Source organism: Entelurus aequoreus, linkage group LG07, assembly GCF_033978785.1.
Source record: "Entelurus aequoreus isolate RoL-2023_Sb linkage group LG07, RoL_Eaeq_v1.1, whole genome shotgun sequence".
NCBI classification, from domain to species: Eukaryota; Metazoa; Chordata; class Actinopteri; order Syngnathiformes; family Syngnathidae; genus Entelurus; species Entelurus aequoreus.
In genome coordinates, this window is record NC_084737.1 from 21,701,394 (window position 1) to 21,981,136 (window position 279,743).

At 39.9% G+C, this 279,743-nt stretch overlaps 2 protein-coding genes across 3 annotated transcripts; both read left to right on the plus strand.

Annotated features, from left to right (window-relative positions):
• The first annotated feature begins 89,960 nt into the window (after positions 1 to 89,960).
• LOC133653510 (metabotropic glutamate receptor 7-like) lies at positions 89,961 to 223,872 on the plus strand. Of its 2 annotated transcripts, XM_062052863.1 has the most exons (9): positions 89,961 to 90,180; positions 110,779 to 110,923; positions 111,432 to 111,586; positions 124,001 to 124,138; positions 139,345 to 139,545; positions 167,736 to 167,875; positions 190,259 to 191,194; positions 211,671 to 211,923; positions 222,838 to 223,872. In XM_062052863.1, the coding sequence occupies exons 1-9, from the start codon at positions 90,069 to 90,071 to the stop codon at positions 222,885 to 222,887; spliced, it is 2,130 nt and encodes a 709-aa protein (XP_061908847.1). In that variant the 5' UTR covers positions 89,961 to 90,068; the 3' UTR covers positions 222,888 to 223,872. The 2 variants fall into 2 exon arrangements, with proteins under 2 accessions (XP_061908847.1, XP_061908846.1); XM_062052862.1 differs by lacking the exons at positions 89,961 to 90,180; positions 110,779 to 110,923; positions 111,432 to 111,586 and adding an exon at positions 117,007 to 117,142.
• A 16,154-nt stretch (positions 223,873 to 240,026) lies between these two features.
• On the plus strand, positions 240,027 to 243,292 carry LOC133652991 (uncharacterized; the record flags this gene model as incomplete). The annotated part of the gene is made up of 1 exon (XM_062051969.1): positions 240,027 to 243,292. A coding segment is annotated over exon 1 (3,132 nt), but the record flags the coding sequence as incomplete, so codon positions are not given.
• Between the last annotated feature and the right edge of the window lie 36,451 nt (positions 243,293 to 279,743).

Consider the following 279,743-nt stretch of genomic DNA (forward strand, 5'->3'; position numbering starts at 1 on the left):
CTCCATAGTAGTAACACTGGCACATAGACTGAAAAGGTGTGTTATTGTTTGTGCTATGACACTTTGGACGAGTTCGCTCACTGCAGGTGCTGTGGGTTAAAAAGTCTACATTTATTATTTCCTTATCCACATGATAGTACCCCCCTCCACCCATAAGACGCTCCCTGGCGGCCCACCTGGGTTGTTCGGATGACGGGTGTGGAAATCTCAAATAAGAGAGGGGTTGTATATCCAGGAGCGGGAGATCGAGGAGCACTCCTCTGGTCTATATCCCTCCCAGTCGAGCAGCTATTGCACACCCTTACCCCTTTTTCTGGAGTCCAAAATGGCCTTCACAGTAAACCTCCTGACCATCGATCAGACGCGGAAGAGAAGGAGGCATGACCGGGGGCTCAAATGGCTGGTAGCAACTGGCTTGAGACCGGAGACATGGAACCTAGGTTCGATGGGGAGCGAATGTGGTAGCTAAAGCTTCACGGCCACCGAGTTGATCTTTTAGGGACCTACGAATCTCGGCGGCAACTTCCTGGAAACACCAGCAAGGCATAAGTTCTGTGATGACAGCCATACTTCCTGACCGGAGCGATAGTGCAGGGCAGGAATCCTATGGCGGTCTGCAAACTGGCTGTTACGTTCAGCAGTCCGGGACAAAGCTGCACAGTTATCTTGCCAAATCTGATGCGACCGCCGCAGGTGTAGGTGGATCGATAGGTCAAACACAAGGAACAAGGAACAAAGGGGGTTGGAAATCATATGCAACCTAGAATGGAGAAATACCTGTAGCCGAGCTGACAAGGGTGTTGTTGGCGTACTCAATCCAGGGGAGATGGAAAGCCCATGAAAAATGCCCTCCAGACTCGGGAGACAAACTCCGGGGCGCTGTCACATATCAAGTCCAAGGGTATGCCATGAATACGAAACACGTGTCTGACTTGAGAGATGTTGGAAAATTTGGCAGCGCGATGAAAGAGGCCATCTTGGAGAATCTGTCCACAACAGTTAAAACCACTTTATTGCCTCTGGATGGATGGAGTACTCACAACGTCCCCTAAGTTGCATAGGAATCTCCTGTGTCTTAGATGGTGGAGAGATCGATGTAGAACTCATACTGGCGCTAGAGATAACATATCCAGGTGGCGTGCTCCTATCCTCCTCCAAATCACAGAGTCGTTTTTCTATGCGAACGGCAAGTGCTATTGATTCATCCAAATCGTTAGGTGATCATGTGACTCTTAATGTGTTTATCAAGTCCCAAAAAGAAGGCATCCAATAATGCTGCATAGTCTGAAAACCGAAGACCCCCTTGGCGTAACTTGAGCAAAGAGTGTGCAGCTTCCCGACCAGGGGGGGTTGGCTGAAATATATTTTCCGTGGCCTTCGAAAACGTAGTATAAGAGTGTGAGATGGCGGAATGGTGATTCCACTAAGCTGAGGCCCAAGCTGCTGCCTTTCCAGTAAGATGCAATATCACAAATGCTACATGGGCTCGTTCAGAGCAAAATGCCCTAGCTTGGAGTTTCAGATGTAATTCACATTGAGTTAAGAAGGACTGCACCTGAATCCCCGTAGAAGCGCTCAGTTCTTGAGAACAGCGAGCAGAGAGCTGGATTGCTGACATCATGAGTCAGAGGAGGGATGAGATTGAGTGGAGTCCCAGCCACGAGTGCAGCAGGTGTGGAGGACAAGGCGCCATCTTGTATTGAGGAAAGGAAGCTTTGGAGCTGAGTCTCAATCAGCTCTTGTTGCTCAGCTACCTCTTTTAAACCGGTGCTGGAGGAGTCCATTCGTTTTTTCCTGCCTGCCCAGAAGTTGAGCATGGGTATAAAGAGCCTTTTGGATTGGTTCAGTCTTTACAGGGCCAGAAGATTCTGTTGTGGCTGGCGGTAAGCCAGAAGTCGAACCCCAAAGCAGAGACAGTGTAGATGAACAATGAACAATTATTTCAATAAATAACACAACATGCACTACAAGGAGTGGTAAAAAGTACAACGGAACGTTACTGGTGACAAAAAGCTACCGGGAAGCTAATAAAATAGCAAAGAAAACAAAGTGCAAACAAAAAGCCAGACTTACTGGTAAAAGTACAACAAGAAGTAATTGGCAGAAAACACTCAACTGAGAAGGCAGCAGAGATAAAGAGACATGCACAACGCGGGGAGGGCAAGAAGAAAGAGTGACCACATGGCACGTACATCCTTAATTAATGTACAAATAATTGTAGTAATGTCACGATTAAGTTCTGTCTTTTTTTCTTAGACATTTTTAAGAGCACTGAATAGTTGTAAGCTTCAGCTAATTAATTTCAGGGACCTGAACCCTGCTGCGTGGTGAGAAAAGGCGTTTTGTGTGAATTTTGCGTATATACGTGTGTGTGCATTTACGCACGAGTCCGTTTGACAGCGTACTGGTATTTTCTCGGAAAATCTAGCCTTATTACAGGTTGTACTGTATTTGTACATGTGTATTGTGTCTGCTAAACTTGTCCATTAAATTTGGTATTACAATTCCAATGCAGACTTAAATTACTGTTTTAAACTGTTCTAAAATTAGTGTAGTGATTTTACTATTACATATATTTAGATGATGTTACATTCAGTGTTGGTAATAACGGCATTAGAGTATAACGGCGTTACAAATGGTGGTATTTTTTTCAGTAACGTGTAATCTAGCGATTCGTCGATGTCATTGATGATATAAATACGTTGACATCATGTACGTTAAGTCGATGCGTCGAGAAAAGATGGCCGTGCACAAAGTAAAAGATGCCACTGTGTTACAATCTGTCGGCCACCTATCATTATTGGCCAATTTCTGTGGAGAGTTTTATGATCTCCAGATGCCAATTCAATGCTGATCACAAAAATGTATCACTTGTGGCCAATCCTAGCAGTTTGGTCCGTTTGTTGACAGGCGAGGCTACTAAGACTGCTAGCAGCTACAATATAGCTAACTGGTTGTTAGGGTTGTACGGTACACCGGTATTAGTATAGTACCGCGACACTAAGGAATCATATTCAGTACTATTCCGCCTCTGAAAGGTACCGGTCATCCACGTACCTAGCCAAGACATGGCTAGCTAGCTAGCGGCTGAAGTCCAGCCCCAGTCTGCAGTGTTTTAGCTACTTCTAAATCACTAAGTAAGTTTCTCACAAGTATCATCCCTGCAGGACGAGGAATAGCTAAACATGCTTCACGACACACCGTAGCTCACCGGCATCAAAATGTAAACAAACGCCATTGGTGGATCTACACCTGACATCCACTGTAATGATACCAAGTACAGTAGGGTATCTACTCAATACTACTATGATTGTATCGATATTTTTTGGCATCACAACATCTTTCGTTTAAAAAAATATATATATTATGTTTATAAACTCAGGAAATATGTCCCTGGACACATGAGGACTTTGAATATGACCAATGTATGATTCTGTAACTACTTGGTATCGGATTGATACCCACATTTGTGGTATCATCCAAAACTAATGTAAAGTATCAAACAACAGAATAACAAGTGATTAATACATTTTAACAGAAGTGTAGATAGAACATGTTAACAGAGAAAGTAAGCAGATATTAACAGTAAATGAACAAGTAGATTAATAATTCATTTTCTACCACTTGTCCTTAATAATGTTGACAAAATAATAGAATGATAAATGACACAATATGTTACTGCATATGTCAGCAGACTAATTAAGAGCCTTTGTTTGTTTACTTACTACTAAAAGACAAGTTGTCTAGTATGCTCACTATTTTATTTAAGGACAGACATGCAAAAAGAAACATATGTTTCATGTACCCTAAGATTTTTTGTTAAAATAAAGCCAATAATGCAATTTTTTGTGGTCCCCTTTATTTAGAAAAGTACCGAAAAGTATCAACATAATTTTGGTACCGGTACCAACATATTGGTATCGGGACAGCACTACTGGTTGTGTATGTCCATACTCGATGCAGAGCGGCCACTCTAAGTTAATGTCACCACATTTTTGGCAAATAAACTGTATTTCTTACAACTTTTAATATCACGGTGGAACTAGGGAAATAGGTTGAAAATGCCGCACATCACGCAGGAGAACAGCAGACGACAAGTAAACATGATAATGCTAAACTAGATAAAAACAAAAAAACATGAGAATAAGTGCTTAGTTCACTTCAACAGACATGCATTGAACTGCGTAACAGCAGAAAGTTAGCAGATATTACCAATAAATTAACAGGTAGATTAACAACAGTCTAGAGAGAGGATAATATTGCAGCAAGATGTGCATGTGTGTTTGCTCAGGTGCTGTGTCAGACTGCCAGCGATCACGAAGAAGGGTGGAACGATCCATAAGTCGGTGCTATTGATACCAAGGGTAGTACAGTATATGAGCGATACCAGTGATTAGATCGATTTTGCATTGTCACAAAATCAGTTTTTGTTGTTTTTGTTAATGTTTAAAAAAAAACAGTGAATAAGTCCCTGGACACAGGAGGACTTTGACTTTAAATTGGTTAAACAAGAATAATGAAGGTCAGCACGGTGGTCCAGGGGTTAGTGCGTGTGCCTCACAATACGAAGGTCCTGGGTTCGATCCTGGGCTCAGGATCTTTCTCTGTGGAGTTTGCATGTTCTCCCTGTGACTGCATGGGTTCCCTCCGGGTACTCCGGCTTCCTCCCACCTCCAAAGACATGCACCTGGGGATAGGTTGATTGGCAACACTAAATTGGCCCTAGTGTGTGAATGTTGTCTGTCTATCTGTGTTGGCCCTTCGATGAGGTGGCGACTTGTCCAGGGTGTAGCCCGCCTACAGCCCGAATGCAGCAGAGATAGGCTCCAGCACCCCCCGCAACCCCGAAAGGGACAAGCGGTAGAAAATGGATGGATGGAAGAGAATAATGAAATAGTTTAAATATTTACTTAATATTGTTACAATGCTTTCAAATGTTTTTACTGCTTATTATTATTGTGTTTAAAAATGATAAAGCAAAATCACGATGATTTTGCTCAGTAAAATGAATTGGTGTTAGTCCCACTACTAGTTTATTTCACATGGTTCCTTTTTTTGATCATATAGTCAATAGCTCTCACCTTAAATACATAGTACTATTTACAGTTAATACATGTGATGGTTCTCACTTTCTTTTGTACTTTCAAACCAAACAACATGCATTTAAAGTTGTTTGGTGGGTGGTGGGCGGGGGGGCCTGGATGTAGTTCCTGGTTGTCGGCCGCATGGACTGGGGGGGATGTCCGGGCCCTCTACTCCTCCTATTTATAGCACACACAGTCACACAAATATAGGACTTTGGGGGATTGTCCTGCAGGGAGGCATGGCGGGGGGTTGAGGATGCCTCCTATGGGGCTCCAGTCCTCCTGTCTTGTCCCCTGCTCGTCCATCCCTCAATCTTAGCTGCATATTAGACACTTAGGATTTGGAGGGCTCGGCTTGGTTGGGACCCACCAAGACCTTGATGTCCCCCAATTTTAATCGCATTATTAGTTCCCACAAGCATACATATCTCACTCACGCTACAGTACACGCATCAATAGGGACTGGAGGTCGGCTGTAATGGCTGACCTCCTAATTTTAACTACACAGTAAACACTGTGGGGGCCTTGTACACATGCATGTGGGGGGGTTGGGGTTCAGCGCACCCCTCATTGCCTCGTCGGCCGGCGCGGATTCCGGGGACTGTGTTCTGGTGGCCTGCCAGGCTTTTATTAATTTATTATTATTATTATTATTTTATATATATATATATATATATATATATATATATATATATATATATATATATATATATATATATATATATATATATGTATATATATATATATATATATATATATATATGTATATATATATATATATATATATATATATATTTTAATTTATTTATTTATTTATTTATTTTTTTAAATTCATTTTTTTTTAATTTATTTATTTATTATTTGAAATAATTTTTATTATTTACTCACTTTATTTTATTTAATTATTTGTATTTGTTATTTTTAATTACATTTAATTTTTATTTCATTTTATTATTATTATTATTTTTTTTAAATTATTATTATTTTTGTTCAATCTTATTATTTATTTGTGTGTGGCGTCGCGCGGGTCTCGCTTCCTGTTGGGTGGGGTCCGTGCCCGTGTGGCCCGACCTTGCGCTGTGGGGTCTCTGTTGGCGACTTGATGTGGTGGCGGCGCGGCGCCCGTGTCTGGTCTGGATACTGTGTCTCGGTTGTTTGGGCGGTGGTGTGTTTGTGCGGGTTTGGGTTGGGGTGGTGGGGTCTTTTGGTGGGGGGGGGGGGGGGGGGGGGGGGGGTTGGTGTCTCTTGCTTGCGTGTTGGCGTTTTGGCGTTTGGGCTTGCTGGCGGGCTGGCGCTGGCTGGTCTCTGTGATCCTGTTGGCGTGTGGTTGCCGGTCGCGTTTTTTTTTTGATCGCTTTGATTTGATTGGGTGGTGCTGGCTGTCTTGGGGTGTTGTGGCTGCTGGGTCTGGTGCAGGGGGGTGGCTGATGTTGTGACTGGTGGCACCGCGCGCGCGTGGTGGTTGTCGGGGCTGACAAACTGTGTATATGTATATGTATGTGTATGTGTGTGTGTGTATGTATGTATGTATGTATGTATGTATGTATGTATAAATATGTGTATGTGTATGCATGTGTATGTGTGTGTATGTGTACATGTGTATGTTTATGTGTATGTATATATATATGTATGTATATTTCTGGGGGTACGTTCTGGGCCTGCCTGTCGGGTGGGGGTCGGCGCCTCAGGCTACTGCATCCGGAATGCGTGTCTGGAGCTCCTGGGTCCCACCGTCCATCCCTTCCGGGTGCCCGTCTTGGTTGGGGCCTGCTGGGTCTGTTCCCTGCGTCTACTGTGGTAGCTTGGTGCTGCAGGGTATTCCGAGGTGCTGCGAGTCGGCCAGTTGTTGGGGTAGCGACCTTGTGTGTCAGCATGTCTGTGATCTTCTTTTAATTATTTTTATTTTTATTTTTTATAAATAGATTTAATTCTTTATTTATTCTTATTTTTTAATATATTTTATTAATATTATTATTATTATTATTATGTATTTATTTATTTTATTTATTTATTTCCCCTACCTCAGGGGGGGGGGACTCGGCGGGGCGATTGCTGGTTGTTCCATCTCCATCGTTGGGGTCCCTGCGGGTGGGGTGGGTGGTTCCCGTGGCCCCGTGCTGGGTGGTCCTGTGGCGGCCGGCTTGGGTGGGGTGGCCGTGGACTGGCCTCGCCGCGCTCTCCGGGGGTGGGTGGGGGCTCGTGGGGGCCCGGTTGCCGGTGGGGCGGGTCTTCCCGTCCGGTTGCGGGGGGTCTACGGGCCTCTCGGGCGGGGCGTCCCGCCTTTCTGTCCGTGTGGGGTGTGGTCTCTCGCTGGCTTGGGGTCTGGCTGCCCCCTGCTTTTCTCGTGCCTTGTCCTCTGCCGGGTGCGTCTGTCTGCGGCCTGCTGCTGGCCCTTGTGGGCGGCGCGGTGGGCCAGGCTCTGGGGTTCCTGTCGCTGTCCGGCTTGGCTGCGTGGGGGCGGTGGCCCCTGGTTCCCTGGGCACCACACCTACTGTTTGTGGGATGGGCTCTTGGGGAGGCTGGGGCCGTACTCTGGCTCCCGCACACACTGGGAGTCAAATGTATTGTACATGCAAATTCACATATACTCACACACATACATACACACATACATAGGTACCTACGCTCCCACATACATATACAAATAAATACAGTACATATTTACACACTCAAAGTTCGTACATCCACACGCACATTCATTATACAAACATATTGTATACACATACTGTACATATACATTCACTGTAAAACATACATATGCACATACTGTACATATACACTCACTGTGCAGACACACACATACACATACTAAACATATACATTCACTGTACAAACACACACATACAAATACTGTACATATACATTCACTGTACAAACACACATATACACATACTGTACATATACATTCACTGTTCAAACACACATACTGTATACACATACTGTACATATACATTCGCTGTACACACATATTTACATACTGTATATATACATTCACTGTACAAGCACACATATACACATACTGTACATATACAGGTACATATGCACACATACACTCATGCACATAATCACGTTTCATCAAACATATATTAACGTTGTTGCCCTAGGGTAAACTGGGTATAACACATGGCACACTGACAAAGCTTAACCTATTGTTACTATAACAATCTACAAGGTTAATGTAGGTTGCTTCTCTTTCTTCCCCTCCATTTTTCTGCATTCTTTCATATCTCAAGTTATCATTACGTATATGTATTGTTGCATTTGAACAATTGTATTGTTGATAATAAAGGTAAAGTATTGGTATTGTTTATTATCAATAGCACTATTTCTATTGGTATTCATATTGCTCCATTTTTAGTGTAATAATGCTCATTGTCATTTCTGTATTATTTTTTTATTTTCGCTAACTGCTTATTTGCTATTACTTTTACCATCATATTTGTACATGTCGTATTTGCTGATGTTGCTCTGTTGTTGTTGTTGTTGTTGTTGTGTTTGCTGTTGTTGTTTTTGTCTCTCTGTCTAATCCCCCTCTTGTCCCCACAATTCCCCCCTCTGTCTTCCTTTTTCTCTCTTTCTATCCCCTCCTGCTCCGGCCCGGCTGCACCAAATGATTATATAAATACATTTAATAAAGTCAAAATACAAGTAAGGCAACAAGAGAAGTATCCTACACTTCTCTTTTGTAAAGTAAATCTGAACAGCCGATATGGGCATCTACATCTGCTATATGATTTGCCCGAGAAGCTGGGCAGGACATTATAAAAAAAAAAAAAAAAAAAAAAGTTATATTGAAAGTTAAATATTGTTGGCGTATGTTTGGGGATTTAATTTTAAAAGGTTATTGCACCACTACACTCAAGAACAATTTGTTAAAAAAAAAGAAATACATCTACAGATTAATCAATTAATCAAAAAAATAATCGATATAATAATCGATTCAATATTTTTTTGTGATTATTAATTAATTACTGTTGCCACCCCATTGCCGTTACTAAGAATGTGAAGTGGCTACTTACTACAGTTTAGTTGAATAAAGCACAAGGTTTCAGGATTCGGCTACACATCATGATGATGATTGGCTGGGTGGTTAAATCATTAATCTGAATGATACACAACAACACTACGATAATTGCGACGAGCCGCAGCCATTGGAATTTAAAGGTAACAATCTGAAACTACAAGTATCAGCACTAATTTTTGCTCATTGAAATTAAAGGAATGCATGCTTATTAGGAGTGTGGGAAAAAATCAATTCGAATTTGAATCGCGATTGTCACGTTGTGCGATTCAGAATCGATTTTCAGTTTAAAAAAATCGTTTTTTGAATTTTTTAGTTATTTATTTAAAAAAAAAAAAAAATATATATATATATATATATATATATATATATATGTATATATATATATATATATATATATATATATATATATATATATATATATATATATATATATATATATATATATATATATATATTTTTTTTTTTTTTTAATTAATCAATCCAACAAAACAATACAAAGCAATACCATAACAATGAAATCCAATTCCAAAACCAAACCCGACCCAGCAACACTCAGAACGGCAATGAACAGAGCAATTGAGAGGAGACACAAACACGACACAGAACAAACCAAAAGTAGTGAAACAAAAATGAATATTATCAACAACAGTATCAATATTAGTTACAATTTCAACATAGCAGTGATTAAAAATCCCTCATTGACATTATCATTAGACATTTATAAAAATAAAAATAAAATAACAATAGTGTGTCACAGTGGCTTACACTTGCATCGCATCTCATAAGCTTGACCACACACTGTGTCCAAAATTTTCACAAAGATAAAATAAGTCATATTTTTGGTTCATTTAATAGTTAAAACAAATTTACATTATTGCAATCAGTTGATAAAACATTGTCCTTTACAATTATAAAAGCTTTTTACAAAAATCTACTACTCTGCTTGCATGTCAGCAGACTGGGGTAGATCTTGCTGAAATCCTATGTATTGAATGAATAGAGAATCCTTTTGAATCGGGAAAAAATCGTTTTTGAATCGAGAATCGTGTTGAATTGAAAAAAAATCGATTTTGAATCGAATCGTGACCCCAAGAATCGATATTGAATCGAATGGGACACCCAAAGATTCACAGCCCCAATGCTTATGTAACATGCACGCTATGTCCAGGAAAAACGCGTTCATGCACGTCTGCCTAAAGCAACTCGAATCGCACCTCACATCAAGACATGCTAACATGACACTTGTTGCTGCTGCTTACCCAACCCCAAGCCCAAATCAAGTCATTTATTAATCAGTATTATCACATTTTGGAATTTGGATTAATCATGATTAATTAAAATTTGCTTAAGAAAAGACCCTAACATTTGTACAGAATGTCATCCAGGAATGGTTTTAAATGTTTCACTTAAATGCATTTAATTTATTTACCCAAAACTTGCTAAAAAAATAATCTGAAGTTGTTTCGGGCTGTATTTTGGTATACAGGTGAAGATAATTCCACTAATTAAAGGCCAAATGTTGTTTTTGTGTCTTTTTACCTAGGTTTACATATATGAAACCGTATTGGGTTTTGTACTTTCAATAATTAATTTTGTTACTTTATGTAATATTATTTTGTATTTATTTGTATTTCTATGCTTACAATATGGCACACTAGGGTTATAGTTACAGGTACCGGTACCAAAATGTATTTTAACACTTTTAAAATAAAGGGGACCACAGAAAATTGCATTATTGGCTTTATTTTAAGAAAAAAATCTTAAGGTACATTACATTTCTTATTGCAATCAAAGAACAATGTTGGCATTAAAAATGATAATGAACATACTAGACAACTTCTCTTTTAGTTGTAAGTAATTTGGCTGCTGACGTATGCAGTAACATTGTGTCATTTCTCATTCTATTATTTTGTCAAATTTATGAGGAGCAAGCACTAGACAAATTGATTATTAATCTACTTGTTAATTTACTGTTAATATCTGGTTACTTGTTTTAATATGTTCTATCTACACCTCTGTTAAAACGTAATAAACCCCTTTTCTTCTGTTGTTAAGATGCTTTACACAAGTTTTGGATGATACCGCAAATGTGGGTATCGATCCAATACCATGTAGTTGCATGGTTTTATATTGGTCGCAATTAAAATTCTCCTGTGTCCAGGACAAATTTTCTGAGTTTCTAAACATGATAAAAATAAATAAAAAAGGGAAAAAAAGATTTTGTGATGATAAAAAATCTTGATCAAATCATAGTAATATCAACTAGATATTCTCTTCTACTTGGTATCTGTGTAGACCCACCTTTTTGTGTACATTCAGAAGAGCTAGCTCCCTGTTAGCGGTGAGCTATTTTATCTTCCTACAGTGTGTAGTAAAGCATGTTTAGGTATTCCTTGTCCTACAGAGATAATACTTGTAAGACACTCACTTTATTTGTCGCAATGGAGACAAGAATGAGTGTTTTAGAAGTAGCTAAAACACTGCGGATGGACGTTAGCTGCTAGATAGCCAGCCATGTTCTAAAGCACCTCTTGCTGAGTGGCTTTTCAGGGTTATAGCTTCACCGTTTTCTTAAATGTTCAAGCCAAAATGCATCCATTCTTCATTTCTAACTGTTTCTGCTTGTAAGTACTCCGTGCGTGTGCGTTGCCAAACATGCTCCTCTGGTTGTAAAACCAGCAATGTAACGATGTGACAACGGCGCGCCGTCATGCCCGTTAATTAAAAAAAAAAGGGAACCAGTATATATTTATTTTATTATATATATATACATATAAATAAAATAAATACTTGAATTTCAGTGTTCCTTTATTTACACATATACACACAGACATGACACTCCTCTCTACTCATTGTTGTATTTGAAAGTGCAATGCTTTTCAGCCAGTAGCACAGCCTTTGAAGGAGCATAGGTATGTGCAGTGTAATATTCTGGGTTGGAGTCAATAACCAGGCGAGGTGATGAAGTTACGTCTCTTTACTTCATACTTCAGAACCGACTCCCACACTTGCCGTCAGGGTGCGCAATACAACGTAAAGCGTTGGCCAACCAAAAAGTAACCCCAGAACACTAGTGTTCTGGGGTTACTTTTTGGTTGGCCAAGCGGACGTGACGACAGGCTGTCCTCACTCAGGTCCGGACGGACCTGGAAGGGGCGTGCCTGTTGTCCGGCTGGAAATCGGGAGCAATTCGGGAGAATGGTTATCCCGGGAGATTTTCGGGAGAGGCACTGAAATTCGGGAGTCTCCCGGAAAATTCGGGAGGGTTGGCAAGCATGACAGTACACAAGATCACTAGTAGTAATGATGTGGCTATGTATGTGTGTAGTGTGCATATGTATGTATATATTTATAATTTATGTACATACAAGTTCATTAAGTTTGAACATAGAGTGAACAGGTAGTTCTAGCTCAGAGTAATTTATGATTTAAAGAAAAGGGGTGGGATTAAATAAGTGTAAACTTCTTCTCACTCCTTTTCAAATACTGTATTTTCCGCACTATAAGGCGCACCGGATTATAAGGCACACCTTCAATGAATGGCATATTTTAAAATGTTGTTCATATATAAGGCGCACCGCATTATAAGGCTCATAGAATAGACACTACAGTAGAGGCTGGGGTTACATTATGCATCCATTAGATGGAGCTGCGCAAAAGAGAATGTCAACAAAACAGTTAGATAGGTCAGTCAAACTTTATTAATAGATGACAAACCAGCCTTCTGACAACTCTGTTCACTCCCAAAATGAATAAACAGCTGTTTTTAAATTTTCCCCGAGGTAAAGTCAGTGACGTGGTGTTTTGTTTATCTTTTAACAACAGCAACGTATAACATGTAGTGCAACATTTATATCACATAGTGGAGGGGAACTTTTCCCTGATTCAATAAACACATAAAAAACAGTGATACTGTTACGGTAAATCCAACGTTAGCGCAACCACAATATAGTAACACTCGAAATAGTGCAGAGCAATCACAATATATCAACAACTCAACGTTGCTCAAACGTTAATGTCACACAACACAACACACAAAATAAACATGTAAAGCTCACTTTATGAAGTTATTCCTCATCCACAAATCCCTCAAATTCTTCTTCTTCAGTGTCCGAATTAAACAGTTGGGCGAATACGGCATCCAACATGCCCGGCTCCATCTCGTCAAAGTCGTCAGTAATCGAGTCAGTGTCGCTGTTGCTCTATTCCCGTGTTCTACTGCGTGACTGTTCGTCTTAAGTTTAAACTCTGCGTCATAAGCGTGTCTCTTAATAGGAGTAATTTTGGGGTCTTTACATAAACAAACAAATGGAAATGAAACGGCACGCCTTGCGCAGTCATATATCCCATCATGCACCGTTCGCTTCTTCTTCTTCTACGGGGTAAAATGAAGTCGGCGGCTGCTTACCGTAGTTGCGATTGATTGATTGATTGATTGAAACTTTTACCTGTTGGAGGCTCAATGTTGGTCCATATATAAGGCGCACCGGATTAAAAGGCGCACTGTCAGCTTTTGACAAAATTGGAGGTTTTAAGGTGCGCCTTACAGTGCGGAAAATACGGTATGTAAAAAAAAAAAAAAGAGAGTACATTGCTCATTTTGTTTATTTTTTTCGTTTTTATTCACCATTGTTGTCATTTTGTTATAATGGCTGTTACGGCTATAGCACTGTATTGGATCAGGCTTGCTCTTGTTTTTTGCATATTTGAAATAAAAATATATCATCATCAAAAATATATCATCATCAATACTCAAAATAATCTGTAATGTCAAAGTAACTGTCCTTTGGCCTGGTCCTTTAGTTTAGCCATTGCAGAATGGCCTGAGGGATCATCAGAATGCTTTCCATTAATGGATTGTAAAATGAAGCCATCTTATCTGCCAGAACAGCATGGGCCTTTATTGAAGGATAAATTAGAATGGAGTTTAGGCAATTATTTCTAAAGTATGAGTTGATTTTAAATGTAAACATTCATGAACAATTGTGACGTTTCATTAGCTTTAATTTCATTTGGCCTCTCTTGTGGCTGGCTGTGTGCTGTTGTGGTGATGAGGCACTATCTGAGTGTGCATGCTTGTCTCTATTCTTTTAAGCTTGCAGCAGCAAGTGCACACATACAAAAAAAAAAACAGTTGACAGGATTACTGTTTTCAGATGCAAATCCCGTAGGATTTCAAGAGCCCTTTGAAACGCCTGCATTTGACAGTTCCATTGATTTAGGGGAATACCTAGCCACAATTGACATCTTTCAAATGAGGAAAGCTCTTTCCGTTCAGATAGTATTGCTTGAACTACAATTGACTACAGGACGGGGACTCTTCATGACAAAATATAGTGCTTTTTAACTGCTTTATCGGTGTCAGAGCACTCTCATGTTGCCCTGATTGAGGCCAAGACGATCAATAAGCTGATCATTTATCAACATAACTTGTATAGAGCTGTCATGCACCAGTAGACTGAATGTTGAAGGCCAATCAAATGTAATATTGTTAAAAAAAATCTACTCCTCATTTTAGAAAATGTACAATGTGTGTCATGAAATCCAGTTCTCTGTCTATGTTCTGACTTCACACCTTAAATGAGTTGTTATCCTTAGCTGTGCAAGGTTATCCCAATTAAGGCCCTTTTAACTTTAAATCTTCTCATCTTGAAGTTATGAAGACTTTAGGAACTCACAAGACTAGTCTGTCAAATTTCAGGTTTGTAATATGGTGCCTGCTGGATTAGATTTTTAAGGGGAGCTGCACTTGTTTAAAATGTTTCCTATCATTTACAATCCTTATGTAAGACCAGCACACATGTTTTTCTATTTTTATGCATTCTAACTCGTAAACAAATACAAGCAAACGTTTGCTCACAATGGAGCCTATGCGATGTCTTCTGCCTATAAAGCACCTAAAAAAACATCCAAACACCTCCATCAATATTTTTAATATACACACTGTAAGTATATACTAGTCTAGTAACAGGCACATTCATAATGACATTTAATAGTTACGTATTTGCTCATTTTAAGCATACAGCGGCACAATAATTTCAGAAAAGCATCACAGCGTTCGCTTTATCCTTCAACAAAACAAAATCAACAAAACTGATTACAGCTCTCTGCAGACTTCATGAGAGCCAACATACATGATAAAACATCACTTACTGTGCAATGTCTGCTGTCAGTGGAATGCCGACTGTTAAGACGCTGATATATTCCTGTTTAGACGGAAAATGACTTATAATCTTTGCGAAGAAAAAAGGGGGCGTCTTTTCGGGTCTTATTCACTATTTCCAGGTCTAAGTTGCTGTCAAAGTGTACCGATTTCTGGGTTTATTGCCAAATCCTTCTACTATACAAGTGAGAGGCATAATTTATAATCTAGAATTAACTTTCACAAACTCCGAGGTGAGAAAGCAGCTCACCGGCTCATGCATAAGGAAGTGTCCTATCTCTGAGCAATGCGCTGCTAGAAATAAGTCTTTAACATTAACGCTTATAATAACCAAATCGCTCCCGCTTGGTTAATATTCAGGTCACGAGATGTAAATTGAGTATTTTTGGCGCTTTTTGGATGGGTATTAATTGGGTTTTATGTGCGGAATAGATGCAATGACGCATGGCTTTCATTCACTCCATTGAATGCGGGATTTTAGGATTGTGAATTATAGGCAAAATTCACCCAAAAAATTCAGTTCCCCTTTAAGGTTAAAGTTGAACACATAAATCTTTCAACTTAAAGGCCTACTGAAATGATTTTTTTTTATTTAAACGGGGATAGCAGATCCATTCTATGTGTCATACTTGATCATTTCGCGATATTGCCATATTTTTGCTGAAAGGATTTAGTATAGAACAACTACGATAAAGATTGCAACTTTTGGTCTCTGATAAAAAAAAGCCTTGCCCCTACCGGAAGTAGCGTGACGTAGTCAGTTGTTCGCCTCCTCATATTTTCCTATTGTTTTCAATACAGCTAGAGCGATTCGGACCGAGAAAGTGACGATTACCCCATTAATTTGAGCGAGGATGAAAGATTTGTGGATGAGGAACGTTAGAGTGACGGACTAGAATGCAGTGCAAGACATATCTTTTTTCGCTCTGACCGTAACTTAGGTACAAGCTGGCTCATTGGATTCCACACTCTCTCCTTTTTCTATTGTGGATCACGGATTTCTATTTTAAACCACCTCGGATACTTTTTCCTCTTGAAAATGAGAGTCGAGAACGCGAAATGGACATTCACAGTGACTTTTATCTCCACGACAATACATCGACGAAACACTTCAGCTACGGAGCTAACGTGATAGCATCGTGCTTAACTGCATATAGAAACAAAATAAATAAATCCCTGACTGGAAGGATAGACAGAAGATCAACAATACTATTAAACCAGGGACATGTAAATACACGGTTAATGCTTTCCAGCCTGGCGAAGGTTAACAATGCTGTTGCTAACGACGCCATTGAAGCTAACTTAGCAACCGGACATCACAGAGCTATGCTAAAAACATTAGCTATCCACCTACGCCAGCCAGCCCTCATCTGCTCATCAACACCCGTGCTCACCTGCGTTCCAGCGATCGACGGTGTGACGAAGGACTTCACCCGATCACAGATGCGGTCGGCGAGACGGAGGAAGTTAAGGTGAGTTCGCCGGCTAACGTGTCTGCTATCCATCTCTGTCTTCCTAGTTGTGTTGCTGTAGTGTGCCGCTAATACACCGATCCCACCTACAACTTTCTTCTTTGCAGTCTCCATTGTGCATTAAACAAATTGCAAAAGATTCACCAACACAGATGTCCAGAATACTGTGGAATTATGAGATGAAAACAGAGCTATTTTGTATTGGATTCAATGGGGTACCGATACTTCTGTTTCACTGGCTACGTCACGCGCATACGTCATCATCCAAAGGCGTTTTCAACCGGAAGTTTAGCGGGAAATTTAAAATTGCACTTTATAAGTTAACCCGGCCGTATTGGCATGCGTTGCAATGTTAAGATTTCATCATTGATATATAAACTATCAGACTGCGTGGTCGGTAGTAGTGGGTTTCAGTAGGCCTTTAAATCAGATGTTCAGAGACAAAACATCCAACTTTATCAAACTAACCAGTAGAATGCAGCTGCAGCTTTAGTGCATTTAGGATTAGGTAGAATTGAAGTGAAGCACAAATGTGGTTGCAGCTAAGGTTTGAGTCAACCCTTGGGGAGTTTACGTGAGTCAATGCCATGTCCTCTTAAGTGTCAAAACCCATTGGCCGTGTGTGTGTGTTTCCGAGCGAGTAAGCCTCCCATTGCATTGCAGCAGCGATTTTCTAGTTATTGTGCACAGTTGGAAACACATTACACCTTTTTGTTTGAAGAAACAGGCTGCACAGAGGTTTGTGCTGCAATGTGAAGTAAAAAGGAACATACTAATAATGTACTTAGACATGTTGACAATAGAAAAAAACAATTTAATGTGAAGAGCTATAAGATAAAGGTTCATAGTACAGTGGTGCCTTGATATACACGTTTTTTAAAGGGGAACTGCACTTTATTTGGAACAACAACACCAGCTACTACAATCAAGAACCTTTATCTTTTTGAGCCTGGACATACAGAGGATGAGCTACAAGTTTTAGAAGATGGGTGCTAAGCAGATCATGCTCTTGTGAAACATTAAGCCATCATGTAGCATTTTTACTAAGCAGGAAAACCAGACAAAAACACATAATAAACCAATCTCTTACTGAACAATGTCTGCTCTCACTGGGATGTCCACTGAGGGGATTCTTATATCTTTCAGGCACAAGACTCAGTAGTATAGGGTAGTTAGGATATAGGAATACATATATCATATGCAGCAGCTAAGTATGTCAATAGCTGCAGTAGCTAAGTTATGTCCGTGATCATGGCACTGTGTTACTAAAAATAGTTCCTCTGTATTAACGCTTATAACAACACCGTCGCTAATATAACATCTCACGACATGTAAATGCAGTATGGTTGGCGGTTTTTGAATTTGTTTTTAGAGGGCTTTATAGGCGGAATAGATAAATCCTGTTAGCTACATTGTTAGCCGTCTAGTACTATCAGTATTTTCCAATTTAGACTGGACAAAAAAGAGAAAAACACGTGTGTTCTTGTGTTGGCTCGGGATTGTGAATGATAAGCACAATTCCAAAAAAGTGCAGTTTCCCTTTAACTCAAAATATAACAAATATACTTAAACCACCAACATTTAAACATATAACAATCTTTGTAATAGAAAAATAAATTTCTGGGTATCACATATTGTAGGGCTGTCTTCAACTAAGGATTTTCATAGTCAAATCAGATTTGTTCGATTTCGCCCGATCGTGGACTATAGGCAAAATGTATTGTGTGTTTTATTTTTTGCTATTTTTGTTTTATTTTTTCAGGAGTGCAGCTACTCGAGTGCCCACAAATAAAAATGTATTGATTGAATGGTTTAGTAAGCCTTTATTGACCCCTCCTGCTTGAATGTGGCATAGATTGTTAAGTGTTAAGCATGTACTGTTTTGCCAAATTGGCAACACCCACAGAGTGTTTATTTCTTTGATTCAATGCATATAATTTGCTTCTTCTTCTTGGCACTGTCCTTCACAATCACTTTCTTCAAAGCCATGATCGGTAAAACTAAGTCTGCTAATGACAGCAAGTGAGATGCCGAATGTTGGGCAGATCTTGGTGAGTTTACTGTGGCATTTGCTACGCCAACTAGCATTAGGAATGTATCTGAAGTTGGCTTGTAACTAAAATAATACTTAAAGGGGAACTATTATGCAATACTGTCTTTTCTTACCTATTGGTACCTGTTTTTGTATATTTGACATCTGCATAAATCCTGAAATTTGCTAGCATGGCCGTTCTACCCACCACGCCATGTTATGTAGACCACAAGGTAGTGTTTTAAATATAGAAAAAAACATCATCTGACCCCTTTAAAGCAAAGCATTAGCCAAGAGACAAATAAGTAGGAATGGGCATTGTTTACACTTAAACTGATACTAGTACCAAATCTGTTATGTTGCAGCAAGGTAGCAGTAGTTGTGACCAAAGATGCGGAGAGAGTAGACGGAGTATAGTTAAAAATGTATTTAATATTCAAAAATACCCAACTATAGTGCAGCGGGGAAGTGCACAAAAAGCATAGGGATCGCTATGACGTGTCAAGCAACGCAAGCAAAGCAATAATCCAGCCCTGTCTGAAAGACAGAAACCAACCCAAAACAGGTGTGCACATATTGCCAATCAGAGACAGGTGAGGGAGGCAGTGCTCAGGCCAGAGGTGGGGTGGAAGCAAATGGGAGAAATAGAATAGAACAGTGGTCCCCAACCTTTTTGTAGCTGGGGACCGGTCAATGCTTGAAAATGTGTCCCACGGACCGGGGGGGGTATTTTATTTTATTTTTTTATTTTTTTTCATAAAGAAATACAATCATGTGTGCTTACGGACTGTATCCCTGCAGACTGTATTGATCTATATTGGCATACACATACACAATATGTATATATTGTGTTTTTTATGTTGATTTAATAAAAAAAAAAAATATATATATATATTTTTTAATTTTTTAATTTTTTTTTTTATTTCTTGCGCGGCCCAGTACCAATCGGTCCCCAACCGGTACCGGGCCGTGGCTCGGTGGTTGGGGACCACTGGAATAGAAAACAAGAGCGCTGCAAAGGAACTTACCGGTAATACAGAAATAACAAGAAATACCAAACAAAGTCAGACCTGATGTGAAGGGTCCTGACAAAGTTGGCACTTTTGAAATGGTGCGGGTGCTTAAACAGTGCCCAAACCTGAACAAAAAAAATGTTACAAAATAATGCATTTTTATTTTTAAAGATTTTGTGACATGCAAGTTTAACTAATTCGTAACTTAGATACTTCAATAATGTAAATTACATGAATTAATAAATTCAACACAATGGATTACAAAACTCCAGCACCCCGAACGGGACAAGCGGTAGAAAATGGTTGGATGGATGGATGGATTACAAAACAAAGTATGTTGCCATAATTATTACAGTAAAACCAAAATAATCACAGAACACGAGTGTACAAAAATATACTTATGTAAGCTATTTTACTGAGACTCTAATTTTGTCAGACAGGATTTAGCATTCAGCTCTTTTATTGTGAAGTCCAGAAGTGCAGTGTTAGTTTTAGGCTCTCCATGACTGCTGTGTTTGGAAAAGAGATGAGGCTGTGTTCAGATAAAAAGTATCTGTCGAGTTTCTGCCTACTGTCCTTTCTTCACATAGAGTCTCCTCAACGTCATCATCGTTTCTTTAAAGACCCTCAGTCACACTTGTGTTCTATTCTTGAAGTCTATAATTACGACTCACTGACCTGAACTGGGATTGATGTAGAATGAGGAAATTTTATGTTGTTGTGCATGGCGAGCATTGGCTGCGGCGAAATGTTTGTGCGATTGAGGATCTAATGACTTTTGTTGGCGTGTTAAAGGGGAACTGCACTTTGTATTGGAAATTTGCCTATCGTTCACAGTCATTATGAAAGATATGGCAGTGGATGTCATTTTGTAATTTGTTTTTGCATTCTAAATATGGTGGTCAAATGTAGTGGTTGTACAGAAGTGTGCTTTTTTTAGCAACTACTGTATCATGTATAATGCGATCAAAGGTCCGCTTACAATGGAGCTTATGGGAGCCGTGCAGTTCAGCTTAAAAAGCCCTTAAGAAAACCTCCAAATACCTCCGTTAGAGTTTTATATACATGATGTACAGTAACTATATATGTAATGTAGTAACGGGCACACGTATAATAACATTTAATATTTACGTATTTTGATCATTTTAAGCATACACGGCCCATTTTTTTTATCACTGATTATGACTCACTGCAGACTTTATGAGAGCCAACAAACATAATAAAACATCACTTACTGTACAACTCCTGCTGTCAATAGGATGCTGACTGCTAGGATGTTCATATATTCACATTTAGGTGAATAATGATTCATAATCCTCACAAAGAAAAGGGGTCTGGGGCACCAAGCGTCTTTTTGTGTCGTCCTCGCCAGTTCCGGGTCCTAAATGGCTATCAAAGTGTACCAACTTGTCAGAATACCTACTCAGAATTCTTCTGTCTAGGTGAGAGCCATGATTTATTATCTAGAATAAACTTACAGGGAGCAAGGAAGTGAGCAAGCAGCAGACCACTCGACGATGCGAATATCAACAGACACGAAAGTGATCATGGCGCCGCTATTAATAGTTTGTCTGCGTTAGCGCTTATAATAACAATATCGCTAATGATTGGTTAATATTCAACTCACAAAATATAAATGGCGCTTTTTGATTGGACTTTTAGGGCGAAACAGTGGAGCTCCCTTCGGCTCTGCTGTAAGCTGACTTTTATTTACCTTTATTTAATATTTAGAATGCATTAAAAAATAAAATATTATAATGATTGTGAACGATAGGCAACATTTTTAAAAAGTGCAACAATACAATTTAAAAAGAGCGCCAGACTCTGTGTCTCTTTCTGATCGCTGCATGTGTCACTGCAACCATTTAGCACTAAAATGAGGCACTGATAGTTTTTTTGTCGGTCTGGTTACTACCATGTACGTCGGCACCGGTGCTATTACCAGCTGTAAATTTGATTTTAAGGCTTTATTACTGTAGTCTTATCAGTTATAATACGGCTTTTCAGCACCAGCATGACTTTTGTTTGAGATTAAGATCCATTGAATGTACATCTAATTATTATTTCTACTCATAAATCCATGGCTAGTTAAAATCCACATTAATGTAAAATTTGAGAGAAATATCTCCTGCATATGCAAACGTGAAGGGAAGTGCAGAGAGTAAATGCCTGGAGTTCTATGTGACAGCTGAATTGTGCCCGGCCAATTCCTCTCTCCGCTGGTTAACGTCATCTGAGGTTAATTGTCTACTTTGGCATCTGTTGCACGTCTTTGACGATAGCTCTGAAATACTTGTCTGTGTGCAGCCACTGAAACGTGTGCGAAAGGAAAAGATGCAAGATGAGTGTGCTGGGAAAACACATTGCACATAAATCTCCTCGGCCCATTAGTCGAGACACTTGCTCTGATGAATCATGATCTCAGGGAGAATGAGAATGCGTTTACACAGAGCAGCTTCATATACCTTGTCTAGCTCGGTTTGTTCAGTATGGCGCTCCTATAAAGCCAGCAGACAATATTCTTTTGTTCTGCCTCTGCAGAGGAGCCAATGTGTTGCCGAGGAAACCAACAGGTCAGATGCCTCAATGATGCATGACAGCAGAGCGGAGAGCCCACAGGTGTCGGGGTCATGAAGGGACGTAGGATCATTCTCATCAAAGTGAGATGCAGGGTGTGAGAGTCTACCGAGCCTCTAATAAGCTTTACTCTAAAGGTTTTCTACTTTACAACGCCTGGCTGTAGGTGTCATTAATCTAGAGAACACAATAACATATTACCTTGTCTTAATACTTCAAGTAATTGTAGCAGCATAATCTAAGTGCCTCTTTTTTCACTATTACGGTCCATACAAATGTGTTTGACTGAGCAATTTATCTAAAAGATGAGTGTGGAAAAGTCTGCGGTGGGCTTATACAACCCTATACCACTTCTCACATCTGTGCAGAGACTCAATGCTCACTGTGATTTATTACACATCACTTTAGTAATTTGTGACTAGACTTTAGAGCTGCAGAGGAATTTCTGCAGCTCTAATGAATGCTGCCATTGTAGAAAGCCTCCTAAAATATCTGACATATCACATGAATCTCTATAGAAAAGAAACCGTTATACAAATGATCATTCATTAGTGATCAATAAAATCAACAAAGAGTAAAGTATTACATATTTGCTAGCATGGCAAAGAGTCTGTGTGCCACTAAAGCCAAGTTGTGACTTACTCTCTAGTAAAATGATTTTTACATTAAACCATTTTGCTTGTTTGCAAGCAGGATTAAGCAACACAGCCATTTGTTAGTAAAAAGTCAGGCATCTGCCAAGGAAGAACGCATTTAATCATGGTGCAAATTTGAATTCAAATAAAGATAGAATTAAAATGTTATTTTTTTCCCCCCCATTGAGTCACAATGGAACAATGCCCAATAGATGATTTTATGAACTAGGAATGTGCAAAATTCCTTTTGTGATAATGCAGCTGAGATAGGCTCCAGCACCCCCCATGACCCCAAGAGGGACAAGCGGTAGACAATTGATGGATGGATGTGTGTGTGTGTGTGTGTGTGTGTGTGTGTGTGTGTGTGTGTGTGTGTTGCTTGCACTAGTCAAAAGCTACTTCCTGCTGGGATTCTGATCAACAAAGCCACCTTAAAAGTAGCGTGTCACATTACATCAAACGTTTCTTTAACGTAGTGTAGCGTACGTAGATTATTCGTCACTGAAAAAAGTCATGGGAGTTATTCCTATTACTGCTTATTAAATGGTAAATTTTGATAAAACTACACCTATGGCACCACCATATTTGATCATATTTTTAGGGTCCATCTTTGTGCACAAGCTTGCAGCTCCTGTATGCTTTTCACATATTCAAACTTCGTCTGTATCTGCCGCCACTACCTCTTCAAATTATACTGATTGTTTTATGACTGACCACAATAGTATCAGCTTCAAGCCTGGCAGCATGTATTCTTTTCTGTCTAGCTGCCTTGCAAGATTTTAAAACATGGATCCAAGCTTTTTAGGCATCATGCAATTCTATTAATGTTTTTTTTCTTCTCTGCAGCACAGTGGCCTCACAGTATCCGTGTGTACAGTATGGTAGATCCACTGATGATTGTAAATTACCCGTAGGTATGAATGGTTGCCTGTCTTTATGTGTTAGGCCAGTGAATGATTGGCAACTCGTCCGGGGTGTACGCCTCTTCTCCCTTAGTCAGCTAGGATGGACCCTTTCTCTCCATGACCCCGAAGAGGATACATATAGAAAATTGAAGGATGAATTACGGCTGGGCAATATGGCCTTTTTTTAATATCTCGATATTTTTAGGCCATATCGTGATATCTCGATATTTTGCCTTAGCCTTGAATGAACACTTAATGAATATAATCACAGCAGTATGATGATTCTATGTGTCTACATTAAAACATTCTTATTCATACTTCATTAATATATGCTCATTTTAAACTTTCATGCAGAGAGAGAAATCACAACTAAGTCAATTTACCAAAACTGTATTTATTAAACAGTTATTAAGCAGTGGCACAAACATTCATCCATACATCCATACATCCGTCCATTTTCTACCGCGTATTCCCTTCGGGGTCGCGGGGGGCGCTGGAGCCTATCTCAGCTACAATTGGGCGGAAGGCGGGGTACACCCTGGACAAGTCGCCACCTCATCGCAGGGTGCACAAACATTCATGTCATTTCAAAACAGAACGTGCAAGATTGTCAGAGACATTTTAAAACAAGCTATTAGTGCACTTTTGTGCATGATGTCACTAAGATGACAAATCAAAACAACATTAAATTAAAGTGCACTTTTTGTACAGAACGCCACTACAATAGTTTAAAACAAATAAAGTGCACTTCTGTACATGATGTCACACAAGATATTTCAATAACTGTCAAATAAAAATGAGCTGCATAATAGGAAATCAAATTGTGTACGTCCTTCACTATGTGGTAGGTTCCAGCGGACGTTATCTCCTTATGTCGTGGACTATTTTTTTCATACGGTGTTGATGTGGAAATGGTTGCTCGGGCATTTTGTTGGTGTGGCACCGAACGGAGATGTTGACATGCAGAGCTTCAAACACTCTTCATTCTTTAGCGTGTGACTTTTCAAATGATGCTACAAATTAGCAGTGCAGGTACTTTTTGTAGCAACGCTTTCGCCCCACACTTGACAAATTACTGTAGTCTGTTCGACATCTTCCCACTTGAAGCCAAACCACCGCCAGACGATGGACCCTCTGCTGTTTTTCTTAGTAATTAATTCTTCCTTCATTTGTTACCAGATTCGCACCTTCTTTCTCTCGTATTACCACTCGCACCACAGCTAACTTTAGCCATGCTGCTACCTCTCTGCTCAGCGAGGGCGTATACATATGTGACGTATGTAAGAAGGTGCGCTTGTTTAAGTCTCTGTGAGAAGCAGAGACAAGAAAGAGTGAGAAACGCCTGTAGTGTAATGCCTGCAGCTTAAAGCAACTGCTTGAGAACGTATACTCAAATATCACGATATAGTCATTTTCTGTATCGCACAGAGAAAAACCCGCGATATATCGAGTATATCGATATATCGCCCAGCCCTAGGATGAATTATACAGTCTATTATCAGACAATTCATCACTTAATATACGATTTATAGTGGACTCAACAATGTTTTTGTCTGCTCCTGCAAACATTTATCAGTCATTACCAGTGTTTACTACAAATAGTATGGCATAGTGGGTAGAGCGGCCATGCCAGAATCCTGAGGGTTGCAGGTTCGTTCCCCGCCTCTTGACATCCAAAACGCAAGGCAGGACACTTCACCCTTGCACACCGGTGAATGAATGATGAATGAATGATAGGTGGTGGTCGGAGGGGCCGTAGGCGCAAACTGGCACCTCGCTTCTGTCAGTCTACCCCAGGGCAGCTGTGGCTACAAATGTAGCTTACCACCACCAGGTGTGAATTAATGATGGGTTACCACTAGGGATGTCCGATAATGGCCTTTTACCGATATCCGATATTCCGATATTGTCCAATCTCTTAATTACCGATACCGATATCAACCGATACCGATATATACAGTTGTGGAATTAACACATTATGCCTAATTTTGTTGTGATGCCCCGCTGGATGCATTAAACAATGTAACAAGGTTTTCCAAAATAAGAGAACAACTTACAACTCAAGTTATGGAAAAAAGTGCCAACATGGCACTGCCATATTTATTATTGAAGTCACAAAGTGCATTATTTTTTTTAACATGCCTCAAAACAGCAGCTTGGAATGTGGGACATGCTCTCCCTGAGATAATCCTGATACCCACTACAACTATGGAAAATACTATACTTTGACTTTGACAAAGTGCATTTTTTTTTAAACATGCCTGAAAACAACAGCTACAAAAACAATGAAGGCACACAGCTTCAGTCCAGAGTATACTATAAACTGGGCTCAATCTGCCCTGTTCTTAACGTATTCGTATGAGTAACAAAAATGTGCAAATAAAAACAAGAAAGACACAAAAATAAAAAACTGCTTCAGTCAAGACTAGTAGATAACACAGCCATCCTTTAAAGTGCATGGGGGAAAAAAGGCGCAAAACATAAATAAAACAGCTTCACTCAGTCCAGACTAAGCGACAACTGTGTGCTACCTTTTTTCTGTGTTTTTGCATCCATCTTCCGCTTGTATTCATCGTGTATCTCCTTGTGATTTTTGAAGAGGTGGAAGATCAAATTGCTTGTATTAAACGAAGACGTCTTGGTTCCTCCTTGCATAACCAACTTTTTACAGTCATTGCAAATTGCCAGTTTTTTATCAGTCGGACACACTTTAAAATGACCCCAAACCATAGACATGGTGTCGTGAGTCAGTCAACAAGCTCGCTTGTTAGCCACGGCTACAGCACCGGTAACACATGCTCCGCTCGCGGCGGTTTGATGAGGTCATCAAGAGTCGCCAGTAAACCTCTCATGCTGCAGTCGTCAACTCCTGTGTTGTGTGTGGGAGAGGAGAGAGGGGAGGGTCTGCTGACTGGGAGACGCGACTGCTCTTTACTTCTCCCTAGGTGGGGGAGGGCAGGGGGAAGCGGGGGCTGTATATTGTAATGTCCCAGGAGAGTTAGTGCTGCAAAGGTTTCTGGGTATTTGTTCTGTTGTGTTTATGTTGTGTTACGGTGCAGATGTTCTCCCGAAATGTGTTTGTCATTCTTGTTTGGTGTGGGTTCACAGTGTGGCGCATATTTGTATCACTGTTAAACTTGTTTATACGGCCAACCTCAGTGTGACCTGTATGGCTGTTGACCAAGTATGCATTGCATTAATTCGTGATGAGAACAGCCGGTAGATATGATGTGACTCGGACGGCACGCACGCAAAGGAAATGCCTTTAAGGTTTACTGGCACTCTGTACTTCTCCCTACGTCCGTTTAAAACGTCATACATTGTACTTTAAGAAACCGATACCGATAATTAAGAAACCGATACCGATAATTTTCGATATTACATTTTAAAGCATTTATCGGCCGATAATATCGGCAGCCCGATATTATCGGACATCTCTAGTTACCACTTCTCTGTGAGCGCTTTGAGTATCTAATAATAGAAAAGCACGATATAAAATCTAATCCATTATTATTATTATTTTAAAATGAAAATTACAGTGGAACCTCTATTTACAAACTTAATGCATACTATAATATATACTAAATGAATTTTGTTAAATGAGGTCATCTGTAATCTGTTGTTAATAAAGATACACACTATTATATCTGAGTAATAGGGCAGGATACTATAAGCTTTTGCATCTTCCTGCTCCTTTTTGGATACACACCATTATTATATATATATTTTTAAATACTTTTTTAAAATTGCAGAGACGGAGAGTACTTTTGGTTGTGATCAAAATAAAGTCAAGGTAAAAAATTGGTTCTTGTACATAATTCGCAGACCAAAAGGTTGGTATAGTGAAGCAGAGTTCCCCAGAAGAATCAATGTAAACATGAATAGATGGTTCCAGCCTATTTAGTAAAAAAACCTACACACTTTGAGGACACTATGTATATATATACAGTATATATATATGTATATATATATATATATATATATATATATATATATATATATATATATATATATATATATATATATATATATATATATATATATTATATATATATATATATATATGAGGACACTACGTGTGTGTCACGACGTGGTTTGCGCAGCTTACTGCGGGGTCGTTCTCCCAGGAAGGCAGACAGACTACTCCGGACAAGGCGTGCAGGTAAAAACATGATTTAATTATCCAAACTCAAAGAGGTACAAAAAACGGAAAACAAGGCGAAGGCACAACGCGCTGATCACACTTGGAGCTAAACTAATACTTAGCATAAACTATGGACAAGGAAAACTTATGTTGACTGTGGCATGAACCAAACAAATCTTATGTGGACCAGGCATGAAGCGAACAATGACGCCAGGCCGACTGACCGGCAAAGGCAGGCTTAAATAATACCTCTGATGAGAAACAGGTGAACGTTCCAAACACCAGAGGCAGGTGAAAACAATAAGCAGCCATGGTAACCGAACCAAACTCAGAGGTGTCACAAACAGGAACTGAAGGAGTTCAAAACTAACAGAAAATACAAAAACATGATCCGGACCAAGGATCATGACAGTGTGTGTGTGTGTGTGTGTATATATATATATATATATATATATATATATATATATATATATATATATATATATATATATATATATATATATATATATATATATATATATATATATATATATATTAGGGGTGTAACAGTACGTGTATTTGTATTGAACCGTTTATGTACGGGGGTTTCGGTTCAGTACGGGGGTGTACCGAACAAGTTTCTAAGCTAAAGTCTTAACAAGCTGCTTTGCTTCTTCTGCCTCTGTCTCAGCACCCAGCATTGTCCCACCCACACAACCATCGGATTGGTTACATACAGAGCGGTAATAGCCAATCAGCAGTGCGTATTCAGAGCGGTAATAGCCAATCAGCAGTGCGTATTCAGAGCACATGGAGTCAATGCTTCAGCGTCGAGCAGATAGGTGTTTAGCAGGTGAGCATAAGGCAGCAGACTCTCCCCAAATGATAATAAACACCTCCCAGTCAACTACTAGTAACATCACTATGAGCCCGTTGACGTTCTAGAAACTTAAACTGCAGCTCAGCTCGCTCGCAGTCCTGGCTTGAGGTGAAGGCTAATTAGCTTTTAGCGTAACGTTAACTCATTTTGCGGTGTGTGTGTGTGTGTGTGTGTGTGTGTGTGTGTGTGTGTGTGTGTGTTACGAACAGCAAAGCCTTGTCTGTCTGTTATTTCACTTTACCTTTTTCTGTGTTGATTGAGCTGTGTTGAAGCAGCAAAAAAGGACATTGTGTTAAATGAAGAGTTTCTGTCTCTGATAGTTGATATAATAATGTAACTGCATCATAAAGCCTACATGAACTCCATGGTGTTCAAGGATGAATAGTCTCTCCTATTGCTATTGTACTATTTTTTCAGCTATAGTTACATTAATCATTAGTAATGTAGCAGCCTAGTTTTGAATGGCAGGGTCCCTGCTATCACATGTTGATAAAAATATAACATTTACATAATAAAAATCAACTACAGGCTTCCCAAATGCTGTAATAAATTAAGCATGATGAGTTGACTTGAAACTGTTTAATGTTGCACTTTTTATATGTAGAAGAAAAGTTTTGTCATTTTATTTAATCTGAGCAACAACTTAAAGCAGTTTAATGTTGATTAATGTGGGCAGAATTATTATAGTGTTCCCAATGTTAAAAGGATAAAGCCATTGTTTACAAATTTGGTAAATAAATAACCCAAAAATTTATATTTTGTTGTTTTCTTACTGTACCGAAATTGAATCGAACCGTGACCTCTAAACCGAGGTACGTACCGAACTCAATTTTTTGCGTACCGTTACATCTCTAAATTATATATATATATATATATATATATATATATATATATATATATATATTATATATATATATATATATATATATATATATATATATATATCAAACCAATATAACAAAGGGGTAATGGCTCAACAATCTGTTTTTTATCCAAAGAACACAACAACAGTACAGCAAGCACACACACACACACACACACACACACACACACACACACACGCACACACACACACACACGCACACACACATGCACACACACACACACACACACACACGCACGCACACACACACACACACAGGCACACACACACATACACAAGTGTCATTGGTCTGCTCCAAAATGAAAAAAACTAAATAAAGGAAACTCATTTTACCTTGTGTTTGCATATTTGGGGCATTGTTGAACACTCTGAGAGTTTCGGAGTAATAAAAGAGCAGTGGCGTCACTTAGTCAATGCTAGTGTTAGCACAAACCAGCAGTGTGAAGCGATCCTTCATCGGCGTGTGTGTCCCCATTCTCCTCCGCAGTAATAAAGGTGTGCTGGAGCAACTTTTTTGGTCTTATCACAATTAAAGACTTGCTGCAATACAAAGCCCCCCTTCCCAGATAAAATCCTCAAATTGAAGGGGCCGCCTGCCGGAAGCTAACTAGCTAAACTAGCTATATGCTCAAAGTTGTTGACTAGAAACCCGAATCTGGACAGCAAGACTGAGAGTTTGTACACATTTAAAGAGTTTTTTTTATCACACAAAGTGATGTCTTAGACAGGCTGACACAGGTATGACAATTGTAGAAATAAACACGTCCGAATTGTTGCTCGCCGTCAATATTTTACAAAATGGCCCTGCCCGCGTGTACCGGAAGTGATGTCATTAAAATGGCAGCTCCAATCGCTTCAAGCAGCATGCAAAATGATTGAATGAATGAATGAAGCGTTTGTATGCCGAGACATAGTTTGTGTACACAGGCATATTGTCTCGATGTAAACGATCGTAAATTCGCAAAAGATGCAAATAGAGGTGTTTTTTAAATCAAGGTTCCACTGTATCCGTCCATCCATTTTCTACTTGTCCCTTTTGGGGTCGCGGGGGGTGGTTCCACTGTAGCTTATAGCTAAATGCAATGCACCCATTGATTCTTTGTGCATAATGTATAGTGCACACTGTCCATAAACAAACAATATAAAATAAAAACACATTTTTTTGTTGCAGACAAACCTTGAACAAGACATATTTCCTCTTATTGATTTTGTAATTGGATTACTAGATGACACCTATTAATACATTGGTAACTAGATTATATCATATGTAAATAAAGTACATTTTTTTAAATATGAGATTGACAACAAGCAAATCGTAGAGTACCCGTAATATCTGTAATTAAAGGTGGATGTGTTTTTATCCAGCGAGGGTCCCTTGCATGCTTACAATCAGATATTATGAGAGCTTTAATTCCTGACGAGCAATTACAACCAACATCAAACAACATCACATTCAGTCCTGTTCCAAAAGTCCTCCCACTCTTCAACAGCAAAGCACTCTGCATATTCACAGTATTCATTAATATGTTTTGAATAGATTTAACATTGCCTACAAACAAAACATGCCATGAGTTTTAACACATCTCACACAGCAAGACATGCAATGGGCAAGATTTATTTAGTGACAATAGATTTGTGTGTCAGTTATTGACCAAACCGGATCCGTCTGATAGCAACTGAATATTATTTTCCAAAAATGGAATTGACTCATGTGGTCTTTTCTCATGGTAGGGCTGATTTTAAGTGAAAGGTAGGATACAACTTGAATTTGAAATTGTAACTGAATTTATAGGGATCCGTTTTTAGATTTGATTGACACCGTCAGATAGGTATTGATTGGACATGTTTCTTATTATACTTGTCATGCTCAATGGTGTTAAACTGCTGTGCATCATACTCACAAGGGTATTTTGCCGCTCATGTTGCGGAAATATAGAAACAAGTCTCAATATGATGCACTACCTCACGATACTAAACATATTACATTGATTGCAGATGTTTTTAATGAAGTGTCTGATCAAATGATCTACATTCTACAGAGGCCGATATTTATTTAAGACCGACTTGTGTTACTCGCGGATGTGGAACCTTAGGTTTATGGCACTGCACATCATTAATTTTAGCAACAACTCATTAGCTACAAATAATTGACAATAAATTTCCTTTAGCGATTCCGGCCTGTTTCCCAGCATAACTTTTATATCCTCATGAGTCACCCACGGTCTGAAATCCCCTGGCTGCTCTGCTTGGCCTCTGTGTAGACAGAAGAGAGGAAGGTGAGTGATTTTGTCATCAGAAATCCATGGACACCTCCGAGGCTGTGTGCAATCACCAAAACTTTCCACTATTACACTGTTTTAGATTATGGCGGGTCTGTGTGAGGAGCAGGGGGTCAATCCCACTGAAGCAGGCTATATTTGTATAAAGCCTGAACACAGGATGATTTGTATTAACGAAACCTGCTGCAGTGACGGTAATTGGTTTTGCTTTATGGTAATGTGCTCTATGCATTTGAGCTTCCCCTTATTCATTGAGTTGTCGTCCATTTCTGACTAAAACACTTGGCTTTTAATGGAATGTATCTGATATAATGTCATTTTTTCATGCGGCAGTTGTTCCTCATATTCCACATGTTTTTCTCCACACGTCTTATGAAAATAATTCTAGTAAAACCAAATCACAAGGCACCACATTTGTTTTGCTCTTCAAATGCAATTGAGATTCAAAAGCATGGATTGCTTTTAACTATAACTGCCTCTTCTCGATATCATTCATATAATTTGGACATGCTTTGAATGCAGGTGTTCATGACAATGTAATAGCAGCTAGGGTTGTCAAAAGTATCGCTACTCAAAAAAGCATTAATACTATAACGTATCCGAATATGATAGTTATATTTGTAGAAATATCGCTTTGATGCCTCCAACATTGAATGTGATAACAAATTGTCAATTATTCATTTTAATAGTAGAAGCTTGTATGCAAATTACAACAACATTAAGAACTTTTTGGAACACATCAACGAACCCTTCAAAGTGATTGCTGTCACAGAAACATGGATTGATGATAAAAAAAGGAATAGATTTTGATCTGGAAGGATATGAACTAAACTACATTAACAGAACCAACAAAAATGGAGGAGGGGTAGCTGTGTACGTGATGAAGAACCTTAACTACAAAGTGGTAAAAAACATGTCATTTGCTATAGATAATATCTTAGAATGTATAACCATTGAAATATGTCAGGTAAAAAGCAAAAACATTTTCATTAGTTGTATATATAGATCACCTAAGTCAAGTATAGAACAATTTGAAGAATGGATCAAAGCAACTTACATGGACAATGGTCAAAGAATAATGTTCTTATGTGGTGACTTTAATATTGACTTATTGAACCCCAACAAGCAAAAGTCTATTGATGACTTCATTGATACAATGTACAGCATCAGTCTATATCCTAAAATCACAAAGCCAAGCAGAATCACAGCACACTGTGCCACGCTTATTGATCATATTTTTACCAATGATTTTGATAATAACACTACAAGTGGTCTACTTATAACCGACATTAGTGATCATCTGCCAGTTTTTACAATATATGATGGAAACTACAAGAAGAACATGGAAGACAAAAGGACATTTCGAAGACTGTGCACAGAGAAGAGGATGATTGCCTTCAAAATTGAGCTACAAAAGCAAGATTGGGACAATGTGTACAATGAAAAAGAGGTTGATGAAGCATATGAACATTTCTTAAACAAGTTCATAATACTTTATGACAAACATTGTCCATGGATACAACTCAGTAACAAGCAGAGAAAGAATAATCAACCATGGATGACAAAAGGATTAAAAAATGCTTGTAAGAAGAAGAATACACTATATAGGAAATTTATAGCACAAAAAACTACAGAGGCAGAAATTAAATACAAAAAGTATAAATACAAGTTAACAGACATAATACGATCATGTAGAAAATAATATTACAGTGAATAATTGGATAGGAACAAAAATAACATGAGAGCAACATGGGGCATCCTTAATAGCATTATTAAAAATGGCACAAAGAGGGACTACCCCCAATACTTCTTAGACGGAAATAAAAAAAAATGACAACATAAAGGAAGTAGTTGAAAGCTTCAATAATTATTTTGTAAATATTGGACCAAAATTGGAAGAAATTATTCCAGACCCAGTTTCAATCGAGGACTATAATGATACCATAGAGCGAAATCCCAACTCCATGTTCCTCAGTAATGTGACACAGGAGGAAATAGTTACAATCGTGAAAAAATGTAAATCTAAGACTTCAACTGATTGTAACGGAATTGATATGGAAACGATAAAAAAGGTTATAGAAAAGATCTCAGGACCATTAATGTATATTAGTAACCTATCATTTCAAACAGGTACTTTTCCAAACAAAATGAAAATAGCTAAAGTTGCACCAATTTATAAGACTGGAGACAAACATCAATTTACAAATTATAGACCTGTTTCTTTACTTCCACAATTTTCTAAAATCATTGAAAAACTGTTCAATAACAGATTAGAGAGTTTCATAAATAAAAATAGAATACTCGAAGAGAACCAATATGGATACAGAGCTAATGTTTCAACTTCAATGGCTTTAATTGAAATTACAGAAGAAATTACCAATGCAGTAGATAGTAAAAAATGTGCAGCAGCAGTGTTCATGGATCTAACTAAAGCATTTGACACTATTAATCACAATATTTTAATCAAAAAACTAGAACGATATGGCATCAGAGGGTTAGTCTTAAACTGGATAAGAAGTTATCTAACGAACAGGAAACAATACGTGAAGCTAGGCGAACACACGTCTACAACGCTAAATATATCCTGTGGTGTACCTCAGGGATCAATACTAGGACCTAAATTATTCAATCTCTATATAAATGACATTTGTAAAGTTACAAAAGATTTAAAGTTAGTACTATTTGCGGATGATACAACAGCGTTTTGTTCAGGAGAGAACACTCAGAAGTTAATACAAATAATAACAGAAGAAATTAACAAATTAAAAAGATGGTTTGACAAAAACAGACTATCGTTGAATCTTAGTAAAACTAAAATAATGCTACTTGGTAACAGTAGAAGAGAAAGTCAAACACAAATACAAATAGACGGAATAGAAATTGAAAGAGTAAATGAAACCAAATTTCTAGGTATAATGATTGATGATAAATTTAAGTGGAAATCTCACGTAAAAAATATACAACATAAAGTAGCAAGAAACACGTCAATAATGAATAAAGCAAAACATGTTCTAGACCAAAAATCCCTTTATATTCTCTACTGTTCACTAGTGTTACCATATCTGAGCTACTGTGTAGAAATATGGGGAAATAATTACAAAAGTACACTTCATTCATTAACGGTGTTACAAAAAAGATCCGTTACAATAATACATAATGTTGGATATAGAGAACATACAAACCCTTTATTTATTGAATCAAAAATACTGAAATTCCACGACATAGTGAATTTGCAAACAGCTAAAATTATGCACAAAGCAAACTATAACCTGCTACCCAAGAATATACAACAATTCTTCTCAAAAAAAGAGGAGAAATATAATCTTAGAGAAAAACGTAATTTAAAACATTTGTATGCACGTACAACACTTAAAGGCCTACTGAAACCCACTACTACCGACCACGCAGTCTGATAGTTTATATATCAATGATGAAATCTTAACATTATAACACATGCCAATACGGCCGGGTTAACTTATAAAGTGACATTTTAAATTTGCCGCTAAACTTCCGGTTCGAAACGCCTCTGAGAATGACGTATGCGCGTGACGTAACCCGGGGAACACGGGTATGCCTTCCACATTGAAGCCAATACGAAAAAGCTCTGTTTTCATTTCATAATTCCACACTATTCTGGACATCTGTGTTCGTGAATCTGTTCCAATCATGTTCATTGCATTATGGAGAAAGAAGCTGGGCAAGCAAAGAATAAAGTTGTCGGTGCGAAATGGACGTATTTTTCGAACGTAGTCAGCAACAACAGTACACAGCCGGCGCTTCTTTGTTTACATTCCCGAAAGATGCAGTCAAGATGGAAGAACTCGGATAACAGAGACTCTAACCAGGAGGACTTTTGACTTCGATACACAGACGCCTGTAGAGAACTGGGACAACACGGACTCTTACCAGGATTACTTTGATTTGGATGACAAAGACGCAGACGTGCTACTGTGAGTATGCAGCTTTGGCTTCTAAACATTTGATCGCTTAACCGTATGTGCGCAACTTTTTTTTGCGTATGTACGTAAGTTTTTTAAAATATATAAGCTTTATGAACCTTGGGTTAGGTGAACGGTCTTTTGGGCTGAGTGATTGTGTGTGTTGATCAGGTGTTTGAATTGTATTGGCGTGTTCTATGGAGCTAGGAGCTAGCATAGGAGCTAGGAGTTAGCATAACAAAGACGTAGGTGTTTTTATGCAGGATTAATTTGTGTCATATTAAATATAAGCCTGGTTGTGTTGTGGCTAATAGAGTAAATATACGTCTTGTGTTTATTTACTGTTTTAGTCATCCCCAGCTGAATACCAGGTACCGTGAGTATGCAGCCTTGGCTGCTAAACATTTGATAGCTTGACCGTACGTGCGCGTCACGTACGTAACTTTGTAAAAATATATGAGCTTTATGAACCTTGGGTTAGGTGAACGGTCTTTTGGGCTGAGTGATTGTGTGTGTTGATCAGGTGTTTGAATTGTATTGGCGTGTTCTATGGAGCTAGGAGCTAGCATAGGAGCTAGGAGCTAGCATAACAAACACGCAGGTGTTTTTATGCAGGATTAATTTGTGGCATATTAAATATAAGCCTGGTTGTGTTGTGGCTAATAGAGTATATATATGTATTGTGTTTATTTACTGTTGTAGTCATTCCCAGCTGAATATCAGGTACCGTGAGTATGCAGCCTTGGCTGCTAAACATTTGATAGCTTGACCGTATGTGCGCGTCACGTACGTAACTTTTTAAAAATATATAAGCTTTATGAACCTTGGGTTAGGTGAACGGTCTTTTGGGCTGAGTGATTGTGTGTGTTGATCAGGTGTTTGAATTGTATTGGCGTGTTCTATGGAGCTAGGAGCTAGCAGAGGAGCTAGGAGCTAGCATAACAAACACGTAGGTGTTTTTATGCAGGATTATAATAGAGTATATATATGTCTTGTGTTTATTTACTGTTGTAGTCATTCCCAGCTGAATATCAGGTCACCCCCGGCTCTCACAGCATCTTCCCTATCTGAATAGCTTCAACTCCCCACTAGTCCTTCACTTGCACTTTACTCATCCACAAATCTTTCATCCTCGCTCAAATTAATGGGGAAATTGTCGCTTTCTCGGTCCGAATCTCTCTCACTTCATGCGGCCATCATTGTAAACAATAGGGAACTTTGCGTATATGTTCAACTGACTACGTCACGCTACTTCCGGTAGGGGCAAGCCTTTTTTTTATCAGATACCAAAAGTTGCAATCTTTATCGTCGTTGTTCTATACTAAATCCTTTCAGCAAAAATATGGCAATATCGCGAAATGATCAAGTATGACACATAGAATAGATCTGCTATCCCCGTTTAAATAAAAAAAATTCATTTCAGTAGGCCTTCAAGACCTTCAGTATATCAGTATGTGGAATTAAATTATGGAATGGATTAAGCAAAGCAATCAAACAATGTACTAATATGATCCACTTCAAGAAACTCTTCAAACTTAAAGTGTTTACAAAGTACAAAGAAGAAGAACCATGATAAACATTCTGAATTTATTTAATTCATCCATTCTTTCACTCTCAAAATAATCTTACTTATCTCATCATATGAAATGTAACTTACTTCACCAATTATTATTTATCTGTTTATTTTTATTGTGATTACTTATGGAGTACATTGTGAATAAATTGAGAACAGGAAGTGAACAAAAAAGTTTAGCAACTGTTATGTAAAATAAAAGGGGTAGGATTAAATAAGCTCTGCTTCTTCCTACTCCTTTTCGAACATGTTGAAAAGAGAAACTGGAAATTGTGATGTATCATGTTGTATGCTTGCATGTTCGAAATAAACTCAAACTCAAACTCAAACTCAAACAGTAGCAGCAGCAAGCACATCTCCCCCTCACGAGCATGGCTGAAGGACAGCCAGAAGAAAGTAGTTTTAGTTAAAAGTGAAAAAGTGAAAAGCACAGTGCTACCTCAACTCGGCTTCATTGGTTCCACAACCGAACTTGTAACTCAAAACACTGGTATCTCAAAGCAGCTACTGAAATCAATTGAAATACATTTAATATGTGCTTGCCCTCTCCAAAACAGCACAATTTTAAAATGTAACATTAATTTCTTAAAAGAAAAACTAAAATGTCCTGCTTTTTCTGTTGCTACTGTACGCGGGCTCCATCTAGTGGTATGGCAGATAATCACTTAATTAATTATTCTAACAAAGTGTTACTGTTCAAACTGTCTGTAATGTTACAGTGGCCAACACATTTAAATATGCTTGTGAAAGCCTCAGAACACCGGTCGTTTGTTCTTGGAAGAATGGACTTATATTGGATATCCCCTAAGCTTCTTCTCTGTCGCAGCATCTCCATTTTTCATGGATAAATGTCCGCCGTTATTGCTGGCACAGAAGATGGTTCCTCCTTCTTTAGTATGGTGATGATTCGAACCACCCAATCAGCCATGATATTTAATATTTGTTCACGTTATTGATAGATATACTCCACTTCTTCTCAGCATTGTATATCACACTGACTTTCCACGGTCCCATGGTGGAAAAAAAAAAGTTTTGTGGATATGCAGCTACAAGCTCATGCTAAAAAGGAAGCGAATGTTACGGCAATCATTTGACATTTACTACACCCACTATATATATATATATATATATATATATATATATATATATATATATATATATATATATATATATATATATATATATATATATATATATATATATATACATATATATATATATATATATATATATATATATATATATATATATATATATATATATATATATATATATATATATATATATGTGTATATATATATACATACATACATATATATTATATTCAAAGGTCTTTCCGAAAAATTATTGCTTTTTTTCTCCAACACCCCGGCATAAATACTTCATATATATATTTATACATATATATATTAGGGCGGTCAAACGATTATTTAATCATGATTAATCACATTGTTCATAGTTAAGTCAAAACTAATCGCGATGATCGCAGATAGGTATAATTTTTCATCATTAATAAGTGTACCCTTTTCAGGGGGGGTGCCCTTATATTGCTGCATGACAATGTTTTAACCTGTATTAATTAATCGAATGTAATATTGAGGCTGCTAATCATTCTGTAATTGAGAACTCGACCAGAACATGTTAAAAAACAATTTACACAATATTTCAGCCAGCCATATTTTCTTTTTTTTTTTTTTTTTTAGAGATTGCTCCAATCCTTTTAGTGAATTTTTCTGTAATAAAAACATATTTTCAACAAATCTAGCATCTATTGTTGGTGTTATTGGCGACCATACTCATGTTTAGAGACTCTGTTTAAATTTTGTCCGGCCATGTCCGTGACGAAAAGCAATCAATCAATCAATCAATCAATCAATGTTTATTTATATAGCCCTAAATCACAAGTCTCTCAAAGGGCTGCACAAGCCACAACGACATCCTCGGTTCAGATCTCACATCAGGGCAAGGAAAAACTCAACCCAATGGGACAATGAGAAACCTTGGAGAGGACCGCAGATGTGGGGACCCCCCAGGGCGACCGGTGCAATGGACGTCGAGTGGATCCAGCATAATATTGTGAGAGTCCAGTCCATAGTGGATCTAACATAACAGTGAGAGTCCAGTCCATAGTGGGGCCAGCAGGAGACCATCCCGAGCGGAGACAGGTCAGCAGCGCAGAGACGTCCCCAACCGATGCACAGGCGAGCGGTCCACCCCGGGTCCCGACTTTGGACAGCCGGCACTCCATCCATGGCCACCGAACCTGTGACCCCCCTCCACGAGGGAGAGGGGGGCAGAGCAGAAAAGAAACGGCAGATCAACTGGTCTAAAAGGGGGGTCTATTAAAAGCAAGCTGCAGAGAGTCTGACATCACATTTGCTTCGCGTTACTGGGAGCCTTTCTCTCATTATAACCCGCCAGAGTCATCTTAAATTGTGAAGATTGCTGTCCACGGGTATATCTTCAATATATTAAAGTATTTCCAGAAAACCCAGTGTGTATGACTGGTTTTAATGTGTATGTTAGTTTGTTATGGTGGTCATTTTTCCCATGGTCTGTGAACACACCGTGTCGGCAGAAAATGAAGAAGTGTTGTGTGTCTAGAAGGGGAGCATGGAGGCAGACGTGTGTGCACGGAGAAAATACTTGTTGGAATTGGGCTCGTTGTTAGCATCAAATTTACCATAAAAGCTAAAAAGAAAGTCAGACTTTGTTTACTTCTGGATGCTACAATACATTATATTACTTCATTTTGTCAGGTGTGGTGGCTAATATGAAGCCTGTACATAAAGGAGAAACCCTAAATGTAGTTTAACCGGGTGAATAGCGTAGTGCTTTTATTTTGAAGCCGGAAAAGTGTGTAATTGGTTTGAGAACGTGTCTTGACATGTTTTGATGTCGGATCAACTGTGTGCAATAAAAAAAGTCTCCTTTCAACATACAGCAGAATGTCTTTCATTTATGTTGAGCTTTTATGTCATCTTACTTACTAAATCAGTCACAGTAACAATCTAAATGTTATGTTATCACTGCACCTTAACCGTAATATGAACTTGGAATTGAAGCACCACCCACATCTGAACGACCCACTAACGACAGGTAGGCTCATAACTCAAATGTATGCTTGCAACTTAAAGTGTAACAAAAAGTCAAGAGACAGCTCATATCTCAAAATACCTGAAAGTTGGAGTACCGCTGTACTCTGCCTTTGAGGCAAAAAAACAAGGAAAGTCAAAGGATGTCAATAACCTTTGCGCAAACAATGCTACCGTCAAGAAGTCATGTCGTATGTCAAATTTGGCGAAGCATTTTAAGGATGGACACCCAAGCTTTTACGATGAATACAACAGGTTAGTAAATATTTTGTGTCAAACCAACTACAGATTTTATCGTGGCCGGTGGTCCATTTTATTCTGTTTTTATTATTCCGCAGTTAGCGATTAAAGGCCGGCATCACATGAAACAATAAATCTACCCTTTGCATCTATTACGTGTCATTATACTAAATTTACATTAATGTTGGTGATTAAAAAGTGTTACTTTCTTAAAGCCCTCAAATAGAGCAGAGAAAAGTCAACCTGCAACACTGCACCAACAACTTTGAAATATTTTTCTAAATTCTGTAATACTATTACTACCTGAAATAACCTGAATCTGGTTACTATAATTTCAGTTTTTCTTTAGATTATTGAAACATTTTCTATATTGTTATTATCATAACATGAGACTCTGTTGATTGTTCCATGTTGTAATAGGGGTTATTTTTTAATTGTTTTGTTAACACAAATATTTCTATTACATTTTGAGGTGTTTTTTAGTCCCCATGGTTTCAAAAACGGTATTGAGTATCGAATATTTTTGTGAGTATCGGTAATTGAAAATTGTAGTATTATAAACACCCTAAAAGCAACTCTAAGTTTAGGGAGATACCTTCAAAATGTTAATTTCTATTCTCTGAGGCACCAAGAAACAATAGCTACAGAAACAGGTTATCTGCAATACTTCCCATTGCTGTGATCAGTCTCTAATTACATGACAATTCATTGTGAGGAGCAGACTGAGAGGTAAGATAGGATTGAGGAGGTGCGCCCGCATTCTCTGCACCATTAGGGGAGAAATGGTCCCAGCCACGAGGCTCTGACAAGTGTGAGAGGAGACCCGCACAGAGAAAGATAGGCGATAGACGAGAGGGAATCATTGGGATGCAGATCAGAGTGTTGCAGTGGCACGTCCGATAATGAATGTGTCAGACCCTCTATGCTCCAGGTGTAGGTGGGGGTGGGGGGACATGCATTGGTGCTTGCACTTTGGTGAATAATATGTCATAGTCAGATTATAACTAGACAGTGCAATGTGTGGCAAAGGAGAACAGTAAAGACATTGCACACACACAATTCTAGTGACATCATACACATCTGTATTTAAAGGTTGTTCTGAAAAATTATTGCTTTTTTCTCCAACACCTCGGCATGAATCATTTTCATAAATATATATACATATATAAATATATACATATATATCTATATATATACTGTATATATTAGTACAGGCCAACAGTTTGGACACACCTTCTCATTCAATGCGTTTTCTTTATTTTCATGACTATTTACATTGTAGATTGTCACTGAAGGCATTAAAACTATGAATGAACACATGTGGAGTTATGTACTTCAAAAAAAAAGGTGAAATAACTGAAAATACGTATTATATTATAGTTTCTTCAAAATAGCCACCCTTTGTCTGATTACTTTTTCGCACACTCTTGACATTCTCTCGATGAGCTTCAAAAGGTAGTCACCTAAAATGGTTTTCACTTCACAGGAGAGCTTGAAGCTCATCAAGAGAATGCCAAGGGTTTGCAAAGCAGTCATTAGAGCAAAGGGTGGCTATTTTTTTTTTTTGTATTTTGACTTTATTAAATGTATTTATATTATCATTTGGTGCAGCCGGGCCGGAGCAGGAGGGGATAGAAAGAGAAAAAAAGGAAGACAGAGGGGGGAATTGTGGGGACAAGAGGGGGATTAGACAGATAGACAAAAACAACAACAGAAAACACAACAACAACAACAACAACAACAGAGCAACATCAGCAAATACAACATGTACAAATATGATGGTAAAAGTAATAGCAAATAAGCAGTTAGCGAAAATAAAAAATAATACAGAAATGACAATGAGCATTATTACACTAAAAATGGAGCAATATGAATACCAATAGAAATAGTGTTATTGATAATAAACAATACAAATACTTTACCTTTATTATCAGCAATACAATTTTTCAAATGCAACAATACATATACGTAATGATAACTTGAGATACGGAAGAATGCAGAAAAATGGAGGGGAAGAAAGAGAAGCAACCTACATTTACCTTGTAGATTGTTATAGTAACAATAGGTTAAGCTTTGTCAGTGTGCCATGTGTTATACCCAGTTCACCCTAGGGCAACAACGTTAATATATGTTTGAAGAAACGTGATTATGGGTGGCTATTTTGAAGAAACTAGAATATAAAACTTGTTTTCAGTTACTTCAACTTGTTTTGTATATATATATATATATATATATATATATATATATATATATATATATATATATATATATATATATATATATATATATATATATATATATATATATATATATATATATATGTGTGTGTGTGTATACACACATTAATATATGTATATTATATGTCATATATATATACACACATTAATATATGTATATTATATTTTGTATATATTTGATATGACATATTTCACAGGGAACAAAAGTAAAGTCAACGCTGGTGAGAAGTATAGTGCATTTAACAGAAAGGAAAAATCAATGCAGCCATTTGTAATGTGAGATTCTCGCAGATCTAAAAGAAAATTTTTGGTAACACTTAGTCATAAACACACCGGCAATGTTTTTTCCTACCATGTGTTGAGCTTTTGTCATACCTGGATAGAGCGCACATACTGTAGCACAGACAGGATGTTCAAGGTTCTTTTACCGAGCTGCATCGTTCTCTGCAGGGACTCGCTTTGTGTGGGAAAAGAGGCTTTAGAAATCAGCGGGAGAGATGCTGCGTTGCTACATAATCACTCTCTTGAGTGACAAAATAAAAGCTTGGCTATCAGGCCCACCTTGAATGCAAAAAACATGAAGTCACTCGCATTTGTGTTAAATCCACTGCACCTTCACACTGCCAGACACTCCTTCTCCTCCAAAGATGCTGTGGGAGCTATTTGGTGCTGAGAAAAACAATGATTTCTTTGAAATACCAGTGCAGTTGAAATCGCAGTCTGTTTACCAGATGGAAGGATGGAGATCGGTCATGCTCCCTTTGTGAGCTATCCACGCTTTCCTCCCACGCGTCAGCTCTACGCTACACCGTGGCTCTCCTGGTCAAATATCTGATTTGTGAGTCATACCTTGCTTCATGGAGAAATATGTTGGTCGTCCTAAAATACACACTGGCAGGTCAGCCATGCAGGCGCTCAGCCCAACACAGAGCCTCCAAGCTGCCCAGGGGAGCATTGTGGAATGAGCGGGAGAGACGGAATGTGAGGGAACTGACAGGGGAAAAGACAAGTGGGCAGAAAGATGGAGACAGTGGAAGGTTTTGTTAGATAAATGATTATGAAAGACAAACTGTCACGTAACACGAAGGCAAGCTATAGTGTAGGCAACTTTAAAAGTGTATTTTTCTTATGTGATTCTTCGTAAAAGAAAAGGCACCTGCAAACAACAAACATTGTAATCTGAGTGCTTATCTTGGTAGAATTTAGGGTTGTCACAATACTAAAGCGTTCAACTCAAAACCGATATTCAGGAAAATATTCAATATGAGATACCATTTATTGTCATCATCTATCATGACATTTTATTTATTTTTTTTGTTTCCTGTTCAGCGCTCTTATTTTGATTTCCACTTCCTATTCGCTCCATTTGACATCACTTTGCTTGTCGCTAGTTGGATGCTGGATCATTGTGCCGAGTACCGACCTTTCCCTATGCTTCCTGTGAGTGTTTGCCTTTTTTTTGCACTTGCCTACAGCACTATTTTTTGTTATTATATAGATTTTACGTGCACTTTGACTGCGGTCTCTGCATCCTGGGTTCACGGCCAACACAATCACGACACAAAACGTAACAATATTCGATACCACAGGGATAAAAGAAAGACTGCCAATTTAATAGAAATATGTACATCTACAAGAAAAAATGCAACTCTTTTGCAACATATACCAACTAACGGAACCACATGTTGAACAACAATAAAAAGTTCAAAATAAACCAACAAACAGTCCAAAAGAAACTACAACTATGATAACAACTTTCAGGTTGTCTGAGGTAGTGTACAAATTATTAAATAAAGTAACTGACAACAATTAGAACATGTAGTGTCATGTTGCAGTTTGACATTTCTCTACTTCACTCTGAGACTTCAAGAAAGTAACACTGCTCAGTCACCAGCATTCGTGTAAATGATGTATACTGACACATCTATTAAGAGATTAGATTGGCATGTCTGATTTTATTTTTTCATTTTTATTCTTTTTTTTTTTTTTGGACGCCATCCTTTAACCCAGGGGTCGGGAACCTTTTTGGCTGAGATAGCCATGAAAGCCAAATATTTTAAAATGTATTTCCGTGAGAGACATATAATATTTTTTAACACTGAATACAACTAAATGTGTGCATTTTTAAGTATATTAAGTATATTTTCCTTTTTAATAATATTGTTATTCTGAAGCTAACCAATAATAAATAAAATACGTCGTACCATTAATGCGACTTTTTGAACATGTGCGGTAGAAAACGGATGGATGGATTAAAAAGCATGAGTATGTTTTATATTTTGAATGTTATTTTTAACACTGTGATTACCAGCGGAATTATTCATTACTTATCGTGTTAAGCGATGTCAGCTAAGATTTATCTGAGAGCCAGATGCAGTCATCAAAAGAGCCACATCTGGCTCGAGAGCCATAGGTTCCCTACCCCTGCTTTAACCGTTAGCTGCAGCTACAGTGATTGCTAATAATAAAAATGCCTACATTGATGCAGGCCACTGGCCACAATAAAATCAGTAATGATTTTGAAACAAAATATTTACTAATTTGCCAAAATTCATCTTAAATGCCAGGATATTAATCCTTAAAGAGAAGGTGCACTTTTTTAATTTTTTTTATTTTGCCTATCAGTCACAATTATTGTGAGAGACTAGCACATGTTTTTATCTGTTGTGTGTCTTCTTAATCACACATAGGGTCTGGAATCCTTTCTTCCAAATTTGGTTCAATAATTACAAAGTAATTATTGAAGCTTTCAACTACTTCATTCATGTTGTCATTAGTTACATGAGAAGTACTGAATTATTTTTAATAATGCTATTGTGGATGCCCCATGTTGCTCTCATTTTTTTCCCCTGTCTATTAATTGACTGTTATATTGTTTTTACATGCTCCTAATATGCTAGTTAGCTTCTTTTTGTACTTTCTGTAATTATTGTCTGCCTCTGTAGTTCTTAGTGTTAAAAATGTTCTATATTTTATCTTCTTGTTATTGCAAGCATTTTTTAATCCTTTTGGTAGACTGTTCTTTTTCTGCTTTCTACTGAGTTGTTTCCATGGACAATGATTGCCATAAAGTATTATGATCGTGTTTAAAAATGTACCATATCCTTAATCAACATAATTTTTACTGTATACATTGTACCAATTTTGCTCTTCTAGCTCATTTTTGAAAGCAATCATATTCTTCTCTGTGCATAGTCTTCGTGATTTCTTTTTGTCGTCCATGTTCCTCTTCTTGTAGTTTCCATCATAGATAGTGAATACTGGCACATGATCAGTGATGTCTGTCACAAGTAGAACACTTGTAATATTATTATCAAAATCGTTGGTAAAAAATATCAATACGCATGGCACAGTGTCCTGTGATTCTGCTTGGCTTTGTGATTCTAGGATATAAACTGATGCTGTAGATTGTATCAATAAAGTCATCAATGGACTTTTACTTATTGGGGTTCAATACATCAATATTAAAGTCACCCACATAAGAAAATTACTTGTTGACCAATGCCAATCAATTGTGTCTTTGTCCCGTTTTTAAATGTTTCAATACTTGATTTAGGTGATCTATATACACAATTGACTAATATGCCATTGCTTTTTTCATGACATACAGTATTTCAATGGTTATACATTCTAAGATATTATCAATAGCAAATTACTTGTTTTTTACCACTTTGTAGTTCAGGTTCTTCACCACATGCACCACTACTCCTCCTCCGTTTTTGTTGGTTCTGTTGGTGTAATTTAGTTCATATCCTTCCTAATCAAAATCGATTCATTTTTTATCATCAATACATGTTTCTGTGACAGCGATCACTTTAAACGGTTTGTCGTAATTGTTCTAAAAAGTGCTTCATGTTGTTGTAATTTGCGTACAAGCCTCTGCTGTTGAAATGATTCATTGACAATTTGTTGTCAGATTTAATGTTGCTAATATATTGTTAATCTGTGTAATAAAAACAGTTATTACCGATGTGAGAGAACAGCATTGTATCTGTATCTATATCATTCTTCAAATCCTGGTTTTTATGGTCTTTATTGTTAGTTTTTAGGTTCCATATTTTCTTGCTCAACAATTTTTAATGTTGTTTCAATAATCTCTATAAGTGCAGGTGGATGCGCTCCTAAATCCACATCTTCTTGTTTAGTGGCCCATTGGAATTTAGTGAGGTTGATGTTGGATTTAGGTGCTTGTTTTCCGTCGGACTCCAATATCATCGTCGTTGTGGAAGTAGTGTCAACTTTAGTATCTGTCCAGGTCTTTTATGCCTTTCACAACAAGTACTCTTGATTCTGGACCGCCATTTAGCTTGATAACGATTTTAGAGTTGGCGCTCCAAGTTCCCTGAATTTTTCTCTACTTTCTCAAGTCACATGCTTTCTTGGCAATTTCAGCATTACGTTTGATGAAGTGTTCATTCATGTACACATTTATACCCTTCAGCTTATTTCCCTGTTTCAGGAGTGCCATTTTACATTTTCTGGATGACCGGAGTGGTGGTGTTGTTTCTTCCATTCAGTGCTATGCATGTTTCGATGGTATTAATGTCGACTTCAATTTCCTTTGATTGCAGAAAGTTGACCACTTGCTGTTCAGCTGAGGCAACATCCATTTCATCAGGTTTATCCACAGCTTTTACGTAGGATAGTTTAATTCGGTGCCCTGTCACGATGATATCATTTATTTGTTTGTCCTGATTAATTTAATCTATGGTATTTCTCAGCATGATGTTGTCTCGTTTCACTGCAATAATTTCCACTTGGATAATTTTTATCTCTTAACGCATTTCCTGAAATTCCCTTCTTGCTTTTAACTCTAAGTTTGAATACTTTCTATATTTTCCTGCAAACTTCTCAGATCTTCTTTGTTTTCTGATGTTGATTTTCCCTATTTAAGTTCTCTTCTTACTCTTTCCAGGTCATCAGCTATTTTTTGTAGCATCAAGTGTTGCTTCCCATTGTGTCCTTTATGCAGAGACTCATTTGATCCAGATGACACAAAAGGTTTCAGAATTTGAGTTTTTCTTTTGGAGTTTGACATCGTAGCAGCTCCCTGATAGCAGGTTCTTCTTTGGCGACTAGAGGCACTTTTAACTTATTTATCTCATCAATTTCGTACCATGTGCCATTCAGAGATCAACTGGAGGTGTCAGCCTGTCAACGTATATCACTCGGTATCATTGGAAGCACTTTAAAACAGCGTCAAGCTCTCGCTGTGCAATCTCCCTGTAGCTTCTGGTTGCTGGACAACCACTTCGAATTGTGGTGGGGGCCGTCCGCTTGAGGCTATCGGCTCTTCCAACTCGCCTTATTTCAGCAAATCTCTGCTGAAATAAACCAAAAGCAGTTTGAAGATGCCAACTAGCGTTTCTGTGGCTGTGATCACAATCATTGGTCAAAAATCTTCACAATTATTAAAAACCCCGGTTGCAAGAGTATAACCATTTTCTGTATGTTTTTGTGCGTCTTCTCCCATTCAGAGGAAGTGGCATATTTCTTGATACAATGTTCGAATATTGATACTTTATTGAGTACCAATACTTTTGACAACCGAGTTTAGCAGAAAGTAAAGACCATGTTGCGATTGGGTACGACTCAAATAGATTACATTCTCTGGGTTGCACAGATTGTCGACTAGTGGATTGTAAAAGCCACAATGACGTCTGAACCTGATATCGAAGAGTCGCTGATTGCATTATTTTGGCCGTACACAGTATTTTATTTTGCACTGATGTGGGATGAAGTAGCCATTCCGAGATTCCACCGTCATCTTGCAGCACAGCTTTGCTCTGCCAGACAGCAAGAGTGAGAGACCGACATGTTAAAATGTACAATGATGCATTTGTGCAAGAAAATTATTACTGTATGTGGGATCAATTCAACAAGAAACAGGCAGCAAATCAAACTGAAGAAGGAGCAGAGTGGCGGATATTTTTGGATTGGTAATTTTTTCCTGATTTTTGTGCTGTTAACATAGCTAAGTAACCTTTTGTTAAACATGGAGTGTTTCATTATGAAAATCAACCAGCTGTAGCTTGTTTGTGTTGTACCTTCTGCGCCGCTTTAGCCTTATCTGTGCAAAAATGCTTATTCTTTGCTCTAACATCCGGTAGACTACGGGAGTGCATTTATTTGGTATAATTTAGGGTCTTGGTGTATGTTAAGTTAATGTTAAAGCTGATTTTGTGACGGGGAAACAATTACTTCATCAGCGATTAGTTGACGTTGACTTGGCTCATGTTAGTCGATGTTTTAAAAAATCTGAAGTTGTGTGACCCCTGCAGTCTATTCGCTTGTACTGTTGTCGACATACTATACATATTCTTGAACAATGTGTAGATGCGGGTGTTACCCTATTTTCTCTCTTCAATATCTGTATGTATTCAATTACAGAGATACCTCAAAGTTAAACCACAATCTGTTCTGTGATTATCAAATTGTCATCAAAATTGTCGAATTTCAAGCAGCAGCCTGGAGTACACATTGACTCAGTGCTCCTTCTTGTCAAACAGCACAAACATGAGTCATAGCGGCTAAAAATCAATCGCAAACCTTTTTTCACAAAAAGCTGTTCGATACCGGCTGAGAGTCCTACCAAACCAGAGGTTATGCAACAAAAACAGGACAGAGAAACCTCCCATAAATAAAACCATACATCAGTAGGGATGTGTACCAAAACTTGGTTCCATAATGGCTGACATGCACAATAGTAATTAGACCGGTCCCTCATTTCCGTGCTATATATAATGCACACTCAGACATCTGCTACAGATGCTCAAAGGTGATATTGTGCAAGTCGCGTCTTGTAAGTAACAAGAGGCACACAGGGCCTGGCACGCTTTGTAAACTTTATTGCCGACCTCATTCAACACCACACAGACTTTTGGCTGTAGAGCTAGCCACAACAGCAACACAACACTTCATTGTTATGCACCAATCACAGTCACGGCGAGCGAGGTACATTCACCAGCCCCGGAATTATATACATCGACATGACAACACAAGCAAGTCATATTTTTTTTTGGTTTATTATGACAATTTATTTAGGATTTTAGTTTATACTATTGGATTTATTTACAAGTCATATTTAATTTATGTTATTGATTTATTCATATAACTATTCTATTTAACTTCCATCCATCCATCCATTTTCTACTGCTTGTCCCTTTTGGGGCCGCGGGGGGTGCTGGAGCCTATCTCAGATGCATTTGGGCGGAAGGCGGGGTACACCCTGGACAAGTCGCCACCTTATCGCAGGGCCAACACAGATAGACAGACAACATTCACACTCACATCCACACACTAGGGCCAATTTAGTGTTGTCAATCAACCTATTTAACTTAAATTACACAAAATTCTGTAAAAATTAAAAAGCATCGTTTTATAGAAAATGTGTATTCTACACATTTTTAGGTACCCGTTTGGACACCTTTGAAGCACCGATATCATTTCAAAAGTATCAATTAGGTACCTGTGTGGGTTCAACTGTAAACGATAGTCATCCCTAATAAGCCCAGCCTTTCTCTCTATCTCGCCTTCACCCTGCAAAAACTGAAATCCAAGCACTTTTCTTATCTTAATTCCTCTATCTCATTCATTTTCTGCCGCTTATCTGAGGCATCGGTCTAAGTAGACAGCCCAGGCTTCCCGGTCTCCAGTCAACTCTTCCAGTTCCACTTTAGGAAATGTGAGGCGTTCTGATGTCAGCTGTAAGACATAATCTCCCCACCATGTATTTGGGTATGTCTAGAAGCTAATTTCAACCACTTGTATCCACGATTTTGCTCTTTCAGTTATTACCCAAAGCTCATGACTATAGGTAACGTACTGTAGGTGTATCGAGAGCTTTGCCTCAACTCTCTCTTAAAGGGGAACTGCACTGTTTTCGTGTCTATCATTCCCGGTGCTTATGGAAGAGAAGCACACATGTTCTTCTTTTTTATGCATTCTAAATAGTAAATAAATGAAAGCGAAAGTCTGCTTGCAATGCAGACTATGGGAGTCACTCTATTTTGCCCATAAACAGCTTAAAAACACATCCAAACACCTCCATCAACATTTTATATACAGGATGTAATTATAAATGTAATGTAGTAACAGGTACATTCATAATAACTTGTAATATTTACGTATTTTGATCATTTTAAGCAAACAGCGGCACATTAATTTCTCAAATGCATCACATTTTCTTTTTTTTTCAACAACATCACTGATTATTACTCACTACAGACTTCATGAGAGCCAACAAACTAAGGCTGGGCGATATGGCCTTTTATTAATATGTCGAAATTTTTAGGCCATGTCACGATACACGATATATATTTCGATATTTTGCCTTAGCCTTGAATGAACACTTGATGCATATAATCACAGCAGTATGATGATTCTATGTGTCTACATTACAACTTTGTTCTTCATACTTCATTAATATATGCTCATTTTAAACTTCCATGCAGAGGGAAATCACAACTAAGTCAATTTACCAAAACTGTATTTATTAAACATTCTGACACAAACATTCATGTCATTACCAAAGCAGAAAGGGCAAGGTTGTCAGAGACATTTTAAAACAAGCTATTAGTGCACTTTTGTGCATGATGTCACTAAAATGACATATCAAAACAACACTAAATTAAAGTGCACTTTTTTTTAACAGAATGCCACTACAATAGTTTAAAACAAATAAAGTGCACTTTTGTGCATGATGTCACACAAGATATTTCAATAACTGTGGAATAAAAATGAGCTGCATAATGGGAAATCAAATAGTGTATGTCCTTCACGTGGACCCTGACTTACTTATAATGAATTGATTAACGTGGACCCCGACTTAAACAAGTTGAAAAACGTATTCGGTGTCACCATTTAGTGGTCAATTGTACAGAATATGTACTGTACTGTGCAATCCACTAATAAAAGTCTCAATCAATCAATCAATCAATCAATCTATCAATCAATCACTATGTGGTAGGTTACTGCGGACGTTATCTCCTTCTGTTGTTGACTATTTTTTTCATACAGTGTTGATCTGGAAATGGTTGCTTCGGCATTTTGTTGGTGTGGCACCGGCCGGAGATGTTGACGTACAGAGTTTCAAGCACTCTTCATTCTCTAGCAGGTGACTTTTCAAATGATGCTACATTAGTAGAGCTGCTACTTTTTGTGCGCTTTTGCCACATACTTGACATATTACGGTTGTATGTTCGACATATTACCGCTTGAAGCCAAACCACCGCCAGACGATGGACCCTGTGCTGTTTTTCTTGGGAATTAATTATTTCTTCATTTGTTACCAGATTCGCACCTTCTTTCTCTCGTATTATCACACGCACCGCTCCGTTAGCATCACAGCTAATGTTACCATGCCGCTACCTCTCTGCTCCGCGAGGGCGTATGACGTTGTATGTGACGTATGTAAGAAGGTGCGCTTGTATTAAGTCTCTGTGAGAAGGAGAGACAAGAAAGAGTGGGGAGAGCCTGTAGTGTGATGCCCACAGCTAAAAGCAACTGCGTGAGAGCGTATACTCGAATATCACGATATAGTCATTTTCTATATCGCACAGAGACAAACCCACGATATATCGAGTATATCAATATATCACCCAGCTCTACAACAAACATAATAAAACATCACTTACTGTACAATGTCTGCTCTCACTTGATATATTCCCATTTAGATGAAGAATGACTCATAATCCTCGCAAAGAAAAAAGGGGCATGGAGCCATTTCCGGGTCAAAGTTGGCTGTCAAAGTTTACCAAGTTCTTAGTTTATGTCCACATCATTTTACTATCAAGGTGAGAGACATGATTTACAATATAGAATTAACTTTCACAAGCTCCGATGCAAGAAAGCAGTGTTTCTCAAAGTGTGGGGCGCGCCCCACTGGTGGGGAATAGAGACATGACAGGTGGGGCGCGAGGAACGGGAGGAAATTTCACTTTGATTTTTTAATTTTTTTTATTATTATATTCTTTGATTTTTTTTTTTACTATGCTTTCATTTTCTATACACACTGGAAATCACTTTGTGATTCTGTCTGTGAAATCCGCTATATAGATAAATGTAAATTACTTATTTTTCCTGTATGCTTTACATTTCTAGGTAGGAGCGAAAGTTTCACAGACAGCAACAGTAACTAATGGGGGCGGGGCTAAGCGGAAGCTTTGTGAATGGCGAGTCACTGTGCGATGATTTGCTGTTTTGCAAATACATAAAAAATAGAGCCACTGCTGATGAGCTGTTCAAGATAATGGACAGTTTCCTCAAAGAACACGACCTTAAATGGGAAAACTGTGTGGGCTTTTGCTCTGATGGCGCGCATGGCAAAGTCAAGAAACGGGCTGCAGGCTCTAATAAAGAGGGTTGCGCCAAATGCGCATTGGACACAATGTGTCATTCACCGGGAAACACTCGCGTCAAGGCAGCTCAGCCTCGAATTCAATGAGGTTTTAACAGTGGCAGTGTCAAGCCTGCAACCCCGATTTGAAAAGCTGTGCAGTGCAAAACAGGCTCATTGCAGCCACTAATGCTGGAGTACTGTAAAACTCATGTTCACTTGCCCTGTCCTCCTTTTTTTGGCAAAGATTGCAAAGTGGCACTTTTATTTTCATTTATTATTGAACTTGATGCAAGTTATTTGATTTATTATTGAACTTGATGCAAGTTATAACACTTTTATTTGATTTATTATTGAACTTGATGCAAGTTATAACACTTTTTTTGATTTATTATTGAACTTGATGCAAGTTATAACACTTTTGTTTTATTTATTATTGAACTTGATGCAAGTTATAACACTTTTATTTGATTTATTATTGAACCTGATGCAAGTTATAACACTTTTTTGATTTATTATTGAACTTGATGCAAGTTATAACACTTTTGTTTTATTTATTATTGAACTTGATGCAAGTTATAACACTTTTGTTTTATTTATTATTGAACTTGATGCAAGTTATTTGATTTATTATTGAACTTGATGCAAGTTATAACACTTTTATTTGATTTATTATTGAACTTGATGCAAGTTATGACACTTTTTTTGATTTATTATTGAACTTGATGCAAGGAATAACACTTTTTTTGATTTATTATTGAACTTGATGCAAGTTATAACACTTTTGTTTTATTTATTATTGAATTGATGCAAGTTATTTTATTTGATATTGAACTTGATGCAAGTTATACCACAGCTGCACAGTTATTTTATTTATTATTGAACTTGATTTTATTTTATGTTATTGAGTTTGAATGTATAAAACTTGATGTTACTTGATGTTCGATACATTTGAAAATGTTAAGCTTGGCATTAGCGTTCTGTTGGGGCGATGGGGGCAGGTGGGGCTTGAAAACTCCCCCTTGTCCAAAGTGGGGGATGACAAAAAAAGTTTGAGAACCACTGCACTAGCTGATGATGTCAATACAGCAGCATAAGGAATCTAACTCTCTCTGAGCAGTGCACCGCTAAATGTAGGTCCTTAACATTAACGCTTATAATACCAATACTGGTAATAGATATTTAATATTTAGATCACAAAATTATTATATAATTTATTTATTGGATTTTATGGTCGCAATAGACGCAATGGCATCATGGCTCCTATTGGCTCCATTGAAAGCAGACTTTTATGTATGTTTATTTACGAGCTAGAATGCATTTAAGGCCCTGTTTACACTAAGCCGGCTAAGGTTACCCAGGGTAAATCCCACCTAACCTTATCCTTGTCCACACACACACATGGTTGTTTAAGACCCCCTCGCCCCCTCCGTCAGCCAGCGCAACGTGACCTAATACGCATGCACGGAAAATGCGCACGTCGTAGTCACCTCCAGTGTTGCTTTGTGTGCAAGTTCTTAAATTTAACTTATCTGAACAATATCCAGCGTTGTGGTATTTCAATTAACTGGAATCCCGTGTGCTGTGGGGCCCTATTGTAGTGAATCACACCTGAGCCATCATAAATTAATCAAATATTTATTAGACACTAAAGTACACATTGTGACAAAGAACATTTGGCAACAATCAGTCTAGGGATCTAGATATCTGGTCAGGACACTCCTCACTCTTTTGCCTTCACCTTCATTGTCCATTCCTTTTTGGTGACTTTATATACTCTGGACCTAGATGTTGAGTCCGCGACAACTGATACAGTCTGCTTTGCCAGTCCAAAAGCATTCGTCGTTTTCCGTAGTCTTCACTCGACGGCCAGGTAATATAAAGCACACGCTACCTTTTTTATCACATCTACGGTAGCCCGCATTCTCGTTGACTCTCCTTCGACAAATGGACGAAGTTTTTCGGTAAGTAGAATCACAGCTGACCTCGATATTCGAAAGTTCTGAGATGTGTTGTATCCGAAATAGCTGCAACCGCTTTCTCTTAAGGTATTCATGTGTGATTTCCACAAGCGTCTGTACATGTAGAAGAAGGAGAAATGCTTGTTTGAATGACTCGCCTTCATATTTCCAGTGGTTAGCTCCAAGTTATGAAACCTCTGTATTATGAAGCTGGCTGTGGCGCGTTCTTTCTGACGTCACTTCCGGTGTGGGGCGTGGTCTTTCTGGCGTCACTTCCTCTACGAACTCAGTTTGTAAAAGATCAATGAGTCCATACAAAGCTAAGAGTCGGAGATTCAAGAAACACACGGCACACTTACCCGTGTAAAAATTTGTCCGAGGAGGGGGACCTTGAACGCTGGTTTAGTGTGGCTGAAACGGGGCTTATGCTAAATAATTATTCGTTTAAGGGGTTATCCGGCTTAGTGTAGTGTAAAAATACAAGTGTTTTTGTCTCCCATGAGGATTGTGTATTATACGCAACATTTTAACCACGACAGAGACTCTGTGCCAATCTGATTTTACGCTCCCACTTTCCCTCACTCGTGAACAAGATAAAGAGAGGCTTAAACTACTCCAAGTGGGGCAATTAAGACCTTGCTCCTAATGTCCCAATCAAAATACTAAGGTGTAAGTACATGTTTTACCTAACCTTACCTACACAAATAACTGTTTAGATTTTGGTTACTACGGTGCACTACTGTATGTACTTTGTGATTGTATTTTGGGAAAAGTATCACAAAAAGGAAAAAAAAAAAACAATCGTCCAAAGTTAATCATTTGGCTGCTTACTGAGCTCAAGTTCCAAAATACTCAGGTCTCGGGAGATTTATGGGTATCTTGTGTGATGTATGATAACTTCATAAAATATTCTAAATTGTTCGACTGTTTTATGACATATTTTACGAGAAAAATACCACAGACACTGCAAATAAAGTACTGTAAGTGCTAAATTTGCGGCATGCAGATAGCTACCTGGCCTCGCTGTGAAGAAGGTAAAGTGATTAAATATTTATATTTGGATTATCTCTTTCTTCGATTTAGGTTTTTTGTCAGGTACACACAAAATGCATCCAGGTTACAGGTTCTTGTGAGCGATATTCGTCATGCTCCCATAGATGAACCTCTCCTTGGACTCTCCCTTTTAAAACTGAGATCATTTGTACTTGTGGTGTTATTGTCTATTGTGTCCATAGTGTCTGTGTGTTTGTTTTTCTACCCGCCTTAGGACAATGGATGCAATTTAGCTTTTGTGCTTTTGTGTTGAAGCTGTTATATGTACTGTCCTAATTCAAATAAATACATAAATAAATACAATAAAATAAAAAAATAAATAAAGAAATGGATGTGGCAGGCTTGATCCAACTCACAGACCTTAGATTTGACACATGAGCCCAGGTGTCCCACAGCATTACTTTGGAAATAAAAGCTCACATTGATCCACAAAAACCTTCAGTAAACTGAAAACAACATTGCCAGTTTAAGCCTTCGAGGGTCATTTCTTTCCCCGCTACTTGCCTGTGAGCTTTTGTCAGAGCATCTTTTGTGAATGTGACCCAGACTTTGTGATAAAGCCCTTGCACCAATACCAGCCGAGGTAATCATCACTTCCTCTGTGGTGCTTCCCATCACAGTAACAACATGTTGCCAAGGTTGTTATTCACCACAGTGAAAACAATAGCGCCTGGATTCTGTTTTAGTTAGTAAATATCATTTTGGCCTGGCAATCACATATTGCTGTGCTTTGCTACTGTCCTAACCCTGTTTGAATGGAACCTAGCTTCCTGTAAAATAGCAGCAATTTAGGGGAACTCTTAAAGTGGAACTGCATTTTTTTGGGAATTTTGCTTATCATTCACAAACATTATGAGAGACAAGATGACAGATGTATTTTTTTTTTTACTGCATTTTAACTTGTTTTTAAACGGGGGCTTGGAGTTTATTCCACCATCTAACATTCAATATCCTAACAGTCGGCATCCCAGTGACAGCAGACATTGTACAGCAAGTTATATTTTATTAAGTTTGTTGGCTCTTGTGAGTCTGCAGTAAGTAATAATCAGTGATGTTGTCGAAAGGAAACGCAAACGTTGTCATGCATTTTCACAAATAACGTTAAGTTAAAGTTAAAGTACCAATTCTTGTTACACACACACTAGGTGTGGCGAAATTATTCTCTGCCGTTGTATGCTTAAAATGAGCAAAATACGTAAATGTTACATGTTATTATTAATGTGCCTGTTACTGCATTACATATCTTCTTACAACAAGTAAATAAAAACTTAATGGAGGTGCAGCCATGTGCATACATCTAGTCTTTTATGCCAAGTTAATTGTGCACCGCTTTCATAGACAGACACACAAAGCAACTGCGTGATTATAGCAGAACATTTAGTAGCTAGAGACTGTGAGAATTGACATTCCTGAAGTGAACACGAATGGCAACAGGGGGGGACTGACTCTAAATACATAGCATTGCCCATTCACATCTGCTACTTATGTAAATAAGCAACCAACATAACCCTCATGCTGTAGTTACTAATAATGGCTGCATGGGAAGCGGTATGAGAGCATAAACTCGATTCCACACAAATTCAATCAGTCCGCAGATTAGATGTCATGAGAGATTGATGAAATGAGACTATAAGAGAAAATAGGGTGGAAAAAAGACCAATGACATAGACTGCAGAAAGTTGGCTGCAGTGAAACCAAACCACTGAGGGCAGATTGTCTCGACTTAGGGGGAAACTGGCAGTCCGAAGATCACGCTGGGCAGGAAGTGCATGCTGATCATCTGTGCGGGTGTGTCTGCATGTAAACGGATGGCGGGGGAGCCGAGGCAGGGCGGGAGGAAAATTAGACGTGTCCCTCTCCAGTTAGGCTGACATGAGAGTATTTTACATGGTAACAATTCAGGAACATGATTTCTTTGTTTATTCTAAGTTTCACAGTAAAGTTTTCAATACAACCTCTTTTAAAATGTAACTAAAAAAATTAGCTGTAATTTAAATGTCAGGTTGAATAGTCTTCATCTGTGTATTTAAGACTGGATTTACACGACATGCTTCAAATTACCTCAGTCTTATTGTTTCTCATTGTGGGACAAACAAAACTGTGGGTAATGATAAATGGAGTGTTTGGTTATTTCCGTGTTTTCTATTGTGTATTTCCGTTTCTGTAGCATTGCGTAGTTGCTTACTTTGGTTTAGGAGTTTACACATGCAGGTAGGGTTGTACGGTATACCGGTATTAATAAAGTACCGCAGTACTAATGTGTTAATACAAGTCCTATAGTGCAGTGGTCCCCAACCCGTAGCCCAGTACTGGTCCGTGGATCAATTGGTACCGGGCTGCACAAGAAATACTTAGTTATTTCCTTTGTATTTATTATCTGAGCCCGAACTATCTTTTATTTTGAAATATGACCGTATTCTCTCGGTTATATCTTGGTCACTTGAGCGCCAAAATTTAACCCAGCTATCAAAATTAGTAAAAAACAGACATCTTTTGAAAGTTTCTTTGTGAAGGGGAAAAGGCACAGGGAAGAGAGAGAAGAACAGCCTACAACTTCCAACAAAACGAACGTTTTTAACAGACAATACTACTTGAAATATGGATTTATCGCAAAAGGTGATTCCCACGCACCAAGCACGCTCTGCATAATATGCGGCGACCGGCTCTCTAATGAGGCAATGAAGCCTTCAAAACTGCTTTGCCACTTAGAGACCAAGCACCCTGTATTAAAAGACAAGCCCCCGGAGTATTTTGAAAGAAAAAAACATGAACATGAAGGACAGAAGAAATTACTGAGGGCCACCACATCAGTAAATGAGAATGCACTGAGAGCATCGTACTTAATGGCTAATCGTATTGCTAAGGCTAAAAAGCCATTCACTATTGGTGAAGAATTGAGCCTTCCTGCCACTAAAGACATTTGCCGTGAACTTCTAGGGGAGGTTGCTGTTAAAAAGTGAAGTGAAGTGAAGTGAATTATATTTACATAGCGCTTTTCTCTAGTGACTCAAAGCGCTTTACATAGTGAAACCCAATATCTAAGTTACATTTAAACCAGTGTGGGTGGCACTGGGAGCAGGTCGGTAAAGTGTCTTGCCCAAGGACACAACGGCAGTGACTAGGATGACTGAAGCGGGGCTCAAACCTGGAACCCTCAAGTTGCTGGCACGGCCGCTCTACCAACCGAGCTATACCGCCCCAAAAAAGATATCACTGGTGCCTCTGTCGGCTAGCACCGTGACTCAGTGCATTGAGGAAATAGCCAAAGACATTGAGACACAATTGTTAGAGAGGATTGATAAATCACCGTTGTACGCACTCCAAGTTTACGAATCTACAGATGTTGACAACAAGGCAATACTACTTGTCTATGTGCAATATATTTATCAGGAGGATGTGCATAAGGATATGTTATGTTACTCTGCCGGTGTTCTGGATTAAGGTCATGGCAGAATACCCCGAGATCGCCACCACAGCACTGAAAACCCTGTTCCGACATCCTATCTGTGGGAAGCAGGATTTTTTTGCTGTGACAGCCACCAAAACAAAACAACGGAGCAGAGCAGACAGAAAATTCTCATGCACTATATTTTAGTTTTCAATGTTGTATCTGCATCTTATTTTGAAGGCATGTAAACGTTACCATAGCAACCAAAATCAGAGAGCGTTAGGGCAGTGGTCGCCATCAGAGGGAGGTGAGGGAGAGGGGAGAAGAGAGGAGGAGAGCTAGTGAGTCTCTGGCACACAAACATGCAGGAGGCTTATCTGACGGTTTAAACTGGCAACTTTATTTCAGCTGTTGAAAAATAACATTCATAAAGAAAGAAGTGTGGAATTGCTGGTTCTTGTCCTTTAAAATTGTCAAGCGTTGACCGGTCCGGAATAACAAAAAGGTTGGGGACCACTGCTATACTGCCTTGAAAAAAAATCCCAGTACTTTTGTACTGACATTGGTGGTAATACGAGCCGAGGCGCATATCACACACACAGAACACTAACAAGCAGAGGCAGCATTTGGACAGAAAAAGGACAATTGTATTCTGGCTTGAAACTAACGATTAAGAATATATAAAGAGCAGTGCTCTAAAACATAGCTAGCTAGTGGTTAACGTCCCTCAACAGTTTTTGGATCAAAATCACTAATCCTCGCCACCATGGCGACAAATAAACTAAGTTTCTTACAAGTATCATCCCTGCTAGACAAGGAATAGGTCCATATGCTTCAGACCGTAGGAGGATACAATAGCTAAAAAAGTACAGCAAAAAAGTATGTTCACAGAGTTCACATGCGCCCCCCTTGGGCATTGCCCCACCTAGGGGGGCCCTGGATGGGGGAAATGTTTTATGCCAACATTGTTCTTTGATTGTAATAACAACATGTTTAATGTATCATAAAGTTTTCTGTTCGAGTAAAGTCAAAAATGCAATTTTTTCTGGTGCCCTTTATTTTTTAAAGTATCGAAAAGTATCTAAATACAGACCGAAATATTGGTATTGGGAGAACCCTACATGCAGGTGTCTTAGCGAATTCAAGCACAGTGGTATGTAAACAGACACTGATTAGGTTTTATGATCCGCAGTAAATATCCGGTTAAAGTAATGTGTCTGCCAGTCACAGTAGTGGTGCAGTAAATGTGCACTTTCCTGGCGAAGCAAAAACAAAGTCATTATTTTGACCAGCACAAACAACTACGGTGTGGTTCCTCATTTTGTTCCTAAAGTACGGTGAACACTTAGGGCCTCATCTACTAAAGTTTTGCATTTATTAAAACACATGCAAACTTGATAGTGCACGCAAAGCTGATCAACTAAACTGGTGCAAAGAGGATTGTGTCTCTTATATGAGCAAAATAAAGAGAGCATTCCATTTAGCTTGTCTGTCTTTGTGAATATGCAGAACATATGCTGATTATCAGAATGCCCACAATACTGGGAGAAGAAGATGCAAATATACCGTAAATTGTAAACTATAAGCCGATACTTTTTACCTACGCTTTGAACCCTGCGGTTTATAAAACGGTGTGGCTAATTTATGGATTATTATTTGCTGTGAGCCTAATTTTAAATAGTTTAAAAAAACAACAAGCAAAACACTAAAAAAGGTGTGTTATTTTTTTGTGCTATACCGCCATTTTTTAGACAAGTTTGCTAATTGCAGGTGCTGCCGTGCCCTTCTGTTTATAATGAGCTTTTAACCGGAAGTACTAGTGCCATTCCCTCTGCTAGCCGTCAAACGCGTTTCTTCTTGTATGGATTCGTCATTCATCACTACAAGCAACGTTTGTAAGTTTTACAGTATAACTAAAACATTTTTTTACTTGCTAAACTCTCCCATTTGTAATGTCTGTAGGAGTGTTTTCATACATATTTGTACTTGCTTTGGTAACGTGATGAAGCTTGTGTCGTTAGCATTAGCTAATACACGATATTGCCAAAAGTATTTGGCCACCCATCCAAATAATGAGAATCAGGTGTCCTAATCACTTGGCCTGGCCACAGGTGTATACAATCAAGCACTTAGGCATGCAGACTACAGTTTCTAAACATTTGTGAAAGAATGGGCCGCGCTCAGTGATTTCCAGCGTGGAACAGTCATAGGATGCCACCTGTGTAACAAATCCAGTCGTGAAATTTCCTCGCTCCAAAGTCAACTGTCGGCATTATTAGAAGAAAATGGATGAGTTTGGGAACAACAGCAACTCAGCCACGAAGTGGTAGGCCACGTAAACTGACAGAGACTTTCTGCACAGTCAGTTGCTACAGAGCTCCAAACTTTATGTGACCTTCCAATTAGCCCACATACAGTACGCAGAGAGCTTCATGGAATGGGTTTCTATGGTCGAGCAGCTGCATCTAAGCCATACTTCACAAAGTCCAATGCAAAACGTAAGATGCAGTGGTGTAAAGCACGTCGCCACTGTACTCTAGAGCAGTGGAGACGCCTTTTCTGGAGTGATGAATCATGCTTTTCCATCTGGTAATCTTATGGACCAGTCTGGGTTTGGAGGTTGCCAGGAGAACGGTACATTTCGGACTGCATTGTGCCGAGTGTGAAATTTGGTGGAGGAGGAATTATGGTGCGGGGTTGTTTTTCAGAAGTTGGGATTGGCCCCTTAGTTCCAGTGAAAGGAACTTTGAATGCTCAAGGATAACAAAACATTTTGGACAATTCCATGCTCCCAACCTCGTGAGAACAGTTTGGAGCGGACCTCTTCCTCTTCCAACATGACAGAATCCGGTGTGGATGAACTTGACTGGCCTGCACAGAGTCCTGACCTGAACCCGATAGAACACCTTTGGGATGAATTAGAACAGAGACTGAGAGCCAGGCCTTCTCGACCAACTGCAGTGTGTGACCTCACCAATGCGCTTTTGGAAGAATGGTCGAAAATGTCTATAAACACACTCTACAACCTCGTGGACAGCCTTCCCAGAAGAGTTGAAGCTGTAATAGCTGCAAAAGGTGGGCCGACATCATATTAAACCCTATGGGTTAGGAATGGGATGGCACTTCAACTTCATATGTGAGTCAAGGCAGGTGGCCACATACTTTTGGCAATGTAGTGTATGTTAACACATTTACGAGTGTCTATGTTAGTATTGTTAACTTACAATGGCATTCTTTTGGTATTGTTTCAGTTTCATAAATTCACCAAAACGTCACGATGGACTTATTGAGTCTGTTTAGCTGATTGGAGAGCTACTTTTCGCAGCTAATGGATCCATGACGGTTGCTTCTGTTTTGTTTGATCAGTCGTTTTACTGCCGTGTTACAGACACCATTTGGAAACAATACGGTATGTAAATAAACATTTACAAAATATTTCTGTGTATATAAATAATTGCACAATGTATTCTGTATATCTGTGGCTCAAATTCCGGTGCGACTAATATTTGGAAACATATGTTTTTCTTCTAATACGAAGTGGGTGCGGCTTATATAAAAGGGTGCTCCATAGTCCGAAAAATATGGTAATTATTTAGCTTGATTGATTTATCAAGACTGAAACTGTTCTGCAGCCGCTGTTAGCACGTCTAAAAAGTATGTGCAAACTGACAGTTACACACGGCTGTGAGGAAGAACGAGATCGAGCTGCAAAGACAGCTAAACAGAGAATCTTTCATCCCACGTGTGTGTGTTTGAGTGAATCAAGCTTTTAGTACGCAATGATAAGTAGTTATACAATAACAATAACATGTTTTCCCCCAAAACTAGCACTTGTAGACCATATAAAATGTCAGCATTTACAGCAAACAACAGAGACATTTTTTTTTCTCAAATCTGTTCAAGGTTTTGCTGTTAGAAGGACCCTTGAGGGGCAGAGAATCAGGCGAGAGTGAAGCTAAAAGGCATAGGTTATGTGATAAAATGCAGCAAAAGGTAAGTTTGAGTGAGAGACACAGATGGGTAGAAATGAAAGGGGGTGAGACGTGGAGAGGGGGAGGGAAAGCTGTCAGCTTACAACACCCCCCCCCCCCCCCCCCCCCCCCCCCCCCTCACCCGGCTTCTCCAATGTGTTGGCAGTGCCGTCTTCTGGTGAAAAGAGATTACCAAATCCCAGCCTAAGGTTGCAAGTGTGGACACAGTCATTACCTCTGTCTGTCTGACGAATAACTGCTGACTCTATACAAACTCCCTCATCGACATTGCTTTGATTTAGCAGTAAAGATGTAAAATGTGCTAACTGCTCATTGTCCTCAAAGGCTTATTTATCATCCAGCGCTGCATTTTTATCGTCTATTGACTTGTACTGCTTTACAACTCCACTACAAATAAATCTTCTGACACAAAGATGCAATTCATTATGGATGAGATGTGAACGTTAATAAATGCCTTCGCAATATGGCTCCTTGGCATCATCATTAAGATCCTACTTACAGTGTGTATGTGTCATTGTGTTGGTGTCATGACGACAATCTGTGCACAGACAGCATGGGGTTCTGTCAGAACCTACTGTCATTCCCACCACTGCTGTGGAGATTGCTATAAAGAAGAAAACCGAGAGGCGATGAAAAGTTGCACTTAGAGGCTAATCATGCAGCAAATAGACGCAAAAAGATTCCTCCTCTGCTTGGTGCATTGTGGATCAGCTCCAGCTAGAAGCGATCATGGGAAACATCTCGGTTACGCCCCCAACGGTTCCTTTGGAGCTCTGTTTTACAGCAGACCCATGCTGAACCAGAGTCTGGTTTTCTGTGCCTAATTTTTGACATGGTGTTGTCTTCTCAGTGTTGGCTTTAGTGGGGAAGAGCACCCATTTAACGATATGCCTTGTTTTTGGTGTCTGTGCTGTTGTTTGCTCTGTCAGAGTGCTTTCTTTTCTATGGAGACAGCCTGTCTTGTCATATCTGCACACTTTCCGGCTCTCAGATGGCGACCATAGATGGTTGCCGCTCTCTCTCCGCCCGCCAGCCCCTTCAACAAGAACTCATGTTGTCCCATATGCTGCCTGTTTCTCTTCAAATAACATTGTTTTTTGTTTTTCCATGAAGCATTTGAGGGATAGGAGGAGCAGCTCGCTGCATCTTAAAGTATGACTATTGGTTCTGTACACGCATCACCACCACAATAGTAGAGCAGAGACGTTAAAACTCAAGCATTAATTGTGTCTCACCTTCTTTTAGAGTGGCCCCTAGTGCTTTCTGGTGGCTGTATGTGAAAATGCGACAGAAAGGCCAAGGAATAATTAACTTCACTCAGCATTCATACTCAATGCGATATGTAACCTTTACACAACCTCGCTTAGTCATCTGTCTGCAAAGAGCCAAGTAGAAAATTCCATTTAATGTCATCCAGCATATTGCCAAATCTTACCAACAACCTTGATACTTTCTTTTTTCCTTTTCCCACTTTACTAAAATATTTCTAGTCAGAGCAGCTGCAGCATGTTGTGCTGGTCAATCAATAAAACACTGTCCCCTATAAGAGACCTTTGTGTTTTCCTTCCATCGATCCTGTCAGGGCAGATACATCGAAAAGCAAGGCAGGCGATTACCCTCAGCAATGCAAACTTTGATCTATTTAGCTGATGACAGGTGCCAGACATTAGTATCTGGTAATTGGGATGCTGAAAGAAGGAATTGTTCATCTCTCCGTCTTGGCGTCTAATCGGTTGCCCGTCATTGGGTCATAGAAAGTGAAGTGGTGCATGGTGCATGTGGTCTCTCTGCAGGCAGCATTTTTAGCCTTTCACCTTGTTGCCAGTCATGTACTGTAAACAATTGCTTTGATCCAAACACATTGCCTCAATGCATTTATTAGCTCATACGTCTTTCCCAAAATAGTTATCCGTATCAACATATCTTTTTCTTGTTACATAAGATTGTTTTGCTATTTTTTTCAAATGTTTCTGCTTATTTAATTACTGCAATGTAGGGTTGTACAGTGTACCGGTATTAGTATAGTACCGTGATACTAATGAATCATTTTCGGTACTACACCGCCTCTGAAACGTACCGGTCCCGCACCTCCCCACCGCCGCGTCGTCGTCACGTCATTTCATTGCTGGTTTACGAGCAGAGGAGCGTGTTCGGTAGCACACAATCACGGAGTACTTACAAGCAGACACAGTGTGTCGATAGAAAAGGGAGAACGGACACATTTGGGCTTAAAAACTAACGATAAAGGTGGAGTTATAACACTTAAAACGCCCTCAGGAAGAGGTGCTTTAAGACATGGCTGGCTAGCTAGCTAGCGGCTTACGTCAATCCGCCGTCGGCAGTGTTCTAGCTACTTCTAAATCATTAATCCTGGTCTCCATGGCGACAAATAAAGTAAGCACTTACAAGGATCATCCCTGCAGGACGAGGAATAACTAAACATGTTTCACTACACACCGTAGCTCACCGGCATCAAAATGTAAACAAACACCTGGTGGATCTATACCTGACGTCCACTGTAATGATATCAAGTACAGGCATGTATCTAGTCGATACTACTATGATTATGTCAATATTTTTTGGCATCACAACATCTACTTTCGTTTTTTTTAAATTAATATTATGTTTATAAATTCAGGAAATATGTTCCTGGACACATGAGGACTTTGAATATGACCAATGTATGATCCTGTAACGACTTAATATCGGTGTGATACCCAAATGTGTGGTATCATCCAAAACTAATGTACAGTACCAAACAACAGAAGAATAAGTGATTATTACATTTTAATAAAAGTATAGACAGAAAAAAGTAAGCAGATATTAACAGTAAATGAACAAGTACATTAATAATTAATTTTCTACCACTTGTCCTTAATGATGTTAACAAAATAATACAATGATAAATGACACAACATGTTACTGCATATGTCAGCAGACTAATTAGGAACCAGTACCCGTACCAACATATTGGTATCGGGACAACACTACCGCAATCTAACACAGACTGCACTTTAAAAAAACCTGGGTTTATGTACAAATTGTATTGTCTCATCCTTGAATGTTGAACTTTATTTTGACAGATAGGTAAACAGTAGTGGTGTAAAAAGTAATTGTGTACCAACCGATAAACAATTTTAAATTTAGAGATATAAACACATCCTTTGGCGAGCCTCTTGATTGATCTATATGTAATATGGATTGGTCGATGTGCGGTTAAAAAGTCATGAATCGGTTGATTGTAGATCTGTTACAAAATATGGCAGCCCTAATCTTGCGAGACTTCTGTGATGACATAACACGAGAGTACCGTTGTCGTTTGCGATGGACAACGACAGCGCAACATGGCAGAAAGTAATTCTGATTGACTTTCCGAAAGAACAGACCAATCCATAAAGTCTTGTGCCTAAATCTTCCCAACCACGAGGCACACGCAGTGTAAACCAATCAGAAGCAACCTAAGGCGGTCTCTGCGTCTTTCTTTTTCACACAAATCTCAGCACAGTGTTGTCAACTTGGCGACTTTGTCGCTTTATCTAGAATCTTTCCAACTCCTCTTTGTGACTTCCTTTCTCAAAAGCGACTAACGACAAATCTAGCCATTTTTTGGGATGTTTGGAGACCTGCAAGTGCGCATCACTTTAATGTCATCAACGTACAAGCGATGCTGCTGTGAGCCTTTCCTCACAGGCGGTCCCCTGACTACTGAATGTCTGCTCTTAGACAGCTTGTACTGAAAACACATTTTGCTGTATTTTTCGGTGCTATGACAATAAAGTCCATTCCATTCTCATTAGAGCAAAAAAGAGACCCACACTCACACTGTGCAAAGCTGCCACTGTTTCTGCTTTGGTTGAGATGTAAATGTTTCATCACTGTCACGCTGCAAATAAAAACAGACCTATTGTTCATGGTAATGAGCCAGTCAATAGATTTGGTTCGTTTATGAATATCACAACCCTTCAGTCTTCTGATCAAATTTGATACATTGATACATATAATGATGTAGAACAGATACAACTAAACTAATAATCAACTGAAGTAAATTGATTTATAGTTCTAATCATAATTTGCATTTTTTTTTAACTCACATAACTTATTTTTCTTTTTTTTAAGTTTACGGATTTGCAATGTCTTGAAGTTTACATTTCTATTTGCTAATAATTAATACAGGAACCACCGGTTTTGTATGTGTTTATTTAAAAGATAAACACATGGCATTGTTCTGATATGATAAATGATACATTTAATTTTTTATTCAGCATGCAAAGCTTCCATCCGCATCAAATCGTAATGTTTTAAAAAGTATTGTTAGTGAATCGTATTGTAACCCATGTATCAAGATTCATATCGGATCACCGTTTAAGGTAGAGATGCAAACCATAGTAAACTGTCCTTAAAATTAGAGATGAAAAAAAACGTCCAACTTGTTATAAAGTTACTGTAAAATTAAGCACACAGCGGAAAGTACATTGTTATACACATGAAGTGCACATACTGTACATTTAGGAATTGTGTTAAATTCACAATACAGCTTTGTTATAAACGGAAAAAAAGCAATGCAACCATACAAAATTAACGTTGGCTCTATACCGCTGGTTTAGTGCTAATATACAATGGAAGATTCCATTGACAGGCCAATGAAAACATTTGGCATCACAATCGTTTTAAACTTGTACAAACATTAAAGGGCAACTGCACATTTTTGGGGGGGGGATTTTTGCCTATCATTCAAAATCCCTATGTAAAACAAGAACACTTATTTTATATATTCAAACTCTTAAAAAACGGCAATGCAGCCAATGGAAGTACTCTATTGTGCCCATAAACATCCAAAAACTGCCAACAATACTCCATTTAGATGTCGTGACCTGACTATTACCAAGTATTAGCGACGTTGTTATTATAAGCGCTAACACAGACATACTGAGCTGCTGCTGCTGCATCAACTCTGAGTTGGTAATAACTAATTCTATATTATACTCATGCCTCTCACTTATTAGAAGATTGTGGCCATAAACTGAGAAGTTGGTCAACTTTAACATTCAACTTAAATCCAGTGATGGTAAGAAAGACACTTTTTTTAAAATCTGCGGTAGGAATATGATTAATTCTTCATCCAAACGGGAAGATATGAACATCTCATTAGTCTGCATCCTAGTGAGTTAAAGTTAAGTTCAAGTTAAAGTACCAATGATTGTCACGCACACACTAGGTGTGGTGAAATTTGTCCTCTGCATTTGACCCATCCCCTTGATCACCCCCTGGGAGGTGAGGGGAGCAGTGGGCAGCAGCGTAGCCGCGCCCGGGAATCATTTTTGGTGATTTAACCCCCAATTCCAACCCTTGATGCTGAGTGCCAAGCAGGGAGGTAATGAGTCCCATTTTTTATAGTCTTTGGTATGACTCGGTCGGGGTTTGAACTCACAACCTACCGATCTCAGGGCGGACACTCTAACCACTAGACCACTGAACCGGAGTGTGATAGGAGAGATTGTAGAGTAAGTGATTGTTTTATAATGTTCATAGTCTGTATTTGTTGTTTTGCACTTAGCAATGCTACTGCACGATGCTTACTGTCTCACTAAAGCTGTATCTGTTTAGCACACGGCTTCTAAAACTTGTAGCTCACCCTCCATAAATTCAAGCTCAAAAATGTAAAGTTGTGGATCATCATTTGTCCCAAAGTACGTAGTCGTTGTTGTCTCTCATGAAGTCTGTCATGATTAGTAGTGATTGTTAAAGGAAATATCGAGCGTTTTGATGCGTCTGTGAAATTAATAAACCGCCGTAAGCTTAAAATGATAAACATACGTAAATATTACATGTTACTACATTAGATATATACTTACTGTGCGTATATAAAACATTGATGGAGGTTTTTTATAACACTTTATAGGCGGGTTAGAACAAATCCTATTACCTCCATTGTTAGCGGAATCTTACTAGTGTCTATTTATCAGTTAGAATGCATTTAAAAAAAGAAAAACATATGTACTTGTCTCACATAAGGATTGTGAATGATGGGCAACATTCCAAAAAAGTGCAGTTCCCCTTTAAACAAGTGAGATTTTAACAAGATAAAATGTACATATAATAACAATTCTACCAAAAGACATATAGTCACCAAACTGTGGGAAGGGATATTGACTGACAGTGTTGAACTCCTAGGCCAGTCTGCTGCTCTGCACTCAGAGCCAGATTACAATATGTGCAGAATTGACTGCGCACGCAAAGCTGATCTACAAAGCTTGTGTGCAGATTGTTGTGTCTCTTAAATGAGTAAAATAGCCTGTGCAATCCATTTAGCGTGTCTCTCCATGTATTTGCAGAATATATGCTAATTATGAGAACGCCCACAACACTGGGAGGAGGAGATGCAAATATAATTATTTGGGCCTCTTAATGTGATGTATCAAGGCTAAACATTTTCTGTGGCCGCTGTTTTGTTTCTACATTTAGCACTTCTAGCAATTATGTGCAAACTGGCTCTGAGAAAGAAGGCGAATGCACTGCAAAGCAGCTGATGGAGAGAGAATCCTCCGTCCTCCGTTTGTGTGTCAACATATTTGGACTGTCATTGCTGAATTAACATATTGTCTATTCTGCAACATTTGATAATTTTATAGCTGTTAGACGACTTAAAGTGTTGATTAAAAAAAAATATTTGTTTTAATAAGATATGAAATATCTCCTATACGACAAAACAAATTCTTGCAATATGCATTTTCTTATTTTCGCTTCCTAGGACGCACTTTTAAAAGCACTTGTTATTTAGATCTTTGTACATCAGGCTATTAGTGCACTGTGTGTGTGTTTGTACGTTTGTGTGTGTTTGTACGTGTGTGTTTTTGCGTGTGTGCATGTAAAACAAATATCGTTGTCAACGTTTCGTGGAATGTGATTGCAAAGAAATGGCAGCACATATATCACCTGAAAGGGGATGTGTTAACATGCAATATTTAAAAAAAAAAAAAAAAAATCCCAATTTTTTACTTGTGACGACCTGCACAATTACAGGAACGTAAGAGAAACATTGCAAGCTCACTAGATAAGGCAACTCTTTTCTCTACTCTTTTCTCTATTGTCTTTTTGGAGCAGTTAATATTGAGTCAGTGCTGCTTTTTTCACTTTCATTATTAAGAACAAGTGCCATTTAAGTGTGCAGATCTCTCCCAAGGCTTAAACATTTGTCACCTGTGAAATCAATGAATGAACGGCTACCATCTAGCCGTTTAATAGCTTGAAGGAGGTATATTTTTTATTTTTTAATTTTTTAAATCCTGTTCTGTCCGGCCACTAATTATAGATTTACTTTACAAAAGAGAAGTCTGGGATACCTCTCTTGTTGCATTGTTTGTGTTCAATGTTATTAAATGTTTGGATATATTTAGTGTGTGGCACAACTGAACCAGAGCAGGAGTAGATAGAAAGAAGAAAAAAGAAGACAGTATAGTGGAGACAAGACAAAGAGGGACAACAAAAACAAAAACATAATTACATCAGCATATAGAAAATATATGAATCTGTTACCAGTATTTACATTAAAAAAAAAACAGCTTCGTGAAGTAGAAAGTACTAACACAGTATAATTATTGAGGTCCTGTATTTTCTAAATGCAGTATTTTTTTCACATATGTACAGCAAATTAGCACATACTGTGCTCAGATTTAATAGAAATGAGAGCATATTAATATGTTAAATATGATATCTCACAAACTATTTCAACTGAATATAGTTGAGATTTCAGCTTCTGACTCTACTAAGAATTATTATGTTTACCCTAAATAATTTATGATTTATTCTACAGTGGTAGTACATCATCATATCAAATGTGAATTGTTAGCACAACTGAATAGGAATCTATTTTTTGACATTAAACAAAAAATAAGAAACTAGCAAACAAAAAATAAAAAATCATCCTTGATAGAAAATATAAGAAAAACAAATGTTAAGCCCCTCAAAAGTTGTATATTGTTGAAATACCATTCAAACAGAATTTGAGACACTCTCTACCTCCCTATACTTTCAATTAAACATTTTCAAATTGCAGGCAATTTATTTTAACAAGTGATTAGCTTTTTTGCTAATAATCCGGAGAGATAATGATTGTAATGGGAAAACCCAACTCACAAAAATTCAATTTAAACCCCATTTGACAGAAAATGATGAGTAATAGTAACCATAGCACATTAGCTGTCAGAGAATTGTACAAAGGTGTGTTGGATTGTAATCTATTTTCATTGTGTTACTCAAGAGTTTTCATTCTCATATATCAGCTCTTCCACAATCAACGTTTGCCACTTTTATTACCCTGAGGTCAAAGCGGTAATTTGAAAGCATGCACTGATAACATAAATGTTTGTGCTGGAGGTGTGGGTTGGGGTGGGATTCCCAGGGGATGGGGAGTGAGAGGAGGAGAAATGATATCAACGGGGTGCATTCCTAGAACAAATTGAAAGGACATCAGCATCTGACGTGGTTCCCTGCAGCAAATAAAAAGCTCAGGAGAGATAGTTGTTGACGCACTTTCCTCTCAGCCAGCATGGATGCAACAGACCTCGTAACATGTAACATTACTACAAAGTAGGTCTTATTTATGTAGAAAAATTGAGTCTTTTAAATGCAAAACACTCGATTGCACCACTCTTTGAATCAATCCATCAATAGCTAAAACACAACAAAGACTTAGACTTACACTTAGACTTCCTTTTTATTGTCATTCAAATTTGAACTTTACAGTACAGATAAGAACAACATTTTGTTGCATTAGCTCATGGTAGTGCAGGATAAAAAAGCAATAAGGTGCAGATATAAATAAATACATTACTGTACAGATAAATATATTGCACTTTTGCATATGCATTCAAGTTTATGGATGTATGTTACCGTAATTTCCGGACTATAAGCCGCTACTTTTTCCCCTCGTTCTGGTCCCTGCGGCTTATACAAGGGTGCGGCTTATTTACGGCCTGTTCTTCTCCGACACCGACGAAGAGGATTTCGGTGGTTTTAGTACGCAGGAGGAAGACGATGACACAATGATTAAAGACTGACTTTTCATATACCGGTAGGCTGGTTATTTTGATAACGTACAGGTGAGCACTTTGTATTACTTTGCACCGTTGTATTATTTGTACTCTGCACGAATGCTGTTCGCCATGTCAAAGATGTGAAAGTTTGATTGAATGATTGAAAGATTTATTGTTAATAAATGGGACGCTTTGCGTTCCCAAACAGTCATCTCTGTCCCGACAATCCCCTCCGTGGTAGCAGGAACCCCTGTATACTACGGTAATTACACATCAAAACCCTGCGGCTTATAGTCGGGTGCGGCTTATATATGGAGCAATCTGTATGTTCCCCTAAATTTAGCTGGTGCGGCTTATAGTCAGGTGCGGCTTATAGTCCGGAAATTACGGTATATTGTCTTTATATTCCAGCGAGTTCATCCATTATTGAGGGGAATTGAGGGGCTTATTATGATGCGTTCAAGAGTCTTATGGCCTGAGGGAAGAAGCTGTTACAGAACCAAGGTTCTGCTACGGAGGCTGCAGAACCTCTTTCTAGAGTCCAGCATTGAAAACAGTCCTTGGTGGGGGAGGAAGGAGTCTCTATAGAAGGTGTTTCTGCATGTGATTTTTATTTTAAAAAATGTTTTGCGACGGGGTAACTTCAAAGACATTGAGTAATCTTTAGCTTGAGATTTGTCTGCTTCTCAATTTGTCAGCTTTGTGCGCTTGACCCGCTTTGGGTTGCGGGTCAAAGCTATAACTCACACTCTGCAAGTTGAAGTGATCCCATCAGCCGGCTGCTGTGTTCTCATTCCCATGTTTCTCTGGTGTACGGCTGCTTTTGATCACCCTAACACAAATGGATGGTTTTCATACAGTACTTTCATTAGACTGCATGATGAGTTACCGCACTTTGTTCAAGATAAATTGATGTTTGTGCATCCACCCGTCCACTGGGAGGTGAGCATGTTGATCCCAGATGTACCATGACCTTCTAATAAATCACTGTTTGTTCGTCCACCGCCGTATTTAGCCATCACTAGAAGTAGACGTAAGAGAGATGGATGGACGCTTTTACTTGGCAGCCTTGATTGAAATATTGTCAGAAAGTGCCAGCATGTGACAAAATATCCAGCAGAATTCAATATTGCCTCCTAGAAATATGAAAACTTGGCGTCGACAGTTAATCGTATATTTGTCCAAGGTTGATTCCTTTTTTGTTGATGTTATGTTTAAAGCCGTCAATCAGAATCAGAAATACTTTAATAATCCCCGAGGGGAAATTAAGATTTTCAGCACAATCCCATTCAAGAGCAGACAAACATTACAGGGAGACAGAACAGGATCGCTGACGGGTCTGCCAACTTCCGGCGGCCCTTACAAAAAAGGTGAGAAACAGGTAAACGAGGGGGGTGAGGAAAAAAAAATGCAGTCTAAGCCTGGGCCCCTGGAGAGGGGGTCTAGACTGAGGCTAAGGAGAAAAAAAACCTCATAACCATAGCACACGTGTGTAAGAGGGAAACATCAATGAACACAAAGGACATTAAAGACATTAAACGAGCAGAGCTGATGCAACCAGCCATTTCTACACACAGCCACAAAAGTAAAACAATAACAACAACAAAACAATAAACATACACACTGTGGTGGCCTCTGCGATGTTCCACACCATCATCTGCTGGGCTAGGGAGAGCATGGCCAGAGACAAGAGCAGACCCAACAAAGCAACTAAGAGAGCCGATTCCACCATAGGCTGCCCACCAACTCTCGGCCAGTCTGCATGAATGAGCGAGGATACGTCCAAGGAGACCGAGGTGTCCGATACCTGCTCATTCAGTAAAAGGGCTGTTTGTAATATTTACACAAATTCCTAAAAGGCACAAAATTTCCAATGTATTTTCGGCGTTTTATACCGCCCTCTTACGGCTTTTCGCACATATTGATGAAACTACGTAAGTATAAAATACGCTCATTAACTTTAGGTGTTGTTATCTAGTGATTGTTAGCAAATTGTTTGTTGTTTCTCTTGGACTGCTCTTGTATTGACGGATCAGGGTGAGTAAACAACAATTATTTTATTCAGGCTGGTAGCATTGTTTATTACATATGTAATTGTGAAAAATATAGACAGTTTTTAAAACAAACAATCAAAGTTTGATATAACGTCGTCTTTGGGGTCCATACAATATTGATCAGATTATTCCTGGGACTGCGTTATGGAAATCCTTATGTTTTATCCTTTTTTTCTGGAAAAAGTTATGTGCTGTAGCTCGGCTACCTAAACCTGCTTGGTGCCCACATCACAAAATGGGTCAGGGACCCTCAACTAGTAGTTTTGGGTCAATATTTTATTGTATGTATTCATTTATCTTTAATTTTTTTAATTCCTTCTTTTTGGGGACTTTCATAAAATTTTACTGTGTAAGTTTTACGATCTGGTCGCATGTCTGCGAAGGTGGTGTCTCCCAGGATGCAAAGTACGACAGAAAGCAGCTTGCAGGTAAAGAATGTTTGTTTAATTCCAGTGCGAGGCACAAAGACATACAGGGCATTAGCTTAGTGTGAGGCTAACTGGAACGCAAAGGTTCGTTAATGGCGAACAACAAGAAAGTCTTAGTGTAGCAATGAAGACGTGTATCTGTCGCGTAGCGTAAACCATGCAATAATTTGGTGAAAAACAACTGTCTCTGGTGGGAAAGTAACGGTGAATATTAGGGGTCCATGGCATGATTGCGTTACACAGAACGTTGTGTTATATTGGACAGTGTTATATCGAACTTTAAGTGACAGTGTTCTGTCGAACCACAAATGGTAACATAAGCTAGCCAATGGTGCTCTTGCTATATTGTTTGGTTTGAAAATTGTAACTGTGAGCGCGTTGCAAACAGCACCTTTAAGTCTTACAGCTGTAACAAACAAAGGGCCAAGCTTTTCCTCTGGTCTTCTGATCATTTAAAACATAAGCCCCTACTTTATAAAACAGCTTGCATGCTGCTATGCCAGTGATTAGATTTTTTTAAAATCTGTACTTCAAAATAAAAGAGAAATTAGTCTACATGCTTAAATTCTGTGTTTAAAGGGGGCCTACGATAATGTGTGTCTTTTTTATTTATACATCAAATCATGAGTTTGGGTGTGAGCTTACATGCAGTTTTGGATGCCTCTGCTCACTGTGTTATGCAGTCTGTCTACGTTGTGATGTCACAGCGAGATAGACATATTTATTTGATTATTAAAGGGGTCACATTATTACTTTTTTCTACATCTAAACACTTCCTTGTGGTCTACATAACATGTATCGAGGGTTCAGAACTTTGCATAGATTATTCTTTACACACCATCTTCAATCCCGTTTTCAGAAAACGGCGTTTTGTGGTTTTATGAACAGTATGTGCCGAAATTCTCCTCCAGGCCAGGCCCCTTTCGTCTGTGTCTCCACCCCGTCAATAATGTTGTAGCTTTTAGTGGTTCCATATCAAGTCTACTGACAGAGATAAGTTAGAACTATACGCTACTTTGAATTAGAAATGGTATCAGTGGAGAATTTTAGCATGCACGTGCTTGTACGAGCCAGTCCGGCTGAGTTTGAGAAAACACCAGAAAAGGTAGGATAAAGTATTAGTTTCCTTCTAATCATGGCACGCGCATAATAACATTGATGTGTGGAATGGAGTAACATACATGCTGCAAAAAAGCAGTTGTTAATTAAGCTCTGTATCCATTGGAGTGTGTGCAGGTGTACCTAATGTTGTGACCGGTGAATCTAAATGTTTATAAAGTTTATTTTCAACCGTATCTGGAAAAAAATAACGGTGAAAGTAAGCAGATATTAACAGTAAATAAAAAAGTAGATTAATAATACATTTTCTACCACTTGTCCTTAATAATTTTGACAAAATAATAGAATGATTAATGACACAACGTCAGCAGACTAATTAGGAGCCTTTGTTGGCTTACATACTACTAAAAGACAAGTTGTCTTGTATGTTCACTATTTTATTTAAGGACAAACTTGCAATAAGAAACATATCTTTAATGTACTCTAAAAAAATGTATTAAAATAAAGGCAATAATGCAATTTTTTGTGGTCTCTTTATTTAGAAAAGTATCAAAAAGTCCCAAAAAGTATCGAAACAATGTTGGTACCGGTACCAAAATATTGGTATCGGGACAACACTAGCAGACAGACTGAAAAAAACGCTTATGAATGACTGTAGAGCAAAATTTACACCAAAGCATATCCAATACATATTATCTCGCCCACAAGGAAAGTGTTTTAAATGGATCCCTTTTAAAGGGTCCCCATTTAAAGAGTTGAGTCTGTGAAAGAGAAAGTTAAACTTCTTGAGTGCACCATTCTTTGACAACTTGGTCTGGAGGTGTTCTTGATCCTAATCAAACGTGAACTCCTGATTGATTCTAATCAGAAATTTGGCCAGCTGTCGTCTCTGCGGGAAAAAGTCGACATCAATCCTTCCTCCTACGCATTGGCTGTGTTCTGGTTCAGTGATGATTCACAGTGCTTGCAGGAAGATGAGAAAAGATACTCTTTAAAACATAAGACATTGGGGAAGCATTATCAGTGGAAAACGGCACAACAGGTTACTCCAAATAGGGGTTATGAGGCAGAAAAATAACTAAACCCACAATTAAGAGGTTGCTGGACCGTTTAGAAAAAAAACAACTATGTTGCATATTTCTGACAGTTTGATTGAGTCAACCCTTTGCAGAAGGAGATCATTTGGGCTATTTACATGTAGACTGCTGAGTTGACAGTATCATCAGTTGGTTGATCATGATAAATGAGGGTGATTAAAATGCTGTTGTTAACGAGGACAGCTACTTTTTCACAAAGTGCTTGAAAAAGGTAAGGGGAGGAGGAAAGTCAATTATTGGCCTTGGCAATACTATTGGATTGTTTGTTAGGAATACTGTACATCTTACTGAAATGTTTCTAAATTAGACTAACAAACTAAATAGAAATGTATCTGTTCCAGGGTTGCCATCAAAACTGTACAGGCAAAAAGAAAAACACACTTTTGGGGTTAATGTTTTTTTTTTAATTCCCAAGATGTACTGCGTCTCCTCATGTGTGACATCATACTTGATGTTCTGTGCAACTTCCTTGTATTGGATCAAAGCGATTCAGCTTCCATGAGGAAAAATAAAGATTTATCTCCGCGTTCTGTACAGCAGTTGGCTTTCTCTCACTGGAAGAAAATAGCCTTGTGAATTATAAGTCATGTCTTTACATTGTGGTGTTGTTATTCCTGTGTAAGATACAGATTTGTTGAGCACATTTCAATGCATGAGATTCCAGCTGAGTCTATCAGTACAGCCATTACTTTGAGTCCCTTCACTTTTCAACGAGATCCGCTCTCTTGTTGAAGACCAATCTCGAGAGACATGCTGCATTTAGTGAGTGCATATGAGACGGTGTAGCTTCTCTTTCTAACAAGCAGGAAAGACAAGTCCCTTCGATAATGCTTCAGTGATGAAAGGAGGTGCTGACAAAACAACCACGCGTGCCGTGGTAACTCTCACTATATTTACATCAGGAATACATTACACATGTTCAAGTAATCAATTATTAATATAGCAAAACATTAATTGATTAGTGGATTTGCCAACCAGTATGTCAACCGGAGCATCAAAGCACACAATGAATTTATGTTCAAATGATATACATGTGCTTACAACACTAACAAACATAAGCTGCAACTAACTTCTGCTTTATGTTTAATCCATCTTTATTCTCTCAGAATGAGAACTTATTTCTAATAAACATAAGTATTGCAACCCGTAAAGGGGAACTGTACTTATTTAGGAATGTTCCTAATTATTCACAGTACTTATTTGAGACAAGCACACACATTTTTCTTTTTTTATGCATTCTAACTCGTAAATACATGCCAGGAAAAGTCAGTTAACAATGGTGGTAATGGTGTCATGATCCGCTGCCTGTCATGTTTGTGTAGTTTTCGATTCCCTCACTTCCTGTTTTGAGCACCCTTGGGTTTGTGTTTTAGTTGCCATGACTGCAGATTGTTTTCACCTGCCTCTGATTAGTGTTTGGGATGCTCACCTGCTCCTGGGCACTAATCAGAGAGCTACTTATTCCCACTGTTCACCACTCTCTGGTTTCCTTGTGTCATGATCCGTGGTCCGGATCATGTTTTGTTTAGTTATATTCTGTTAGTTTTGGACTTCCTTAGTTGTTTTTGTGCACTTCCTTGTTTGTTTTGTCACCATGGTTACTCATTATTTTCACGTGCCGCTGGTTTTCCGGACACGCACTTGTTGCTAATCAGAGACTTCTATTTAAGCCTGTCTTTTCCGGTCACTCGGTGTGGCTTCATTGTTTTGCTTCATGCAACCTGTCAGCGTAACGTTTTGTGAGTACTACTGGTTTCAAGTCCATGCTAAGTTTAGATTCTTTGTTTCCTGCGCTAAGTTTTAGCCTTAGCTTCCGCGTGCGTTCGGCACGCATCCGTTTTTCTTGTCTTGTGTTTTTGGATGATTTATGATCAATAAATCATTCCTACCTGCACGTCTTGGTCCGGAGCCGTCAGTGTGCATTGGGAGAACAACCGCGCAGCAAGCGTAAACCCCCACGTGACACCTTGCTTGCTTCCATGCAACACGTTACAGCTAAGTATGCTTGATTCCTGAGCTAAGCTTTGCCATTTGTTTTCTGGTTTTCATGCTAAGCTTTCTTGTTAGCTACTCAGTTAGCTTTCCATGCTATAGGCCGGCTTGTTTTGTTTATTTTTGTATCCAGTCTGATTTATTGGACATTAAATCATTGTCCTACCTGCATATTGCCTCCGAAGTTTCCGTCTGCATCCTGTGAAAACGACCCACGCAAAAACATGCGATCTAACCGTAACAAATGGGACTCACCTATAAAGCGCTCTTAAAGGGGAAGTGCACTTTTGGGCGAAATGTTGCCTATCTTTCACAATCATTATGAAAGACATGACAACAAATGTATTTTTTAAATGCATTTTAAATCATAAATAAATGCGATCCAAAGTAATCACTGATTAACGTCACTGATTAATGCTCACTGCAGACTCCATAAGAGCAGACAAACATAATAAAACATCACTTACTGTACAATGTCTGCAGTCATTAGGAATCCGACTGATAGAATCATGTTGTATTCTCATTTTAGATGAAGAATCCTCGCAAAGACAAGGGGGTTGGAACCAAGCGTCTTTTCGTGTGGGGTTCTTGCCATTCCCAGATATAAATTGACTGTCAAAGTGTACCAACTTGTCGAAATATGTCTTCATCCTTCATCCAAGTGATTATTTGAACATTTAAAAATGAGCTGATTATGATAACTTCTGTCCAGTTGTTATATATTGTTTTATTGTTGCCTTTCAATTTATTTGTTGGCATTCAAAAAAGCATTTTTTTAAGGGCACTGGGGCTTGATGATACTGTTATCATGTATTGATTGAACATTTTATATCACAATTATTTTGACCAAAATGAGCACAATTATTATAATCGCCATTTTGTTAAATGAACTCAAAAGTATTTATACACACACTGAAAGCCTTAAGTTGTTTTTTAATAAGTAAAATAAATAGACACACTATTAAAAAAACACTATTTTGCATGTTTTGTGTCTCTTATGCTTCACAGATAGTGTTTTAGTCTAGGTATTTCATTGATTTTATTAGCTAAATGTTTATTGTTTTAAGTATTGGTTTGTACGGTAGCACGTTAAGCTTTATTTAAATGAAAGGTGTGTAGCAAATTAAATATATTATTGTTGATTATTTCTGGTGGGTGTTTTATTCTTTGGTTGTCTTACTGTTTTCAGCAGTCATTGAACGCACCGTAAAACCACCTAGATATACCAAGTAAAATTAAGGCTTGTATCGACGATACCCATACTTTGTGAAAATATACATTATGTGTCTGGTAAAATTTAGAAAGTGTCATATTTCAAGTGTTGCTACTCTTGAAGATTCGTCTTCAAACAATATCAAATCAGAAGGCAAAGCAAATGTTGCTGTTTTCTTATTTATATTCAACTCAGTATGTAGTGTCTCCAAATAGTCTACTATAAAAATATACATACACCTGTTATTGATTACCTCAAACAACTAAAGTATAAAAAGGATCGATATTTTCATTTGAGAATTATCAGAGCATAAAGCTCTGGTATCAGCGGTATCGATATTTTGGTATCGATCAGCACAAAACTATCTCGTAGTTCTCCGATTGATGATTATGTGCCATGGCAGCACAGCTTATAGGTTCAGTGTGCACAAATGAATATCTTAGTTGTTCAAACAGCATTGTGTTTATATAAGTTTGGATTGAGGTATGTGGTTTCTTAATAGGGAAAGGCAATATTGTTTTCATGTTAGCATTTAAGATAGCATTTAAGCCAGTGAGCTTGTGCCAGTCAGTCCATGAGTTTGTCAATGTGGAATTTTCAATCTTGGTTTTTTGCGCTCATTTTAACTTAAAACACTAATATTAACAACCGTCTGGATTTTTACTGCGGTTGTCATTAAAACCGTTTATTGCTACATTCCTAGCTATGTCTGCAACTCAACGTGACGTGCAACCCAGGTACCGAAAACAGTCACCATTGGATTTTGCGTGACTAGCTGGCAGGATTCGGTCGGTGCCAAAAAAATACCGGACTCGGTGCCCATCCCTACAAAAGGTCTTAAGTGTTGTACATGCATACAAATGTTTTAAGTTGAACTGTTTCAACACACATACATACCTGCTTTGACAGAGACGTAGAAACAAAATAGTTTGTGTTAAAAAATGCTCTGCATGTTGTCTAAATGGAGGTGCTTTCAAATACACCTTAATGAGGCCTTACTTTTTATACTTAGTATTTTAACCGACTGAATCTACTGTAATTTTAGCTGACAAAATGTTGTGTAATTTGTTGACTAAACTGGACTAAAACTAAATTAATTTATATGACTAAAATTAGACTAAAACTAAAATACATTTTCATCAAAAGAATACAACTAAAACTAAATTAAAAACAGCTCTAAAAAATAACACTGTAACTAACTTCTTTTGAAGCATGATTAGTAAATGAATTGTACTTTTGTAGTTATGTGCCTGTATTTCTACATAATAACTCAAACACAGTATGGTAACACTTAGTATTTTTCAAAGGCAGTAACTATAGTACCGTTTTTAATTAATTAGTACCATGGTACTTTATTAGTACCGCTATACCGTACAACCCTAGTACAACTTTTGCTATTTTCATTTTGTTTGGGAATTTACATGTTTAAAACGATGGTTTGCTGATATATGTTAAATGTCATGAAATATCTTCAATAAACATTTGTAATGTTTCCATATTAGTTTTGTTACAATCAGTCTTTGATTTACATTTATTCACAATTTTGATTATTTCCTTTTCTGTCATATCTGTGAGGAAGATTGAGTTTGGATTTCTGCCTATAGTATCATTCAAGTCCTTAAGTTACCTGGTATGTACAGTATATGGAATCATTTCCTCTATATTTGGTCTAATATTTACAAAGTAGTTGTTAGAGTTTTCAACTATTTTTTTTTATTGTCGATTTTAACGTTTCTGTCCGAGAAGTATTTAGACTAATCCTTCTTAGCACCATTTTTAATTATGCTATTTAAGATGCCCTATGTTGCTCTTATGTTGTTTTTGTTCCCGTTAAATAACTTGACTGTAATATTCCCTCCTACATGTTCGTAAAATGCTGGTTTGCTTGTTCGTGTATGGTTTGTACTTATTTTCTGTCTCTTAAGATCCTTGTGTTAGAAATGTTCTATATCAAGGGTGTCCAAACTACCTGCGTCTTCAATTTGGCCCGCAAGACGACATAAGTTAAATGAAGAATCTGGTCCAAGAGGAGTTTTTCCAAATAATTTTTAATATCTGACAATCGTATTGCTGTAACTTTGCCACCATTTTGCAGATAACGTAAGTAATTCAGGTCAATAACCATGAATTGTCTGTTGAACTGAACACAGCACAGCATTAACTTATATGACCCGATTCAGCCAACCTTCCCAATTCATGGTGCTAAAAAAATGCAACCAACACAAAAAGTCAACACACATGATAACACAACCTACTCACTGAGCTTTGTGGATATTATAACAAATATTCCACGCACCATGCAAAATGTTTAATTACACCCATTTAAATCCTTAACTATGGATGATGAGAAAAATGCCAAACACTCTCTCTACATTTATTTATGTTTGACATATTTTAGCTGCTTGATATTTTTGGTTGATTACAAAACTTTAAGGAGGTTGTCATGGAAGTGAACTAGGAGTCAAACTTTCACATACTCTTAATATCCAATTATAGTAATTTTGTATCCATTATAGTAATATAATATGGACATACATATATATATATATATATATATATATATATATATATATATATATATATATATATATATATATATATATATATATATATATATATATATATTTTTTTTTTTTTTTTTCAGTCGGCTTTCGGCCCTTGACCAAATTTTTTTAGCCCAATGCGGCCCCCAAAAGTTTAAACATCCTGTTCTTTATAATGTATTTTTCTTGTTACAAACATTTTTCAGTCACTTTGTCATTGAAAGTATTGAAAACATTTCCATGTGTCATCGACATCATTTTCACTGTACACATTGTCCCATCTTTGCTCTCTCAGATAATTCTTAAAAGTATCCCCTGTGTTTTCAAAGTTTTTTCGTCGTCCATGTTCTTCTTTCTGTTGTTTTCTTCATAGAGTGTGAAAACTGGCTGATAATCACGGATGTTGGTTACTAGCAGACCACTCGTAGTATTATTATCAAAATTGTTAGTAAACATATTACCTACGAGCGGGGCACAGTGTCCTCTGATTCTGCCTGGTCTTGTGATTTTAGGATACAAACTCATGCAGTCCATTGTATCTCTGACGTCATCATTTTTTGCTTATTGGGGTTCAGGAGGTCAATGTTGAAGTCACCACATAAGAAAATTACTTTGTTACTGAGTTCAGTAAAGGTTACCTTAATGCAGTCCGCACACATTTAAATACATCTGAGATGAAACTTTAAAGGGTTTGTTAAGTTGTTCTAAAAAATTCATGCTTCATGTTGTAGTTTTCATACAAGCATCTGCTGTTGAAATGAATCATTTACAGTTTGTCGGATTTATTGTTGCCATTGTACTTCTGTCTAGTAAAAACCATTATTCCTGATGTGTGAGAAAAAAAATGGGTCTGGACCTATATCATTTTCCAATTCTAGACATTTATGATCAAGGATGCAGTGGTTTTCAGTTTTATATTTTCCTGTTCAGCAATCTTTTGTGTTTCCTTATGAATGTCCGTGAGTGTAGATGAATGTGCTTCTAAATCAAGGTCTTCTTAGTCAGTTGTCCCTTGGAACGTGGTAGTGTTGTTGTTGAATATAGATTTTTTTACGTCAGATTCCATTATCGTTGTCATTGTTGTCCAAGCGCTGTGAACTATAATATTTGTCCCGTTCCTTTCTACTGGGACCTCCTTTCAGCTTGATGTAGATTTTGCAGATTAATTTTCTGAATTCAACTGCAAAATTTGAATTTTCCCCTGCTTCCTCAAGTCGTGTGTTTTCTTGGCGATGTCAGCATTGCACTCACGGTCTCAGAGATTAGATATCTGGGGGTTGTTCTGGAATCACACCTTAATTTTGATAGTCACATAAAAAGGGTTTCCGGAGTTGCTAAAGCAAAGCTTTACACATTTAGACTGATCAGGGACTGCCTGCCATTCCACGCTGCTCATAGTTTTGTGCATGCAATGATCTTTTCACACTTAAGTTACTGTTGTAGCTCTTGGTCACAGGCCACAGTTACCGCTGCCAAACCTCTTCAAATTATTTATAACAGAGCCACTAAAATTTTAGTTAAGAAGCCTTTTTGGTTCCATCGTTGTGTAAGTTTGAGCAACTTGAAAGTGTTAATTCTTGAAAACTACATACAAATCTTACATTTGAACATATGCACAAATACCTGCATCAGCGGGCCCCTAAGATTCTCTGTGACTGTATAGTTCCTCTCAGGTCAGTGGGCTCAGTGACCAGAGGAGCTCAGAGTGGAAACTGTCGAGTCCCGACACGCAGAACAACTTTTGGTCAGTCCGCCTTCACGGTACGAGGCACCAAAGAATGGAACTGATTATCTGTGGAGCTGAAGGGAGAAACAAACAGGGTTCTTCTCAAACACAAACTGAGGCCATGTCCACACGAACACAGATACTTAATAAACGCATACTTATCTCTGCTTAGTGTTTAGGCCACTTGTCCACACACTAACGCATACTTTTGTCTTTAAAAGGCAGACTTTTGCAAACGCTGGCCAAGGTGTAGAGTTCCAAAACTCTCTGCTTAGCGTATGCATGTACACGACACAAACGGAGACTTGTGATGACGTCACGGTTGTGTGCTGTCATTTATAAGCTCAACAACTTTGCCTTGCTGGCTGTAAACACATTATAAGAGGAATAAATGTATGTTTGAATGTAAACATACTGCTATTTTCACTCAACATTAATAAAAAAACACATCAAAATGGGCTTCGCGACACTCCCGCCAGCGTTAATGACAGTCAGCTGTTTTGGATACGATTGCTGTCGGACCTCCACCTGATGGGACAACTTTGACAAGCAAGACTTTTTGCTCTGTGTCATAAAAAAGGTGCAACATTATTTTATGTTTTCAGTCCTTATTTAACTTACGTGTCTTGCTTTCGTTTTGACCGTGCACGCGCAGAAAAAGCGACCAAGCAAATAAAAAAAACATGATGTAGCGTCCTCCTTGTGGTGTGTACTAATGTTATATACAATATTCACTTCATTACACATGTACCATGGCACTATATCCATGATTAAATGCTTTATAATTTCACGATAGTTTTGCAGTGGCACACAAACGTACGTTCGTTTTACATAGGCACTTAAACATGCAAAAGGGTTTCCTTGGCTCGTTAGTGTGTTCTGATTTGAGAAATAATGTACACTTCACTGCACATGTAATACATCACCATGTTGCTGAACATGTTATGATTCTATGAGTGTTGAGTTTCAGCAGTACAGGCGTGCATGCACGCTTTAAACACTTGAAAAAAAAGATACATAATGTTCCCAGGGTTCTGTTTACATGCAGGCTAGTTTTAAGTATAACGTACATGTCATTGTCCGTCTAAAGCAGGGGTCACCAACCTTTTTGAAACCAACAGCTCCTTCTTGGGTACTGATTAATGCGAAGGGCTACCATTTTGATACACACTTAAATAAATTGCCAGAAATAGCCATTTTGCTCAATTTACCTTTAACTCTATGTTATTATTAATAATTAATGATATTTACACTTAATTGAACGGTTTAAAAGAGGAGAAAACATGAAAAAAATGACAATTACATTTTGAAACATAGTTTATCTTCAATTTCGACTCTTTAAAATTCAAAATTCAACCGAAAAAAAGAAGAGAAAAACTTAAAAAAATAATTTATGGAACATCATTAGTAATTTTTCCTGATTAAGATTAATTTTAGAATTTTGATGAAATGTTTTAAATAGGTTAAAATCCAATCTACACTTTGTTAGAATATATAACAAACAATATATAAGAAACAAAGCTATATTTCTAACAAAGACAAATCATTATTTCTTCTAGATTTTCCAGAACAAAAATTTTAAAAGAAAATTAAAAGACTTTGAAATAAGATTTAAATTTGATTCTACAGATTTTTTAGATTTGCCAGAATAATTTTTTTGAATTTTAATCATAATAAGTTTGAAGAAATATTTCACAAATATTCTTCGTCTAAAAAACAGAAGCTAAAATGAAGAATTAAATTAAAATGTATTTATTATTCTTTACAATAATTTTTATTTTTTTTTACTTGAACATTGATTTAAATTGTCAGGAAAGAAGATAAAGGAATTTAAAAGGTAAAAAGGTATATGTGTTTAAAAATCCTGAAATCATTTTTAAGGTTGTATTTTTTCTCTAAAATTGTCTTTCTGAAAGTTATAAGGAGCAAAGTAAATAAATTAATGAATTTATTTAAACAAGTGAAGACCAAGTCTTTAAAATATTTTCTTGGATTTTCAAATTCTATTTGAGTTTTGTCTCTCTTAGAATTAAAAATGTCGGGCAAAGCGAGACCAGCTTGCTAGTAAATAAATACAATTTAAAAAATAGAGGCAGCTCACTGGTTAGTGCTGCTATTTCAGCTATTTTTAGAACAGGCCGGCGGGCTACTCATCTGGTCCTTACGGGCTACCTGGTGCCCGCGGGCACCGCGTTGGTGACCCCTGGTCTAAAGTATTTCAAAATAAACATAATAGGAGGTGTAATGCCACCAAGTCAGCTATTGCTGCTTTGTTCAGGCTTCTGATTGGACAACATGTGCATGTCAGCAGGTGTATGTTTGTGTGGAGACATAGACAGTTTTGAAACTACACTTGTGTGGATGGAGATCGTTTTAAGCCCAAATATGTGTTTTTGAACTCTTCGTGTTCGTGTGGACATGGCCTTAGAGACTTCTTAGTGACATGTCAGACATGTGACCATCCCTGATCTAATATAATGTATTATGTATTGTGTTGTCTGCCCTGTTATTGTTTGTGACTGTTTTTAACTGTATTGCTGTATTGTGTGCACATTAGGGATGATACTCGAAACCGGTTTTCCCGGTTGTTCGATAAGAAAAGAACCGAGTCCTCGGACTCGAATCCCTTTTTGAGAACCGGTACTCGTTATCGAGACCACTATAGTAAAGAAAAAGAGTTGGTTCTTTATTCGAATCCCTCGGAACGAATCCCGTCCCGACCAGAAATGCTCCGTGTGACATCACAAGAAATGACTTCACGTAGCTCAGTCATTAGGCGCAGATAGCGAAAGCAGGAAAAAAATAGACGGGAAAAAGCGCTCCAAGGTGTAATAAAGTTAAAAACAAAAGGTATAATCCAATGAATAACTTTATTGAGAGATTTGAGCAGGGTACAAACACATGACGAACACTTTTACGACCAACTGGAAACATAGCAACCAGGCTAGCAACGCACCTAGTTTACGGCAGTTGTCGCAACGTTCTAAAAGCAACCGCAGCACATACATATATATGACATCTCCCTTTTTTAACTTTTGTTTTTCTTACCTTGTAAACAAAACAAAATCACACTGTATATGTGTTGTCTGTCTAATTATAAATAATGCAGACGAGGCGTGTTGGCTGAGTTCTTGACGTTTACTTTCACAGCGTGCTCATAACCTCATTCTTAGCTGCCGGGTGACGATATGTAGCAACACTTTTTGGGGCTACCGTGCATGCTCGTCACTCCCGTTGCATGCTGGGTAGTGTAGTTGTTATATTCCCTAGCTCATAACATATTTCCCCCTATAAATAAATAATGTTAACTCAATAAAGTGTATTTCTTTTTTTAGCTTTAACTTTTCATTTTTTAGCATTGTAACCACATTTGCAAAGAACTTTTCTTTTCATAGAATTTTCTTTCAATAAAGAAATAAAGTGCAAAAATGTCAAAGCATCATAACAAACAGTTATGTCAAATAGCAGCAGAATTGCACTTTTTGGAGAGCTGTATTATTTTCAGTTTTGTGCCCAAGGGACTGATTTTATTTAACACTTTATTATTATTTATACACCTATAGTGATCACAGAGACAGCTTGTTTTTGTGTTACTGTATATATTTGTTTTTCTGAAAAATCCCACTTAATATACTTTGGGTAACAACAGTCAATATTTATTTGTTTTATTTTTTTAGGGGGGTAACAGTCAATATTTATTTATTTATTAGATTAAATTGTTTTGTTATATAATAAAAGTGAGCTTTTGTTAAACCAAATAGTATGTGTTTTTTTTCTCCATATACAACAACCTATCTGGAGTCGATAAGAGAATCGATAAGGAATCGGTTCGATAAGAGGATTCGATAATAGGCTCGAACTCGATAATTTCTTAATAAACATCATCCCTAGTGCACATGCCCAACGAGGGAGTGACATTGAGAATTAGCACTGGCTAAAATATTGTAGTATGTAACGTGTGCTCATAAAACATTGTCCTTATCAAAAACAAAAACAAAAAGTGTATTATAAGAAAAACAATGATTAAAAAAAAATTCTGCTTGCCATTACCGTCATTCTTTTTTCTAATAATTGTACATATTTACCGTTGAAATTGCAATTTTAACATGTGTGCAGTTATAACAATTAAGATAAAAATATTCGCTATTTGCCAACACACAGTTCACGACACCCACACACTCTCATGTGCGTTATATTGTCGCAACCATGCGCAATCTATAGTGTGAAAATATTGCGTTAGTTAAACTTATTTGTGATTAATTAATAACAGTCATATTTAGTATGCATTATGTTTTTTAACATTTTGTTTATATCTCTAAAGTTGCCGTCTCCGCATGCCTACGAGTTGGTAGCGCTATGATTTATGGCTTTTATTTATGTTATATTATCTGAAGAAAAAGCAACAAGTTCAACACTTAATAATTAAAAATAGCCTGCATCTGTTACTGTTAAAAAATCATGGCTTAGTATACTTTATATACCCATCTTTATAATAATATCATGCATTTGAATTAAAATACTTCAATTTGAGGGCTGTTTTCAGTATTATTTTTTTTAAGATTAATTAAATACAGATCTTAATTAATGAATCGGTCTCTTTTACATTGCTTGACCGCAGCATATCACATCACATCAAATCATATTGTATATCATGTCATTGTATGTTATATATTATGCATGTTTGAAGCACTGCAGGAATGACACCTGGACCATGACGATAGAGGATTTCTCCTAAAATAGCTCCACCCACTTTTTCCACCCTGAGTGCAGTTGCCAGGCAACCAAGGGGGACTCCAGGAAGTGTCTGCCAAGAAATACTGTAGCTGAATGCATAAGCCCACCTTTATCAAATTGTCATGGTTGATTATCTTCAGCCAGGAACCCAAGATGACCCTTTCCAGAGTACGTAAACATTCCCTTTCTTCTCCTTTTCTAGATCCCTCAGATCAGCTATGCGTCGACAGCTCCGGAGTTGAGTGACGATCGGCGCTATGACTTCTTCTCAAGAGTGGTTCCTCCAGACTCCTTTCAGGCCCAGGCCATGGTGGATATAATTCGAGCGCTGGGATGGAGTTACGTCTCCACCATCGCTTCAGAAGGCAGCTATGGAGAGAAAGGAGTGGAGGCCTTCACACAGCTCTCCAAAGAAGCAGGTTAGTGAAGCCAAGTTGTTGTTGTTTTTTCTTTCCTCAAACACATTTGTGTTATTTAAAACAAACTTGGCCTTTTCCACCCAGCAGAAAATCTGTTTTGCATTTCCAATTCCTCTTAATGTTCCTTGTTTTGGAAAAATGAATTATTGATGTTTGGCAACTTCTGCCTCAGCTCCCCAGTGAGCAGCAGAGTGTTACTGGAGATGTAGACAGACACAGAAGAACCTTGTAGAGAACATATCACAATAATGAGCATTGCAGGGTTTTTTTTTTGTTTTTGGTTTTTTATGTAACCATTTTAGCATTTTACATTTGCAAAAGCACACTAGGAATCGTGTGAATGTGTCTGATTTATTTTCTCTGGACAACCCAGAAAAGAGAATTTGGCATGGGTTTTGTGTTACAGTGTCTCCTTTCTGTTTCACTCATCCTCATCCTTTTTCCTTTTGTGTATCCCAGCTACTGAGAGTGCTCAGCACTGAGAATGGTAATGATCCTCAGTCATCTTGGTACTCAGCCAGAACAAACCACTTTGGTTGCTTGTATGAGGCAGCAGCCCTTTAGATATTTCATCCTTTTAGAAATGAATCCATACCCCTTTTGGCAAGGGTCTTATTTATTCGAGAGACCATACAGGTACATACAGCCAAAAGCCCTGATCGGTTTCTAAACATAGACCCAGAATTAGTCCTGTGGGTAAAATTAACTATATAATTCCAAGATAATGTCAAGTAATTCACAATAACCCAGAGAATAAACCTATTGTGTTCCAAATGTCTACCTACGACAGGGGTCGGCAACCCGCGGCTCCGGAGCCGCATGCGGCTCTTTGATCACTCTGATGCGGCTCAGCTGCACACTTGCCGACCCCCCCGATTTTTCCGGGAGACTTCCGAATTTCGGTGCCAGAAGAGTTAGGGATGCATGGGATTCTGGGTATTTGTTCTGTTGTGTTTATGTTGTGTTACGTTGCGGATGTTCTCCCGAAATGTGTTTGTCATTCTTTTTTGGTATGGGTTCACAGTGTGGCGCATATTTGTAAGAGTGTTAAAGTTGTTTTATACGGCCACCAACAGTGTAACCTGTATGGCTGTTGACCAAGTATGCCTTGCAGTCACTTACGTGTGTCTGCATAAGCCTCATACAACATGTAACTGGGCTGGCACGCTGTTAATACAGGTTGTAGAGGGTGCTAAAGACAGTTATTATTGTTGTTTGGGTGAAAACCAGCAGACATCCGATAGAATAGTTGCCCTGAATTTCGGGAGTCTCCCGGAAAAATCGGGAGGGTTGGCAATTATGACGCTGTCAAGTGCCATTCATATAAAACTCGCGGGCCGCACTAACATTAAATTTTCATATTAAGGTGCAGGCCACAAAATAACGTCTCGCGGGTCGCGTGTCTGGTTTATACATAGCACAAAGGAAACAAAAATCTTTGTATGCAGCATTGTTATTGAAAGAGGGTACATAGAGGAACTGTTTATCTAACATAGTAACTAGAGATGTCCATAATATCGGCCTGCCGATATTTTCGGCCGATAAATGCTTTAAAATGTAATATCGGAAAATATTGGTATCGTTTTTTTATTATCGGTATCAGTTTTTATTTATTTTATTTTTATTTATTTTTTATTATATCAACATAAAAAACACAAGATACACTTACAATTAGTGCACCAACCCAAAAAAAACTATCTCCCCCATTTACACTTATTCACACTCATTCACACTCAATCACACAAAAGGGTTGTTTCTTTCTGTTATTAATATTCTGATTCCTACATTATATATCAATACAGTCTGCAAGGGATACAGTCCGTAAGCACACATGATTGTGCGTGCTGCTGGTCCACTAATAGTACTAACCTTTAACAGTTAATTTTACTAATTTTCATTCATTACTAGTTTCTATGTAACTGTTTTTATATTGTTTTATTTTCTTTTTTATTCAAGAAAATGTTTTTAATTTATTTATCTTATTTTATTTTATACATTTTAAAAAAAAGGACCTTATCTTCACCATACCTGGTTGTCCAAATTAGGCATAATAATGTGTTAATTCCACGACTGTATATATCGTATCGGTTGATATCGGTATCGGTTGATATCGGTATCGGTAAATAAAGAGTTGGACAATATCGGAATATCGGATATCGGCAAAAAGCCATTATCGAACATCCCTAATAAGTGAAGTGAATTAGTAAAGTGAATTACATTTATATAGCGCTTTTTCTCAAGTGACTCAAAGCGCTTTACATATTGAAACCCAATATCTAAGTTACATTCAAACCAGTGTGGGTGGCACTGGGAGCAGGTGGGTAAAGTGTCTTGCCCAAGGACACAACGGCAGTGACTAGGATGGCGGAAGCGGGGATCGAACCTGCAACCCTCAAGTTGCTGGCACGGCCGCTCTACCAACCGAGCTATACCGCCCCATAGTAAATAGTAACACATCGCCTTGCAACGGCAAACTACGGCATTAGCCATAAACAGCAGACCAGCTGTTGTGTTTGTAATGCACAACATAATGAGATAGGACACCAATCTGTACTGACTGAAAAACATGAACAATCATATTACAGTAACTGTAAAGTATTAGACCACAATTCATGTTTTGTTTGTAAACAGCTAGCTCGACGGTGTATGTAGTTGTAATAACAATAGCATGGTGTGCTGCATGTATCACGATCAATATTATAGTGACTTACTCAATTTGGTCAAGTTGGCCGGTGACGTTTACAGTTGATTTTGGGCAAGCGGGGTTTGTTAGCACAAACAGTTTGTCTTTCGTTGTGATGAAGTTTCTTTGAGCAGTATCCTCCTTGCCAGATACAAAAAGCCAAAAATAGTCATCTTTGTCGTCTCTTACGAAGTCTGCCATGATGGGAAAACACACGCGTTTGTTGCCGAAAGTAAGAAGTATATTGCTATGGTCACTGAAGTAAATGTGCCCAGGAAAATAAGTTCTGGTAACGCTTAAAATGATCAAAATATGGGAAATATTCTACGTATTTAATATTGTTATGGAAATGTCTGTGACTACATGTTATATATATTTAAAGGCCTACTGAAAGCCACTACTACCGACCACGCAGTCTGATAGTTTATATATCAACGATGAAATCTTAACATTGCAACACATGCCAATACGGCCGGGTTAACTTATAAAGTGACATTTTAAAATTCCCGGGAAATATCTGGCTGAAACATCGCGGTATGATGACGTATGCGCGTGACGAAGTCCGAGTAACGGAAGTTATGGTACCCCGTAGAATCCTATACAAAAAGCTCTGTTTTCATTTCATAATTCCACAGTATTCTGGACATCTTTTGCAATTTTTTTAATGAACAATGAAGGCTGCAAAGAAGAAAGTTGTAGGTGGGATCAGTGTATTAGCAGCGGACTACAGCAACACAACCAGGAGGACTTTGTTGGAGAGCAGACGCGCTAGCCGCCGACCTCCCCTTGACTTCCTACGTCTCCGGGCCGCCAAACGCATCGGGCGAAGTCCTTCGTCCTTCTGCCGATCGCTGGAACGCAGGTGAGCACGGGTGTTGATGAGCAAATGAGGGCTGGCTGGCGTAGGTGGAGAGCTAATGTTTTTAGCATAGCTCTGTGCAGTCCGGTTGCTAAGTTAGCTTCAATGGCGTCGTTAGCACAGCATTGTTAACCTTCGCCAGCCTGGAAAGCATTAACCGTGTATTTACATGTCCACGGATTAATAGTATTGTTGATTTTCTATCTATACTTCCAGTCAGGGGTTTATTTCTTTTGTTTCTATATGCAGTTAAAGCAAGATGCTATCACGTTAGCTCGTAGCTAAAGCATTTCGCCGATGTATTGTCGTGGAGATAAAAGGCACTGAATGTCCATTTCGCGTTCTCGACTCTCATTTTCAAGAGGATATAGTATCCGAGGTGGTTCAAAATACAAATCTGTGATCTACAATAGAAAAAGGAGAGTGTGGAATCCAATGAGCCAGCTTGTACCTAAGTTACGGTCAGAGCGAAAAAAGATACGTCCATCTCTGCCTCTCAAGTCATTCACTGTAACGTTCCTCATCTACGAATCTTTCATCCTCGCTCAAATTAATGGGGTAATCATCACTTTCTCGGTCCGAATCTCTCTCGCTCCATTGTAAACAACGGGGAATTGTGAGGAATCCTAGCTCCTGTGACGTCACGCTACTTCCGGTACAGGCAAGGCTTTTTTTATCAGCGAGCAAAAGTTGCAAACTTTATCGTCGATTTTCTCTACTAAATACTTTCAGCAAAAATATGGCAATATCGCGAAATGATCAAGTATGACACATAGAATGGATCTGCTATTCCCGTTTAAATAAAAAAAAATCATTTCAGTAGGCCTTTAAAGCGTGTACATAAAACATTAATACAGGGTTTTAAAGTTATTTTAAAGGGCTTTCCAAGGTGTACCCTGCCTCCCGCCCGATTGCAGGTGCTGCAACCCTAAAAGAGACAGGCGGTAGAAAATAGGTGAATGGATGAAGGCAACATAGGGAACTCCCATTCGCCGCATATTGTAAGTGTTTTTTTAATAGACGTATGTGCTTGTCTCTCGTAATGATTGTGAATAACAGGCTACATTTAAAGTGCAGTTCCCCTTTTAGAGTGCACCCTGACATCCAGTAGAACCTCAACTTCTTGGTTGTGTGACATAATTTGTATCTCAACACATTGTAAGTTTAAATACCACTGTACATTGGATGTCGGACTGACACAGTATTGATATCTGATATTAATGCATCAATATAATTGTACTTCAAGTTATGTACAGTATGACAGTATTCATATGTTCTGCCACCTTTAATAGATTGTCAGAAAAGCAAGCATCATGCATGTTTGAGCATTTGCAAAGCCGCAAAGTTGCAGATTTTGATTAAAACTGAGTTTTTTTTTAATACAATATGTCCATTTGAGCTTTTTTTCTTCAAAAATATTACATTTTTTTAGATTACTAATTATGTGATAATCAGGCATAAAAAAAAAATCCTCATTATACAGTACAACCTCGATTTACAAACTTAATACATTCTTTAACCTGGTTCGCAAACCGAAAAGTTTGCATAGTGAAGCATAGTTCCCCATAAGAATCAATGTAGACATGAATAATTTGTTGTAACCTCAAAAATGTCCATATTTTAGTAAAAAAAAACTTTGAAGACATTATATTGTACATTTATACATATACAGTATATTGTATATTTAGATCCATCCATCCAACCATTTTCCGCCGCTTATCCGAGTACGGGACGCGGGGGCAGCAGTCTAAGCAGAGATGCCCAGACTTCCCAGTCCTGAGCCACCTCCTCTAGTTCTACAGGGGGGATACTGAGGCGTTCCCAGGCCAGCTATGAAACATAGTCCCTCCAACGTGTCCTAGGTCTGCCCTAAGGTCTCCTCCCGGCTGGACATGCCCGCAACACCTCACCAGGGATGCGTCCAGGAGGCATCTGTAGTAGATGCTCGAGCCAACTCAGCTGGCTCCTCTCGATGTGAAGGAGCAGGAAATTAATTTATGCCGCTTGAATTTGCGACCTTGTCCTTTCGGTCATTACCCAAAGCTAGTGACCATAGGTGAGGGTAGGAACGTAGACTGAACGGTAAATCGAGAGCTCCGCCTTCTGGCTCAGCTCCTTCTTCACCACAACAGACCAGTACAGCGCTGCACCAATCCGTATGTCAATCTCGCATTCCACTCTTCCCTCGCTCGTGAAAAAGACCCCTGAGATACTTGAACTTCTCCACTTGAGGCAGAACTTCACTCCCGACCCGAGGGGTGCAGTCCACCCTTTTCTGTCTACACACCGTGTCTGCTTGTAAGTACTTTGTGATTGTGCGCTGCCGAATACGCTCCTCGACTCGTAAACCCAGCAATGTCATGACGTGACGGCCTGCCGTCATACCCGTTAAAAAAAAAATTGGAAATCGGTACTTTATAAACAGATTATAGTACCATTTTTGATTCATTAGTACTGCGATACTGTACTAGTACCGGTATACAGTACAACCCTATTATATATATATATATATATATATATATATATATATATATATATATATATATATATATATATATATATATATATATATATATATATATATATATATATATATATATATATATATATACACAGTCTGTTTCGCAGGGAAATATATATATATATATACTGTATATATGCAGTATTTAGCAGCTTAGTCACCCCTACATACATATATATATATATATATATATATATATATATATATATATATATATATATATATATATATATATATATATACATACATATATATATATATATATATATATATATATATATATATATATATATATATATATACCAGCTGTATAATCACTCGCCATACAGCAATAGATGACATCTGCCTATTACCTGACACCTGACATGTTAGCTACTTCTCTTTGTTTATAATGTCTATTTTCTATTTCCTGCTGGACCTACTCTCCATTTTATGCTGCTGCTGTCATATAGACTGTATATACTGTAATATTGTACATGGTCATTGGTTTATATTGTATATATGTTATAGACATAATATAATATATCTGTATATAAATTACTCTGTACACATATTATGTATATATTCGTATATATGTTAGATTTTTTATAGCTATATTAGTCTATTTATACCTGCATTGTCCTTTCCATCATTGTAACTGAGCTACTGTGTTGAACAATTTCCCTTGTGGGTCATTAAAGTTTGTCTAAGTCTAAGTCTAAGTCTATATATATATATATATATATATATATATATATATATATATATATATATATATATATATATATATATATATATATATATATATATATATATATAATATATTTATATATGTACTGTATACATGTGTACAGAATGTAAACAGGATGTGACGTAGGGGGCACCGCCTCTTCAAAATTGCATCCCACGATGGCTTCAAGCGGCATGCAAAATGAATGAATGAATAAAACGTTCGTACGCCGAGACATGGTTCGCACACACAGATGTAATGGTTGGTATACCGTAAAGGTCGCAAACAGAGGCGCTCGTAAATAAATGTTCCACTGTACTTAACCACATAATAATATGGCTCACTGTAGTGAGCTGGAGTCGCACAGAAAATGGTCAGTGGCAAACTCACAATTGCTTGAAGGCAACACTCTTTTATTTGCTAATAGCAGCTTTGTAAGCACTCATCTACAGTATACAGCACAAAAGAACAGAGGGACACCAACTCGTACCATTATCACATTCATTGTCATAAGATATTTTGGGCGTCTCAATTTCTTACGTTTATTTACTATTTGCGGGTGGACTCATATCGTAACTTCCGCGAGTGGTGGGGATCTACTGAACTCTTTCCTGCACAAAATTAGGGGTAGTAGTGTAGCAGTGTAGCATAAATTGGATGGATAGATGGAGGAGATAAGGCTAAGACGCGTCCTTCAGCTTTGGCAGCATATTTGCAGTATTTAGCAGCTTAGTCACCCCTACAAATAAAGCACCATTGTTCGTGATAGTTTTCCTGAACTTTAGGTTAGCTTATTGCACATTGAATCAAACATTAGCAATAAGATAGTGTATTATTGTTCAAAAAGAAACTGGATATGTATATCCTGAATGATCTATGATTGTCCATCAATGAAAGTCTTGCTTTACATGCAAACCAACAAGAGCACGTAGTCTGTTGCTCCTCACGTGCACCTCTGTGCATCCCAATCCATTTGGTAAACCTACAGGGAGGGATCACTGTCTCCTGCAGCACACTAATGTGCACAAACCTCAAAAATGGAAAAAAGAAGCAATGAAACCCTGCAGGCACTGCTCTTCAGTACAGCATGCATAAATATTTTAGCTGCGTGCATTCACATCCAGTGTGATCACTCATTAAAACTTGAAGAAGCTCTTTGCGGCTGTGTAATATACATTGACTTGCAGCTGCACACAGTTAAAGTGTGGTCTGAGAAGTTCTCCTGATTTAAGGCTTATTTTCAAAGTTTTACTTCACCCTGGATGCTGATAAACACAGCTTCCTCCAGTTTGATTTCTCAAACACACTTCATATGGATTTTTTTTAAATACATTTACACGGAGCAGTAAACAGACTGTTATTATGGTGAGTCTTTACCAGCAATGCCGGGAGAATTGAATAACAGTGCGCTTGTTGACTCATCCTTTTGCAGCTAAGCAGCAATCATTTTAGCATATTTTGTATTGAAATACAAATGGGAATTATTTGCTTTAAGGAAACCCTTCAAAGATCTCCAGGCATCTTATCTTTAATAAACACATTAATTATGCAAGAGTGTATCTCAGGATTCATTCACACAGTTTTGCACCAAAGTTCAGTCAAGCCTTTAAAAAAGAAGTAAACATTTGAATGTTAATATTTACCAGTTATACTATATCAGAGGTAACAGTGGGAAAAATTATTGCGATGTTTCATATCTTGATGTGTCAGGGTACTTTAATAATAGAGTAGTAAATATTGATTTTGTTGCTGTCCTATAAAAAATAATGGTGTATGTGCTGTTCGCTATTTGTGATTTTGACCTTTTAATGTGAATGGTCCTATTTTACTCCATGTATTTCCAACACTGCTTACAGTATATAAATTAATAACAATATAGTATCAATTTGTTTTGGGTTATTTGCATCTTGTATTGATCAAAGACTCCTAACATGGTCAAGACAAAGGCCAATCATTTTAAATAATGACAAACTTAGATATTGAACGCAAAGTTTTAAAGTGGTAATTAGGGCTCAGACCAGACCAATCAAACCAAAACTGATACAGCTGTATTTGTAGTCCGAATGACGGCATTTGGTATAAATCGATATCTTAAAAAAAGGTGCAAAGTGCTTAAGATTGCCCAAGTGTTTTATGGCTAGATAACTAGTGTTGACAGTACTCAGATTATTTTTGTTGTAAGCAGTAACGAAATGTGTTGTTTATTCTTAAAAGTAATTAGTTAGCCTTTACTATGTCAAAGCAGTTTTCGTTCATTTTGTACATTAACGTAAGGTTTATAGCCGCACGCTTGTGCACGTGGATAGATGGAGCTTCTACATGCTAACTGCGGTGAAAGCCACTGGCTGTTAAGTTTAAAACTACTTTTCCGCCCGCCAGCCGCTATACTACTGTAGCTTAGTCCGCACAGGCTTTGGGTAGAGGCACATTCAAGCTGAAGAATAGTTAAACATTTGACATTGCTAGCTGCTGTGCTCAGTCACTAACATAAGTAAACAACATAAACAGATGAGATTAGGGATAAAGTTGCTACAAGGAGAAAAATAGGTTCTCAGGAAAATTGGTGCATGTTTAAATAAAGTTGTAGTCACTCACCAATAACCAAATGCAGTCGCTGACCAAAACATTGCATCACTCTGCAGTCAAGAAGTCGACACAGGGGTGACGTATTCTTTCAAAAAGTTTGTTTTGATGTGTCGTTGTGTGTCAGAGAAGCCTACGTAAACACGCAAGGGGCGGGGTTGAGCCAAAGGGTATGTCCTGTGTTTCGCCTCTCAGTCGCAGAGAAGAGCAAACAGCCGTAACGAAGGCACATCAAATATATACCGCTTTCTCAATTATACCGGTATTACATACAATACCGGTATACCGCCCAGCCCTACTGGCTATAAAGGTTTATAGTCTCTGAAGTAAATATGATTAATGCAGGCAGTTCTAATTCAGGTGGCTAAAATTACAATACATGGGTTACGGTGCGATTCAAAAACAATTAATTCACAGAACAGAACAATTCAATGCAATTTGATTTAGTGTAAGATCGATTTACTAAGATGAGCTGTTGGTACACTTTGACAGCCAACTTAGACCCGGAAATGGCAAAAAAAAGACCCCAAAAAACACTCTGTCAACCCCTCTTTTCTCAGTCATTCTTTATCTAAACGGGAATATATCAACATCCTGACAGTCGGCAACCCAGTGAGAGCAGACATTGTACAGTAATTGGTGTTAAATTACATTTGTTCACTCTCATGAAGTCTGCAGTGAGGAGTAATCAGTGATGTTGTGGAAGGGAAAAGTGACTGTTGTGATGCATTTATGAAATTAATGTGGAACAATATGATTATAATGAGCAACATATGTAAATATTACACATTATGTGCCTGTTATTACATCACATATACTGTATACTTACAGCCTGATGGTAGTGTTTGGGTGTATTTTTAAGTGCTTTATAGGCAGACTAGAGCGACTCCTGTATGCTCCATAGCAAGCGGATTTTTGGGCACATTTATTTACTAGTGAGAGTGCATAAAAACATCCACTTCTTTTTTTGCTATTACAGCCATGTTGCAACTTTTAATGCATATTATTTGTGTAATAGTTGTGATTTGTTGTATTTTGAGCAACTCGAACCCAGAATGGCAAGTGAGCTATAATTAGACTATTCACACAAGACTGTATAGAAGACTTTGTTATTGTTGCAGCATCTTTGCAGCGTGATGTACAAGACCTTGAGACGTTGTTTGTGGCTGCCCTATTTGAATGCCAAAGGCATGAGTAGGATTCTCACTTCACCACTTCAAGGAGAACCATCTCGTGGACTAATGCAATATGGCTACCCTATTCCTCGAGCCAAGTGTAGAGTGATGGTCAGCTTGTATCGATCTCTTGTTTGTTTTTTTCTATTCTCTTCTTTCTATCCTCTGCCTGGTTGAGACACTGTTCCACTGCGGACCTTATGTTTGGCTCCAGGTGAATCTGACAGAGATAAATCTTGTTTGTCTGTTTCACTGCCTGTCTGGACATTTGAAGAAAACCTCCCACAAAATAGCGCAGTGGAATTGATTGTAGCAAGTTGCCAATATTCCCTTGGAGAGTAGTGTTAGTTAGCAGCCATAGCGATGTGGGGAGGAAGCCTGATGCTTCTGAAAATGGTGTAAAATAGAGCATGATATTTTCTGCGTGCCCTAATGCCATTGCCAAGCCTCAGACTGGCAGAGTAACAGCATGCAGGAAATAGAAGGATGCGAAAAACACGGATGCCATCCGCACGTCACCTCATTTTGATGTGCTCCCATTTATTCAGGATCAAAGACTGAAGGAGAAAAAAAATAGCCTTCTTTCACTGTCAAGGTGATAAATGGAATTTTCAGCATTTAGGCTCCCGCTGAGGTTTGGCTTCGCATGGTGTTGAGTAGACAAGTGGGAGGTCAAATCCATTGAGAGCCTTCAATTTTGAGAAAGCAAAATGGGGAAACTTGATTCATTGGCACAGAGTGCATTTTCATACACTATATTGCCAAAAGTATTCGGCCACCCATCCAAATGATAAGAATCAGGTGTCCTAATCACTTGGCCCGGTGTATAAAATCAAGCACTCAGGCATGAGGACTGTTTCTACAAACAATTGTGAAAGAATGGGCCGCTCTCACTGATTTCCAGCGTGGAGCTGTCATAGGATGCCACCTGTGCAACAAATCCAGTGGTGAAATTTCCTTGCTCCTAAATATTCCAAAGTCAACTTTATTATAAGAAAAGTGAAGAGTTTGGGAACAACAGCAAGTCAGCCACCAAGTGGTAGGCCATGTAAACTGACAGAGAGGGGTTGGCGGATGCTGAAGCCCATAGTGCAAAGACTTTCTGCACAGTCAGTTGCTACAGAGCTCCTAACTTCATGTGACCTTCCAATTAACCCACATACAGTACGCAGAGAGCTTAATGGAATGGGTTTCCATGGCCGAGCAGCTGCATCTAAGCCATGCATCACCAAGTCCAATGCCAAGCGTCGGATGCAGTGGTGTAAAGCACGTCGCCACTGGACTCTAGATGGAGATGCCTTCTCTTGACTGATGAATCACACTTTTCCATCTGGCAATCTGATGGACCAGTCTGGATTTGGAGGTTGCCAGGAGAACACTACATTTCGGACTGCATTGTGCCGAGTGTGACATTTGGTGGAGGAGGAATTATGGTGTGGGGTTTGTTTTTCAGGATTTGGGCTTGGCCCCTTAGTTACAGTGAAAGGAACGTTGAATGCTCCAGGGTACCAAGACATTTTGGACGATTCCATGGGATGGCACTTCAAGTTCATATGTGAGTAAAGGCAGGTGGCCAAATACTTTTGGCAATATAGTGTATCTAAGAGGAAAGGAGGGTGAGGGTGAATAATTGAACCGGTTTAATGCACTGCATGACCTATGGCCCCGTTGACAGATTAAGAAGGAACGTCCAAGCGTTTAGCCATCATGATCATTAAACTGGCTTCTGTGTATTAATCACAAAGGGAGCAGGGGGGATGCCACCTCAATACACACAGTGTTGACACCAGGCTGTTTGATGGTCACCCGTACGTGATTAGGTGCAGTTAAAATAGCCCTCTTAATTTCAGCTCAACACGGTGCTTTGCAATTGATCAACTATATACGTATTGTGATATCATAGCAGTGAGACAATGTGACTTAACAACCAATTCAAAAAAGTCCTGTGTGCTGAAGTTATGTGTAGACAAAAAACACAAACATCATCAAATCACATTGCTTGTAATACATCTTAAGTGGAACCTGTAAAGTCAAACACAATGTGTTGGCCAGCATCTGATTTTAAAACTAATTATTTTATAAGGAATACCGGAAATATTAATAACACACTGTAGAGCCATCTTTAAAGTTTTACGACTTCAACTGTCGTTTGTTACTAACATTAATCCTGTTACCTGTCACACATCTGTAAAAGTATGTTAAGCCATATTACTATTAATACATTAAAGCAATTAATCACCCACATATTCACTTTACATATGATAATGACGGTACAATGCATTTTGTCGCAAAGTGCACCAGAGATGCACCTCACACATTAAACTTAATAACTAGTGTAAAAAAAATGTTTCTCACATTCTGCTTCTCTTAACAACACTTTTTGAGGATGGGACTTATTTTAGAATATGTGTTATAAGAAGAAAATAATGATTCAAATAAACAAACACATGATTAAAACTAATTTCTGAACTGAGCTGTTGTGTGATATCTTCCACATCCACTTCTGGCTAATACTGAGTTTTGAGACTTAAAGGGCATATTTTCCCAATGTCAATTATATTCGGATTTGTTTAACGTCCAAGCAGGTAAGTCAATTGCTTGTCGGGGTTTTCCCCAGGTACTCCAAAAAAATATATGTGTTAGGCAAATTCAACTCTAAAGTGTCCACAGGTGCACTGTAAAAAATGACCGTGACAAGCAGTTGTTAAATAGCAACGGTAAAACACCTTAAAATTCAAAATAGTTAATAAATGCAGTGGATTCCTGCAAACCAAAAAAACAGTAGATAACCTAAATTACTATGGTTATAATACCTAGAAAACATGGGAATTTACTGTGAAAATAAAGACAAATTGTACAATGTATTTGCAAATACTGTAATATCACAAGCATGCAAATACTCTAAAATGTATGGTATTATTCTGTCTAAACTAAACATTTTCATATTTTACATTTAAATTCACAGTATACCTTTCATTGTTTTAGGGGTTTGAGTTAAAGCATTAGCCTAGTTAACTTGTGGCTAACAACACCGTTTCCTGTATTTTTGTGGCAAGTCGTTTTAGAGATTGAGGGGTTATGTCTAAATAAACCACGCTGTGTGTTTAAGTGTGTTAGAACTGGCTGCAAGCAGCTATTGAAAAGATACGGAGCATTTAAGGCTCATTTTTAATAGCTCACTTGAAGGAACATGTTGCGGAAGGTCATGTTATGAGTTGTCCAGTGAAAAGTTGTACAAATACTTTCAAGTTAAAATCCTCATGTACTGCTCCCATATCTCGGAAACACAGGCAGACGCTAGATACAGTGGAGCAATGGTTAGTGCTCGTGCCTCACAGTGAGAAGGTCCTGGGTTTGATTCTCAGGTTGGGTTTCTTTCTGTGTGGAGTTTGCATGTTCTCCCTGTGACTGCGTGGGTTCTCTCTGGGTACTTTGGTTCCCCCGACCTCCAAAGACATGCACCTGGGGATAGGGCTGAGTGGCAATGCTAAAATTTGCCCTAATTTGGGTTAAGGTGAATTCAGGGCAACCGCAGCTGCAGGTATTTTACTGTAAATTTTGCAGATATTATTATGTTGGTTTTTTTGTATTTAATTTGTTTTACAGTGTGTGAATGTGAGTGTGTATGGTTGTTAGTTTGTCAATATGTCCTATGAATGACTGGTGACCAGTCCAGGGTGTACCCCACCTTTCACCCATAGTCAGGTGAGGTGGAATCCTGTTTACCTGTGGTTCTAATGAGAACCATGCAGTGGTTAAAAAAACTGTTGGAATTTAGAGGTTTCACAGTATTGGTACTAGGACTGTCAAAGTTCACGCATTAAGGCATGTGATTAATCACACACAATAACGTGCAATCAACTAAAACTTTATTGTGTGACATTTGACTATAAAATTGCATTTGTGTTCAAATATAGGGGTCTTTTTTAGGTTAATTTAAATAATGCAAACACATGGTTTAGGATTTAAAACATTCCAAAGTGTGATTAATTTGTTTACAATAAATTATTGTTTGACAGCACATTTTTTTCACAAGCTCTTCAGTTTATTGCCTGCATGACCCTTCTTACATTAAGTTCTAAGAATAACACAAATATTTATGTAGCCAGACAGTGCCCATTAACCAGCTTCTGTACAAACTGTAAATACAACTGATTATTGCATAGTTGCTCATCGTTATCCCTAGTCCGTGTCAACCAGTCAATGAATAGCAGTGCCTCAAGTGTAACGCGTTACTGCTGCTAGAACCCCAACAAACTGTGCTAGACAGTGAGATAGCGCGTGCCATGCCCGCTTTGCAATGGCAATGTGAAAAACCCACTGGGTCTCAATTGTCACACATTTTGCCTGTGATATTTTTCTTTTACCCCTCTGAGTGAAAATAGTGTCACATTGAAAAAAAGTGCGGAAGAACGAGTAAGGCTAGTAAGGTTGACATTTTTCACATCACGCTCCCCAACTAAGACAGACAGCTCTCCTCTCCACCCGTCGGTCTGGGCCCAAGATTCTCCTTCTCTTTTCTTTTTGCGGTGACAGGCGGAGGCGGTCCGACACACACCCCGGTATTCTGCAAGTACAGATACGGCACTCAAATTTTCATCAGGCCTGCCTTTCTGACTACTTGACTGACTGACTGACAGATGAGGTGTTCCAAAGCCATTCAATAATTCAGACACCATCTTGCTACAGCTGGTCAGCAACAGCCAGCTCTGAAGACGAAATCGTCTCCCAATGCTTCTAATCTTCATCAGCCCTTCCTGTGGTCTCTCTCTCATGCTCTCTCTGCATTATTGACTAACATGAGACCCTAATATATTGTGGTTCAAGGCTGTTATAGCACCATTACTCTTCATCACATGCCTTTAGGGTGTTTGTCATTATGCTTTTTCATGAGGCCCAAACTCTTAGAATATTATCTTTTTTTTAGCCTGTGGAATGGATGGGTGAGATAACTACCTGCAGACTGATTGGCCCCTGCAAAAAAGGTGCTGCTAATGTGCTAGTATCAGATGTTAAGTGCGTTGGGTGTCATAATATAAGCTTTCAGGCTGTAATCTCTTTGCAGAAGCTGAGCTTTAGCGTCATCGCTAGGAGACCTACAACCCTGACTTGACTGCACAAATGGCACAGAGCTTGTTTCCGTTTAACAGATACCACAAACCTTTTAGCAGAACCAAACCCATTGGTGGGCACCTTATGTTGAGGTTTAGTCCACTTGGGGGGGGGGGATAACAGAAGTCATCCCACAGGTCTACAGGCACTTTGAGAATCGTTTTTCACATGCCTGCTGATTCTTAGAGAAAGAGAGTTGGCAAAGAGTTCAGCAATTGTCCTTCTTTAGCTTGACAAAAAATGCCACCATCCAAACCAAATTTGGAGATGCATTCTCTGCCAGCCAAAAAACTGTTTGCATCAAAGTAATGAGCCAGAGGAGACTGGCAATTAGGAGTTTACTTCCATTTATCTGTCTACTCAGAGATATGCAAACTGAGACGTCGTTGGATAGGCTATTAAAAATCTTGAGTGGGAGAAAAATGTAATTGGTTTGGGTAAAGCTTTGCTGTTGATTCAGGATGCAAGCTGCTGACCAAGAGGAGGCTTGCTGTTACAATCCCACAGGTGATAGCGTTATTTGTTTATTCAACCGGTTCTACTGTTTTAATATATGATATATCTCCTTTATCCCACAATCAGAAGTAAATTGGATTCATGCAGTTTGAAAAGTGTGGCTGCTATTTAGCTAAGCACATACGCAGTCAGGACCTTTGATCTTGTGTAAACTCATTAATGGTGACTAGGGATGTCCGATAATGGCTTTTTGCCGATGTACGATATTCCGATATTGTCCAACTCTTAATTACTGATACCGATATCAACCGATACCGATATATACAGTTGTGGAATTAACACATTATTATGCCTAATTTGGACAACCAGGCATAATGAAGATAAGGTACTTTTTAAAACAAATTATAAAATAAGATCAATAAATTAAAAACATTTTCTTGAATAAAAAAGAAAGTAAAACAAAATAAAAATAGTTACATAGAAAGTAGTAATTAAAAGCCTACTGAAACCCACTACTACCAACCACGCAGTCTGATAGTTTATATATCAATGATGAAATCTTAACATTGCAACACATGCCAATACGGCCGGGTTAACTTATAAAGTGCAATTTTAAATTTCCCGCTAAACTTCCAGTTGAAAACGTCTATGTATGATGACGTATGCGCGTGATGTCAATCGTTGAAACGGAAGTATTCGGACGCCATTGAATCCAATACAAAAAGCTCTATTTTCATCTCAAAATTCCACAGTATTCTGGACATCTGTGTTGGTGAATCGTTTGCAATATGTTTAATGAACAATGAAGACTGCAAAGAAGAAAGTTGTAGGTAGGATCGGTGTATTAGCGGCTGACTACAGCAACACAACCAGGAGGACTTTGAGATGGATAGCAGACGCGCTAGCCGCGGACCTCACCTTGACTTCCTCCGTCTCCGGGCCGCCGACCGCATCGGTGATCGGGTGAAGTCCTTCGTCGCACCGTCGATCGCTGGAACGCAGGTGAGCACGGGTGTTGATGAGCAGATGAGGGCTGGCTGGCGTAGGTGGATAGCTAATGTTTTTAGCATAGCTCTGTGAGGTCCCGTTGCTAAGTTTGCTTCAATGGCGTCGTTAGCAACAGCATTGTTAACCTTTGCCAGGCTGGAAATCATTGACCGTGTATTTACAGGTCCATGGTTTATTAGTATTGTTGTTTTTCTGTCTATCCTTCCAGTCAGGGGTTTATTTATTTTGTTTCTATCTGCAGTTAAGCCCGATGCTATCACGTTAGCTCCGTAGCTAAAGTGTTTCGCCGATGTATTGTCATGGAGATAAAAGTCACTGTGAATGTCCATTTCGCGTTCTCGACTCTCATTTTCAAGAGGATATAGTATCCGAAGTGGTTTAAAACACAAATCTGTGATCCACAATAGAAAAAGGAGAGAGTGTGGAATCCAATGAGCCCTTGTACCTAAGTTACGGTAAGAGCGAAAAAAGATACGTCCTGCACTGCACTCTAGTCCTTCACTCTCACGTTCCTCATCCACAAAACTTTCATCCTCGCTCAAATTAATGGGGTAATCGTGGCTTTCTCTGTTTGGATCACTCTCGCTGCATTGAAAACAATGGGGAAATGTGAGGAGCCTTTCAACCTTTGACGTCACGCTACTTCCGGTACAGGCAAGGCTTTTTTTTTATCAGCGACCAAAAGTTGCAAACTTTATCGTCGATGTTCTCTACTAAATACTTTCAGCAAAAATATGGAACAATCGCAAATTGATCAAGTATGACACATAGAATGGATCTGCTATCCCCGTTTGAATAAAAAAAAAAAATTTCAGAAGGCCTTTAATGAAAATGATTAAAATTAACTGTTAAAGGTTAGTACTATTAGTGGACCAGCAGCACGCACAATCATGTGTGCTTACGGACTGTATCCCTTGCAGACTGTATTGATGTATATTGATATATAATGTAGGAACCAGAATATTAATAACAGAAAGAAACAACCCTTTTGTGTGAAAGAGTGTAAATGGGGGAGGGAGGTTTTTTTGGGGTTGGTGCACTAATTGTAAGTTTATCTTGTTTTTTTTATGTTGATTTAATTAAAAAAAACAAAAAACAAAAAAACGATACCGATAATAAAAAAAACAATACCGATAATTTCCGATATTACACTTTAAAGCATTTATTGGCCGATAATATCGGCAGGCCGAGATTATCGTACATCTCTAATGGTGACCTGTCTAAAAATGATTAATTGTCAGTAATGATATTCTCTTTGTGATTACTGTATGTAAACACTGATTAGATGAGAGTTCAATGTCAGATAAAGTCTTTAAATAAGGGCAATGACAAATCCATAACATAAAATCAATAACTTTATGTACCCGTTGAAGATTATTGAATTTGTTGTCACGGATTTTGTTTATCACTCTCTCACGCTAAGAAATAGATTCTGGTGTTCAGTCAGGTGCGGTATGTGATTTATGGCATGTTGCTCTGGTTTGTCGGTCATTGCCAAGATGTAAAAAAAGAACTTACTAGCGATTGATTAGGTAGACCTGCACTAGATATTAATAATAATGTTTTTATCAATATGTTTATTAGTGTTTTTGGTGTAGCTTACTGTGGTTTTAAACTGCACTGCATTGCACTGATGTGTTTTATTTAGCTGCATTACATGTGAGGGGCAAACTAGTTGCAACGTCTTTCAGTATGATGGATTGGAGTTGTACATCAAGGTGATTTCCAACAATATTAATGTTACATGAATACCTCCCTGAAAGTTTCAATAAGAATAGAGAGCATTTTATTGCAATTATACACATGTACAATGACGTTGAAGCAGCTCCTGTCTTCAACATTAAGACTCTGCTGTAAAAATGTGAGTCTCACAAGATTTTTGAACTTACGCACTTCCAGTTGAAAAGCCCAAATAATGAAAAAGAGAGGACCTATAATGGAACCTTGAGGAAGACTAGTAGTACAACTAAGTTAAACACATGACTACTGCCTCCATGAAGTAAAACAGCTATAGCAACAACTTAGTTACATAAATCACATTACAAAAACATGTGTATGGGTAACTGCCAAAACGGAGATGACTTAAAGTGGTGCCTCACTTATGTATATCACACGTTTGGACCCCATGTTTGCTAGCAAGGTTAAATTGTCTAGGTTAAAGTCAAGGGCCTGCCAATGTGTTCACAGTGGTCCTAATGTTCTCAATAGAACAGGAGCAGTCCAGTGTTTTAGGAAAATGCTGAAAAAATGTTTGTCTGTGGAGAACTCTTGAGCTGGTATGATGTCATTCCCTTGCCAGATTTGGCACCGGGTCCGCCAGTTAAATAGACCTGCTCTAGATTATTTACAGCTACATAAATATAAAAATAAAAAAGTATAGTAATATAAAATGACTTTAAAAACAGTGCAAGAAGGAGAGCGCTATATACAAGTCTAAAAAAAAAGTAGTTGGGTTATTGCACATTGGTACGATGTTGCACAGATTAGATTTTGCCCAGCAATGAAAAATGATATTGCATAGTATACAGATAAACAGTAGGCTGCTAGTTGGCAGTAGAGTTCACTCGATTGTAGTAAGTCAGTGTGTGCTGTAAGATTATCATTAAAAACCTATAAAGGCTTAGTTGGCCACATGCGTGGACATCACCTTTTAGCTCTTATTTCCAAAATTGTGTACACTACTGAATTGGGGTTGTATGTGCTTATGTGGACACTTATACTGCCATCTGGTGGTGTCAGAAGAGTATAACATACAATGGAATTTGGAAAAAAAAAGTGTAAAAATAAGAATTAGCATGTCACTAAACATGAAGTACACGTTTGTTACTTATGGACTAAGTACATCATATAAAAAGATGATTCTTAGTTTGTATTCTAATTAGGGTCCAATAAGCCCAAATAGCAAAGAGAAATACAAAAAATATGTAAACAAACAGCTTGTGTCAAGACGTGGACTTTGGAATGTTTGTTTTCCCGAGATGCAAGTAAAGTTGGACTGGACATGGCGTGAAGGTAAGGACATTATTTAATAATAACTATAAAAAGGTACAAACAAAAAGCACGCACAAGGCGGAAGTACAAACTTGGCTAATGAAACAAAAACTAGCACAAAGGCATGGACATGAACAAATAACACTTACTGTTCCTAGAACGAACAGCATGAAACTATGGCAGCATGACAATGGCATGAGCAGAGTGAACAGAAGTAATGTCGCCAGGCCGACCAACAGAAAAAGACAGGCTTAGATAACAGTGACATGATTGGTGACAGGTGTGTGAGTCCAAACGTGGAACAGGTGAAACTAATGGGTAACCATGGAAACAAAACAAGGGAGTGAAAAAACAGGAACTAAGTGACCAAAACCAAACAGGACATGACTAACACAAAACATGATCACACAGACATGACAGCTTGGGCCTTAAGAGGTTTTAATACTAAAAACACATATTCAGAACCTTTCTGTTGTTGTTTGTTTTTATTCTATTCTATAGGATATCGGGGTGGAATCTGCATCGCCCAGTCTTTGAAAATTCCTCACAACCCCAAGCTGGAGGATTACGACAAAGCCATTCAACAACTACTGGAAACCCAACACTCCAGGGCAGTCATCATCTTTGCCAATGAAGAAGACATACGGTGAGCAGCCTTGCACATGGTGGCGTCTTCCATGCCATTCAGGCATGCTGATGTGTTGCTATGTTACACTCTTTAATCTCTGAGTGGCAGCTCCTGTAGACAAGCCACAGGCAAAGACTTACCATGCATGCAGCAAGTCTGTTCCACACACATGCCTTCGACACCACAAACATAAGACGACGTACGCAGGGAATACAGATCGCAAGTAAATGACACAGGTATTGTGTCAATTACACCTCCCCTTGGGAAATATCTGCGCAAAGAAACACAGAATCGAATATCTGCTCTCTGTGATATCATAGTGGAGAACAAAAGTCAAATTTGACATTTAAAACATTGTCAGGTATTGACAAATTATTCGAGCAGTTATCATTATATCTACTGTTGTAAAGTTTGTTCTCCCTTTTTAGTAATCTATACAATGACATCAACTAAAAGTCTAGACAAGACAGTAGCATCATTTGGTATAAAAGTTTAGATTGCATTGTGCTTTCTCCCAATTCTGCAGGGGAGTTCTGAATGCCACTAAAAGGGCCAATCATGGGGGCCATTTCCTCTGGATTGGATCTGACAGCTGGGGGACCAAAAGCAGCCCCATCCACCAGCTCGAGGATGTAGCAGTGGGAGCGATCACCATAATGCCCAAGCGCTCCTCTATCAAAGGTACACACAAAGGCCGTCACAGTGCATCAATATTGTCGCTGTGTTTTGTTGAGACGAGGCCTTTTGCTGTTTCTATTTCTATTTAATTACATATAATGAATAACAATAGCTAATTGTATCCATGTGGAAGGATTAGAACAGATTTGAAATACTCACATCAAGTTTAGAATGATAAACTTGTTGATATTCTGACTCAAATAATTGTGTAAGGTTTGCACTAGTGCTGGGCGATATGGCCTTTTTTTAATATCTCAATATTTTTAGGCCATATCGCGATACACAATATATATATCTCGATATTTTGCCTTAGCCTTGAATGAACACTTGATGCATATAATCACAGCAGTATGATGATTCTATGTGTCTACATTAAAACATTTTTGTTCATAGTGCATTAATATATGCTCATTTTAAACTTTCATGCAGAGAGGGAAATCACAACTAAGTCAATTGACCAACACTGTATTTATTAAACACTTAGTAAGCAGTGGCACAAACATTCATGTCATTTCCAAAACAGAAAGTGCAAAATTGTCAGTCATTTTAAAACAAGCTATTAGTGCACTTTTGTGCATGATGTCTCTAAGATGACAAATCAAAACAACACTAAATTAAAGTGCACTTTTTGTACAGAACACCACAACAATAGTTTAAAACAAATAAAGTGCACTTTTGTGCATAATGTCACACAAGATATTTCAATAAGTGTCAAATAAAAATTAGCTGCTTAATAGGAAATCAAATAGTGTATGTCCTTCGCTATGTGGTAGGTTCCTGCAGACTTTATCTCTTTTGTTGTTGACTATTTTTTTCATACGGTGTTGATCTGGAAATGTTTGCCTCTGCATTTTGATGGTGTGGCACCGAACGGAGCTGTTGACATGCGGAGTAAGCACTCTTCATTCTCTAGCAGGTGACTTTTCAAATGATACTACATATTAGCAGTAATGCTACTTTTTGTAGCAATGCTTTTTACCCACACTTGACAAATTACGGTTGTCTGTTCCCGTGCTGTTTTTCTTGGGAATTAATTCTTCCTTCATTTGTTACCAAATTCGCACCTTCTTTCTCTCGTATTGCCACTCGCACCACAGCTAACTTTAGTCATGCTGCTACCTCTCTGCTGCGCGAGGGCGTATACGTATGTGACGTAGGACGTGACAGTATGTGACGTAAGATGGTGCGCTCGCTGTCTGTGAGAAGGACAGAAAAGAAAGAGTGGGAAGAGCCTGTAGTGTAATGTCCGCAGCTAAAAGCCACTGCGTGAGAACGTATACTCGAATATCACGATATAGTCATTTTCTATATCACAGACAAACCCGCGATATATCGCATATATCGATATATCGCCCAGCCCTAGTTTGCACCATCCTCAGAATCTACATCCTTGTGTCTGCTTGTCATCTTTTGACAAATATTAAACACTCACACACATCCTAGAGTTTTAAATGCAAATTACTGCACTGTATTTAATGATGAAAACATTTATGTTAATTTTACTTTCACTTTTTATGAAAAATATGCGCTAACCCTGCATTTTTTTGTAACAGTTCACAACATTTTTACCACACTGCAAACTGTGATCAATACTAGACTGTTGATCACAGTTACAACTCGCTGGAAACCGCTATGTTCGGGACTGTTGTGCTATGATTATCACCGAAACCTGGCTTCACCCGGAAATACCCGATGCTAGCATGCAGCTAGCCGGCTGCACTCTGCTCCGCCGGGACAGAACTAAGGACTCCGGTAAGAGCAGAGGAGGGGGGCTCTGTATTTACGTGCATGAGAACTGGTGCAACAACGGGACAATCATTGAACAGCACTGTTGCCCGGACGTGAAGTACATGTCTGTTAGATGTCTGCCTTTTTTTCTCCCGAGAGAGCTGTCTGTTGTTATCATCACGGCTGTGTATATTCCACCGGACGCCGAAGTAAACACAGCGCTCTCTCTTCTGCTGAACACCGTCAACGAACAGCAGCGGGCCCACCCCGATGGTGTTCACATCATAGCAGGGGATTTTAATAAGGCCAATCTAAAGACTGTACTCCCTAAGTTCTACCAGCACGTGAAGTGTTCTACAAGGGGCAAGAACACCCTTGACCACGTGTATACCAACGTGAAGCACGCGTACAGAGCTACACCCCTCCCCCAGCTTGGACAGTCAGACCATCTTTCCCTCCTGCTCTCTCCTACCTACACCCCCATCAGACGCCAGGCCAGGCCCATCACAAAGACTGTTATGACCTGGCCTGATGATGCACTCCCCAAACTTCAGGACTGCTTCCAACACACAAATTGGGACCTCTTCCAACAACAGGAGCTGGAGACAGCCACAGGAACAGTGCTGGACTACATACAGTTCTGCATCGGGAATGTGACTGTGGAAAAAACAATCCGGGTTTACCCCAACAAGAAACCCTGGATGACCAGCCAGGTCCGCACACTCCTCAGGGCCCACGACGCAGCCTTCAGGTCAGGGGACAGGGCACTGTACAGTGCTGCTAGAGCCGACCTGAAGAGAGGGATTAAAAAAGCAAAGGCGGACCACAGGAGGTGCATAGAGTCCCATCTGTCCAGCAATAACTCACGGGAGGTGTGGCGGGGCATTCATGACATCACAAACTACAGAGGCTGCAATGTGACAACTGCGGATCAGAGTGTGACACTGGCAGAGGAGCTTAACTGTTTCTTTGCCCGTTTCGATACCCCCCAGCGACACTCATCTGCTCCAGCCCTGCCCCCGCCCCCACCGGGCTCCGGCACCACTCCACTCACTGTACAGGAGCACAGTGTCAGACGAGTGCTCCTGGCTGTGAACCCCAGGAAGGCTGCCGGACCAGACGGAGTACCTGGAAAGGTGCTCAGGGCGTGCGCCCACCAGCTCGCTCCCCCCCTCACCAGGAACTTCAACCTCTCCCTGGCTCAGGCAGTCATCCCATCCTGCCTGAAGTCATCTACAATAATCCCGGTGCCGAAGAAGTCTCCCATCACCAGCCTGAATGATTACCGACCAGTGGCCCTCACTCCGGTAATCATGAAGTGCTTCGAGAGACTGGTTCTCCAGCACATCAAGGACCATATCCCTCCTGACTTTGACCCCCACCAGTTCGCATACCGGGCGAACAGATCCACAGAGGACGCCATCGCTGTTGCTCTCCACTCTGCTCTGAACCACCTGGAGCAGCAGCAGAGCTACGTCCGGATGCTCTCTGTGGATTATAGTTCTGCCTTCAATACAATAATCCCGGACAGAATCGGCAATAAACTGGACACTCTTGGCCTCCCCCCTCTCACGAACGCCTGGATAAGGGACTTCCTAACGGACCGACCCCAGAATGTGAGACTTGGCCCCCACCTCTCATCCACCCGCACGCTGAGCATCGGCTCCCCACAGGGCTGTGTGCTGAGCCCCCTCCTCTACTGCCTCTACACCCATGACTGCAGTCCAGCCCACAGTGACAACCTTATCGTCAAGTTTGCTGACGATACCACAGTGGTCGGGCTCATCTCCAGGGGTGACGAGGCTGCCTACAGGGAGGAGGTCCTGAAGCTGACGGCCTGGTCTTCGGAGAACAACCTCGCTCTCAACACCAGCAAGACCAGAGAGATCACCGTCGACTTCAGGAGGAACAGCACCGACCCTGCCCCCCTCTACATCAACGGCGAGCGTGTGGAGGGGGTCCACTCCTTCAGGTACCTTGGAGTCCACATCTCCAACGACTTTTCCTAGACAGTCAACACCACAGCAATCATCAAGAAGGCTCAGCAGCGGCTACACTTCCTGAGAGTCCTCGGGAAGTACAACCTGAAGCCTGACCTGCTGCTGACCTTCTACCGCTCGTCCATCGAGAGCCTGCTGACCTACTGTATTACAGTATGGTATGGCAGCTGCACTGCAGCAGACGGGGAGAGGCTGCAAAGAGTGGTCAAGACGGCTCAAAAGATCATCGGCCGCCCTCTCCCCTCTCTGATGGACATCTACACCTCCCGCTGCCTCAACAGAGCCAGAGCCATCATCAAGGACAGCACCCACCCTGGCTCTGACCTGTTCCACCTGCTGCCCTCTGGGAAGCGCTACAGGTGCATTAAAACCAGGACGAACAGGCTAAAAAACAGCTTCTTCCCCAGGGCCATAACCACCCTGAACAGACTTCCCCATTGACCCTCATAACTGCCTTCTCTTCGGTGCAATAACCCATTCCACCAACCACCCTGTTTCATGTAGATATTCATGTACATATTCATTTCACCCTCTGTATAGAGTGTACACTTGTTTTATCGCACTGTATGGAATGGCCTCAATCTCGTTACCCTGCGTAATGACAATAAAGCTGATTCTGATTCTGATTATTGTTTTAGCTATAGTTAGTAGTAAGGCCACAGCACAAAGTCATACTTATAGATGTTTTAAATATTGTTGTTACCTCATTCAGATATATGACAGAATATAAATACTTACCGGTAATTTGTAAAGACATTTTTTATTTTTTAAAATTACAACACTTAGACTCATTAGATGCCACAGTGTACATAATGCTGTGGCCTGTTTGCACACACTTTTCATGTTGCAACATGAAATGTATTGTTAAAGATCTTGCCTTTTTGGCACTGATACTTTAAATTAAATGTAATACTTTACTTGTTGAATGATTTCACCGGCTGTTAAACACTTTACAAAGCAATAATGTAACTACAACGTACATGTGATTGGTACTGGACACACATTATGGGGTTTAAGTAGCTAATTACCGTAATTTCCAGACTATAAGCCGCTACTTTTTCCCCTCGTTTTGGTCCCTGCGGCTTTTACGATGGTGCTGCTTTTTTACGGCTTTTTTTACGGCTTACGGTAACCAGGGGCGCGCACTACCGAGGATGCGCGAGACCGAGGCAGACATCTGGCGCCAGGTAACGAGAGCAAAACAAAGAGTAGGAGAGCGTCAGCGACACTTTGCGCGAAGGAAGTGTTCATACAAACACCCTCAATATGGAAAACAAACGGAGAAGTGCATATGATGCTGCTTTTAAGTTAAAGGCAATCGATCTGGCTGTCAAAGAAGGAAATAGAGGTGTTGCACGTACCCTTGACATCAATGAATCAATGGTGAGACGTTGGAGACGGCAGCACAGGGGCGCCGAAAAAAAAAGGGGGGGGGGGGGGGTAAAGGAGACGGATTCTAGGGGCCCATGATGGAGGGGGGTCCAGAGAGGCCCCTAATGATGATGAAATTATAATACAGACATGACACTAAGTTATTAACTAACATATAATCACACGTTTTATTTTCCATGTCCTGGTAACAATACTTGTATTTGTTTTGGAAGCATCAACACCTTCCCCCCCTCTATTTACGTAAAATGGTTCAGTCCGACTAGATCAGCTGCAGGTAGAGCACCGGCGATTTGTCACAGACAGCGCCACAGCGGGCAAAGCGGAGGAGACAGCAGTATGCCTCAAAAATCAGGCAGCCAAAAAAGAAAGGAAAAGAAAAGAAGAGAGGAGAAGGAGTTGAAGGGTCGACAATATGTCACCCAATATTTCCAAAAAAAAGGTGGGTTTGTTAGTTGTGGTGGAAAGTTATGCATATTAACTTTGTCCCTGTCTGTGGTAATAAGCTAGCTCACTTTTCTCACCATGTTAGCTCAAGAAAACTCTGGATTTTTACATTTTACTGCTATATTAGTTAAATAATCAATCCAGTCAAACATTTATCAAGCTGTTCTTATTCAATAATAGTTGATCTCCCCTCTGAAAATGAATTCCATTGTATTCAGAGTGCTCAGTTCTTCCCCTACTGTATATGTCAACTGTGATGCTGTTCTTCTTTCAAAAATATGGTAATGATAGTCAAAAATACCATTAAAATGCATAATTGTATGTAAAATAGCATAAACAAATGTTGCCGCTGTGTTGGGGGCCCTGTAAAGATTATTTTCATGGGGCCCAAAATCCCTAGCGGCGCCCCTGCAGCAGCATGAAGAACTGATTCAATGCAAAAAGACAAAAAAATCCTTCAGAGGTAATAAAAGCAGATGGCCGGAGCCGTTGATTCCACTGACGAAGAGGAAGGTTTTGAGAGTGAGAACAAAGGAGAGAGTGGCTGACGACGGCATTTTGGACCTGTTCTTCTCCGACATCGACAAAGAGGATTTCGGTGGTTTTAGTACTTAGACTTAGACAAACTTTAATGATCCACAAGGGAAATTGTTCAACACAGTAGCTCAGTTACAATGATGGAAAGTGTAAGGATGGAAAGGACAATGCAGGTATAAATAGATTTAAAAAAGCTATAAAAAAAATCTAACATAGATACGAATATATACATACTATGTGTACAGAATAATTTATATACAGATATATTATATTATGTCTATAACATATATACAATATAAACCAATGACCATGTACAATATTACAGTATATACAGTATATATGACAGCAGCAGCATAAAATATAGAGTAGGTCCAGCAGGAGGAAGACGATGACACAATGATTAAAGACTGACTACCGGTAATACCGTTGTATTATTTGTACTCTGCACGAATGCTGTTCGCCATTTCAAACATGTGAAAGTTTGATTGAATGATTGAAAGATTTATTCTTAATAAATGGGACGCTTTGCGTTCCCAAACAGTCATCTCTGTCCCGACAATCCCCTCCGTGGTAGCAGGAACCCCTGTATACTACGGTAATTACACATCAAAACGCCTGCGGCTTATAGTCGGGTGCGGCTTATATATGGAGCAATCTGTATTTTCCCCTAAATTTAGCTGGTGCGGCTTATAGTCCGGAAATTACGGTATGTCGCATGCAGGATCTAAAAGCACACTGAACGCAACTGAAGATTATGTAACAATTGCTGATGTTTTCAAGTGAATATGAGAAGCCATTTCTTCTCTCAAGACATGAACATGTGACTATTGCTGCTTTAAGTGCGCAACTTCACATCCATATCTTCTTTTCCATCTCTCTCATGGGCCACTGACTTAAACATTAGCATATGATTACTCTACCTTGCTAGAATTGAATGCAAGATGTTTCATGCATTTTAAGATACAATTTTTGATAAAATACAATATGTTGATTTACCTTCTGGGCGCGCCCTCATTTCCTAGCCTGTCTCATCTATTTCTGCCTCAGCTGGCAATTTCTTTCGATGACGTTCCACATTCCTCGGAGAGCATCAATGACCTTGATGCACACATGTATTTGGCTGGGAGGAGGGAGATCAAGGTCACATTGCCCACTGTTGCTTCTCTGTGGGATTAATCAGATACATGAAGTCATCACAGCATCTTGTTTGCCTGGCATATTTAGCTTGAGGTTTCAACCATTTACTTTTTAGACCACGACCAGTGGACCAACATCTGTTACTAGGTCTACAATATCAAAATGAAGCAAAAAGGAAGAAAATATTTCAATGTTGTCTATTGACTTAACATTTTCTGATTACATAAATTGCTGCATTTTAACCATGCAACATTTTGCTTGGGGCCACACTATTAAAAAGCACACATTAATCTCTACAGATGTCAGAGAATTGTTAAGGTTTAGAGCTGAGTATACAAGCCAGATGTGATCGAAAAACAATGTCAAGGGATATATCTGTACTCTCTTAAAAGGGAACTGCACTTTTTCTGGAACTTTGCCTATCGTTTACAACCCTTATGAGACACAAGGAAACACAACGTTTTTTTGTTGTTGTTTTTTTGCATTCTAACATGTACAAATTGCCTCGTTCTTAGTGGCTACCAATGCAGCTAATGAGAGCAATCAATTATACCACTAATCACTTTAAAAATGCATTCAAAAACCATCAACAATACTTCATTTAGGTTTCGTAACCTGTATAATAACCACATTGTAGCGACAATGTTTTTGTAAGAGTGAACACTGAGTAACTATTATTGTAACATAGTAACACATCGGCGTGCTACGGTATTACCCGTAAAAGTTAACCACGGCAAGAGATAAGATAGCTTCTACGTCAGCACGAAACGCGTTTGAGTTTGAAATGCACAACAAACACATTGCGATAAGACACCAATCTGTACTGACTGAAAAACATGAACAATCATATTACAGTATCATAAAGTATTAGCCCACATTTCATGTTTTGTTTGTACACAGCTTGCCAGGCATTGTATGTTGTATACACGCATGTCATACTGCATGTATCAGGATCAATATCAAGTGTGACTCATTCGATGGACATTTGCCTGTTTGGTCAAGCTGGCCAGAAACAGGTTTTCCGTTTTTTTGGGGTAAGCACTGGTGATTCCCATTTGCCGCATCTTCCATGTGTTTTTTATCATCTTTAACACCCCCCCACAAAAAAAGGAAAAAAAAGTGCACTATTTTCTGAATGTTGCATATCATTCACAATCTTTATGAAAGACATGACAACGGATGCATTGTTTTTAATACATTCTAACTGGTAAATAGTCGTCAACAAAAGTCTGCTTACAACAGAGCCAATAGGAAGTCCTCTATGTCTATTGCACCCATAAAACACATAGCAAAACTTTACAGGTATAGGAGCATGATAACTTGAAGTTATCATGGATTACTTTTGCAACAACACATCATCAGTAGGGTAAAACTAACCTGTCTCATGACTGTCTAAACCCAGCTCATGTTCCCTATTAGTGGGTGAACAATCCAACCCCCAACGATACTCCATTTACATTGCGTGACTTGAATATCAACCACGTTTTAGTAATATTGTTTTTTGAGCGCTAACGCAGACAAACTATTTATAGCGGCGCCGTGATCACGAGCTTGTGTGCCAATGTTGACATGATCGAATGATCAGCTGCTTCCTTGTTTCCTTGCTCGTCAATTTTTATTTTAGCTCATAACTCATGCCTCCCACCTGGATAGTAGAAGGATGAGGAGGTATTCCGACAAATTGGTACACTTGGACAGCCAATTTAGACCTAGAAATGGCGAGAACGACACAAAAAGGCTTTCCACTACCCTTTTCTTCACGAGGATAATGAGTCATTCTTCATCTAAATAGGAATGTATGAATATCCTTGCAGTCTGCATTCTAATGACAGCAGACCTTGTACAGTAAGTGGTGTATTACTATGGTTTTTGGCTCTCATGAAGTCTGCAGTGAGTAATAATCAGTGATGTAGTTGGGAAAAAAGTGTGTGATGCGTTTTTTAAATTAATGCATCGCATATGGTTAAAATGAGCAAAATACGTAAATATGAAAAGTTATAATAAATGTACCTGTTACATGGTGTAGGTATATATGTAATGTAGTATGTGAAACCTTAATGGAGGTGTTTGGATGTGTTTTAAGAGCTTTATAGGCTACCAAAGTATCCATTGTAAGCGGAAGTTTGATAGCATTTATTTATTATTTAGAATGCATTAAAAAATATATATACATCCGTCTTCATGTCTTTCATAAGGATTGTGAACAATAGGCACAATTCCCAAAAAAGTGCAGTTCATCTTTAAGAAGGAATACTTTCCACAAGAATTCAAAGATTCAACATCCCCGGAAGTGGACTTTTAAAGCTATCTAGTCAACCACACATCCTGCTACACTCACAAGGAATACGGTAAACATACAAAAGTATGGAGGCACAACATGTCTTTACATTTGGTTGTGTTCACAAATTTGGCATTAAATCATGAAAGATAATGTTGGATTTATTTGTGCATCGGTCAGTAACGTATTTGATGGATGGTTGTTCATCAGTGTTAATTTCTGTGTTGTCAAGCAATATGTGTATAATATATTGGGCCTGATCTACTATGATCAAAATACCACACCCTAAACAGTGTGTGCAAACTACAAAATTGTGTATACTATTAGTGGGCGTGTTGCAGGATTATAAATCAAGATTGCGCGTACATCTGATAACTGGTGCAGACCGCCCTATTTAAAATGAGGATTTTGCATGTACTATGTGACTCTCACCATGGAGACATTAATTTACTGCACATTAACTTCATGTCATCATGCTCCTACTGTATACCTATGGCGATTTGCTATGTTTTGAAACATGCAGCAGACATGTATAATATGTACCACTTTCTGGGCATTTTAGAAGCAGTCCTACGATCTACAAACGAACCCACTTGTTTATGGTGCTGAAGGTGTGCCGTGGGAGAATCAGGCTTTAACTGTGACAGTGTGCTAGAATGTTCCATACGCAAGTAAATGTGCATTGCAAAAAATCAATCAATCTATACATATGAAAAAAGGAACACCATTAAATAAAATCCATCAATTGAATTAGTTTTAATCATACCTTAAGTCATCCAGCAGCTATCCAATTGTAAAATAATATTGCTGAATAGACATTAGATGTCTAATTTTGTATTATAATGATAATTATATTATATAATTATATATTATATATAATTTGAATTTTTGACTGTCCATATATGTTGACAAGCATACATAGGACAAAGCTGCAGTGTGATCGCCTCCTCTCTCACGGCTATTTCTAGGCGACTGCCAGTTTGCATGCACATTTGCTAAATAAAGACGAAAAACAGCTCCCCCAAAACAGTTTTAGTCTTGATAAATCACACTGTGTGTGCAAAATAATTAAATGTGCATTTTCGCCTCCCAGTATTGTGGGTGTTTTGATTAGGGCTGGGCCAATAAAATTGTATTGCAATAGATACCCTATCAATAAAAAATGTGTTAGATATATATTATATTGTATATGTTTTGTAATGTCAGAAGAAACCGGAAAGATTGAAGCATGGTGGGTTGCATGAACAAAGGTACTCGCGGTCTGGCAACCAAGCAAAACAGGAAGTGATTAGTGAGCAATGGGAGGGACACGCTAAACAGCCAATTTTGTTAAAGTATCAACTATCACGTTTGGTTGCGCCATCTTGCTGTCTCGCTGTTGATTCTGTTGATTGAGAAGATAACTATAAATGAGTCCTGCAGAGAACAAATAAATTGTGGGTTGAACAGGAAAAGTCACCTTGACAGGATGGCAGTTTTGGGAGTTTTTCAAACGGACCATAGTCCTTCGCCCCACTCATCTTTTCTTTTCAACCTTCATCCTTTCCCTATTCGGATGTACAGAAACAACAGATAGGAACTAAAGTGCAGGACTGTATGAATAAAAAAATGAAGGAGAACAAATATGCTACTTTAAAATAATAATGTGTCCAATAATATTTAAATAATAATTACTGCATAACATAAATTCATTTATATATTTAAATAAGAATAACAGACTAACTTAAATGTTACACAGACCATGTAACTTCCTGGCAGTAAACTTGCAAAAAAGGTTTCTCTATGTATACAATTTCACACTTTATTAAGTATTTTGTAAATATTCCTTATTTTTGCACCTTAAAGTTCGGATACGTGTTTATAGTGATTTTAGAATTTAGTTTACATCGATTTTTTAAGTGTTTTCCATGATTGTGTTGACATTTGTTTTCCTTTCTGCCTTGATAGCGCAGAGGATTTATAATCAGAAGAAGGTTACATTTCAGCTCCTGAAAAACAACCCTACACCATAATTCTGATCATTTGGATGGGTGGCCAAATACCTTTGGCAATATATTGTATTACATCCCTAACAGCCACTGTAAATGCAACTTAGAGACTTTTCACTCAAACTTTTTTTTAATTAGGAGAAATCTGGCCCGGACAGATGTACACTGTGGGGTGCCAAAAGATTATTAGGAATCTACTAGGCACCATTGGTGGTGTTTTGAGAAGAAATGCAGCTGAGTCATGCTGGTCTGATTAGTCGTTTCCACCCACGACTCAGATAATACACAACATATAATGAGTGGACGCAGACAGAGAGAATTTAAAATACGAACATTTAAAAAGAGAAAAATATGTTCTTTGATGCAAGTGGAAAAAAAAGCTTCAATTGTCGATTCTGTCAGCACAGTATTCTGACCCACATTATGCTAAAAAATAAAAGCAACAAACTTGAAACTTTCTTTTTCTTTTGTCGCAGCAAGTTTCCCTTCATGCAAATGCTCCACAGAAAGCCCTGTTTAAAATTGGCCTTACTTTAATACGCCATGCTTTCGATCCATCTCAGCCGGCTTTTATGTAGTGAAGGAAGGGGCTCAGAACCAACAGGACTTTACAGCCGCAGGCAACAGGCTGTGGCACCATTAACACTTCCTGCCCTATTTATTATGCAGCCTGTTTTTTTTTAATTAGTGCAATTTCCAAGAAGAAGAAAGTGGTTAGAGTTTCATGGCGCTTGAAAGGAAAAGACCGTGGTCAAAGTTTGATGAGGTGGCACTTGCTGGTTAGCTTTAAAAAAACGGTGGCCAGAACCACACCATCACCATCACCGCAGGGCTGCACTTTATTTCCTGCAGGTTCCAAATGGATCATAATTGGCCCGGAACTGAGGCTTGCTCTTCTATTCTCTCTTCTCAGGGTTTGATGAATACTTCACCGCACTCACGCTAGAGAACAATCGAAGGAATGTTTGGTTTGCTGAATTCTGGGAGGAGAATTTTAACTGCAGGCTTCTCAGTACGTCCAAGAAAGAAGACACCACTCGTAAATGCACAGGTACCTTTTTTTTTTTTTTTACTACAGCACTATGAGCCATATTCTCCAATGTGCTAAAGTGAAAAAATCTGCGCAATTGTGCGAAGTGTTAAGAAAACTCCATGTCCCATGATTTTGACACATAAAAAAGGCGTCATGGCAAAGTCCGCCTCGTTAGTAATTCTAAACTTAAAACAGTTGTGCCTCTTTGTGCAGGGTGTGTCCAGAAGCTGGATGGGAGAGTACGAATAGGAGAAATGTGCATAGTAACTTTAAGCACAAAGAAAAACCCTTAAGCGCAAACGGTATAATAGGGACCTATATCCGAAACATCATCTAAAAAAGACACAAAATAATTGACTTTCTGTGTTATTATTATGTATTGTTTTACTTAGCATTAGTACATAGCTGCAGATAAACCATTGATATTCTGTTCAGTCTTTCTCATTGCAACAAAATGTCCAATAGCAAGTGTTTGTTCCCAGTGGGTTGACGCCGAGTTATTACTTGAAATAATAATAATGCATCACATGTCCTCGTGGTGCTATAGTTACGCTGTGTGCCGCAGTGACTAATATTCTACAACTCTTAAACCTATTGTCTTTCCATTCCCCTGTGACAGCACCAGGCTGTTTATCTACATTACCGTCATTTGGTGCCTTGAATAATTAATGTCTGTCGGATTTATATCAATGTTTCCGTTGGATTTCCGGAGTTGATTTGTTTAAGGTGTCATTCTTCAGTGTGTCTTCTCTAGTCATGTGACGTTACAAAAGACAGGCGAGTGAACATCACATCAGGTCCTCTTTTATGTTGCCTGACATACATATTCATTTTTCATTTGATGTACGCGTGACTGTGCATAGAAACCTACAGTTTTGTGATAGAGTTGTTTTAGCAATGTTAATGCTATGATAAATCTACAAAATGAATTCCCAGTCACTGAAATATAAAACACAAAGAACATGGTTACTTTTGCGCAATCTACAGCACTGGTGTCAAACAAATGATAATATGTACAGTATATGATTGCAGGATCATATGATAGTCAATGTTTTGTTGGTCAGCATGGCGGGCTTCTACAAATATGGAGAGCTATTAAGCCTCGGCAACACCCGTGTTAAGCTTTTAACATTTTACCTTTGGTTAAAGGGGAACTGCACTTTTTTGGAATTTTGCCTATCATTCACAATCTTTATGTAAGACAAGTATCTCTGTTTTGTGCATTCTAACTATTAAATCAATGCAATCAAAAGTCTGCTTACAATGGTGCCAACAGGAGTCCTCTATTTTGCCTATAAAGCTCTTAACAAAAACATCTAAAGACCTCCATTAAGGATTTGTATATACACTCTAAGTATATATATAATGTTAGTAACACACATATTCATAATAACATGTAATATGTATGCATTTTGATCATTTTAAGCATACAGCGGTGCATTAATTTCACACAACGTTCGCTTTTTCCTTCAACATCACTGATTACTACTCACTACAGATTCCATGAGAGCCAACAAACATAGTAAAACATCACTTACTGTACAATTTCTGCTGTCACTGGGATGCCGACTTATTAGAGGTTGATATATTTCCATATTGATGAAGAATGACTCTTAATCCTCGCGAAGACAAAACAAGGGGTGAAACCAAGCTTCTTTTCGTGTCTCTCGACATTTTCGGGTCTAAATTGGATGCCAAAGTTGACGAACTTGTCGATTATGTCCTCCTCTTTCGACTATCAAGGTGAGAGGGATTATTTATGATCTAGAACAGGGGTGGGCAATTAATTTTCACCGGGGGCCGCATAAGCAACCCGAGCACTGCTGGAGGGCCACACGACAATATTTCAATTAAATTTTGCTCAATATTATTTTTGATATACCGTAAGATAAATAATAATGATGATAATAATAATAATAATTAATAATAATAATAATAATTTAATTTAACCTAACTTAACTTTATACAAAAGCAGATTGCTTTTGATGGTCACTTTATCCTGCATTATCCAACATTTTTCCCCATCAGATTTGGACAACCATCTGTTGTTAAAAATAGTTTTTAATCATATTTATTTTATATTGTTTTTTATATTGGTTTTATATGTAATTGTTTTTTCTTTTTATTCAGTCATTGGTGGAGCTAAGGATAATATTTGAATATTGTTTGTAATATTGTTGTGCAGCACTTTGGAAACATTTTGTTGTTTAAATGTGCTATATAAATAAAATGGATTGGATTGTCACACCTGCCAGCTTGTCCCAACACGCATTTACCTCTGTGAACAAGTCATTACCTGTGGTTGTCTCTTTAATTGACTGCATCAGAGCTCTCATCCAAAGTTAGCGAAAAACAGTCCATGTCTCCGGGCATTATCAGCGCAACAAAGTCCAATAAGCACTCCTTAATAAACTCTCCGTCAGAAAACGCCTTACTTTTTCTGGCGCTTTTGTGAGAAATGACGAAACTTGTCCTGACGGCTGCATCTCTGGGGGTGTGAAATATGGCACAAAGTCCTTGTTGGGTTTGCAGTTTTACCATCAACGCATTAGCCTCCCTTGCGCGCGCTTCATCAGACACATTCCGGTATTTTCCCTCGTGTTTCTTCGTGTAGTGACGATTAAAATGATATTTAAACACAGCAACCTGTGTACCACACATTAAGCACACGGCTTTACCATTAATTTATGTAAAGAAATACTTGGCAGTCCATCTCTTGTTGGAAACACGCCATTCCTCATCAACTTTTCTTTTTTTTAGCGTCTCATCACTTGTCTCTATGCACCTTTACTCACAGGTTCCCGCGGACATACGGCATAAATAACACATTTCAAAATAAAAGCAGCATAGTTGTATTGCGCGCACGACATAGATGTTTTTTAAACTTTATTTTGTAATTTGTAATTGCGCCGTTCAATTCACTCACAATCGCACACGCGCATACGTCCACACGGAAGTAATACAAATAACGCTTTTCAAAACAAAAGCAGAACCGTTGTATTGCACACTCGACATAGATACTTTTTAAAATTTATTTTGTAATTTATGATTGGCCTCACGCGGGCCGGACAGGGATGCGCAAAGGGCCGGATGCGGCCCGCGGGCCGTACAATGCCCAGGTCTGATCTAGAATAAACGTTCACAAGCTCAGAGGCGAGAAAGCAGCTCACCAGCTGATGATGTCAATATAGCAGCACAAGCTAGTTGGCTCTATTTGATCACGGCGCCCCTAAACATAGTTTTTTCTGTTTTAGCGCTTCTAATAACAATATCACTAATACTTGGTTAATATTTAGGTCACAAAATGTAAATGGAGTATTGTTGCCGTTTTTTGAATGGTTATTCAAAGCAGGGATTCTCAAACTGTTGTACGTGTACCACAAGTGGTTGGTGGCCGCCATCTTGAATTTTGCCAAAGAATCACCTGATTACCTGGTGTTATATATTCATTTTCATTTCATTTATTTATTTATTTCAGGCAATGACATACAAAAATAATAATAATAATAAAAAAAAAGTACAAAGTTGACAACACATAATAATATAAATTAATATAGTGCAAAAGGTAATGTATAGTATGTAATGCATGATTGTCCAGTTTAGCCTGAAAGGGAGTGGGAAGAAGATCATTTATTTAATCCCACCCCCAGTTCTCCATTCAGTGATTATTCACATGAGTTTCACTCTTACTTTGTTCAAGGATTTTAATACAAATGTTGTATCATAGTGGCATTACCACAGGTAACAATAATTATTACACTGTAACAATAATTTGTATCAACAATGTACGAAGAATGAATGTACCAACAATGGTAATAGACAACATAGCAATAATGGTAATAGACAACATAGCAATAATGGTAAGGAAACATTGAGTACAACAGCAGGTCAAATTAAAGACCCTCATCTCTATATTTAAACCAGACCCCATGTCTGTATACTAGCTTAAATTGATTAATAGTTTGGCATTGCTTGTGTTGTAAGTCAGACACACAGAAACATTTATGAGTGGTTTGAGCTCTCGGCAATGAGAAATATCCAAAGCCTCTGAAGTTATGAGCCTGCACTCGTCTTATAAAAAAACGTTGTAGATTAGGCGGCAATAATTTGTTAAATGCTTTATATAAGATTATTAATGTATTATATTTAACAAGGTCATCAAATTTGAGCAACTTTGATTGCATAAACAGATTATGAGTATGTTCTAAATAACCAACGTTGTGAATGATCCGCACTGCTCTTTTGTGTAATATGATCAGAGGATGAATTGTGTTGTGGTAAGTATTCCCCTATACTTCAACACAGTATGTAAGGTATGGCAGTACCAAGGTGCAGTATAGAGTACGGAGTGCATTTTCATTGAGGTATAGTTTTGCTTTGTTTGTAATTGAGAGGCTTTTGGAGATTTTTGTTTTAATGTGTCTGATATTAGGTTTCCATGATAGTTTACTATCAATTATTACTCCCAAAACATTATTTTCATTTACGATTTCAATTTGGGTACCATCAATACTTATTTTCTGTTCAGACATTATGTTGCGATTTCCAAACATCACTATCTTAATTGTATTTATATTCAAAGATAATTTATGTGTGTCCATCCATCCATTTACTATGTTTAGTTCTGTGTGTACTGTATTTATGAGCTCATTATAGTCATCACTACTGTAGAATATATTTGTGTCGTCTGCAAATAGTATACATTTCAGTACTTTGGATGTATTAAACATATCATTAATATACACATTAAACAGTTTTGGCCCCAACACGGACCCTTGGGGGACACCACAAGCAATGCCAAGAGTATCAGATAAAAATTGACCCATTTTTACAAACTGTACCCTCACTGTTAAATAACTTTTTAACCAGTCACCAGCCAGCCCCCTAATTCCATATCTTTCCATTTTATCTAGTAGAATTGAATGGTTAATGGTATCAAAGGCTTTCTTTAGATCAATAAAGATACCAACTGCATATCTTTTGTGCTCCAGTGCATTAGTAATTTCTTCAATAGCTTAAGTTATCGCCATTAAGGTTGTTCATTTGGACCTAAAGCCATACTGACCGTCATTGATTATATGATGCTTCTCAAAAAAAGATTCAAGTCGAGAGTTAAATAGTTTCTCTAAGATTTTTGAGAACTGAGGCAAAAGAGAGATTAGTCGGTAATTGGTGAAAGCGTGTTTGCTATCACTTTTGAAGAGCGGAGTTACCTTAGCGATTTTCATTTGACTTGGAAAGCGGCCAGTCTGGAATGATATGTTACATATATAAGTTAAGGGTTTTACAATATTCAGTATAACCTTTTGAACCAATATCATGTTGATATCATGGCAGTCAGTGGAGCACTTACTTTTACACTTCCGCACAATGTGTGTCACTTCCTGCTCATTTGTAGCCGAGAGGAAGAATGACGAAGAATTCTGTTAAATAGTTGATGTGACGACCGGGTCGCATCGTGATGCAGGGTTGTTCTCCCATGAATGCAGACGGGCTTCGGACACAGCGTGCAGGTAGGAAATTATTTATTTAAGAAGTAAATCATACGGGAACAAACAAAAACGTGCTCATAGCACGGAAGGCAAAAACAAAGGGGCTAGCAAGGGAGCTAGCAAGCAAAGAGCCTAGCGTGGAAGCTAGCAGGAATACAAAATAGTCGTCGTCTGTTGCAATAAAGCAAATTAGGAAGCCAGACCGAGTGAGGCCAGGGCATAGACTAAATAGCCCTCTGATTAGGGCCCGGACAACAGGTGAGCGTCCCGAACACTAGCCAGAGGTAAGTGTGTGCTATCTGCCGTCATGGCAACTGAAACAAACAAAACCAAGAGGTGCTGAAAACAAAAAGTGACTAGAAAATGTAAACAGACTATGATCCGGGCAGCGGATCATAACAGTACTCCCCCCTTAAAGGACAGATTCTAGATGTCTCTTGAAAAAAACTAAAACCCAAAAAACTAAGAGATCATTCAAAGGAGGGCGGAGAGAGGACTTGGTGGTGGGTCGCCAGGGCACGTGTCCCCGATTCCACCGGGGATGAGTCAGGTGGCGGCGGTGAATGGAACGCTGCTGCCGCAGGCGAGGCAGGCGACCACGGAACGCCGCCGAGTCAATGGGCGCCAGTGGCGCAAGAAGCAGCGACACCTAGGACGTAGGCGTAGAACTATCTTTGGGCACATCCTGATTTGATTATGATTATGATTCAGGAGCTTTAATTCAATTAAAAATGTGTCATTGATGCATCTTTAATTTATGTATATTGATGCAGTTTTACATTCACTGAGGTGGTACTTTGTTAAAAAAGTTTGGAAACCACTGATTTAGAGGGCTTCATGGGCGGAATAAAGGACCTCCCATTTACTCCATTGTAAGCAGACTTTTATTTCCGTTTATTTACGTGTTAGAATGCAAAAAAAAACAAACATATGTGTACTTGTCTCTTATAAGGATTGTGAGCAACAGGCTAAATTCCATAAAAGTGCAGTTCTTCTTTAACAATTGACATTGCAGGCCACTGTGGTATAAATCAGATACATTGCACTCAACCAACTACAGTCCGCGAGACATCTAGAGTTCAAAAAGCAATTTGACCGGGAGCGGTGTATTCATATCACATACAAAAAGCCAGTGGCGTTAAAGCTGCCATTTGTCACTAGCTGGTGGCCAATGTAAGTCGTTCAACCATTGATTGTACATGCAAGGATAAAAAGCACACAATTTACATTTTTGACCCATTCTACACAACCTTCCTGAGTCATGGTGTAGGAACAAAAAATCAACCAGCACAAACATTCAACAAACATGGTCACACATAACACAGCTTGCCCATTGAACTGTGTGGAAATAAATAAAAAGGTCCAATCAACATAAATAAAAAATTAAAAAACTTACACCAAATTATATCCATTACAAGGGATGATGGGAAAAATGCAAACACTTTCCCCACAGTTATCCATGTTAGGCACATTTTAGCTGATTTATATTTCTGATTGATTAAAAAACCTTTAGGAGGTCGTCACAGAAGTAAACAAGGTAGGGGTTGAACTTTCACATACTCTTAATATCCAATTATAATAATGATTCATTATATATCTATTATGCTATTATAATATAATATGTACTCATAAATAATTGCTAGGGATAAGCGGTATAAATTGGATGGAGCTATGTTTTATATATATATATATATATATATATATATATATATATATATATATATATATATATATATATATATATATATATATATATATATATATATATATATATATATATATTTTTTTTTTTTTTTTTAATTTATAACACATATATATATATATATATATATATATATATATATATATATATATATATATATATATATATATATATATATACTATATATATATAATAACAACCAATTATACTTAAACTAAGGAAATGGAGTGTGACTAAATTCAAGAGTGTGTATGGTGTAAGACTATGTGTAGGAATTAATTGAGTGAGAATGAGTGAGAGGCGGAAGATCAAGAGGACAAGGGATTTCGGAGGTCCGTGAGGCGAGCAGGAAGTCGGGGGCAACGCGGGGTGAAGAAGGTCCGTGTCCAAGCGGGTGGTCGAGATCCAACAAGAACTCAGGGAAGCAAAGGAAACGCGAGATGCACAGCACGAAAACAGGAACGGGGATCTGCTGCAGGAACGACGCGACACGACAATGAAACATGGAGGGGAAAACAGAGAGAGAGCAGGATTGCATCAAGCAGGTATCAGGCTTACTGTACGGGAACAGATGGTTACGTTCTGGCCAGGAACGCAGGTCTGCATTGGCTTAAGAAGCCCAGCCAGATCATCACAGACAGGTGCGTTGATTGCATATTGAATGCAGCTGCCGGCTACGTGACGTGTGCAGGAGAGGAGCGGCCGTGGGCGCGTCCCGAGGTGCGCTCCGCGGGGCTACTTGACGAATGGGCGATGGCATGTGCCCGGGCCGTGACAGTACCCCCCTCCTTACGGACAGATTCCAGATGTCCTAGGGCTGAGAGCAGAACAAAAAGATCAAGAGACAAGGGAAGGTGGAGGGGTGAACTGGGGGTAGGTCGCCAGCCCAAGTGTCCCCGGGGACGAGTCTGGTGGCGGCGGCAAGTAGAATGCCGCTGCGGCCGGTGAGTTGGGAGACCAAGGAATGGCCACCTTCTTGGCCGTTGGGAAGGCGGACGTGAGTGGCACCAGAACCACAGCAGCCTACTAGATACCTGTCCATGTCCAGGGCATCGCTGCTGTTGGCGCAGAAATTTTCCATGCCTGGCCACAGAGGGCGATGTGTGTGGGCGCCTGATGGCCGGAAAGTGCGGCCGGCCAGCCGGAGGTCACGGGGGCGACGATGCTGGAGACGTGGAGGACAATACCGTCGGAGCCGGAGACGTGGAGGACGATAACCTCGGAGCCGGAGACTTGGAGGACGATGTCGTCTGAGCCGGAGACGTGGAAGACGATGTCGTCAGAGCCGGAGACGTGGAGGACACAGGCTGAGGAGCTGGCTGAGGTGCAGAAGCGGGCGCTGGCCGTGGAGCTGAAGCCGGCGCTGCTGGCCGTGGTGCTGAAGCCGGCGCTGCTGGCCGTGGTGCTGCTAGACGTGATGCTGACGCGGGGGCCGGCCGTGGTGCTGAAGTTGGCGCTGCTGGCCGTGGTGCTGCTAGCCGTGGTGCTGCTAGCCGGCGCTGCTGGCCATGGTCCTGCTAGCCGTGGTACAGGTGCTGATGCGGGGGCCAGCCTGGGAGCTGGTGCTAGCTCGGGGGACAGCCTGGGTGCTGGTGCTGACTCTGGGACCAGCCTGGGAGCTGGTGCTGGCTCGGGGGACAGCCTGGAAGCTGGTGCTGACTCGGGGACCAGCCTGGGAGCTGGTGCTGACTCGGGGGACAGCCTGGAAGCTGGTGCTGACTCGGGGACCAGCCTGGGTGCTGGTGCTGGTAGTGTGGTTGGTGGGTGCGGCCAGGCAAACCGAAAGACGGGCTTGCTGGTGGTTGTGGTTTGGCCTGCCGGAGAACAGGTGGTGAAGGTCTAGCAGGGGATAGCCTGGCTGGGCGCAGCTGTGCTACCACATCAGCACAGCCACCAGTACTGCGCCCCTCCCCCCTTCCTCCAAAAGCGGATGCCAGACGCTTCCTGTCGAACGAGGAACAGTCACTAAGGATGGGAGGAGGGTGTTCAGGCGGCGGGTAAATTCCTCTTCCCAAATATCACCGCTAAACATTCCCCTCAAAGATAGGCAATCAGGACTCATTTTCTCGGGTGGAGTGTAAAAAATAAAAATAAATCATGAGTGGCCAAAAAAAAAAAAAAAAAGTCACTGGGTGCGGGGCTAAAGACACTGGGAGTGGGGCTAAGGAAAAAACTGTGCTGTCAGGTCCTTATAAATAATTTGGCCAGAACGTACTGTTGTGTATGCAGGAGGAGTAGTGACGGCACAGTTCCACAAGAGGGAGTAGTTGCACTATGATTTATTATATATATAAATATATATATAATAACCAATTGAGGAAATTGAGTGTGACTAAATTCAAGAGTGCGTATGGTGTAAGACTACGTGTAGGAATTCATTGCTGAGTGTTTACCAGAAGTGATGTATGAGGGGCAGAAGATCAGGAAGACAAGGGAGCTCGGAGGTCCGTGAGGCGAGCAGGAAGTCGGGGGAAATGCGGGGCGAAGAAGGTCCGTGTGCAAGCGGGTGGTCGAGATCCAACAGGCAGTCCGGGAAGCAAAGGAAACGCGGGGTGAGACGAGACGCACAGCACGAAAACGGGAACGGGGATCTGCTGCAGGATCGACACGACACGACAATGAAACACAGAGGGGAAAACAGAGAGAGAGCAGGATTGCATTAAGCAGGTATCAGGCTTACTGTACGGGAACAGATGGTTATGTTCTGGCCAGTAACGCACGTCTGCATTGGCTTAAGAAGCCCAGCCAGATCATCACCGACAGGTGTGCTGATTGCATATTGAATGCAGCTGCCGGCTGCGTAACACGGGCAGGAGAGGAGCCGCCGTGGTCGTGTCCCGAGGTGTGCTCCTTGAGGAATGGGCATTGGCATGTGCTTGTGAAGGTTTTTTAAGTAGTCAAGGCTCACGTTTCGGCCTCTTGTCCACACGCAGATGCATACTTTTGTCTTTAAAAACTCAGACTATTACAAACGCAGGCCAAAGTGTAGAGATCCAAAACTCTCTGCTTAGCGTATGCGTGTACACGGCACAAACAGAGACTTATGATGACGTCACGGTTGTACGCTGTCATTTCCAAACTCAACAACACTGCCTTGCTACCTTTTAACACACTAGAAGAGGACTTACTGTATGTTTGAACATAAACATGCTGCTCTTTTCACTCAACATTAATAAAAAAGACACATCAAAAAGGGCTTTACGACACTCCCGCAGGCGCAAATGACAGTCAGCTGTTTTAGATACGATCGCTGTGGAACCTCCACCTGATAGGACAACTTTGACAAGCAAGACTTTTTGCTCTGAGTGTCATAAGAAAGATGCAACGTTATCTTTTGTTTTTAGTCCTTGTTTAACGACAAATCTTGAAGTTAACTTACGTGTCTTGCTCCCAACTGTGCTCGCGCGTAAAAAACGACCAAGCAACTAAAAAAAACATGATGTAGTGTCTTCCTTGTAGTGTGTACTGATGTTAAAGACAACATACACTTCATTACACATGTACCATATCACTATATCCATGATTAAATGCTTTATAATTCCACAAGAGTTCTGCAGCGGTACACGGACGTCTGTGTGCTTTATACAGACACTTGAACATGCAAAATGGTTTCATTGGTTCCAAAAACATGCATAGGTTGTTTGGCAACACTAAATCGGCCCTAGTGTGTGAAAGTGAGTGTGAATGTTGTCTGTCAATCTGTTAGCCCTGTGATGAGGTGGCGACTTGTCCAGGGTGTACCCCGCCTTCCGCCTGAATGCAGCTGAGATAGGCTCCAGCACCCTCTGCAACCCCGAAAGGGACAAGCGGTACAAAATGGACGGATGGATGGCTCGTTAGTGCGTGCTGATTTTACAAATAATGTACACTTCACTGCACGTGTAATATATCACCATGTTGCTGAACACGTTATAATTCTATGAGTGTTGGGTTTCAGCAGCAAAGGCGTGCATTCGGTCTTTAATAATGTTCCCAGGATTATGTGTACGTGCAGGCTGGTTTTAAATATAATGTACGTGTTATTGTACATCTAAAGTATATCAAAATAAACATAATAAGAGTTGTAATGCTGCACCAAGTCAGCTATAACTGCTTTTTTCAGGCTTCTGATTGGACCACATGTGCATGACAGCAGGTGTATGTTTGTGTGTAGACATAGACAGTTTTGAAACTACACTTGTGTGGATGGAGATCGTTTTAACCCCAAATATGTGTTTTTGAAACTCTCCATGTTCGTGTGGACATGGCCTTAAAGGCACTACCTAATCCACTTGTATGTTTGTTATAATAGTTTGTCTTTTTATATTGTTTATGTATTGTTGGCAGGTTGAAAACAGCTCAGTGGATTTGCGTGGAAAAACCACCATTTAAACGGCAGCGTATAATAATCATCAAAAACGCACGAGAGACAAAACTTTGTTTATGCGGTCACACCACACAGCACATATGGCTGTGAGCCATCTGTTTTTATTAGCACACACAAATTGGCACAATCAACCACGGACGCATTTCAGCTGTGCGTGTCAGCCTTCAATAATGAAAACAGGCGTTTAGGAAATAAAAGACAATTAGGCCAAACGCAATAATTGAGGGCACATCTTAACATGTATAATTAAACCTTATTTAAGCAAAAATATTGCTCCGGCCCGGCTGCACCAAATAATGATATACATCTATTTAATAAAGTCAAAATACAAATAAGGCAACAAGAGAAGTATCCCACACTTCTCTTTTGTAAAGTAAATTTGTACAGCCGATATGGGCACCTACATCAACAATATGATTTGCCTGGGAAGCTGGACAGGACAAAAATACATAAATACAAAAAATGAATGATTTATTCGATTACTCGATTAATCGATCTGGATATTCCATAGAATACTCGATTACTAAAGTATTCGATAGCTGCAGCTCTAAATTATACCTATCTACGACAGTGCAATTAATTTCGAGTTATCTGTTAACGAAATGTATATATATATATATATATATATATATATATATATATATATATATATATATATATATATATATATATATATATATATATATATATTTGTTTGCATGCAGTCGACTTTCGCCCGCAGCTCAATTTTTTTAAGCCCAATGTGGCCGGCCAGTCAAAAAGTTTGAACACCCCTGCACTAAACATTATTTCTAAGGCTGCCAGATCAGACCACCAAGAGTAGCAATAATTTAACTCTACAAGACTAAAAGCGACACCACTTTAACTATTAAACACTGTTTGTACAAAATAACACATTAAAGATACATTACAGTCAAAAGTGATGATTGTAAGTACACCAAACCATGCTGTGAATTATGCCGAAAACTCCCGGAAATTGCTCTTGTCCGTCAACATCCCGAATGAAGTTACGAATTCCCAGATCTGATGGGGTTTTTTTGTGTATAAAATATTGTAGCATTTGCCCAGCTTTTGATGACAAGGAGGTGTTCAACAATTACTTTCTTAAAACTAAAGACCACGCCAAATCAACATCTATAGCTGTCTTTCTAAAAACGAGCACACACAGCCGCTTGCCTCTACCCTCCCTGTTCCTGTTCTTCCTTGCACTCGTCCGATCACCAGTCAGAACACATTTATGAACTCTCAGACTGTCGGAAAATACTAGAACTCTTCAAGCAGAAACAACTGAACACGCATTTTCTAAAATGCACATTGCCCCTACACCGGTGTTAACAAAATGTCCATCTACACATGTGGAATGTAAAAAAAATGTCTGCCCACATAAAAACACATTCACTGGGCTGTCATGCACATTTTGTCCAAGCCATAAAAAACAACCACAGATGATTGGCACATGTCCATCAGCATAGTGATATATTTTTTTTGTCTAATTGCCTGTATGTGTTGTAGGATACCTCCATGCCCGTGAAAAGGGGGTAAACAAATGTTTATCCTGTTTGGCGTGCGATCTAAAGAGTGCTTTGAATTTTGGACCCTAAGTCTACAGCAAAAAAGTAATAGTAAGGGTTGCAGTAAACATTTTATAGGCTGCAACTATAGTTGTGAAGAATCATTTTCTTCAAGTCCACTGTGTTAAATTAAAATATTCTGAGATTATTAAAGTATTTCGGATTCTAAATTTTTAGTAAAAGGCATTCGATAACCAGCAAAGCTAAAGAAAATATGCCGATGAGTAAACATGCTAAACACTGACTACAATGCTCAACAAGGCAATGCAAGTTTGGTCATGAAACAACTGAAGTAGTACAGCTAGAGTCCACAATGACAATGAGAGATTATATTCTCTTTATTAAAAGCCAGCCTACCTTATACTTAACTTTGAAGCTGCTTGTTAGTAATGAAGTAACATGACTTCATATGGCTGCAATAATGAGAACATTACACCGCCTGCAAACTATGTTCTGTATACAGGCCAGTCGACTGTGAGGCAGCAGGCTGTTTGTTCCTTTGCCTCATTTAAGATATTCCTGTTGAATTTCCCAGGGTATATCCGTGCCTCTATTTCATTAATATTTTGGTTAACGCCTGCGGACCTACTTCCTTAACATCCGTCTTGAAGTTCTAAGTCGCAAACATCCTATTCCCTGCGTCCCTTAATGACCGAGTCAGCTCAGCACTGCAAAGAGAGTCCGTTTTACTTACAGTAGGTTTGTAATTACAGTGAAAGTGACAACAAAATTAATGCTTTTATGACCCCATTTTTGTTGCATTACCATGTTTGTGGTTGCTATAATGATGGTGTTGTTGCTAACAGTGATGGGTGCTCGTATTTCTCAAACACCAGGTGCCCACAGTTTGACAGGCATCACGCCGCATTCATTTTCTACGTGGGTGATGCTGGTGATGTGGGATGCTGTATTAATCTTGCCTGCATGCACGTTGATGGTAACGGCAGCGTGACACAAATGACTGTTTGCCCAAGGACTTGGTTTCCTTTCTTTTCAGCTGCTTTGTATATTTTATCGTACGTCAAAGATAAAAAGATGATCGTCCATGATGTGCACCCCACAAACACTCCGTGAAATTGTTGTAAATGACTTTCATTCTTCCCTCAATCTCCACTCAGAATGCCTTTTATGACTGTGAAGGCCATGCTACTGCTTTTTGAATCTTTTCCTTCTTCACATTTCAATTTATTTTATTTTTATGCCACTGACAAAAGGCTTTTCCATTGAAATATTGTACACACAGGTTACCTTATGCATATGTTTTGATGCAAAGGTTGGGCTGTAATATATGTTAAGCTGTGAAAAATGGACTGAAATGTCAATATTGATTGTTTTTGACCTCCCTCCACTTAGGTAATCTGCCACAATCTTATGTTAAATATGTCCCCTTAGCATTTCCCGCTTCGCCACTGCTAGACATGAGACTAAATTGTGTAGTTGTTCTTATTTTCTCAGTGCTGCCTTTCTTTGTTTGTCACAGACAGTTGAATATTACAACTGATGGCTAGTGGCACTAGTAATCTTTGTGTTGATGTCATTTCCATTCTATCATTGGATTCGCCCGCAGTTTCCATCATTCTGAGTGAAAAACAACCAGAATTCAAAAGCGGGTTGTACATTATGTATTCGTGGCGTGTATGAGCGGCAGGAGGCAAAACCTTTACAGCAACCCATAGTGAAAGGGCAGTGCACTGTGAGGAGGATATAAAAGAACACGAAGCCAGTGCAGAGGAGTGTGTCTCTAAAGTTCATGGTGATTTTATCACCTTGTGGATGAGGCCAATGAGGCTCATTTTTAGCCGACCGTTACTTTGTACATCAGCATATTAATGCAATCTGTTGGCTTTGTCACAGACAGCAAAGCCTGATATTTTGCAATTTTGGCTTTTGGGAATTAAACATGTCCTCTTGTTTATTTTGTTTACCACATTGTCCCTTCAGGTGTAATTCCCTCAAAATCCGACTTTAACTAACTGCCAGCAAATGATAAATGGAGGAAGGAATTGGAAGTGGAGATGATAGTGAGTGCTGATGTAACGTCTAATGGCTTGTGGTGCATTTGGCTCTTAGTCGTCTTCCTCCTCTTCCCTCAGGCCAAGAGCGCATCGGGATCGACTCCAAGTATGAGCAGGAAGGAAAAGTGCAGTTTGTGATTGATGCGGTGTACGCCATGGCCCACGCGCTGCACAACATGCAGAGGGACCTGTGTCCCGACCATCCTGGCGTTTGTCCACAAATGGAGTCTGCTGAGGGAAAAATTTTGCTCAAGTACATCCGGAATTCCAGCTTCAACGGTGAGTCAAGTTACAAAGCGGAAGTGCCTTATTTCTTGGAGAGTTTGTTTGAATATCACTATAAAATGTTTTTAATCCTTGAATCGACTTACTTCAAAACTACGGTAAGCCTTTTACAAAAACAGACGCTCTCAAAAAAGTGTTAAAAGTAAGTCATACATTTTTTTTTTTTACTTCCAATGCTTTACATTCTTCAACAGATCCAGACCTATCCATACATGTTTTTATATATTTGTAAGTTGTTTATATTCTATGCTCATTTTGTAAAATCCAACATTTTTTATGATGGGGAAAAAACACAAAATATGTATAATTTCCAAAAAACGAGTTGCAAAGTGGAATACTTTCGATAAGGTAATTACAGCCTTTAATAGGTCAATAATTCATAAGAACACTGATATTGTTGCCCTATTATTTGAAAATGGTAATATATGATGTTGTTTTTAATTTTAAACACTTCAACCCCGCGACCCCGAAAGGGACAAGCGGTAGAAAATGAATGGAACTCTTTCAGCAGCTTCAGACCTATCCATAAATACTAAGTTATTACTTTTTCATGTCTTTTAATTTTTTTTCTTTTTTGTAAAGAAAAAAAATTAAAACATTTTCATGAAAAAAAGGGAAAATATGTCATATTTTGCAAAAATGTGTTTCAAAGTCGAATATTACATATTAGGTTTCAAAACGGGGTTGAATGGTGGCGCAATGTTTAGTGCTCGTGCCTCACTGCAAGAAGGTCCCAGATTCTAATTCCGGGCTCGAGGTCTTTCTGTGTGGAGCTTGCATGTTCTACATAGGACTGCTGGGGTTCTCTCAGGGTAGTCCGGCTTCTTCCCACCTCCAAAGACATGCACATGGGGATACATCCATCCATCCATTTTCTACCGCCTGTCCCGTTCAGGGTCGCGGAGGGTGCTGTAGCCTATCTCAGCTGCATGGCAACACTAAATTGGCCCTAGTGTGTGGAGGTGAGTGCGATTTCTTGTCTGTCTGTTGGCCCTGTGATGAGGTGGTGACTTGTCTGCGGTGGCGTGGCGCAGAAGGGAGAGCGGCTGTGCCAGCAACCCCTGGTTCGATTTCAGCATTTGTAGTCACGGCTGTTGTCACCCTTGCTCCTGATGGGTCGTGCATAGTGCCTTGCATGGCAGCTTCCGGCATCAATTTATGTGTGAATCAATGTATGATGTCTAATGTAAAGCACTTTGGTATCATGCCAGGTATTTCAAAGCAACATTTACCATTAGATTTACCCTGCCTTACGCCCAAGTAGTCCAGCCCTCACTGCAGGGCAGGTGTTAGAAAATGGATGGATGGCAGGCATCAACACCTATTGTTGCTAAAACTGAGCATTTGTTTTAACGTAAAAAACGTTGATGTTACATAACCACATAGTATGTTGTGATCTAGTGGTTTAGTTGTGCCATTGCACATATACACACTGACAATGGACACACAATGTCTTCAAAACCACATTTTCACACCTCTGTAGCAATAACAACCCACCACGATCATTGTTTATTGCATTTAAATCCTTTTTTGTCAGAGTTTTCTATTTGAATGTACAACTCACAAAATACAATGCATATGAATGAATAAAGACTACAAAAATGGGACCCATTACCTTCCTGCTTGGCACTCAGCATTAAGGGTTGGAATTGGGGGTTAAAACACCGAAAATTATTCCCGGGCTCGGCCACCGCTGCTGCTCACTGCTCTCCTCACCTCCCAGGGGGTGATCAAGGGTGGTGGGTCAAATGCAGAGAATAATTTTGCCACACCTAGTGTGTGTGTGTGACAATCATTGGTACTTATAAAAAAAAAATTAAAAATATATATGTATCTCGCATTAACTCGTGGTAGAGAAGTGTAATTACTCCTAAATCTATGTTTCCCTGTATTCTGAATGCTTAGATTAATTTACTATGTGTGGTGAAAGGTCAGGTTTTCAGTGTATAGAAAAATATGTGTTTCAATGGTAGTTAATGGGTGACCAAAATGGGCAAAGGGGGTAAATGTATTGTAAATAGATATCTCCTATTTGGAATATCTTTGCAAAAAGTGTTATAAAACCTTTTTAAAGATGAACGTGTTCAAAACTATGTGGTCAAATTTCAGTCGTCAAACTTTTACATTTAACTGATTTGTCAAATAAAATCAGTTTTTTGGTCAAAAGTGACTCAACGGTTAAAGTGAGAAAGTCTATGTAGATTAAAAATAGCCACCGTTGCATTTGTTATAATGACAGAAATATTTAATGAAATACAACACTACCATGAATTGATTTATGTGGACCCCGACTTAAACAAGTTGAAAAACTTATTCGGGTGTTACCATTTAATGGTCAATTGTACGGAATATGTACCGAACTGTGCAATCTACTAATAAAAGTTTAAATCAATCAATCAAAAGATCACAATCTGTTTCTGTAGTTTGGTCTTGGTTTTCAGAGTAAAAGATTCATTTATACACCAAACACTGCCTTTCAATTTGTATGTCTTCATGGTTATTATACAGTATGTTAGAACAACTCCCCAGCAGCCTGGATATTATTATCAAGGGAAGAAAGGGGGTCACTATTAGAGGTGCACCAAACGAGTGAATATTCAGAATCATGACGTTACACTGATAAATCTGACAAAATTAAATAACTTCAAAAGCAGATACAGTAATTCAATTGAAAAAACGCTCCAATGAGAGATTACCCATACGGTGCTCTAGGTGGGTTGGGGTGAACAAATCAAGTGCTACTACACTCAAAGTTCGATATAGTGCGGCCCAATATAATGCCATATTTTATAAAACGCGGTCGTGGACTACGAATTTTGGCAAGTTGGTGTGGTGGCTGGGAGACTTGGAGTAGTATTCGCTAACAAGCAAAATCTGTTATGCATCTTAGCCGGCTCACCGTAGCTTGTAGGTCTTTTAGGGCTGCTACAAACTGGGCTAGTTATCTCAATACGGCTAATGCTAGCAAGCGTGTCCAATGACATCTACAGTTATGAAGTTACCCTGCTCTAACTGGCGGACACGTCCCTCTCACAGGGACATTCTCTCCGTGAGAAGCCCTACTTTTTTGCTTTTTCCTTCACCGAGTCGCGTTTTTGCTGTCTTCGGAGGGGGGGGCTTTGGACCGGGGCTGGCTTATCTCCGGTAGCTTAGCAGCTATTTAGCTGAAAGTGAAGCGGTGAAACAGAGAAAAAGTGCTTTGTAGATTCGCTAAGACTATAAAATGTGTTGGAGAAGGGCTAAAGAAGGCTAGAAAATATTTAGAAGCACACAAAATAGAAAGATTGCACTGAACATTGACGACGACAAAGTACAGCTAAACCAGCAGCTGTGTAAACATTGTTTTTTCTTTGTCGGAAGAAACTGTAAGTTACTAAATAAATAATGATAAATAAATTAACAAATTATCAACCCAGTGATGTCCAACTGTGGATAGGGCCTGCTCCATTCTGTGATGTGGGAGCCCAATCCACCATTCATGTCAGGTCTGATTTGGGGATCATTTTATTGTATTATTTCGAAAAGAAAAGGGTAGACAAGGATTTCTAAATAACGCGATCTCAGAAATAACGTGATCGGTATTTTATGAACCCCAACGACTTCGTTATATCGGACTTTGTGTGTACCTCGTAGGAGGTCCTGAACATGGTTGTAAACTCCCCCTGAGCTCACTGGAGCCTACAGCTCACAGTGTAAACAAACATGGCGGCAACTGTGCGGGACTCCGTCATAGAAATACATTCTGTGTGTCACCTGCACTCAATGCTCTGTAAACAATCTGCAAAAAAAGGAAAAATCAACAGGCTTTAACAACTCAAACCTGATCAGCCACCCAAATTGCCGGAAGGATCACCACAACCTTTCCTCGAAAGCCGATGAAAACACCTGCTGCTAAAGAAGCTGCTCAAAGGCAAAGAACGTTTTGTTGGCTGTTCCCTCTGCTGCTGCGTCCGAAAAGTGCAAAAAGGCCAGCCAGAGACGATCCTAGTGCCAAAAAGTGATATGCAACTTCCTCATGGAAATGATGACGCTGGACAGCCAGCCCCCCATCACCGCTAAAGACACTAGTCATTGGTATCGGTCTTGGGAAGCAGAAATGTATCAGTATCTGCTTGAAAAAAATTATATTGTACAGCCTTCGCTATTATTGTACTTAGTTAATTCTGTACATGCAGTTTTTACGTTCTTGAGACCATAAAAGGTGCATTTCAATAATGCAAGAGTTTGGAGGCGTGACTTTTTTAGAAACAATAAAGCATAGGGGTGTGGGAAAAAATCGATTCGAATTCGAATCACGATTGTCACGCCGTGCGATTCAGAATCGATTCTCATTTTTAACATTTTTATTTTTTATTATTTTATTTATTGTTTTATATTTTTATTTTGTATTTCTATTTTTTTAATTAATCAATCCAACAAAACAATACACAGCAATACCATAACAATGCAATCCAATTCCAAAACCAAACCCGACCCAGCAACACTCAGAACTGCAATAAACAGAGCAATTGAGAGGAGACACAAACACGAGACAGAACAAACCAAAAGTAGTGAAACAAAAATGAATATTATAAACAACAGTATCAATATCAGTTACAATTTCAACATAGCAGTGATTAAAAATCCCTCATTGACATTATCATTAGACATTTATAAAAATAAAAAAAAATGAACAATAGTGTCACAGTGGCTTACACTTGCATCGCATCTCATAAGCTTGACAACACACTGTGTCCAATATTTTCACAAAGATAAAATAAGTCATATTTTTGGTTCATTTAATAGTTAAAACAAATTTACATTATTGCAATCAGTTGATAAAACATTGTCCTTTACAATTATAAAAGCTTTTTACAAAAATCTACTACTCTGCTTGCATGTCAGCAGACTGGGGTAGATCCTGCTGAAATCCTATGTATTGAATGAATAGAGAATTGTTTTGAATCGGAAAAATATCGTTTTTGAATCGAAAATCGCGTTGAATCGAAAAAAAACGATTTTGAATCGAATCGTGACCCCAAGAATCGATATTGAATCGAATCGTGGGACACCCAAAGATTCACAGCCCTACTGAATAAATGATGCTTTTTAATGATCTCTCTTGTTATTGCTGCTTAGACAGTAAGAGATAGTACTGTAGTTTGGCTGTTTTGTGGTCTGTTTTGTGGTTGGTGGGCCACCACTTTGTTAACAAAACACCAGTCCAAACAATGCTTATTTTATAAGAGGATGTTAAGACGGATGTGTTTGTTAGTATTAAACACTGTATTATTAACTACAAATCTACAGCTGAATGGAATTCAGGTTATATTACTTCAGTCTTTTCGTCTAAAAACCCTGGAATAGACAGAATTAATGAATCCATGCTTAGTAATCGCATCATGATTATTCATGAAGCAACTTTCTGACCACTTTCCTCTTGACTCGTTCCTGATTACTTCTAAGAAAGACACTGAGCAGCTTAAAATTGTTAACGACTCATTAATTGCTAATCACGTTACATTCCCCTCCTCTTAAAGAGTGTGGTCCTTAATGCTCCTACAAAAGGCTTTAGCTTACATAATGATGTTTAAGTAGTTGGATTATGACAACATTCATCCACCATGTACTCATCTTCTGTTTAAAAGGAGTCTACCTGTAAAAATTATTGTCATACAATAACAAATGGAGCAGCCAACCGTGGTCCGTAACATAACTTTCCCAAATGATATGTAGACACTGAAGTCTCCAGTTCGTAAACACTGAAAATTGACTTTGCAGAGAAGAAACAAACTCCCTTTGCATGATAATATAGTCTACATTTTTAACACAAACGGGAAAGAGTGGATGCATGTTGTAATTTAAAAAGAGAAACTGAACATGTTTTTTAAAATTATAATACAATGTTGTTACAATTGGTTTAGCTGGAAGTACGACCTCAAAGCAGAGACAGACTGGAGAAGCTTTATTACAATTTTAACAACACAAAGCACTCACAAGGAGTGGAAAAAACAAACAAAAAAAAACAAAGTACAACTCAAAACGGACAGAGCCACATTATTGCAGAGGTTTAATGCCATTCAACACTTTAGTTGGTTTCTATATGATTCAACATCTTCACTAGACATCTTAAACTGTGGCAGAAATCAGAGCAAAGTTGTACACATGATTCATGTATTGTGCGTTGGATTCATTGTATATTTGTAACATTTTAACACCTATTCTGTATCCTAACTGCTTCCTGTGGACTATAACACTATGTATGTTTTTTCCAATGCAACTGTTATGTCCATATCAAATAAATAAATAACAAATAAATATAAAATGTGATGTCTGTTTGAGTACTATACAAATGTATACGGCATGTATCTCCAGGTAGTAGGGGTGTAACGAATAACCAATATGAGGCGGAAATTAGTTTTAATTAAAATGGGAGTGCATCAGTACACAAGTCCCCTGATCGTTTCAAGAATTAACCGACCAATTGCAAAATTATGAATCCGCTTAATCTATCTGCTACTACTGGAAACTTTGTCTGCTCAGCGCTCTCTCTCTTTCTCTCACTCTCTCCATGTGTACCACTGTAAAACATTACTTTAAAAACTACGGCAAGCAGTTGTAAAATAGCAACAGTGAAACACAGTCAAATCTAAAATAGTTTATCACAGTAGTAAGCAGTGTTGGGTTAGTTACGGAAAACCAGTAATGAGTTATAGTTACTAGTTACTTCATTTCAAAAGTAACTCAGTTACTAACTCAGTTACTTACACCAAAAAGTAATGTGTTACTTTGAAAAGTAACTATTTAGTTACTTCTTTTTTTCTTTTCTTTTTTAAAAGCTCCCCCATTTATGCCCTTTAGCCTTCATTTCAGTACTGTTATTGCACTGGAGAATAATACAATGTGTTGATCAACTTGACATGCATTTACATCACTGAACTCTGCTAAGCAATGTGCTCTACATGCAACACACAAAGACAAAGATATGTTTCAAAGGCCAATTTGTTTCTGGCCAGAACAAATTGACAAAACTATTTTAAATAGCTGCAACATAATGGCACTTTAACTTGAACTTGAAGTAGATAGGATATTTGATCCAAGACACAACTTACATTTAACTAAAATGTTATTTTCTTTGTGCTCGACAGAAGAAAAGTATTGAGAATTTCTCCTTGTTAACAAAATCGACTCTTGGCTTCGCCTTGATGTCTTGTTAGTTGTTATGATAGTAGCGTTTATGTGTGTGCGTGTGTGTGTGTGTGTGTGTGTGTGTGTGTGGCCCTTTAAGATATGACAGCATGTGGGTGAGGGACGTCAGTGAGTGAGTGGGCGAGAGAAGTGAGCGAGCGGGACAGTGAGTGCTTGCAGGTGCTCTCTCTAGCTTGCTGGATGGCTGCGTCCAATAAAGTCACAAAGTTGCAACAAACCGCCGGCCTCGTCATTCACCCTCAGCTGTAAAGACCACTTCCGGGTAAAGTGAAGGTTGTTAGCCCCGAAGGAACGTCTCCCTGCGCTCCTCAACTACGGTATGGGAGTCCCCCCCCCCGCCCCCACCCACACAAAGCACGTACGCCTTTTTTTCTTCCACCGCAGCGCTGCCACAAAACACACTCAGATCTTCAGTTTCTGCCGATACTACATAAAAAATAACGTAAAATAACGCAGTAACGCATCATGTAGTAACGGTAACTGAGTTACTGAATATAAAAAATAACGCGTTAGATTACTAGTTACCGCCGAAACTAACGGTGTTACAGTAACGCGTTACTTTGTAACGCGTTAGTCCCAACACTGGTAGTAAGTGCAGTGGGTTCCTGCAAACCATGAAACAGTAGCTAACCTAAATTACAATGGTTACAATACGTAGAAACCCCATGACGTTACTGAGAAAATAATGAAAAATTGTACAATCAATTTGCAAATACTGTAATGTCACAATCATACAAATACTCTAAAATTGACAGTAGTATTCTGTCTAAATTAAAGATTGTTCACATAGTACATTTAAATTTACAGCATACCTGAATTATTTTAGGGGTTTGTGTTAAAGCATTAGCCTAGTTAACTTTTGCCTGACAACATTTGTTTCTTGTATTTTTGTGGCAAATCATTTCAGAGATCGAGGGGTTATGTCTATGTGCTTCATTGTAAACTGCGGTCCCCTCCAAGGTTTCTCATTGTCATCCCATTGGGTTGAGTTTTTTCTTGCCCTGATGTGGGTTCTGAGCCGAGGATGTCGTTGTGGCTTGTGCAGCCCTTTGAGACACTCGTGATTTAGGGCTATATAAATAAACTTTGATTGATTGATTGATGAACATTTCCCTCTCTTGCTTCCCGTAAAACTCTTGCGAGAATAGTCACAGTAATGTAATCAAACCAGAAAGAAAAACAAAATGTGTGCCTGTGACATGATTAAGTCAAAAGTTTGGAAGAGATTTGGATTGTTTAAGAATAATGGTTGACTGCAAAACAGCACCACAGCAGAAGCACAACTAATCTCAACACCCACCTGCTGAGAAGACATGAAGAAACCAGCGATGAGAACACTAGTACAGCTAGCTCAAAGACACAGGTATTCAAGGCTTCTTTCAAGTAGATTCAGCTCAAGCCGGGGTAATAAAGTCTTCAATGGTCAGTTTAATTTTTAAAGACTTGAGACAGTATAGTGTTGTGGAAAGTAAGGGTTTAAATACATTGCAGCCATTGTACAAGATACTATGTCGACAGTTAACAAATGCATGCCAAAACTGTATAATAAAATAAAGGATTTAATTGATATGGGCCAATAGAGAAAATGGAATAAGTTTGTTTTCATTGTGAGATAGGCTTTCCAGAAAAAACTCAACCCAATGGGATAATGAGAAAGCTTGGAAAGGACCGCATATGTTATTAACCGAGTGGATATGGTTAATAATGCAAGAATCTAGTCCATAGGAAGGCCAGCAGGGGGATCCTCTTGTATGTAGACAATTCAGCAGCGCAGAGACGTCACCAACAGATGCACAGAGCATTGGTCCACCCTGTGTCCCGACTTGGAACAGCTAGCGCGTCCTCCGTGGAAACTGATCCATGGCCATTTGAATGTTATGATCGACGGTATCAAAAGCAGCACAGAAACCAAGTAGTAGCAACATTGATGACGTATCAGCATCCATAGTTAGCAATAGATCATTAATCACTTTTGCAAGAGTTTTTTCAGTGATTTACCCTGAAACCGGACTGAAAAGGTTTACAGAGATTTTTGGATGCTAAGTATTCATTTAGTTGCTGTGCAGCAATTTTTTGGAGGATTTTTTAGATAAAGGGGAACACCGGCCGGTAGTTTACTATGAGGTCAGAATGGAGGTTAGGTCTTTTGAACAGAGGATGAATAACCGCTTTTTTGAATGTTAGGGGAACAGTGCCAGGGGAAAGTGATAAGTTAAAAATATTTTGCACTGATGGTGAATGCAGCTGAGACAGGCTCCAACACCCCCCGCGACCCCGAAAGGGACAAGCGGTAGAAAATGGATGGATGGATGGGTCCTCATATTACAGGTGTCCCAGGAAGTGGGTCAAGTAAACATTTTGTGTGTTTTGTCCCATTTACGAGTTGCAGGAGTTCCTCGAATGTTACTTTTCCAAAAAAGAGAGAGATTATTGTGGAGAGCTTAATCTGTCGTACATACATTCGTACCTGCGTTAACAGAACCCAGTTGTTATCTTTCATCTCCTTTCTAATGAGAACAATTTTCTTATTAAAGAATAGCATAACGTCATCAGTACAGTGCCTGTTAGGCAGGGTGAGGAGTCAGTTAAAGGGGAACGGACTCCTAGTATAGTTAGTCAAGTGTGACTCAAACAGTGATCTATTTTTTTGAGTGATGGCGTCTTCCCGGTTAGGGTAAAGGCCGCCTCTCCTCAGCAAGCTCGGTTTGCCCCAGAAAAAGGGCCAATTATCAATAAACGTTAGTCCCTGTTCTCTACAAAAACTAGCCAAGGAATCTTTCTTTCTTTCATAGTTCTTTTTATTGATTTCACATTCACATTAACAACAAATTCAAACCCTCTTCATCCCCTACCCCTGCTGTCACTCAAAACAAAAACAAAAAACAAAAGTAAGAGTACAAAAGTACCCAGAGTAAATAAAAAATAAAAGTTCAATACAAGGCTCTTGAGACAAAGTAATTGAAAACTGAAACACACTGTAGAAGCAGCATTTCAAGGCCTGAAACGTCGGCAGTCATATTTAGGTACATGTCTAGGGCTCTTCCAAGGAATCTTTCTGGCGAGATTACAAGTCCTAGTTATGTTCCTCTCCAAAAGGCTCAAGTTAGTACCCGTTGCAGATGACACAACAATTCTGTCCTTGGGGGAAAAACCTCCAACAGTTAATGAACAAGTACTATTAAAATTGGAAAAATGAAAGAATGGTTTTAAAACAATAAATTGTCACTCAATTTGAAAAAAAAAAACAAAGTTCATGGTTATCAGAAAAAAAAGGATTGTGACAACAAATGATAAAATTGTTGTACACATCAATCATAAACTGTGCTGGAAGCCCCAACTGACGTGTTTAAAACAAGATGGCTAAATCAATATCAGTCATGAGAAATTTAAAGCACCTGCTCAGAAAAAGCACTTTTCACCGTTTATTGTACTCTTGTCTTGCCATACATGAGCTACTGTGTAGAAATCTGGGGTAATACTTATAAAACTACAAAAAACAAGTCCAAGTCCGAGTCCATGGTTCTCACCCGTGAAAGGGTGGAGTGCCATCCGGTTAGGGAAGAGATCTTGCCCCAAGTGGAGGAGCTCAAGTACCTCGGAGTCTTGTTTACGAGTGAGGGAAGAGTGGATTGTGAGATCGACAGGCGGATCGGTGCAACGTATTGATCCGTTGTGGTAAAGAAGGAGCTGAACTGGAAGGCAAAGCTCTCAATTTACCGGTCAATCTACATTCCCATCCTCACCTATGGTCATGAGCTTTGGTTTATGACTGAAAGGACAAGATCACGGGTACAAGCGGCCGAAATGAGTTTCCTTCGTCAGGTGGCGGGGCTCTCCCTCAGAGATAGGGTGAGAAGCTCTGTCATCCAGGAGGAGCTCAAAGTAAAGACGCTGCTCCTCCACATCGAGAGGAGCCAGATGAGGTTGTTCGGGCATCTGGTCAGGATGCCACCCGAAAGCCTCCCTAGGGAGGTGTTTAGGGCACGTCTGACCGGTAGGAGGCCACGGGGAAGACCCAAGACACGTTGGGAAGACTATGTCTCCCGGCTGACCTGGGAACGCCCAGGGATCCCCAGGGAGGAGCTGGACAAAGTGGCTGATGAAAGGGAAGTATGGGCTTCTCTGCTTAGGCTGCTGCGCCCGCAACCCAACCTCAGATAAGCGGAAAAAGTGGATGGATGGATATTTATAAAACTAATCTTAATGACATTTCTATCATGAAAAAAAGCTATGAGAGTTATTCATAATACAGGGTATTTGGAACACACAAACACTTTTTTTCTCAAATCTAAAATACTGACATTTTAAAACCTAATAAGATTCAAAACCCTACAAATAAAATATGAGGTAAAAAATGATTTGCTTCAAATTAATATCCCCAATATGTTCACTATTAGAGACACGTGTTGACCTGTGGAATGAACTTGAAGAGGGTCTAAAAACTATTACTGCAATTCCTAACTTTAATGATTGTATAAAATAAGTGTACTTACAAAATATGCCAACAAACAGGGATCACAAATAACATGATTGTACTGGAAAAACTGCTATCCTTAATAAAATACTGCTATTTTAATAATGACAATGATGACGATGACTTATTTAAAGTTAAAGTTAAAGTACCAATGATTGTCACACACACACTAGGTGTGGTGAAATTTGTCCTCTGCATTTGACCCATCCCCTTGTTCACCCCCTGGGAGGTGAGGGGAGCAGTGGGCAGCAGCGGTGCCGTGCCCGGGAATCATTTTTGGTGATTAAGTATCACTCTGACGCAGGTACCTCTGTAATGTATCAACTTTCCTTTGACAACATTTTGTATGTTATGCTGTTCTGTACACACACTCATATCGGCAGGATCCATGCACGTGCACACGCACTGGAGGTGTAGTAGCATGCACATGGATGTACACTACACAATCACAGTTAGTGTGAAATTAATATTGATTTCTTCAAAAACATGCGGTATTCATTCTCAATGCAATTAATCAACAGCTGTAATGAAATTTGACTATATAAAAAAGGGGTAGGCGATTATAAATAGTTTTTCTTCTGCTTACTCCTTTTGAGCGCACAGTGCTTCCGCTAATAACTATGTACACGCAATATTGTTGTTGCTTATGCTGAGTATGAATATGTATGTAAGGATTTTATTTTTGAGCTCAAATAAATAATCTGAATTGAACTGTAATCTCTGACTGCCTCATCCTAGTGTCAATGGAGCCAACCTGTACAACTACTGTATGTCCGAGTAGCAAGTGGTGCAATTAGCCTGTCAAACATGTTTGCTTGACCTGTTGCGAGTCAGTTCCCTAAGGTTAGCTTCAATGTCAGATGCTCGGGCCCCCGGGAATACACTTAATTTTTGCTGGTTTACTAAATTGTATGTTCTGGGTGTTGGAGTCCCCTATTACTAAGGTGTGGTGTCTGGTAGACTGGGTTGTAGGACTAGCTAAAGGGCTAAATCTGTTATGCGTCTTAACCGGTTCACTGTTGCTTGTAAGCCGTTTAGGGCTAATACAAGCTGGGCTAGTCAGCTCGCTACAGCTAACGCTAGCAAGCGTGTCCGTGGCGTCTAAAGTAAAAAAGTTACTCTGCTCTAACTGACTGACACGGCCCTCATGTAGGGACAACGTATCCATGACAAAGGTGCACGAAGAACAGGAAGCCATACTCACGTTTTTTCTTTCACCGAGTCAAGTTCTTGCTATCCATCTTAGCTTTGCTAGCCTAGCAGCTAGCTAGCTGAAACTGGAGCGGTAAAACAGAGAGAGTGGGTGCATTGTAAGTCCGATAAGACTACTAAATGTGTTAGAGAAGGGCTAAATAAAGCTGTAAAATAATTAATTACACTTATTGCCAATGGTTCAGAATCAGAATCCGCTTTATTGGCCAAGTATGCCTAACACACAAGGAATTTGACTTGGTAGGTTGTGCTCTCTTGTTCAATTGAAATGAATACATATCAAAAATTGTTATATATGTATATATATATATATATATATATATATATATATATATATATATATATATATATATATATATATATATATATATATATATATATATATATATATATATATATATATATATATATATATATGTATGTATATATATTTGATATATATTTTATATATATATATATATATATATATATATATATATATATATATATATATATATATATATATATATATATATATATATATATATATAAATATATATATATATATATATATATATATATATATATATATATATATATATATATATATATATATATATATATATATATACAGTATATATATAGATATATATATATATATATATATATATATATATATATATATATATATATATATATATATATATATATATTAGATATATATAGCACACTTTCCGCGAGCGCGATGATGTCACGTTATCGATGAGAAAATGCATTTTTAGATAATATGATTTGCCTGAGCGGCTAGGAGACACCGTGAGTAGCAAGTGGTGCAAAGTGGATAAGAAAAGACAGAAAAAAATAAATAAGAAATGTTATACTTGGGACTTCCCGCGGGCCTGATTTTGGACGTTGGCGGGCCGAATCCGGCCCGCAGGCCGTAGTTTGGGGACCCCTGATCTAGAGTATATCAGTTTCATCACACCATTAACTTGTATTAGTCAGCAAAAATTAGTAAAACATAATAGTAGAAGGATAGGTATCAGGCAAATTGATTGAAAACATTCCATCTATTGCATTTTATAAAGATATCTGAATAGCTGTGTCCCTGTATAATATCTGGTATTATTTAATGCGGTACGGTTGCTTGCTTTAAACCTCTGTATTATTTAGGCCTGTACAGAAAGTGATGCACTTAACAATTAATGTCAGTGGCTATTCATGACATCTGCACTGCAGGGCAACAGTGAGCGGAAGAAGAGGGCCAATTTGGTTTGAAACAAGAGACACTTCAAACTTTACAGATGTGCTGGCATGTCAGCAAGTGATCATTAGAGGCCCTTCTAAAGAACACAGTGTCCTTAGAAAATCTTCTATATCAGACTTAGCTCTTTTGAAAAAGGAACATGTGAATTATTTTCCCAAAACTGCCCTACTTTCTGGGGAGCACAAAGTAGCTCAACTGTGCCTTGCATTAAAATATATCTTCCCTATGATATATGTAAGTTGGGATAAGTATATGGCAAAATGTTCTCAGTATGTATTACAAACAAGACTGGATGGACTAAATTATTGGTGCTTTACCTGATTATTAAAATGTCATAGACAGTCAAATAACATTAGTGGAGAATGCATTGCCACGCTTCCATTTTATGTAGAACTATAGCACCTGTTTAGCTGTATCGGTGAGGAACATGAGTGAGAAGCATCTTATAGTGGACTGATAATCTTTCAATCATAATGTAGAAATAGGAATTAGCAGTATTTAAGGAGATAAAGGCGGTAGCTCAGGGTGTGGTTTAAATGTAACATAAGCTATACTTATAAACAAATACCTTCCCTAGAAAGATTAGCAGTTTTATCGGAACTTCACAGTGATGGAAAAGATGGAAAGAGTCATTGTTTTCTTGGCTGCCGTTAAGGAAACGTTTTCAAGCTAAAACTATGAGAGTAGAGTTACTGTTTCATTTGGCCATACTGTAAAACCTATAACGATTAATTAATTATGATCTGTAATTAATTCATCGAAATAATCTCTTTTTTTAATATCACATTCAAAGAATGCTGGGAAAAACCCTCAACTTGAGGTATTTTTTAGGACTGTAACGGTACTGCATCCTCAGGGTTGGGTTTATATATCCCCTGTTTGGTGGTGTGGTTCGTATTCGGTACAGTAAGTAAGTAAGTACATTTTATTTATAAAGCGCTTTTCACAGATAAAATCACAAAGTGATGTACAAAACATAGGTAAAGTAAAACAACAATTCAATTAAAACAAAATGGGCAACATCATAAAAAAGATACAAAGTGGATTAAAAATTAGATGCATTAACTAAAAGCTTTACTAAAAAGTGAAGTTTTCAAATGTTTCTTAAAAGTGTCAACACAGTCAAGATTACGGAGGGACTGGTGTAAATTGTTCCATGGTCTAGGAGCTATAGCCTGGAATGCCAGGTCTTCACTGGTTTTAAAATGAGTTTTTGGGATCTTTAGAAGACTCTGGCCTGAAGACCGAAGGCTGCACCCTGAAGAATAGGAGCATAACAAGCCAATGATGTACTGAGAGTGCCCACCATGCAACACATGGAAAGTCAGGACTAAAATCAGGACGGCGTGGCGTAGTGGGTAGAGCAACCGTGCCAGAAACCTGAGGGTTGCAGGTTCGCTCCCCGCCTCTTACCATCCAAAAAATCGCTGCCGTTGTGTCCTTGGGCAGGACACTTCACCCTTTGCCCCTGGTGCCGCTCACACCGGTGAAATGAATGATGAATGAATGGTAGGTGGTGGTCGGAGGGGCCGTAGGCGCAAACTGGCAGCCTCGCTTCCGTCAGTCTACCCCAGGGCAGCTGTGGCTACAAATGTAGCTTACCACCACCAGGTGTGAATGAATGATGGGTTCCCACTTCTCTGTGAGCGCTTTGAGTATCTAACAATAGAAAAAGTGCGATATAAATCTAATCCATTATTATTATTATTATTATTAAAATCTTAAACTCACTGCGGAATTTGACTGGAAGCCATTGAAGACTGCATAAAATGTGGGTGATATGGGTTGTTCTGGGTGCACCGGTCAGATGTCTGGCAGCTGCATTTTGTACCGTCTGAAGTCTCTTTAGCGTTGACTTGTTGAAAAGAGTGAAGGGAGTATCGCAATAGTCAATACGAGATGAAATGAACGTGTGAATGATCATTTCGAGATCCAATTTTGCAGAAAATTTCTCACTTTAGAAATATTTTTGAGATTATAAAAACAGTTTTTGGTCAGTTTTCGGCAAGGACCCTCCAAAGACGTGGACTGATCAAACACAACCCCAAGGTTTCTGAGGTTGCTTTGAACAGATGCACCCAGATCACCAAGTGAGTTCTTAATTGGGGGATCTTTTTATCAGGAGCAATTATCAGAGTTTCCGTTTTGTTAGAATTTATCTGGAGGAAATTTAAAGACAAACAGTTTTTGATACAGGATGCGCATTCCAAAAACTCGGATAAAAAGTGACACTCTGATTCATTGAAGTAGCATAACAGTTAAATATCATCTGTATAGAAATGATAAAAAATGTTGACACTACTGATCAAACTCCCAAGCGGCATCAACAAAAATAAAACAGACCCCAGAACAGAACCCTGGGCCACACCACATGCCAGGTTGGGCACATTAGACATTACATCATTACAAGTTATTCCATGTATATAAGAAGTAAACCACTGAAGAACAGCACCATAAAACTCCATCTCAGATTTGAGGCGATCTATCAGTATACTGTCATCCACAGTATCAAAAGCAGATGTCAAATCGAGTAAAGCCAAAACTGTGTAGCGACCAGAGTCAGCGGCCATCATCACGTCACTGGAAACTTTCAAAAGAGCAGTTTCGGTGGAGTGAAATTACCTGAAGTCAGATTGGTATTTATCATAAAAATCATGCTGTTCCAAAAATTAGGTTAGCTGCTTATCTGCCACTTTTTCAATGATTTTTGACATGGAAGAAAGTTTTGATATGGGCCGGTAATTTATAGGCTCCACCTGATCAAGATTAGTTTTTTTAGGAATGGGATTCACCACAGCATTTTTAAAAAAGCTGGGGATCGAGCCAGACTGAAGTGAAAGGTTTATCAAATTTACCCCCCAAGGACCAACAACATCAAAAACATTTAACAACAATGAAGTAGAAACAGTGTCCGCAGGGCTCGATGTGGGTTTCATTTTGCCCACTCAAACCTGAACATCCTGTAGGCTGGCAGGAGTAAAGGAAGACCATGATGAGCACACAGGGGCTGGTGTAGTGCACAAACCATCCAAGAGAGGACTAATATTGGCCCTTATGTCCTGCACTTTGTTCACAAAAAAGTTCAAAAATCATCATGTGTGTACACAGGCACCTGAGGAGATGGAGGTGCAACAAGATTTTCAATAGTGTCAAATAAGATTTTCGGGTTTTTCTTATTATGCAAAACAAGATTTGAAAAGAAAGCCGAGCATTTAATTTAGCTCCATTATCATTTCTTTAAAATGGTGTCTATGAACCTCTAATTCTGTGGCTTTCCACAAACATTGCCCTTTTCGACAGCTTTTCCTAAAGCTGGAATCGGCTTCATTCATCCATGGTACAAAGTTTTTTATAAGAGCCTAGAGTTTTTTTAGCTGGTGCTACTGTGTTCAAAACAGTCAGACAATAATGATTGAAGTTAGTCATAAATGTATCAACATCATCACAGCTCGCAAAAGTTGTTGGGTCAAAAAGAACAGAAAACCTACTGATTGCAGAGTCATTTAGAATGTGTGTCTGTTTCCTCACTTTGGAAGGAGACTGAGTCAGTGAGAACGACAGATTAAAAACAATGCAATAGTGGTCACTTATTTGAAGGTCTTCAAAACTTAATTGGTAACTTTTTACTCCAAAAGAAAAGACCAAATCTAAAGTATGACTTTTGTGTGAGTAGGACCCCACACATGCTGTAAAAAGTGGAATGAGTCCATAAGAGATACCAGTTCGGCTACCAAGGGACAAAAGGAGTTATCAACATGGATATTGAAATCCCCAATAATTAATACATTCTCCAGCTTAACAATAGATGACATAAAATCCGTAAATTCGTCTAAAAATAAACGAGCAGGACCAGGCGGTCGGTAGATTAAAACACAGTAAAAAGAGTGTTTGTTTCCAACCTTGCACGTCTGAAGCTGCAATGAGTTGTACGGGTTCGTGTCCATCAGTCTGGAGCTGCCGAGGCGTCCCAAACACATGACAGTCCGGAGGACACAGCTCCTTAAGAAAAAATAACTCGTTCCCCACTGCCAAGTTTCCGTGAGGCACATCAAATCCAACTTGCTGGACTCGATTAGGTCATTCAGGAGATGTGTTTTGTTAGCTATCGACCTAGCATTTTGCAGGCACAAGTGTAGAGTTGTTTCCTCGCAAGTTAGAGGAGTGTCGCGGCACAGTGGCCGCAGGCATCCGTGGTCCACACCGCGATGTCGGGGAAGACATCCATGCAGCGGTAGACGACGGAGGCAGGTGGCCGGACGCACAGGGGTCACGGGCTGGATCCACCGCAATCCATGTGTGTCCGGGTATCCAGGTTGAAGAGAGGACAGGAACAGTCCCAGAATGAGACCTCCAGTACGCCTTGATTTACGCCAGAAGACCTCCGTGTCTCCCCGGCTTTTTGGCGCGCTTCCTACGCAAGACAGGTGAGTGTAGCAGGTAGGAAGGTACCGAGGCTAGGTGGGAAGGCATTTTAGACGCCTGATCCCCAAAGTGTTGATTCTGATACATCTCATACGGTTGATTTAGATCGACGAGTGCCTGACGGTCATACACTATTAAGCCATTGATATTTTGGCACGAAATACAAAGCAAAGCAACAATAAACAATAGTTCGAGCAGAGCAGGCAGACTGCGGCCAATACACACTGGCGCCATCTTGCCTGTAGTGAAGTCAAGTGCAGTAATGGAACTACATGTCATAACATAAAACTGTTTAGCTTTTATGATTTTTTCAAATAAAGGACTTGCCTTCCGACCGGGTGCAGCTGGGATAGGCTCCAGCACCCCCTCTACCCCGAGAGGGACAAGCGGTGGATTGATGGTTTACAAAAATACAAACTGCTGGCAGCTAATTCTCCAAAAAATATAATTCTCGAAAAAGATATAGATATAGCAAACATACATTAAAGATACCATATTTTTTTATTTGCGACTGTATATGAGCTTTAATTTTTGTGTGACGAAACTGATTAGTGTAATGTATAACAATATAGCTCATCCATAATACATTTATTTAGTTTAGATTATGCTGAGGGACAATCCAAAAAAATGAACTGCGCTTTACAACTATTATTTTATGAAAGCGCAACAATGCAGACAAAGTGCAACAGCAACAGTTTAACAGTGTGAACAATTATATTCTATGTGCCGCATTAATAGTTTGGATTTGTAACGCTGTTCTTGTTCTGATTTCATTGTATCCGTTTGTTAGTCCGTTTGAGTATTTCACCAGAAGGCTAAGTGTTCCCGAACAGAAGACTTTGACAGAAGAGGGTCAATGGTTCGCTAGCTTTAATTGCTGTTAGCCAGGGGTTGGGCTGCACTTTATTTGTTTACCATGTAGACGCTTGACGGGAAGCACACTTCCTGTCCGTTGTATTAATGGAATGTTTACCAGCCGTACTAAAAAAAATTAAATACGAATATATGTACAGTTACACCTCGATTATATATATGTATGAACCTTCATCCAATCTCTTTTCAAGAACTGGATTTAGTGCATGCCCTTGACCAAATCATTTATATCAGCTCTTTCCCATCTGCACATATATTTGGTGTTGTTGGTGAAACAAACCAACTCCTGTGTCAGGCGAATAAAATGATTCCAAATGTGTTTATACAGTAACGTTTGTTTACATGGAAGTTCTGAACACAACACGGTCCAGGTGCTGGTCTGATTTCTTCAGAATTTTCCCGAGATAATATTTTTTTTAAAAGTGTGTTACAGTTGCCATCATAAAACCTTTATCAACTGTGCAGTCAATTATAAAAGTAACAATTAAAATACACTAAGTGTTATACAATATAATTTTTTGTAATTATATATATATATTAAAATATCTTTAAAAAATATTGTATTATTACTTATTTTATGTAAATCATCAATATATATATATTGATTGTAATGTGTGGTTATTTTGCAGATGCCCTTGCCTCATGTTCTCTAATTCCATAGTTTAAAATAGTTCAAACAATAAACATTTTTGCAGTAGGTATGTTCACCGATGATGGTGCTTTAAATTCTGCAGTTTTATGCAACTTTAAAGAAGTTTTTTCCAGAAATGTTTAACTGCTCTTGGATTGCATAACCTATAACTTCAGAGGGTCTACTGTAGACGTGTATTTGCAGTAAACAAAAACATATGTTGCATATGTTTTATTCCAAATATACTTGTTTTCCATATTAGTACTATAGACTGGACTCTCACACTATTAACTAGATCCACTCGATGTCCATTGCACCGGTCCCCCGGGGTGTCCCACATATGCGGTCGCCTCCAAGGTTTCTCATTGTAGCCCATTGGGTTGAGTTTTTCCTTGCCCTGATGTGGGATCTGAGCCGAGGATGTCGTTGTGGCTTGTGCAGCCCTTTGAGACACTCGTGATTTAGGGCTATATAAATAAACTTTGATTGGTCGATATTAATATTCAAAATCAGAGAATGTTGACTTGTCATGTGTGTATATTAGTCCACCGTAGCAGCACAGTGATCGGACTCAACAGGGCAAATTCCTCTCAAAAAGTGTGAAAACAAACTTCTGTCAATGAGATAAAGGCTAAAAAGCCTCCAACATGGCCGCTATGGCAGCAGCATTTCCAGCAGGCATAGATGTCCTAGGATTTTAGGAGCAGGACTGTCTGTGTGCACTGAATGGCCTCAGTGATGCTAACATTGCAGGGAGCCATTATCCAAGTGAAGACACATTTAATTGATTCAGAATTGGTTGTCCAATCTCAGGAACCATCTGGGCATTTTTTATGGATTTGTGCTTGGCAAGAATTTTTCACCTCAGGGTGCTAAAGAAGGAAGGCCCCTTTTTAAAAACATTTACCATTCCGGTGCGCCTCGTTGTCTTTTCTGTTGTATTGTTATTTTCTTCAGTGACTGAAGGTGGTTCTGTTGCGGCTTAGTGCATTTAGCCTGTAACCGATAACATTATCATATGTACGTGCCGCTGCTAATGTATATTTGAGAGTGAAGGAGTGCAAACCTCCTTTGTTTATCTCCCCACTGCGCCCGAGTGACAGAGCTGAGGAGTGAGAGGCAGGGAGAAAAAAGGCGAGAATAATGATGCGAGAAAAACACAGCAGTGGATCCCCGGTCCACCCACACTGCTCCGCGCAGCAGAGCAGCTGTGCACTTTTGTTAAGTCTTAGTTCAGAGCCACATGCAAATGCATAAATCTTTCATCTTAGACCGTGCTCTTGCTTTGGAGTTGAGAAAGAGCATTTTGTTCCCTTGAAAATATTGGGCACATTTTTTTTAATACCTTCTTTATCTGCATGCGCAGAAATGCCACTTAATTATTTGCTGTAAAGCGGAAGCGCGCCAAGGTCCTGATGGCGCGTGTCATATTTCTGACTGACTGTGTTTGTGCATTTGTGCGTGCTCAATTGTTCTGCTGGGGCGCTCAGTACCAATGTAGCTTCTGTCACAGATTTTGCCCACATTAGTCAACATCTTACATGCTGTTTTAACAAGTCTATTTTGGTGGGGGCAGAAGAGACATGGAGGTGACTGACACACATTGGATTTCTTCTTATGACATTTTGTTTTCTAATGGAATTCACTTGGAGTGATTTCCTGCATGCATTCGCAGACAACACATTGTGTTATAAGACAGGAAACCACAATCGATTAATGAAATAGTTACCACTCACCTCACAGTTGGACTTTTTGTCAAAGCGGTGAAGAAATTAATGACAAAGGACAATATAATGTAATCAAACGATGACGATATATTATTAGCATATTTTTTTCGCACTATAAGGTGCACTAAAATCTCAAAACTCGACAGTGCGCCTAATGTACGCATTCATTCTGGTTGTGCTTACCGACCTCGAAGCAATTCTATTTGGTACACAGTGTAATGATAAGTGTGACCAGCAGATGGCAGCCACACAAAAGAGATAAGTGTGGACTGCAGGCTGACTCTAGCAAGTAAGCCCAAACTTTGATGTTCCATTGAGAATATAGAACATTACACACGGCGCTCAAAAATCTGTCAAAATGCTTTAGTATGACTTTGGTAAACTCCGAAGTGCACTGCTTGATGGATTGTAGGTGCATTATGGCTACCGTAGTTATATGTACTTCAACATACGGGTTTAAGATGATTTGTGTACAAGGACACCAAAACTGCACCTTTTAGGAGACATAATATCTGCCGTTTTGTTTTGCGATATTATGCAAAACCAACTTTTCCCACCTATTGGTACCCGCTGATGTGTATTTGGGATCTGCATAAGTCCCAAAAATTTGCGCGCGTCCGACGTTTTAGCAAAAAGCTTATTTTTCTCAATTTTCTTGTTGTGGGGCATTAAATGATAATAAATGATAAATGGGTTATACTTGTATAGCGCTTTTCTACCTTCAAGGTACTCAAAGCGCTTTGACACTATTTCCACATTCACCCATTCACACACACTGATGGCGGGAGCTGCCATGCAAGGCGCTAACCAGCAGCCATCAGGAGCAAGGGTGAAGTGTCTTGCCCAAGGACACAACGGATGTGACTAGGATGGTAGAAGGTGGGGATTGAACCCCAGTAACCAGCAACCCTCCGATTGCTGGCACGGCCACTCTACCAACTTCGCCACGCCGTCCATTCATACAAAGTAGTGTATAAATCTGACTTACATCTGTCAGGAGACTCACTATGGAAGCGCTAAAAACTACCGGTACAACAAAGATGACGAGAAGAAGACGCTGTTGAAATGGAGCCACGCAAATAAGACCGCCTACAAAATGGCACATACTGAAGAGACGGTCAGAAAGCAACTGGAAGATAGTCTGTAAAACATTATCCATCCAACGTTTTGACTAAAAACCTCCATTACATGTTATGTAGACCAAAAGGAAGTGTTTTAAATGTAGATAAAACACATCATAACATGCCTCCTTTATGCACCTTATAATCTGGTGCATTTTCTGTATGAATACCTCAATAGACCCGCTCATCGGTGGTGTGCCCTATGGTCCGATAAAATACGGTAATATAAATAAATCAGAAGATTCAGAATCAGAATCAGAATAGTTTTTATTGCCATTGTTTGAGAAGGGGTTCACAAACTAGGAATTTTTCTTGGTGCAATCGTGCAACATAAAACACATATAGCACATATTTGGTAATAAAAAGAGCTGTAACTGAGCTGTCAGATCTTGTTATAGACTTAGAAGGAATTCAAGGAATAAAACCTCAATTTACAGACTTAATTGGTTAAGGATGGGAATCGAAAACCGGTTGTTGTTCAGAACTGGTTCCCAGTGGATCAATTATTAGGAATCGCATGCCATTTTATCAAACGGTTCTCTTATCGATCCTTCCGGGTGGGGATGACGTCGCGTAGTGATGTCAGATCTCAAAATGGCGTAGCACGGCCGCAACAAACGCTCTACAGTTAATTACAATTTACAAGAAAAGACTGCATCAGCGTTACTTGTAATAATTATAAGGCTGCTAGTTCATCAAGAAGACATACGAGCAATACACTGAAACATTTGAACACACAGCATGCAATAATTATAAATGAAAATCGCGTTTTTAATTGCTGAAATTGTTTCATACCTCCTTTATTTCCTACTCAGTGGCCTAGTGGTTAGAGTAGGGGTCCCCAAACTACGGCCCGCGGGCCAAATATGGTCTGCCAGCGTCCAAAATCCGGCCCGCGGGTAGTACCAAGTAAAATTTAATAAATTATTATTATTTTAATCTGTTCTTTTTCACCCATCCATCAATCCATTCTCTACCGCTTGTTACTGGGTCTCCTAGGCAGATAAGGCACGCCAGCATCCAAAATCCGACCCGCGGGTAATACCAAGTAAAAAAAAATATATTATTTGTTTTAATCTGTCCCATTATTATGCTCAAATGCTAACGACTTTGTATATACAGACAATTGTAAGCTTTTGGCTATATAGAATAACCATATGTGGTCGAACATCGGCATTCAATTTCATTTAAGTGGCATTAAAAATGGCATTAAAAAGCATTAAATTATATTTGCTGATACTTGTAGAAAACCTGATTATATTATACAGGTGAAACTCATGAAATTAGAATATGGTGTAAAAGTACATTCATGTCACCAATTGACTTCAAATGTGAAACAAATCTGTGGCATTAACTCGTTACATGCAAAGTGATTTATGTCAAGCCTTTATTTGTTATTATGTTGATCATCATGGCTAACAGTTTTTGAAACCTTACATTTTCAGAGATTTTCAATTCTAACTGTTCATAAACTTTAAGTTAAGTTAAAGTGATTGTCACACACACACCAGGTGTGGTGAAATTTGTCCTCTGCATTTGACCCATCCCCTTGTACACCCCCTGGGAGGTGAAGGGAGTAGTGAGCAGCAGCGGTGGCCGCGCCCGGGAACCATTTTTGGTTATTTAACCCCCAATTCCAACCCTTGATGCTGGGTGCCAAGCAGGGAGGTAAAGTGTCCCATTTTTATAGTCTTTGGTATGACTCGGCCGGGGTTTGAACTCACTACCTACCTCCTCAGGGCGGACACTCTAACCACTAGGCCTACTCAGTTAGCCATGATAAGTTAATATCACATGTTACCAAATGTTACATTCTTGTGTAATTTGCACATGAATATTACAATAATTTATTTATTTATTTTTTTTACAAAAAAGTGAGTTTTTCTTCTATGTTATGTATGCGCCTCTTGAGACCTCACTGTAGGCTTTGTAAGGTCATGTTACCTCTAAACTAAACACAATTGATGCTAATCCACCCTTGTTTCTCTTTTTTTCCCCCAAATAAGAACCGATAAGAGAACCGTTAAGGAACCGAATCGTTAAGCAGAATCGAAAAGAATCGAAACAACTTTATCTATTCCCATCCTCATAATTGGTTCTTGAACAGGGTTTGTAAATACAAAAGTTCATATGTTGAAGCAAAGTTATCCATAAGAAACAATGTAAATATGAATAATGGGTTGCAGCCTCAACAAGTCCATATTTTAGTAAAAGTTTGTACACTTTGAACATAATATAAAATGCTATACACTTTTATACTTTGAATATAATATAAAATGCTATACACTACTGTATACCAAACAAACATATCAAGGGGGTGATGGATTACCTTTCTATTTCATAATAAAATAAAAAACAACAAGCCAAAGTTGAACTGTATTAATTTGCAGCCACCCTGCCTACACGCACACATACACTGTCACTAGCCCTGCGGTGCACTCACAGTTTGTGGTGTACTTGCAGTTTTTTAACACCCAGGTTGCTACAATGATTGGGAATAAAAAAACACATCTACTTTACCTGGTTGGTTAATCTTCTTATTGTGCAGTTAAAGAAAAGGGTAGAGGGGGAGGGGGGAAGTGGCTGTGGATACTTCCTGGGTGCTTCAAACCATACATTGCTTGACTCATTTTAAGTGAGCAAAAATGGAAAAATGCTGTACAAAAGCTAAAAAAAAAAAAAGCACAAAAACAAATAGCGATTTAACAAAGTTTAGCTGCTAATGTTAGCTATCATTGAATGTATCGTAACAACAACATGACTGCAAATTGTTAGTTGCTTCTCTGGGACTGTTTTTAGAATATGTGTGCACGGGCGTGTATGTGTGGACGACACAGTGGTGAGTGACAGCTAGAAGACCAGACAAAATATTATTTTTTTTTAATAGAATTATTAATTGTGAAAATTATTTTAAAAAATTTAAATATATTTTATTTTAATCCACTAATGGTAACGAAAGCTAACCGGTGGTGTACTTGTTATATTTTTTGGTTGAACATTTTTTAACTTTGAGCAGTTTGCAAACAGCCCCTTTCATTTTTCACCTTTATTTACTGTAATTTCCAGGCTATAGAGCGCACCTAAATAAAAGCTACAACCACCTATTTTATGGACAAATTTTGTATTGTACATATATTGGCTGCACAAGTCGATAAGCAGCAGGTATACGCATTGGAACATTCAATATTTACACAGGTCATCGTACTCCTCCTCCTGTGCACTAAAACCGCTGAAGTCATCCTTACGTCCTTGCGGGTGCTGTTAGTTGTGGTGGAGTTTCGTTCCATGCAGCAGCTGTTTCTTTTTTCCATGGCCACGCCGGTCATCTTCGACTTTGGGGCTCCGCTGTGTGCGTTTTGTTGCGTCGTCCCCAGGATGAGGGTGTGTTTGGTCTAATATGAACAAATTCATTGGCAATTTCACTGGTCTGATGTGACGAGACTAAATTTATTGGCAGCATATGAAGCTTGTGAACCTGGAAAATAATTTAGAATTTTACAGTATAAAGCGCACAGGCCAAAGTGTGGGTAAAAAGTGGCGGCTTATAGTTTGGAAATTACGACAATATGTTTTCCAGGATTTTTTGTTTATATTGTCTCTTGTTGTTAAACTATATATATTAACAAAGTATAGAATGTTAATTTATTCTCATCACTGTATGTTAAATCTCAGTGGCCTAGTGGTTACAGTGTCCACCCTGAGATCAATAGGTCATGAGTTAAAACCCCGGCCGAGTCATACCAAAGACTATAAAAATGGGACCCATTACCTCCCTGCTTGACACTCAGCATCAAGGGTTGGAATTGGAGGTTAAATAACCAAAAATGATTCCCGGGCGTGGCCACCGCTGCTGCTCACTGCTCCCCTAACCTCCCAGGGGGTGATCAAGGGTGATGGGTCAAATGCAGAGAATAAATTGGCCACACCTAGTGTGTGTGTGACAATCATGGGTACTTTAACTTTAACTTTAAAATATTGAATACCATTTGTGAAAGCCACTTTTTATAACAGCTGGTTTTGCAGGTCTGCCTACGTGCAAATGGAAAATAAATGTTATGAAGTGACATTCATTACACTCAGCAATGCTTTAAAAACATTAAAAAAGGGAAATCAGGTATATTACCCAGCAATTTATGGACACTACCAGGGTTCTTTCACCAGAAACAGACTTTTCTTGTCCTGTTGTGTTTTACAAGAGTCTTTCTGGCAGAAACTTTTGTAGAATGTTCAGTGACAAATGTCCTTGGAAAGGAAACTGGAGGGAGATGAAATTCCCCTCTGGCTTAAAACGAAGGAAAGGGTGCGGTGGCCTCAGAGCCACAAGCTCTGTTCTAGATAAAAAGACAACATGCTCCCAAAAGTGTTTGGGACATATGCTTTTGGTCATTTCGCTTTACTTTTTTTTATTTTTTTTTATAGCCAGAGCTATTAAAGTCCTTAATTCCCTTGCCAGGTGTCATCAGACTCCCTGTGTCCTATTTCTAAAATACTATCTCCATTTGTGCTTATGGCCCACTGAACACTGCCAAGGTGACTGAACCTGCAGACACGCTGCTCTTTTTTATTATCTCTCCTCACTCTGGGATGCTAAAAATGACCTCGTCAACAATTTAGACCGTATGCATCAAATGAAGTGCAACCTTTTTCATCCATTCCACATTCACTTCTGCAGAGAGAATGTCCTTTGCAGGTGTATAAAGGCTGCCGCTCAAACAAGAATTAAATGAGAAACAACAAAAAAAGCAAATATGGGTTGTCCTCGTGATGCTAATTAGTACAATCTTCAGGATTCTGCTTGAGAACAGGCTGTTAACGCACGGCGAGCAGATGGAGGCCAGATGACGCCTTGGCTGACCTCTTTAGCCTGCTTCCATCTCCTATTGTGGCGCGCTGTGTGAATGCCATGCATCACCTTTAACCCCAAGTGTGCGCTCATCTTTTTAACAGTGGTCAGTGTTCACTATTAGAGCAGCTGAGAGCCAACCGGTGTAATGTAACCATGTATTGAAGGTACAATTCTATTTTCTCCGCGGCTCCCGTGGAGGTCTGATGATGAATAGGAAGCAGGTGAGGAGCTGCAACGGCGGTCAGCAGGGAGCTGGCGTTCTCGCTTCTGATTACGGTCACACATCATGTAGGTCACAGTGGCGTTGGGAGGTTTTAACCAGAAAAAACTCAGACATTCTATGTCCATGTTGGGCGCCGGGTTAAAAGTTCATATTTTTCTCTCTTTTTGGAAGCGATGTAGCACCTTGTCACACCAATGGCCGCCTCTTCTCTCTCTGTACAGGCAGTGCTGCCACCCCGGTGGTCTTTAATAAGAACGGTGATGCTCCAGGACGCTATGACCTGTTCCAGTTCCAGATGACCAACTCCTCCATGCCCGAGTATAAGGGGGTAGGACAATGGGTGGAGACCCTCCAGCTCAGGGTACGACTTTTTACTGATAATGCAAATGTGAAACACATCTATGTAGTTGCAGAGATGAATATTCATGGATTTTTTTCTCAAAGAAAAGACTGCTTTTGTGAAATGAGAGGCTGTTCTCTGCATCTAAAATACAGAGGGAGTGATGCTTTTGCAAACAGATTTTACTTTCAATGTAATTGATGTCTTTTGGGGCGAGAATTACCTGATTACTCTTACAAAAACAAAAAGGACATTACTCTTCTCCTAGTAGCAGATAAGAGGTCTCATGCACACACACACACACACACACACACACACACACACACACACACACACACACACACACACACTGAAACACACACACGGCTGTGTTTTCCTCTCATCATAAAATTATCCTAAAAGAACTCATTAGGGTGCAAACCTATGCAAAGGCCGAATTATTTTGTTTTAATTGGTTTTTGCTCGCTTGTATCCCTCCCCTCTACTTAGTTTTGTGTAAAGCTGTAAACGTCATATAAATTCTGCTAAAACACACACACACACACACACACACACACACACACACACACACACACACACACACACACACACACGCACACACAAACACAACCAATCACATAACCTCTTTATCAGTATACAGGGATGGTCTGATGTCCGACACCAATACCAACATTCTTCTATTCTCACCTTTTTTGTTATATTAGTGTAAAATTAAATAAAGTGAAACTTTGTTCAAAAGTTTAAATCTGAATCTTAAAATGAATTATAAATGAAAATATAGTGTCAGTGTAAAATGAGAGACTATACCTCAATGACATTGCAGGAGTTGCATTGTTTATCATGAGTGCAACTTAACATACAAAAATGTGATCGTTCATTTTTCAAAATAAAACCAAAACTAAAGAAAAAAACTAAATGACTCGCTTTTTCAATATTTGTTACCAGACCCAAAACACAAACACGCATATGTATATATATAGTTTTTCTGTTTTCCGATTTGGTGTACAAAAGGTAGAAGGTGCACGGAAATAGAAAATTACGTATTTTTAAAATATACATGTCTGCGTGGACATAGTTGCGATATCCAGCAAAACTATGTATGAAACAAGACTTTATGTTGTGCTGCCATTTCCTCATAAAAAGATTGAAATAAACACCCTTTTAGCGGCCCAGTGCAGAATTGATCTTTTTTTTCAGATCTATATTTGTCACTGCTATACCTCTATGATTCTGCAGTCACTTATGATATTGTGTGACTAATAAAAAGTTCTTAGTGACCTGTTGTCACCTAGTGGCAGATTATTGAACTGCGCTCAGAGGCAGAAACAGTCAACAGACGTAATCTGTGTGATTTTTTTATCACTTAAAAGAAATGCAAAATCCCAACATTACACCTTACTATCTCTCACATCGCACTTGTGTGCCACGGCACAGTGGTTGAAAAGCACTGCTACTCCTATGACATGATTTACCACTTTTAATTCTATTTTCATATTTGCTTTTTACCACGGCGGCCTGACACCACTTGAGTTGAGAGAACACAACTACACCAATAAAATGTATTAGTATTGCAGTATGTATACTGTACATGTGCGTGCATATGTGTTTATTAATGGTGTGAAGGTAATCGTGTGTGATTTTCTGCCAGCGTTCATGTTGTGGTTTTCAACTGTCACAGCATTTTCTTTAGAAAGTACAATATAATTATATTTTATTTTTTTATTTTGTCCTGTCCAGCCACTCAGGCAAATCATATTGTTGATGTAGATGCCCATATCTTCTGTACAGATTTACTTTACACAAGAGAAGTGTGGGATACTTCTCTTGTTGCCTTGTTTGTATTTGACTTTATTAAATACATTTATTTAATATTTGGCGCATCCAGGGGATAGTGAAGTGTGAAGTGAAGTGAATTATATTTATATAGCGCTTTTTTCAAGTGACTCAAAGCGCTTTTACATAGTGAAACCCAATATCTAAGTTACATTTTTAAACCAGTGTGGGTGGCACTGAGAGCAGGTGGGTAAAGTGTCTTGCCCAAGGACACAACGGCAGTGACTAGGATGGCGGAAGCGGGGATCGAACTTGCAACCCTGAAGTTGCTGACACGGCCGCTCTAGAAAGAAGATGAAAAAAGAATACAGAAATTGCGGGGACAAGAGGGTGATAAGACAGAGAGACAACAACAACAGAACAACATCAGCAAACACAAGATTTACAAATATCATACGAAAAATTATAGCAAAAAAGCAGTTAGTGAAGTAAATATTAATAACAGAAAAATGACTATGAACAATATTGCACTACAAATGGAGAAATAAAAATACCAATAGAAATAGCACGATTGATAATAATTAATAATAATAATTACCTCTATTATTAACGATACAGTTGTTTCAAATGCAACACTACATATATGTGATGATAACTTGAAATACAAAAGAAAGCAGACAAAGGGAGGGGAAGAAAGAGAAGTGGTCAATATTAACCTTGTAGATTGTTATAATAAAAATAGGTTCAGCTTTAATATAACTACGTTTATATATGTTTGATGAAAGTGATTGTACCTTATTTGGGTAGGTTAAAACAAAGATTTCTCATAACTTGAACTTGATTTAGATCCCTTAAGTCCTCCTGCTCTTGTATGTGTTTACCTGCAAGCCTAAGTCCACATAAAACTACCTGCAGGTAAAATTGGCATAAAAAATGGATTAACGAAATATACATGTATGTGCCTGCATGCCATTTTCCAACTGTGCTTGAAAATGTACAATGACCCAGTACATGCTCTCTCCAACTTTCGATAATGGGTTATTATCGAGGTTATGCTGAAGAGCCCCTTGATCTCAACACTAGTTTAGGACGGCAATCTGGGTTGTTTGCCCTTTGAATACACAAGCTAGGGCTGGGCGATATGGCCTTTTGTTACCGTAATATCTCAATATTTTTGGGCCATGTCACGATATACGATATATATATCACGATATTTTGCCTTAGCCTTGGATGAACACTTGATACATATAATCACAGCAGTATGATGATTCTATGTGTCTACATTAAAACATTCTTGTTCATACTGCATTAATATATGCTCATTTTAAACTTTCATGCAGAGAGGGAAATCACAACTAAGTCAATTTAGCAAATCTGTATTTATTAAACACTTATTAAGCAGTGGCACAAACATTCATGTCATTTCCAAAACAGAAAGTGCAAGATTGTCAGAGACATTTTAAAACAAGCTATTAGTGCACTTTTGTGCATGATGTCACTAAGATGACATTTTAAAACAACACTAAATTAAAAAGCAACTTTTTGTACAGAACGCCACTACAATAGTTAAAAATAAATAACGTGCACTTTTGTGCATGATGTCACAAGATATTTCAATAACTGTCAAATAAAAATGAGCTGCATAATAGGAAATCAAATAGTGTATGTCCTTCGCTATGTGGTAGGTTCCTGCGGACGTTATCTCCTTCTGTTGTTGATTTTTTTTTCATACGGTGTTGATCTGGAAATTGTTGCTTCGGCATTTTGTTGGTGTGGCACCGAATGGAGATGTTGACATGCAGTATAAAGCACTCTTCATTCTCTAGCGGGTGACTTTTCAAATAATGCTACAAATGAGCAGTGCTGCTACTTTTTGTAGCAACGCTTTTGCCGCATAATTGTTCAACATATTCCCGCTTGAAGCCAAACCACCGCCAGATGATGGACCCCGTGCTGTTTTTCTTGGGAATTAATTCTTCCTCCATTTGTTACCAGATTTGCACCTTCTCTCTCTCATATTACCACTCGCAACGCACCGTTAGCATCACAACTAATGTTACCCATGTAGCTACCTCTCTGCTCGGGGAGGGCGTGTGACGTTGCACGCGTGACAGTATGTGACGTATGTAAGAAGGTGCGCTTGTTTATGTCTCTGTGAGAAGGAGAGACAAGAAAGAGTGGGAAACGCATGCAGTGTAATGCCCGCAGCTAAAAGCAACTGTGTGAGAACATACACTCGAATATCACAATATAGTCATTTTCTATATCGCATAGAGACAAACCCGCGATATATCGAGTATATCGCCCAGCCCTAACTCAAGCACTAGTTAACTGTAAAAAGTCTGCATACTTTTCGTAATTATTTTGCAAATGTTTGATCAAATTTGTGGTGGTTCAACTCTGCTTCCGTCACTTGAGACACTTGTGTGGCACAAATTGCTTTGAGCAGCTTCTCTCTTCCTTGCAAGTAAAGCAACTCCACACTGCAAAGATGAAAACAGCCATTGACTCACGCCTTTGTAATGTGTCTAATTGCTACAGTGTGTTGCAGCTGCTGTGTCTCCTTTTATGGCATGTCAGGCAAAGTCAAACTGTGTTTGGGTCTTTGGATTGGATCGGAGAGGTTTTTATTTTAAACCCCCAATATCTGATCCACTATCCGATATGGTAGGGCTACACCATACCGGCCCCCGAGTTCAGTTCAAAACTTGTGAGACAAACATTGTGTTGCAAATTCCTGAAAACACTAGTGAGTGTTTGTAGTGTTGTGATCAGATGTTATTACAGGTATGACCGCTAGGAGTCAGTACTGGTTAGTATGCTGCTTACCGTACCACATAAAGTGGTAGAACAAGACTGCATAAAAGACACATGTATGTTGTTGAGAACATGGAGCATTAAAAGTTAAGTCACTTGCTATCAACAGCCTCATCCTTCAAACACGAACATGACATGTAGCGAGTGCTCATGTCGTATTGAGGAACTTGGATCATTGTAAAAACATCCTTGCATTGACCTTTAACATTGCTAGCAAACATTCAAACTTGGCATTCCTCAAGGCACCCTTTTAATTCATCTCCTCTTTTGGAAGCCATGTTTATGTAATGTGATTTATGGAACTATGGTGTTGCTATAGCTCAGTGCTTCTCAATTATTTTCTGTTACACGCTCCCACTCCCCCTGCAAGTATAGATAGTATAATGTGTGTATAAAATTGTTGTAGGTACACCTCTGCATAACATTGTATCCTTATTAACATTAATGAAAAAAGAAAAATAGATCAACTTGCAATAAAGAATAACTGTATTAATGTAGTTTTTTAGTCTTTAATAGAAAATATTAAAAGTGCCAGAAATGCTTACATTTTGTAAAATGTTTTATAATTTGTTCACCGACTTGAACCATTTGATACTGAAAAATAAAATGTAATAAAGTCAATACATAATATTTAGGGCTGTCAACGTTAACATGTTAAGGCATGTGATTAATAAGAATAAGTTATTGTGCTTTTTTGATTGAAACTTTATTAGAAGATTGCACAGTGAAGTACATATTCCGTACAATTGACCAGTAAATGGTAACACCCGAATACGTTTTTCAACTTGTTTAAGTCGGGGTCCACTTAAATTGATTCATGATACAGATATATACTATCAAATATATACTAACATCATAATACAGTCATCACACAAGATAATCATCAGAGTATATACATTGAATTATTTACATTATTTACATTATTTAAAAATATGAATGAAGATTAATCACATCCGCATTAAGGTCTAACCCGGAAGACACACATTTGTTACACAGTCTGTGATGACGATGAGAGGTGGCCAATTTTGCTTCAAAACAGAACTTTGGATAAAACTGAGGTAACTTGTTGGTATTGCAACGACATACGTTATTATCATTGACGCACATCAAGTTCAAAATACCATCTTAAAGCGAAACACATACTCAAGGATGACGCCAACAGTGTTGCCAATCCTCTTGGCGACTTCTTCTGTAAGCGGCTACTTGTGACAAATTTAGCGACTTTTCCCGGTGATATTGGAGACTTTTTTGTCTCTTGCAGACTTGTTTGTGTTTTGGAGCCTCTGAGGTGAAAGCAAGCAGCAGTCACCGTCCTCAGCAAGCAGATACGGCTGCTGCCGGTCAGCTCGTGCTGTTGTGCCAATAGATACGTGCTAGCATGAATGCTAGCTACATCTACAAGAAGCAGAGGAGAATGCTACATTGGCAAAGTTTACTGATTCAATGTTGTCAACAAAAGTAGCCCAGTTAAGTTAAACATAGGCCTTGCTCAACGGACAGCCACCCCATGTAAGACATCTACATCTGTGAAGACCAAGGCCTGCAAGAAGATGTGATTCATATCACCACAGCTGATCTGTCGAATGATACCTTGAAGAGGCACAATTACAGTAAGGATGAACCAACTGTACTGCAGAAACAAGACAATCAAGTTGCAACTACAGACTGAATGTGAATATATGTTGCTTTCTGGAGAGCGTTGGACATCTGTAAGTAACCATAACAAGCTGGGGTCACATTGTACCAAAAAATACATCAGCATTGTCATCTGAAAAAGGTAAACAAGCTTGTTGGTTTTGACTAATGTTTGAATTAAAGAACAGTATATGGTGCACTATGTTAAGTTGTTTATGAGTGTGTTTACTACATTATCGATTAGTAACTGGACCTTGTTTGCAAGATTATTGCAAAGACTTTCAAAATGTGCTCCCAATTCTTACTATACTTTCTGTCACCAGGTTTTGAGCAAATCAATGACTTGCTGTTCAGTAAAACATAAGAAAAAACTTTCCTGAATGACATTCTGACTACTAAATTGCATCTATATCCAAATATTGGGGTATTTTCTTCAGCAAATTGTATTTATGCAAGCAAAAAATAACCCGTGATTATTCATGACTAATCACAGGTTTAGAGTGTGATTAATCTGATTAAAAAATGTATCACTTGACAGCCCTAATAATAATACATTAAAAACGATCACCAACATTAACTCGGGAGGACAATACATTTAACACTTTAACCTACAAAAAAATAAAAAATACAGCAACATATGCTGATTTTTTTTTTTTTTTATCAAAATGAGAAAGTCGGGATTACTGGCTACATTGAGCACGTTTTGTCGTGCACAGGTTTTCGAAGCAGGGTTTGAAGCACGATACTGCATGATACTGATAAAGCATGTCACACGCGGCCCCCGGCATCCCACAGCACCCTTCCCCCCAAGAGTGGGCCCGCCTTACTATTTGAGAAGAACTGTTGTAGTTGTTGACTTCAGATGCAGTCAGTAGTTATTTGTTTCACATCTTAAGTCATCCATCCATCCATTTTCTACCGCTTATTCCCTTTGGGGTCGCGGGGGGCGCAGGAGCCTATCTCAGCTACAATCGGGCGGAAGGCGGGGTACACCCTGGACAAGTCACCACCTCATCGCAGAGCCAACACAGATAGACAGACAACATTCACACTCACATTCACACACTAGGGCCAATTTAGTGTGGCCAATCAACCTACCCCCGGGTGCATGTCTTTGGAGGTGGGAGGAAGCCAGAGTACCCAGAGGGAACCCATGCAGTCACGGGGAGGACATGCAAACAGAAAGACTACTCAGGACCTTCGTATTGTGAGGCAGATGCACTAACCCCTCTATCACTGTGCTGCCCATCTTAAGTCATACTAATAGTAATTCTGTAGGTTCCATTTTAGGTCCTCTCTTTTTCACCATTTGGGCTATTTAACTGGTAGCGCGGGTGTTCAGTTAAAACAAATTTGTGAGAGGCTGTAATTTTTGCAGAGGATTCTTAAAAGCACAAGAGTGCTGTCATAAATGATCTTTGACTCGCTTTATTGCGGAAGGTCCTTAAAAACAGCAGAGCTCTCCTGTAAGTCTGAAGTAACTCCTCACCATGTTGTGACTGTAAAATAAATAGACCAACATCAGAGGTCTACTGCTGGTTCTACTGAATATACCAGTGATTCTCAAACTGTGGTACGTGTATAAAGAGAGTATGGCCAACTCGGTTTCAAGCGATCTCCTCAATGATTGGTCAAAAGGCACTCACGTGACTAAAGAATTGCTACTAACTTTGAGCTGATGCTATTTGTTTGCGGTGCTTCCTGGTTAGTTTATCAATGTGTAAAAATGCCCTTTTGTGCAGAATGGGGCTGCTCCACCTGCAAGAATTGTGGAAAGTTTTTTTTTTTTACATTGCTTTCCCTACAACCGAGAAATAAGTTAAGTATGGGAAAGAAGGTTCACCATCAACACTGGAGAGCCACTGATTACACAACATTGGCGTTTTGTTCAAGAGGAACACACACGGGCCAACACAAAAAAATAACAGAATAAATTATTGCATTTAAGAGATGGTTCCACAAAAACAGAATATAGTTTGAATCTCAGTAAAAGTATAATATTGCAATTCGGTAACAGCAGAAGAGAAAGTCAAACACAAATACAAATGGACAGACATTGAAAGAATAAAAGTCACCAAAATTTGGGTGTGATAATAGATGAGAAAGTGAACTGGAAAACTCATGAAAAATATACAGCATAAAGTGGCAATAAATACGTCAATAATGACTAAAGCAAAATATTCTCTGGACAAACATTTCTCCATATTCTCTACTGCTTGCCAGTGTTACAAATATCTGAGTTATTGTGCAGAAATATGGAGAAATAACTGCAAAAGTACACTTATTCACTTACTATGTTACAAAAAAGAAAGCTCAGTTATAATAATACATAACGAGTGATGCATATAGTGATGGCAAATACATTGAAGGCAGACACCACAGTTGACAAAGTTCAGACAAAAGTCATCATATATCCATGATTATTGGTCCAAAGCTAATTAGGATTTTCGAAAAATGAGGCTAGTATGTTTTATGGTCGCTCTGTGTATTTTTTTATGTTTATTGCACCGTGCAGGCGTGTTAGAGTGCCTGCTGGTCACAAAACACTTCAGGAATGTAGCAGCAGAGTGCGTCAAATACGGCCACAAAGTTATATTTTCACTAAATGAAGCATGTTTTCTTGTAAGTTTAGGAGCTGGAGTATGTTTAGAACTATATATAGATGTATTATTTTGGTTTATTCGTCAGAAAAACTAACATCAAAACGACAGAAATTGCATAGCCGCGCACTTTCTCAGTCGCAGTCATTGCGCCTGTTGTTTATGTGGCCACACTCTCTTCATACACCACTCTGCCACTAGTGCTATGCGGGCTTCATCTAGTGGTACGCCAAAGAATCACTCGATTAAAGTACCGTTTTTAAATTGTTCGATATACAAACTGGGGTTTGGTATTTATTTTTTGGATATGGACATAACAGTTACATTACCATACCATATCATACCAACTTTATTTATAAAGCCCTTTAAAAACAACCACAGTTGAAGAACAAAGGGCTGTACACCACAAAGAAATACAGGCAAAGGACAGACTAAAAAATAACATTTAAAACAGAAGTAAAATACACATTGAAAAAACAAATACAAATTACCCTAAAGACAATTTGTTAGATAAAAAGCAGTTAAAAAGTTAAAAACAGTTAAAAAAGTTAAAAACAGTTTAAAGTCTCATGCTGGGTTAAAAGCCAGTGAATAAAAATGAGTTTTAAGAAGGGTCTTAAAAATAGCCATGTCTCACATGGAGAGGGAGACCCGATGCACTTGTCTCGATACCAATATTTTGGTACCGGTACCAAAATGTATTTCGATACTTTGATACTTTTCTAAATAAAGAGGACCACGAAAATGGCATTATTGGCTTTATTTTTAAAAAATGTTTTACGGTACATTAAACATATGTTTCTTATTGCAATCGAAGAACAATTTCGGCCTTAAATAAAATAGTGACCACACTTAATCTTTTAGGATTAAGTAAGCAAACAAAGTGTGACGATGTGTTACATCACGTCTTCCTTAGTTTGTGTTTATTTCCTGTGTAGTGATCTTATTTTCGGTTCCTTTCTCTGCATGTTTCCCTGAGCGCTCTTTCCCCTCACCTGGCCACACCTGGTAGTGATTGTCAATCAGTTGGCTTTTGTAAATGCCGACCTCGCCCTTTCGTCAGGGCTCGTGGATTATTTTGTGTTAAATGCCACATACTGTCTGGCTCTCCTTATATGCTGTTTATTGCTTTTGTGCACTTCCCTGCTGCACCTCGTGCCTTTTTGTGGACATTAAACGACTCTTACCTGTACGTCGTCCTCCTGTCTCCTGCATCTTGGGGTCACAACTACCGCAGCCATGCGAGTCTGTGACACAAAGGCTCCTAATTTGGGTGCTGACGTGTGCAGTAACATATTGTGTCATTTCCCATTCTATTATTTTGTCAAAATTATGAAAGACAAGCGGTACATAATTCATTATTAATCTACTTCTTCATTTACCTTTAATATCAGCTTAGTTTCTTTTTTACCATGTTCTATTTACACTTGTGTTAAAATGTAATAAACACTTAATGTTCGGTTGTTTAGATGCTTTACATTAGTTTTGGATGATACCACAAATTTGGGTATCGATCCGATACCAAGTAGTTACAGGATCATACATTGGTCATATTCAAAGTCCTCATGTGTCCAGGTACGTATATCCTGAGTTCATAAACATAATATACATTGTTTTTAAATGAAAAATATTGAAATATCGCTGTAATCATAGTAGTATCGACTAGATATGCTCTTGTACTTGGTATCATTACAGTAGATCCACCCATGGCATTTGTTTACATTGAGGAGTGCAAGCTATTGTTAGCGGTGACGCCAGTGAGCTACAGCATCCTCCTACGGTGTGTAGTGAAACATGTTTAGCTATTCCTCGTCCTGCAGGGATGATACTTATAAGAAACTTACTTCATTTGTCGCCATGGAAGCGAGGATTAGTGATTTAGAAGTAGCTAAAACACTGCAGACTGCCGATGGACCTTAGCCGCTAGCTAGATAGCCAAGTTTTAAAGCACCTCATGTAGAGCGGCATTTCAGTCTTATAGCTTCTTCTTTATCGTTAGTTTTTAAGCCAAAATGCATCCATTCTCTCTTTTCTGTCGTACCCCGTGATTGTGCGCTGCCGAACATGCTCCTCTTCTCGTAAAACCAGCAATGGGAAAGGGAACCGGTATTTTTCAAAGGTAGTATAGTACCGTTGTTTTATTCATTAGTTCCGCTGTACTTTACTAGTACCGGCGTACCATACAACCATAATAGGAACACAGTGATACTGTTCAAACTGTGTGGCCAAAAATATTAAATATACCTGTTAAATAAAACATCTGCCTTGTTTTAATGAATGTGTAGGCCTACTACACTACTGTATTTTAATGTTGGTCATTATGGTGATACTTGGAGAGCCAAGTGTTTTCTGAGGTGGTACTTGGGGAAGAGAAATTGAGAACCCGTGGAATATACAAAATGAGACAAAAGTAAAGGGACACCTTTGTCCCCGCGGTCCTAAGCTTTCTGGAAATATGGCCCCAAAACTATTTACAGGAATTAAATATCACTGCAGTGCTGACTATCAGAATGGAGCATCCCTAGTCAAGGCCAACATGGCTACATATTCACATTGCAAGGTCTTACTGCCTCTACCTAGATTACTCCTGCATGTTAGTCTGCTTGAACTGCTTTTCATAAAGCAAACAGAAAGTGCTGGCCTTTTCTGTCTAGAAATATCTGTTCACCAAAAATATGTATATTTTTTATTGGTTGACTACCTACACTCTGCACAATGACACTGAAGTTGAATCTAATCTAAATGGATGCTAAGGTGGGCTGACAAGATCGACAAGAAGGAGACTAACACCACTTTAGAAATATTTTTTTCATGGCAGTAATAATAAGTGCTGCTGGTGTATAGGTTGAAGGAGGGAGGCGGAGAGTGGGAGGAAGATGCTTTTAAGCCAGGTGTCAGTCTTTATCAGTTCAGAGTTTGGCAGCTGAGGGTTGCCAAGCATGTCTCTCATGTGGAGAACTGGCACCTAAATATGCACTTGCCATGTTACTCAATGGCTCTGCTGCAGGTTTTATTGAGCATGATGACACTCCAAATCTATGATAGCGTTGCATGAGATGGAACTGGAGATATAAATGAACAAGATAATAAAAAGTATGAACCGATCTTGATATGAGATTTTATGTGAAGTAATTATTTGCCTTGTATCCAAAAGATAACTATAGAGAAAATTTTATTTTATGGGAACTTTAAAATATCTTTCATTTACCCCAAAAGACCTCCAGTCTGATATGAGTGCAGTGGTGCAGAGATAGCTGCCGTGCAAAATGTTAGCCGGTGTTCACTGACACAATACAAGAATTGACTTTGGTGATTCATGCGGACCATAAAGAACCTGATAAAATATTTTTTTTTCCCGATGTTGTTCTCAAGGCAAACACGGTATAAAATTTCCTACATGAAGGGAGGAACGCTGAGCTGAAATGTCGTTGTATCGCCACGTAACTGAGATTACAAACAACACAGCATTTACATACAGATGAGATAACATTTGCATAATTTCTGTCTGGGTCACAAGAATTAAACTTAACTCAATGCATTTGACAGCACAGGTGGAACAACTTCTGGTGATGGATATTTAGGCTTGTTTTGCAGGGATTCCAAATCAAATATTGCAGTGCAATTACTTCCCGTGCAATATTGAGGCGATGACTCTGACTAGTAATGCTGAAGAAGCATCCTATTGAAAGGTTATTGTGCAAACCAGCACACTTGGTTGCTATATGACGCTTTTCCATCTGATGGACACTCACATCAACTGCTAAATTAACAATCATCGCAACACAAATGAGAAGTAGAACAGACAAGAGAGTCCAAGGTGTCAACATTCTTGCTTCTGGTATCCATAGCAACAGAGCTGTTGGGCTCATTACGGTTTCCACACAGTGTGTAATCAGGAGGTTTTCCAGAGAGCACCCTTCATTGTCCAAATAACAAATGGTACATTGGCGCCCTCAGATAAATGGCAGATGATAATCTAGCCACACACCACAACAGCCCACATTTGTCATGCAGGAGCACACAATCACATTGTACATACGTATATATGTTTGTGTGTGTGTGTGTGTGTGTGTGTGTGTGTGTGTGTGTGTGTGTGTGTGTGTGTGTGTGTGTGTGTGTGTGTGTGTGTGTGTGTGTGTGTGTGTGTGTGTGTGTGTGTGTGCGTGTGTGTGTGGTACTAGTGTCTAGCTGGTTGTGCTAAAGGGGTTTGCAAAAAAGTTGCGGTGCCTTAACAACTTCTCACCTGTCAACACATTTTTTTGAATTGTTAGATGGTTTTAGCTAAAGCTATGTCCTGTTATGTTTTTCCAATGGAATTAAGATTTAATATTTAAATGGCATCTGCATGTCGTTGCCACACTTACAATATGTCTCAGAGCTCCAAATAACCATATATATAAAACCAAAGTATTCTCAAATCAATGTAAGCTGCTGAACCTTGATAGTTTACGAGGATTTTAATCTACATTTAAAACACTTCCTTGTGGTCTAGATCAGTGTTTTTCAACCAATGTGCCGCGGCACACTAGTGTGCCGTGAGATATTGTCTGGTGTGCCGTGGGAAATTATGCAACTTCACCTAATTGGTCCAAAAAATATTGTTTGCAAATCAATAAATATAATAATGTGCCGTTGTCTAGTCTAGTGCATGTGCTGTGTAGAGCTTGGCAGGGTAACCTTGTAATACTCCATATCAGTAGGTGGCAGCAGGTAGTTCATTGCTTTGTAGAAGTCGGAACGCGTCGAGGATGGTTTGTCGTGATCCCAATATGCAGAGCACAGCGGGAGACAGCGTGCAGGTAAAAAGGTATGTAACGCTTAAACCAAAAATGAACAAAAAGGCAAGTCACGCTAGGAAAAGGCACTGAAGCATAGGGATTGCTATGCAAAACAAAAGTAAAACTGAACTGGCTACAAAGTAAACAAAAACAGAATGCTGGACGACAGCAAAAACTTACAGCGTGTGGAGCAGATACGGCGTCCACAAAGTACATCCGTACATGACGTGACAATCAACAATGTCCCCACCAGAAGGATAGCGTACGCACAACTTAAATAGTCTTGATTGCGAAAACAAAGCAGGTGCGGGCTGGGCTGGCAATGGAAGGTGTGAAGCTGCTATAGGAGAACACAAACAAAACAGGAAGAGTCACCAAAATAACAGCGCAAGACAGGAACTAAAGCCCTACACACAGGAAACAACAACAAACTCAAAACAAGGCATTACAACCTGGTGGAGTTTCATTTTTTAACCTTTTCTGCTGGTGGTTTGCCTCCGTATTTTTTTAATGAAAAAAATGTGCCTTGGCTCAAAAAAGGTTGAAAAACACTGGTCCAGATTACATGTATTAGATATGCTTTGATATACATTGTGCGTGATTTAAAATAAACGTGTTCCCAGATTGCAAATGAAACCATGCCTCACACTCTCCAAAAGTATCAGATTTTTTTTTTTTTTTAAATGTACACTGTTTAAATATATATCTTGAAGTCAGTACCGATATTTTTTTTGCAGATACGGTCGAAAATAAACTTCATAAACATTATGTTATTACACAAACACGCACCCTAACTCCATCCAAAGCCTTCGCCGCTTCACGCCCCACCTCCCTCCCAGTGCGGTGTGCTGACCACAGATCTACCTACTGCACTGTAACACCCCGATCCCCCATACCCCATTGTAAGTTTGCATGTACAATGTGTGTGCTTATATGTGCTTATGTTAAGGTCCTCGGCTAAGCAATTCAGTTCTTAGTGTGTATCAATCAAATAGTGTGGCCAGTCAGCAGGATCAATGGGGGCAGCTTTAATAGATTCAAAGGCATCTGTTGAAGCTGAGGATGTGTCTTCAGGTTGTTGGTTAGTAACATTGAGTCAGCTGCTACTACTTCATTATCCTGCAAGAAATCTAAACACACAGAACAACTTTGAAATATATACGTAAGTGTATTAATCGATCTACATCCCTATCCTCACCTATGGTCATGAGTTTTGGGTTATGACAGAAAGGACAAGATCACGGGTATAAGTGGCCGAAACGAGTTTACTCCGTCGGGTTGCGGAACTCTCCCTCAGAGATAGGGTGAGAAGCTCTGTCATTAGGGAGGAGCTCAGAGTAAAGCCAATGCTCCTCCACATCGAGAGGAGCCATATGTGGTGGTTTGGGCATCTGCTCAGAATGCCCCCCGAACGCCTCCCTGGGGAGGTGTTTAAGGTGTGTCCGACCGGTAAGAGGCCACGGGAAAGACCTAAGACACAGTGAAGAGACTATATCTCCCAGCTGGCCTGGAAACGCCTCGATATCCCCAGAGAAGAGCTGGATGAAGTAGATGGGGAGAGGGAAGTCTGGGCATCTCTGTTTAGGCTGCTGCCCCTGCAACCCGACTTCGGATAAATGGAGGACGATGGATGGATGGATGAATTAATAATGATGATTTTAGTTAAATTACAAGACCAACATTTTCAATTTTGACTCTGTTTTGAGTGTTCACTATTCCCTGTTAATATAATGCGTATATATAATATACTGTAATTATAAATCAAAGCATGTAGCCAAAGTATATAGAATATATGAGTATAATATAATGATTGGGTACAGTCCATATTATATGTACAGTATAACTTTTTACTTCTTATTCCAGTAATGTAGTTGTGGTAACTATACTTTTCTATTGCTTAAAAGGCCATATAACAGCACTGAAAGCTACTTTAGTGTGAGCAGGCAAGCTAATATCCATTATTAATATCAATTATTTTCTCTTGCAGAATCATGTTTTTAGTAATAAAATACATTTAAGCACTCATTTTAATGCAGCCAAAGTAAGACAACTATTTTCAGATGAATAGGCCTGAGTGGCTTAAGATCACCCATAGCAGGGGCCATAGGGGTCGGGTGCGATGTGAGCTGGGCGGCAGCTAGCTCTTGGGACGTGGAACGTCACCTCGGTGGGGGGGAGGAGCCTGAGCTAGTGCGCGAGGTGGAGAAGTTCCGGTTAGATCTAGTCGGACTCACTTCGACGCACAGCAAGAGCTCTGGAACCAGTTCTCTCAAGAGGAGCTGGACTCTCTTTCACTCTGGCGTTGCACGCAGTTAAAGGCGACGGGCTGGGGTGGCAAGCCTGCACATTGGAGTTCAACCCAGTGGACGAGAGGGTAGCTTCCCTCCGCCTTCGAGTGGGGGGACGGGTCCTGACTGTTGTTTGTGCTTACGCACAAAACAGCTGCTCAGAGTACCCACCCTTTTTGGATTTACTCGAGGGAGTACTGGAGAGTACTCTCCCGGGTAATTCCCTTGTTCTACTGGGGGACTTCAACGCTCATATTGGCAACGACAGTGAAACCTGGAGAGGCGTGATTGGGAAGAATGGCCGCCCGGAACTGAACCCGAGTGGTGTTTTGTTATTGGACTTTTGTGCTCGTCAGAGATTGTCCATAACAAACACCATGTTCAAACATAAGGGTGTCCATATGTGCACTTGGCACCAGGACACCCTAGGCCGCAGTTCCATGATTGACTTTGTAGTTGGGTCATCAGATTTGCGGCCTCATGTTTTGGACACTCGGGTAAAGAGAGGGGCGGAGCTTTCTACCGATCACCACCTGGTGGTGAGTTAGCTGCGATGGTGGGGGAGAATGCCGGATAGACCTGGCAGGCCCAAACGCATTGTGAGGCTCTGCTGGGAACGTCTGCCAGAGTCTCTTGTCAGAAAGAGTTTCAATTCCCACCAACGGAAGAACTTTGAATATGTCACAAGGGAGGCGCTGGACATTGAGGCCGAGTGGACCATGTTCCGTACCTCTATTGTCGAGGCGGCCGATTGGAGCTATGATCGCAAGGTGGTTGGTGCCTGTCGTGGCGGTAATCCTAGAACCCGCTGGTGTCCACCAGCGGTGAGGGATGCCGTCAAGCTGAAGAAAGAGTCCTATCGAGTCCTTCTGGCTCATGGGACTCAGGAAGCAGCGGACAGTTACTGACAGGCCAAGTGGTGTGCGGCTTCAGTGGTCGCAGAGGCAAAAACTCGGACATGGGAGGAGTTCGGGGAAGCCATGGAAAACGACTTCCAGACGGCTTCGAAGCGATTCTGGACCACCATCCGCCGCCTCACGGAGGGGAAACAGTGCACTGTCAACACCGTGTATGGTGGGGATGGTGTTTTGCTGACCTCGACTGCAGATGTTGTGGATCGGGAATACTTTGAAGACCTCCTCAATCCCACTAACACGTCTTCCTATGAGGAAGCAGTCCCTGGGGAATCTGTAATGGGCTCTCCTATTTCTGGGGCCGAGGTTGCCGAGGTAGTTAAAAAGCTCCTCCGTGGCAAGGCCCCGGGGGTGGATGAGATCCTCCTGGAGTTCCTTAAGGCTCTGGACACTGTGGGGCTGTCTTGGTGGACAAGACTCTGCAACATTGCGTGGACATCGGGGGCGGTACCTCTGGATTGGCAGACCAGGGTGGTGGTTCCTCTCTTTAAGAAGGGGAACCGGAGGGTGTGTTCCAACTATCGTGGGATCACACTCCTCAGCCTTCCCGGTAAGGTCTATTCAGGTGTACTGGAGAGGAGGCTAGGCCGGATAGTCGAACCTCGGATTCAGGAGGAACAGTGTGGTTTTCGTCCTGGTCGTGGAACTCTGGACCAACTATATACTCTCGGCAGGGTCCTTGAGGGTGCATGGGAGTTTGCCCAACCAGTCTACATGCGCTTTGTGGACTTGGAGAAGGCATTTGACCGTGTACCCCGGGAAGTCCTGTGGGGAGTGCTCAGAGAGTATGGGGTATCGGACTGTCTGCTTGTGGCGGCCTGCTCCCTGTATGATCAGTGTCAGAGCTTGTAAGTACAACCCGTTTCCAGTGAGGGTTGGACTCCGCCAAGGCTGCCCTTTGTCACTGATTCTGTTCATAACTTTTATGGACAGAATTTCTAGGTGCAGTCAGGGTGTTGAGGGGATCTGGTTTGGTGGCTGCAGGATTAGGTCTCTGCTTTTTGCAGATGATGTGGTCCGGATGGCTTCATCTGGCCAGGATCTTCAGCTCTCACTGGATCAGTTTGCAGCCGAGTGTGAAGTGACTGGGATGGGAATCAGCACCTTTAAGTCCGAGTCCATGGTTCTCGCCCGGAAAAGGGTGGAGTGCCGTCCCTGGGTTGGGGAGGAGATCTTGCCCCAAGTGGAGGAGTTCAAGTACCTCGGAGTCTTGTTCACGAGTGAGGGAAGAGTGGATCGTGAGATCGACAGGCGGATCGGTGCGGCGTCTTCAGTAATTCGGACGCTGTATCGATCCATTAGAGTGAAGATGGAGCTGAGCCGAAAGGCAAAGCTCTCAATTTACCGGTCGATCTACGTTCCCATCCTCACCTATGGTCATGAGCTTTGGGTTATGACCGAAAGGACAAGATCACGGGTACAAGCGGCTGAAATTAGTTTCCTCTGCCGGGTGGCGGGTCTTTCCCTTAGAAATAGGGTGAGAAGCTCTGACATCCGGGAGGAGCTCGAAGTAAAGCCGCTGCTCCTCCACATCAAGAGGAGCCAGATGAGGTGGTTCGGGCATCTGGTCAGAATGTCACCCGAACGCCTCCCTGGGGAGGTGTTTCGGGCACGTCCGACCGGTAGGAGGCTACGGGGAAGACCCAGGACACGTTGGGAAGACTATGTCTCCCGGCTGGCCTGGGAACACCTCGGGATCCCCCGGGAGGAGCTGGACGAAGTGGCTGGAGAGAGGGAAGTCTGGGCTTCTCTGCTTAGGCTGCTGCCCGCGTGACCCGACCTCGGATAAGCGGAAGAAAATGGATGGATGGATGGATGGGCTTGAGATCATTTAAAAATGACTGTGTCAAAAATTAGTCTGATATTGATTTAGATGTATTATTGTTGACCATATACAGTCGCGATCAAAAGTTTACATACACTTGTAAAGAACATAATGTCATGGCTGTCTTGAGTTTCCAATAATTTCTACAACTCTTATTTTGTCATGAATGTTTTTTGTGACAAACAAGTATGTGCTCTAATCACTCTATGACAAAAAAATAAGAGTTGTAGAAATTATTGGAAACTCAAGACAGCCATGACATTATGTTCTTTACAAGTGTATGTACACTTTTGACCATGACTGTATGTTGTATACGTTTTACTTGAAAAAAGTGGTCGTACAGTATGTTACAAATAATAACACCTGGATCTACATGTTGAGTCTGTCTCTCAGCAGCAAAGGGCGGCTGCTTGCTGTCTGAATAGACGCTGTAGTATAAAACACAAAATGGCACAAATGGCATTGCTTCATGCATTGTAACTCTAAAATACTTTCATATTGTACAAAACCAAAACCAGTGAAGTTGGCACGTTGTGTAAATCGTAAATAAAAACAGAATACAATGATTTGCAAATCCTTTTCAACTTACACTCAATTGAATACACTGCAAAGACAAGATATTTAATGTTCGAACTGAGAAACTTTTTTTTTTTTTTTAAATAATCATTAACTTAGAATTTAATGGCAGCAACACATTGCAAAAATGTTGGCACAGGAGCATTTTTACCACTACGTTGTACAGCTTAAGTTGTTCAACAGTCCGGGGTCTCCGTTGTCGTATTTGATGCTTCATAATGCCCCACACATTTTCGAAGGGAGACAGGTCTAGACTACAGGCAGGCCAGTCTACGAAGCCACGATGTTGTAACACATGCAGAATGTGGCTTGGCATTGTCTTGCTGAAATAAGCAGGGGCGTCCATGAAAAAGATGTTGCTTGGATGGCAACATATGTTGCTCCAAAACCTGTATGTACCTTTCAGCATTAATGGTGTCTTCACAGATGTGTAAGTTACCCATGTCTTGGGCACTAATACACCCCCATACCGTCACAGATGCTGGCTTTTGAACTGTGCGCCTATAACAGTCCAGATGGTTCTTTTCCTCTTGGTCCGGTGGACACGATGTCCAAAGTTTCCAAAAACAATTTGAAATGTGGACTCGTCAGACTACAGAACACTTTTCCACTTTGCATCAGTCCATCTTAGATGAGCTCAGGCCCAGCGAAGCCGGCTGCATTTCTAGGTGTTGTTGATAAATGGCTTTCACTTTGCATAGTAGAGTTTTAACTTGCACTTACAGATGTAGCGACAAACTGTAGTTACTGACAGTGGTTTTCTGATATCCTTTACACACTGATGCAGTACTGCCTGAGGGATCGAAGGTCACGGGCATTGCCGCTTCCGTACAGTGATTTCTCCAGATTCTCTGAACCTTTTGATGATATTACGGACCGTAGATGGTGAAATGCCTAAATTCCTTGCAATAGCTAATTGAGAAATGTTGTTCCTAAACTATTGGACAATTTGCTCACGCATTTGTTCACAAAGTGGTGACTCTCGCCCCATCCTTGTTTGTGAATGACTGGAAGCTGCTTTTATACCCAATCATGGCACCTACCTGTTCCCAATTAGCCCGTTCACCCGTGGGATGTTCTAAGTAAGTGTTTGATGAGCATTCCTCAACTTTCTCAGTCTATTTTGCCACTTGTGCCAGCTTTTTTGAAACATGTTGCAGGCATCAATTTCCAAATGACTTAATATTTGCAAAAAATAACAAAGTTTATCAGTTTGAACGTTAAGTATCTTGTCTTTGCAGTGTAGTGTACACAACATGCCAACTTCACTGGTTTTGGGTTTTGTATTTATTGATAACTAAAACATTTATAACAGGAAGAAATTGCCCTTTAATCAAATTCCAAAACTGAAAACCTTACATGTTTCTTCACGGCAAGGCTCAGGTGAATACAGTAACAACACCTCCTCTGTAGCAGCCTCTCTATGTGCCTGTCGTGGCTGTCAATAAGTTCTGATTGCATCTATATCATAGCACATAGCATCCATGATTTCATTTAAATAATAGCTTACGTTGCAGCCAAATGAGCCAATAGCCGAGCTTACATTATATTCAGTTTAAGTTTGGGTTATCGACTGTTTTACCCTCCGTGCATTTCTCGATTTTCTGCTTTACAAATGTTGTTTATTTACTTTATGTTTACTTAAGAATTTCGCCCAATTTAGTTTATACCGTACGCAAACTATTCTCGCTGGCCTCTGAATAGGAAGAACAGCAACAACAGCCTGTTGCTCTTAGCCCCTATAATAAAAGTCATGATGCTAACGCTAAATATTAATTTGCTGAGTGTACATACAAACCTCTGCTTTAACCCTGTATTTCCTCCTCCTTCCTTTGCTTTATAGGCTGCACCGGATAACTTTGATGCCCCCCTTTTTGTTGTAAAATATTATCAATCAGATAAAATTGCTCCACTACCCTTCTTCGATCATGATCCAACGTGACGTCACCCTCCACCAGCAGTAGCAGCATTATCAGTCAGGTTCATAGCGCTAGTAGCAGCACATCATAGGTCATACGTTAGATTGTTATTTTTTTTAAAAAGCGTTCCAATTAAGTGTACAGAGTGTGCATTATACATACAATTTGTATTTACGTATTTGTATTATTATTAAAATTGTTTTAATAAAAAAAATGTATTTGTTGTTTTACATTCTTCAATTTGGTGCCCCCTCCAAAGGATGGTGCCCCTGGCGGCCACCTGGTTCGCCTGTCAGGAAAGCCGGCCCTCAAGGATGTATAATGCCAAGGAGCCTAGAGAGTAACTAAAACAGTGTCACAGAGTTTATGACAGAGTTAGTGGCTTTGAATTCTTGACATTTATTGCCAAGTCATTCATGGATGTGGACATACTGGGAAAAAAGAAAATATGACTTTTTAGCTACCTATATTTAGTATATAGTCCATATTTAGTGGAGATGAACTAACATTGAAATGTGTGTCCACATTCTATAACTTTGCCACTATTAATCTTGTAGTGCTTTTGCAGCAATAGAAACATTACAGGAAGTATAAAGTATTAGAAAATAAGTAAACGTTCATGGTAAATCAGCAAAGCCTCTGAAAGCATCATCAAATCAATGTTAACATCATCCTTTTTTTTTCAATCTCCCTGAACAGATGAAATTACCCTTTTTGTATGGATTTTTGAAGGCTGATGTGTATGTTTAAGTCTTGGATATTAAATATTTAACGCTCTTTGAGCCTTCAGGATTAGAATATAAGATATCTCTGCACCATGTTTGTACACTAACAAGATCAGTTTACACTTTACTACGTACAAATAGTTCTGCAACAACTAAAGTGGACATTGTCCCAACCTTAACTTCTTTGCTTGCTCATATTTCACACCTCACTTGCTCCATTATTAGAACAGTTTCATGGTATTTTCCATTATTTTCAATTTAACAAACAAAGGCAACTTCAGGTGCATTGGTGTCTTAAAGAGAATGGAGTCATTTGGTGATAGCATATAATAAGCAGATGCTACTGTAATATTGTGCTCCTTATTATAAACAATGTAAGTCGTGATGAATCAGCACTTCTGCACAGCTACACGATTTGGGTTTGAATCTCATCTAAAACCGCATAGGCTTTTGATTTCCCTGTGCTTGTGGGTATTTGTCACGTCTATAAAGTGAATGTTGTAATACCTTGGTCATGTCCAACAGTCTCATCTGGTTTGTCTTTACTCTTGCAGCTGGAGGAGCTTCAGTGGCCCGATGGCGAGCAGGAGGTGCCCATCTCTGTGTGTAGTCTGCCTTGTAAGACCGGAGAGAGGAAGAAGAGGGTCAAGGGGATGCCATGCTGCTGGCACTGTGAGCTCTGTGATGGCTACCAGTACCAGTATGACGAAACCTCCTGCAGACTGTGTGCATATAACATGAGGCCCGACCCGAACAGAACTGCCTGCCAGCCCATCCCTATCATCAAGCTGGAGTGGCACTCCCCCTGGGCAGTCATCCCCGTCTTCCTGGCCATGCTCGGAATCATTGCCACCATTTTCATCATGGCTACATTTGTGCGCTACAATGACACACCCATTGTGCGCGCATCGGGCCGAGAGCTGAGCTACGTGCTGCTGACCGGCATCTTTCTGTGTTACATCACAACCTTTCTCATGATCGCCAAGCCTGACGTAGGCGTATGCGCCTTCAGGAGGATCTTCCTGGGTCTGGGTATGTGCATCAGCTACGCAGCGCTGCTCACCAAGACCAACCGCATTTATCGGATTTTCGAGCAAGGAAAGCAGACGGTCACAGCCCCCCGCTTCATCAGCCCAACCTCTCAAATCGCCATCACTTCCAGTTTGATCTGCGTCCAGCTGCTGGGTGTGCTCGTGTGGTTTGCCGTGGACCCTCCCAACACCATTATAGACTATGATGAGCAGAAAACCATCAACCCCATGCTGGCCCGTGGCGTACTGAAGTGTGACATTACAGACCTCCAGATCATCTGCTCACTGGGCTACAGCATCCTGCTGATGGTGACCTGCACCATCTACGCCATCAAGACCAGAGACGTACCAGAAGACTTCAACGAAGCCAAACCCATCGGCTTCACCATGTACACCACCTGTATCGTCTGGCTGGCCTTCATCCCTATTTTCTTTGGCACGGCCCAGTCTGCTGAGAAGGTTAGTCAATGACTCTCCTTGTCTGTGTCAAGGCCCCTTTGCTTTGTTTCTCTGTTTCCTTCAACTCATTAATTTACAGTCAGCCCTTCAGCCCTGCGTTTATCTTGTCCAAACACATGCACACATGCATATTTGTGAGACACAATATGATAAACAGTGCATGCAGAGAGCTTGTGCAATCATTTCACAACTGTATAACTTACAGGCTCATTTGCGTTTGATTTCTCATCACGCCATTTTGCATGGGGGTCCACACTTGTCCCAACACAGACAGAAAGCACACCAAAGGCAGAGAAGGGGTTGATGTTAGGGGGCCCGAATCCTGAAATGCCCGTGGAGTGTCGTGAATAGGGGAGTTGGCTGCTCCAGATCCCATTATTTCAGCTTTCACGCTTAGGGCTTCGTTTACACCATTATGTAGCATTCTGGGAAAGGAGACAAGCAGGTGGAGGAGGAAGAGGAACGAGTGTAGGAGGAAGGCACCAAGGAACAGGACGGGTAAATAGAAGTTTGATTCGACACATTCCATCTCTTGACAGCTGTTCTCTACCCAACGAAAGCATTTGACATTGAGCGCTCCTGGAGTTGATTGAGAATTTGACATTTTGACCTTCTGGGTGAGTTACTGCTTATCTGGCCAGCAGCCGCCAGAATACAGATGCATTCATCGAGCCCACTCATGAGCTGCGCGTGCGGCTCGCCGAGGCGTGTGCACAAAAACAGAGTGGAGGGAAAGTTTCCCCCCGACAGAATATCAATGCTGACAGGAAAGCGTTACTTATTCCAAACCTTTTGAGAAGGACAACACTCGATATTAGTCCTGCTAAGCAACTGCTTCAGATGGATCAGAAACCGATTTTCCCCACCTCAATTTGGTGCTGATTTCATAGACGAATTACACCCTCAGCAGCGATTAGGAGTTCATTATGTTACTCACAGAGAGCAGCGAAGCACTAATGTGTTTTCCTTTCCTCTTATGCAGTTAACTCCTCCTTTGCCTGTCACTTCGCACCACAGCGGCCTAGTTTAATGGCCTCTGTGGCTGCATGTCTGCTTGCTCCCCAGCTGCAGAAAGTGAGAAGTGCCTTTGCATGTCCTGAAAGCAGCCTTCGCATCGATGCCAGTGTAGTTAAGGGGATGCGCTTCCTTATTCATTTTCAAGCCATGCCAACGTTTTCAACATGAACAAATGTTTGCTTGTTTAAAACGGGACTCTCTTGTCTTGGATGAACCGGATGAGAAAAAAAAACGAGTGTGCAAAACGTGTATCTTGAAAATAATATGGCCAGTTGAGACAAAGACAAGATGGTATGATGTATATCTACAGTATATAAATTAGTGTTGTAACGATACCAATATTTTACTAAAATTATTTCGATACTTTTCGGTAGTTTTTGGTACTTTTCTAAATAAAGGGGACCACGAAAAAATTGCATTTTTAGCTTTATTTTAACAAAAAATCTTAGGGTACATTAAACATATGTTTCTTATTGCAGTTACTGTAAGTCCTTAAATAAAATAGTGAACATACTAGACAACTTGTATTTTAGTAGTAAGTAAACAAACAAAGGCTCTTAATTAGTCTGCTGACATATGCAGTAACATATTGTGTCATTTATTATGTGGTAGAAAATGAATTATTAATTTACTTGTTCATTTACTGTTAATATCTGCTTACTTTCTCTTTTAACATGTGCTGTCTACACTTCTGTTAAAATGTAATAATCACTTATTCTTCTGTTGTTTGATACTTTACATTAGTTTTGGATGATACCACAAATTTGGGTTTCAATCCGATACCAAGTAGTTACAGGATCATACATTGGTCATATTCAAAGTCCGCATGTGTCCAGGGACATATTTCCTGAGTTTCTAAACATAATATACATTTTGAAAAAATGAAATTAGATGTTGTGATGCCAAAAAATATTGACGTAATCATAGTAGTATTGACTAGATACTTGCCTGTATTTGATATCATTACAGTGGATGTCAGGTGTAGATCCACCAATGGCGTTCGTTTAAATTGTGATGCCGGTGAGCTACGGTGTGTAGTGAAACATGTTTAGTTATTCCTCGTCCTGCAGGGATGATCCTTGTCAGAAAAGTAATTTATGTGTCGCCATGGAGGCGAGAATTAGTGATTTAAAAGTAGCTAAAACACTGCCGATGGCGGATGGACGTTAGCCGCTAGCTAGCTAGCCATGTCTTAAAGCACCTCTTCCTGAGGGCATTTCAGTGTTATAACTTCAATCAATCAATCAATGTTTATTTATATAGCCCTAAATCACAAGTGTCTCAAAGGGCTGTACAAGCCACAACGACATCCTCGGTACAGAGCCCACATACGGGCAAGGAAAACTCACCCCAGTGGGACATCAATGTGAATGAATATGACAAACCTTGGAGAGGACCGCATATGTGGGTAACCCCCCCCTCTAGGGGAGACCGAAAGCAATGGATGTCGAGTGGGTCTGACATAATATTGTGAAAGTCCAACACATCAGCGAAAGTCCAGTCCATGCATGGTGGGGCCAGCAGGAACCATCCCGAGCAGAGACGGGTCAGCAGCGTAGAGATGTCCCCATCCGATGAACAGGCTAGCGGTCCACCCCGGAGCAGAGCAGAAAAGAAAAGAAAAGAAACGGCAGATCAACTGGTCTAAAAAGGGAGTCTATTTAAAGGCTAGAGTATACAAATGAGTTTTAAGATGAGACTTAAATGCTTCTACTGAGGTAGCATCTCTAACTTTTACCGGGAGGGCATTCCATAGTATTGGAGCCCGAATAGAAAACGCTCTATAGCCCGCAGACTTTTTTTGGGCTCTGGGAATCACTAATAAGCCAGAGTTCTTTGAACGCAGATTTCTTGCCGGGACATATGGTACAATACAATCGGCAAGATAGGCAGGAGCTTGACCGTGTAGTATTTTATACGTAAGTAGTAAAACCTTAAAGTCGCATCTTAGGTGCACAGGAAGCCAGTGCAAGTGAGCCAGTATAGGCGTAATATGATCAAACTTTCTTGTTTTTGTCAAAAGTCTAGCAGCCGCATTTTGTACCATCTGTAAACTTTTAATGCTAGACATAGGGAGGCCCGAAAACAAAACGTTACAGTAATCGAGACGAGATGTAACGAACGCATGGATAATGATCTCAGCATCGCTTGTGGACAAAATGGAATGCATTTTAGCGATATTACGGAGATGAAAGAAGGCCGTTTTAGTAACACTCTTAATGTGTGACTCAAACGAGAGAGTTGGGTCGAAGATAATACCCAGATTCTTTACAGAGTCGCCTTGTTTAATTGTTTGGTTGTCAAATGTTAAGGTGGTATTATTAAATAGATGTTGGTGTTGAGCAGGACCGATAATCAGCATTTCCGTTTTCTTAGCGTTGAGTTGCAAAAAGTTAGCGGACATCCATTGTTTAATTTCATTAAGACACGCCTCCAGCTGACTACAATCCGGCGTGTTGGTCAGCTTTAGGGGCATGTAGAGTTGGGTGTCATCAGCATAACAGTGAAAGCTAACACCGTATTTGCGTATGATGTCACCGAGCGGCAGCATGTAAATACTAAAGAGTGCAGGGCCAAGAACCGAACCCTGGGGAACTCCGCACGTTACCTTAACATAGTCCGAGGTTACATTGTTATGGGAGACACACTGCATCATGTCAGTAAGATAAGAGTTAAACCAAGACAAGGCTAAGTCTGTCATCCCAATACGCGTTTTGATACGCTCTAATAAAATATTATGATCAACAGTATCGAAAGCGGCGCTAAGATCAAGAAGCAGCAACATAGATGACGCATCAGAATCCATCGTTAGCAATAGATCATTAGTCATTTTTGCGAGGGCTGTCTCCGTAGAGTGATTTGCCCTGAAACCGGATTGAAAAGGTTCACAGAGATTGTTAGACGCTAAGTGTTCATTTAGCTGCTGTGCTACAATTTTTTCGAGGATTTTCGAGATAAACGGAAGGTGGGACACCGGCCGGTAGTTTACCAGGAGATCAGGATCGAGGTTAGGTCTTTTGAGTAGAGGATGAATAACCGCTTTTTTGAATGCTAGGGGAACAGTGCCAGAGGAAAGTGATAAGTTTATAATATTTAACACTGATGGACCTAATAATACAAAAAGCTCCTTGATAAGTTTCCCAGGAATTGGGTCAAGTAAACATGTTGTTTGTTTTGTCCCATTTACACATTTTGACAATTCCTCCAATGTTATTTCATCAAAGAGAGAGAAACTATTTTGGAGGGCAGTGTCCGTCGTATATACAGTCGTATTTGTGTTAATAGAGCCCAGTTGTAGCTGAGATGCATTGTCTTTAATCTCTTTTCTAATGACTTCAATTTTCTTATTAAAGAAATTCATAAAGTCATCTGCTGAGTGGGTGGAGCTACTGGGAGGAGTCCCTTGTTGGGTTAGCGATGCTACTGTACTAAACAGAAATTTAGGATCATTTTTGTTGAGGTGGATGAGATTTGAGTAATATTTAGCTTTAGCTGAGGTACACATGCGTTTATAAGTTATTAAACTATCACACCAGGCTTGATGGAAAACCTCAAGTTTAGTCGCACGCCATTTGCGTTCCAGCTTTCTACATGATAATTTCTGGGCTTTAGTTTCTTTATTGTTAGTTTTTAAGCCAAAATGGGTCCGTTCTCCCTTTTCTGTCTACATACTGTGTCTGCTTGTAAGTACTCCTTGATTGTGTGCTGCTGAACATGCTGTTCTGCTCGTAAACCAGCGACGTCATTACGTGACTTTGACGCGGGCGCGGGTGGGTGGGGGGTGTGTCACCAATACGTTTCAGAGACGGTATAGTACCAAAAATGATTAATTAGTATCGCGGTGCTATGCTAACAACCCTAGTATATACTGTATACAGGCTAGTGTTTCTGTTACAGTCGCATGTCCTTGTTTTCCACACCTGCGACCCCATCCCTCCTCTCTCACCTCTTTTGTTTGGCTCATTTAAACTCATGTCGAGGGATGTCATATGAATATAGCAACAAAGGATCAGAGAGCATCCCCTTTCCTCTCTTGTGCACCTGCAGCTACTCAGCACAGTCAGGTAATGATGCTGAGAATCACCAGCATCCTCAAATCAGCTGACTCATGACTTCTAGAAAGAAAAAAAAAGGCCTGAATGTCACTAACTTTTGCTAAATCACAGTATGGAGACTGACGTGCAGACAGATATAGGAGGCTGGGTTTTGAATGTGACAATTCTCGCCATCGATGTCTACAGAACACGGCCACATTTCTCTGCAATGCGATGATACGTTTCCACCCCCAGGCACAAAGTCCTCAGAGTGAAACCCCCACTGGAGTCGCGAGTCACGAAAGAAAAGGAGAGCGAGAGTGCCAAGAACTAAACATTCTTGGAAACATGTCTGAAAAGCTCTTAGGCACTTGTAATATGCTTCATGTAACTTTGGAAAAGACAAAGGTACACACTATCATTAGGAATTACTAACTGTACTTACAGTACTTTTTTTTTTTACTCGTCCATTCCGTTTTCAGCCACTGGAGAAAGCAAATAATTTTCTGTGACACTTTGCGTGACAACCTTCCAAGTAATAATCCCATTAATTGTCCAGTGATTTATGCCGGCTGAAGAGTTTTTATTGCAATAATACATGTACGGTACAACTCCCTCTAAGATAACAAGGCTCACAAGGATGGATGACACTACTTTTTATTTGGCTTTTAGATGAGGATATATAATGTGATTAAAGTAAAATGCTGTTTTTTACTGAAAGCTTTGGTACACTGGATAACCTGGTTATGGTTTCAAAAGTAATAAATGACTTGAAATTAAAATATATTTAGTTTCAAGCTCCATTTACCCTTGGTTTCTTCTGTAGTGGAAAGATATACTCTCACAGGACATTTCATTAGCGATACTTAAGGGGTTTATAGAATACATAATAAGCTTTTTGTGGTTGTAGTTTGCAAAGACTGCCTGTATCATATTGATATCTCTATGTTTTCACTCTTCAGATACAGTGGAGAAGTAGGTAGATCAACTGTCCATCCTGGTTAAGCTCATAGGAAAGCCGGAGTCTACACCAGCTGACGAGAGTCACCAGTCAATCACAGGATTGACACATGCAGACAGACAACAAATCACACTCGCATCCACACCTACAGTCACTGAGTGGGAATTGATCCCCACTGGTTGTGTGAAAGTCAACCATGTGAAGTCCAACATTATCAGTGACCTGTAAGGAAAGTTAAACAACTCTTTATCAATCTGACTTTGCCTTTTCTAAACTGTTATACAACTATTTTAGCCTCTTTATGTGGCTCTAAAATTGGCCGAAGAATATTCTTCTTTGTAAGAACACACACAAAGAACACAATTGTTCTTTAAAATAAGTGCGTCAGTCAGACTTCAGGTTGCCAAACGCACGATAATAATAAAAGTATTGTTTGCTTTGTGTACCGTGTAGGATCAATAATTTAAAAAAATCCCGAAATGCATAATATTTTGACCCCTTCAATACATGGCTATTAACAAACACAAACCGGACACATCCTGCATTGTATCTGATTTACTTTTTCTGACCATATAGGGCCTGATCTACTGAAGGTTGGTGTGTTTTAAATCACATGCAAACTTGATAGCTCATGCAAAGCTGATCTTTTGAGATCCTACGCACAAGATTGTGTCTCTGAAATGAGCAACATAGAGAGTGCAATCCATTAAGCGTGTATGTCTTTATGTATATGCAGAATATATGCTAATTAGAACACCCACAATAGTAGGAGGAAGAGATGCTATTTGCATCTCATCTTCAAATTACACTCACATTGTGATTTATCAAGCCTATAACTGTTCTGTGGCTGACGGTTTGCGTCTATATTTAGCACGACTAGAATGTGTGTGCAAACTGGCACAGTTACACACAAATGGTCTTCCCGCGATCAGAAATATGATAGACCATCGAGAAAGAGACTCTACTGTGATCGTGTCAACAATCAACATATCTGTCAGAAATAAAATGATCAAACAGATCATCCTTGCAACACGTCCATCTTTGAGCGGGAAATGACTTAATGGCTGCTTTGGAGACTAACGAACACCGAAACAAAAAGTGTTTATTTTTTAAATGCTTTTGTAATATATCTCCTATATTTGAAAAACTTCTTGTAACATGCATTGTTTGCATCTAGATCATTCCAGTAGACCATCGCAGTTATTGCCGGTGTTGTTGCATAAACATCGTTCGTGCGGTGTCCCAGGAAACACTTTTGGCGTGCTAAAAATAGATTTTGTTGTCTAAATTGTGATTCTATATTTCAGAAAGTGTGATACAGATTAGAGTTGTGTGCTGCATGTTCGACAACATTATGAAACAGCTCAGGTTGGAGAGCATGATAACATGAATGTGGAGGGAAATGAGTGTCTCCATGGTGACAACTGGCACAGTACACACTGAACCCTAATTTAAAAATGGCGATCTGCACCACCTTTGCACTTGTTATCAATCGTACAGGCAGTCTTAGTAGATCACCTGCAACACGGCCACAAATAGTACGCGCAATTGTATAGTTTGCAATTGCTGTTTATCACTTCTTTGAATCTTAGTAGATCAGACCCAGTACGTAGTCATGTTTTACTGTAGCAGATGGATCTGAGCAACACCAAATTAGGAATCTATGATAATTTTCCTCAATATAATATACTTTTAGGCAAAGACAATTTGTCATTTCTCATCTAACAACATTGGTCAAACATGAGTACAAAGGTTTTCAAATGATCTGTTATTGACTAAGCTCTGTTGTTTTGGGAAGATGGGAATCATGTTTATAAGCTGAAAGCTCAGCTTTAATTATAGCAAAGTGAAATCTGTGCGGGTAATCGTGAAGCACTTTTATGAACTGCAAAACTCCAAGATGCAAGTGAGAGAACAGAACTCTAATCACTGACAAGACACTCATCTGGCTTAAAAGCAGGTTTCACCCTCAAGTCGCTGACAGTGATGTCATATGTTATTAGTAATTATACACAAATGAAGGCAGAATTGAGCTTGAAGATATCAGCACAGTCCAGTCACATTGATTGAGTTGACATCTGATGCGTGCACGCTGGAAAAGTGCTACTTTCAGTGTTTATTTAATGTCACTCAGTTGTGGGAAGCAAATCTAATATTTTACGTTTCATATTGTTGCTGAGCTCTAATCTGAAATTAGTCCTTGTTGGATAAAATCGGAGAACGTACTGTAACCTTTATTTGAAGTGGTTAGCATGCAGTAAGAGGTTAAGCTGAGAGGGCCTGATTTACTAAGATCCAAATACCACCTGCTAAACAGCGTGTGAAACTTTTAAAATAGCATGTACTGTTAGTGGAATGCGTTGGATGCGGTCTACTAACATTGCACGTGTTACGTGTTACTGGGGTTCAATCCCCACCTTCTACCTTCCTAGTCACGTCCGTTGTGTCCTTGGGCAAGACACTTCACCCTTGCTCCTGATGGCTGCTGGTTAGCGCCTTGCATGGCAGCTCCCGCCATCAGTGTGTTAATGTGTGTGTGAATGGGTGAATGTGGAAATACTGTCAAAGCGCTTTGAGTACCTTGAAGGTAGAAAAGCGCTATACAAGTATAACCCATTTATCATTTATCATTTACTCATTACTGGTGCAGTTTTTGCTTGCACTACGCAGCTTTCACCATGGAGACACTCGATCGTTTATTGCACATTCATCCTATCATGCTGACCTGTGTTGTCTTATGTGTTTAAACAAGCAGCAGACCGTACCTTTTTATTATAGTAGGCGGACCATACGTCCTCTTTTCCCCGGACATGTCTTCTTTTGAGGGCGTGTCCGGGGTGTCCGGGCGGGGTTTTTTAAATGCCTCAAATGTCCGGCATTTTGAATTAGGGTTGCGTGTCTTTTCATTGTATGTCCAGGGTTTGTCACGGCCAGGGAACCTCATCTGTTCGTCCTGACGAACGCACCTCGGGACACGCCAACGGCCGCGGCGCACATCCAGGGACGCGCGTCTCCGCCCTGCAGCTGCCACCAGCTGCAATCATTTACCGGCAATCGGCACACTTGCCTGTAAGGAAGGAGCTGCCTACATAATAAATCTTTGTATATACTGCCCTCTGGTGTCTGAGCCGTCACCTCCCTTAGTCCAACTACAACAGGGTAACTTAAACAAAACAAACTGAAGGTGTGCGCACGCAGAAAAATTTGTGAGGGAGGGGCAGAGACACAGAGCGAGAGAGCTAGTGAGTGAATTCAGAGACCATACTTGCCAACCTTCCCGTTTTTAGCGGAAGACTCCCGGTATTCAGCGCCTCTCCCGATAACCTCCCGGCAGACAAGAGACAGACAAACATGCCGAAACGTAAATGCAATTTCACGGAGGATTTGCGAAAAAAGTATTCGTGTTTTCGTACTGGCCGTGACACATGGGAAGCAGAATGCACCGTGTGCAAAGCAGGAACGTACGCATCTTTGGCAAATGAAGGGGCTAAAGATCTACAAGCCCATATTGACACTAAAAAGCACAAAACAGCTGTGCAGGAAGAGAGCTCGTCTACTAAATTGACAGAGTACTTTGTGCGACCTGGAAAAGGAGAAGACGGTGTAAACGCAGCAGAGGGTGGTTTAGCATTCCACACAGTCAAACACCATAGCAGTTACAGGTCGATGGATTGCACCAGTGCTTTGCTGAAAAAAGCATTCCCAGACTCAGACACGGCAAAAAAGTTTTCAAGTGCACGCACCAAAACAGAGGCGATTGTCAACAGTGTTATAGCGCCCCACAGCATCGACATTGCGCTAGAGGCGCTCAAAGAAATAAAGTACTGTGGCATCGCTACAGATGGGAGTAACCATGGTGCAGTAAAAATATTCCCAATCATAATCCAGTATTTTGACTGGAAGAAAGGTGGTGTACAATCAACATTGCTTGAGGTCAAAGACACACCTAATGAGACAGCGGACACCATTGCAAACTTGTTGATTGAAACACTGAGAAAAAATGTATAGCATTTACTGGTGACAACTGGAACACAAACTTCGGAGGAATCAGACATGATGAAGGGGGGAAGAATGTGTATGCAAATTTGAAGAAGCTGCTCCAGAATAAGACGCTGATCGGTGTGGGTTGCCCAGCACACATAATGAACAATTGTGTCCATCATGGTGCAGACACACTTGATATTGAAATTGAGAATATCATGTTCAAAATCTACCAGTACTTCCACATTTACACTGTGCGCACTGAGAGTTTGAAGGAGTACTGTGACTTTGTAGATGTTGAATACAGAAAGCTCCTTTCCCACAGCAAGACACGATGGCTGTCATTATTCCCTGGAATCGAGAGGCTGCTGCAGATGTTTCCAGCATTAAAGGGATACCGGTATTTTATGTCACAGGAAAAAACACCTGTGGCTCATGTGTGTGTTCCACTCACCCATTAAAGAAATGGAAAAGGAAAATAATTCCATTGTTGAAGTGCGTAACATCTTGCAGAGAGTCCACACAACACTTGAGGAACGGCAGAGAAACAACTTCATGTCCCTGAAAGTTAAGGGACTCCTGGGACAGAAGCGCACAGATGGGCATGGAAAAGATTGTGAACAGTTCTATGCTGATGTGCAGGGTCTCTATAGTGCATGCCTGCAGTATCTCCAGAAGTGGATGACACCCATGGAAGAATTCACCCCATTCATGTGGATGGATCTGAGTCAGACACCTAGTTGGAATGATGTGGAAGCCTGCATCAAGTACCTCGGAGAAAAGTGGGTGCCAATTGATGATGCCAAGTGTTTTGATCAGGTCACCAATTTCAAGAAATTCACTGAGAGTAGCAACAGTGATGGAGAGTTCAATGGCATGCAAGTGCACCAGAAGTGGTGCAAATATTTTGAGAAGGCCAAAAGCATTGCATGTTACGCAGAGCTGCTGAAGATTGCACAGTTTGTCTTTGCCCGTCCTTCTCACTGATGCAGAGCCAGTGGACCAAGGAAAAGAGCAGGTTGTCTGTTGAGTCATTGAAAGGGCTTCTATTTGTACAATACAACTTCAAAGAAACATCCTGCACGGACGTCCATGCTTATTTGATGAGCAACCGGAAACTGCTGGGGAAAATAAGCTCTTCAGCTAAATATGCATGGGCAAACAAGGAAGGCCAGGGAGACGAGGATGAAGACCCGGGAGATGAAGAGGAAAACCAAGGAGATAAGGCCAAGACGACTAAATAAGAAGAAACGCAATACACTACTTCTCCTTCTTTTTGTTTTAAATGTTGACTCTGCATTATTTTTTTTATTTGTTTTACAGAAGCCTAAAATAATTGGCTCAGAAATGCTACCTCTGTTTTTGTTGTTTTAACTGATTTGTGAAATACTCTTCACCTATGGTGTATTCTCTGAAAACATCTGTTTTTGTTTCAAATGTTTTGAGGCATTATTTATATTTTTTACATTAGAATGGTCCACTAGACTGAGAAGAGACATTTTAAAGAATGGGCTGTTACCTGTTTTTTGTTTAAATATAATTAACCTGTTTTGAGGCATTATTTATGTTTATATTATATACAAGAGGTTATTTTGAATATTGCTACCTCTGTACTTTTTCTAAAACTGTGAATGTTACAGAATATAAGTGTGACTTATTTTGTTATATTGTCAACAGAGGACAAAAATGCTTTATTTAAATAAATATATTATTTATAAAGCAAGTTCAAGTATCATTGGCAAATTTTCACCTAGCCCCGGCCTTGGCGTGCTGTCCGCCTTGGCACGCATATATGTGTCCTCTTTTTGGGATTTCAGAATATGGTCAGCCTATATTATAGGCTTTTTAGAAGCAGTCCTGCAATGCGTCTACAATGAAAACCACCATTTTTTGTGCACTTCAAATGCGAATTGGAGAGGAGCTGCACTTACTAAGCTCAAGACCCCAAATAAATGCATAGTTCAAAGATATTTTTTTTCATATGGGAGATACGTTAATGATATACATTCTATGTGAAAAAACTAACGCCATGAAAAAAAACACTATAGGACACTAAAAATTATAAATTGAATTAGTTTTAATCAGCCCTATAAGACATGCAGCATAAATGCTGAAATTGCTGAATAGACTATATGTCTACCGGTAATATGTTTTTGATTTCTGACAGTCCAAATATGTTGACACACACACATAAGTCTCTGTCCATTGTCTGTCTTTGCAGCGCGATCCTTATTTTTTCTCACAGACGTGTGCGCAACTGGCAGTTTGCACATATTTTTCAGAGGTGCTAAAAATAGTTCTTGCAAAACGGTGATGAGTGTTAATAAATCACATTGTGCGTTCTGTATAATATATTTGCATCTTCTTCTCACAGTTTTGTGGGTGTCTTGATGATCAGCATATAGTCTACACCTGCCAAGGCCTTGTGGTTAGAGTGTCCGACCTGAGACTGGAAGGTCGTGAGTTCAAAAACCCCGGCCGAGTCATACCAAAGACTAGAAAAAATGGGACCCATTGCCTCCCTGCTTGGCACTCCGCATCAAGGGTTGGAATTGGGGGTTAAATCACCAAAATGATTCCAGAGTGTGGTCACCGCTGCTGCTCACTGCTCCCCTCACCTCCCAGGGGCTGGAACAAGGGGATGGGTCAAATGCAGAGGATAATTTCACCACTCCTAGTCTGTGTGTGACTATCGTTGCAACTTTAACTTTAACTTTTAACTTTACATTTTCATGAAGACAGAGACGCAAAATGGATTGCGCTCCTTATTCTGCTCATTCGAAAGACGCAATCCACTTTCCACACGTGTAGAAGATCAGCTTTGCGTGTGCCATCAAGTTTGCACATGTTTTAGTACACGCAAACCTTTAGTAGATCAGGCCCTGAGTCTCTCTAAGGAACTTCGTTTTTCAATCTCACCACATCAAATACTTACAAAAGACGCGGTTTCCACCAAAGCACTATCTTTTATTAAGCACAGTGTCAACATGCCGTGTGTTTCTTAAACATCGCTCCTCCTTCAGAAGCATGCGCTGTCTATCTCCGCTACTTCTAACAATGGTTTCCAATGTCATTTATTAGCTTCAACTGAACATGAACGCATTTTCTGTGTTTTTGCAGGTGTATTCACTGCACTCTAAACCCTTTTCAGGTTTTTTTGTATATAATTTACTCAAGTGGTATCGTTTAAAGCAGACTCCCTTTTGTATGAATTATTTTAGAAGTTGATGAAGCACTGTATCCTGTACTCCATCTTAAAGTGCTCTACTATGGGTCTCTTTCTTTTAGCAATTCAGACCTTCATTGACAAGATCTCATGAAGTAAAGTCAAAGGAGTGCCTCCAATCTGGAATCAGGCTTCCTAGCACATAGCAAGAGAGAGTTATTCATGACATGAGCTAGGCTAGAAAGTAGGCCATCCCCAAACAACAAAGAGATGCAGGTAGTTGAGGGGAAAACGAAATCCCCCAGATCCATTATTGAAGGCCTTGTGTGGCTGGGCAGAGACCATCCTGATTGTCACTCACTGAATCAAGTCCTCATCACCGTGTGCCTCCGTGCTACTCAGCCATAGCAAACTAAATTGCATTTACACAAAGTGTGTCCCTTGTGGCTATAATTATGTGAATTACCCTCAACAGCCTTCAGTCTAAAAGGGAGACGTTGTCGTTTTTTGTGGCTGGATGTTGCCGTTCAGGCTTGTCAATGAGATGTAACGTTCAAAAGCGAGCGCTTGATTCCTGATGAGGGTGTTAATAAATCATTATAGCGGCTAAAAATAGAGAGTTGCCAAGCAGCTGTGAAAATGACTTCATGTATTTATTTATGTTAAAGCAACAGGAATTAATTATAGATGTTTTGTGACATTTGAGGGGTGGGTGAGAGGGCGATGAAATTGGGTCAAGCTCAAACGAAGGCACAATGGTGGTGATTAAATACACTGAGAAATGTGCTGCTTTATTTGAGGGAATGGCAGCCTGCATTGCTACACTTCAGTGTTTTACTTGGATGTGATGACTGTTAGCGAACACCGAATGCTCGCCAACAAAACCGCTGCACGGTCAATAAATCAGCCGTAAAAGGGTGATTGTTGCAGCATCCAAGGTATCAAAATCTCATTAAAAGCTTCTTCCATTTGTGTTGAGCTGCGCACTAAACTCTGGAGTGTTGCTATGGATACCGGCTAAAACCAAACATAGAAACACAAGGTGGGGAATCTCTAGTGATTATCCGACGCCATGCGCTTGCTCTGGTTTGATTGGTTGCCCTAATATCTCATCAGAAAGCCACATATCAGCCACATAAAAATGACACATTTGCACAGCTCTGGAGAACAGCATGCGCAGAGATCATTGAGATACTCACGCTGTTATTAATGCATGGTGTGCAGGCTGGATGCTGCCCCCCGCCTAGAAGCAGGAAGGGTTGAAGAGAAAAAAGGCGGGCGGGATGATGAGCTTGTATCTGAATTATTGGTGGGAATCGGAAGACAAACGCACGGTGACTATGCAAATAGGCATGTGTTCTCTCAAAGAAATTACTATTAGTCATGCTGTTTACCAAAAGTGTATGCAAATAGTGACATTTCTTCATTTCCTTTACTCTGTGATTCCGTCTCGCCGCCCTGCAGATCCACTGTGGGAGCTAATGTGTTTACGGTGCCATCCGCCTACCAGTGGCAGACTGAGCATCAGTACAGATGACATCTGATGCATTTAAGCGCAGTAGATTAGGGATGTGCTCCTGAAACGATCATGTACCCTATCTTAGGTGATCTTCAGATGAAGCGAACCATCCCTCTAGGGAATAAAAAAAACAGTTAAAGTAACGTGTGATGCAGGTTACGTAAGATCCCAATTGCGAGTAGAGAATGTGAAAGTTGTTATGTAAGTGACATGTCGTGGAAGAATGTTGCTGTGCTGCACACATGAATGGCTATCCTGTGAATGATTTTAACACGAATCGCGCTGAAAGCCTTTCACAGGCGGCTGAGTGTGCCGCTGCAGGAAGACAAATGAAGACGCTGTCAAAACTGCAGGGACCATTGCCATTCATTGAAATCTCATTCACATTCAGACCGCTGTAGCTCAGCTGGTTCACATCGTTGTGGCGGCTGCTCGAAAGGCAAAAAAAAACAACAACAAAAAAACGACTTGACACCAAGAAACGTGAGGTGGAAGGACTCGGCCCAAGTCTATCAATCTCCTCAGGAGTGGGAGTGGGGCGTTCTGGTGGGGTGAACGAGGCTGCAGAAGGACATTTAGATGAAGTCATGTGACACTTCAGCGGTTGACATTTACGTCCTTGAACAGCTATTGTCTCGGTTTTTCACCTGCGGTTTGGATTGGATGGTGTTCTTCTATGATGTATTGCTAATTTCCCAATAATAACTTGCAGCTTGGTTTTGGTGGTGAAACTCAGGCCGCAATATTAGGTGCACCGTCACAATCTAATGCAGGGGTGTCCAAGCTTTTTGACTGGGGGCCGCATTGGGCAAAAAAAAATTGGCCGATATATATATATATATATATATATATATATATATATATATATATATATATATATATATATATATATATATATATATATATATATATATATATATATATATATATATATGTATATATATATATATATATATATCCATCCATCCATCCATTTTCTACCGCTTATTCCCTTCGGGGTCGCGGGGGGTGCTGGAGCCTATCTCAGCTACAATCGGGCGGAAGGTGGGGAACACCCTGGACAAGTCGCCACCTCATCGCAAGGCCAACACAGATAGACAGACAACATTCACAATCACATTCACACACTAGGGCCAATTTTAGTGTTGCCAATCAACCTATCCCCAGGTGCATGTCTTATATATATATATATATATATATATATATATATATATATATATATATATATATATATATATATATATATATATATATATATATATATATATATATATATATATATATATATGCATGTATGTATGTATGTATGTGCAGTATATCAGTGGCGGGCCGGTCGTTTCCCACCTAGGCCTTCAGTGATGTCCGACTTCTCTCACAATACCATCATTGATGTCTCCACATGACCATTGCTGGAGAAATACTATACAGAAACACATTTACGGAATTTATTTTATGGATTTAAATGGGTGTAATTTCGAATTTTATGTTGATTAGACATTTTTTTTTATAATATCCGCATAGTAGAATTTTTTTTGTGCTGGTAGAATTTTTTTCTGCACCATGACTAAGAAAGGTTGTTTGGATTGAGTCATATAAGTAATTGGTGCTTGTGAGTTTAAGAAAGTACATATCATGGTCACTGACCTGAGTTTCCAACGTTGCCCACAAGATCACAACAAATTGGCACCTGGCAGACTAGGTGTTTACATTTTAATATGAAAACCCCCTGCACAACCAGGTTGCTTATTGAAATTGCACTGTGCCGTTTTCTCGCGGGGCAAATTGAAGATCCCGGCGGGTCGCATTTGGCTCACGGGCCTTGGTTTGGACGCCGCTGATCCAATGAGATCCAGCACAAGAGCTGTATACCATTATGTCCTTTTGAAGATAAAATACTCAATTTATATTGAAATTGTGAGAGAGGTATTTATCTAACATGATTGTGTATGGTGCAGACCTGCACTGAATCCTATTTTGGCTGCCATTCTTAGCTACTTCAGTGGGTTGAATTGATAGAAACACTTTTCAGTTTGTGTTAGTACAGTTCTGCGCCACTCCCTGCAAGAACAAACATATTTATGAATCAATGCTTTTTTGACATGATAATTATAGTATCAACATAAATTAGAACACACTAAGATTTTTTTTTTGTTAATGTCAGGGTTTCCCCTAAATTGCCAAAATACCTGTGGTGGTGGGAGCCTGGTCAATATGACATCATCGCATGATTTGCTATGATGCATCTTTTTTAAAAAAAAGCAAAAACATGTGAATATACATTAAAAACAAATCTGTTATTATTAAGTATAGCAGGAGTCACCAACCTTTTTGAAACCAAGAGCTACTTCTTGGGTACTGATTAATGCGAAGGGCTACCAGTTTGATACACACTTAAATAAATTGCCAGAAATAGCCAATTTGCTCAATTTACCTTTAACTCTATGTTATTATTAATAATTAATGATATTTACACTTAATTGAACGGTTTAAAAGAGGAGAAAACACGAAAAAAAATTACAATTAAATTTTGAAACATAGTTTAACTTCAATTTTGACTCTTTAAAATTCAAAATTCAACCGAAAAAAAGAAGAGAAAAACTAGCTAATTCGAATCTTTTTGAAAAAATAAAAAAAATAATTTATGGAACATCATTAGTCATTTTTCCTGATTAAGATTAATTTTAGAATTTTGATGACATGTTTTAAATAGGTTAAAATCCAATCTGCACTTTGTTAGAATATACCGGTATAACAAATTGGACCAAGCTATATTTCTAACAAAGACAAATCATTATTTCTTCTAGATTTTCCAGAACAAACATTTTAAAAGAAATTCAAAAGACTTTGAAATAAGATTTCAATTTGATTCTACAGATTTTCTAGATTTGCCAGAATAATTTTTTTGAATTTTAATCATAAGTTTGAAGAAATATTTCACAAATATTTTTTGTCGAAAAAACAGAAGCTAAAATGAAGAATTAAATTTAAATTTATTTATTATTCTTTACAATTAAAACAATTTTTTACTTGAACATTGATTTAAATTGTCAGTAAAGAAGAGGAAGGAATTTAAAAGGTAAAAAGGTATATGTGTTTAAAAATCCTAAAATCATTTTTAAGGTTGTATTTTTTCTCTAAAATTGTCTTTCTGAAAGTTATAAGAAGCAAAGTAAAAAAAAATATGAATTTATTTAAACAAGTGAAGACCAAGTCTTTAAAATATTTTCTTGGATTTTCAAATTCTATTTGAGTTTTGTCTCTCTTAGAATTAAAAATGTCGGGCAAAGCGAGACCATCTTGCTAGTAAATAAATACAAATTAAAAAATAGAGGCAGCTCACTGGTAAGTGCTGCTATTTGAGCTATTTTTAGAACAGGCCAGCGGGCTACTCATCTGGTCCTTACGGGCTACCTGGTGCCCGCGGGCACCGCGTTGGTGACCCCTGAAGTATAGTATTAACATATACATTTTTTCTTACATCATTTTGTTCCATTTTTAAATTGTTGCTTGAGAATTATTCTATTTTCTTGTAGAGATTTCTCTAATCCTTTAAGTCACTTTTTCTTTAATAAAAAGGACGGGCAACAAATCTAGCATTTATTTCTGGTGTTATTGAAGACTGTACTCGTGTTTGGAGACTCTGTTTTGGAAATTTGTGTCGCGCCATGTCCGTGACGAAAAGCGAACCTGACGTCACACTTGCTTTGTGTTGCTGGGAGCCTTTCTCTCATTAAAAGCCACCAGTGTCATCTTAAATTGTGAAGGTCGCTGTCCACGGGTATGTCTCGAATATATTAAAGTACTTCCACAGTGCGGACACGCTGCCTCCACTACAGACTTGCGTCATCACAACATTGGTTTCGGGAGCACACTTCCAGTAATTAAAGTACGTCTTTTTCCGGCCCAATTTTTGGTGCATCATTAGTCAATAGTGCGCATATAATAAACTATATATAACCATTCATACTGTAACTACAACAACTACTAATGTGCTATGATGGCCATTTTTCCATGGTCTGTGAGCACACCGTGTTGGCGAAGAATGAAGAAGTGTTGTGTGTCTAGGAGTGAAGCGCGGAGGTAGACGTGTGTGCGGAGGAAATACTATCGGGCCTGTTGTTAGCATATAATTGGCAAGAAAAGCTAAAAAGAAAGTCAAAGGTTGTTTTTTCCTGGACGCTACAATACATTATATTACTTTATTTGTGGCGGCTAATATGAAACCCTAAATGTTATTTTGAAGCCGTAAAAGCGTGTGATTGGTTTGCGAAAGTGTCTTGACATGTTTTGATGTCGGATTGACAGCAATAAAAAAAAGTCTACTTTCACGTCCTGCCGACCGTCTTTTATTTCTGTTGAGCTTTTATGTCATCTTACTTACCAAATCAGTCGCAGTAACAATCTAAATGTTATGTTATCACTGCACATTAACCATAATTTAAACACGGAAGTGAAGCACCACCCACCTCTTTCGACGCGTGCAGCAGGTATTTGCTGCAGGGATGTCGCCTTTTCTTATGGCAAAAAATAGTCCTTTCTTGTCGGGAGAACGACTTGCCATGGCTTTGAATGCAATATTTCCATAAGGTTGACTTTCCTTTGTCCATTTCTGTTCGCTTGTGGCTCATCGCTTGTGAACTGCAGCCAAGTTCTGCCCGCTACGGCATGGCCCAAGTGTCAAAAAGGAATAGTTCACGTTAATCGGCCTTAAAAAAAATGAGTGCCGATATTTAAATTTATAGTTAACGCGTTATTGTCGCGTAACTTTGACAGCATATAGTCCTTGGACACAGGAGAGCTTTGGGGTCAAACTGTCAATTTATGTTTATTTAATTTTACTGTTGACTTCATTTTGCTCACACAATTATATGTAACTAAAGAGAATAAGGAAAAAATATATAATTCTGTTTATATTGTAAAATGGTCTTATATTAACAATAGTGCTGTCAATCAATTAACAATTCCTGTCAGATTTATCACAGGGTTGATGTGGATTAGTTTGATTATTCGCTATTAAATATCATTCATTTTTAATTTCTATAATTGTGTTCCATGTTGCATGAGCAAAAACTGTCATTAAAGAAAGGAATATATTGTATATGCACTTATTTTGTTCATTAAACACCTTTAACATCTTGTTCATCATAATAAAGTTTGTTTTTTGAGACAAACATTTAACAACACCAATGTGGACCTGCTCCTCATTTTGTAATATTACTTTGGTCATTTAAGATACGGTACAAATGTGTTGCTACAGACATTTCAGAAATTTTTGTATCATTCTGCGGTGCTGAAGGGTGAATCGCGATATATTTTTCTATCAGAAAAACAGTTATTATAGATAATCTGAATTAATCTGCATGTATCAAACTGTTAAAAAAAGTTTGTTTATACAAATATTGGTTTTGTTTTCCCAACATCTCTGTGGTGTGTAATCCGATTAAAATCATGATCAACAATTGAAATTAAAAAATCACAAAATAATTCAATGATCTTGCAAACTCTCCAAGTAAAAAGTATCAGATACCATACCTTTATTTACTTGGTATGAATACCAACATTTGTAGTATCCGCTACCTCTACTCTGGACATTTTCTCTGCTTTGGAATGACCGGGAGACAACAGCCAATTTACTTCAGTTTCTGGTGTTAACAGTTTCTAAAATGATGACCAGCAATGTTTAGCCTCTATTTGCGTCATTGTGCTGCCTAACCAAAGTTGAAAAGACCTATTAAGGTCCATTTCCTACCACTTTTTGTTAGTTAAAATATTGTTTCCCTCTATGTCCTTTCTTTCAGCTCTACATTCAGACAACTACCCTTACCATCTCCATGAACCTGAGTGCCTCAGTAGCACTGGGCATGCTCTATATGCCCAAGGTGTACATCATTATTTTCCACCCTGAGCTCAACGTACAGAAGAGGAAACGTAGCTTCAAGGCGGTGGTCACAGCCGCTACGATGTCATCACGTCTGTCCCAGAAGCCCAGTGAAAGACCCAATGGAGAAGCCAAGACTGAGCTGTGTGAGAACCCTGCCACTGACCCCATGAGTGAGTACTCCTTATAATATCATGTTAACTTTTCACAAATGTATATAGAAACATTCATACATAAGCTAAAAACTGATAAGCCTGACAGTTTATCTGTATTCTCCTTTAGTTGTCAAAGCCTGTACTGTTGGACTTCTTTAGGATCTACATTTATATCTGTGCTATTGAGGTTTTTTAATGGTTTTCCCAGGAGGGTTGAGTGGTGTGTCTTTCTGCTACTTCTCGTATCTATCTTAGAGTTCCTTTCCTGCACTAGAAAATCCCATTTGGTCAATTTAATTGGTTGTGTGCCGCGGTAAAAAGTATTTTTAATGCTTTATAGAAGAGGTCGGTGGTTATCTGCAAGGCCTGTAACCTAAGTGTGCTGGATGAGGAAGTGGGACAGAAAGATTTGAAGAAGGAGAGTTCTATTAATGAAGTGGAGGAAATAATGTCTTTAGAACAGTGTTACTCACACCACCACTCATCTGACTCAGCAGTCTGTATGATTATTTAGGGTAATAGTCTGTGGGGTCCAAATCCAATAATGTGACAAAAGTATCTGGACATGCACAGCTGATCACAACACCTTAGACCAGGGCTATTCAACTGGTGGCCCCAAATCCGACCTGAGACTGAAACCATATCAGACCCTGGGTTCAGTTGAAAACCTGGGAGACAAACATTTTTGCAATAAATTCCTAAAATCACTAAAGTTCTCCTGTTATACAGAGAAACTTGGACCACTGTGAACACATTGGCAGATGCTTGCATTTACAGTTTAACTTTGCTAGCAAACATAGAACATTGGGGTCCAAACTTGTTATTTACACAATTGAGGCATTACACAAAGCACCCCTTAAGTCCTCTTCTCTTTGGCAATCATAATTGTTTTTGTAATGTGATTCATGTAACTAAGGTGTTACTGTAGCTTGTTTACTTCAGAATGTACAGGTATACTTTAGTTTTACTAGTAGTGTTAGTCAATGTTCCATTTTAGGTTCTCTCTTTTTCATCATGTTGGCTATTCAACTGGTGGCCCGTGAGTTCAGTTCAAAAAAACTTGTGAGGGACTCACTTTTTTTCAGCAAATTCTTAAAAACATTAGTGCTATCATGGAGATGATCATTGACCATTTTTTTTGCAGAAGATCCTTAAAAACAGTAGAGCGCTCCTGTAACTCTGACAAAATAAATAGACTGAAATTAAATGTCTACTGTAGAGGATGCTGGTTCCTTGGACTATACAACATAAGAATATTAATAAGAAGTCCAACCTCTGTCCTTACATTTCTGGAAACATGGCCCCCAAAACTATATAGTTGAATATCCCTGCCTTAGAGATAGACCAACACACAACTACAACGCAAATCAGATATTCAACAGACCAGCTCAATGGGGTTTACGTGGGGAGACTGCCCTGACTTTAACCCTCTTGTTCTTTTTTCCTGCGGCACTTCTGTCAGTACTTGGACTTGTGTTTTAGGTATTAATCTTACTGTAGGATGAACCCCTGACCAACAAGGTGCATACTGTACCAGAGGGTAGTGCATGGCACTGCAGAAAGCTGTGGTAACTGTTTGTTGGCTGATTTGGGGTTGATGACTATTAACAGTTAATTGCTGTTCAAACCAATTTACTTTTTTTCCATTGGCAAAATCAAATCAAGTACTTTGCTAGTAGTCTGATGTGGTTCCAAGTTGAGCTATATTAGTGACATACACCACTGCTAGTAGCTCACTGATTGGTGGATTCATCATCTCCACATTGTTGCAAACTTTGATGATTAATAGCTGGAAATGAAAAAACTCATTAGTTCTTACCGCTGGGCACTGAACCACACATACTCCACACTCTCCACTTTGCAGTCATCTGTTCAACACCACTAGCCCTAAACCCGGACGTTTGCTTACCCTTGTTATTCAGTGTCGTCGTTTGTTTCTTCGTCTCATTATAACTTTGTGGTTGTGCTGTTTTACCTGCAGCACTATTTTAAAACCACCCACTCCCCGTAAACAGAGGCAAGTAGCTTCTAGCTGAGCCAACACAATATTCATTATTGCATCTTGCCAAGACCTTTTTGGACAATGCATAAAAGCCCTCTGGCCTCTGAAATGAAAGTGAAAACCATTATAATGTGGCAAACAGGAAACACCTCTATATTTGTTCTAATTTACAACTCGTGTAGGGGTTATGGTAAAGTGTCCAGTAGAAAGGCAGGGTCGGACCAGATGGTGCTGTATTAATGTTTATTGACAAACTTGTTATTTTGTAATCCGCCAAGGCGAATTGCTGTCAGTGACTAGTATGCCATTTAAACAGTGGCTACTGTATGACTGACAAATTGGATTTTTATTTTTTTTCATTGAGTTTTGGTGCATTAAACCTCAGGGATATTCAATTTTAATTATCTTCAAATCCGAACAGGAAATACAAGTCCTTGAGTTTTTGAAGGGCGTAAAATATTTTGGATTCAACTTTTGAAAAAGGAAGGCCTTACAGTAGATGTTTTTTCTGGCTCTGTGGTATTTTCAAATAAATGCCAGTGGGCCGTACACCTGTGAACGAATTGGACATTTATATAAAAAAATACAGCAAAAATTTACTGAAAAGGAGAAAAAAAAGACAGCTTTTGTCTCCTGACGGTTAATGATTATGTGTCACAAATTCTGCTGAAAATAATTTGCTTGATTAAGTAATGTAGCAAATGTATGTAGGAATTTGGGATTTTCTAAAATCAGAGATGTATTATTATGAAATTAGCAAAATCAATTTGGCAAGTCAGATTTGTTTTTCTTTTTGCCAGATTATTTAGTTTATTTTAAAGTAATTTAAGGTATCTTTGATTTTAGTGCTTATTGCATTACTTTCCTAAGATGAGCAAGTTGGTCTAATGCAGTAGTCCCCATCCACCAGTCTGTGACACATTTGCTACAGGGCCAAACAGAAACATTAAATAATTTATAAACAACCGCATTTTCTCTAACTTAACTTTTACCTTTCCCACTAAACACACCAACAAATGTGTTCATAGATGTATAATAAAAATCCTGATAGGAAGTCACCATTTGTTCTATTTGTAATATCTTTGTTACATGGGACAATACACATTAAAGGCCTACTGAAATTAATTTTTTTTATTTAAACGGGGATAGCAGATCTATTCTATGTGTCATACTTGATCATTTTGCGATATTGCCATATTTTTGCTGAAAGGATTTAGTATAGAACAACGACGATAAAGATCGCAACTTTTGGTATCTGATAAAAAAAGGCTTGCCCCTACCGGAAGTAGCGTGACGTAGTCAATTGAACATATACGCAAAGTTCCCTATTGTTTACAATGATGGCCGCATGAAGTGAGAGAGATTCGGACCGAGAAAGCGACAATTTCCCCATTAATTTGAGCGAGGATGAAAGATTTGTGGATGAGTAAAGTGCAAGTGAAGGACTAGTGGGGAGTTGAAGCTATTCAGATAGGGAAGATGCTGTGAGAGCCGGGGGTGACCTGATATTCAGCTGGGAATGACTACAACAGTAAATAAACACAAGACATATATATACTCTATTAGCCACAACACAACCAGGCTTATATTTAATATGCCACAAATTAATCCTGCATAAAAACACCTGCGTGTTTGTTGTGCTAGCTCCTAGCTCCTCTGCTAGCTCCTAGCTCCATAGAACACGCCAATACAATTCAAACACCTGATCAACACACACAATCACTCAGCCCAAAAGACAGTTCACCTAACCCAATGTTCATAAAGCTTATATATTTTTAAAAGTTTCGTACGTGACGCGCACATACGGTCAAGCTATCAAATGTTTAGCAGCCAAGGCTGCATACTCACGGTACCTGGTATTCAGCTGGGAATGACTAAAACAGTAAATAAACACAAGACATATATTTACTCTATTAGCCACAACACAACCAGGCTTATATTTAATATGACACAAATTAATCCTGCATAAAAACACCTACATCTTTGTTATGCTAACTCCTAGCTCCTATGCTAGCTCCTAGCTCCATAGAACACGCCAATACAATTCAAACACCTGATCAACACACACAATCACTCAGCCCAAAAGACCGTTCACCTAACCCAAGGTTCATAAAGCTTATATATTTAAAAAAAGTTACGTACATACGCAAAAAAAAAGTTGCACACATACGGTCAAGCGATCAAATGTTTAGAAGCCAAAGCTGCATACTCACAGTAGCACGTCTGCGTCTTTGTATTCCAAATCAAAGTAATCCTGGTAAGAGTCTGTGTTGTCCCAGTTCTCTACAGGCGTCTGTATATCGAAGTCAAAAGTCCTCCTGGTTAGAGTCTCTGTTATCCGAGTTCTTCCATCTTGACTGCATCTTTCGGGAATGTAAACAAAGACGCGCCGGCTGTGTACTGTTGTTGCTGACTTCGTTCGAAAAATACGTCCGTTTCGCACCGACAACTTTCTTCTTTGCTTGCTCAGCTTCTTTCTCCATAATGCAATGAACATAATTGCAACAGATTCACGAACACAGATGTCCAGAATACTGTGGAATTATGAAATGAAAACAGAGCTTTTTTGTATTGGCTTCAATGTGGAAGGCATACCCGTGTTCCCCGGGCTACGTCACGCACAAACGTCATCCTCAGAGGCGTTTCGAACCGGAAGTTTAGCGGCAAATTTAAAATGTCACTTTATAAGTTAACCCGGCCGTATTGGCATGTGTTATAATGTTAAGATTTCATCATTGATATATAAACTATCAGACTGCGTGGTCGGTAGTGGTGGGTTTCAGTAGGCCTTTAATGAACATAAACATGTAAATTTGCCAGATTGTAGCCAAAGGCTTATTTCAATCTGCGGTCCCCGGCCGGTTGATAGTGTGTACAAGGTCCATAAACAGTTAAATTAGAAAGCACCAACATCATACATAAACAGTACAATAAAATACACCGACTCAGATATAATAATAAGAATAACATAAAATGGAGACCCACATAAAAGGACAGATCAGGAATAAAGACACCATAGTAGTTGGAGAAGTGCTAAAGAGCTAAAGAGCAAGTGTGCTAAATTGTTGCATATAATTAGTGCACTGAAGGAAGAAAATACACGTCTCACTTGGCTGAGTAAGTTAAAGTGCTGATATTATTGCATCTAGCTTTATTGCACAAGTAGTTACATTAACAGATGTGTTTACGCATGGGAATTTGCACCAACAACAGCATACATAAATGTATCTATGTATGAAATATTGCGCAAAATATGACTACATAACTTTAGAATATAAATAGAAATCAATAGAAATTAATTGGAACTAATGGCAAGTATAGCTATGCTAATTTCCTTGACAATGACGTTTAATACATAAGATATGTTAGCCAAAAAATAATACAAGTATTTGGAGAGCTTTTTTGCAAAAGGGTAAAAGCTTGGGCTCTCACTAATTCAGCATTACTTTTCACGCACTTATTTTTGCTGTATTTATATGCCACACGTGAAAGGCCAGTCTATGATAATCATGCCTACATTAAATTGTCCCCTGGTGCAAAAAAAGGTTGGGGATCCCTGGTCTAATGTAAAAAAAATAAAGATCTTTGACCTTGGTGAATTTTGGCTTTTCTCTGTGCATATAGAATTTTGTCATCGTAGTTAACTGTACATCTATCACTAGCTGATTATCTTTCTTGTTAGTATGAAGAGAAAGATGACTGACAGCTCATGCAAATCTCACATCACAAGACTCTGAACGCCTCCTCTCCCGCATCGTGTCTAATCACACGGAGCGATCACGGCACCCACAGGTGCAGCAGCTCCTCAAAAGCCATCTTTGAATGATGTCTACGGAATGACTGATTTTCCTGGGAATCTCTCCAAAGAGCACCAACAGTTGTCACACTCATCTGTCAGGAGTGGAATAAGCTTATACAGTATGTACACACGGCTGATGGAGCAGATATATTCTCCATAGGGGGTGGTCCAAACCATCCCCTACAACTGTCACTGCGGCGCATCACAAGTTCCCAAGCGAGTCATCCGGTCTCCAGGATGCCATCCCAAAAGTGCATCGTGTCATCTGCTCTGTGGGCCTTTCACCTCCATGAATGTCTTCTCGCCTCATCTCTCCACTGCCTGCGCACCCTTTCGTCCCTCTTGACCTTTTTTTTTGCAGCAGTGGAAGTGACATTCATTAATGGCGAATTTATGTGCATGACTGCCCGAAACCTGAATTGTGGCGCCACCATCCCCGGAGACTGTCCGTCAATGCCCGTAACCATCAGAGCGCCAAATACCTCGCTTTCAGCGCCTGACAGCCCTGGAGGAGACGACTCGGAGTGATTTATAGGATTATGAAGATGAGCAGTTCTGCAGCTTTGCACTGCTATTGATGTGGTTTAATAGCCTCACAGAAAAAGTGGGATTTTCTTTAATTCATCAACGCTCATCACTCACTGTCCTCTACTTACACTGCAATCACAATGCATATGAACGCAACGTATTTATTCCAATCTTTATTCTCCAGTGGTAAAGTTGGGGTAACTCACAGTGTTGTGTCCACTTGTTACTGATATTAAAGAAGACGACGATATCTCAAGTGTGTTATTTTTTTACGATTTCTCTCAGATGTTTTTGTGTGAGTCAAGCAAAAACTAAAAGGGCTGTTTGGAACTGACACTGACATCGTAAAACCTTTGGTCTGTCGGCCAAATCAGGCAAACATTTTTGCAGCAAATTCCTTAAAAGACTAGAGTGCTCCTGCTCTGTAAAGGAATTTGGACCACTGCAAAGACATTGGTGGATCTTTGCATCGACATTTTAACCTCAATAGCGAACATATAACACTGGGGTCCAAACTTGTGATTTACATAACTGATGTATTCCTCAAGGCACCCCTTTAAGTCCTCTTTTTTGGAGTTACAACATTTTGTGCGTAATGGGATTTATGTAAGTAGGGTCTTATTGTTGTATCTTGTTTACTTCAGATGCAGTCAGTAGTCATTTGTTCAGCCTCTTTAGTTATACTAGTGATGTTCCTCAAGGTTCTACTTTAGGTCCTCTCTTTTTCATCATTTGGGCTATTCAACTGGTGGCTCGTGAGTTTAGTTAAAAAAAACCTGTGAGACTCACATTGTTGCAAGCAGATTGTTAAAACAGTTGAGTGCTGTCATAGAGATGATTGTTGAACATTCTTTTTTTGCAGAATGTCCTTTAAAACAGCAGAATGTTGCTGTAACTCTGACAAAATAACTATATAATTCGACCAAAATCAAACGTATACTGTAGTGGATGCTGGTTCTCCGGAATATATCAAATAAGAATAATAGTGAAGGGAGAAATCCGGCACTTTGGCCCTTAGTTTTCTGGAAATGTGTGCCCTAAAACAATTTGTTTGATTATCTCTGACTTAGAGTATTTAAATAAATATAATTAACACAAATAGCCTGATTTACTAAGAACTTAGAATACAACGTGTGAAACAGTGTGTGCAATCTATAAAATAGTGTGTACTATTGGTGGGTGTGTTGCGTGAAAAGAGGTGCAGACTGCCCAGACCCGGGCAGTCATGGGCGGGCACGGCTTACTCTATGAGCTGGCCTGGGCTGGAAGCTGTTCATTCTATTTTATTTATTTAATTTTGAAATCAGAGCAGGTAAAATAAGATGGTCAGTAATCAAAACAAAGGCACATTGACTAAGATGATAAAACAAGTAACTGACATGTTAGTAAAAGTATAAATACGAGACAAAGAAGTTGACAGAAACGAAATCCAATCATATTTAATTTTGTCTTGTCGATGGGTGGAACACATTTGGAATATATCAAATCGCAGCTCTTAAATGGCGTTCATTGAAAGAGGGGTGGGAATTAGGTATAAGCGAGAGCCAATCAGATGCTTTTCTTTGCGGAATAAGGAAGTCACTGCCAAAACCAATATGTGTGGCTTTAACATGTAATATTTGCAGGGTGATGGTGTACAGGACACATTTCATATTTACTGCTATTATGCCATGCCAGGTATCGATTAGACACAACTGTAAGTCAAATCTATTATTTGTTGCTATCACTGTTGCGCCAAAAACTGATTCCGTAGTCAAAAATCGATTCCCGCCGCCGCGCCGGGCTTCTTCTGTCCACAACTAATTACTAACTGCATGTAGGACAAACACTTATAGTTGTGGTTATCGTAAGGATATGGGTTTGAAATTATTTAAGCCTTTAACTTGTCCAAAAAATGATAGACATTTCTATGGTAATAATGAGATTGTAAAGGATCCGATGTTAATGTGCTAAAACATTTTTTGTATAGAAGCTACATACAAAAATAAGTGATATTTATTCATGCACATAGTAAATATTATTCAAGTGTTTGGATATATTCATTCAAGAGAGTTGCATATATGGCAATGAAGTACATATACTGCTCTGTTAACGTTTTGAAGTAACTTCTATACCCATAAAATAGTTATATATATGATAATAATGTACTTAAAGTACTGTACTGTTTATGTTTTAAAGTTCCCTTAATACCTATAAGGGAGTTACATATATGATAATGAAGTACATATACTGCACTGTTAACGTTTTGAAGTAACTTCTATACCCATAAAAGAGTTACATATGTGATAATAAACAGTACTGTACTGTTTAGTGTTGAAGTACCCTTTAAAAAGCTAAAATCAACTGCACATTTCAGAGTGGCCTTTTGTTGTGGGCAGCCTAAGGCACACCTGCGCAACAATCATGCTGTTCAATCAGCATCTTGATATGCCACATCTGTGAGGTGGGATGGATTATCTTGGCAAAGAAGAAGAATAGGTATTTTTTGTTTAGTCAAAATTTTACATTTTTGAGTTCAATTCATGGAAAATGGAAGCAAAAACAATAATGTTGCATTTATATTTTGGTTCAGTACATGCATTCTATCTGAAAAAACAAACGTCATGAAAGAAATACCAAAGGACAACAACAATTTGTCTTAATTAGCCCTTTAAGTCTCCTAGCAGCTATAAAATAATAAAACGTTGTTGCTGAATGGACAATATGTCTTAATAATTTAATTTCTGACCGCCCAAAATGTTGACACACACGTAGGACGAGCATTCTCGTCTGTCCTACATGTGTCTGCAGCCGTGTGTGGAACTGTCAGTTTGCACGTCCTTCTGACACGTGCTAAATAAAATAAAAATAATAATAAAAATAGTGCTCGCAAAACGGTGATGAGAGTTAATGAATCACATTGCGCAATGCTAAATATTTATTATTGCATTTTCTCCTCCCAGTATTGTGGGCGTTTTGATGATCAGCATATTTTTGCATAATAATGAAGACAGAGTTGCAGAATAGATTGCACTTTTTATTTTGCTCACCCACACATTTTAGATCAGCTTTGCATGTGCTACCAGGTTTGCACATGTTTAAGTACAAACCGACCTTTAGTAAATCAGGCCCTCAATGTATTAGTACAATACAGGAGAGAACTGTAGCAGCCGTACAGTACGTGACCGAGTCAGCCCCATCTTTCACATGCCCCAGCGGTTCCATCTTCTGCTGCCCGCTGGAGTAAGAGAAACGCATTGTACCAGCAATAGATGGCAAAATGATCGCCTGTATAAACTGATAGATGTCCTCACAAATATGAATATGAATCATTAAATGCATTGGCAAAAATGTGAATTTTGTGTCCTTGTCTCGATCTTTTATACATTGTTAAAGTCAAATGTAGCCGAGGGGGTAATTGTTCAAGTCTCTGATGGGCACATCAATCAGTCTGAGGTGTAAAAGTCGGCACTATTTTTTCACCTCTGTGCGTCGCTCAAGTACCCACAACCTGTAGAAATGTACGTACGGCAGCTTTGGAGTCTGCGTGAGGCTTCGCACATTTCCACATCGACAGTTTTGATACATCTCAACTTTGCAGTGAAAAAGGGCTTATGGCAGGTTTTTTTCAGCGTACACGAGGTCATTAGTTTTCTGGAAATGTGGCCCCCAAAACAGTTTAGTTGAATATCTCTGCATTGGAGTATTTGAATAAACATATTTAACACACATAGTAAGTGCAGAGCCCTGAAGCCAAAACAAATATTGCAAAATAACTTTTTATGAAATGAATACATATCCGATGCTTTACAGGATGTATGTATTTCAACAACTAAAATAGAAATATATCTGTATAAAATATCGAAACGGTATAATGCAAGTCATGCTGTCGCTGCTACAGATTATAATAAGCACAAATTGACCTACACTTGCTGGGAATGGCTGCCTGGCCTTCCTGCTGTTTTTAGTTAATAGCAAAACTCTGTTGTACACTCAGTGATGTTTTATTCATCATACTTGCAGCCCTAGAACACAAAATGCTAGAAAGGACTTTAATTGCATAGCCTTGGAGAGTTGGTTACCATGGCAACATTAAAGCCGTAGAATGAGAATCTATTGCAATGTGTTTAATTAAGGCAGCATACGGCAACCTTTTTTCGTTGTGCGGAGAGAATGACAGATGTGACTGACGTGTCCTTGCTGACTGACTGCCTGACATGTGTGCCAGTGAAGCGCCACCCCAAAATAAATCCACCACCATCCTTTTGAACCTTAAAAATTTCAAATCCCGCCCCACCTGGTGGAAGTTGTGATGAGTCGGCAAGAGGGCAGGCACCTTGAACGGCGAGGTGAGGTCCCACATGAATGCGCTCAGCCACGTTTCCATGGCAATCCTCACTGGAAACACATTGCTTGCCCTAGCCTTTGTTTGGTGCCCTTTTGTGTGTTGTTTGTTTTGATTGTTAGTGAAAATAGAAAGGTATAGCATTTACATGGAAATTATGAGCATGGCTAAATGTGATTGATCACAGCTGGTGACAAGAATGCACTACGACATGAAGGTACATATTGGCCGGCAAATTACTTTTGCATTGCTCAAAGTTGTTGTTTCCTTCTTGTTCAGGTCAAGCAACCAAGAAGACATACGTGAGCTACAACAACCTCAGGATCTGATGTGCCGGAGGGGAGAAACACTGCTTGTCTGTCATTTGTGATTGAAAAGAATGCTAGAGAAGCTCCACAGAAACGGGAGGCGAGCGCAGGCATCCCAGCACCACCTGCAGCACCAGTGCACTCATAACGGGATGGTGGACCGCATCCCACCCCCATCCAGACTTGAAAGAGACTAGCCGTGCTGTGGGCTGCTGAGGCCTCCTGTTGAAGCAAAGTGTTGAAGTTATTGACCCGGCCGACCCTGGCGGAGAACAAGCCGCCCACTAAAAGGGTCACCAAGGACAGTGGATCTACTTTCAAGATACTTTCTTTTAAAATGTCATTAAAGCCATATTCTCTTGGGGTTCTCATTATCTGATTTCTCTCCTGTACTGTTTCTAAGTGATTTTTCTTCTGTGCCTCTATTGCTCCAAGTACATCGAATTACCTTGAACAGCGAGCTCTGCCACACACAATAGTTTTCTTTGCCACAAATCAACTTAAAGGAAAAAAGTCAGTCCCATATGGCAAGTATATTTGAGTGATGGGCGTTGTACGTACATATATTTTTTTTGTAAATATTTGAGAGTATTTTCATGTTTGGAGTACAAAAATAGATAACAGTCAGTGTTCAGTGGGAGTTGGATGGTTAAGAAAAGCACCACAAAGTGTTGACTTTGCATGTGCCAATGTATGTCTGTTCTATTTGATGTAAGCAAAAACAATTAAAAAAAATAAATGATAATAATGATAATGAGCTTTGGCACTTCGACGCCTTGTTTTCTTTACCTGAACTCGTTCAAAGGACAGAATATGGCTTTAATTTGGTGATGCATTGACTCCCTCCCTCCTGTATGTGCAAGCATGTTTGTTTTTCGTAACCCTCCGTTCTGGTACCTAGCAACCTTGTGAGAAACTATGAATATCAGAGCGAACGTGCAAGTTTGTTGTGATGTCTGTCAAATTATGAACATGTAATAAATGCGTTTGTTATCTTTTATACAATGAAAGCACACAGCATGTCACAGTTCTTTCAGTGCACGTGTGAGTGGGTTTCATGAGACGTCTAAACTGATGCATGAACATAATAAGTGTTGTTAATCACTGCAACGTTAACGGATGCAGATGTCATTGTCTCTACACCCCCCCCCCCCCCCCCCCACCCCTACTCCTCTAACCAGAGCAGTGCTGTCAGTCATGCAGTGAAGATGAGACCTAGCAAGAGAAGTCTACAGTCACACTCCTTTACTCACCCTTCTGCTCTTTTCTGTCTCAGCCCATCTTCATCCACCATAGCTGATACGCCTTCCAAGTTCCAGCAGCCGTGTCGGATCAGTTTGTCCCTGCTGAAGTCTGAGCCTTTGCGCCCGCTAAGCTCCTTTCACTCCATCGCCCTGCCTGATTTCTGTATTGATTTTGATATGTAAGATATCGATAGATAAACATCTCCCTATGATGTGAATTACAGCACTCTGCTAACGTTTTACAAAATCTGTGAATTTGTAGTTTTGGTCACACTTTCACGACCCGTTTGATTATTTTCTTAGAAAACACAAAATGATAAAAGGCTAACTTGTCAAGTATTCATTAGGGCCTCTGCTTTATATTGTATATTGCAATTACCAGTGGCGGGCTGTGCGTTTCCCACCTAGGCCTTCAGTGATCTCCGACTTCAATGATTACCTCTCAAAATACCATCATTGATGTCACCACATTTGATTTGATTTTTTGGATTTTTATTAAGGATCCCCATTAGCTGGTTGCCACAACAACCCACTAGTCTTCCTGGGGTCCACATGATCATTGCTGGAGAAATACTATACAGGAACACATTTACGCCATTACGGGCATGGAATCACATCAACAGTATACAAAACGAGTTATTTTCTGGTGCATTTAAAAATCAATTAAAACGCATCAGTAATAAACGCATATACCGTAAATTTCTCTGCTTGGCTTATGCAACTTCCGGTCAATAAAGTTTGATTCAAAGTACACACTTCTCAAATATTTATTAACTGCCCTGACCACATGATGGCGACAAATACACATGTAACAAAGTTAATTAAATAACAAGCATAACACACTTTAACAAAAAGAGTTTACAACTTCTAGTTGTAACAGAACAGCTACTGTCAACAACATGTGATCTGATTGGCTATCGCAACTGTCTCTCAACTCTATGTGTTTCAAATTAATTCGCTAACGGCGCCGATGGGTATCCAATCACAGGACGCGTAAATGTCATGTTCAACGTGAGGCCATCTAGAATACCTTACTGACAACTCGTGATCTGATTGGCTATCGCAACTGTCTGTCAACTGTATGTCCCCGTTCACTTACAGTGCATGGACGCCCGCATTGTTGATTCTAAAGGCGTCTGGCAGATTTGGTACAGCATGGCAACATAAACTAGCTGAATTCTGATTGGATACAAACTAAAACTAAAAACAACAGCGCTGGAATGAGCATAATATGACACATACTTGCCAACCTTGACACCTCCGATTCCGGGAGGTGGTGGGTGGGGAGTGGTAAGGGGCTGGGGGCGTGGTTAAGAGGGGAGGAGTATATTTACAGCTAGAATTCACCAACTCGAGTATTTCATATATATATATATATATATATATATATATATATATATATATATATATATATATATATATATATAATATATATATATATATATATATATATATATATATATATATATATATATATATATATATATATATATTTCATACATATATATATATATATATATATATATATATATATATATATATATATATATATATATATACATATATATATATATATATATATGTATGAAATACTTGACTTTCAGTGAATTCTAGCTATATATATATATATATATATATATATATATATATATATTTCATACATATATATATATATATATATATATATATATATATATATATATATATATATATATATATATATATATATATATATATACATATATATATATATATATATGTATGAAATACTTGACTTTCAGTGAATTCTAGCTATATATATATATATATATATATATATATATATATATATATATATACATATATATATATATATATATATATATATATATATATATATATATATATATATATATATATATTTCTATATATATATATATATATATATATCTCATTCCAAGGTCTCACCTGTTTCATACATATATATATATATATATATATATATATATGTATGAAACAGGTGAGACCTTGGAATGAGACAGAAAAACACACCCTCACCTCGACAGGCAAATCCGAGCTCCCGAATGTCCAAATGCCCAATGTCCCAGCACGGCCCGCGCACACATGCAGCCATACAACAGCCCTACAACAAAACACACCAGTCTATCTGATAAATCTGATGGTTCAATCAGAGTTTTTATAGTACTCCTCATCATGGCGCCCATATTTCGATATCTTGAGACCAAGACCACGCCCCATGTCTGACCATCAGTGCCTCGTTTTTGCGAGGCTCCAAATAAGATGCTTCCAGAGGGAAGCGGCCACCTGGCAAAAAGTCACGTTTCATGGCCCCATATTTCGATACCTTTGTTTCTCATGATGTTTTTGTTCCAGTGCTTGGTTTCTGGAAGACGGGACGGAGCCACCTTCGCACACTTCTGAGTAGTTTGTATTCTTACTGAATTACAATATTTCATGTGTAAAAGTTTGTTTTTCTTTTTAAAAGTCATATTAAATGTTACAATTGTTCTTGGAGGGCCAAGCAAGGATTAAGTTGATTTCAATTCATTTTAATAGGAGGTGCAGATTTAAGATACGAGCGTTACAAGTTTCGAGCTTGGCTGTGAAACACAATGTACTCGTAGGTTGATGTGCTGCTGTATTTGCACTTTGTATACTCTTACAGTTGTACTAAGCCAACAAAATGAAAAAATTATAGAAATAGCCAAACCGAGCGAATATTATAACAGTCACTATTTTGGGAAATGTGTCATCTATTAAAACTAGGGCTGTCAAAATAAAGCATTAATGCTGAATAATCCATCATCATCCATCATTCATCCAATTACATATTTCAAAACAATCAACCTACCTGTAGAGCATTAGTCAGTTCAGTTCAGTTCAGTTCAGTTTATTTCTAACATGCATACGATACAATGTAATGCATCACATATTTCCAGTTGTTTCATTACAGCCTGTGGAGTAGGAAGAAGCAGAGTTTATTTAATCCTACCCTTTTTCATACCATAGCAATTGTATCCCATTTCCTTGTTCTCTGTAACAGAACAGCAAATAAATAAAGAATAAATAATGAATATACCATAGTAAGTAAACAAATATTAAATACATAAATAATCTTTATCTAAAACAAAAAAAGTGTTCAAGATGTTCATCATAATTATTGTTTTGTGTACTTTGTGAATACTTGTAGTTTGAACAGTCTCTTAAAGTGAATCATATTGGTGCTTTGTTTGACTTCTTTGGTTAATCCATTCCATAATTTCATTCCACAAACGGATATGCTAAAGGTTTTAAGTGCTGTACGAGCATACAAATGTTTTAAATTAGATTTTCCTCTAAGAATTGTTGTACATTCTTGGGTAGCAGGTTATAGTTTGCTTTGTACATCATTTTAGCTGTTTGCAAATGCACCGAATCATTGAATGACTCAATATCCAAGTTTTGTCCAAGTGGTGTTACCATAACACAAGCGCCAATGGGTAAATAAACCAGTAGTTGTAGGGACGGCGTGGCGAAGTTGGTAGAGTGGCCGTGCCAACAATCGGAGGGTTGCTGGTTACTGGGGTTCAATCCCCACCTTCTACCATCCTAGTCACGTCCGTTGTGTCCTTGGGCAAGACACTTCACCCTTGCTCCTGATGGGTGCTGGTAGCGCCTTGCATGGCAGCTCCCGCCATCAGTGTGTGAATGTGTGTGTGAATGGGTGAATGTGGAAATACTGTCAAAGCGCTTTGAGTACCTTGAAGGTAGAAAATCGCTATACAAGTATAACCCATTTATCATTTATTTATTTAGTTACATGCTGCAGAAACAAAACTCTTTGGAAGCCTAATTGCAGATAGATTTTTTTAAATTCAATCCACAATCCTCATTTCAAAACCCTACTTTAACTAGAACCCCTGATTTCTAGCCCCAAACCAGTGGTCCTCAATAGGCAACCAAAGCCTGTCAAACATTACCATGAATATTACGATGATACTGTTTTCTGGCAAACTGCTCATGAATGGAGGAGGAGAAGTTAAATAGCTGAATGGTTAATTAAGTTTACTTAACAAGCGCACCAGGGTTTGAATCTCAGTCAGGGTGAATAGTAACATACTGTAATTAGATTTGTGTTTCAATTACATTTCTAGTGTGTTTGTATCAGTTTTCTCCTTGTTTTTCTTTTTTTTTTAAATTTTTTTTAAGGATACTGGCATTTGCAGGGGGGTATCCGGGTTCACATCTCAGTCAGGGTGAAAAGTAACATGTATCATTGTTGCTTTTCTTAAAACAGTATTCATATTTGTACTACTTAAATCATATTCATATAATATTTGTATTAGTTTTAAGTAGGGCTTCCAAAAATGACTAATTAGCTTGTGATTAATCACAAAAAAATATTGCATGCATCATGTGTGATGTACTGCATAAACACAGATTCATCACAAAATGTACTTTGACTGTACATGCTACTCTACCGTAACTGTAGATGGTTACCATGAATTGATTAACGTGGACCCTGACTTAAACAAGTTGAAAAACTTATCCGGGTGTAACCATTTAGTGGTCAATTGTACGGAATATGTACTGTACTGTACAATCTACTAATAAAAGTTTCAATCAATCAATCAAAACCTGAAAGGGGGTGCAGGTTTGTTACAAGGTCAATGATCAGATCATTGCATACATCAGTGCAATGGTGAATGAAGAGACTAGGTGTGTTTGCCCGCAAATTTCACTTAAAAATACACCTTGACCGGACTTTAGATAAAACTGTTAGCAAATTTTGGGCAAATAAATGATGTGCATTCAAATAAAACATTTAAACAAATGTTTATGGCTGGCATTTTGACAGAAAATAGTATTTGTGTCCAAATAGCGGGGTATCTTTAAGTTAATTAGAATAGAATGCAACATAATTTTATTTGAATAGGGACGATACAGTTCAACAGTTTCAAAACAATTCATGCAACTGACATCCTAGACAGAGAATGTATAGCTAATGCTAATTTCCAACTCTTGTCCCTCGCTGAGCTTATACAAAATATAACATACTCTTAATACACCATACAATCAAACATTGTATTAAATAATCACAGAGTGAAATAAAACACAAAATACAAGGTAAGAGATGACATTTTTTTTTTTTTATACAAGTACAACCAGGACCAAGTTAATGTGTACAATTTTGTTTTCGCTTTAGCCAACACTTAACTTTTGATGTGAACAGATTCATATCTGAGATTGATTTGTATTTCTGTAAAGATTGTCCAAATGTACTTTGATGTGATGTACAGTTCCCAACCATCGTGCTCCTGGTGAGCCGATTACTAATATGTATTTTAAAGTGTCCAGAAAGGGGCTCTGGGGCTACATCATGTTGAAAGTCAGCTCAGGAAGCATAAATGAATACAACTCTCAAAATGCAAAAGATGATATGATGCCAGCAGATGGGTTTTTCGCCCATGAATTTCATTTGAAACATGCAAGCGAATAAATCATGATTAATTCAAGTTCAAAATTGTGATTAATCGGATGCAAAATTAATTGTTTGACAGCACTAGTTTTAAGATCTTTTTAAAAGAAACTAGTCTTTACAGTGTCTGCTGATGAAAATTATTGACCTTGGACAAATGTAATTGTAATTGTTCAGACACCTGAACCGCAACCTTGTGAATAATCTGATTTAAACAATTGTAATCGTTTGACAGTACTAATTAAAGTTTTTTGCAAAATAACTGTAGTTTACAATTTGGGTCAAATAATTATAAATGCAAATGTAATACTTGTATATACTGTAAGCAACATCAGCTTGTATTGTGTTATCCTAATAGGAATTTGTATACAAAATCCAAAACCAGTGAAGTTTCCACGTTGTGTAAATCGTAAAAAAAAACAGAATACAAAGATATGCAAATCCTTTTCAACCTACAGTATATTCAATTGAATACACTGCAAAGACAAGATACTTAACGTTCAAACTAGTAAACTTTGTTATTTTTTGCAAATATTAGCTCATTTGCAATTTGATGCCTGCAACATGTTTCAAAAAAACTGGCACTAGTGGCAAAAAAGACTGAGAAAGTTGAGGAATGCTCATCAAACACTTATTTGGAACATCCCACAGGCTAATTGGGAACAGGTGGGTGCCCTGATTGGGTATAAAAGCAGCTTCCATGAAATGCTCAGTCATTCACAAACAAGGATGGGGCGAGGGTCACCACTTTGTGAATAAATGTGTGAGCAAATTGTCCAACAGTTTAAGAACAACATTTCTCAACGAGCTATTGCAAGGAATTTAGGGATTTGAAAAGGTTCAGAGAATCTGGAGAAATCACTGCACGTAAGCAGTGATTGTCCGTGACTTTCAATCCCTCAGGCGGTACTGCATCAAAAACCGACATCAGTGTGTAAAGGTATCACCACATGGGCTCAGGAAAACTTCAGAAAACCACTGACAGTGACTACAGTTTGTCGCTACATCTTTAAGTGCAAGTTAAAACTCTACTATGCGAAACCAAAGCCATTTACTGTATTAACAACACCCAGAAACTCCGCTGGCTTTGCTGGGCCCGAGCTCACCAAAGATGGACTGATGCAAAGTGGAAAAGGGTTCCGTGTTCTGACGAGTCCACATTTCAAATTGTTTTCAAAGAGGAAAATAACCATCCGGATTGTTACAGGCGCAAAGTTCAAAAGCCAGCATCTGTGATGGTATGGGGGTGTAAAAGTGCCCAAGGCATGAGTAACTTACACATCTGTGAAAGCACCATTAATGTTGAAAGGTACATACAGGTTTTGGAGCAACATATATTGCCATCCAAGCAACGTCTTTTTCACAGCTGCCCCTGCTTATTTTAGCAAGACAATGTCAAGCCACATTCTGCACGTGTTGAAACAGTGTGGCTTAGTAGTAAAAGAGTGCGGGTACTAGACTGGCCTGCCTGGAGTCCAGACCTGCCTCCCATTGAAAATGTGTGGCGCATTATGAAGCCTAAAATACGACAACGGAGACCCCGGACTGTTGAACATCTTCATCTGTACATCAAGCAAGAATGGGAAAGAATGCCACCTGAAAAGCTTCAAAAGTCGGTCTCCTCAGTTTCCAAACATTTACTGAGTGTTGTTAAAAGGAAAGGCCATGTAACACAATGGTGCATTGTGTTGCTGCCATTAAATTCTAAGTTAACGATTATTTACCAAAAAAAAATAAGTTTCTCAGTTCAAACATTAAATATCTTGTCTTTGCAGTATTTTAAATTGAATATAAGTTGAAAAGGATTTGCAAATAATTTTATTCTGTTTTTATTTACCATTTACACAACGTGCCAACTTCACTGGTTTTGGGTTTTGTAAAATTGACCTCTGCCTCCACTAAACAGCTGCAACTCTCTGCAATTGAGGGAATAAAAACCCTTATTTAAGAAAATACAATGTAACTGTTGTAACTCCTATAAGTGCATGGTAAAATGAACTACTGTCTAACACAGTGGTTCTTAAAGGCCTACTGAAACCCACTACTACCAACCACACAGTCTGATAGTTTATATATCAATGATGAAATCTTAACATTGCAACACATGCCAATACGGCCGGGTTAACTTATAAAGTGCAATTTTAAAATTCCCGCCACACTTCCGATTGAAAAAGCCTTCGGAGGATGAGTATGCGCGTGACGTCAATCATTGAACCGGAAGTATTGGTACCCCATTGAATACAATACAAAAAAGCTATGTTTTCATTTCATAATTCCACAGTATTCTGGACATCTGTATTGGTGAATCTTTTGCAATTTGATTAATGAACAATGGAGGCTGCAAAGAAGAACGTTGTAGGTGGGATCGGTGTATAGCGGCGGCTGTAGCAACACAACAAGGATTACTCACTTGGATAGCAGACGCGCTAGCCGATGCTAACCGGCCACCGCACGGATGATCGGGTGAAGTCCTTCGTTGCGCCGTCAATCGCTGGAACGCAGGTGAGCACGGGTGTTGATGAGCTGGGCAGATGAGGGCTGGCTGGCGTAGGTGGAGCACTAATGTTTTTATCATGGCTCTGTGAGGTCCGGTTGCTAAGTTGCTAAGTTAGCCTTAGCGTCGTTAGCAACAGCATTGTTAAGCTTTGCCAGGCTGAGATCTATTAACCGTGTAGTTACATGTACATGGTTTAATAGTATTGTTGATCTTCTGTCTATCCTTCCAGTCAGGGTTTAATTTATTTTTTTTCTATCTGCATTTGAGACAGATGCTATCACGTTAGCTCGTAGCTATCACGTTAGCTCGTAGCTAATGCTAATGAGCTTCGTCGATGTATTGTCGTGGAGATACAAGTCACTGTGAATGTCCATTTCGGGTTCTCGACTCTCATTTTCAAGAGGATATAGTATCCGAGGTGGTTTAAAATACAAATCCGTGACCCACAATAGAAAAAGGAGAGAGTGTGGAATCCAATGAGCCAGCTTGTACCTAAGTTACGGTCAGAGCGAAAAAAAATATGTATTTCACTGCATTCTAGTCCGTCACTCTAACGTTCCTCGTCCACGAATCTTTCATCCTCGCTCAAATTAATGGGGTAATGGTTCGAATAGCTCTAGCTGCGTTGAAAACAATAGGAAAATATGAGGGAGTGAACAACTGACAACGTCATCACGCTACTTCCGGTAGGGGCAAGGTTTTTTTTATCAGAGACCAAAAGTTGCGAACTTTATCGGCGTTGTTCTACACTAAATCCTTTCATCAAAAATATGGCAATATCGCAAAATGATCAAAATGACACATAGAATGGATCTGCTATCCCCGTTTAAATTTTAAAAAATCATTTCAGTAGGCCTTTAACCTTTTTGACCTTGGGGCTCAACTTTTCCACTACAGAGGGGCCCGGGATTGATTTTAATCATAATTAATAATTACATCTAACCTGCTTAGAGTTCACAACCTTGCTGATAGGAAACCGTGTGTTAATCACAAAGATTAGTGTTTATTTAACACATAAACATTGGACTTTGGTCAGGCTGAATAAGAAAATAAGGACTAACCAAATACACTGCTAAGAAGGGACTCATCAATAACTTGCAAAAAATAAATGTATGCTAAAGTAAATAATCCATATTGATAATGAATATATTTCTTAACAAAACCGTTAATAACATTAAAGTGCAAATGAAAATACAGCTGCATCACTTTAGTCATCATTGTTGGGCTCAAGAAACTTTTCTATGACATCAGCTCCAGACTTCTTCTCTTTGTTTGATATTGTCACGACTGCCACAAGTGGTGGAGAAGTGTATTACAACTGAGCACAGCTGCGGGCCATACGGACCACTTTTTTGGTGGCTCTTTATAGCCATGTGTAGAGAGAGAATGGCCAACTGGGTTTCAAAGCAAAATGGCACCCTTTAATCACGTGAGGGCCTTTTGACCAATAGGAGACAGTAAGGCCAGAGGATCTCCTGAATGATTGGTCAAAAGCCCTTCGCGGGGCTGTATGTGTACCATCTAGGCTGCCAACTTTGAAATCGACTTGGCCATACGCTCTCCATACACTAAACAATGGGTTAAGAAGCTATGCTTAAGAAACACGGGTCTAAAGTATGCAACAGACAAGCCTATGCAGCCTAGCTATTGTATTTAATGCTTATGTTTGTATCATGTCACTGATTTATGCAGTGAGGTCACTGACAAGAGTGATCAAAGACTTGCATTTAATTAATTTTATTCTATTTTGTCAGCAAGTGAGATTCCTATCTTGTTGTTTCTGTTTCTATTTTAAAAGTGTTTTCTTTTCGCTCCCGTGGGACCAGATGGTCTTTACTTTTCTGTCATTTTGGTTTTCACACAGCCAAGAAAAATCCCACTAACTGTATGACCAATTAGGGCTAGTGTCTCCCACACTAAATTAATTGCCTGTGTCAGTGTCTTTGCAGCTAGTCAGTAGGGGCTGAGTGCAGCTTTGATCGGGAGCTAAGCACACTGTCTTATAATATTTGGGATGTGCTTAAAAGATAACAGAAACACCTTTTCTGAAATGCAGGGCACTGCTTCAGGAATGTTTTCATATGACAATATACTGACATGGATCTTGTATTCCAGCTCCAAACCATGTTTTACTTTACAGCCCACCTGCTCGTGTTCTGTAGGAATGTGCTTCCCAGGGAAATCGCGTGGGTGTGAGCAGGGCAACAAAGATGGAAAACCAATCACGGTGGACTTAAAGTAAAACTCATTCCATCAGCAGCTGGACTTAACTCAACATTCAGGACTGTCAGTGGAAGATGATTACTTATGGAAAATTTGAAGTAGATTTTGTACACAGAGTAGACTAAGAGCTGTCTAGACTATTTTAAAGTTCTCAAATATGATGTAAGTCTGCATGCTGCGTGACTCAGTTTGGAATGATGTGGTCAGTTTGGGTCCTTTTTTAACACAATCATGCATAATGTTAGCGTTAGTTTCAACTTTAACCTGATGCTAAATCCAACCCTTACCCCCAACCTAACACTAATATGTAAATGGTGAATGGGTTATACATGTATAGCGCTTTTCTACCTTCAAGGTACTCAAAGCACTTTGACAGTATTTCCACATTCACCCATTCACACACACATTCACACACTGATGGTGGAAACTGCCATGCAAGATCCCAACCACGACCCATCAGGAGCAAGGGTGATGGCTCAAGGACACAACGGACGTGACGAGGTTGGTAGAAGGTGGGGATTGAACCAGGAACCCTCATGTTTCTGGCACGGCCACTCTCCCAACTGTGCCACGCCGCCCCCAATATAAACTAACTCCAACATTAGAGTTAGTTTATACCTAACCCAACCGTTGCCATAACCCTAACCTTAGCCCGGTGGCCCTAAACAAGATTTTGCTTGTGGTCCCATCGTTTTAAAAAACAAATTCCATTTGTAATGAACAATTCCGACTTCATGGAAATATATTTACCATGGCCAGGCAACCAATCAACAGCAATAAACAAAAGTTTACTATATTACTCTTGGCGACCAGATGTAGCTCTGGCTATGAGAGTGTGTGCATAACAGACACAACCAACAAAAATGCAGGTCAAGTATGTTTATTAAGGACATATTAAGTAATAATGTATTGTTAATGCCATTTTTGTAAACATTTACTGTGAACAATCACGCACAAACAATAAACAAAGAGACTATAAGACTAACTGCAATTCATTTCAATCCAATATGTTAAACTGTCATGTGTTCATTTGTTTAAAGTTGATATGAAAAGGTAAAAAAATAAGTTGAAGGGAGAGAAAATTCTTATGCCGCTTTGACGTAAAAGTAAACAAAACACAATATAAGGACAAAAACTATGAAAAAACTAAATTCCTTCCGACATTATGTATTAGGGTAAAACGTTTGGTTACAATCAGTGCCGTCACCAGGATTTGACGAATACCGAGGTCAAAAATTGGTGGTCCAAGAAGAGCCTTGAAAGGCTGAAATTATGTATATCTCAGCACGATATACATACTGTTACTACCTTGAGTGAAACACTGAATAATCCACTTTTTTTAATTACCATTCTGAAGTTTAGCGTATTAAAACAATTTTAACATAAGTTTAAAAACTTTGTAACATTTAATATCCAACATGAGATCGAATCCAAGATCTTGTTCTTTGAAGTTCAAGTCTTTGTGACATGCGCAGATAAACAACGGAAGGTAAAAGGGGAAATCTGTCTTCATATTCTAATTCGTGACAGACCATGACGTGGCCAAGAATACGTTTGGGGTAACAATTTCATATGAAACACCTCGTTATTCAATAATTTACATTTGACATGCTCTTCTTCGCGCAAAACTGGGGTCTCCACGGACATCGAAGCCCTCAGCACACCACATGTTTTGTGTTAAGGTATTACACTGACAGTTTGTGACTTTAATTTCTTTCAGGTGAACCCAACATTGGTGACGTCAGTATACTTAAATGTTAATGTTATGTTGACAGCACATTTCTGATCGGATAATGTTTAAAGTAAATATGGACTTAACTGCCTTACGTTGTCTATAGTTGTAGCGGGCTGTACATGGCCAAAGATCGTATATTGTGAGAGGATGTTATCGCATGGTGATGTACAGCGCACACGATGTCTTACACAAAGTATATTTTCTGTCAGTCATATCCTCTTCATTTTGTCACTTGAAAATACAGAAGACATGACCTCTGTGTTCCCAATAGTAGTTGCGACCATGGTTACAATATAAATTTAAATAGTACGGTCGTTTTAGAAGTACGGCCGTAAATCTGTCCCGATGACAGCATTCGAAGCCATGCAAAATTTGCAATTTTCTCTATGTGCTTTTGAATGGACACATTGACTTACCGCTGAACAAAAGTTTAGTAGAAACAAAGTATGATTTAATCCATGATGAGGCAATTCAGTCCATCAAAGTAGAACAAGCAAACACCTGCAGAGCACAGCATCCATGGTGATTGTGCCCTAGACAGCCACATAAGGCCTTTTTCCACCGCAAGGAACTTTGGCAGGGACTTTCCATTTACCTGGTAAATGAAATACCCCCCTGTGTTTCAACCAAAAACTATTTAGATGGTAGCAAGTTGGTACTTTGCAAAGTTCTTTAGGAACTTAAGATGGGCGGGCTCTGCTGTTGAACACTGATTGGTTGAATATATCTGGTGTGTTTCTTAAATTTTGTATTCAAAGTTTCAGCCGCCATTACAGTATGCGAGAACAACTTTATTTCTTATGTATTATGTATTTGTATTACAACAAACTTGACAACGGAGTGAAAGAACGAAAGGAACTTTCAACTTGCAGGAACTTTTGTGTGACGTGGGTGCTGAAAAACGCTGGCTATTGGAACTATCTTGCTGTGTTTTTACTCAGCCCTCGTCTTTAAACTTGTATGCAGTTTAATCTTGTTTATTAATTTTTACAAACTACGAGAAGTGGGCGGACTCTGTTAAACATATTTACAAAGGAATATCAAATATTCAGCCGGACTTCTGAGTGGTGACTCCAGCTGCTCACCGTGAAATGTGAAATAGAGATGGCATGAAACGAGTGGAACAAAGGTAAATTAAATCAAATATTAACGATTTACTTCGTTCCATGCTTTAAAAGTAGTCAGTGACACGCCACTTGTGAAGTTATTAGCCTCAACTAGGGATGATGCTCGAAACCGATTTTCCCGGTTGTTCGATAAGAAAAGAACCGAGTCCTCGGACTCGAATCCCTTTTTTGAGAACCGGTACCCGTTATCGAGACCACTATAGTAAAGAAAAAGAGTTGGTTCTTTTTTTTCGAATCCCTGAGAACGAATCCCGTCCCGACAAGTAATGCCCCGTGGGACATCACAAGAAATGACATCACGTAGCTCAGTCATTAGGCGCAGATGGGGAAAGCAGAAAAAAAATGGACCGGAAAAAGCGCTCCAAGGCATGGCTTCATTTCACCAAAAAAAACGAGGAAGCGGCAATATGCAATTATTGCCAGGCTTCGCTCTCGTGTAAGGGGGGGGAAGTACAACAAGCGTGTCGTGTCTTCGACACGTGTTGAAGCAGCGACAGAGACGACGAAGATCGCCCCTCTTCTTCTGCCAGCTGCCCCAGCCCAGCGACAGTGGCGGTGACGCCGGTGAGTAACTAACGTTATTTTCCATATCTGCTCACGTGTAGTAACTTTACCTCTTATGTCAACCAGGACTGCAGTAATGTTAGCTAGACTAATGTTACCTCAGCATAGTCAGTGGCTAACGGTAACGTTAACGTTAGCCTTTTTGTATGTGTCTGATAACGTTAACGTTATCTTGTAGCCTACACCACGACAGAGCTTGCAGGTCTGTCTAATAAACTAGTGCTTTCTTTATTTCTTTAGTTTATTTGGAACATGAACACACTTACAGTATAACACATCACAGTTTCATACCATTTCACTTTACAGGAGTAGGAAGAAGTAAAGCGTATTTAATCCTACCCCTTTCCCACTTCAGAGCGTTTACAAATATATACATCATTTACTGAGTTTCAAGCCCTCTAAGTCCAGGTCCTTGGTCTTAAGAAAAGGAAAGGTAACCGACCGCTTTCGCTTCAGTCTGGCAGACACCCAAATTCCATCTGTGTTAGAAAAGCCAGTGAAGAGCCTGGGCAAGCTCTTCACTGGTGATCTGAAGGATACCGCTGCACGTCAAGCTACCAGCGATAACCTCAACATGTGGCTCTCAGCTGTGGACAAGTCAGGACTTCCTGGGAAGTTCAAGGCCTGGATATATCAGCATGGCATCCTGCCTCGTCTCCTCTGGCCGCTGCTAATGTACGAATTCCCAATGACCATCGTGGAGGGATTTGAGAGGAAGATCAGCTCGTCCCTGCGCAGGTGGCTGGGTCTGCCACGGAGCCTAAGCAGCTTTGCTTTGTTTGGGCACAACACCAAGCTGCAGCTTCCTTTCAGTAGTCTGGCAGAGGAGTTCAAGGTTTCCCGGGCCAGAGAAGTCCTGCTCTACAGAGATTCTGCTGATGGGAAAGTATCGTCAGCAGGTGTGGAGGTCAGAACAGGAAGGAAGTGGCGTGCCCAGGATGCAGTGGAGCGGGCAGAGGCGAGGCTGCGGCACAGCACCCTGGTGGGAACCATAGCCACTGGTCGGGCTGGGCTGGGTTGCAACACCAAACCAAACTACAGCAGAGCCAGAGGAAAGGAAAGACGAAAGCTTGTCCAAGAGGAGGTTCGCGCCGAGGTGGAGGAGGCTCGCTTCAGCAGAGTGGTGGGAATGAGCAAGCAGGGGGCCTGGACCAAGTGGGAGCACATAGCTGGTCGCAAGATCACCTGGACCGAACTCTGGAAAGCGGAGCCACACCAGTTTAAGTTCTTGGTCCAGTCAGTTTATGATGTCCTCCCAAGCCCTGCTAACCTGTTCACCTGGGGCCTGATAGACGCACCTGTGTGCCAGCTCTGTCAGAAAAGAGGATCATTAGAACACATCCTCAGCTGTTGCTCAAAGGCATTGGGAGATGGCAGGTATCGGTGGCGCCACGACCAGGTCCTGCGGGCAATAGCAGACACCATCTGCATGGGCATCAACACCAGTAAGCGGCAACACCCAACCAAGAGCACAATTGCCTTTGTCCGAGCAGGAGAGAAACCTCAACCCTCCAAGAAGACCCAGGGGGGCCTGCTAACAACAGCAAGGGACTGGCAGCTCTTGGTTGACCTGGGAAGGCAGTTGCGATTCCCAGACATCATCGCAACTACAACACTCCGGCCAGACATGGTCTTGATGTCTGGAACCAGCAAGCAGGTGGTACTCCTTGAGCTAACTGTCCCCTGGGAGGACAGAATGGAGGAAGCTCAGGAAAGGAAGAGAGCGAAGTACGCAGATCTTGTGGCTGACTGCCGGAGGAACGGGTGGAAGGCCCGCTGCGAGCCTATTGAGGTGGGCTGCAGGGGTTTTGCAGGCAAGTCCTTACACCGGGTCCTGGGGCTCCTTGGGATTTGTGGACTGCACAGGAGAAGAGCCATAAAAAACATTTTGGAAGCGTCTGAAAAGGCTTCACGTTGGCTCTGGTTGAGGAGGGGGGACGCGTGGCGTAGTGCGCTACCTGGACACAAGTCGAGGGACTGATCACCCTCGGCTGGGTCGCCCGGGTGAGGGTGTTTGATTAAGACCCGAAACACCCTATGACCCCGGGAGAATCACTGATGATGTGTCCAGGTTGCACCATGAGGTGTATTATAGTACTAATCCAGTATGGCATCGCCATTGACTTCCAGGAAGAGGCTGGATGACAACCCCGAAAGTGTGGTGACAATTGGAGTGACAGTTGACAGCCCGGAAAGACGGCAACCGGGGCAGGGAGGGGTAGCATCCCAAGCTGCAGCTCTCGCAAGGGAGCACCCATACAAAGCTACGAAAAACCCTAAAGAGATATACCCCCAGGGGCGCCCGAGAGGGGGGGAGAATGAGCGCCCCGAACGGACAGATTTTCTGGTAACGATCCCTGCGAATGGACAATTGACTACGAGTGCAGTCTGCAAATGTGGCAAGGTCTGCAAAAACCCGACGGGTCTAAAGATACACCAGACCAAGATGGGCTGCCTAAGGAAACCCGTGGCGCAACGCACAGTGCCAGTACCCTGTACGGCACCTGATGAGACGGAGGAGGATCTAGGCCCAGACACTCCCCACAGTGCCCAGAACCTCCAAGCACCACCGGCGCAACCCCAAAGCAGACCGTCAGAGCATCGTCGGATATTGTGGCCCGCTGCCAACAAGGAGTCAGAGTGGAAACAGTTTGATGAAGATGTTAATACAGCCCTGGAAGCAACAGCCAAGGGTAATGTGGACCAGAGGCTCAAGACAATGAGCACATTCATAATTGGCATTGCATCAGACAGGTTTGGCATAAAGGAACAACGTGCCACCAAGACTACCACTGCAGCACCAATTCCAAACCGGCGGGAAACCAAGATTTCCCAACTCAGACAAGAACTGAGAGTACTCAGGAGCCAGTACAGGAAGGCAAGCGAGAATGAGAAGGCAGCCTTGGCAGAACTGAGGGGTGTGGTAAGGGATAGGCTACTCACCCTGCGACGTGCCGAGTGGCACAGGAAGAGAGGCAAGGAAAGGGCCCGCAAGCGCAGTGCCTTCATTGCAAATCCATTTGGATTCACAAAGAAGCTGCTGGGAGAGAAACGCAGTGGTCAACTCTCATGTCCCGAGGAGGAAATCAACCTCCACATCAAGAACACCTACAGCGACGGCATGAGAGAGCAAGACCTCGGCCACTGTGCAGCCCTCATATGCCCACCAGAACCCTGCATCCTGTTCGACATCAGTGAACCCACCCTGAAGGAAGTTAAAGAGGCAATCAAATCTGCCAGAACAGCATCAGCACCAGGCCCAAGTGGAGTTCCGTACAAGGTTTTCAAACAGTGTCCCCGCCTGTTGGAGCGTCTTTGGAAGATCTTCCGGGTGATCTGGAAAAGAGGGAAAGTACCTCAGCAGTGGACGTACGCAGAGGGAGTATGGATTCCCAAGGAGGAAAACGCAAGGAACATCGAGCAGTTTAGGACAATCTCCCTCCTCAGTGTTGAGTGCAAGACCTTCTTCAAAATCGTTTCCAATCGCCTCATGGGATTTCTCCTGAAGAACACCTATATTGACACCTCGGTGCAGAAGGGAGGAGTCCCAGGAGTTCCAGGGTGCATCGAACACACTGGTGTGGTAACACAGCTGATCCGTGAGGCACGAGAGAACAGAGGCGATTTGACAGTACTGTGGCTGGACCTCGCCAATGCTTATGGATCAATTCCACACAAGTTGGTGGAGTTGTCTCTGAGCAGATACCACGTTCCAGAGAAGATTTGCAATCTCATCCTCGACTATTACAACAACTTTAGTCTGAGGGTGTCCTCTGGCACTTCAACATCAGATTGGCATCGTCTAGAGAAAGGTATCATCACAGGCTGTACAATCTCTGTGTCCCTGTTTGCACTGGCCATGAATATGCTTGTGAAGTCTGCGGAAGTAGAGTGCAGAGGCCCTTTGTCCAAATCCGGCACCCGGCAACCTCCGATTAGAGCATTCATGGATGATCTCACGGTAACCACAACATCAGTGTCTGGTTGCAGATGGCTCCTTCAAGGCCTTGATCGACTCATTAGTTGGGCAAGAATGAGTTTCAAGCCCTCTAAGTCCAGGTCCTTGGTCTTAAGAAAAGGAAAGGTAACCGACCGCTTTCGCTTCAGTCTGGCAGACACCCAAATTCCATCTGTGTTAGAAAAGCCAGTGAAGAGCCTGGGCAAGCTCTTCACTGGTGATCTGAAGGATACCGCTGCACGTCAAGCTACCAGCGATAACCTCAACATGTGGCTCTCAGCTGTGGACAAGTCAGGACTTCCTGGGAAGTTCAAGGCCTGGATATATCAGCATGGCATCCTGCCTCGTCTCCTCTGGCCGCTGCTAATGTACGAATTCCCAATGACCATCGTGGAGGGATTTGAGAGGAAGATCAGCTCGTCCCTGCGCAGGTGGCTGGGTCTGCCACGGAGCCTAAGCAGCTTTGCTTTGTTTGGGCACAACACCAAGCTGCAGCTTCCTTTCAGTAGTCTGGCAGAGGAGTTCAAGGTTTCCCGGGCCAGAGAAGTCCTGCTCTACAGAGATTCTGCTGATGGGAAAGTATCGTCAGCAGGTGTGGAGGTCAGAACAGGAAGGAAGTGGCGTGCCCAGGATGCAGTGGAGCGGGCAGAGGCGAGGCTGCGGCACAGCACCCTGGTGGGAACCATAGCCACTGGTCGGGCTGGGCTGGGTTGCAACACCAAACCAAACTACAGCAGAGCCAGAGGAAAGGAAAGACGAAAGCTTGTCCAAGAGGAGGTTCGCGCCGAGGTGGAGGAGGCTCGCTTCAGCAGAGTGGTGGGAATGAGCAAGCAGGGGGCCTGGACCAAGTGGGAGCACATAGCTGGTCGCAAGATCACCTGGACCGAACTCTGGAAAGCGGAGCCACACCAGTTTAAGTTCTTGGTCCAGTCAGTTTATGATGTCCTCCCAAGCCCTGCTAACCTGTTCACCTGGGGCCTGATAGACGCACCTGTGTGCCAGCTCTGTCAGAAAAGAGGATCATTAGAACACATCCTCAGCTGTTGCTCAAAGGCATTGGGAGATGGCAGGTATCGGTGGCGCCACGACCAGGTCCTGCGGGCAATAGCAGACACCATCTGCATGGGCATCAACACCAGTAAGCGGCAACACCCAACCAAGAGCACAATTGCCTTTGTCCGAGCAGGAGAGAAACCTCAACCCTCCAAGAAGACCCAGGGGGGCCTGCTAACAACAGCAAGGGACTGGCAGCTCTTGGTTGACCTGGGAAGGCAGTTGCGATTCCCAGACATCATCGCAACTACAACACTCCGGCCAGACATGGTCTTGATGTCTGGAACCAGCAAGCAGGTGGTACTCCTTGAGCTAACTGTCCCCTGGGAGGACAGAATGGAGGAAGCTCAGGAAAGGAAGAGAGCAAAGTACGCAGATCTTGTGGCTGACTGCCGGAGGAACGGGTGGAAGGCCCGCTGCGAGCCTATTGAGGTGGGCTGCAGGGGTTTTGCAGGCAAGTCCTTACACCGGGTCCTGGGGCTCCTTGGGATTTGTGGACTGCACAGGAGAAGAGCCATAAAAAACATTTTGGAAGCGTCTGAAAAGGCTTCACGTTGGCTCTGGTTGAGGAGGGGGGACGCGTGGCGTAGTGCGCTACCTGGACACAAGTCGAGGGACTGATCACCCTCGGCTGGGTCGCCCGGGTGAGGGTGTTTGATTAAGACCCGAAACACCCTATGACCCCGGGAGAATCACTGATGATGTGTCCAGGTTGCACCATGAGGTGTATTATAGTACTGACCTTTTTATAATAAAATATCTGTGAATTAGTATATACAACAGTTTTGTAATATGTAATTAATTAATTCAGTCATTATTAATATACTGAGATGAAGAATATCTTATTTTCAATAAGGTTGAAAGTATTTCTCATAATTCTTCTTCTTTGTACTTTGTAAGCACTATTCATTTATAATAAATGATAAATGGGTTGTACTTGTATAACGCTTTTCTACCTTCAAGGTACTCAAAGCGCTTTGACAGTATTTCCACATTCACCCATTCACACACACATTCACACACTGATGGCGGGAGCTGCCATGCAAGGCGCTAACCAGCAGCCATCAGAGGCAAAGGTTGAAGTGTCTTGCCCAAGGACACAACGGACGTGACTAGGAAGGTAGAAGGTGGGAATTGAACCCCAGTAACCAGCAACCCTCCGATTGCTGGCACAGCCACTTTATCAACTTCGCCACGCCTCTTAAACTGGATCTTATCAGTACAATGTTTAACTTCATTACTTAATCCATTCCATTATTTAATTCCACATCATTTTAGCTGTTTGCAATTTTACCAAATCACAGAACTTTAATATTTTTGACTCAACAAATAAAGTGTTTGTATGTTCTCTATATCCAACATTATGTATCAGTCTAATTAATTTTTTTTGTAACACGGTTAACGAATGTAGCGCACATTTGTAGTTATTTCCCCACATTTCTGCACAATAACTCAGATATGGTAATACTATAGTAGCGAGCAGTAGAGAATGTGAAGTGATATGTTAAACCAAATATTGTGTGTTTTTTTCCATATACAACAACCTATCTGGACTCGATAAGAGAATCGATAAGCAATCGGTTTGATAAGAGGATTCGATAATAGGCTCAAACTTGATCATTTATTATCAAACATTATCCCTAGCCTCAACCCTAGTGACCTGAATACTAATGCTACCAGGCTAATGACAATCTGATAGTCTCTGTTATCGACATGAGATAACAACTGACATTTATAATCTATATGTTGTTATCATACTTGCGGTGTGGGAATTCACTGAAATTTAAGTATTTCTATATATATTTTCTATATATATATATATATATATATATATATATATATATATATATATATGTATTTCTATATATATATATATATATATATATATATATATATATATATATATATATATATATATATATATATATATATATATATATATATATATATATATATATATATATCAGTGACGTGCAGTCACTGGAGGCAGGTGAGGCGGGGCCTCACGTGCCATCATGGAAAGAAAAAATTTTTAAAAAAATAAAAAAAATAATTAGATTGTTATATGTATCCAGTGATTATACTATAAAGTTATTTTCCATTTAACTTCACCAGTTTTAGATTATTTTTATTCAAAATCGCTGAATTTTCACATTTGCCGTTCAAATATTGAGAAGAGACGGTGCGGTGATCAGCAGCCAGTTGAGGCACGTCACTGCATTGTGCCTCAACATGGATTGCGGACTCGGCTAACTGCTGGCCTGCTGTGCAGTGAGACCGTATTGCTATATGAACTATATTATACATTTCCATAGTTTAGTTAGCTGAGGTATATAATGTACAGTGTATTTAGTCAACAACTGTATGTGTGTAACGTATTTCTTGTGCTGTGCAATCATAAAACTGCTGCGAAGACGCACTGGCTGAGGCTCGCAGTAATCCTGCCTCCTTGTGCCAGTTAATGCACCCCCGCCGTAGAATGCACCCCCGACGGGAGTGCCACATCAACCAAAGCCCACACCCAAACCCTCCACGTGCAAGACCGAATCCACCCAAAAAAAGTCATTCAACAAGAAGCCAAAAAGTGCAAAATCAACAATGTCCGCGCTGGAGGAGCCGCTCGCGAATGACTTCAGGGCCACAACATTAGGTACACCTGCAGACTGCAGCACGGATTTCATATTTCATTCATTCACAACTCCTCCAACACGAACACCACTGTTCCTGCACCCCCCGGCCTCCCACCAAACAACTTCTCTAAATAGATGCAATCCTGCACGTGGAAACTCCAAGTGTGGGCTCCAATTGATACAACACTCGCGTCAGGGGGCGCACACCATGGCGGGGGCGCACCAATCCAGCACAACAGCGGCGCATGGACTTCATTTATAAGTAAAGGTAAGACCATAATAACGTTTTTTTTATTAAATGTGCTTTTTTGTGTGCTACAGTTTGTATGTGTAAAGTTAAAGTTAAGTTAAAGTACCAATGATTGTCACACACACTAAGTGTAATGAAATTTGTCCTCTGCATTTGACCCATCCCCTTGATCACCCCCTGGGAGGTGAGGGGAGCAGTGGGCAGCAGCGGCGCCGCGCCCGGGAATAATTTTTGGTGATTTAACCCCCAATTCCAACCCTTGATGCTGAGTGCCAAGCAGGGAAGAATGCTGGTATGAGCTTTTAAACATAACCCGTTAACTGCTGCCAATCAAATAGTGAATAAGATACTCTTTAGGGTTCATATGTTTGTAAATCTGACTGTGATGAAGTCAGTGCCTCACAAGCCATGAACCTCACCGCACGTCACTGATATATATAAATAAAAAAAATACCTTTCAGTGTTTATGATATATATATATACATATAAATAAAATAAATACTTGAATTTCAGTGTTCATTTATTTACACATATACTCACATAACACTCCTCTCTACTCATTGTTGTATTTGAAAGTGCAATGCTTTGCAGCCATTAGCACAGCTTTTGAAGGAGCATAGGTATGGGCAGTGTAATATTCTGGGTTGGAGTCAATAACCAGGCGAGGTGACGAAGCTACGTCTCTTCACTTCATCCTTCAGAACAGACACCCACACTTGCATTAAAGATGTGCTATTTGGATTTACACTGTATGAAAACAAATTTGAAAAGGAATTTTACCTTTGCAACCTCATTATACATTTGGCTAAGTTTTATATTCATAAATGTAAGTTTCTCAATACCCGACCAGTTTTTCTTGCCTTTAAAAAATATTTAGAACCCTACTGTTTTTGTACTGTCTTGTACTGTTTTTGTATTTACTTTGATTATTATTTTCAACTGTTTTGTAAATGTTGAAATATATAAATAAAGGTTTATATAAAATTTTTTTTAAAAAAGGCTCCCACACTTGCCGTCAGGGTGCACAATACAACGTAAACCGTTGGCCGACCAAAAAGTAACCACAGAACACTATACGGTATAGTGTTCTGTGGTTACTTTTTTGTTGACCTGATGACAGGCTGTCCTCACTTAGGTCCGCACGGACCTGGAGGGGGCGTGCCTTAAGTCCGGCTGGAAATCGGGAGAAATTCGGGAGAATGGTGGTCCCGGGAGATTTTCGGGAGAGGCACTGAAATTCGTGAGTCTCCCGGAAAATTCGGGAGGGTTGGCAAGTATGGTTCTTATTTACTGCTGAAATGGATCAGAAGGACTCACCTGACCCTCATGAACTCATCATTTACTAAGGGGATGACTTTCTGACTGTTCGACACTGTGGACAAAAGCCTGACTTTTATATATAATTCAGGACACTTTGTTTTTAAATCATATTGTTTTGTATCTTATTACTTTGTTTTGCATTTACTTATACTTTAGTAAAACAATCTGACCTATTACTGTCTCTTTATTTACAGGGTATCAGTATAAAAAGTATACTGTACCACTCATACATACGTCATCAGCCTGATTTGTATGAACTACACTTGAACCACACGTGTTTACAGGAACCTACAGTTCCAAGAACTACAGGTTCAAGAGACCTAAAGTTCCTGATTTTTTATTAGAAGCCTACAGAATGTTAATGCCAGGTGCAGCCCCTGCTTTAACCAGACCTCAACAACATAAATTAACAAAATCCAATTTGTATTCCCAAACCTAACCCAAAACCCCAACCCTTAACCATGACTCAACCCCATTCCAAACCAAAACCCAAACCCTAAATCCAACCCTGCTCTCGGACGTCATACCCAAAACAAAACTTGAACCAAAAGCATAATCCAAACCCTAACAATACTCTAACCCTTAACCCCAATTTAACTTTAGTCTATCCATGAGAAAACCCTAAACCATTTTATAGTTTGAACAGACATTTTCACAACAATCATTATAAAACAGCAAATAGGACATACACAGTTTGCAGTATTACACTATGAACTGCAACATTGACATACTGCAAGTTTGTTTGAAACAAAGTCATCAGCAGATTTTGATTCAACTTTCAGGAAATGTCAGAAATGGGCTAAGGAACAAGCGATTGGATTTTAGGGCTCACCTTCTGGATTTAGGATTTTTTTTAAGGATCACTTAGAGATCTGTGCTCTCCTAGCACTTTTCTAAGTACAAGACCTGAGAGTGCAAGCAGATGATGCACAGTGTTTCTCTGCCCGATTACATCGTCAGCTACTGGCTACTGACATTCATAATACATTATTTTCAGTTGCTACGAGTCATTCTGACAACATTGTCTAAATCTAAACACTTCTACTTTCTTTATAAACTGCTATGGTGTAAAACAGGGGTGTCCAATGTGCGGCCGGAGGGCCATTTGCGGCCCGCAGCTAATTGTTTACCGGCCCGCCACACATTCTGGAAATACTATTGTAAAAATAAAAAAGAACATAAAAAAAAGTGGAATGAGGTGAAATCTTACGAGAAAAAGTTGCAATGTTGACACAAAAGCTGCCATGCAGGCTGTTTTTTTTTCTTTTGTCTTTCTTTATTTTTCTTTTTTTGCCATTGCTCAAAAAATAAAAATAATGACAAAAAATCCATGTTATAATGAATTATTTTCAGGGCTCCAAATACTTCAAATATTTCACTTTAAAATGTTTTATGTGGTTAATATTGCATATATTGTGTAGTAGCCATATAAAAACATCAAAGTTTTCTTTGACAAAAGTGCATAAAACAAACAAAATAATTGTTCCAGCATAAAATATATCTGAAGTTGATCTCGTAACTTAAGTGTTGAAAGTAAAAGAAAAACCTAATAAAAATGTGTCACTTATGAGTGGGGCACCTTTTGGATCCCAAATATATTTGTGATATATTTGATATTTTAGGGCTCTAATTACTAAATACTGCATATTTCAGTTTTGCTATAAAAAAAACTAAGTTGTTTTTGACAGAAAAGCCATAAAACATTTTTTTTAATTTGTATTACTTTATATCAACTCGAAGTTGCTATAGAGATTTACTGTAAGCGTTAAATAATTTTAAAAAAATAATAATCTGACTCATTTTTAACATTTTAATGACTGAGACCCTTTATGGTCCCCGGGACCCCTAAAGGTAAAATAAATAAAAAACCCATATATTTTGTTATGGTTTGAAAATGAAAAATATCAAAATGGCCCCCACATGCTTTAATTTTTCCATGTGCGGCCCTCAGTGGAAAAAGTTTGGACACCCCTGATGTAAAACCTCTGCTATGAGGGTCATGTGACACTACACTGGTTCAGGTCTTTCCTCAATTCAAGTTTTTTGGTGACTTTATTTAAGCTCCGCCTTTGAGCAAGACTTCCCTTATCTTGTCAGAACTCCTGATGTGCTCCTTCACTGACAATTTACTGATGCCGAGTCTTGATTAGCTCTGTTTCATGGCTCCTGGGCCCCGTGGTCTCCTATCTCTCCATAACTGTCCAATTACCCATCTGCAGCCAGAGTGAAACCTTATCTGCTTTCCATCAGTGACCAGCTGAGGTCTGATATGTCTCAGACTGGATGAAGACACTTTCCTTCCCCCACTGTATCTTCCGCTCTCACTTTCAATTCCCCATCCTGAGAAAATGGGAACTTAGTCGTAGACCACAGTGTGTAACCACAGTGTGTTGCCCTCGTGAAGTCATCACTTGGTTACCGTGATGCTGCCATGGGAATAGAATTCATTTTGGCAGTTTCTACAGTATTATTGTGTCCTTTTTCTCTTGGGTCATATCATTAATTAAGTGCAGTCGGAAGCGCAACTAATTGTTCCCTGCTTGTTTCCTTACTGTCACTTTATGATAGACAGACCTGCAAGAGAAGAGTGCAACTGAAGCGGAACAAGAGCACTCGAGCGAGCGCTGTTGCACATCAGCAAGACATTGCCAATGTGGATTTTCTTTGTTGCATCTTTTACTAATTAATAATAATTGTCATTTCTTTCTTTGCAGCACAGTTCTCATGGTTTGGTTCGTTTAACTATTGTTGGAGATGCTACATAATGGCAAGAAAAAAATGCACTGTTAAAAAAGATTACATGGCTAACGACCGAACAGTATGAGTTTATTTACCTTCCTTCTTTGTTCACTGGTCACATACCAGCTGTAAAACTGCTATGATGTGACGTTATTAATATTTTACAAAGCTATCTGCTATGCTGATCTGATCTTAACTCCAGAAGATCAGCTCAGTACGGAAAAAATACCTACTGTACCAATCTGAACTTTAACCCGATGTACACCCTATGTACTTTATTCAATATGGTCATCTTATGCAGATTGATGTCATCCAAAATCCTTTTCATTATTAGTTGGTTTTGAACTTGCTGTACCTTGCAGAGCACGGAATATGTACCAGCCAGTTTTTCAAAATCAATCAATCAATGTTTATTTATATAGCCCTAAATCACAAGTGTCTCAAAGGGCTGCACAAGCCACAACGACATCCTCAGTACAGAGCCCACATACGGGCAAGGAAAACTCACCCCAGTGGGACGTCAATGTGAATGACTATGAGAAACCTTGGAGAGGACCGCATATGTGGGTAACCCCCCCCTCTAGGGGAGACCGAAAGCAATGGATATCGAGTGGGTCTGACATAATATTGTGAAAGTCCAACACATCAGCGAAAGTCCAGTCCATAGTGGGGCCAGCAGGAACCATCCCGAGTGGAGACGGGTCAGCAGCGTAGAGATGTCCCCATCTGATGGACAGGCTAGCGGTCCACCCCGGGTTGGGAGCAGAGTAGAAAAGAAAAGAAAAGAAACGGCAGATCAACTGGTCTAAAAAGGGAGTCTATTTAAAGGCTAGAGTATACAAATGAGTTTTAAGATGAGACTTAAATGCTTCTACTGAGGTAGCATCTCTAACTTTTACCGGGAGGGCATTCCATAGTATTGGAGCCCGAATAGAAAACGCTCTATAGCCCACAGACTTTTTTTTGGCTCTGGGAATCACTAATAAGCCGGAGTTCTTTGAACGCAGATTTCTTGCCGGGACATATGGTACAATACAATCGTCAAGATAGGCAGGAGCTTGACCGTGTAGTATTTTATACGTAAGTAGTAAAACCTTAAAGTCGCATCTTAGGTGCACAGGAAGCCAGTGCAAGTGGGCCAGTATAGGCGTAATATGATCAAACTTTCTTGTTTTTGTCAAAAGTCTAGCAGCCGCATTTTGTACCATCTGTAATCTTTTAATGCTAGACATAGGGAGGCCCGAAAATAAAATGTTACAGTAATCGAGACGAGATGTAACGAACGCATGGATAATGATCTCAGCATCGCTTGTGGACAAAATGGGACGAATTTTAGCGATATTACGGAGATGAAAGAAGGCCGTTTTAGTAACACTCTTAATGTGCGACTCAAACGAGAGAGTTGGGTCGAAGATAATACCCAGATTCTTTACAGAGTCACCTTGTTTAATTGTTTGGTTGTCAAATGTTAAGGTGGTATTATTAAATAGATGTCGGTGTTGAGCAGGACCGATAATCAGCATTTCCGTTTTCTTAGCGTTGAGTTGCAAAAAGTTAGCGGACATCCATTGTTTAATTTCATCAAGACACGCCTCCAGCTGACTACAATCCGGCGTGTTGGTCAGCTTTAGGGGCATGTAGAGTTAGTTGGGTGTCATCAGCATAACAGTGAAAGCTAACACCGTATTTGCGTATGATGTCACCTAGCGGCAGCATGTAAATACTAAAGAGTGCAGGGCCAAGAACCGAACCCTGGGGAACTCCGCACGTTACCTTAACATAGTCCGAGGTCACATTGTTATGGGAGACACACTGCATCCTGTCAGTAAGATAAGAGTTAAACCAAGACAAGGCTAAGTCTGTCATCCCAATACGCGTTTTGATACGCTCTAATAAAATATTATGATCAACAGTATCGAAAGCGGCGCTAAGATCAAGAAGCAGCAACATAGATGAAGCATCAGAATCCATCGTTAGCAATAGATCATTAGTAATTTTTGCGAGGGCTGTCTCCGTAGAGTGATTTGCCCTGAAACCGGACTGAAAAGGTTCACAGAGATTATTAGACGCTAAATGTTCATTTAGCTGCTGTGCTACAATTTTTTCGAGGATTTTCGGGATAAAGGGAAGGTGGGACACCGGTCGGTAGTTTACCAGGAGATCAGGATCGAGGTTAGGTCTTTTGAGTAGAGGATGAATAACCGCTTTTTTGAATGCTAGGGGAACAGTGCCAGAGGAAAGTGATAAGTTTATAATATTTAACACTGATGGACCTAGTAATACAAAAAGCTCCTTGATAAGTTTCCCAGGAATTGGGTCAAGTAAACATGTTGTTTGTTTTGTCCCATTTACACATTTTGACAATTCCTCCAATGTTATTTCATCAAAGAGAGAGAAACTATTTTGAAGGGCGGTATCCGTCGTATATACAGTCGTATCTGTGTTAATAGAACCCAGTTGTAGCTGAGATGCATTGTCTTTAATCTCTTTTCTAATGACTTCAATTTTCTTATTAAAGAAATTCATAAAGTCATCTGCTGAGTGGGTGGAGCTACTGGGAGAAGTCCCTTGTTGGGTTAGCGATGCTACTGTACTAAACAGAAATTTAGGATCATTTTTGTTGAGGTGGATGAGATTTGAGTAATATTTAGCTTTAGCTGAGGTAAGCATGCGTTAATAAGTTATTAAACTATCACACCATGCTTGATGGAAAACCTCAAGTTTAGTCGCACGCCATTTGCGTTCCAGCTTTCTACATGATAATTTCTGGGCTTTAGTTTCTTCTGTAAACCATGGGGTACGCCTTTTAGGGGCCCTTTTTAGCTTTAGCGGTGCTACAATATCAATGGTGTCGCGCAGGGCGTCATTAAAGTTGTTAGTGAGGTTATCAATAGAGCCCACATAATTTGGGAATGGTGCCATTACCGAAGGCAGTAGGTCAGTAAGAGTCGTCGTTGTGGCAGCATTAATGTTGCGGCTGCTATAGTAGTTATTATTATTATTATTAGATTATTGACAATGAGTCAGAACTTCGAATTTTATAAGGTAATGATCGGACATTATTTTAGTGTACGGGAGTATCGTAACTTTAGAGGTGGTGACACCCCTGACAAGCACTAGATCTATCGTATTACCGTTGCGATGCGTGGGTTAATTTATTATTTGTGTAAGACCACAGCTATCAATTATAGTCTGGAGCGCCACGCATGGAGGGTCCGATGGGGTATTCATATGGATATTAAAGTCCCCCATTATGATTATATTGTCGGCGTGCGTCACTAGGTCAGCAACAAACTCTGAGAATTCACTGATGAAGTCCGAATAGGGCCCAGGGGGGCGGTAGATAACAGCCAGGTGGAGAGGCAGCGGTGTGACAAACCTCAAAGTGAGCACCTCAAACGAGTTATATTTATTATGTAGGTTAGGTGTAAGATTATAGTTTTCATTGTATATTAGTGCGACACCCCCTCCCCTTTTAAGAGGTCGGGCAACATGTGTATTGGTATAGTTAGGAGAAGATGCCTCACTTAGCGCAAAAAAATCGTCTGGTTTGAGCCAGGTCTCGGCGAGACCAACGACGTGAAGTTTGTTGTCTCTAATGATTTCATTAACTAATAACGTTTTGGAAGATAATGATCTTATGTTTAAAAAGCCCATATTATAGGTAGTGGGCTGTTTTGAGGATTGTTTGTTGAAATTATCCGAAGTAGCAATATTAATAATGTTGCGTTTATTATGCGTATTGCACTTTAAATAGTTTCGACCATATCTAGGAATTGATACGTACTTACTGTCAAACAAGGCCAAAAAAAAACCAAAGGTCTTGAAAATCAGGATAACACGTAACATATGTTTACTAATATAAACTTTGACCTCATTTTCCACTACACTTTATGATCAACAGCACGGCTGCCCAAACGTTGTGTCTCCAAGGGCCGAAACGAAAATGTGCCAATGGGCCACTGGCCAAATACAATTTTTAGTGTGAAAAACAAACAGCCGAAATGTAAATAATAAAGTTCCCTTAATGAGTGCAAAAACCATGAATATATTAACAAGTAGTTAGCCTTATGGTCATGCCAAAAATGATTGATGACATTGAAAGAGGACAGAATGAATATGTATTACATTTGGGAAGCAGAATTATACACCATGAATTTCTAGTTAGTACACTGTAGAACCTACAGCCTGTTTAATATGTTCATGCAATTGTTATTATTGATAATTGGACTTTTGGTTGTTGATGCATTTTAGTCTTAGCATGTTATCTGTTTTAATGATTACCTAAGCTTTTATAGTTTTAAATATAGGTTTTTACTGTAGTACTTTGACATATATTTACATGAAAAGTGCGTACCAGATAAAATATAGGATTATTATTATCAAATAGAGACGTTGTAGACACTGTACTGCAGAGCCTCTTGTAGTACTGTGAGAAGTGGGGGCGATCGTGAGCTAGCAGGCACATGTTGCTACCATGTTTGCTATTGATAATGTCTTAGAATGTGAAGTTAATTTTATCAGGTATAATTTTCTGATATGATTGGAAGTAGCATGTATCTGTACTTGGTCACCGAAACCTTCAGAGAATTATTATACTAAAGTACACTAAACAGCAGAGGTGGGACCAAGTCATTGCTTTGCAAGTCACAAGTAAGTCTCAAGTCTTTGCCCTCAAGTCTCGAGTCAAGTCCCGAGTCAAGACAGGCAAGTCCCGAGTCAAGTCCAAAGTCAAGACTGGAAAGTCTCAAGTCAAGTCCCAAGTCCTGCATTTTGAATTTCGAGTCATTTCAAGTCCTTTTAACCACAGACTAATATATTTACACAGATTGTGTATGCTTTTAAAACGCTGTATTTATTTATTAAAACAAGTGCATTTGAAATTGCAGGAAAAAAATAGTGCTGACATTGCACTTCATAATAGTACTATTAACCAGTCATTTTAAACATTTAACTCATTCCTTTACAGAATAAACACATTTGAAAAAACAAGTGCAACTGTACTTATTTGCACAAACGTGTTAACATTGTATTTCCATGGCATATTGCATTGTAACTAGTTCCACAGCAGTTTCTATCCTGTTCTTACCTTATCTCATTGATCTCATCTCATACTGTATGTGTGTTTATGTGTGCATACACATGAAAAACATAACAAATACATGAACAAAACAATGAACAGAGTTGTACTTTTTAGATGTCAGGGCCCTATGCAATATGTACACATATTCTTATTATAGTGTACATTTTAACTGACCTTTATTTGACTATGTTTGTCTTTTTGTAGGTGGCTAAAATATGCGGTGCTGCTGACCGCCGTCTAACGTTACGTTACTGTGTGTGATACATTGACTAACGTAACGTTATGTATAGGTACCTCATGCAACCCTGCTTAAAAAAAATCACGAGACAAAAAGTATGAATAAGGTAGCGAACTGCAGTGGACGCAACAGATTGCTGTGTTTGCGATGACGTTATAACCATAGACATCTTATAAGTAGACGCAGCATTGGTTGCTGTGACGCGAGCAATTTGGCCGCCATCTTGAAGTGGTGATGAGGAGCCGGTGAGCAGCCTAAACTGACAGTTGACAGGTAGAAAACAAAGATGGTGTTCAGCGTTTTCCTACTCAAATGAGCGGACTGTTGAAAATAGGAATCGGGGGATTACTTTCCACAAGTAAGATTTAACATTAATGTACTATTGGTTGTAATTTATGAAAATAATATTATCACAGAGTTGAGAAGGAGCAAAGATCTTCAATATTTTTATGTGAAAACCACAAAGAAATCTTCTGGGGGAGGATGGCCCCCCCTACAAGGGTTTGGTTTACAAACTTTCAGCCCCACCTAAAACACAATTCACCAGCCGCCACTGATTATGATGCATTCTCATTTTAGGCAAAATATAAGACAATACTTTCTTATCAGTATAATTGTAACCAGGAATAAGTCTTCAAGTAACAATATTCAAATACTAACATTGTTGGATGAGACAGAATTTGGTTTTATTCTGAATCTAGTGAAACAAATTGGTGGTTTTAGCTCATATAAAGATTTTCAGGTGTTTATATATGTTTATGATGAAGTTTTTGGCAGACACTTTTATCCAAAGCGACATACATAAAAAATACATATAAAACAATCACTGTAAACATGATCATTTAAGGGAAGAATGTAATACAAAATACCAATACAAAGTGTCAAGACAGAATAAACTCTCTGCTGCTGCAGCAACAGAGATACAGTCTGTAAGATATATAGATATCTAATGTATTCATACATTGTTTATGTAGGATATATGCATGTATATATAACCTAATCATATTATTTCTTCCATTTAAAAATAGCTGACCGTTTTTTTCCCCTTTCTCTGGGATTATATTCCCAGTTTTGATCTGGGACGTCTGGTCACTTATAGCGTATAAGAATATTATATTACTGTTAAGCAAACTATGAATAATAAAACACGCCAAAACATGTGTCCTTTATCATAGCTACATATATAACAAAAAAACGCGTGAAAATCAGTGGTATTCAATGAGGTAAAATGAATTAAATGCGCTGACAGTTCATTGCTCCTGCCAAATGAATTGCACTGAGTGGAGCGGATCACCACTCCAAGATGGCGGTCCCGCGTCTCGTCTGCACCTGTAGGCAGTAGCGCTCGATGCTGCGTACCCTTATAAGATGTCTATGGTTATAACGTTAGCAGTGAGTTTCCAGCCTCACTGATTTAACTACACAGCAAATAAAAGTTACGTTACTTAGCCAATAAACGTTATCTTACATTCAAAACTTACCCTTTGTGCAACTTCAAATGTCGAACGAAGTTGTAAGTTGTTGCGTCTCCGTCTGTAATATTCGAACTGCGTGATTTGCATACGGTAATTCGTTTTTTGTTGACCAAGTCGTAGTTTTAATACCCGAACGAAATTAACTTTGGCATAATTGTTTCTCACTGCCGCATTGTTTGACAATTCTTCTTCATTGATTGTCCTGCATTTTGATTGGATGAATGCTGTGGGATGAAAACAACGTAGATCTAATTTGATTGGCTGTTGTATTGAGAGCACACACGGTGACAGGAACAACAGAGTAACACGCTGATAGACACAGACGAAGAAAATGAAAAATACGGGGCGGCGCGCTCCCAAATAACTTTTTAATCGTTGGGTTTTGGGGAAAGTAGCAAGTCACATCAAGTCAAAAGCCTCAAGTCCAAGTGAAGTCACAAGTCATTGATGTTAAAGTCTAAGTCGAGTTGCAAGTCTCTTTACATTTTGTCAAGTCGAGTCTAAAGTCATCAAATTGATGACTCGAGTCTGACTCGAGTCCAAGTCATGTGACTCTAGTCCACACCTCTGCTAAACAGTACAAACGTCTATTTCAGCTGGTCCAGAGAGGGGTTTTTTACGACCCCAGGACATTGGGGAATTTAAAAGACAACAGGATTTGGTGTTTACAATGAAGTGCAAACATAATGAAGACATTAGCAACATTTGGTAGGAAGCGCCACACATAGGGGCAGATGATAGGGGTCGGAGGTCACCCAACTCAAACTGATCACAGAAAATAGGCTAAGCAGCAAACTGGGTGCTGGCCAGACTGATCGGCACCAAGACTAGACCCACAAAGAGTAGGGGTCAACAGGAAAGGTATTTAAAGGACAGTTGACCGACGGCCCAATTGTTCTCCGGGATACCTGCAGTTCCTGTCTGAGGCTCGCTGAAACAAATAAAGCAGTTTTGTTTGACAATTCCTCTTGGCGTCTTCTTGGCTCATCACGCAGTACACAGTCACTCTGTCCTGAAAACAGTCAGGATCAAAGCCCGCTCGGAACCATGGATGAATCCAGACCTATTAGCTGCCATAAAAGACCGAGACAGAAAATACTCTGAATACCAAAAATGTAAAACAGAAGTAGATAAACAACCCAATAAAATCAACCTCAAATTACTCCTTTCAACTCTCAAAAAGCAATGCAATAAATTAACAAATAAGTCAACCAACCTGACTAAATCCTTAAAAAAAAATTACATTAACGACAAAATAGAGGAAAACACAAATAAGCCACGTGAGCTCTGGAAAATTCTCAACAACCAGCTTCCTGGTTGCAGCCAGAAACTTAAAACCAGACTCACCAACATCAGCATCAAGGAGGGTGACTCCCTCATTACAGACAAAATGGAAGTAGCTAGCAGACTTAACATCTTTTTCACCAGCATAGCTGCAACTCTTGTCAACAAGCTGTCCCACCACTCTGGTCGCTTTGGTGTAGAACACATTAAAGCCTTCTACAGAAAGCTAGGAGTATCCAACGGTGATTTCAAATTAGAAATGGTCACAGCTGATGAGGTGTTTAAAAAATTGAGCGCGCTCCACCCTAACAAGGCCACCGGCCTTGATAATATTCCCTCCAGATTCCTCAGGCACTCTGCCTCCATCATTGCCCCGATCATCACGCACATAATAAACCTATCAATTACACAAGGCCAAGTACCAAAATATTTTAAGATAGCAAGAGTAACTCCCCTCTTTAAAAAAGGAAGCAAATTGGAACCTGGCTCTGCCCTGCTGGTATCCGACAAGAACAAGTCCCAGGTGGAGAAAATCCTCAGTGCTGAGCTCTGTAGAACTTGCACCTGGCTCGCTGACAACAAGCTATCCATACTGTCAAGTTCCACTTATTGACTCCGTAAAGGACACCAGGACAACTCGGATTTCCAATTGATCAACTTTATTTATCCAACTTTTTGGCTTTGTTGGTTTCTTTTCTGTTGATCTTCATTCAATCAGGTTGTTAACCTTCGAACACAAGTGTTAACAATGGAAAAACAATATATGTACAGGTATTTACAAAAAGGTTCAAATTCAACTGACTCAAACAGGTATTATTTTTAAAGTTAAATTTGCAAACTTTTAAATACCATTGTTTAAACTTTTAAATTATCTAACATTACTTTTCAAAAGGACTCTAGACACTTAGATTAAATGCATGTGAATGCACTGTCAAATTAACCAGTTTCAGTAAAATGAAACAAGTAAATCAGAAAAGTAGTTTTAGTCACTTTAAAGAAGTCAAAATTAATTGATCATTTAATTTAATCAATCAATCGTTTAATTACTTAATCGTTCACTCAATTAATCATTTAACTAATCATGCAATTAAGTAATCAATCATGTAAATTCATTACCATGATGGAACTGAGTAAATCCACCAAACGGAGTAAAGGTAAGTAAAAGGTAAGTATAATTAGCTTAATTAATAAGGTAGCTTAATTAGTAAGGTAAGTATAAAGGTAAGTATAATTAGCTTAACTTTAAGCAAAAGTTTTAACATTTTTATCCTTCAACTTTGCTTTTATCTTTATTACTTTTAACTTTGAACCATAATCTTTGACTTTTTATCCCTTTAAATTGAGCTTATTTAACAATTCAATTAACTCAAGCTTTTTAATTATCAAACAGTAAGAAAATACCCAGATGCAATCAATGCTCAAGGTTGGAGTAAATTTGCTGTGGTTCAAACTAAAAACAATTTAAGACAGGTAAGTAAACCAACATGTCAAGGTGAGTTTTAACAAATAAGCATTTCAGCATATTGCAAAGTGGGTATATTCACCGACCATTGGTGTGTTGGAAGTCTTTTAAAGATGGATCTTGTAGATTTTTGCGTCTTGCCGCTCTGCTTGCTTGCATGAAATGAGACAGCACCACCATTCCTTAACAGCTGCCTTGAATCAGCCAATTGGTGGCCATCTTGACCTTGGTGTTCTGGGAAATGTAGTTCTTTCTGGTACTTCACCAAGGAGTAAGATTAAGGAGGAGACAGCTCCTTACTTCCAGGGCAGGGACACTTCATTCACACTGAGTTTCAACTCCACACCTCCCACTTGGCCCTCATGGTTTTCAAAACCCAATGGGGTCACACAGGTCCTTCTTTCCTTTGTTCTTCAATGGGAATTAGAATGATGAGGCGTCTGACATCCCTATGCAGGATTGTTGCTGGGATTTGATGTCTGAGCCTCTTGGTCTTCGTGGTCGGTTTTTCTTTGTCGCTTGTCTTCTTGATGGGGACAGGATAGCTGGGAAAGGTCCTCACAAGCACGTCTCTTACGATGCCTTTGCTGTCCGTATTGGCTCTGACTACTCTGGCCAGCTTGTACTGTCCTCTCAGGGCATTTGTCAGCCAACCAGACCACATCTCCGACAGAAACATTTCGCTCTTTGGTGTGCCATTTGTTTCTTATGAAGAGGTTGGGTCCAGCTAGTTGGCTCCATTTCTTCCAGAATTTGGTGACTTCAGCTTGAATTACTTGCAGTCTTTTATAAGGATAGCGATCAAACTGGAAGTCTCCAGGATCTCCCTTAGGGTTGGCACGCCCTAGGAGCAGAGAGTTCGGGGTGATGTATTCCACACAGTCTTCCCTGCTTTGAGTTCTTGCATCGATTGGTCGCTCATTTGCAAAGTTGGCAGCCATGTAGAGGAAGGTTTGAAATTCACCCCAGGTGAAGACACCATCTCCGCCGACATTGGTCAGGGCCCGTTTGACCACTCTGACAGCCGCTTCTGCAGCACCATTTCTGTGGGGAGAATCCGCAGGGTGGATCTTCCAGGACCATTCTGTTCCATGGTTGGCAGCCATGTCTTCGACTTGAGACTTGTCCAGTCGGTCAAGGAATGTGTACAGCTGTTCCAGAGCAGGTTTGGCGCCCACAAAATTTGTGCCGGGGTCTGACCAGAGCTTCCTGGGATGTCCTCTGAGTGACGTGAACCTCTGATAGGCGAGGAGGAAGCCTTGGGATGACTGGTCACTCACTAGTTCAGTGTGTATGGCACGGGAGGCCATGCAACTGAAGACGATTCCCCACACTTTCAGTCTGGTTCTTTTCTTGACTTCATCCTTCACTTCATAAGGGCCGAATAGGTCCATGGTTGTGAATTCAAAAGGAGCAGCTGGGGTGGTTCGCTCTGGAGGTAAGTCTGCCATGATTTGTTGACACTTCTTTGCTCTGTTCTTTCTGCAAACTATGCAGCTGTCAACTACTTTCTTGGCAATTCTCCGGCCCTTTATTATCCACGCTGTCTTCCTCATCCGTAGAAGGGTTCCTGCTACCCCCTCGTGGTTAGCGTCATGGGATTCTTGTGCCAGCAATGTTGACACCCATGCTTCAAATGGCAAGACTGGCACGGCTGTCTCATCTTCGTTAAATATCTGGATCCTCCCTGCACAAACGAGGAGTCCAGTTTTCACATCTTTGAATACTGCCAATCTGCTCAGAGTAGTGACTGGGAATGTTACACCTTCTTGAGCTGCGAGGAAGACGTCTTCACGTGCATCTTCTAGTTCAGTGCCAGCCAATCCAGCCTGCTTGGGTGTTGCCTCCCACTTTGGTTGTCCTGGGTTCGACCTCCTCTTCAGCCACTGCTCGGCAGCTCGTCCTGTCCAGGCAACAACTCTGATCAGTTTTGTCAGGCTACTGAACCTTTTTACATCCACAAGATGTTTCACCCAGCTAGTGGGTTTTCTTCTTGGCATAATAGGTTTCGATTCTTTACAGGGACTTTCCTTTTCCGGAGTGGCCAGTGGGTCTTCTTTTTGCCGACTCATCTTAGCTTGAGCTCTGGTCAGTGCAGCAGAGAATGCCTTTCTTTGAAGCTTGTTTACACTCTCCCTGGCCTGGGCTGCAACTTCTCCAGCTGACTGAATAGGCCACTCCTCCACTGGCCACTTCAGGAACTCTGGTCCGTTTTGTCATGTGGATTCCTCATTTAAGTCTTTGGGATTGCCTCCTCTTGTTATTAAGTCAGCAATGTTCAGATCTCCTCTGATCCACCACCAGTCTTGCACTGGCCCGGACATCTGGATTTCGCCCACTCTGTTGGCGAAGAAGGTTTGGTATCCGTATGATTCTCGTTGGATGGCCCCGAGGACTGTTTGACTGTCCAGTAGGTGGAACCATTTCTCAATCTTCATACGGGCATGTTTCTCCACGTACTTCCGAATTCTGGCAGCAAAGACTGCGCCACAGATTTCTGCTTTTACAGCATCTCCCTTTTGGTCCAGGGGTGTCAGTTTGGCCTTTGCTTCCACGAATCGAACTTCAGTTCCGTGACTTGTCTCCCATCTGACGTACATCACAGCACCATAGGTTTTGTCACTTCCGTCAGAAAATGTGATGCCGTAGGGTTTCCCTTTCCAGTCGGGCGGTGTGAGGCTCCTGTGGAATTTCACCTGTCCAAGCTGGGCATATTCCTCGAAGAGCTGTATGGCTTCTTCCCTGAGTCTTTCTGAAAGAGGTTGATCCCAGGTTTCTTGGGTCAGCTTGCCACCCCCTCCTTCTTGGAATGCTTTACGGACGAGAATTGCTCCCTTCTGCTTGACCGGTGCAACTAGGCCGATTGGGTCGTACAGTGCAGCAACTTGGCTTAGGAGAGCTCTCCTCGTCAGTGGGTTAGGCGTTTCAGCTCTCACCTCCTCTTCAAGAAGATCTTTGCCAACTCTCATCTTTTTCTTCCTATTGGAAAAGTTAACCGCCGTCAGCATGTACAGTTTGTTTTTGTCCACCTGGTAGCCGATGCCCAGGGCTTTGTTCTCTCCTTCTCTTATTTGGTTTGGAAGAATCAAGGTGTTTCCTTGCTCTGGCTTTAGGACATCCGCTTCAGTTTCTTTCCTCCCACTTTGCCCTGACCTGACCCATGGTTTGAGGAAGAAGCCTCCAGCCTTTAGGACCTCTTCAACTCCAGCTGTGATTTGGTCAAGTCTGTTCAGGTCATTGTGGGAGGTCAACAGGTCATCCACGTAGCTGTCTTCTTCAATGACTCTGCGTTCATCCTGCAGGTGAGTGAAGTTGGGCAGACTTGCAGTTTCCCTCATGGCCAATTGAGCAATGCAGCCAGCAGGTTTGTCGCCCATATTGACTCTGGTGACGGCATACTCACTGATTTCCTCTTCTGGGCTGTCTCTCCACAGGAACCTGTGCAGATGCCTCTCTCGCTCTTCCAACCAGACAGAGTTATACATCTTTCTGATGTCGCCCAGAGCTGCGTTCACTCCTTCTCTGAATCGGAGCAGGACAGCTCTGATGGGGTTGAGAACATCTGGTCCTTTTAGGAGAAGATCATTCATGATCACTCCGTTGTATTTTTGGCTGCCGTTCCAGACAATACGAACTGGTGTAGTCACTGAATGGGGATTTGGCGCCACCAAGTGGCTGACATACCAAACTGGTCCTTTCCACTTCTCCATGATTTCATTGGTGAGTTTTATGGCTGCGCCTCTTTGGACCATTTCATGGATCTGGGTGGAATATGCAACTTTCCAGTCTGGGTCTTTGCTCAGTTGCTTTTCCATTCTCAAGAAGCAAGCTTGGGCTGCTCTTTTGTTGTTGGGGAGAGAGGCTGGATTTTCAGTCCAGGGATATTTGGCATCCCAGTGTGGAGTTGAGGAGTGAGAGTCCTCCATCTTGTAGGTGAGTCCTCCTTTAATGATCTCAAACTCCCTCTCCTCCGCCAGGGTCATGTCCTTTCCTCCTGGAGGACAGTTTCCACACCGGCAGCTTCCACATTTCGGCTCACATGCAGCTCCGATGCTGTCCCAGTGCCACCAATCAAGAAATTCACGGTTACTGGCAGATGTAGTTGCGTGGGCCACATCGTCCTGCTGTAGCCGGCCTGGCTCAGACGCTGGGACTGTGATCTCTTGGTATCGGACAGCAGCGGTTCTCATGGAGCGGGCAAAGTGGGTTCTTGACTCATATGCTGCCACCTCCACTTCTTCGAGCAAGTCAGGGTGTGCTCCACCGACTGTTTTGCCCAGGGGGCTCTCCCATAGGACAAGGTCACCGATGACTTTTAGTCTTTGGGGTGCGAGTCGTCCCTCGCGATGGCTTATGAGGAGCTCGACTTCCTCTGGTCTTTCTAACTCCTCAAGCTGGACATCTGGGAAGAAGCTTTTCAACTTTTCGGGTTCAGTTGCTTGATGGACCTTTGCAATTTGCTCCAGGCCATAGCAGACCAGTTGATGTGCTCGCTCAGTCCCCTTGGGAGTCTTGACTCGGACCTTCAGGAGGTACCTTTTCGTCCTGACTTTCATTGTCATGCCTCCAACTCCATGTACGACCAGCGCTATGTCTTCACTTCTCAGGCCAAGTCTTTCGGCAGCTTTGTGAGTGATGTAATTTGTGTCGGATGCCAGGTCTATAAGTGTGCCAATCTTCTGACCTGCGTTAGCTGTGACCATCATCAACATCATCATCACTGGTAACTCAGCCAGCCCAGTTTCCTTCAGCAGTTCAGACTGGCCCGCTGATTTGAGAGTCATTGAGGCTCGGTTTGAGAATGCCTTTCTGCCCTTCTCTGCCAGTTCTGGGGCAAGTTGTGACAAGAAGGCCTCCTGTTCCTCAGTGAATTTACCTTTTCCTTCTTTTCCTCCTTTTGCACCTTTGCTTCCTTCTCTTCTGGCCTCTGCTGTTGGGCATAGGAAGTAGTGGTGGACAGTCTTAGTTCCTTGGCAATGGAATCACTGACGCTCTCCAACAGCTGGATCTTCTTTACCTCTGGTGATCCAGTCGGCTCCCCTTGTTTCTGGAGGCTCTCCCAATCCTTCTTCCACCTGTGAAAGTCTATTTTGCTCCCATGGAAGACTGGTAGGGATGTAGGCTTTATCCTCACAATGGGATGTGTTGGTTGGCCAGGTCGTCCTCCTGCACCTTGATCAGCCAGCCTCCTGGATGTGGCGAATTCAGCTTTCCTCAACTTGAGCCTGTAGTGAGCTGCTTTCACTTGTGTCAGTTTGCCATCGATCTCGTCCTTTAAGTGCTGAGGGATCCATTTCTCCCAATGGGCCATGGTATGGATGGTAACACTCACCGTCTCATTCAGCAGGGTGAGGTAAACGTCATAGCCTTCCACGTTGTTGCTTTCAACTGCTACATTTTCAGCCCTTTGAATGGCGTCCTCTGCCTCGGAAATCGCTGCCTTCAGCTCAGTCTTCCCGTATCTTCCCCACAGGTTGGTCTGGACAATGTCCTTGATTTCTGCCATCTTATCTTCGGCATCTTTTATAGTTGCTCGGATGTCATCCTCCTGCTGTTTCTCGAGCTCCCCATCTGGGTCATCCTTCTTGACGTCAGCCTCCAGGCCAATCTTGAAGTCCTCGTTGGCATCCAGCAGTGATGTGAAACGGTCGGCAAACTTGGCAAACTCCTCTTTTAGTTCGGATTGCAGCATGGTGCCTGCTCCTCTGGAGATCAGGTTGGCCACTCTGGTCAGGTTCCTCTTGGCTGTCGTCCTCTCCTGCTTGAGGATCACGGCAGTCTTCCCCAATACCTCTTCGGCCATCTTTATCCCGTTTTCTCCGGCGTCCACAGCTCCCCTGGGTCTTGAGGCCTTTGATCTTCACTGTCCAGGGCTGGTCCGTGGTTAACAACTGTCAAGTTCCACTTATTGACTCCGTAAAGGACACCAGGACAACTCGGATTTCCAATTGATCAACTTTATTTATCCAACTTTTTGGCTTTGTTGGTTTCTTTTCTGTTGATCTTCATTCAATCAGGTTGTTAACCTTCGAACACAAGTGTTAACAATGGAAAAACAATATATGTACAGGTATTTACAAAAAGGTTCAAATTCAACTGACTCAAACAGGTATTATTTTTAAAGTTAAATTTGCAAACTTTTAAATACCATTGTTTAAACTTTTAAATTATCTAACATTACTTTTCAAAAGGACTCTAGACACTTAGATTAAATGCATGTGAATGCACTGTCAAATTAACCAGTTTCAGTAAAATGAAACAAGTAAATCAGAAAAGTAGTTTTAGTCACTTTAAAGAAGTCAAAATTAATTGATCATTTAATTTAATCAATCAATCGTTTAATTACTTAATCGTTCACTCAATTAATCATTTAACTAATCATGCAATTAAGTAATCAATCATGTAAATTCATTACCATGATGGAACTGAGTAAATCCACCAAACGGAGTAAAGGTAAGTAAAAGGTAAGTATAATTAGCTTAATTAATAAGGTAGCTTAATTAGTAAGGTAAGTATAAAGGTAAGTATAATTAGCTTAACTTTAAGCAAAAGTTTTAACATTTTTATCCTTCAACTTTGCTTTTATCTTTATTACTTTTAACTTTGAACCATAATCTTTGACTTTTTATCCCTTTAAATTGAGCTTATTTAACAATTCAATTAACTCAAGCTTTTTAATTATCAAACAGTAAGAAAATACCCAGATGCAATCAATGCTCAAGGTTGGAGTAAATTTGCTGTGGTTCAAACTAAAAACAATTTAAGACAGGTAAGTAAACCAACATGTCAAGGTGAGTTTTAACAAATAAGCATTTCAGCATATTGCAAAGTGGGTATATTCACCGACCATTGGTGTGTTGGAAGTCTTTTAAAGATGGATCTTGTAGATTTTTGCGTCTTGCCGCTCTGCTTGCTTGCATGAAATGAGACAGCACCACCATTCCTTAACAGCTGCCTTGAATCAGCCAATTGGTGGCCATCTTGACCTTGGTGTTCTGGGAAATGTAGTTCTTTCTGGTACTTCACCAAGGAGTAAGATTAAGGAGGAGACAGCTCCTTACTTCCAGGGCAGGGACACTTCATTCACACTGAGTTTCAACTCCACACATACACTTGGGTAAAACGGAATCCATCCTGTTTGGGTCCCACATCAACCTTAAGAAAGTCAATGACTTCACTATAAAAGTGGGTGACATTGTTATCACCAGGAAAGATGAGGTCACCTACCTAGGTTCCATTCTAGAGGCTAACCTTTCCTGTGATAAAATGGCAACCAAGGTAATCAGAAAGGTTAACCAACGAACGAGATTTCTCTACAGAATCTCCTCTCTGGTCAACAAAAGCACCATGAGAATTCTGGCGGGAACTCTCGTTCAACCCTTTTTCGATTACGCATGCACCTCCTGGTACCCTAGCACCTCCAAAACCCTCAAATCTAAACTCCAAACATCTCAGAACAAGCTAGTAAGGTTACTTCTAGACCTCCACCCCAGATCCCACCTCACTCCTACCCACTTCTCTAAAGTGGGCTGGCTCAAGGTGGAGGACAGAGTTAAACAACTTGCACTGAGCCTAGTCTATAAAATCCACTACACCTCCCTGATACCGAAGTACATGTCAAACTACTTCCTTAACGTAAATGACCACCATAACCACAACACCAGGGGGAGCTCCACTAACCACGTTAAACCCAGATTCCGAACTAACAAAGGTCTTAACTCATTCTCTTTCTATGCCACATCAATGTGGAATGCGCTCCCAACAGGTATAAAAGAAGAAAGGGCATCTCTATCCTCCTTCAAAACCGCAATAAAAGTTCACCTCCAGGCAGCTACAACCCTAAACTAACACCCTCCCCGATTGCTAATAATCAATTGCTAATAATCAAATATAAACAATCAAATGCAGATACTTTTTCTTATGCCTTCTGATCTCTCTCTCTCTCTCTCTCTCTCTCTCTCTCTCTCTCTCTCTCTCTCTCTCTCTCTCTCTCTCTCTCTCTCTCTCTCTCTCTCTCTCTAGATGTCCAATACTTGCTGTCCATATCCTACCCCCACCCCCTCCACACCCCTGATTGTAAATAATGTAAATAGTTCAATGTGATTATCTTGTGTGATGACTGTATTATGATGATAGTATATATGATAGTATATATCTGTATCATGAATCAATTTAAGTGGACCCCGACTTAAACAAGTTGAAAAACTTATTCGGGTGTTACCATTTAGTGGTCAATTGTACGGAATATGTACTTCACTGTGCAACCTACTAATAAAAGTCTCAATCAATCAATCAATCCTGGGAGAGTGACACGATCGACCAATATACAACAATTGTATAACCATTGAAAGATGCCCTGAAAAAAACAAAAACGCATTGATCAGCTGTATATATACAACAACTAAGTCAAGTATTGAAATGTTTGAGGACTGGATTAAGGCAACCTTCACTGAAATCAGTATTTTTTTATTTATTTGTTTCAATGTGCACACTTTATAGTTGACCTATTGAACCCTAATAAGCAAAACACCATTGATTACTTCGAAGATACAATGTATAGCATGAATTGATATCCTAAAATTACAAGACCAAGCAAAATCACAGGACACAGTGCCACGATTATTGATAATAGTTGTGCTGATGATTTTGATAATAACACTAAAGGTGGTCTGTTAATAACCGACATCAGTGATCATTCACCAGTTTTCAAAATATATCGCGGAAACTACAGGAAGAAGAGCATGGATGATAAAAAGACATTTCAGAGACAATGCACAAAGAGAAATATGGATGTTTTTAAGGACGATCTGTGAGAACAATGTGTATAGTGAAAATCATTGAAATGATTCTGAAACCAGCCTCGTGCTTTAGTCGGTGCTTGAGAACTGACTGCTGTGCCACGCTGTTTGTTCATTTCATGCCTGACTATAAGTGTTGCCTCCTTTAAGTTTCCACAGTCTTGTGTGCGCTCCTCGACGCACTTGTGTTTTGTTTGACGTGCGCTTTCCTGCACAAGAGTGTTTTTGTGTAGTGTTTAACCACTCTGGAGTCAAAATAATGTTTTACCTGCGAGCTACATTTGTGCTATTCTTTTGTATCTTGAAATCACGACAACTGCCGCAAACATGCGGCCCCGCTAATGCGACACAAACCCTTTTTAATTATTGAATCAAAACTATTGTAATTCACTGATTTGGTGCACTTGCACACACCTGAAATTATCCACAGACCAAACAATAACTCACTACCCAAGAATGTGCAACAATTATTTTCAACAAAAGAGGAGAAAAATAACCTGAGGGCAAAAATAAACATAAAACATTTGTTTGCACTTACAACACTTAAGATCTTTATCATATCAGTATGTGAAATTAAATTGTGGAATGGATTAAGCAAAGAAGTCAAACAAAGTACTAATACAATCCAGTTGAAAAAACTGTTCGTAAACCTTTTAAAATTATTGAAAAATTAGATTATCTCATTCATCTCATCATGTGAATCATAAATCACTTAACTATTTATTTATAATAACTTTATTTATTGTTTATTCATGTATTTAATACTTATTTACTTATTCATTTGCTATATAAACAAAGTTGGTATGGTATCATATGGTATTTATTTATTTACCTACTCATTTATATTTTCAGTGTTACAAATTGAGTACAAACAAATGTGTTAGAAATTGCAATACAATGAGAAGGGGCAGGGTTAAATAAGCTCTCACTTTAATGAGAAACTGGAAAAATGTGATGTACAGTAGACTTAGACTTAGACTTACACAAACTTTATTGATCCACAAGGAAAATTGTTCCACACAGTAGCTCAGTTACAAAGGATGGAAAGGATAATGCACACGAGGGCACAAAAAGAGGGTGAAAACAAAAGGTATAAAGTAGACTAAAAATGTACCATAGTAGTAGGAAGGGTATTTTTATGGCCCCATTCATCACGGTTTACCTGACACATGAAAAATTAGGAATTTGGGGGGTGCACTATCCACCTTAGCCACCAGATGGCAGTAGAGTGTTGAATAGCTTAAAATGTGTTTGTGGCATTTCCAACTTTGACCACAGCGTCGGTTGCTATGTTGAGAGGCACTTTCCATAATTTTCAGCCGACTGCATTGCAAAATTATTAACACCCCTTGGTCAGTGTATGTTTTGGTATTTAAATTTTATTTTGATAAAGGGATATTGAAAAACAAAAAACGACTGGTTTATTTAAATTTCTTTTTTGGTTTTGAAAAAAAAAAAAGATCCATCCATTCATTTTCTACCGCTTTGTCCCTTTCGGGGTCGCGGGGATTAAGATCCCCAGTAAACAAAAACGTCTTTTCATTTGCAGACACCGGAAGTTTTTTTTTCAAAGTAAAAGCGGGGAAACTACAGTACCTGTGTGTCTGGCTAAAATGTCTTTGGAGCCCTATACAGAAAAGGATTTAGACATGACATGGCACAGCAAGGTTTGACGTCCGCATATCTATAGGTCTGTTGTCACCATATTTGAACCTGCTGGCACGGAAATAATAGTCAGCAGATGAAACAAATATTTTCCAAAAAATAATAACAAATTCCAACTGCTATTGAAAAGGTTCAAGAATTCTCTAATGTATCAGGACTTTGTTGAGGCCTTAAAAATGTGAATTGTTTCCTATCCACGAATGTGTGAATACAAATATTTGCAATTTCTCTCTAAAGTCTGAGGTGAAATATTTAGATATTAACCTCTCAAAAAATACCTAAATATCTCTCAGAAAAAAAACATAGAAAATAAAATCCCTGTGCTGGTACCTTGCCGTGGTGGAGAGTCTTGCGTGTCTCAATGACCCTTGAAAGCTATACCGGCGGGGGATCACACCCCTGGCAGATTTAACCATGCCGGGCAGGTTTCGGGGATAGAGGCCAGACATAAGTCAGCACCCGGTCCTCCAGGTTGGGGGTTGGGGGTTGGGCGTGAGGTTAACAACCCCACCCCGTAAAAAAAGCATCATGTTAAAAAAACGACGAGAAGGAGCCATTCCGGTACACTGCGGCGGAGAAGAGAGGGCGCATCCTTGGATGTATCTATGACGGGGCCGGGTGAAATCCAGCAGGAAGCCCGACCCCTGACGACCCCGATCTTCGAAACCAAAACCAACACCAGAGTAGGTACCTGGAACGTGCGCACACTGTTCCAGTGTGGGCGCATGGACCAGGTGCTGAAGACTATGAGGGACTATCGCCTGGACATCTTAGGCGTTAGTGAAATGAGGTGGACTGGGCAGGGGCGCCTCATGATTGATGGAGCAACCGTTATTTTCTCTGGGAAGCAAGACCACCATACCCATGGAGTCGGGATCATCCCTTCCAACTGTGCAGCGCAAGCGCTAGTGGGATGGAAACCGGTGAATGAGCGCATCATCACAGCAAGGCTCTATACTAGACATGCCAAAGTCACCATCGTGCAAGTCTATGCCCCAACCGAGGCTGCCTCAGAAGAGGACAAGGATGCCTTCTACAGCCAGCTCAAAGCCGTGCTTAATGAGATCCCCAGCTACGACATCAAGATGCTGATTGGAGACCTAAATGCGAAAGTGGATGGCGACAGAAGGGGCCTCAATGCCACAGTGGGACCACACGGGTCTGCAAGCTCTACCAATGACAACGGGGAGAGACTGTTGATGCCAGCCAGCACAAACGGCCTCAGCATTGGCAACACGTTTTTCATGCACAAACAGATCCATAAGATGACATGGGTTTCACCTGGGGGCGGAACCCGAAATGAGCTGGACTACATATGCATAAACACAAGATGGCGTTCGTCACTGCTAGACGTTCGTGCACACAGGAGTGCAGGTGTAGGCTCAGATCACTTTCTTGTGGTGGGTAAAATCAGGCTGAAGCTGAAAAAGGTGCAAAAAATGCAGCCCAAGAGACCCTACGCAGTGGAAAAGCTTAAGAACACCAACCTGTCGAAAAGCTACTGTGAGGAGTTGAGGAAGAAGCTTGAGGTACCACCACATCCTTCCATTGAGGAGCAGTGGAGTCTGTTCTCCCGTGCCATCACTGAGACTGCAGAAACAGTTTTAGGCAGAAGAAGGGGCACCAACAGGGAGAGATGGATAACGGAAAAGACCTGGAAATTGATTGACGAAAGGAAGATGGCTAAGATGGAAAGAGAACAGAAGAGGAGGCTCCGATGCAGGAGGATGAAAGACGAGGAGTACAGACGCCTGGACCGGGAAGTAAAAAAGAGCTGCAGGAAAGATAAACGGAGTTGGCTGGAGGAGAAAGCAAAAGAAGCACAAGAGGCAGCAGATAAAAACAACACTAAAACACTCTACAGGATTGTGCGGGAGCTAACCAGCTCCAGGAGCAGCTCCGGGGTGCCAATCAAGAGCAGGGATGGCAGGGCACTCCTAAGCGATGAGGAACAGGAGGCAAGGTGGGTGGAGCACTTCAAAGAGGTTCTCAACCAGCCAACACCTCCCACTCTCTTTCTTTTTGATCGGGAAACACCAGCCCCAACTCTGACAGTCACCTCAGAAGAGATAACCAGGACCGAGGTTGCCCAAGCAATCAAGAGCCTCAAGAACAGCAAGGCACCAGGACTCGACGAGGTATCTGCTGAGTTGCTGAAGCACGGTCAAGAGGTGGTCGTGGAGAGCCTCACGCACCTGTTCAACTTGATCTGGCATGCCGAAGAGGTCCCTGCCGACTGGAGACGGGGGGTTATAGTGACGCTGCCAAAGAAGGGAAACCTCGCAGACTGCAACAACTGGCGGGGCATCACACTGCTATCGATCCCAGGCAAGGTTTTCTGTAGTGTGCTGCTCCAACGCCTAAAAGACGAGGTAGATAACATCTTAAGGGAAGAGCAAGCCGGCTTCCGAAAGGGAAGGTCCTGCGCGGAACAGATCTTCACTCTTCGCAACATCATAGAACAGTGCCAAGAACTCCAGACACCCCTCATCATCAATTACATCGATTTCAAGAAAGCCTTCGACAGCATCCACCGGGAATCACTGTGGCAGATCCTCCAGCTATACGGTATACCATCAAAGTACGTCAACATCTTCAGAGCCCTGTACCACAACTCAACCTGTCGAGTGAAAACCACCAACAGGACAACCGACGACTTTGACATTGTGACCGGGGTAAGACAGGGTTGCATCTTGTCTCCCTTACTGTTCATCATTGTCATAGACTTTGTCATGAGGAAGTCTGTCGTTGGAGCAAACCTCGGCATTAAGTGGGGAGGGGGCAGACTGGCAGATCTGGACTTTGCGGACGACTTGGCTCTGCTTAGCCATTCCTACGCTGCACTCCAAAAATTGACCAACAATCTGCATGAGCAAGGGGAAAAAGTCGGCCTACGTATAAGCCAAGAGAAGACATGCCATGACCGCCATCTATGCCATGACCGTCGCACAAGACCAAAACGTCCCACTGCTCACTGTAGGCGAACAAGGCATAGAGTACCTTGAGAACTTCACGTATCTTGGAAGCAACATCTCAAACACTGGAGACGCAGAAAAGGATGTACAGACCAGAATCGGAAAAGCTGCAGGAGTCTTCCAACGCCTCCGGAACATCTGGTCATCAAAATCTATCAGTACATCCACAAAGCTGCGCCTCTATATGTCAGTGGTCATCCCTACAGTGACCTATGCCTGTGAGACGTGGATGAAGACATCAAGCATTACTAACAAGCTGGATGTCTTCCACCGACGGTGCCTCAGGTACAACTTGAAGATCTCATGGAGAGACCACATCACCAATGAAGAGGTGATGAGAAGGGCAGGGGTAGCACCATTGTCAGACATAGTCTCTGACATGAGAAGGAGAATGGCTGGACACGTACTTCGACTGCCAAAAGAGAGACCGGCAATTGTGACAATGGACTGGGTGCCAGAAGGGGGAAAAAGGAAGTGAGGACAGCCAAAGAATCAATCAATCAATCAATGTTTATTTATATAGCCCTAAATCACAAGTGTCTCAAAGGGCTGTACAAGCCACAACGACATCCTCGGTACAGAGCCCACATACGGGCAAGGAAAAACTCACCCCAGTGGGACGTCGGTGAATGACTATGAGAAACCTTGGAGAGGACCGCATATGTGGGTAACCCCCCCCCCCCCTAGGGGAGACCGAAAGCAATGGATGTCAAGTGGGTCTGACATAACATTGTGAAAGTCCAGTCCACAGTGGATCCAACACATCAGCGAGAGTCCAGTCCACAGCGGGGCCAACAGGAAACCATCCCGAGCGGAGACGGGTCAGCAGCGCAGAGATGTCCCCAACCGATGCACAGGCTAGTGGTCCACCCCGGGTCCCGACTCTGACAGCCAGCACTTCATCCATGGCCACCGGACCTATGCAACTCCCCCTCGCAAGGGACAGGGGAGAAGAGGAGAGACAAAAAGAAACGGCAGATCAACTGGTCTAAAAAAAGGGGGGTCTATTTAAAGGCTAGATTATACAAATGAGTTTTAAGATGGGACTTAAATGCTTCTACTGAGGTAGCATCTCTAACTGTTACCGGGAGGGCATTCCAGAGTACTGGAGCCCGAATAGAAAACGCTCTATAGCCCGCAGACTTTTTTTTGGCTCTGGGAATCACTAATAAGCCGGAGTTCTTTGAACGCAGATTTCTTGCCGGGACATATGGTACAATACAATCGGCGAGATAGGCTGGAGCTAAACCGTGTAGTATTTTATACGTAAGTAGTAAAACCTTAAAGTCGCATCTTAAGTGCACAGGAAGCCAGTGCAGGTGAGCCAGTATAGGCGTAATATGATCAAACTTTCTTGTTTTTGTCAAAAGCCTTGCAGCCGCATTTTGTACCAACTGTAATCTTTTAATGCTAGACATAGGGAGACCCGAAAATAATACGTTACAGTAATCGAGACGAGACGTAACGAACGCATGAATAATGATCTCAGCGTCGCTAGTGGACAAGATGGAACGAATTTTAGCGATATTACGGAGATGAAAAAAGGCCGTTTTAGTAACACTCTTAATGTGTGACTCAAACGAGAGAGTTGGGTCGAAGATAATACCCAGATTCTTTACCGAGTCGCCTTGTGTAATTGTTTGGTTGTCAAATGTTAAGGTGGTATTATTAAATAGATGTTGGTGTCTAGCAGGACCGATAATCAGCATTTCCGTTGTCTTAGCGTTGAGTTGCAAAAAGTTAGCGGACATCCATTGTTTAATTTCATTAAGACACGCCTCCAGCTGACTACAATCCGGCGTGTTGGTCAGCTTTAGGGGCATGTAGAGTTGAGTGTCATCAGCATAACAGTGAAAGCTAACACCGTACTTGCGTGTGATGTCACCCAGCGGCAGCATGTAAATACTAAAGAGTGCAGGGCCAAGAACCGAACCCTGGGGAACTCAAAGTCAAAAGTCAAAGTCAAAGTCAAAGTCAGCTTTATTGTCAAACAACTGTTTGTACAGGACATACAGGTGGACGAAATTGCGTTCCTCTCACATCCACGGTGTCTATAAATATAAAGTGTAAAAGAAGAATAAAAAAGACAACAATTTAAACAGTCGCATGAGGGGGGGGGGAAATATACAGGGGAAGAAGATATTACCAGAATATCTATAATATCTATCTACTGTATATACAGTATTGCAACGTAAGTATTCAAGTATTCAGATGGGAGTGCAAAGTGCAATGTAAACAGTGTAAACAGTTAAAACAGTTAGCAGCATTTTGAGTCCGGAGTAAAGTGGCTAAGTGATAGATGGTGTGTGTGTGTGTGTGTGTGTGTGTGTGTGTGTGTGTGTGTGTGTGTGTGTGTGTGTGTGTGTGTGTGGGTGAGTGGGGGGGGGGGGGTGGGGTGTAGTGTCTCAGTTCACAGTTCAGTTCAGATTGCAGGGCAGAGTGAGAAGGGGGGGGGGGGGGGGGGGCGGGAGAGAGTTCAGCTTCCTGACAGCCTGATGGATGAAGCTGTCTCTCAGCCTACAGCTTCGAGCTCGGAGGCTTCTCAGTCGTCTGCCGGATGGCAGCAGTCTGAAGAAGCCGTGTGAGGGGTGTGTGATGTCGCCTGCCACGCGGAGTGCTTTGCGTGACAGGCGTGTGTTGTAAATGTCCTGGAGGGAGGGGAGGGGGGCACCGACGATCTTCTCAGCTGCCCTAACTGTGCGCTGCAGCGTCTTGCGGCAGGACGCCGTGCAGCCTCCGTACCACACAGCTATGCAGCTGGTCAGGATGCTCTCGATGACGCCCCGGTAGAAGGAGTGCATGATGGAGGCTGAGGCTTTTGCTCTTCGCAGTTTGCGGAGGAAGTAGAGGCGCTGTTGAGCCCTCTTGGCCAGTGATGCAGTGTTGGTTTTCCAGGAGAGGTCATCTGTGATGTGCACACCCAGGAATTTGGTGCTGCTCACTCTCTCCACCACCGCACCGTTGATGGTCAGAGGAGGGTGCTGGGTGTGCGCTCTCCTGAAGTCCACAACAATCTCCTTTGTTTTCTCTACATTGAGAGAGAGATTGTTGTCACCGCACCATGTGGCCAGTTGGCTCACCTCGTCTCTGTAGCTGGCCTCATCGTTATTGTGGATGAGACCTACCACAGTTGTGTCGTCCGCAAACTTGACGAAGAGGTTGGTGCTGTGCTTCGGCGTGCAGTCGTGGGTCAGCAGGGTGAAGAGAAGGGGGATCAGCACACATCCTTGAGGGGCCCCTGTGTTCATGATGATGGTGCTGGATGTGTACCTGCCGACCCGGACTGCCTGTGGTCTCCCAGTCAGGAAGTCCAGCAGCCAGTTGCACAGCGACGTGTTCAGCCCCAGCCGGTCCAGTTTGTGAATCAGCTGCTGTGGGATGATGGTGTTAAATGCTGAACTGAAGTCTATGAACAGCATCCTGGCGTAGGAGTCTTTAGTGTCCAGGTGGGTGAGAGCTGAGTGGAGGGCTGTGGAGATTGCATCATCGGTCGATCTGTTGGCCCGATATGCAAACTGGTAGGGGTCCAGGGTGGGGGGGAGGATGGACTTGATGTGCTGCAAGACTAGCCGTTCCGCACGTTACCTTTACATAGTCCGAGGTCACATTGTTATGGGAGACGCACTGCATCCTGTCAGTAAGATAAGAGTTAAACCAAGACAAGGCTAAGTCTGACATACCAATACGTGTTTTGATACGCTCTAATAAAATATTATGATCGACGGTATCGAAAGCGGCGCTAAGATCAAGAAGCAGCAACATAGATGACGCATCAGAATCCATCGTTAGCAATAGATCATTAGTCATTTTCGCGAGGGCTGTCTCCATAGAGTGATTTGCCCTGAAACCGGATTGAAAAGGTTCACAGAGATTGTTAGTCACTAAGTGTTCATTTAGCTGCTGTGCAACAATTTTTTCGAGAATTTTGGAAATAAACGGAAGGTGGGAGACCGGTCGGTAGTTTACCATGAGGTCAGGATCGAGGTTAGGTCTTTTGAGCAGAGGATGAATAACCGCTTTTTTGAATGCTAGGGGAACAGTGCCGGAGGAAAGTGATACGTTTATAATATTTAACACTGATGGACCTAATAATACAAACAGTTCCTTGATAAGTTTCCCAGGAAGTGGGTCAAGTAAACATGTTGTTTGTTTTATCCCACTTACACGCTGTAATAATTCCTCTAATGTTATTTCATCAAAAATAGAGAGACTATTTTGGAGGGCAGTGTCCGTCGTATATGCAGTCGTATTTTTGTTAATAGAACCCAGTTGTAGCTGGGATGCGTTGTCTTTAATCTCCTTTCTAATGAGTTCAATTTTCTTATTAAAGAAATTCATAAAATCATCTGCCGAGTGGGTAGAGCTACTGGGAGGAGTCCCTTGTTGGGTTAGCGATGCTACTGTACTAAACAGAAATTTAGGATCGTTTTTGTTGAGGCGGATGAGATTTGAGTAGTATTTAGCTTTAGCTAAGGTAAGCATGCGTTTATAAGTTATTAAACTATCACTCCATGCTTGATGGAAAACCTCAAGTTTAGTCGCGCGCCATTTGCGTTCCAGTTTTCTACATGATAATTTATGAGCTCTAATTTCTTCTGTAAACCATGGGGTGCGCCTTTTAGGGGCCCTTTTTTGCTTTAGCGGTGCTATACTATCAATAATTTCGCGCAAGGCATCGTCAAAGTTGTTAGTGAGGTTATCAATAGAGCCGACATAATTTGGGAATGGTGCCATTACCGAAGGCAGTAGGTCAGCAAGAGTCATCGTTGTGGCAGCAATAATGTTGCGGCCGCTATAGCAGTTATTATTATTATTAGCTTGTTGACAATGAGTCAAAACTTCAAATTTTATAAGGTAATGATCGGACATTACTTTAGTATATGGAAGTATCATAACTTCGGAGGTGGTGACACCCCTGACAAGCACTAGATCTATTGTATTACCGTTGCGATGCGTGGGTTCATGTATTATTCGTGTAAGACCACAGCTATCAATTATGGTTTGGAGCGCCACGCACTGAGGGTCCGATGGGGTATTCATATGGATATTAAAGTCCCTCATTATGATTATATTGTCGGCGTGCGTCACTAGATCAGCAACAAACTCTGAGAATTCACTGATAAAGTCCGAATAGGGCCCAGGGGGGCGGTAGATAACAGCCAGGTCGAGAGATAGCGGTGTGACAGACCTCATAGTAAGCACCTCAAACGATTTATATTTATTATTTAGGTTAGGGGTAAGGTTGAAATTTTCATTGTATATTAGTGCGACACCCCCTCCCCTTTTAAGAGGACGGGCAACATGCGCATTCGTATAGTTAGGAGGAGATGCCTCATTGAGGGCAAAAAATTTGTCTGGTTTGAGCCAGGTTTCGCTAAGACCAATGACGTTAAGATTGTTGTCTCTAATGACCTCATTAACTAATAACGCCTTGGGAGACAATTATCTTATGTTTAAAAAGCCCATATTATAGGTATTGGGCTGTTTTGACGAGTTTTTGTTAAGATTATCCGTAGTGGCAATATTAACAATGTTGCGTTTATTATGCGTAGTGCACTTTAAATAGTTTCGACCATATCTAGGAATTGATATGACGGGAATTTTCCGATTGTTTGCTTGGTGCTGCAATAGACTGGACATATCATAATTTGCCACCTCAGTAGAATGCATGTCCACCTCTGACACAGACACAACAGAAAAAACATTATGTGAATTGTGTATTATTCTAAGAGAATTGCTATGCGTACATGGATTATCCAGCCTGGCGCTGGCTAGTTCTAGCTTAACTGACTCCTCACCCGGACTAACAGACATTGTAATTGCCTGTGACCGGGCTTGCTCTAGTGTAGTCAGTCAAGTGAGACTTAAATAGTAGTCTATGTTTCTAGACAGGATGATGGCGCCTTCCTGGTTAGGGTGAAGGCCGTCTCTCATCAGCAAGCCTGGTTTGCCCCAGAAAGAGGGCCAGTTATCAATAAACGTTAGTCTCTGTTGCCTACAGAGGCTAGCCAGCCACTTGTTAAGCGAGACAAATCTGCTATATCTCTCATCATTGCCTCTCGCAGGCAGGGGGCCAGAGACAATTACTCGATGCCTGGACATCTTTCTGGCGAGATCACAAGTCCTGGCTATGTTTCTCTTTGTAATCTCTGACTGTCTCATTCTAGTGTCATTAGAGCCAACGTGTACAACTATATTTGCAAAATTAGTGGTGCGATTAGCCTGTCGTACGTGTTTACTAGGCCTGTTGCGAGTTAGCTCCCTAAGATTAGCTTCAATGTCAGGTGCTCTGGCCCCAGGGATACACTTTACTGTGGCTGGTTTGCTAAGCTTTATGTTTCGGGTGATGGAGTCCCCTATGACTAAGGTGTGGTGCCCGGTAGACTGGGGTGTAGGACTAGCTAAAGAGCTAAATCTATTATGCGTCTCAACCGGTACACCGTAGCTTGTAGGCCGCTTAGGACTGCTACAAGCTGGGCTAGTTAGCTCGCTACAGCTAACGCTAGCAGATGTGTCCGCAACATCTAAAGTTACGACATTACTCTGCTCTAACTGGCGGACACGACCCTCTAGCAGAGCCAACCTCTCCGTGAGTATGGTGCAAGACGCGCAGGAAGCCATTACTCACAGTGTTTTCTGTCACCGAGTGAAGTTCCTGCTGTCCTCAGGGAAGTGGTCGCGGTCTGCGGGAGTAGCTTCCTACTTACCTTCTGACCGGCGCTGCCTTTCTCCGCGCTAGCTTAGCAGCTAGCTAGCTGAGGAAAGGGTGGTGGGACAGAGATCGGGTGATTTGCAAGTTAAATAGTACCACTAAATATGTTTGAGAATTGATAAAGAAAGCTGTAGAACAATTAAAAGCACACAGATAGAGCGATACTTAGCCTTTTTCGCAACAGCGAACAGACGGCTAGCAGTCACGCACCAAGAAGACGTGGAGACAAACAGCCAAGGAAGACCTGAGAGAGATGGGAGTCAGCTGGCATGGAGCAAGAAGGGTCGCCAGTGACCGGAACAAATGGAGGGGACTCGTCGCCCAATGTTCCAACAGGAATGGGAGGAACTAAGTCTAAGTAAGTAAGATTAATAAAAAACATAATCC

Bases quoted from the DNA above. Each gene is read 5' to 3' on its own strand.
- LOC133653510 (XM_062052863.1), top strand. From the start codon at position 90,069: ATGGTGGATATAATTCGAGCGCTGGGATGGAGTTACGTCTCCACCATC. The intron at 111,587-124,000 runs GTACACACAAAG...CTCTCTTCTCAG, and splicing joins CAAGCGCTCCTCTATCAAAG to GGTTTGATGAATACTTCACC. The intron at 124,139-139,344 runs GTACCTTTTTTT...CTCTTCCCTCAG, and splicing joins CACCACTCGTAAATGCACAG to GCCAAGAGCGCATCGGGATC.